The sequence below is a fragment of the Corvus moneduloides genome, chromosome 3 (genome assembly GCF_009650955.1).
Source record: "Corvus moneduloides isolate bCorMon1 chromosome 3, bCorMon1.pri, whole genome shotgun sequence".
In the NCBI taxonomy this organism is placed as follows: domain Eukaryota; kingdom Metazoa; phylum Chordata; class Aves; order Passeriformes; family Corvidae; genus Corvus; species Corvus moneduloides.
In genome coordinates this window covers 78,822,117-79,105,306 of record NC_045478.1, presented here as the reverse complement: position 1 = coordinate 79,105,306, position 283,190 = coordinate 78,822,117, and the positions used below count along the sequence as shown (strand labels likewise).

At 41.2% G+C, this 283,190-nt stretch overlaps 2 protein-coding genes and 1 long non-coding RNA gene across 3 annotated transcripts; 1 reads left to right on the top strand and 2 right to left on the bottom strand.

The window, feature by feature from the left end:
• Positions 1-18,229: 18,229 nt before the first annotated feature.
• Positions 18,230-36,609, bottom strand: LOC116440951. The gene is made up of 3 exons (XR_004238816.1): positions 34,740-36,609; positions 23,264-23,502; positions 18,230-20,713 (listed from the first exon to the last, which is right to left on the bottom strand). It is a non-coding gene; the product is annotated as an uncharacterized LOC116440951 (long non-coding RNA).
• A 7,767-nt stretch (positions 36,610-44,376) lies between these two features.
• Positions 44,377-111,428, top strand: PGBD5 (piggyBac transposable element derived 5). Its single transcript, XM_032102332.1, has 7 exons — positions 44,377-45,162; positions 74,764-75,191; positions 83,330-83,464; positions 94,462-94,642; positions 101,289-101,486; positions 107,383-107,488; positions 108,956-111,428. Exons 1-7 carry the CDS (start codon positions 44,481-44,483, stop codon positions 109,149-109,151), a joined length of 1,926 nt encoding a protein of 641 aa, XP_031958223.1. The 5' UTR covers positions 44,377-44,480; the 3' UTR covers positions 109,152-111,428.
• Positions 111,429-129,228: 17,800 nt separating this feature from the next.
• On the bottom strand, positions 129,229-224,488 carry GALNT2 (polypeptide N-acetylgalactosaminyltransferase 2). Its single transcript, XM_032102333.1, has 16 exons — positions 224,288-224,488; positions 174,050-174,140; positions 167,824-167,977; positions 162,714-162,812; positions 162,083-162,150; positions 161,119-161,184; positions 157,964-158,085; positions 151,359-151,446; positions 147,507-147,594; positions 146,862-146,965; positions 142,819-142,945; positions 139,283-139,375; positions 138,997-139,080; positions 137,123-137,249; positions 133,369-133,488; positions 129,229-132,154 (listed from the first exon to the last, which is right to left on the bottom strand). Exons 1-16 carry the CDS (start codon positions 224,408-224,410, stop codon positions 131,999-132,001), a joined length of 1,710 nt encoding a protein of 569 aa, XP_031958224.1. The 5' UTR covers positions 224,411-224,488; the 3' UTR covers positions 129,229-131,998.
• Between the last annotated feature and the right edge of the window lie 58,702 nt (positions 224,489-283,190).

The window sequence follows — 283,190 nt, the reverse complement described above, 5'->3', positions numbered from 1 at the left end:
TGGCTTCCCCTGGCAGAACCTGTTCCCTGACTCGGCTGTCCCATGGGTGTTGTTTGCCTCCCCAGCCAGCTGTCAGCCTTCTTCTCCCCAGCTCCACCCCAGGACTGCTCCATGATTACACCATGTCAACTTGTTTAGAACAGCGGGTGTTGGAGCAGACACTTCTCATTAACTTGGCATGACATCTCTCCACACAAAGCTCTCCTGTACCACGACAAGGTGATTTTGAAAGAGAATGGTCTGGTTTTTTCCATTATTTTACACTGTGTCTGATGGACTTTGTCTGTTAGTAATGTTCACAGTGTCTTGACCAGGTTCAGGCAGCTGTTAATTCAAGTACTGTGCAGATCACAGATTCATATGCACTCCTAGAAGATAAAAATTCATGGTCTTTCAAAGTCATTTAAAGCATCTTTCTGATGCAACTATATAAGGAGATGTTATATTTGCCCTCAAGTCACCAAAAATATGCTTGTAGTTAAAGGACTCAAGTTAGACTCATTACCAGGGGAAAGTTCTCTCTGCTCTTTATTCAAAATTTTGTGGAAAAACCTGCACGTCTTGACAGTTTCAAGAGCTCATAGAAATAATGTTTGTGTCATTCCTTTTTTGTATTTGTCATACTATGATTTCCAGTTAATGTGCAGGTAGGTGAGTGTTAGCATGATTACTCACGGGGACCCAACCTTTTTTAATCTGCTCACAAAATTTTACTGGCTCTGTATTGGATTTGGTAAATTAACACTGGTGATGCTCCTTAAGTTTTAAGACTCAGATAAATACTGAAAGCCATATAGAATATTCAATGCTTCTGTGATACCTCACGCTCTCCTTAGTGTGTATAGGTGTGCTCATCAGCTGGTGCTCCTGAGAAGGACACAGGTCATGAGCACACATGCTACACCATCCACATGGCCACGTGTTGGTCCTGCAGGCCAAGCTCTACAGAGCATCTACTGATGCTCTGAGGAAATATCCCTGTGTTCTAGACATACAGTAGGCTAGTTGGAGCTAGTGAGAAATAATGCCAGCTGCCCAGAAGTCATAAGCAAATGTGAGAGATCCTTTCATTAATTCTACCCAAGAAAAAATGTTGAGGGGAAAGAGACCATACCTGAGACATACAGTACCCTGAACTACACATAGGGCTGTGAGTCACTGCCTTTGTCTAATGCTGGACAGATAGAGAGGGGGAAAAACTCAAACCACAAGACTATGATTTTCAATCCTCATTCTGCCCTTAGGCTAGTTTTGTCTGACTCTCACTTAGGCTACCAAATAATTTACACACAGCAATAAATGATTGGACATGAGCTCTTATTTTCTGTTGATTCCACCATTTTCTGCTTGTCCTCTGCCATCTAATCTTAACAAATGGCTCTTGTCAGGACACTTGTGCAGCCAAGTGCCTTTGATAAAAAAAGTTTTCCTCTGGCCTCAGCTGCAATACAGAAAGATATTGTAATTGCAGATGAAATTTTCAATCAACTAGTTTTATGGAGCTTTTGGTTTAGGTAACTTATAACATTTTGAAGGGACTGTATATTTAAAAGCCATGCTTGAGGCTTCTTATGAATCAGATCCCTACAAAATGGACCACATTCAGCATCTGAAAAGCAAGGCAGGCACAATCACGAGTCATTTATTTAAAAAGTAGGACGTATCTGTGCTTTACCAGTGGTGTAATTATATGCACTAGGTTAAGAAAGTTCTTTTTATTAAAAAGAATTTTTAGCATGAACCCTCTCAAGATACGAGCAAAGAAATTAGCAACAGAAATTACCTGATTGGTCGTTAAGTCCATCCCTTCACAGCAGGGTAATTGCTGTGCAATAAAGAACACAAATTGCTCCAATAAGCTTAAATTTGTCATGGGGAAGACTAAAGGCAAGATATGACTTCTTTATACAGATTAAAAGGACTTGTCTTGATGAAATCATCATCATTTGTTGTAAAAAAGAAAAATCTTTGTGCCAGAAAGGCAATTCCCAGCCTGACCCAGTTCTTCAAATGCAAAAATTGTGTTTTCATCTTTTCCAATGTCTTTGAGTATACAGTTCCTGTGAGATATGGAAAAGATATGCAATGGAGATTGATTAGAAATGGGAGTGATAAATATCTTTTGCTGTGAGGAACTCCTATTCCTCCCTTACTGATCAAAGTTCCTGGCATTCTTCGCTTTCTGAGAAAATACGTGTGGTCCTATTCTGCAAACCTTGCATGAGGGACACTGGATATATGGAGTTTTCTGCTGGGGTTCCCCAGACCCACGCTAAATGTAAAGATGGAAGGCAGGGTTCTGGGGTGCCCATAATATTACCCGTGGCCTTTCTCTGAACTGACAGAGCCAACTACCCCTGGGTCACCCCACTGTGGGGGGGACTGCCACTGTGAGGGAGGCATTTATGTCAGCTGTGCTCACATGTGCTGCTTGCTGGTTATTTTCATTAAAAGTCTCACAATGCAGCACTTGTTTCCTTGAGTTCCTCTTTCATTTCTCTTTGTCATAGCCAAATGGCAGAGTGGACAACAACTGTTTTTCAGTAGATGGATGAATCCTTGGGGCCACGTACAGGGGATGAGGCATATGTATTTAATTGACAGTTAGAGAAATTAGGAGAACTTCTCAGGCTGAGATCAGAGTTTCACACCTCCCAGATACAGAGTGCAACCCAGAGATTGGCTGACAGGTGTTTTTGAGAGTGTTCTCTGGGTTGCTGTCTTTAAAAGGTTGTGGCATTGAGGAAAGCCCCAGAGTGTACAAAGTGCTATTTTGCATTTTGGAATACTTGCATCTCAGGTAAGGAGAGCAAGAGAGCAAAAACAGAGGAAGAAAAATAATGAAGGAGCCAGAGTAGTCTGATCTTACTAAATAAATGTATACAGATGCTGCTAAGATGTCCAAGAGTGCTGTCTGAAACATTTGAAGTAATGGAATCACAGGAAATGAACCTGGAAGAATTACAGGATATCTGGAAATGCCAAAGAAAGTGGATTGAACTCAAGGGAAGGAATAGCTCCTGCTTCAGTTATGGGAGATACTCATGAGGAAAACAATGAGGCTGTAATGCTTTAAGTCTTTCTGAAGCTCACCTCTAAATTGTTGCCTTCAAAATTCTTGGCAGTGCTGAGTCATCTGGTGCTCTGCGATGACAATTTCCCTCACTGTTCACAGCTTGATTCTGCTTGACCAGGTACCTCTAGATCTACCTCCGTTCCCTGATTGGTTTTGAAGTCTCATAAGCTGCATTTCACATGGCTATAGTAAGTGATTCCCAACTGGGTATGTTGCCATCCACAGCAACGACATTGTTTGATAAAGAGAAAAAAGAGCCCAGGAGAATTTTCAAGGTTGAGGTACATTTTGAGTAGATATAAATAGACTAAAGCTATCATCACACCTGCCGCTCTTCTCTAAAGTCCTGCAGATCACAAGCTCTAAGTGTCACACTCAGCAAGGACAGGAGAATACAGAAGAAAGAAACGAGTGCTGCTGGCAGTATAAAAAATACAGGGTTTAAATTTATTTCTGCCTCATAGACCCTAAACCATGACTATTTCGTGCAAGTTGTGAGTTCAGCTGTGAAAGCACCGTGGGTCACCTTGCTGCAAATAAAACTCACTACTATTTTCTCCCATTGTCTCATAAAGTATGGCAGGTGAAATTTCAGTTCTGCTTTGCTGTTCCAGCTCTCTCCCATTCTGCAACATTCATCTCCTTAAATGTTTTCTCTAGTTCCCTCTTTAAATTAAAAATGTTTCTAATTCAAATTTTGGGGGGTTTTAAGATGATAGCCGTTTCTACAGAAAGTCTGATTGACAGCTCAGCTGGCCTCACATTTTGTCTTTGATGGTGCCTAAAAAAAAATAAGAATATTTATTAAATCCCTGCAAGATACTCCACTGAAATCTCTCCCTGGATAATACTCAAAGGGACTCAGATGCCTCAAAGCAAATTAGCAACCTGAGATGTCAAAAAAATCTCATCTTATCCCAAAAATTGATTGCACTATCCTCATTAAGGAAACAAAAGACCAAGACTTATGCTTACAGTTAGATCCAGCCTCAGCCAGATCCAGTGACTGTCATAGCCTTGTGCTTGTAAGGACCCTGCCATATGCCAGACCCTGCATCCCATCAAGCCAGCCCTCTGCAGCAACCACTGCTTGGAGGATTTAACTGAAGGTGATTGAAGATCTCCTCCCCTTTGAAGGAAAGACAGCTTGATATGTACTGTAGCACAAGTTAGTAGTGATGCTGGAGCAACAGATGTGTTCTTGTGGGAGGTGGTGGGTTTGCAGCTCCCAGATCTCTTCTGCAGTGCCCTATGCAAACACTGAGCCCATGTTAGGATCAGCACTGCCCTGCAAAAGTCCTGGTAAGGCTTGGGAAGCAGGGTACAGTGGGGAGTGAGGCACTGGAGGTGAGTAAAGAGAACATGGTTGAGGTGGAAAGGATGAAAACAGTCATGGAATGGGCTCTCACCATGTGGGTAAAGGTAAATGTGCTTATTTTAGGACAACTTACAGCTCTGAATTCAAGTTTGGCAGATGGCCCAGTTTTATTTCAGGCCAGTCTTTACAGCACACATTCACTCCTCACCAGAGAATGAGGAGAATTTTCTTCACAACATCTGAGCTGACAGGGCCAGCTGGAAGCAGATAGAGTGGAAAAGCATAAGCGGACTTTGAACTGGTCTTCAACCAGCTTGGATGATGGCAATAATGTAATTTGTTCCTTCAACTCAGAGGTTTTGCAGAGAGCAGTGTCTCATCAGCATCCCAATTTGTCTTTGTGACCCTGGGACAGAAATCTGTGCTTGCATTTCTTGCATTGACCTCTCAGATTTTTTTGTTGTTGTTGTTTTGTTGTTGTTTTTAAAAGAGGGCACAGGAAGTTCCACATGCTCTAACAACATTTGCTGTTTATTATCCTCCATCTCATTCAGATTATGGCTTGCAGCTTTTGCTCACTGGGGAAGTTTGCATAATAGTTTCAGTTCGCTTGTTAACAGTAATTATTTTTTCCAGTCTCTCTTTTGATGTAAGCTGAATAGCTTGGCCTCTAAGAGATGCAATTAGTGATTCCTGCAGTTTGCTATGGAATGGGGCAATTGCATCATTAAATTCAAGATAAGTCTTAACTTAGTATTTCAGATGCTCACATAACGTGTTATGCAACAAGGGAATAAAAGCTACACAATCCTGCCCTTTAGAACTTTTCCCCAGTTGTTTCTCCCCACAGCTTCAAGGCAGAGAGGAAACACAGATTTCCCATTGCAGGTGAAAGGACATCAGCTGCTCAGATAGCTCAGCTGGCATGTAGCTGGCTTGTGTGACATGGGATGAGGCAGCGCAGCTCCCCTGCTCCCCCGCTCCCCCCATCCTTTTGTCCGTGCAGCTAATGGACTCTGGGTACAACATGTGCAGCAGCAAAGATGAGATGTGATCCTAACTCAAGAGAAAGCAAATAAATAGTCCCAACTTATTTGGATGGAATTGTATCTAGAGAAGTCAGGCCATTCCTTCAAGAGGCTTATAATTTACTGTTTTCTCTTAGCTTGTTTACTGTCTTTTCCGAATACCCATTTACTGTAAAAACAACCCTTGAAATTTTTTTAGCCTTTACTCTCAGTAGATCTTAAAATTCATAGTTTTATTTAAGCCTCACCTCACTCCTGTAAAGAAATCATGATGTTATTAATAGAAATACCTATTACTTACCCAATAGGGAAACCAGAACACAGAAATTGTAATGTTGTTTGTGTATGGCTGTGCGTAAAGTAAATGATAGACTGAAGAACTGACCTCTAGTATCATGCAGCTTTACCAATTCCCTACCTCCCCATTTTATTCCAGTAAAAAAGTAATTCAGTAAAAAATCTAATCACATGGAAAAAATAGAATTTTATTTAATAATATTGAAATCTACTGTTTAAAATATTATTTACTATTTTCATTTTATTTGCACCCCTTCTTTGCAGATAAGTAGGGTTGATTTTAAAGTAACAGTTCCTGAAGTTTATGTAAAATCTCAAAAATATCCTTGACTGTCCTTTCCTCAAAATCATATGGCAAACCTCTGACATGGCAGTGTTGTACCTGCACACAGAAATCCAAACTGCCGTGAAGATTGATAGGACACTGCGACACAGGAGACAGGAGCGCATTTTTAACAAATTGCACTCCTGTCCAGGACTGTTATGCAGAACTGCATAACACTCAAAAGAAGTGGCAGCTACACCAAAACTCATCACTTTTTTTCTGCCTCCCCTGACCTGAAAGCTAACACATAGCTGGATGGGTATCTCCAGTGTTTCTTATCAAACCATCAGTTGTTCAAACCGTGCAAAGCCCACACAGTCATTCTTTGACTGTTCCCTGAAGCGGGGACATACATACAACGTGCTTCCATTCTACAACCAGAAGACAGTTTTAATAGGACTAATGCCTTGTCCCTCTGATAGTCTCAGAAAGCAGAGAGAGAGGTGAATAGAAATGTTCTCTTCTTTTCTTATGTAGCCTTTTTTCACGTATTTTTTTGTATTGTATCTCTTGCCTACATACATATTGTGAGATGCACTAACTGTCTCTTCCCGCCTCCCCTTTCATGTGTTTTCCGACCATTTTTTCTCCCTGTTCTCTCTGCTCTTCCATTCCAATTCTTCATTTTAACATTCATAGGAGAATATCCTAGATATCCCAATGGATCCTGGGACAGATTTAAAATCCATTTTAACCAAGGGAAATATCTCCATTTCTGCTGTGGAAAGAAATAGCATATCAGGAACTGGAGGCTGGCATATCTGGTGTCTTCTTCCACAGCACAGATTACACATTGGAATTTGGCTGCTCTGTCCCATATGCTGATTTTTATCTTTGCAATGATACAGTTCATTCGTAGGCCTTGTGCATGTTTTTTAATTTCTGAATTAGCCAGAGCTCTTTTAATTTTAACATCCAGACTCTCTCGTAAACATGTCTTATTACAGCAGTACCAGTATTGCCTTGAAGATAATATCCATTTCCATTTTTGCTTTTTTGGACAAGCTGCATCTTGCCTAAAACCTAAAACCCAGTATCAATTTTTAAAAATGTCCTTTTACACTCAATTGATTTGTCTGTTGTATCTAATGTATGAGGCATTTAGTTCCTTATTCTTGCTGTGGCCAGTAGACAAGAGGAATTCCTCTAAATCTTGTTACCACAGGGATCAAGCCCAACTTCTTAGAATGATTTATGGAATATGCATGGCTGTACTCAAGTGGTTGATCCTCTGTTTCTCTTCCCCACAGGTGCCTGTCCCACTGATGGATGCACATTCTTGGGATCTGTGATGTGAGAAGGACTGTGTAGTGTATCTCTTCCCAGTTTCATTTTTGCCAAAAAGAAAAAAACAACAGGTGAAAATCTCTGGTTAGGTTGGGAGCAGAGACTGTTCTAGTGACATTATGTGAAGAGCAGCTCCACTTGCATTTCCAGGAAGATCAGCTACCAATAGATGATAATTAGTTCATTAGCATCCCCATTAGTGTCTGACAGCATGTGATTAAGCTGCAGAGAGCACAATGTAGAAGCCAGTCAACAAGCTAGGAGGACACTCAAGCCACTCTGAAGAAGTCTGCCCACAACAGACCATTGGGAGATACCACTCCGAGGTGTCAGCACAAGTCACAATGACTTCTGCAGGCATGAAAGGGATTGGAGATCCCACCAGATGTGAGGGAATGTGAGAGGTTGATTGGCTTGTCCACTTTCTCAATCTCTTCTTTCACCACATTCCTCAAAATCACAAACTTTTAATTTATTCCCAACATGAGGCAGTTCCATGGAGAACGCTGTTCATCTCTGGATGATAAAGGCTGTGGTCTTTCCTTCTCTCCTCTCCTTAAACTAAGGCTTAATGTCTAGCAGCTCTGAGCAGAATAGCAAGGCACAACGCCGATAGATGTTGAGGAAAGCAGGGCCCATAAGCTGACCCCAGAAGAGTATCACAGACATGTAAGTGTGACTGCCCTGTTGTTTTGGTGGTAGCTTTGGTCCTGTGGCTGTTGTAAGCTATCATACTACCCTAGGACCGCTACATCACCCAGAACAGGTTTCTGTGTCCTTATAAAGGCTTTTGTAAAATAAATGGATAGGGAGTTTTTTGAAAGCACAGCTATGGGGATTATTCATCCATTCATTGCTAAGACAGCATTTTCTTACACCTGTATCTTCTATTGTCTTAGCATAATTTTGTTACTACAAGAAATCATTACCCAGTACTATTTCTTTTATTTTTTCCTCTCTTTTATGTGATAAACTGTGTTGTGATGGAAAAACCATGTCTTCTTATCTATGATACAGATTCTGTGCTTTAGCTGTAAGTCCTTAGAGGTGGTATCTTTGACCACCAGAATAGAAAATGGTATGAACTTCATTCTGTTTCACAGAGAGGAAAAGGTGTATGATTGTTTGCCTTATAGTTCCTCTATTTCCTAGGACCTGCACGGCTCCTCTCATTGCATGGGAGGTGGGTAAGGGCATAACTTTTGCATGTGCAGGTGTTTCTGCCTTGAACGGCTGCTCCATACCCAGGACTCAACAGTGAAGGTGTGCAGAGGTTCAGATGACACCAGCAGCTGCCTGGGCCAAGCTCACTTGCACAGGCACTTCCACCAGCCATGCTCTGCCCTGTCTAATCGAGTAATCCCTCACAAAGCCACATAGAAAAAGAGCTGAAGAAATACCAGAACCCCTGTTCTGGTTGTTAAAATTTCCCGCTCTTCTCAAAGGCAGAGGGTATAGCCTTCCAAGTCAACACATACACAGGCCCGAGTCCAAAAGGTAGCATGCCAAAATCCAGAGCTATGGTGTCCCTTTGGGACAATGTAGCTGCTACAAACATCTCCTCCACGATGGCTAAAGGTTGTATTGTGTAAGTTATTTTACACTCACCTAGGGAAATATATTTTTCATTCATTGCCTATTGCAATGACTTTGCAGTTTGTGAGAGACCTAGGCTTTACTGATTTGAATGATTTGTTACAGTATCCACACATCTTTATTTTTAATGAAGTGACCTAGGAAAGTTCTGGTAGCTGTGTTATAGCCATTTTTTCCCCCAGTGTGGCTTAGGCGCTATTTTTCCTGTAGTTACCTCTCTTTTATGAGAAGCATAAATCATCAGTTGTATAGCACTGTACTGGGGATACAGCCTTCAAAAATGTGAGAAAGAAGCCAATTACTGTAGAAATTATTTTGAATAGCCAAAGAAAGCTGCCTTCATATGCCAAGCTTAGCTGTCTTGACAAGTCATTGATATTATGTTGGCAAACCTCTTCTTTTTCCTTTTAATCTGTGTTTTTAATTCAGAAGCTACACTGATTTTACAGAAGACTAATACTGAACTAATCCAACCCGTGTAAAATCAGGGCACAAAGTTACACAGAAAAAACAATGAAAAGGAGAAGAAACATGAAAAAGCATATTGTGGCAGGGACTGAGTTCCTATCACTGCCTGTAAGTAAGTCTGCCTGACACTTCCCAGATAAGACTGCTTTCTGTTGACTGTAATTATATAACTCTTTAGCTGTTTAGGATGAAACATGCCTTGCTGGGTGACTTCCACAAATAGATTTGTTTATTTTTTTTTAAGCCAGCCAAATACTCAATAACAGAAAAGAAACCCCAGGGAAGCTTTCTCTGATGTTCACCATCTGGAACAGTAAATTCCAGAATGGCATCTTACAAACCAGGGCCATCCAGAAAAGCCTTTTTAATGGATTATGATATATGTTGCTATTGACATAAACAAATTAAAGCCCCTGCCTGCTTCTTTAACCTAGGTAGCAATTCTCTGTCCTTGGAAACCTCAGTCTTATTCAGTGACCTATCCGTTTTGAGAGCCCAGTGCTTCTGTGATAGGATGTGACAACTCCATTTTGCAAGGCAGTGCAATACATCAGATCTATTTTTCTGAAACTGAGGACAGCAAAGGTGAACAGCTTTGCTGGTAATGAAGAGGAGAGACTAAACCTCTGTATGTATTTTGATTCTTGCAAGAGGCAGCTGTAGTCAATGTTGGGAGCTGCAAATGCAGTGGCACATCCTTCAGTGAGGAGGCAGCCAGTCTTTGCATGTTAACTTCACAAGATGACTGTTCCTTTGTGCTTTGAGACCAGTGCTCCAAAAGTGCCTTATGACTTCACCTGTCAATGGCTCAGATTCCATCTCTCCTGTGTAAAAGGATGAGTTGTGTAAAAACTGTCTCTCTACCCTGAGCCTCTCCATCCCTTTCCTCAGCCCTCAGCCCTATGTGTGTTTAAGTTCATTGAGGCTCATGCTCGTCCTTCAGTTCAGTCGTGTCCACTCTTGGTTTGTTGTGAAGGATGGATGACTCCTGCTTCTCTAAATGCTGCCCACATCCTTTAGCCTCAGCTCCCTCTGCAGAAAGTAAATAACAATACCTTCCCCTGGGGTCTGTGATCAGTGACCTTCTTTAGCTGGGTAACTTCTGCTCTGTAACTAATGACAGACTTAGACCTCATTTCCAGTGAACAGAGAGCACCTGATGGATCAGTCTGAGGCACACAACCCAGAGAAAAGCCACAACAGTTTTACGGACTGGTCCTCACTTCTCTGAATTGTTTATGGATGCCATGGTTTAACTCCGGCCAGCCACTAAGCCCCATGAGGCCACTCACTCACTCACTCACTCCCCCACCAGTGGGACTGGGGAGAGAACAGGAAGGGTAAAAGCTAAAAAAATTGTGGGTTGAGATGAAGACAGTTTAATATGAAAAGCAAAAGCCATGCATGCAAGCAAAGCAAAGCAAGGAATTAATTCACTGCTTCGCATGGGCAGGCAGGTGTTCAGCCATCTCCTGGATCCTCCTTCTCATTCTTCTCCCACTTTATATACTGAGCATATGGTCTGGAATATCCCTTTGGTCAGTTGAGGTCACCAGTCCCACCTGTGTCTCCTCCCAGCCTCCCATTCACCCCCAGCCTCCTTGACAGCACAGCAACAGAAAAAGCAGAGAAGGCCTTGGCTCTGTGTAAGCCCTGCTCTGCAATAACAAAAACATCTCTGTATCATGAACCCTGTGCTCTGCACAAATCCAAAACACAGCCCTGTACTAGCCGCTGTGAAGAAAATTAACTCTACCACAGTCAGAACCAGCACAATGAATTATATAAGTGGGTAAAGGGCACACTGCCTTTGGAAGGGACAGTCACGTCTCAATTTTATTAAAAATCGAGGAAAATAGTCAACACATACACAAACAAACTCACTAAAGCAATACTTTTTCTAAGTATGACTTCTGAAGCTGAAGAGGTGCTGAGCTTTTCTCTCTTTTTTTTTTTTTGCATTCTGTGGGCATTCTTCTGCAACAATTGGAAGTCAAAAACCCTCAGGTTTGTCCTTGTATGAGGTAGAAAATATTTTCTTTTTGAGTTCTGATATCCTGGTCAAAGGCACATTTTTAATATGACTTGCAGCAGGTCATTGGTTGTATACATGCCATTGCCAGTTCTACCAATCAGCTAAAGAAAGCTGAAAAATTAGTCAGTTGTAGCTGGATTCAGAATGCTGGTCTATAAATACACCCAAGATGAAATTTTTGTTAGCAATAGGATTGGTAAGAGTTGTCAGATGATGAACAATTTTTGTAGTTCTTGCTTTCAAATCTTGATTTCCTACTTGAATTTGGGAAATAAAATATTTTAAATAGATGACTTAAAATCATGAATCTGTTACTTTGATTGTCTGAATTTACCTGTCACATACTTTTGCATTTTGTTAGATGTTTTTTTATTATTATTATTGAGCACTTGCAAACCTCATCAATTTCCAAGCTTCTGGTAGCATTGCTACTAGGAAAAGTTGTGGCCTCCTACCACTTTGGGTGAATAAAATTGAACTGGATGTTGTTTTCATAAGAGGGTAGTTGATGAAATTTCCACACTGCAGAACTTCAGAGAGATTGTTCACTGTGATTCAGTAGCAAAGGGAATGATTAACATTTCCATCTGACATGACATACCCCACCATTCAAAGTCTCATTTAATGAACTTTCCCTGCACCCTTTCAAAACACAGTGTACCAGACAGTTTTAGAAAGTAAAGCCAATGCATTTACACAGACAGTTCCTCTTGTTGGATTAAACACATGCATGCCTAATGCTGTGACTAACACTTCCCACCTTATGTCCTGAAATGCAGCATCCTGTTCAGATCATCTTTTGCTTCCTTTTTCTTTTCCATGTAGTTATATAAACAGCTTTTGGCCTGTCTCTTATGGCAGTTTTGGCTCATTGCATTCAGAGCCTGCCTGTGGCAACAACTACATGTAGCTCAGATTTTCTTCTGTTGCCATCTGCTTTCTACACCTGATACAAAGCCTGGCCTGTTTGCAAAATCATCATTGTGTGTGCTCTATTTTTCCTCCACAAGAAGCTGTTATTGTTCCTCAGAATTGCTAATCTCAGTCATATCCATCAAGGACTTGGAGGTGCTGGTGGATGAGAGGCTGGACATGGCCCAGCAATGTGTTCTTGTAGCCCAGAAAAGCCAGTTGTATCCTGGGGTGCATCCAAAGCAGCGTGGCCAGCAGGGTGAGGGAGGGGATTCTGCCCCTCTGCTCCATTCTTATGAGAACTCACCGGAGTGCTGCATCCTGCTCTGGGATCCTCAGCACAGGACATGGGCCTGGTGGAGCAGGTCCAGAGGAGGGCAACAAAAACAGTCCTAGGGCTGGAGAACCCCTGTTGTGGAGAAGGGCTGAGAGAGTTGGGGCTGTTCATCCTGGTGAAGAGAAGGCTCTGGGGATACCATATAGCAACCTGACAGTCTCTAGAGATGGCCTACAAGAGAGCTGGATAGGGACTTTTTAGCAGGGCCTGTTGTGATAGAGCAAGGGGAAATGGTTTAAAACTAAAAGAGGGTCAGTTTAAATTAGATATAAGGAACACTTTTTACAATGAGGGTGGTAAAGCACTGGAAAAGTTTCCCCAGAGAGCTCGTAGATTCCCCATATCTGGAAACATTCAAGGTCAGATTGTATGTGGTTCTGAACAACATGATCTAGTTGAAGATGTCCCTGCTCATTGCAGGAGGGTTGGACTCGATGACCTTTAAAGGTCCCTTCCAACCCAAACTGTTCTATGATTCTATGTGACTTGTTTATTTAATGTCCTTCAGTTTATTTATAGCTCATTTGAAATCATCAGCAGCTCCTCCCTCATGCAGCAGAGTATTTGACCATGAAAGCTGGTTCACAAAATTGCCTTGAGCAGGATGGCTCACAGAGGTGCTTATGTTAAGTCCACATCCAGATACCTGGGCAACAAAAGATCTAAACAAGACTCTTCCTTGCCTAGATTTTTTTTTTTTGGGTGGTTCTGCACTAGACATGCAATTTATGCACTTAAAAATATCATTGTCTCTTTGGAGGCTGCTTTAATTGCATACTGAAAGTACGTGAGCTGGAGATTTTGTTTACTTGTCTCCATTCTCAGCATAAAGATGCTTTTGATCAACAGTTTCTGTATAACCTTTTTACTTTAATTACAGGAGGGTGCTTCTACTGAGTCAGAATAAAGACAACTCTAACTCGACATCATGTCTCTGATACTGGCTAATACCAGCTATTTAGAAGAAGAAATTGAGAAAAAGGGCAAATATGAAATAATCTTTCTTCTATTTATTGATGCCTCAGCATCAAGAGCTGCAGGGTTATGGACTGGGAGGTTTTTTTCACGTCCATGATTTAACTGGGCTTATGTTAAATATCCCATGTCCTACTTCCACATTAATGAATATTACCTAGCAGCGTTTTTTAACCCATTCTTGCTTTTGTCTCCCTAACACCTATGGCAAAGTGTTACATGGTTTAACTACATGCTGTGCAAAAAAAACACTCACATTTTTATTATTTATATTTGCTACTGGCTATTTTGGTTTTGTGCACTTTAATTCTTTCATTATAAGAAGCAGTGAAGATCTGTTGTCCTTTTCCAAACCATTATCATTTCATAAACCTTGATCAAATTTTCCCTCAGTCATCTCTTTTCCAAGTTAAAATGCTCTGAGCTATTTCCATTAGCTTTGAACAGACTTTCCTTTGTCCACATCTTTTATGGGAAAAGAAATTCTCATAAAAAGCATGGGCACACTGTCCTAATCCAATTAATGATGGTTTCTATTTGTGATTCCCATTCTTTTTTTCCCCCAGCGTCAGTAAGTAGCTAAATTAGAGCCCATTCACTTTCATGTATACTTAGAAGTGTTTTTCCTGTATGTGATACAATGGTCTTAAACTTATGTTTCACCTGCTATTTTATCTCACAGCTATTCAACATTGCAAAATCCCTCAGACACTTCTTGCAGTCAACTTTAGAATTGATTTTGCTAAACCATTTTTAATCATTACAAAAGGTTTTTCACCTGCACTTGTACCTTCCTTGCCTGTCAGTAACTTCTTCCCAAGTCTGAGCACATAATCTTTGGATTTTTAGGGGTAATTTCCCTTCTTTATGAAAAGTGACCATTTGTTTGTATCTTCTTTTCCCTATGTCATTAGCAGATTTTAAATGCAAGAATGACTTCTCTTCCATGCCATGATGATTATATTTGTCTAAGAGCTTTCTGTGAAAGCTTACTGAAAGCACAGAAAGGAGAAGAGGAGCAACAGCAGCCTCTGGAAAATGGGGATTCAGATTACAGAAGCAAAGCATCTGGGTCAGCTGGAGGGAGCTAGAGCTGCTGAAGGTCATAACAAAAGAGCTGCAGAAATGCTAAGGAAACCTAAAATGAGGTCTGTCTGAGAGAAAATCAGTTGCAGAGTCTAAATGATCAGCCCATGTCAGGTCTTGCTCAGAAAGCTAATTCAGATTAAGTCATGCAATGTGAATGCGAAGAATTATATTAAAATCATGTCACAGAAAAAGGATTAGATTACTTGAGGAAGATGCTGTATGCCTCATTCCTATTTGACTGTCATTTCAAATCCAGATCAGGGCTGTGCTCCTTAAGACTTGCTAGCATCTCATGGCCCATCTGATCACAGTATGAACCTCTATTTACAAACAGTCATTCAAGCAGTAGAACACAGAATTTCCTCTGGATGGCTGCTCCATGCATGGGCCAGTTCTCATGACCAAGCCTGCTAGTGTGTATGGATAGCATTTTGTCCTAAAATATCATATTAGAAACTGTTCTTCTTTGGGTGGCAATTAATTCAGAGGAGGAATAGCTCTTAGTTTGTCCCACAATAAATTTTGAGAAGACAGAGCATGAAACTGGTTTTGCTTCAGTCTGTTAGTGATGAAAGGTGCCAGCAGAGAAGCCAAAGACTGACTGGGTAGGGGAGAAAATATCATTCACAGTCCACCAGCAAACCCATTTCCAATGGGCTTACACTGACGACTGAAGACACATTATTTTGCTTGGTCAGATCTTTCACTCAGCCTACCCTATTTTCTCTTTATGCCACTGCTTACCTCTGATCCAGCAGATTTATACATTACATCATTTTGAGAAAGAGGTTGAAAATTTGTTTTGAAAAATATTAGGAGTTGCTTCTTTATTCCCCAGCCTTGTCTTTTTGTATGTGCTGCATGCCCAATCCATCACCAAGTTCTCCTTCTCAGTTATAGAATTGTGGTATTTTATCAAATGTATTTTTATTCTCCCAACTTACATTTCCAGCTGCTCCTTCTGCAGTGTTAATATATATATATTTAAAAACGCAAGGAAGCAAAAATACTACATGATCTATTTGAAGCAAAGCAATGGCTAACTAGGAACTTGAGTTTATTAAAAAATATACATGTTTTGGTTGACTGAGACAGGGCTTTAACCACATATCAGAAAATTCTTTCCGTATGTGTAGTTATGTGACCAACAGAATTACAGGGAAAAAGAGATTGCATTTCTTTGTAGAGTCTTCTTGTGTTTCATCACAGAAATGCACCTGGTTCATCACTGAAGAAATGTTCTTGCTGCATGAAAAGACAGAGTTAGTTATGATGCATTGCTATGCTGTGCTAGTGGTAGCTTTTGTTATGCTGTGCACAGAGCCAAAAACTCTTTCAGTCTGGATGACTTTAATTAAAATTTCAGATAACAAAGACAGAAAAAAATTCCATGTCAGAGAGAGTACAGCACATGTCTGTCTGTCTTCTGCTCAGACTGTTTTAAACTCCCGGAGGGTTATTAGCTTGAAAAGTTAGACACTGGAAAAGTTAGTTGTATTTCCAATGCAAAACCTTTGTCTTGAACATCTTTGTCCCCATCTTTCCAGTTTGGTAAACAGACCTCCATAAACCTTCTTGCCACCTTCTGTGCCTTTATGTATTTATTTGCTGGTCAGTTTTCATTGGGAATTTAATGGCTGAAGTTGAAGACACCCATTCTGGGAATACCCTTTCATTCCCACCCATCACCCATTCATTCACAATTTCCAGGCAAAATCTTTTTGTTTGGGTGAGTGTAGGAGGGTGTGAATTAGTGGAGAAGGCAGAAGGTGAGAGAGTCAAACTAGCTGAGGGAGAAAGGATGCTTGAAATAGTGACTATTTAAAGGGGGGAAAATAAATGTTGAGTTGAAGTGTTTGTTTGAAAACAGGAGCAGAGAAAAGCAAAAAATGCTTGAACTAAGACAGAAAGAGGGAACAGAAAGCCAATGATCAGACAGAAGGAAAGAATAGACCTGCAGAGGAAAAGTAATAGAAGGGATGAAAGCCTAGAAGAATGGTATTTAAAAGCCCTCAGTATTTTCATGGTGAGAAAGCAATTTGGTTTTATGCCCATGCCTTAGTGAATGAAGTTGGCTGTGGTGCCAATTAGCTTCTGAGAGCTTATAACTTGTCCTCATTTCTCACTGCACTTTTCCTCTTGCCTCAGCTGCAGTTTCATTTCAGGAGCACAGCTGTAAGTCTCTTTTCTCTTGCTGGAATTCTGGGAACCATGATCTTCCATGTCACCAGCGTTTAACTGGACACGCATGAAAAGCCGCAGGGGCCGTCCAAGGCAGGACAGGCAGCAGCTGCCTTTAGACAGAGCTTCTTCAGCACCCACACGTTCCTCAGAGCAGTAACCTGACTGTCAGGGTCCAGCTTCACCTTTGCAACTGCTCACACTTCCTCAAAATAGCATTGTCGCTGTCTGGGGCTTCAGAAAACATTCATTTGGGGGAATGTTTGTTGTTGCTGTCTAGCCCTTTAAGAGGTGGAAATGTACAGTTTTTCAGATGACTTGGTGTGCTTTCTGTAGCATTTTAAAATGGTGAGGAAGGCATCATTTTTCCTTGAAAGTTGTGGGCATTTTAAGATTAATTTCAGTCGAACTCCATTTAGACACCTGAGTGTTGTTCCCAGAGACCACTCAGAGAAAGGTCCTCCTAAGGCCATAGGACAACAGAAGGACAAGAGAAACAGCGGGTTTGAAATATCTTTTTTGGCATAAGGAATAAAAATAAAATTTTAACCAAAGAAAGGAGAAACCTGAGAAACCTTTCACATTTCCAGCCGAAGAAAGCATAAGAACCCATTTCCAGAACTCCCTGAAGGAAGTGGTGAGCTGACACTGAACCGTGCCGTAAATCAAATCTCTCCTGATGGGAGAGGGTGTTTTAAAAGTCCTTGCAAGGAGTTCAAGAGACAAACAGAAACTTTCCTGGAGCTTCACTGCTGCCAGATAGTTGTTTATTAAGTCTTATCAGAGAAACAGAGTCACTAGTGTGACCCAGGCATAACACAGAGCAGAGAATGCAGGAGAAAAGTCTAATTATCAAGATTTACACAGCCTTTTAAAGATAATTTAACCAATGGTTACTAAAAACATACATTATTTTCACTTTCCTACCAATTATTCAGTATCACGGGCAGGAACTGCGGAATTCTCTATCCAATCATTCCAAACTACTTTTACTGCAAAATATGGAGTGGTAGAAGAAGAAGAAGAAGGTTTGGAGAACAACAACAATCCTCCATTTTGATGTTTTTTGCTCTCATCTATTTACTACAAAGAGAAGCCCAAAACCTCTAAATTTTTCACCCTGTGACAATCTTACATAGTAGTCTATCACCTAATTCACACCACTGTACTTTCTAGTTTTTGTCTGATCGTAGGCAGTTTTTTCCAAGGTTGGAGGTTAAAATAGTGTTGTTCAGGGGGGTAAGAACCCTTCAAAACAGGCAGAGAAATATTCTCGGCATTTTGGGTTCCTACAGTGAGCTTCACTTTTACTCTGCATTTTCCACAGTGGTGTCTCTCAGCTCTCCCTTTAATATGAAAGCAAGGAACCCTATGACTAATTTCTTTAGCATCAAAAAACTCCCTAATTCCTCATACCCTGTAAAAGTCTGCAGTGGGACAATAGCACAAAAATGTATAATTAAAAAAATAAAAAGGATAAAAGTGTAATAGTTTCCTTGTGCATGAATACTTATGAATACTTCAGTAAGAAACTCTCTGGAGAGCATTTTCATTAACAAGAAGAAAAGTAATAATAATAATGATAGCAAAAAAAGAAGATATACATTTTGCATTTATACAAAGGAATAATTTATCTAGAAATTTGCTTCCTAAAGTGATATTCTTCAAGGGACATGCACTTATCATGTTACATATATATCTAATGGAATCTAGGCAACCATGCTTCAGTTTCATGTATCTGATATTTTTAATAAGCTGTGCAAGAATAAAATCCGTCTGTCAATAGCATGAAGATCTTTCAGGGGCAGGTTTTATTAATGTTTTTTCCTGCCAAGGAGCCCTTAGTCACACGAGGAATCCTAGTTAAATGAACAAGAGAGTAGTGTGAAACTTCTGCACCTCTGTAGATAATTACACATAACTTTGGGAAGAAATCTTATCAATGCTGTCTTTGTTCCTTCTCTAACTGAAGGGGGTGGCTGAGCAAAACATTTATAAGTCACATATACAGATTTGTAAACAGTGCCTGAAATTAAGGTTTTAAAGTCACTTGCTATTTGTTTTGATCCAATTTTGGGATGTGCATGGTAAACATGAATGTTAATTAAGTCCTTGTGTTGACTCCAGCTACTAACATAGTATGCATTCTGCTTATCAATAATGAAATGCTTTTCCTTGCACTAGTGGGAAGCTGCCATGTAGTATCAGATTTGCATGGTATAATCCTGAGTCTACATTTTTCCTCTGGCTTTGAGCCCCTTAGAGTTCCCTTAATGATTCAAATGGTCAATATATGTTTTAGATTCTGTGTCCCTTAATTTAATTTTTTAAAATATTATTGTTGTTATTATTACCAGATATATTTCCTTCTTCAATGAGTTCCCCCATTGACAAAAAGAATGAATGTGTCAGGTTTAAGAGAAAATTTCTAAAGTCCATGCTTACAGAATTATTCACATCTCTCTTCACTCCCTCTCACCCTTTCTTTTCTCAGATAGAGGAAAAGTAAACAATCATAAAGTTGATTGCTAAAAACAACAATTACATCAAAATCCTTTGATTGTTTTTATTGTGCAGTAAATTCTTTCATTTTTATGTTTTTTTCAGTGTAAGTCACATTCTGTTCAAAACTAACTGCGAGTTTCTTTCTAGATTGTAACTGTGAGGTATTACACTGGGGATTTATTTCCATTCTGGAGTTTATATACCTGCCTTTTCCTTCATTGATTTGCCTCTCTCATTTCAGGTATACTTATCTCAGCAGAATCATTGACTTAGCTTAAGCCAACCACAACAAGCGTATGCAAAGCTACACACCCACGCAGCAATTTCTGCCGGGCATAGTACACAAATGACAAATGCTCTTTTGCCTGTTTATGCCAATCACCTATGTTCTTCTCACCAGTTTGAAGGCTATAATCATTTTCCCTTTCATCAGGTAACTTTAACAACCTCTCCACTGCTGCAACAACAATTTAAACACGAATGCTCACCCATCAGTGCTCAGATTCACTTTGCGTGAGCTAGTGCTCAGCTGGAGGAGTGAGTGGGTATGTAAGTCTCAAAGATGATTTTTCTGGTAGCAGTTCTCCTCTGTGAGTCAGATTCTACATGGACTATGAGACACAGATTGAAAACCCCTCCTCTAACTTGGTTCTGTATATCTTCTGTACTTTTCCAGCCTACAGTTGTAGGCAGGCATCATTAGTGTCTACAGAGGATGTCATGACTCCAAATGATGTGAGATAAAGTAGTTAGGAAGAGCATTTGAAAATCAGTTTACTGTCTCTAAAGAGAGTATTCAAATGTTGTGACATCCACTCATCAGCAACTACAAAGGAACTGCAAACGAATATTAGATATTTATCTTGAAAACTAGGTCAAAATTTGCCCCAAATAACAGTTCCTTAACTATGATTTCATGCTTTCTTTTGAAACATCCCTGGCAAGTAATAGGAAACCCGATGAAAACAATGATTTTGCCTTCTCGTGTGCCTAGCCCATACTTATTTTCAAGCCTGGGGACTGCTCACCATCAGAATTTTGTTGCTCAAAGCCATCTTGATCTTGTATTTGAAAAACATTCACAGATGGAGTGAAGAAGACTGTTTCCTGCAGTGAACACTCTTCTCTCTGTGCTACTTTCTCATTTTCTTCATGGTTATTTTTCCTTTTTTGGGGGGGACAAACAGCATTTAGCTGAGTATTACCATAATGTTTTCTAAAAGCACTTTCCATGATTGAAGAGACCACTGCTGGATTTCTCACAAGGCCGCTTGGTAGCACAAGCTAAAAAAAAATAAATGTAAGATACTGAGAGAAATCTGCAAACTGAAATAATTCCCCACGTTAATAAATATTTCAAATCATCCCAGTAATGCTGCAATTTTCTAAGAATACCCAGAACCTTTCATTAATGACCTCTGTAAATGCTTTTTACTGGCTGGAATCGTTCCTCTTAGTCACACTAATAGCAGCATGACAGACAGGCCAATAATGGCATCCTGGGGGCTGCAGCCACTGCAGCTGAGCTGGGGTCTTGCCTTTCGGACTGGAGGGAGCCAAGCCATTCCCCTTGTGATGGCCAGGGGGTGGCTCTCGGCAAAGGATGCCTCTGCCAGGGCTGGTCAGTGAAGGAGTGATGCCACAGGGATGATCCAAAGATGGGGAAAGGTGGGGCAGCCCATCAGCTGCTCTGAATTATGTGGGGGACTGAGCACACCCATGGCCACTTCAGCACCAGGGAAAGAGTGGGTGAAGGTTGTAAAAGCCCCTTTCTCCCTGCCTTAGTTGCTGCACCCAGGGATATTGTCCAACATTTATAGCTAGCATTTGCTTTGGTATTAATGTTTCTGCAGCAACATCTCCTAAGAATACAAGGTACTAGGAGCAAAAGTTAGCCATGTAAGAAGGTAAAAAAGCCATCCAGATTTTGGTAATCATAACTCAGTCATCATTTTGGTCCCGATATGCAGACAAATATTCTGAACACTTCTCATGGAATATTTCTCAGGCATTTTTCTTGTTATCTGTTAAAAATGTAGGTATGCTCCTGCCCCCATAGAGGCCACTGAGGGGTGGAAACTGTCATCATCTAGCTGGGAAGGAAAAAGCTGCTGCTCTGTTTGATGCTCTGGGTCTGATTCATGTGAAGCAGTTGGAGAGGAAAAGGCCGAGAGCTACAAGAGCAGCCTGAAAAGGCCCCTGCCCGTCCCCAAGGCTGGCTGAGAGCCTGTTGGCAGGGCCTCTTACTCTGTAGGAGCCTCTTACTCTGCCACTGGCACAGAACTCACTGCAGGACCCAGCCTTCTCTGTGCCCCTGGGAACACAATTAATTGGTGTCATTTTTGGAAGTGCCTTGCCCAGTTTTCAATAACAAACTTCCAGGGGAGACTTTGCGACCACCACTGACATTGGGACTCACAGCTCCACCCACAAACAGCCATACTGCCAGCCATTCCCAAGCTACTGTTTCCCAAAGGAAGCAGGCTCTGGGTTAGGTTATGTGCTGTATTGCCCGTGCATGGCTGGTACAGGAGGGGTGTGGTTCTTGGGATCAGCTCTTGAACGGAACCTGAGCATAATCATACTAGGTCGGCAGACTGATGGGGAGCAACAGTGATCTCTGAATCCTCGTTTGAAGCAAAAATGCCTAAGCTCCCTCTGTGTGCCAAACATGATACCATTCCTAACATTTTCTAGCACTATCTCTGTCATGCAGGAAATTATTGACAAACAGCTCCAAGCTATGCAATACAAATCCACCTGGTGTGCACCTCATGCTGTAATGCCTTTCATCCATTCACAGCATCAGTGTCTTTTCAGACAGATACCAAACAGTTGATCCAGGGGCGGTTTGTTTCAGAGGTTTCTGGTATGAACATCTTTTCTTGGTTCCTCAAATGAAAAAAACGTAGATCTATAGCTCAGCATGATCAGTTTTCTTACAGTCCTCAAAATTGCTTAGAAGCAAAGAATTTATAAGACCTAGTGAACTGAGTTGTCCTCCTTGTTCTCCTTAAACATGCACAGTTAAGGGAGAAGCTGAAGGAGCAAAGTAATGAAATAGGACAGGTACACTTGACAGACACGTCAAATATGCCTGACATCAAACTGAGATGAAATCAGCTTTGCCTCTGTATTGCATCTTGAAGGGAGGAAGAGATTTCTGATCTTAAAATGACTGAAGGACATCTTACCCTACACTGAATGACTCGGGCGCTTTAACAAGTACAGACAGGGCAGGGGCCAGCTAAAGCAGTTGGTAAGGAGTGTTAAAGGTGTGCAGAGGTGCAGAGCTCACTCTCCTGGCTAGCATGTGATTCAAAACAAAGGGCCACATCTGCAAATGATCAAACTAATTTCACTGTAACCCACGGACAACACTGGTGTGTTTGCTTACAGGACATGGCCAACTCACTTTCCCACACATTTTTGAGTAATGCACTAGAGACTATCACAGACTACAGCTTCCATTACAGCTTTGACCTAACACTTTACAATATGCCATGTATCCCTTCAAAGAGATGAACAAAAAAGTCAACACAGGCAAAGTTCTGGTTAGCGAGTTTCAAATGTTCCACTTTCGGATATATTATCTAGCAAAACACTAGTAAAGTGTAAAGTCCACTGACGTGCAAAATTAAAGGATTCTTCTTCTTGATTTTGACTCTTTATATTAATGAATTGTTTTTCTTAAAATACTGCCACTGATGAAGATTATGTTACCTTGCAGCAACCCTTGTCTGTAGATTTTATAGAACATTGAACTATAGCAGTCCCTCCACTGGAGAACTCTAAATGTTTAATAAATGCACATAAACTAACCTCAGCACTTACCCAAAGAACAGAAGAATCATTCTGTGTTTCTGGATCCTGAACGTGCCAGAGTCAGTGGAAGGAGCAGCTCTGGTTGTGATTCCTGACTGCCTCCCTTTCCTCTGGAGGAGGGGTTCCTTCCTATTTGTCTTCCAGCATGCTGCTGTGATCCCAGAGACATTTTTCATCAAAAGAGGGATCACCTTCATGTCTAGCATTTCACAGAGCTGAGTGCCTGATCAGTCCAGATTTGGATCAACCTAAAATCATTAAAAAACAGCTTTTTTCAATTGGAATGTTTCCACTGAAAACTACTGGCATTTTCTAAAAACTGATATAATTCACCTCCAAGTGGAATTAATGCTTTAGTACTTAAGACAGATATTTGGACTCAAGCAACTATAAAAAAGCAACTCCTTTTCTTACCATTGCTGAGTAATTAATGCATCTAATTTCTAAATTGATTTCTCTTGAATTACATACAGCTGAGGAAGTCAGCGAGACAAAGAAATTCTGTTTGTTTACAATCAAAAAGTCAAATTGGGATGAGATTGAGAAATCAGATTTCAACACCTCTTCCCCCATCAAATTAGTTGATCCAAATTGTGCTTGCTTGAATTAAGTAAGAAAAATAAATTTGCAACATATAATGGAGTTCCTTAGAAAGTTTTTTATCAGTGAAAATATATATGTATTTAGGTAAGGGACTACATGGAAGTAAACTCTCCTAAAGAGTTCTCAGGCCAAATTTACTCATTATTGAAGATGATAAAACTATTTTGCATCAAAGAGTCATGGTGGATGACACCTGTGATGCATAATCATCAGCTTTGAATGAAGCTTTGGACCATGAAGGTAATTTTCAGCAAGCTGGTTTCTTAAGGAATAAGGCTGATTCATTCAAGATAAAACTTTTTGTAGGAAAGTGTCAGTTCTGACATTTACTTTTACCCTTAAAAATTTTCAAATGTGATAAAAAAGTTTCAATGAAACTATTTTTCTAATCACAGCATATTTCTATCATGTTTACAGAATTTCCCCATGTTGAAACACTGTCCATGGTTTGAGTAATATAATTATGAAAATTGGTGAAATATTTCAAAGGTCTTGAAACAAAAAATTGGCACAAATTAAATTTCTTTTTAAAATTTCTTTCTTAAAAAGCCAAAAGAAGTAAATAAGCAACCCCCAAAGCCCACCAAACCCCAGGATTTCACCTCTTGGTCCCTAGATAAATTAAGTTCTTTTATTTGCTTGGTTTTTCCTAAAAAATCTGGGTCAATATATCTACATTTAGCACATAAGTTCATTTCAAAACACTGACTAATATTTGTACTGTTTCTTTTTTTTTTCCAAAAGACCCTGATTAAGTTGTGAAAGAAACGAATGTCTTAAAGTTCAGCACCATGAGGAAATTACAGATGGTGCATCAAGCCCATGAGAGCCTCACTAACAGAAGGGAATGGGCCTGTAGTTATGAAAACACAAAAAAGGTCTAAAAATTCCAGTGTGAATTCCATAGGCTGTTCTCAGCCCTCCAGCAAAAATTAGCACCAGGGAAATTTCTGCAGTTGAAAGCCTCAAGACCAAGCTCAAGTTCTACTATTAAGTGTTAGCATCTGTGCTTATATTGTGTAGTACCTCCAGAAGATCTCTCACTGAATAAATATGATCCATTAATAACAAGTTATTTTTTATGTTGACCTGCAGCCTCATCTGGGTAATTAGGGGACAAGTTTGTGTCGTTCAACATCTTCTGTTCCAAGGTAGCATCAGGTCACTTTCACCCCCTCATGCACACTGGCACATTAAATCCCCCATGAACTAGTTATCATAATTTGCATCTGTCTTCCTGAAGCAAAAAGTGGCCTGGGACATGTTCTTCCATTGTTGTTTATTGGTTTAGCATCTCTTGGTCCTGAGAATACTAACTTTTAAAATACAGACACGTATATGGCAAGCATAGATGACAGTGACATATATGCTCCTGCTACGACCTTCATTTCCCTTAGCTTAAAAACTAATTTTAGTCACAACTGAGCAGCTCCACTAGCATTGCAGGGGTAAGAAAGACATAACCAAGACTGAAACGATCTTCATTTGTAATTGCCCTTCTCACCCTGGCACCTTATGCAAGTATATTTTGTATTATGAGTATATTTGTATATTTGTACTCTCAGCATGTTTAACAAACAACATCTGCATTCAACTGTTTGCTTTGTTAGAAACAGCAAGACAGCAAACAGCACAACACAAGACCATCCCTGCAGGTGAAAAGGACTTGCCTCTTCCCAAAGGACCTTGATCCAGCTGCAGTATCCTGTTACCTGCATTGATTTTTGAGCTGCTGCCTGGGTTTCAATAGGATCAGATACGATCCTTCCACACTGTCCTTGTGCCAAGGCTTGGTCTGGTGTCCTGAGAGTACAGGTATTCCCCACCTCCCTGGACTGTCCTCAGCAAGACGGATGATCAATGCCTGCACAATGACAGTGCAGTGACAAAATGGCCTCTCTACTCCCTCACTTTCCTTTGGATAATTTGTTACTGTCCTTGTCTGTTTAGTGATGCATTTTATAGTGGCAGCCGATTCTTCCAAGCTTAATAATGCAGCCTAGCTGCTTTCTGACATTATCCCAACATAATCACTATAATTCCTTCTGTTTCCAATATAGGTCAAGTTCTGCCTGATTCAATAAAATACCATTTTTAAGTGAGCATCATTCATCTTAGGGTGCATTTGTCTCTTTCATTTTGGTAATTGGTCTCTATCATTTTTTGTTTGCTCTTTCACATTTTCCTTGCTCCTTAATTATCTAATCACACTATGGATCATTAAAAAGCTGAATCCCTGTTAAATAAGGTGACCATATGCAGAAACTTCTTTGCAGTTTAATTTCCATTCTTTCAGGCTACAGAATTCCTGGAGTTGAACAAAGAAGTGAGTTCTGATTTTCAGTTATAAGCATAGAAAAGAACAGGAAATAAAGGCTCTAGTTGTATTCAAATCTGAAATTGAATAGAAGTGGAAATAATTTTAAAAATAAATGGACTAACAGAGATGGTATAGGGGGCATGGGGACTGGAAATTCAATATTTTATTCTGTGGTGTATGATAACTTTTGGAATGTGGAAAACATCACCAATGTTGGAGAGGGAAACAGACAACTGTAGGTGTAAGGGATTGTACTTCTCTTTATTATTAGATGTATCTGAGCCCCATCTCCAGAATGACAGACATGCAAGTCAAAGAGATTTGCAATGAACAAATAAAAAATAAATACTAGCCGCTTTTTGTGACTGTAAGTGGCTTTAGCCTAGATGGGACCTCTCAGCCACAGGCAGAGGCTCCTCAGAAGATGAGGGTCCTAAATGTAAAGACTTAGTTTGGAAGAAGCAGTTTTTCAGAAAGTTCCAAATATTTGCAGAAAGGATGCATGATAAAAATTGGCCTGGTCTTCCATATATTTTGGTGGGTAGTAAAAAGTTGCAAAAAGAGGTTGTATTTTGTATCAAAAAAAGAAACTTGCTTAAAATAATAAAAGCTAAAATTCTGAATTTAAATTAATTTATATGTTAAATACTGTATTCTGCTTCTAGTGAAACACTTAATAAAGTCTAAACATAAAATACAAATATATTTAGTACATGTACTGATAAATATAACATATTATTAATATTTTAATGAGTCAGAATTATGTGAATGACAACAATGCAACCTAAACTAAATTATCAAAACAAGACAAACCCAAGCTATTTAAGTCTGTTCTCTATTGAACATATGAAAAAAATGGCATATTTCTGTGAAATATATGGAGAGGGAAATCACATTTTTAGGGAAAATGGGTATATAGATGGTTTTGCAGCCACGTTTCCAGCAGACATTTAAAAAAAACATTCTACTTACTGTCTGATGACAATTGAAAGTTCAGCTTATACTGTACAAACAGATGAATACTGAAAGTACTCACAAGTAATTATTATATATTATTTATTCTTACTTGTATGCCCAGTGCTCTTACAGCTACACAGACCCAGCAGAAGGAGTGGTGCCTTCCCAAGAGCGCAGCTGGAAGACTTTGATCTGTGACAAGCTTCCTATTCCTTCCAATAAAATAAATATAGAGCTGAGGTCTACCTCCTTATGTTCTGCTGAGAACTGCCAAATAAAATTAATACAACCCATGTCTGATTTGACATTTTTTGCTGGGTTGGCCTAGAAGAAACTTTTGCCACCCTGAAGAGCAATTCAGGATGATGTGATTTCTTACACTGACTAAGTCTTTGACATGACTTCTTGAGGGATCATGTCTTTTGAAGATAATAACTATTTTATGTAAGTGTGCTGTGATTTGCAAGTGTATCCATGTGGAAAAAAAGGCCAACTCCACACTAGCAGGGACAGCAATTAGGGTTGTGAGTTCCTGAAAGAGCAGCCACTAGCTTTTAGTTGACTTAGAAGATGACTGAAATCAGAATATGAGATGAGGTTGCTGTGCAAGAGGTGATTTTAAAAGTAGTCAAGGAATGATTCAAATAACAAGTGAAGTGGAAACAGAGCTGTCTTAAGGAAAAGAAAGCATTGAACTTTAGATTTTCCCTATCATTTTATTTTCTGCACTCCAATTCATGGAGGCCCAGGAGACTTCATAATTTCTCCAGAGTCTCTGCCTGTATAGGGGAGCTTCTGCAAGCATAACAGCCTCTTGATCTGGACACAGAGAGAGTCTGACCTCAGGCGCTGGGGGAATCGGAGGCAGACTTTTTCTGCTGTTTCACTGCCATTTGTAATAGTGTGCATGTGACTAGTGCTCCAAGGTATCAAAAAGTTTGTCTACAACACCTGTTAAATATGGAAGCTAGCTGGGTTACCAGATCAGACTCATCCAACAGCAGGAAAACTCAGGTTTGCTGGATGCTTTAGCCTGTACCAAACATCTGCCTCGGGTGGACTGTGCTGCCTAGGACTGTCAGGGCTGAGCACACAGCAGCCCAGTCCAGCTGTCCTGCATGGAGCTCTGCTGAGGCCCGAGCATGTCCTGCTGCAGCAGAGCAGACTAGTGCTTCTCAATGCTTAGGGACAAGATCCACTGAGTTGTCTTTGTTGTTCTCACCAGAGGAAAGGGGGAAAATTGCCAGCAAGACACAATAGGTTTCCCTCTTCTAAAATTTTCTGTCTCTGGTGCCCAGAGGACACCACCAGGGGACTGTGAGGGCCATTCATTATCTCTCTGCAAGATGTCCAATGAAGTATTGGGACAAATCAGACACTCTCCAAACCCTGGAGAAACCTGCTGTAATTCTGCATTTTTCTGGAAAACACTGTGGTGTTTGCTTTTGTTTGGAAGAAGCTGCTTCTTTCCACTGTGACCTGTTTATATAAGAGGACAGGATAAACCAGTTTCCAAAGATGCTCTTATTTTCTTCGATGCTGGCTCCCTTCCTCCATTTAAGTCTGCTTTGAATACGCCTTTTAAGTCCACTAATGAGTACATTTATCACATTTCCCAAATATTTCTTTTGTAATTCACTGACTTGAAACTGTTCTGGAAACTGCCACATTATACTAAACAATTCTTTTAAGGCGAAGATATCTGGGGTGGGGAGGGAAAAAAGACATTTATTTTCATAGAACTGTTCCTTTTTCTTCAGGCTTTCAAGATTTATTTTTTTTCCTTAGAGCTCAAAGTAACCAAGAGTAACTAACCGAAACTAAATCAATAATTTAATTAAAAATAATAAATGAGGAAAATAAGATTTATCACTAAAAAGGGAGAAACCACCTAGCTTTCATTCTGTCTAGTAACATTTTTAGTAATATAATCAGGCTAAAACAGGTGAATTTAGACATTCTTGGGGTGAACAGGAAAATATAAATATCTCTTTGACCAACGGTCATCTCCTTCTAAGGGACTGAAAAGATTAAACTGTTCAGATTGCATAAAGCAAATGTGTGCATCATAATCCCATAAGGGCAAGAACGGGTAATAATGCTTGGAGCACATGAATTTTCACATGAAATATTCTAAGACAGAGCTGCTGGAAGCCTCTTAAGGCAACAATGGCTATAAATTCGTATATTACATGTAAATAACCTTGCTGTCAACAAACACAGGGAAATTTTTAATCACAATAATTATTTTAATCTTTTCCCAACTTAAAAAATAACAGAAAGGAAACTGGGGACTTGTCTTCTAGTTTTGTATTTGTTGTTAGTGGTACTGTGTGCTCAATACAGGCAGCAGTGCAGTAATCAGAATGAGCCTGTTTATCCTGCCAGCTGCTGACATTCGCCCCGTGCTTCCCCCATCTTCTTAGGCTGCACCTGGGCCCCTCTGATAACTGGTCCCTGGTGTAGTTGCATGCTGAATAGCTACATCATTTCTTCTCTCACCTTTCCATCTCCTCCTGTCTTGACTGAAATGCCACCATTTTCACAATGGTGGCATTTAGATTATTTTCTGTCCTCATCAAGAATTACAATAAATGCTGTTATTCCTCACTGATAATGTCTGCTTGATCCAAATGTGAAAAGAGAGGCTGTATGGTCCACATCTTGGTCATCTCTTACCTCTCACTGCAACTTGGTTCTCTGTAGCTTCCTCTCATACAGCTACCTGTTCTTTCTGAAGAGGAGCTGGGGAAGAAAAAGTCTGCATTGCATATTTTCCTATGAATGTATGCACCCTCGTGGCCTTTTCCATATTTTTGTCTCTGTTTTTGCATGAGATTAAAGCACCTCAGTTCTGAAGTTCTCCACCTCATTATGCTCTAATCAGCAACTATTATCCATGAAAGAGAAACTGATTATTTTTCTGACTAATTCCAGAAAACATCAGTTCGCTATTCAGCATCCATGAAATAGGAAAGCAGAAGGCTAAAAACTAGTAAGAAAGGAGTAGGAAATAGAAAACATCAGTAAGTCTTTGCCAAAGTCTGCAATGCACACACACCTAGAAAACTGCAAGGAGTTTTGATAAATCAGTGTTTAAAAGGATACAGTGAAACTAGAACAAATACAAAATTACATAAAATAATATTTTTAAAATATATAAATTTATGATTGCCACAGAGAAGATGAATGAGGAATAATTATTGACTGTTTTTCACAGTACTGAGAGACATCAAATGTCTCTCAGTACATCTCACAGGACTGAGGGACATCAAATGAAATGATCAGGTGACAGGTTAAAAAAAAGGAAATACTTTACAAGCTGTTTTTAACTTGTGGAATTCATTGCCACAGCATGCTGCAAAGGGTGTTGAGAAAGCTGAAAGTACAAGTTTGCTCAAAAAGGAATTAGAAAAGTGATTCGAAATAAAGCCTACTAAGACCATCAGACAGAAAGATATAGTTACATTTGTTTGTGAAAATTCCTAAACATTATCATTCTTATTTTCTTTCCTTCCCTCTTCCTGGGACTCCTTTTCTTCTCCTCTTCCCCTCCTACAGGCCACTATTCCTACTGCAATCCTCCCCATCCTTCACCTCTTTATAGGAATTCCTGGGTACTGATTTGTCCTGAAAACACATCATGATAAGACTTATACTTTTAGTGTATATGTCATGACCTGAACTGAAACATCAACTGGTTTTCTGAAGGTTTCATCATTTTTTAACATTTGCACACTGGTAAGAATGCCTCCAGGGATGAAGAAATGTGACTGTATCTTCCAGCTTCATAATATCATGCCTACATCTCGCTTTCTTGTAGCAGCAGAGATCAATATGAAAACAAAAATAGGAGAAAGAAATAAGAGATGGATGGGTGCCCTCTGCATTCAGCATTGATCAAGAGAATGAGTTTTGCTTCTGAGTTAATGCAGAACAGGTATGACAATGATGGAGATTTCTGAAATCCTGATCAGAAGAGCTTTCATGGAAAGAAGGCTCCATGCTCATGCCAGAGAGGGATGCTTCTGATGGAGGGTGCAAAAATATGGCCCAACATCTATCTGGTGACAGGACAATCATGTGGTAACTCAGCATGGCACCTGGCACTCTCTGTCAAGCAGCCTGACACACCCATCACCCAGTGACAGCACTGATCTCTTAATTAACGCCATGGGCGTACATCTAGCCACTCCGAGCCAGCTGCCACTGCTGGAACAAACCATCCAGCCAGCAGCTGGCTCTCTGCTGTGTCTGAAGCGTCTTTCTGCAAGAATGTGGCAGAGCCTTTGTGAAAGGAAAAGGGGAACAGATAAAGTGGATCTTGTCAGTGTCTCACGGGATCCAGGCTGCGAGCCTGGTGAGCCTGCATTTTTGTGCTGCTTCCCATTCTGTGCGCAAGGCAGAGGAGAGCACTGACAAATGGAGGCTTCTCCAACATGCTCAGTACATATTTTATGGCCAGATAAGGCTAATAGGACTGAATCACTCTTACCACCCCAGATTATCTGGCCTAACCTATTGATTGATCTCAGTACCTGTTGCAAACATGTATCCTCATGAACAAGCAACCATTCATTGATGTGGCAAATTATAAACATGTTTATGTGATGAAGAAGTAGGCAGATTTTCCTTAATATATGAATACATTGGTGCCAGACTCTTTTCAGTGGTGCCCTGCGACAGGGTGAGGAGCAATGGCCATAAACTAAAACTCAAGAAGTTTCACCTCAACATGAGAAAGAACTTCTTCACATTGAGGGTGGCAGAGCCCTGGCACAGGCTGCCCAGAGAGCTCGTGGAGTCTCTCTCTCTGGAGACATTCAAAACCCACCTGGAAGTGTTCCTGTGTCACCTGCTCGAGGTGACCCTGCCTTGACAGAGGGGTGGGACCGGATGATCTCCAGAGGTGCCTTCTAACCCTAACTATTCTGTGATTCTGTGATTTTCCACAGTTACAGAAATTAATATACATGCCCTTATTCCTAAAGAAGTACATATATACAGTCAGCTATTTTGTCCATAGTCTTTACTTATTATTTTTTCTCAGTGGAACCAATGTCTCTTTACTTAAACAACCGGACAAAAGGTGCCCAGTACTGAACACATCTGTTTAACAAGCTTTGTAAGATAAATCTTGCAGAATATATATTTGGAAGTACATTTCCAAGACAGCTAAATGCTCAAGTTTTTCTTTTAGCTTTCAGTGTGCTTTTGTGTATTTCAAGATCAAGGAGATTTATGGGATTTGAGCTTGCTGAACTAGAAGAAAGGGGACAGTGTTACAGCCAACAGCTGATGATTTGACCTCTGCTCATCTTTGTAGAGTCTCTGCTTGGAAAAAGAGGAGCTGAAATCAAACAAAGATGGCTAAAAAGTATAAATCCAGCTACTTTCATCATACAGTATATTTGGGGCTACAAAATTACTGAACATTCAAAAATAACCCTAGTAAGTGTCCTTGGAAAATAATTGTATCAAATTATTAATCAACATTTAATAAATTGGTTTGACTTGTACTGCAGCTGCCTGCAGCAAATACCTACTTTACTAAGAAGTTCAAGACTCCAGAGTAATGTAATTTACATACCAGTCTTTAAGTACTGCTAAGACTAATTGTCTTTGGGAGAGGGGTATAATACTGTCAGTGTGTTCCCGAGGTATCACCTTGTTAGTAGGTGCTGAAGTGGTTGAAGATATCCAGGATGCCAAAGTGGAGGGGAAGTTTTCCCGGAGAAGACAATTGTCAGACACCTAGTAGCAGTAACTGAGGATGGGACAAAATTATGAACCCGATTTTGCCTTCTTTCTAGAAGGCAATGACCTGGGTTACATAGGAAAATGGAGCCCCAGGAATGACAGGTACAGAGTTACCCAGGGACATTCCTTGGCGTTTCAATGGCTATTCAAACCATGCCTGTAAGCACAGTACAGCTTGAGAAGGAAGGCTGAGTTTACAGAGCAACGTGATTTCCCCTCTTTAATGGGTAAGGAATCACAGTCAGAAGAGAATGTTCCCACTGCAATTGTAGCAACCCACTAATAAGGATGACCAGAGGGGAAATCACGCCATGCAATATTTTTTTTTAAGAGTAATTACTATAAATCCAAAAACCTACAAGATATTTTCGTGTCATCTAAGTCAGTCAGTTCATGATTCCTCATTGCTCCACAAACACACACCAGGGAGTGATATTGATTGGTAATATTTTTCTATATTTTGAGCATGGCAGGGGGAAGAGGATTTAAAAAAAACTCCAACAAAACAAAACAGTAAGAGCAAGCCACCACGAGGAAAGACTCCTAAAATCAAATATCCTACCAGGGAAACCTTACAAGGAAGATTAAGTCCTTGAGCCTGTGCTTAGTTGAATTAGTGGCAAAAACCCATACTGGTCTGGATGAGACAGGTGGGCCAAATGGGAGACAAAATAATTCAGGGCTGTGTGTAAAGGAAATGCAGGGAACCAGTGTGTCCTCAGCCTACAGTCAGCAAAGGAAGCTCTCATCCATGACAGCAGATTTCCCAGACAATAGCTGTGCAAAATGGAGAAGATGAAGGAAAATGAAGCTGTGGTATAAATCAGGAGAATAACACCATATTTCCTCAGGTTGTTTGTGCAATCTCCTCTAGGGACTTATCTTATACATAAAACACTTTGAAAAGGCAGGTGGCCCAGGTGAGGAAAAGTTAAGCAGACATTGCAGTGCACAAATGAACAGTTTGACAGCGAGCAGACGGAATATTTTGTGTAATACCTATCTTAAGCTTCAATAACTCAACTGGCATTCAGAAGTGTTTCTCTTCTTTCTCTTTCTTTTATACTAGACTCCATGTTACAGAGTAACTTTGAAGGAGTAATAATTAAGTACCAGACAAATATCAATGTCCCTCCAAAATTTAGTAAAATTCCCTCCAAAATTTAGTAAAGCCTTTACCCACTGTGGTTTTTCATCTACCTCATGAAATTAAGCAGACTAGGACATGACACATGAAGCACTGACAGATTTATAGCCATAGCTGAATTTCCATGAAGATTCTGCTGCTTTAAGCATACACAGCTTTGCCAAAAAAAAACAATCTCAGGAAAAAAGTGGTCTCCTAGCAGGACTTTTTTTGCATATATATAAAAAAGAAAATGAAAAAAGTTGTGTTTTCTTTGTCCCTTTTTGGAGAAAGCAATGGGGAAGGCTGATACCCTGATGACATAAAAGCTGCCTATTTCAATCCAGGCCAATGTGCTCTGCCTGATTTTTGTAGATTTCTGATAGCTGGACAATGCCCTGATGGAAAAACCATGGTAAATCTCCAGACAAACTACAACTTGAGTGTTTGACGGTGACAAAGTACAGTAATAAGTACAAAGACAGAATTGATCTCTACAAGTAGTCTCTGATTATTCAAGAAGAGCAACTCCCAAGCAAAGCCACTAGGAGATGTTCCAAGATCTGAGAAGTGGACTGCTCTGCCATGAAGCCTCAGTGAGCAGGAAGTAGCTCCCCACCATGGGATGACTGAGATATAACAAGAAAGAGTGGCTTTCTAGCTCACATGTTGGCTTTAACCTCTAGGTTGGTACTGTCAGGAAGAAGACAATGCAGTACCTGAGGCATTGCTGGCAGCTCTCTGCAATGGCGATCCATTCAGTGATCCACCATGTAGCAGTGACACGGCACACATGGAAGAGTGGCCTTCCAGCTTGAGGTTGCTGCATCTGGTCACCAGCACTGCTTTAATGCCTCTCAGACTACATAGTTTCCCTGCAAAAAAAAAAGGGGTCAGAGTAGGATTCCATCCCATAACAATGTTCTCACATTTTCTTAAGTCAGCTGGAACAGGCATTTTAAACAAAATGTTAGGCTTCTTTTGAAATCTAATCAACCCAACACACAACAAGGTCGCCGAACGATGAAGAAACAAGGGAGTTTGCCAGGGCATGCCCATCTGAATGAAAGTGACAGTCATTCACCAAACTAAGCTACACAAATGCCGAAGGGAGAACATAAATCTGACACAAAAGCCAATTTGCATTATTTCTTTTGGTTTTGTAAAATTATTTTCAGCATTACTTGGAGGGAACTTCTAAAAATGCATTTCAATTAATAATTTTCTCCATCTTGCAGTACCAAAAAATCTGATTTTTATCTTGACAACACTCTTTGGAAATGTTCCTCTTTTGAATCGCAACTGCAAATCTGGAGAAAAACTGGCATGCAAATAAGCCATTTCTGACAGAAGATCACAAACATTTTTTTTCCAGATGTCTTTTAAATATCCTATTTCTAACAACATTACAAGCTATTTAGAGACCTCAGCTTCTGGAATTGGTAGCTTTCAGTGGTGCATCTCAGAATAGAAATTCCGAGTGTGCTGAGCCAGCAGCCAGTTCCATGCCCTGAAAGGACCACTTGATGGGCCAAATCCTGAGAGCTGGGAAGTGTTTGTACATTTCATTCACTGCTGCAGCTGTTCAATTACCCTCAAGATCAAAACCCACTTATTTTGTGATGGCTGAACATTCACCCTTTGCTTGGAAAAAGAAAATATCTCCCATGGTGGGGGCAGATGTCAAACAGAAGGTATTTTTGAGATTAACAATTATTTTTGTTAATGAAAATAGACTGTCACTCTTCTTCGCTGCTCCCTCACACATTTTCAGTATTGCCCCCTTTTATGATCAAAGTTTGACTTCTGAAAGCCTCCTTTTGCTACAGCTAATTGGGACCTGATCTACTTCCTGTTTGCACTAATTGAACAGAGTGGGTAAACTCTCCTAATTTAATGGTGACTAACAGACATCTGCCACAGTCTATGACTAATATTACTCTGCTTTTGTGGGAAGATGTGATTCCATTTCAGATCTTTAAGCGATTCAAATCACCCTATACAGAAGATATTTTGCCTTTTCAGCCTTTTTTTTCCTCTCTGGAAAGAAACTGGATCCCATAAAAATGTGATGAAGGGGGCTGCTCTTAACCAAAACATAAATTAATCTGTTTGGTGTCTGATGAAATGCAACAGAACATAAGTCTAATCTCACTTTGCCAACCTGTACTGCTTTGCAAGGACTACCCGTTTCAATAGGTTTAAAATTGTCTGTCAAGTTAGAAGAAGGTTTAGCACAGGTTATCAATGGGTTGGAGCCTATTTAGATAACGCTAATCAATGCATCTTGGCAACTGCAAATCCTGGTGGCTTTAAAGGGCATATTACAAAAACATGCTAGAAACCAGAATGCATTTCCCTGTAGAAAATGAAAGTGATGGTAGATGACAAAGATTAGCAACTTGAGGAACTGGTTTTGGGCATTATGGCTCATCTACCTACTCATGGATTATGTTTTCTGTCTCCAAGAAGAGGCCTTCATAATGTTAGTGTATACTTGGGGCCTCTTTTCAATAACATCATATCCTAATTTTATTATATTATTATTCTAAACATCAATGGTTTAATAATAATAGTATACATATGGTAATTTAAAATAAATAATTAATTATTAAGTATTTATTATAGAAGATGAATGTTTGCACTATTTAATGATTTTATCACTTTACTTCTGAGTTGGAAAGGTAAATTAACAAGCTGATACGCGGAAAGAATGAGCACATTCTGCAGCTGGAGAACCCTCCAGTTTGAGCTGCAATGGGAAGACGACAGTGTTGGGGTCCCTCCCCTGCCGTGTAGCCCTGGGAGAGGGGCCCTGAGGGCACAGACACGGGGCTTCCCTGCCCCTGCTCAGCCTCGTTCCCATTGGTTGGTTTGTGTTCCCTGCGCGGGCAGAAGGACCCTTGGGCCCGTGACTGGAACAGTTCCTGGGCAGAGCTCCGGCCATGCGGCTGGAGAAATAAACATCTCTGAAACATCTAGCAAGAATCTGTCTGTCCATATATATTTCCTTTCCACGGGACTCCTGGTTTGATATATGCGTGTTGCAGGATCCCCACTGCAACAAATGGTGGAGAATGCGGGCAGAACGATCCCCGATCCCTAAGCGACTGATTTGTGTGAGTAAACCCTGGAAACTTTGGATTCCTCTTCTTGGTTTTGCTTTGCTATTCCATATCTAAACTATGGAGGAACAGTGGGAAGACTCTTGGCTCTCCGAGCCGCATATGGACATTTATCTTAAACTTAAAACGATTCTTGAACAACGATTTGTAAATTTTAGCTTGATTCAAGCTCGGAAAGAACTGAAACACTTCCTGGCATGGTTGTTTAAGAACTTTTTCTATGTTTCTTGGGATTTAATTCTTACCAAGGGCTTTTGGAAAACCGTTTGGACACAGTTAATATTTGAGTCAAAATATATGCCGATGGAAGAATATTTTCGTGAATATTATTTAGTTACCGAGACTGTTGAGCAATGTCAGCTGTGTCCTGGCGAAGGGAAGCCTGGCTCAGGGACCGTGCGGCCCAGGCCACGTGCACCGAGCGCTCTGCGAGCAGCAGCGAGGCAGTTCCCACGCGCGGGCGGAGCCAAGCGAGCCGCAGTGTCGGTGGCGGAGCGAGGCGCGGCGGGACCCGGCGGTGCCCGCCCGGTCCTGTGCAGCGTGTGGTGGAGCGAGCCCCGTGAACGCCCGACTGAGAGGGGCGGCGCGCGGGCGGCGGCGGGCGGCAGCGGCGGTGGAACGGAGCCGCGCCGAACCGAAACACGCGCTGGAGCAGGGCGCGGGGGGGTCGTCGCTCGGGGGCCCGGCCGAGACGTGGGTGCAGCGCCCGGCATTGGCAGCGAAGCTGCGACCAGAGGAGGCGACGCACGGAGAACTGAGCGGCGCGGCCCGGCCCGGCCCGCGCAGCCCCGAACGCGACCCCGGGAAGAGCGCGCAGGCACCAGCAGCCCCGACAATTCCAACACGGGAGCGACCGAAGGAGAGAGCAAAGACGCAGCGAGACAAAAAACAGCAGCCACTCGGAAAAAGATCATAGTAACTAAGACCTTAGGGATAGTAAAATGGTATAATGTTAAGCAAAATTATGGTTTTATAACAAGGTGTGACAACCAGCAAGACATATTCGTGCATAGAACTGCTATTAAAAAGAATAACCCTGAAAAATGCATCCCAAGCTTGGGAGATGGAGAGGTGGTGGAATTTAATATTGTACTAGGGAGAAAAGGGTTACAAGCATCGCAGGTCACTGGGCCTGATGGTGTTCCTGTAAAAGGCAGTATATATGCAAAAAATCGTAGTCATGTTAGACAATATCTCCATTGTAAGCCCCCCCTACAGTTTCCCTTTCCTAATCCCACCTTTCCCTTTTACCCTATGTCCTATTACCCCCAGTGTATTCCCAATCCGTTTTTTCATCCATGGTTTCCCTCACAAAACCATGCTTTTGCCAATTGTTTCCCCAAAAATCCCTTTCCAATGCCGAGTGGGGGATGAAAAGGGGGAGGGAAGAAGTTAAACCCTCTCCTGCCTCAGTTTCCCCACAAAGCATGCTCAGAGAATTCTGTCTCCCTTCTGTCAGCCCTAAGATGTTCCAGAGAATCTGTTTGGACATTTAAAGACTCAGGAGGGTGGCTTGTTTTGTTTTGAAACTGTTCTTGTTATGTTTATCCAGTTGTTTTCATTCTCCTTTTATTAAAATAAAACGGGTGAGGTGTTGGGGTCCCTCCCCCGCCGTGTAGCCCTGGGAGAGGGGCCCTGAGGGCACAGACACGGGGCTTCCCTGCCCCTGCTCAGCCTCGTTCCCATGGGTTGGTTTGTGTTCCCTGCGCGGGCAGAAGGACCCTTGGTCCCGTGACTGGAACAGTTCCTCGGCAGAGCCCCGGCCATGCGGCTGGAGAAATAAACATCTCTGAAACAGCTAGCAAGAATCTGTCTGTCCATATATATTTCCTTTCCACGGGACTCCTGGTTTGATATATGCGTGTTGCAGGATCCCCACTGCAACACGACAGTGTAATCTGTGGAGCAAATAGAATATGGCTGTACCCATGCACTCAGGCAGGCAGACACCTGACTTGGCAGCTGAGGCATCCTTCAAGAAAGATCTCAAGAAAGCGAACTTGGGAATCTGCAGACCAGTGGTGGTAAAGCAAGGATGGCCATGGCAAAGCCAATGCTATGCAAGACAGCAAACTGGGAACCAGCCTGGCTGGGATCCCATTCTCTAGTCACCTCCTTCATGTGTTGCCACAACACAGCTTTCCCTGAAAATCCTATTATGTTTTTACCGAGCTAATGAACAAATATAGGATAAGATCTGAAATTGTAATTTGCAGCAAACAGGTTTCCAGATGGTAGAAATACAGGTAGGTTTGCATGTGTGATTTGCATGATAAGGAGTGTTCTCACAGACCTGACTGTGAGTTGTAGGTCACAAGGAGCAAAGTTCCTATCTCTAACTGGGCATCAAGCCCTGCAAACTTAATAATCCCGTAGCGTGTTTTAATAGAATTAACTAGCTAAACAAAGAGCTTCCAGATGGTACCACACTACCAGTCCCAGGGACTTTCTAGGTTCAACTCCCATATTGATCAAAAGTGAAACTTGATCTACACTGCAGGGCACACAGGCTGTTGTAGAGCATTGCCTTAAGGACTGCAGCCTTTAACAGGGCTCCCCTGAGGCTCTGCCTTACTGGCTCAGGTCTTACTGTGAAGTGCGTGCGTGGGGTCAGCCCTTCTAAAAGTCCATTTCAAAACTGCATGCTTTTCAATGGAAAAGTAAGTGCAGCCCTACAGCACTCTGATTTTTGAGTGACAGCACAGCTCTGTGCTTCTAGCCTACTGCACTTAGCTTCTGCTTCACACCCATACCAGAGAGGAAGGAAGGGCTTTTGCAGACCATTGCAGGACACCCTATGGACCCTCCATAAATTATTGATTAAATAGCTGATTTTCCATGCATGCATGAGAAACACACCTTATCTTTCCCTTTGGAGCTTAGGTGAGACTTGTTCATAATACAGCTTTTGCTAAAAATGTACTGGGCATGCATGAAACATGATTTCCAAGGGCTCTTAATCTGAAAATCAAGTGTTCATCACTGAAGCACTGAAATTTCTCTCCTAGATTTTAAATTGCAGTCCACTTTTGCTTCAGTATTAGAAGAATCAAAAATCACCTCTCCCTCTCATGCTATAAGAAAAAAACCATACTTGTTCCATATCTCTCATTTGAAAAGAGCAGCTTGCTTTTTCCCTTGATTTTTGGGTCAAGATCATACTTGGGAAATGTTAAACATCAAACCAAGAAATACAGGGTTCAAACAATACAAAGCAGTTGGAAAACAGAAAGCAAAAAGGAAATACCTAGACAAGCATTTTTATTGTACCCAACTTGCCACATGCTGTAAATACTTCACGAATTTAAAAGAAAGACAACAACCCACATATATTATCAATGTTACTTCCAACAGGAGAGTTGCAGGGAGGATGAGAAAGAGCTCCACAACAACCTGCATAGAGCACTATATTATGCAGGGCAGAACAGTGGCAAAGCAATCCCTACTGAGCTGCCTTTCCCTGTGCCGTGCAGCAAGACATGTAACAGAAGCCTCTGTGGAAGGGTGTGCAGAGCACTGTAACAGGACAGGTTGTGGTCATATAGATTTCGACCCTGCAAAGTAGGGACATCAAATGGTGATGTGCTTGAGAACCAGCCTGAGCCATGAGCTCTCCCAGGGATGGGACAGTCCCTCCCTACCCTCTTCCCAAGGGCTTGGGAGGAAACAGTCCACTGGCTCCAATTCATTATTGTTTTCAGTCTTGATGAAGATTTTTCCCCAAGTTCATCTGTTCCTCTGAGGCCATGCAATAATGGAAGAGGGAACTGAAGCCTATTGGCCTAACACTGGATAAACAACTCAACTGACTCTACAGACTCCTTTTAGTGAGGCACTGAGATGGAAGACAGTTTGAAATTCAGATTCCAGGGTGCACTTTCAGAACAAGTGATTAGAAAAGAATAATTTTGTAATCTAATTAGGTATTATTCCATCTCAGTGTATTTGTGCTATGGAAGGCACACACCAGGGCTTAGTTCTACAAACTCCATGAAATCAATAGGAAGTGAAGAAGCTGAGACAGAAATGTCAATATTCTGTTGGATCTAGGCCAAGGCTTGACAGTGTAAATATGGTGAAAGATGGCACAAGATCCTTCCACAAAGAGATAACTATGAAAAATAAGTTACTGGGAAGTGAGAAACAAGAGATTTCCCACTATCATAGTCTTAACCATGAAGCTTTTCATGGTCAGAAGGAGTGTACCAAAGGCATCTTTTCTGTTGCAATAAAACCAGAAAACTTAAGGGAAAAAAACACCAAACATTTTCTCTGTAGACAAATTAAAAGTGAATCCACAGGTTACCATGGCTACAAAAGTCCATTTACTCTAGTAGTGTTTTCTAGCAGCTAAACACAAGTTTAAGTGATTAAGGAGAAAACACAGCTATGTTTATAACATTCCATTAGGTTTACATAATTAGATCTTTCAACTGCAAACCACCGCTGGTGACGGTTTTCTTGACTGTTCATAAAAGCCCAGTGGACTGATGTAACCATTTTTAGAACCATCCATCGTATTTCTGCACCTCTGCAATCATTTGGGATCAAATGACTACTAGCATGTCATACATGGCAATTTTCACAATCCAGAACACTCCTTTTGGGTTACAGTAATCCAATTGGCAGCTTCTGTGGATGGTTGGAGGGGTACACAAGAAAAGCTAATTCTTCGACCATAAGGCAAGCCAAAACCTTAGGCATGCAGCCCTGTGTGGGAGCCTCTACAGTCCTGCCTCCTAAAAGTAATCTTCCCATACACGCATGAGAGACTAAAGCCGTTTCTCTGCTTGTGGGACAGGCAGAAGAGGGACTTGTCATTTTATACACTAAGCTGAAAGAGGAGAAATTTCCATCAAAATAAACTGCATGTGTGTGTACGGCAGCAGACTCCGTCATTAAAATGTCATGTTGGATTGGTAGGTGAAAGGATCAGTCCCATCTCTCTCCATCAATGCAGTGATCTCCTCCCAGAGCTCTCATGTCCATCACTCTCTTAAAAAAATGAAAACTGAAGTTTTGGCCATTAGGAGGGAGGGTCCTGGCAGTGTGCATCAGCCAGCTATGATGGGAGCCTGTTTTTGGCACAAAGCATGCAAGAGTTGGGAGACATTGTCTTTGCTGCAACCCACGGACAGAGAGGGCTCTGTGGGTTTCTTCAGTCTCTGGACTGTTCCCATGAGTTCTTTTACTGGGAGCCCATTCTGATAAACTTCTCTTTCTGTCCTGGGCTTCAGAGCAGTCCTTGTAGCTGTTGTGTTTCACAGAAAAGAAGCAGCAAATTGAAGACATTTGAGTGTCCATGGACACTTTCATAGAAGCTGGGTGCTGAGGTGAATTCTACATCACCTGGATGGACACCTCCATCCTTCCAAAAAATCAAAAGTGTATTTCAATGTCCCTATACAAAGAACCTGTCAACATATTTGAAGTGGCTTTTTTTCAGTCTTAACCATTGTGTGAGAAGATCAACAAAGGGCATCCCTATTTTTTTGTTTCATGAGAACAGCATATAAAACAGACAACATTTGTGAAGAAGAGTCTGTGGTTTTCTACATGCCACCCCAGCAAACTGGATTCATGATGTTCAAGCTGGTCACTCACTACCAGCAAGAAAAGTCATGCCTTCCCATCACGGTACTCTGAAGACACAGGGTGGCAAAGATAGATTAAAATGATACCTTGGCCTACAGAGCTCTGATTTCTGGTGACCAGTGAGATGAAAGGAAGCCAGTGCAATGCTCAACTGACAGGCTACATCGGCAGAGATTGCAACTAAAAAAAAAAAAAATCCATTTGTATATCAACTTAGTAATTTTTTAATATCATCAATAAGACACTTGACATTTTTGAAAGTAGAAATGCAACTTAAATCTCAGCCTTCAAAATACACTGGGCTTTCCTGTTTACTTAAAGATGCACAGAAGATGGATTCTTTTCTCTGGATTTGCCTGTATACATTATATAGAACTTTAAAGTTTTAATGAAGCCATTGCAATTTAAAAAAAACTGAATAGGATGTAAGATTAATCTTTTAAATACCTACACAATCCAGCTTTTATAATTTTCCATGTTGTGCTATAGTCCTTGAGAATCATCAGAAGGCCATTAATCTTCCTTTTTTAAAGACAGAAACATTCAGTGTTATAAAATTTGTTAAATCTGTAGCACTAACAGATCTTCAGACCAACCTAAACTGAAAGTTTGCATCAAAAAATGCAAACAATATGCCCCCCCCCCCCCCCCCCCCAGTTCCATACGATCAGTCCACAGAACCCGATTACTGTTCATTTTGAAAGCACTGCTGTGAAAGGGTAGGCTCGATAGCTGCTATTGCTGTTGACAAGGGAGTGAAGGACTGTCGTCCTAATGAGTGTTTGTACAGTAACCAGCACAGCGGTATGCCAAATCACAAATAATAAACCCTGATCAGAGATTTCAAACATTCCTGTAACATCAGACAGACCATTCTGACTGCTGCACAACCAGGGACATCAGCTGCTGTATGAAATCCTTAGATTACTCCAGGGATACTTCTGAGTCATGTTTAACTAACCCGGTCACGGCACGGGTGTTTTCACTTGCCTCGTTTTTCTTGTGCCACGATATTGCTTTTAAATCAGCGGCAATTTTGGAAGAATGGTTACTTCACATAAGAAACCAAACCATGCACTGGAGGCGCTGAGCCCCACACCCTGAAGAGAGCTGGACAGGCAGGAGCGCGTGTATGTCCCACGGCCAGTGCAAAGCCTGCACGGAGCCCAAGCCGGGTGGTAGGGCCTGCCAAGTGCCAGGTGTCCCACAGCCCTGTGCTCCAGCACCTTCCCCACTTTCCTTCAAGGGCTGCCCCGGCGCTGGAGCTCTGTGTCCTACTAGGGGGCAGCGACACGAGGGCCCCCCCTGCTCACGCTGTCCTCCATGACGAGCTGTGTGGCCCCGGCCACGCTGTCGGGGCTCGGACCCACCGGGTTAACACCTCGGCGCCTTTCTCCTCCCAGTCCGCGGGAGCCCTTCACCCTCTCCCCGCACGGCGGGCGGTACTGAGGGACCCGCAGGCACCGAGGCCAGCGCTCCTGCCTCCGCCTGTGCCGCTCCAGCACCGCGGCAGGGAACAGCTCCGGCAGGGATCGGGGGCCGGGAGCTGGAGCGCTGCTGGGGGCAAGGACCCCCCTCCCGGCGTCGGAAGGCAGCGGCAGCCCCACGGCAGCCGGCGCTGTGATTTTAAATGGGCGGAGCGGCGGCGAGCGGCGGGGCGGGCGGTGGGCGGCCCGCGCTGGCTCGCGGCGCCCATATAACCCCACCTCCCGAGCGCGGAGTGCCGCGGCAATTGGCTGGATGTGGTACTTGGAGATGTTGAGCTGGCTCCTTCCCCCCATGTCCCTGCACACACACAGGGGCGGGTGGTGCGGGCGGGAGCGGGAGGCAGGGCTCAGCCCCGGTGGCGGCGGCGGCGGGGCTTCCCCTCCTCGCTGCCTGCCCGCTGCCGTGCCCGAGCCGCTCCTGCTGCTGGGCTGCTGCCTGCGGCCGCAGGACCCGGCCGAGCCGGGCGGAGGGGAGCGCGGGCGGCTGCTGGCGGCGGCGGAGATGATGGCGGAGGGCGGCGGCGGGCCGGCGCGCAGGAAGGCACTATCGCTGCTGGAGGCGGCCCGATCCCGCTACGAGAGCCTGCAGATCTCCGACGACGTCTTCGGGGAGTCGGGCCAGGACAGCAGTGGGAACCCCTTCTACAGCACCTCGGCCGACTCCCGCTCCGCCGCCTCTTCCCAGGACGAGGAGGACGACGAGGAAGACGAGGGGCGCCCGGGGGTGCCGAGCCCGCGGGGCAGGGCGGCCCGGCGCCGCGCTCCCCGGGCGGCGGCCACCCCGGCGGAGCGGCGGCGGCAGCGGCAGGTCTGCGGCGGCAGCGCCGTCCCAGGCGGCCCCGGCCCTATGGAGGAGGAGGAGGAGGAAGCGGAGAAGGGGGGCTGGACCCGGTCGCTGCGAGACGTCCCACCCCCTCATTTCAAGGATGGCAGCGGTACGAGGAGAGCGGGCTGCCGGGGCCGGGGGCGGCGGGTTCGGGCGGCCGTGGGTATGCCGGCGGGGGTGCCCGGAGCGCGGCCCCCACGCTCGGGTCGCGGCGCAGCCACGAGAGGGAAACCCCTACACGGGCTCAGTTGCCGCTTGGGCTGCTGCCCGGCGCCGGGCCTCACGGGCGGGGGCACGGCAGGTGCCTCTTGGCAGGCCCCTTCCCGGGAGCGGCCCGGCTGTCTGGCCGCAGGTGCCCAGGGCCGGGCGCGCCGGTGCCGGAGAGCCCGGCCGCGGCGGTGAGCGGGAGGGCGAGGAGAGGCCGCGTGTGCTTAGTCACAGGCATCCCCTCCCCAGCGGGGAGCAAGGTTCCCCATGGAATGAGGACAGGCGCTGCCCCGAACAGAGTGGGTGCCTAGGCCCCCGCCGTGGCTCCGCTCCGGTGTGCGGCTGGCTCCTCGTCCCCACTCATAGGTGGGGAAAGCCGCTGGTCAGGGCACTGCGGGTCACCTGCCCTGCGCTGTGCAGTAGGGCTCTGGGATTGGGACTGGGATTCCCCCTGGCTGCAAGGTTTCCTGTGCAGCCGTCCCTAAACTTAACCCTCCTTGTGTGGCTTTTGGCCAGAGCGCATACTAAGAGAGTGGTGAAATGACACAGCGCGACCTACAGCAGCAGTGCGCTGCACGGAGATCTCCACGGAATGGCTTGTGTAGCAAGTTGCACCATTGGTTTGCCGAGGGAGCCATTATAACATATATCTGCAGGCCTCGACAGCCAAGTTGACTGTGTAGCAGATCAGCAAGGCATTGCAAAAAAAGATTAATGGTTATGAAAAGCTGGGATGTGAAATTCAACATGTGCATCTCAGACTAGGATGGGATGATTGCTGTCAATTGAGTGGGCAGTTTGCCTGTCCTAAGGTTGCTTCTCTTTGCTTTTTTTCGGTAGTGTTTAATTCCTTCATTTGGCTGCTAAAAGTAAATGGCCAAGAATGCTGCTGCACTCGGTGTAGTGTGCTGAAATTTGTGCAGTGGGGCAGGCAGAAACCTATCTGAGGAAGCAGCTTGGGATGGTTGGGGAGGAAGGTGGAGCTAGCACTGAAGCCCAGAGAAAGTTCAGTTCTGCTTCTGACAAATGTCCAGATAGAAGCTGTGTTTGCTTCTAGAAATATCTGAACCTTGTAAAATGTTTAAAAATCGCTATTATGTGCCTCTATAAAGAACTCCTGAGTTTTATTGAAGGTTCTTATTCATAAACATATCTAAGATGACATTCTGGACTATAAGCTTCATGATGTGATGGTATTTCAGCATTGATTCTCGTCTAATTTCTCTGCCTTTGATAGCTTATTTCATCATATCATTACTTTATAGTAATACCCTTTTTAATACAGAACTGGGACTAGTGCTTTAATACTGGTTTGGAAAGGAATTGAGTTGATGAACTGTTAATTCAGGAATTCATATTTCCTTTGATATAAAGGAGTCTGATTAATGGTTGACAGGGACAATGCAGATGTCTCTTGAGGAAGGTGTATGGATATTGCTGTGAATATTTCCTTCCACTAATAGATGCAGAAGAGGATACTTCTGCCCTTTCATTCTGTTGATTGTGATGATGATGATAGATGCTGCATGCTCTTCATAGAATGGTAATTTGGTTTGGCTAAGTTCAGGTAATGTAGTGATTTGATATGTGGGAAACATTTACCATCTGTGATATTTTTATTTTTGACTACTCAAATTCCAAGCTATGGAAACTACTGCATTGTATATAACTAAGCTCTTATAAATCTAGTTTGTAGATTGACTGACTTTAGGCAGGTATCATCATCGGAGTCATGCTAAACATACTTGTGCTGGCACCATTGTTGCTTCATGGGACAGCATTCTGACCCAAAAGTTTGTATCTATACCTGCTGAGGAAGAGGTCTTCACTGACCTCCCTTGCAGTGACAGCTTGTCTTTCACTCCCTTATGGAGTACAGCAAGAAATACAGGGTTAGACAGAGCACTAAGAAAACTGTATTCTTGGTTCAAATGTATTGGATGTAAGATCCTTTCTCTCTAGGTTCTGAGATTAAAAGGAGTAGGTTTACATGACACTGAGATAAAAATTACCTTTGGTTAGCACCAAAACTTCAGAGTGTGGCATTTTGGTCAAAATCTCAAGGTTTGGTTAGGGGCAGGTACTTGACATCATCTGATGTCAGAAGACAAATGTCTCATGAGACTTCAGCCTCATTGATGCTGGAGATAAATTCTTGAATCAGACTAGGATCAAACCTACTGTCAAGCTCTTTGGTTTGGGAGACTGCCCCTTCATGAAAGGGATCGTGTGGAAGAGGAAAAGGTTTGAGTTAGTTAATGAGAATGAGCTAGAGCTCCCAAGAGGAAGAATAAAGAGCCACTTATAAAGCTTGTGGTCTTTTTAACTACAAGTAGAAAATACTATTGCTTCCCTTTTTTCTTTTGAATAAATTACTTATTACTACTTTTCCCTTCCCAGCCTCAATATTGAACTTACGTCTTTAAAAAGTATTGTACCCATCCCTAGAATTAATCTTGAGCACAGACAGGCTGATACTTCATCCCAGAAATACACTCAAGACCCAGATGTGCTGGGGGCTGCTGGCAGTGTGTTAGATGGTTGAGTATGTCCTCAGTCTGCAGTCAGTCACCGCATGTATGCATGGTGATGCCTGCCTTGCTTGTGTGGCAGGTTCTGACAAACTGGGAAAGGTCTGGCTTGACTTATGTGTGAGGAGATAAGTGCATTGCTATGCAACATGGTGCTGTTTGTGTCCCAGATTTTTGTTTTCTGCCCCTTCTTCAGGGATCTCCAGTTCCTGTTGTTCCTGTTCCATATAATAAAAATAGTGGGTGCTTAGATTCCCTGGGGGAAAAAAAAAAGCCAACGTTAATAGCTTTAGCTGACTTCCTTTGTTGAAATCCAAAATAGCTGTTAACTTTAACATAGAGGTTAGAACAGATGGCTTGCTGGCACTTTGTGTTACTTCCTGTTAAACTATTTTGCAAATCACTCTTTTAGTTGGTGAGAAAATTCCCAACCATATGATTTGATACCCTCATTTTTAAACTGGTAACTTGTGGCACTGTGTAGTTCTAATTAAATCAGGTTGAGGAAACAAGTGTCTGCCACAAATATTAAAGCAGTAATGTAAGTTCTGAGGTACTGGGATGTGAGTAATGGATAGGAGGTCTTGGGGAAGTTGCTGAAATGCCTTTCCTTCACAAAGAGCACCTGGCTACAGCAGGTCCATGGGTAGGTCAACATCTGTGTTTAAAAGGATGATGTCATCCATGGTCAAATGCTGGTCAAAAGCTTTTTGACCTAGTTGTAGAGTGTGGAAAGAATAAGAGAACAAATTGCTGCTAGGATAGGGAAAGAATAATTGAAAAGGAGAGAGAGAGCAAGCAACTACTATTACAAGCCAGTATGTGCCAGTAACTCAACATAAGCCCTTCATTTTTGGTTGCTCCTGCCTCAGACTTGATTGATGTGCTCTTCCTTTCTTTAGGAGTGGGGTGGCTCTGAATGGTGCTTTCCCTTGTTAGCTCAGTAATGTAGCCAGCAACTGTTCTGTGATATATTGAGGCACTATTGCTTCTGCTCTTGGTTCTTTTGGGGTCTTTGGAGGTGCGAATATCCTGGTATTGCTGCAGCTTGATGTTCCTGATTTGGGGTAGCTGGCATTTTCTTCCTAGGATCCAATGCGTCCTATATCAGTGTAGTTCAGCAACCAGAAAATTTGACCTCAGATGTAAGAGCACTTCTTACTGTTAGGATGCTATGTTATGGTTGTGTTTTAGGGTGGCAGCAATAGCAGGGAAATGTAAGCAAAAGTTAATGTTGAAGTCTTCAAAGATATGGGCAGTTAGTGCTACTGTTTCCTTCATTTTCTATGCCCTCCAAACCCTATTCTTAAGCCTAGACCTAAGGACAAAATATTAAGAATGTTCCTTGCTGAAAGAGCATAGCAGGTTCTCTTTGAGTTGCATTTAGACAGTGAAAATATCTTTTATGGATTTCCAGAGTGTTTCTCTGAAACACTTAATGTGCCGTAAGTTGCCATCTTTGAAGAACATGCTGCTGTATAACAGCATGCTCTCAGGAAGAAGCTGCTAGGACCATGTTTAGCAATCTTGTTGCCTTGAAGAAGTTTAAGCAAATATTTAAAGTAATTTTTAGTATTTTCTGTTCCCAAGAGTGTGGACAGGCAGATGGGAAGGCAGCATTCCAGCAGCAGGGAGTCTGGAAGAAGAGCTCTTGGGTCAGGCTGGGCCATAAAAGAGGGCCATATACATGCTACCACCTAACAGTGCAGGAGCTCTTGGGTCAAGTTCAATAATAGAATCTGAAGACTTTAGGCTTACTAGATTGATGTCAATATTTAAAGATGCTAGAGTAACAAAAGTATGAAAGCTACTTAGTCACTTATGTCAGATTCTGCTTCAGAAATATCTGGCCCAAATTTTCTGGCTGTAAGTGGATAAAGTGATGTTGATATGATTTGTTCTTATTTATGTCATCAGAGAACTTAGCTGCTTTTGACTTTCATAACCATGGACAATATTGGGAAAAATGTGTATTTATATAATCTGTTCTTGCATTCTAGGTAGAAATTACTTATAATGACAGTATCACAACACTTTCAGGAAGATATGATCAATACATCTCAAAGACGTACATTACTACTTTGCAAAGCCTTTATAGGATGACTTAAAGTCTTGAAGTTTTGCTAAATAAGTGAATTGTGCAAAGGCTTAGTATCTCATACATATTACAAAATCTAGATGTGCTTTTCAGGAGGTTTTAATGGCTTTAGAGCCCATTTTCCTGCTTCCATCGTCACTGAAGAGAACAAAGTGCATATGACAGCGTTATTGATTAAAAAATTTAGTGCACCTTAGCTATCTGTGTTCCCTTGCCTCTTTTGCCCATACCTCTGCCTTAAACATGCATTTGAGGAACAACCTAGTATTTATATAGACTTTACAGGGGAAAAAAAACCACTGGTTTTTTTCTGCTTTTATAAAAAGAATCTGTTTTGGTCAGTACTCGAGACAAGTCTATAAGCACTGCAGATTAAGGTCTTCTCCATAGACTCTATCTAGCCTTTTACAGAGAAAAAGCATATTTGCTCCTAGATCTGTTACTGCATAAAATGAATCTTTTCTCCTTGCAGCTATTGATGGGGTCATTTAAAGTAGATCAGTTCCTACAGCTACTCATGTCCTTTAGTCAACATCTCAAAAACAGTACAGCAAACAGTTTCCATGTCTGCATACCTTTTAAGTCAGCCTGGAGAGGAAATCAGCCTCTCTGTTCAGTCTAATGAGGATGCTAATGGTGGAGTTGACTTGCAAACTCTGTATTGACTGCTAGGTCACAGGAGGTTGTCCTGGATGCCATAGACTTAAAAGAAACTGGAAATGCCTCTTAGATGTTCATGTTCATATAAGGGTTTTGCTTCCCTCCTGTGCTCAAGCTTCAGAATTTTTGGAGTAGATGGATTTAGCAGTTTGGAAATACGAGATATTTCCCAAAGGGAAGGTAATCATGGATATAGTTACACATCCTGCCTAGAGGTCAGTGGGGTATAATCACTGAAATATCTCATTCTTTCGAGTACTGCCAAAAATTGGGCATGTTACTAGAAAACAGAACAGATGGACTCAAAAGGAATGCATGGCTAGAACAAATGCATGAGGATACTATCATTTGACGTCTTACTTTCTTGTAGCAAGCCATCGTTTCTAGGAGCTTATCCAAGCTCCCCCTTCATATTCTTTAAAGAACAGGATGTTAACCAGTCACCGGCCCTGGGTGAAAATGAATGAACTCATACCTGAGTAGGTCATTTAAAAATTAAGCCAGTTCCTTGATTGACAGACTGCAGGAAAACAGGCTTGGAAAGCTCCACAGCTGATTTTGTCTCTAAGTTACTCCTGGACTATCTTCTTATTTTCTATGAAAACAACTGGTATTCATGTAACATGGTAGAAAACATGCTTTTGATTCTGCTTTCTTGGATATCATGAGGGATTCACATGACCTGTATGGACAAACCACACATAGGGTTAAGGACAAAGAACAAAACCAAGCAACTTCTATTCAGCAAGCAATAAAAAGCTGTAACTATGCAGCTGCAAACTGGGCAAGTTGAAGTGTAGTTGATGAGGCACATTGTAAGGATGCCAAAATCATGTTGGAGAGGGATACGCAGGAGACACAGAAGAAGAATACTGTGTATGTATCTGTATGGATGGGGGCAATTAGCTGTGTGTTGGACAGGAAGATTATTGGACTGACATAAAAGATACAGCAAGCCCATCAGTGGGCACAAATGAAGGTGTTATTTCTAGTGAAGAAAAAGCAGAAAAAGACCTAAAGCAGCTGCTGTTATAGCTGTGATTCATTTCTGATTACATATGGCAGGGAGGTGGGTGTGTATGAAAGATTAAATTCAAGCAAAAATGAGAATATCTTTTTTAGTTACAAAATTCACTGTTGTGGAAAGTCTGACTATCCAGTGCATGTAGTCATCTCTGCTTTTTTTGGAAAGGTAGATGCTGGTTAACTTCTGAGTGGGGAGCACCTGTAGTTGTGCAGTGCTAGGGGTCAGCGTGTAGCTGTGGGCGTGGCTGTTCCCATTGATGTCATGGTGCTGCCTGCTGCCAGATGCACCCTGTTGACAGAGGGCTTGGACAATGGTAATCTTGTCAGTTCGTGCCCAGGGACACTGCTTGGAAGAGGCTACATGTATTGAAACTCATACATGTGTGCACTTACACTTTCAGAATCATAGAATCATTAAGGTTGGAAAAGACATTTAAGATCATCAAGTCCAAATGTCAACCCAGCACCACCACAATGTTCATGACTAAGCCACGTTCTCAAGTGCCATATTCATAGGTGTTTTGAACACTTACAAGGATGGTGGCTCCACTGCTTCCCTGGGCCATCTATTCCAATGCTTTCTAACACTTTCAGTGAAAAAAAAAATTCTTATATCCAATCCAAACCTCCCCTGGCACTACTTGAGGCTGTTTCTTCTTGTCCTGTCACTTGTTACTTGAGAGAAGAAGCCAACCCTGTCAGGTAGTTGTAGAGAGCAGTACTGTCCGCCTTGAGCCTCCTTTTCTCCAGGCTAGACAACCCCAGCTCTCTCAGCTGCTCCTCATAAGACTTGTGCTCCAGGCACTTCACCGACTCCACTGTTCTTTTCTGGACTCTCTCCAGAACCTCGATGTCTTTCTTGTTGTCAGGAGCATAAAATTGAACACAGGATTTGAGGGGCGGCCTTGCCAGTGCCAAGTACAATCACTGCCCTGGTCCTGCTTGCCACACTATTGCTGATACAGGCTGGGATGCCACTGGACTTCTTGTCCACCCCTGCTCACACTGGCTTATGTTCAGCTGCTCTTGATCAGCACCCCTTTTCTTCTGGAGAAAGGATGCAGGATAGATTTCCAGCCACTCTGCCCCCAGCCTGTAGGACTGCATGGGGTTGTTGTGACCCAAGGGCAGGACCCAGCACTTTGCTTTCATGAACCTCACACAGTTGGCCTCAGCCCATGGATCCAGCCTGTCCAGATCCCTCTGCAGAGCCTTCCTACCCTCCAGCAGAACAACACTCCCACCCTGCTTGGTGTCATCTGTGAGTTTGCTCAGGGTGCACTCAATCCCCTCATCCAGGTTATCAGTGAAGATACTGAACAGGCCTGGCTCCAGTACTGAGTCCCAGGGAACACCATTCCCTGGCCCTGTCATTCAGCCAGGTTTCTCCCCAGCAAAGAGTACAGGCATCCACACCATTGGAAGACAATTTCTCCAGGAGAATGCAGTGGGAAACAGTTGTAAAGGATTTACTAAATCTAGGTAGATTACATCCAGAGCCTTTCTCTCATTCACTAAGCACAGCACCTCGTGATACGAGGAGATCAGGTTGGTCAAGCAGGACCTGCTTTTCATAAATCCATGTGGCTTATGGCATTTGGAATATGGGGTCTAGTTTTCCTTATTCTGCCCCAGTACAGGGTAAATAGATCAAGTGGACTACAACACAAGAGGTGGCCAGCCCTCCCCAGAGGGCAGGGTGGCGGTTCACAAACCTTTTGCTGCAGCAGCGAGCTGAAAATGAACCACCTTGGGTTTGGGGTAAGGGATTCCCAGGATGATCTTGAAAAATGTAAGATGCTCTTACATCTATCTCGCTTGATATGTTGCATTATGGATATAAATACATATGTGGATATAAATTCTTTTTTAGCTTTTCAAAGGGCTTCTAGCTTTCTGGACTGTATTCTTGAAAAGGGTCACTAGATGAGAAGACCTTCTTAAACTGAACACTTTCTCATTTTTTGGCCATTATAGTTCTTCCTTACTCATAAACTGGTCCTTTTATGTAGTTAGTGGTTGTTTTGAGATGAAGAAAAAGACAATGTTTGAAGGTTTATACATGGAGATCTGCATTAGTTCCCTGTTGTCACTGACTCTGAGATGAAAAGAAATTACGCTGCAAGACTTGGAGTGCGGTTGAGTGATCTGTAGCTATTTTCATGGTGCTAACATTGTTGCAAGTAGTTTCAGTTCTTTCTTTTAAGGGTATGGCTTTAAGTGTATCACAAACCTGTCCCATTGGGAAAAGAGTGATGGGGTTTTAGAGTAAATGACATCTTAGTCTTTCCACTTGATGAGGTTGTAGTTGATGAATAAAGAATGACCTCTCAAAAAAGGCCTTTCTTCATCTGCTTCTGTACTACAGGGTAATGACTCACACTTAAAATGACATCAGAGATGGTCTAAGAGATTGTCCAATCTCTACAGCAGCCCCCTGCCATTGGGCCCCTGGGGGTCTGTCAAAGCAGGGCTTGGCAGCCAGGGCTGTCCTGCCACCCCAGCCAGGAGAGTTGCAGCCGAGGACCCTGAGGCAGCCCTGGGCACTGGGGGGACAGGCTGAGGCTGGGTCAGGATGTGGGTGTGTGGGTGGGCCCGTGGCAGGACAGGGCTGTGCCAAGCTGGAGCCTGGCCCTGCTGGGGTGGGGGCTGATGGCTCTGGGTGGCTGATGTGGAGCCCTGGGCCAGGAGGGTCAGGCATGGTGGTGATCATGGGGCACTGGCAGCAGCTCCTTGAAACAAGCTCCTTGGCAAAAGCCATGACTTTCTGTAATGGCTCTTCCACAAAAAAGTGTTCAGAAGGAATTTGTCAGTGCTCAGCTGAACCATTGTTTCAGCCCACTTCCCAATAGCTGTGGTTCTCTGCACCCTATCCCTACAGCCCAGGCTGTTGGTAGACAGCCCTCCTGTCAGCCATGGAGAGCCTGGCTGCTGCCACAGAGTGACTGGGAGGTAGTGCTGTCTTGTCATTACCTTTGTTTCATGGGTGCCCTGCAAGTTCTTTTGGTTCAGATTACCTTCAGTGTATATGTCTTGTGTATGAAACAAACCCTGTGGGGGTTTTGGTGCACAGAGCAGTTGTGTGAAGTTAGGAGTTAGCTGGTCCTTGTGGAGGCCCACCATGGTCACTGTGTTCCATGACAGACTTACTGCCTTGTTTTCTGCAGTGAATTGGAGGCAAGCGATGGAGGTTGGAACCATCTCCACAGTACTGGCTCTGAGTTTCACTTTGTGCTTTGTGTTACACTACATCTGTTGCAACAAATCTTACAGACATTAAAATATGTAGCAGGGTGAAGCAGACAGATGCAGAAATATCTGATTGGATAAATATCATCTAATCCCCAAGGTATTCTCACTAAAATTGTCGTTAGTGAAAATGCCTGTTTGTCTCCATTTGAATTGGATAGGTCTGGCCCAGCATCTCCAAAAATGTGTAGCATAAAGATCTGTCAAAAGCTTAAATGTTCTGATGGGACATTTTTACTTTTATTTTTATTTAATTTCATTTAATTTTATTTTTTATTTTAATTTAATACGAACTTGAAAGCGCATTCCTGAATGGAGCTGGACTTCTTGAATTTGTTTATTAAACCTTTAGATAATGTGAAGTTGGGAGTGATTCCATGTACACTGAAGAGCAAGCTGAGAATTTCCAAGGTTCTTGATAGCCTGAAATAGTCTGGTGCAGGGAACACAATGGCATGGTGCAAGAGGGAAAAGCTTAGTGTGAAGGCAGCACTGACTAACAGCAGAAGTGGAAAATGGAAGAACTGTCTGGGTGGAAAAGGAACTGGTGGTTGAAGCTGAACAGCAGACAAGTGCGACTCAGTGTCATACTGTTGTGAAAAGGCAAACATCCAAACAGAGTGTACAAGACTTGAAATGAGACTGTTTTGCCACTTAGGAGAGAGAGTCTGGGTTGCCAGCCCAGGTGAGAAGCACGTAATTAAATATGAAGATAAAGGACAGAACCGGAAAATCTACTAACTTGGCTGCCTTTTAGTATTCCGGTTTTAAGCCAAAGGGCCATATGGGTAAGTAAAAGAGCTATTGTAGGAAAAGGAATTATCTGCCTTACCTGCTCTGAAAACTAAATATGAGGAATAATGGGTATAAATTGATGGATAATTTAATCAGACATGATAGAAACTCTCAGACAGTGCAGTGGTGCAGAAGACAAATGTGTCACTGAAAACCTAAGAACAAGTGTCATTAACCTGTTACATCTGTTGTAACAGACTGACACCCAGTATGTGTGCTGAATGGGGATAGAGGCCTTGGACTGAAGGACTTCCTGAGGTTCCTTCCAGCACTCTTTTCCTTTGTTTTAGATTGGTTAAGATAAAGTAGCAAGCTGCTTAGTGGCAAGTTAAATGTTGGAGTGTTATGCAAAGGACTTGCTACTTTCATCTCCCATGTCAACTTTTGGAGCAGGGAGAAGGCAGTGCAGCTTGTGGGAAAGAGCTGTGTGCTCTTAGAAGGCTGCCTGATCTGTTAGGGTGAAACTCCCTCCTTCCCTTTGTCCCGGAAAGTGGCCCAGGCACACTTGATGGTTACTTAGGGTGTTGTTTCCACACTCACTTCTATGGTAATGAGTTGTGTCCATGAATCTTGTATCTCTACTCAAATGACTTACTCTGAGACTCCTTTATGTTCAAAGCACTAATCTGCTTATGTTAGGGACATCTGATATGACACTACCCAAATACTTGTGAGATTAGTGGTGCTACACTCTGGAGGCAGTGCATCATCCAGTGGTGCTTGGGTTTGTACTTGCCTTTGTTCATGACACTTTTTGAGGTATAAAGAGCTTCCTTGCAACTGAATCCCAACACAATGCTCTGTAGGTGTTAAGGATGGATACATGGAGGAAGATGAGCGCAGGTCTGGAAGAGGCCCAGCTAAGTCATAGTGCAGACACTTGCAATAACTGATAATCATGTAACAAGTGTCCTGGCAAGAAAGAACAACAGAATGCCTACTCCATGATTTTTCAGTTTGTGGACTGGGAATCAGAAGGTTGTTTTTTCACTTTTTTTGTGAGCATTGCAATATTGTTTCATCTTCAAAGACTACTTTTTGGCACTTAGGTTTTCTTTTTTCCTGATATTTACCTCAAGTATATTTAAAGAGATTTGCTGTTTAGTTTTCTTGTGTTTTTTTCTCTTGCTCTTTTTTCCCTCTTTTTTCTTTTTCTGTCTTTTTTTTCCTCCTAGGCTAAAAATAAGAAAGTGTCATATTTCTTCACAATCTTTCCTTGCAAGAATACACCCCTACTTCTAGTAGTAGTTCTCTGCCTTTTCCAGTGTAGGATCAACTCTTTGTTGACAAATTGCACAGGTGTCCAAGTAAGGTCTTACAGTTCCTTGTTCAACGGTACTAATGCATCACTATCTCCACTAAAGATAACCTGCTTTATGCTACCCAAAAAATGACTGTTCTAGAAGTCAGTTGTGTATCACTTTTCTGCAGAATAAGAGATTGTGTCTGATAATTAGAGACAAAACTTTCAATATGGGTTTTTGAGATTTATTTTGGCCAATAAATTCAGATACTATCTAGTGGGATGATCAGCCCAGTATTTTCTGATAGTGTTTTGAGCATAAAATTGGTTCTAGTTCCATGTCCTGGTAAAAAACAAAATAATGTCTTTCCCAAAGTCACCTCCCTTCATCCAGACAATTTCTTTCTCAGTCAAGGATCTGGGTAAGGAGGACACATTAATACTCTTACTTATCTGTGCTGCTGCCAATTAACAAGTATCTAGCTTGAAACAGAACAGATAAATTCAACTTTCCTGTAAGTAACATCTTAGAAGCTTACCCACTGAAAATAATTTTAAGGTGACCTGTCTATGATACAAATGTCTGCATTTGTCTTGATGTCTTTAATTAGTCTTTCCTTCAAAATCTATTCAGTGTTTAATGAGTATTGGGATCAGAGCAACAAGCTAAAGTTGCCAAGGCTCTTACTTCTTTTTGGCAGTCTTTGTTTTCCCAGCTTAACATCTTACCTTGAACTTGGATTCACTTAGGTTCTTCTTATGGGGCTCCTATTTGAGTATTTGAAGATTAGAAACAAAAATATATACTAAATGGCAAGATTCAAAATTTTTTGTCTTTGTCACAGGTATTGCAGTTTCTGGTGTCCTGTCCTCAGACTCTTGAAACTTACTCTGCTATAAACCTCATTAATTGCCTTGAGAATGAAGCCAAAATCCTTGCCCTAACAGCTGAAACACGCCTAGGTTGTCATGAATCTCTGTGTCATGAAAATTGCTCTGGCTTCACTTCCTCCTTCTTCCCCTTCATCCCCCTTTTATTTTACTGAAGAGCATTTTCAATCTTTCTATACAAGACATGGCTGTTTTGGGTTAAGTGTGAGTACACACACTTCTGTGGGTGTGAGTACAGCCAGCAGTATCAGGACCGATAATCCCACTAGACTCAGGTAAATTCAAAATACATTGAAGGATGTTAAGTTCAAATAGTAGTGCAGGCACCTAACTGCTTTCTGGGACAGATGGTGGGTGTAAAGTATTCAGCTATGGATATTTTTGAATCGGTACCGTCAAAGTACCAATTGAATATAAAATGGTTCTAGAAGTATGAAATGGACTTGACACTGTTAATGCTGTTGTTGAGATTGTACCAGTTTGCAACTCTCTTTTCACTTTTTTTTTTTTTTTTTGGCTGCTGGCTATCTCTCCCTGAATCAATAAAAGAAGCTAAGTGAGCAAGTGAGCATCAGTTTTTTTCTAAAAGCAGCCATTTGTATCATATGATGAAGCAGAAATGCTTGATAGCATTTTATGGACATATATTGCAGTAGAGTGAGCGAGGTGTTAAAATAAAACCCGTGCCTTTTCTTCAGGTCTTTTGCTGAAAGGTTGACTCAGAAGGGAGGGGTCTGAGTATTGACCTGGAGCAGCTTGACATAGAGCAGCGCACTGCCAATTGTTCGAAGGTCAGCTTTCTTCCTAAGATACAAGGGCAGTGGAATTCTTTTTTTTTTTTTAAGCTGAAATGGGCAGCTAAAGGGAGACTCCTTCAGCACAATACTTTAATCAGAAAAGGAACAAGAAATAAGTATAACAAAAGCTGCTCAAAACTTTACTTTCAAGCTTTCAGTTTCTACTGAATCCTTTTAATCTGTACTATAACCTCTTTCTAACCTGCCCTTCTGTGCTACAGCATTTAGTTTCTCTAATTGTATTTTGCTTCCTAGAATCTTCTCCTGTCATAAAAATGACGTTACTCTTATATCTTAATATTCCAATACTTCACATTTTAACATCTTGTTCTTAGTCATTATGAAACTTCCTTTTTTTTTCATTCTCTGGGCTCTGCTGGATGCCATGGCTCCATTGTTCCTATTAAAATTGTAGGTAGTCAGGGGCGAGAGTTCATCAAATTTTGCTTCTTAGTAAGTCAGGCTTTGTGTGATTTTGCTGTGCCCCATGTGCCCAAGTCCATTCTTGTGGGAGGAGAAGGTAAAGGTCTTCCAGATACCGAATTCTCACCTAACTTACAGGAAGATAGCTGATAGGATGACAGCCTTTTGAATTGCCCTTGCTGAAAGATGGCTTGCTGTACAATCCTTATTGTACAGCACATTTGCAGTGAGAAGAGCCTGTAGGCTCCAACAGCATCTCCTGTGATGAAAAAGCAGGTTGGTGTTGAGAAGTGAGGTCATATGAAACAAGTCTCTGCCTGTTCTTGCCTCACACAGTGTATCATAAAGGTAACAGCTGGTACTTCGAACATACCAAAATTATGGCCAGGTGCTCCTGACCACATTGCTCACCCAGCCTGGTGTAGCTGATGTTCCAGATCTGCCTTTGTGGGAGATACAAAATGTGAACTGTCACACCCACCACAACATCAAACGTAGCATTAAAAAGCTGGGAGGAATGCTGTATGCAGCTCAACAAAATTTGAGTTCAGATCTAATAGTGATGTTTATTTATGGGTTTGGTTATCCCATGATTGTTCAATCTTTTTGGATGAAGGTTGCACTTCAGGAGTGTCAACTGCCCCCGCATGGAGTTTTGAATTAGCGTTTTATTTTGTCTGAGTTTTGAATGCATCTGTGCTCCTGCTGCCTAACAGAAGAGACCAGTGCAGTTCTACAGGCTAATGCACTGAGTAACAGGCCCAATTCTTTATAGCAAGGATTTAAGGAATAGTCTCCCTTCTCCCTCACCTGTATTGGCAGGAGTGGGAATTGCGTCTCCTGTCTGGTTCTTCCCTCACTTTGCGAAGTGTACCCTGTAGTCCCTCGTCTGCCAGACATTGTTTCTAGAGGCAGGAGGATGTGACCAAAATCAAGCAATAATTTCTATAAAGAAAGCAAAATATTATGGTTTTTATAAACAGTTTTGGTGTAGCTATTGCTTTTCTTTTCGTCTTTGAGACTAGCTGAACTCAATGTTCTGCGTGCTCGTGGAGCTTAAATGCTTCCTAAAGAAAGGAGACACAAAGATTTCTTTTAAGTTTTGCTTTCTCTGACTACTGCTGTAGAGAGTCATTGTTAGTTGCCTTGTTTGTAATTTAGAAGAGGGAGGAGAAAGGAAGCAAGCTTTTAAACTGAAGTAAAAAAAAAAAGATTTTTTTCTAAGCAGAGTTTTAAGCACCTCATTTGCTGTGTCTTCAAGGACTGTGTACTATACTTGCCAATACTTACTGTTTTGCAGTTATTTCTGTGTTTTATTATGGACTGTGTCACTTGATATTGTAATACTTATACCACTAAGTCATTTGTTTGGAGCATTCCTAGGCTAGAAGAAATATGTTTAATCTCACTTCAAAAACATGCACATCAGTGTAGTGTTGCAGTGATACCTAAGAATAATTTAGTCACTGTAACTTAAGGTTAAGTATCTGCCTCAAATGCTTTCTGCTGGGCTGGAGCTGAAAAGACCCTAGAAGAGGTTACTGTTGTCAAACTGTAGCCTCGAAAATTTCTTAAAAGAGATCCCTTTTGAAGTTTATTGAAAGTACAACCTGTTTGCTTCATATCCTGACAACAACAGAAAGTTTGGTATCAGCTCTGAGTGGTAGGAACAACATGAAATCCCCTGATCAAAAGGAAAAATCCATGCTTCCTGAAGAACATGGTTTCAAATTTGCTTGCTAAGGTTTGTGAAGAGTGACCAAAATCTGTAGCGGTCATAAGGCCTAGGAGGGAGGACAAAGGGGCTGCAGGATAGACTGCAGAGAATTTTCACAGTCAAAAGACATTCCCCTTTTTTCCTACCACTGCACATATTGCAACCTCAGTCTTGCTTTTAGGATTAGTAATTTGCGTGGCTGACTGCAAAATGAGTGTCTGCTCTGGAAACCTATTTCTGCTAGAGAAAAACACAAGGCTCTTACACGTCCTTTTGATTTGTGAGTGACACAAATTGAAATTCAAAGGGAAGTGTCAAGGGATGTAAATATAGGGCATTATTCTTTGAATCCAGAAATGCATGTAAGCATGTACGTAGGTGGTACTACTTTAATGATACATGACATATGACTTGAATGAGATGTATTTCTTTAGTGGCATGAAAAGTGTTATACCAATGCCGAAGGACCTCTCACTGATACCACCACTCCCCTGTTCTTACAAGAAGACAGTTTTCTAGGAGGACAAAGGGAAATGACTCCTTTTTATATTGGTATAAAACCTATGAGTAGATCTGCTGAAGCTTGTAGGATTTGAGCACACATTCAGCTCTCTGCTAAAGAGAACGTGAACTGTATCTGCTAGGCTGCTTTAGTCCTGAATGCAGTTACTGGAGAACTCGAGGGCAGTGTTCCCCAATCATTTTTGATCATTCACCCCTATCAGTCGAAGCTTTTTCAACAGAAAATCTCAATCCATGTATATTTATTTATAGATTATATATTTGCACTTCTGTACTAATATACTATGTACATTATAAAGCATACACAAAACCATAATTAAAACCAGGATGAGATAAAGACAAAACTAACACTATTTAATTTTTTTACTTTGTTAACAGTACAGAAAAATGTTTTCTTCCAGCACCCCAGTAGATTGTCTTGTGCAGCACCCCATGTTGGAAAGCGCTGTGCTAAGTTCATGTATGACCAAGCAGATGGTGCCTGGATCTCGGCAAGGAGGACTGTGGTCATTTGTGTCCAGCCAAACTGCTTCAGTCCAAGCCCAGAAAGAGAATTTTTGTAAAGTGGTTTGAATCTCCCTGCCAGGGATGCTACCAGACCCAGATGTAGCTGTGATGAAAAGCCATATGTTCACCTGCTTTCTCTGTATTCTCTCTCCTCCCCAAATAAATAACACTCTGATTTGCCTAGTAGGCTCGGGGTTTTGATCACACCAGAGTAATAATCTGAAGGCTTCCCCGCGCCCCTCCCAGCAAAACATCAATGGGGGTTATAGCATTTCAGACCTAGTAGAATTTGGACCTTAAGGGCGGCATGTAATAAATTCTTGATATGGAAGGTAGACTGCTACCTATTCAGGGCCATTCACAGTGAGCAGGAAAGGAGCTCCATCAACGATGATGGAAGAAGCTGATGGAGTTTCACAGTAGGTCTTTTACTTTTCTTAATTTTATTTTATGAGGCAGCCAACATAAAGAATGAATGGAAATAAATGTTGTTTAAATGAGAGCTCTGTGAACATAGCAACAAATGGCTGAGGAACTGGAAGGGCCATGTAAAGGAGCAAATCCATCTATAATGTAAAACCAGCTTTAGCAGTTAGGTCCAGAAAGCATAGGAAGTGGGAGGCTCCCTGTGGAGATGTATGTTCTTCTATATTTGCCTTACTTTTTCTGCTCACAGAGCTAAGAGAGCAGTGCAAGACAGCAGTGAAAACTGGAGGCTCTCAGATACCCCTTTCCGTGGGGGATTCCATACTCAAAGAGTGCTTAAAAACCAAATCAGAAAATGAAAGAAGTTTTGGAAACAGATAAGCATACTTGATACTGGAGCTGCAATGCTGTTACCCTGACTGGAGCAGCACCATGTGCTGATTTCTCCCAGAAAGCAAGTTGACACTAGGATTTCTGATGGATGAACTCTGGCTGAGGCATCATCTCAGTAAGGGCATGAAGGAAGATCTCAGCTTTCTATAAAACACGATGGTAAAGAGGCAGAGATGCTTGGATGTCAGTAACAATGAAAGGAAAAAGAATTTTGCCTTGTGAGAACAGTGACTTGCTTAAATAACTCTCAGTTGTTATGTAAGTGGAGACTGTAAGACATCTAGAGAATTGAATTTTCCTTGTAGAAAACGTTGTGATACTGGATAAACACCAGTGTACCTCACACAGATGTTGGGCACTTCCTTGCCAATGGGGAGTGTCCAAGGCAAGAAAGCAACTTGTAAGAGCAGCTCTATGTGAATTGTTACACATCTGCTGTGTAATTCAGTTGATTTTGATGGCCTGGCTGACTGGGCTGTACGGAAGATTCCATTTCTGCCTTTTGCACACTTACAGAAATGTGTATGTCTCCTTACTGGTGTTTTGATTTTAAGCCCATAGATTTGAATCCATCCTTTAAGATTTTGAATGCCTCTTCCATTATGTTGAAAATGATTGAGGAAGGTGTAGGTGTGGCATGCTCATACCTGTAGATTGTACGAAAAGAGCAGGGAATACAAGTTCCAACACTTTCATGTAACATTACACTGTCTTCAAAATGAAAGAGAAGAGCAGCAGACCTCCCTCCCCACTGGTTATGGCATTTGATCTGTATTTACCTGCTAATTAGGTATTCCTTGACAAAAGGAGAAAGTGTGACTGTAGATGCCAATACTGTGTTAATTCACATGAGTCAGTGCTTGGGAGCAAGGGAGAGAAGTGGAACAGGACCCAGAGGGGGTTGGAACATCTAATTTTGCTTTTTGAACAGCCACAGGCTGGCCAAGCATAGGTGCAGATCTTTATTCTGTGACTTACAGCTGAATACCATACAGATGGACACACTGCTAACCAGTGCTGGCCCAGCTGCTTGTGCTATCTGACAGCTATTCCTTGTCTCAGAACATGTGACCTTGGAAACAGCAGTTGTAGAAGTGAAAAATTCATACTAACGTATGCCTCATCTCATCACTTCAGTGAATTGCCAGTGGAATGGGAAACTGAGGTATGACACTGTCTCAAATACGCAGGAGGAAGGGTGGGGAAAGTAGCAGAAAAGTGGACCCTAGGGAAGGTTGAGGTCAGATAAGAGTGAGCAGTTGGGGATGGCTGAGAATTTGCAGAATGGAGCAAAGGAGAGCAGGCCATAGGTCCTAGTGACAGCCTGAGACATGATACACCAGAAAAACTGATGATATGGTTAGCTGGAGATAGTAGAGCGTATCAGTCACAGAGTCAAATATTCAGGGAGGCTGACTTTCAGTTCCTGAACTCAGGAAATAATTGCTATAGCTTGATGGGCAGACAGTTTGGAAGGGAAGTACCACTTCTCTCTGAGCAGCAGTCAAAAGCCACAAGCCCTTCTTTAAATGAAAACTTTTCTAGTTACTTGTCACCAAGTAAATACACTCCATCATATTAAATTGTAAGCCAGACTGATATGAAAACAGCAGCTTACATATTTTCACTTTAAGAAAATTAGTCTGAAAGTATATAAGAGCATGCAGGACAGGACATGGGGCTAGGGTTTACACAGCAAAAAAACCCATAATGGAAACTTCGATATTACTAGGTTAATAAAACTTTACCTTAAGCATGCAAATTGACTTTGCCTAGGGGCTCTGATCGGTCATTGGCTTTTGTTCCAGGCAGATTTTTTCAAATTGTGAAGGATTTTGCTCTGGTATAGTCATCTAAAGATCTGTTCTGAACCCTGCTGTGAAGACTGCATGCTTCTATAAGAAGAAGGCTATAGCTAGCAAATGTGAAGCTCCAGTCACTGAGGTCTCCAGCTATAAATGTCCTAATCTGTGGTTACAGAGTGGGAAGCTGTTACTTCTGTTATGATAATGCCCAGAAGCTTCTGTAGAAATCCGTAATGTGAAGTGCTTGACACTTTGCAAACAGAAGGACACGCTTTGCAGTAGTTATTCCCGTGTTCCTAATTTAAATTTACCCTGCAGGTGCATCCTGTATCATTATACCTGCAGATTCAAAAAACTGGTGTTTGAGTGTGGGATTTTTTATACCAGAGAGATTTATTTGCTTTGTCTTCCACTCCACTACTTAGTATGACCCCAGATTTCATCACCAACAACCTTTTTTTTTTTTTTTTTTAATGTGAGCACACCATGAACTTCTTTGACAATCTCTGCTGTTTGAAATCTCTGTTGCTGCTAGGTCCATCATGAGAAATACAAGCTACTTTCTCCTTTTATAATCTAAAGTATGTTCTTAGAGTGATTCATTCTTATGAGATCTTTCAGCTTTTACTGGTTCGTATGTTGGCAGTCCCCAAGAAGCCTGGACAAGTTGACCTCTAAGTGTAGCTGTGATCTGGTGTTCTGGGTGGCTACTAGGAAGCAATGCCTGTCTAGTGACCTCCAGTCTTTTCTCTGCCTGATCTCAAAATACAGCACACTAAGCCTGTGTTTGAAGAGGTGGACACTGGCTCCAGAGTGACAAAGCATCTCGCCTGAAAGGCTGTGGGGGAAAAGTACACAATGCTTTTCTCTGCAAACCTAGTTCCGTGGGTTGGTTCCTGCTCCGCACAGCACGGCGTGGGCTGTGGTGGGAGCTGGCTGCCCGGAGCCAAGCAGTTCCGCAGGCTGCGCGCAGGAGCTGAGCAGAGGTTGCGGGAGTGGTGCTGTGTTGCTGAGGGACTGCTGCTGAGGGTGAGTGGTGCTGTGCCACTGAGGATCCCACTCGGACTTTATGCACTGTTTAGCTCCGAGTTGTGCTTCTGGCTTGCTCTCTGCAGATGCAACTCCCTGAAAACTTTCCCCTGGGGTACAGTGGCTTGTAAATACATTTGTGTCACCCTGAAGTTAACACAGGCAGTACAAGTAATAAATCCCATATTTTTCACAAGTGACTGTCTTTTTTTTTCCACTCTTGATTGTTGAAGAAGTGTACTGACTTCTTAAAACTGGTAAGTTGTGGGTTTATAAGAGTTATTAGGAAGCCTAAGCACTTGCAATGCTGTGGAGTGTGTCATGTATCCTGCATGTGGTAAGAGGATTAGGGATGTTGATGTACATGGTGTATAGAAGTCATTTATTGAACTTTCCAGCTGCTTGCCTGTTTTGAGTTGAGATGTTCAGACAGCCTGCAGCACTGGTCACTTCTTAGGGCAGGCAGAACAAGGATGGAAAAAACCAGTCTAACAACAGGGGCAGGACTAAAAGAGCAAAAAGAAACAAAAAGCACACAAAGTGATACTGTGCATGTGTAAAGGAGTCCTGACCCTAGTAAGGATTGAAAATATATGACCTCCACTTTGCATCTTAGGTGTCCTAAGAAAACATTAAGACTTTCATCTGCCTCTAAGCCTAATGCACCAGCAGAGAACATGTGGCTTGTCCCAAGATTTTTAAGGGTATTGGGGAGGAACATGGAGAATATAAAGTGAGGGAATTACAAGTTTAAAAGCAGGTGTGTAAGTGCAGATGCAATATGGAGTGATGAGAGCTCCTTTGCCTCCTAGTCTGCGGTGATGACAGTAGAGAAAACTTTTCTTACTGGGCAGTTGATGAAACTCACCTACAAATGCAAGTGCACACTTTTCTACAGAGAGCAGTAAAATCCAAGGGAGGCTGGTACAACCTAAAACAGGTTTGAAAAAGCCTGAGTATTGTCCCCCTGCAGCTCCTGTCACCAGCCTCTTTGGCAGATTGCAGTTTTTGAGCTCTTCTAGCAGAGCTGCAGCATCACCCTGCTCATCACCCTCTTCCAAGTGGGTGCTGCAGTAGGTGCTTACTTCTGTTTGTGAGAAGTAGCACCGAATACTTTGGGGACTATGTGCTTACCCTAACAACTACTTTCTGTCTTCTCCAGGAAGAGCATGTTGCTGCTGGGAAGCAATTGCAGAGACCAGTACTGTAGCTACCTTAGCTCATGTGGGATGGAGATGAATCATTACGAAGTTCTGTACTGAAATTAATGTTAGCATGTGATAAGGTTATCTCTAATGCTTTAGTGAACTGTCTGGATTTCTGGTTGCTATATTCTTTTTTTTATTCTTTTTTTTCCTTTTTTTTTTTTTTAATAACTAATATTTGAACAAACCTGAAAGCCATTTCTTTGTGAGACTTGCTCAAAAACTGGAGGTTCATTTTTAAATGGCTTGTGTGTGTTGTGTGTAAATGGCAGGAGTTGATGTGAAGGCTTTCAGCATCTCATTAGTTGGGTCATTTGCTTATTGACTTCTATTTACAAAAGATAAAGTAAATATTCTGATGGTTTGCTTGGAAAACATAACAGGCTGTTTTTTCCTCCTTCAAACACAAAAGCCCTACCTTTCAAGGCAGGATTCTCACATCCAATATTGCTGATGCTTATACAGATGGATTTTTATTTCAAATTTCTGGAAAGGAGCAAGTTTCATGTGGGTAGTGGTATTTGTGAACAGTGTGCACTAGAGCAGACCAGGAGCCTGGGACAGAAAGATGGGGTGGTGGGATTGCACCTGCAAGAGTTGCCTGTGCAGAGGAGGGGTCCCTCCATGGAACCATCCCAAAGCAGTCTTTTGGGATAGAGTTATGTAGGTCACCCTGCTGGTAATGGAAGTTATGCTGACATAAAACTATCCATGCTGCTTTGTACAGTTATTTCATAAATGTGCACAGCTGTGCCTACAGACAGATGTGTAGCTACTATGTGATCTACTAAAAGCTGTATTACAGATAGTGTATGAAGTCAGCATATCGATGGTTGTCTCTAATCTGCTAGATATGCCCAGTGTCATCTGGGCTGCCAGGAGCAGTGCAGTAAAATGCTAATAGAAAACTACAGTGGCAAAAGAGTGCAATGGACTATTGCCATGGAAGCTGCTGCAGCAGGAATTCCCCTGAGGAGGAGTATATGCAGTCCCACAGCTAAATAATGTGCAAAGAATTATGTAAACTGACACAATATGGTACTGCTTCAGCATTGACTCTTCTGCTTTAAGGTCTTTGGCTTTTGGAAATTATTTTAACCATAAGACCTTGTACCAGTGTTTTGGGAGGTTCTGTTGGGTGTTGGGAAAATGGTGATTGGCAGGTTGCAAGATCTCACCACAGAAATTAAGTGTATAATTAAAGGTGTCAACATCAGCTGCAGTGGGCTTTTTATTCTTTGTACTTGTCACAGCTTGAAAACTTTGTAGCTTTAAAACATGGTGGCAAACACAAAGAAATACTCTCTTAATTAAACAATTTTTTGCCATGGCTTAAATCTACAGCAAGGCACACTTCCATGGAAGACTGCCACAACATGTCTGGCATGTTCTCATTTTCAGACCAGTGCTGTTGGTGGTACAACATACATTTAGTCAATGGGAAAGGTGTAAGACCTGCACGATTGGTCTCTTGAAAATGCCCCGAAATTTAATTGTTCTTCTACAGTGTCTTATCACACAAGGTAATTTACTGAGTGACAGTCAAAATTATTTACCCTTGGTATCCCAGTCTCGATGCCCCACTGAAGTTCTTCACCTTTTCCAGGCTGAACTGCCAGCACACAGTATGGAGGAGGAATGGACAGGGTGCCTTGGTTATCACCCCGGTCTTTGCAAGGTCAGTCACCATCACATCAGGGGAGGAGACTGTCTTGTGTTTGGTGAAACAGGTGCATTACTTGTCCCTGACCTATGCCAGCTTGCCCTGCTACACTTAATGCTCAAGGGTTTTGCTATAATACTTAAAAAAACTGAATGAGAGTCTGGATCCAGTACACAGCATGGAAACAAGCTAAATTGCAGGAATTTCCTTAGTTTGCTAAATACTTCATTAATTTTACTGGTTAATTTAAATTTTACTATTTTATTTACTAAATAAGTTCTTTATTTAATTTATCATTAACTCAGTGCTGCTTGCTGTGGAGGCCAGGGACTCTTAGGACCAGAGTCAGCATGGAGCAGCTCTGTGCTGGTTTTCAGTCCACTTTCATTTGTCCTTGGATTGCTTCTAGACACAGTTCTTAGTGCTCTCTATGGATAGAAGTCAGACTGCAGTCTGTGGATCGCTTTATTGCTGACGCTCTGAAGAAAACAATCCTTTTTAATGCCGGGGAGGGAAGAGAAAGTGGCCTTTCACTGAAGCTGTTTGGAACAATTTTTTGACTACGGTTATTATGTGCAGGCGTGGAGGCATTGTCAAAGGCTTATTTATAAGGTTGGAAGAGTGCAGTCAAATCTTTGCTAAATAGCTTGGAATAAACTTACTGAAACTAAATGTAGAGCAGAAGTACGGCCACTTAGCGCCTGTGCAAGGGTATAAAGTAAGTTTCTGTGAAGGTGACCTTGCAAAAACTTACCCAGAAGCCTGGACTGCTGAGAGCGAGCCCTTATAGTCTAAGAAGAGACCATCTTTGGAAGGACTGTGTCCAGTTTCTTCTTTCTAAACCAAGAGTGTCTGCTTGGGAGTTGTTGGCTTTTTTTAACTGCCTCCTCCTAGGCTGGCTCTCAGCTCCAAGCAATGCCACAGTATGGATCATGTTTTCATCATTTATGTTGAATTCTTCTGCAAGGCAGTCATTAAAGGAAACTAAGATTTGTTTACCAAAATAACAGATGCAGACATCTACTTGCCCAAAATACTGGTCAGAACCACAGCTGGTATAAATTAGGATGATGCCTTTGGCTTAGCAAAGGACACCTGTCACTGAAGCGTTGGTAGCTTTTTCTAATGAAGATGAATAAAAACATGCAGCATAATATCCTAAAGACCTGGATATTTGCTGCCCAATTCCTACAGGAGAGCGGTCTCTGAAATAAACTTCAGAAAAGAAGTGGTACGTGAACTTAGTTCAAGCTGTCTTGACAGGCTTGTCGTAAGGCCGTCAAACTTGCTATGGTTTGAGGATGGTCTGATGTACATTTCCAGGCCATTAAGAATAGAGCTGAAATGAAAACGGATATTCTGGCAAGCCAGATAAGCTCCAATGCTTCCAGAGGTTACATGAGGAAACTTAGTGTAAACAGAAATTCTGAAAAATCTCACTTGGGAAATATTAAAACATCATTTTTTGTTTCCTTGCCTTTTAAAAAATCTCTTTGTATTGCTCTCTACACATTGAAAAAGGTGAGAAATTGTTTTAACTGTCTTTCATATTTTATGAATTGACACCTTCCATGAAGACATCATGATTTTTTTGATGGATGTATATTTTCTGACAAAAGGCTTTTGTCAGCATTTTTTGATGTTCTCTAAATAAGACCCAAAAATCATGTTGTGCACTTTTGCAAAGGTAACTTGTCAGGAATATAAGAGTCTCTAACTGCTTAGACTTAGGAAAAGGGAATTAATTGGCTTTTCAAACCCTGGTTTTTGAAGGCTGTACCATATGTTGGAGGAGAAAGTACTTCCCAGCGGCCAAAAAAGGTAGTTTCTGGATTGATTTTTTGTAGGTAGGTATCTGTATATAATACAGTTCATGTGCTATTCTCATGGGTGGCTATAAATTGTTAGATTTCTCCTCAAGACAATAAAATTACTTCTAAATTCTTGAACTGATACTTCTACCACTCCTGTTTCTGATTTGGGAGTACTGTTTGCCAAACTGTTAATGAAGTTGCATTAATTCCAAAGTCAGCCATGATTGGCTCTGCACAAGGTTTGTTTACAAACCACACAATTTGGGTTATCATACATATGGTGACACCTGGGCCTGTCAGCGTAATGGGATATTTTATCATGGACCTCGATTGCACTTTGAATGAGAACAGAGTCTTTTGCACCACAGAGCAAAAGAACTTTCTTTGACTGCATTTTCTTCTTACATATCTGATTTATCCTGCCCAAAATGACTGACCTTCTTAAGATTTGGATGCTATATTGTAAGCACTGATAGGTTACAGTATGTTTTGAAACTTTCAATCTTTTGCCAATTTATTCTTAGTTTGTGTTTCAAACTTCATTCTGAGTCTGTGAACTCTGAGCTACTAAATTACAGGTTGGTGATCAGAACAGAAAAAATGGGAAAGGATGCATGAACCTGTTAAAAATGCTCTCAAATTACTTAATTCTGCAAACCAGTTAAGTAAGGAAAAAGCATTTAATTTACTTGGAGTTCTTTTTTTTTTCCTAATGTGTTGCTCAGTGAGGAGTACTAGAAAGGGAATGAAGCAGGGGGAAGAATGTGACCGGTGGGGATCCATCCAAGAGAGAAAACCAGAGATTGTAGGAGGACATGCAGAGGCTGCCTGAGGTTCCACCTGAACTTTTTCTTAAATCTTTCTGGGTGTTCTGCAGTGGATATATTTGCTGAGAAGTTGAGTGTGCAGCCTGCTCTCTTGCTAGCCATCAGAGCCAGCGAGACAGCTGCAGTTTGCCCTGAGCCGAGTTGAGCCAAAATGGGCTCTGCAATGCACACTCTCCTGAGGGCGAGGTGCCAGCCTCTTGCCTCTGCTTCACAATCGGATCCCCAGTACGGACACACAAATGGCTGTTCCTGCTTAGTTTTTTTTCATTTATTTTGAGTCTATTCTTACAAATGGAAATGTCTCTCTGTGGGAGACATTCCCTCTGAGTGCAAAATAGAAAATGGAACCAACTAGTCAAAACAGCAGTAATGACTTGCAAGGCGGTTGCTGTGGAGAGCACGTGCAAGTTTTTTCTGGCAGACAGGGTGAAAAGGAAGAAGAGCTTGTGTGTGTATGTTGTACCATAATGGAAGTTGTTTGTTATTTTCCACATCCTACAAGGTCACTCAGAGCAAGCCCAAAGTTCTGCTGCTGGCATCTGTGCTGCCCAGTCAGAACTTCACTCAGTAGAGCTCTGTCCCTGTCCTGACTGTGCATGGAATACTGGATCTGGCTGCATGTTTGGACACTCCAAGAGTGCTTTCGCGCTCTGTCTCTGCAATTTGTATTGGAAGCCCTGATTGGCTTTTAAAGCAAAAAAACCCTGTGAAAGTAAATATATTCTCCATGCAAACACTCTATAGCAGAGGAGAGAGAACAATCTGAATTTTACATACCAGTCCTAATTGTATAATCATTCTGAGAATGGACAACTGGGCAAAGCCATTCTCTCATCTGAGTGAGTGAAGCTTTGAAAGGTAAACAGTGTATGTATGAAGCACTGAACACTTTTCGTATCAGTATTTTCTGGGTAAGTGCCATTTAAGTCAATGTAAAAATCCTTAAAAAGTACATATTAGCTATTTAAGTTCCTTATGCAGACAGTTGGCTCTCTCTATGGGATATATTTGTGTACTTAGAAAGTAATATTTAAATATTTTAGGCTGGTCATTAACTATGCAAAACTCAATTCATGTTAAGAATTCAGTTCTTTTCCTACTGAAATTCGATGTTGCTCTTGTTATACTGTGTATCAGTAAATTATGAATCAGTTGTGCTCACTTTGTTAATAAAGGCTGTTTTTTAAGACAATGAGATTATGCAGGAGCTTTCATAATTTTATTTAATCAACAATTATGTTGGTGTTTGAGTCAGAAAGTGATTCAGCTTGCTTTTTTAGAGCTGTGTGGGTTCTGTATGACCAATGAGATACAAAGCTTGCATATTTATTTCAGGAAGGAGAGGATGTAGCAGGTTCTCTGTGGCTGGAGGAGGACTATTGGGTAAGAAAGAATTGCCAATTCCAGTATACCTGTCAGGTTTCCATAATCACTTACCAAGGTAAACTTATGCAAATACTGAAAATTTCATTACACCAAAATTATATTTTTGTGCTTCTGACTGCTCTCACCTCCATAACGATGGAGTCCAGTGTGTACCTGTTGTCCATATCCACAAGTCTCAAGACAAACCTATTTCACTTTGTATGACATAATGCTTTATGAATTCTTGTTTGCTGTAGACAAGATTTAAAATATTACCCCTACTCCCAGCTTCTGCTTCTGAAGACAAGAATTTAAAAACTGTCTCTGTGTGCTACCTGGAAGGTTGCCTGAGCACTGGAGTTGAGTTCAATAGCTACTCAAGATTTCATATATAACTAGGAATACACTCTGTCCATGTGTTGTTATCAGAAAACCATACCTGCTGTAGAGTAGAGCATCTTTTGTGAGCTGTAACAGTCAAGCCAGTGCTAGCAAAAATAAACTTCCTGATCAAAAGAAGTAAACTTTTTGTTAAATGGCTTTATTATTGCACTAGCAGTTAAGGTTAAGTAAATATATCTATTCTAGCCCCATAGTTTCCACTTGATAATGGAAACCTTTTATCATTTAAACTGAAATTTTCTCTTCTGTCCTTACCAAAACATGGTTTGTGTGGGGCTCTTTCCTCTGGCCTTACAATAGAGGAATGTGCTTTCAATTTTAAGTTTCTCAATCTCACAAATTAAAACTGGAAAGTAATCTTTAAATAGATGTTTTTTTCCCAGTGCACTTATAAAAAAATCCAGTTTTGTTTGGGTTTTTGGCATTCTTTGCAATCTGAAGGTTTACTGTTTCAAAGTCTTGATGCTATTTTTGCTGTCCTTTCAGTAGCTTGAGTTCACCCAAACTTTAAGGCTTAAGAGCAAGTCCAACCACAGTATTTGCATAATTCCTTGTAGTTCTGTTTCATGGAAAATTTCTGCAAGCTGTAGTTATTGCTGTAACTAGGAATGCGAACTGAGATACAGGGGCCTGGAGAATGCGACATGACCAACATGGTTGTGGATCTTTGCAGAGCCTGGTTGTGGAATGGTCAGTCTCATGCTCTGATCTAGCTGGGAGAGCTGAAGCTGAGATCCAAGCAGCCTTGTTGTGCGAGAAAGACTCGCTCTTGTTAGGCAGAACTCCAAATGAGAAGCTGTATGCTGTTTCCTTTTGATTAGGAAGAGTGTTTCAGACAGTCCCAAGGCTGAAGGCTGCTGGACTAAGGTGCAGTATTTCTTGGATCCAACTCTTGGTTTGAGATTATACTTGTGACAGTCTTTATCACAGGGGTGTAGAGCTGCTTTTAAGCGCTCCCCTGTGTGCTGGGTTTGGAGAGGCTGCTCCTCAGGGTTTTGGTTTTCACTGCTTCTGTAGAATAGAGAGTGTCCCCTGCCCTTACCTGGTGACTAAAACACTACCACAAGGTGCAAGCATGAAAACTACTAGTTTTAGAATGGAGCTTGGTTAGTTTGTGGGCGGGATTAGAGGAGAGGGGGCTCTAAAGACTGGTGTCTGCATCCCTGTTATTGCGGGTTTGACGTTCCTAATTTGGCTTAATGTCATCTGGTGTCTGACTGGCTAACCTTGTAACACTGAGCCCTTAGAGCCTCCTTTCTAGGGTTTTTTTGCCCTCCTCTTATGGAATAGTTGAAACTGGCAGAGAAGGTGCAAGATGAGTGAAATGCTAGAGTAATGACAGCATGGGACTGCAAGGCTTATTACATTATGGGAGGAAGAGGACCACTGCATGCATTGTAGTGCTAAAAATATTCCCTGTGACGTGAGACAGTGACACTAGCCACATGGTAACTGTGACTTGTTCTGGTAATGTGCTTCCTTGGGGATGTCAGAGTGCAGGATAAAACTCCAGTGTGGTGGCAGAGACACAAAACTCAAAAACACATAGACATGACCTGTATGTGATTCTGTGTGGAGCAGAGGCAGATTTGAAAGTCATAGAATTTATGACAATGAACTAGGCAGGAATTAGAGGTACAAGAGAAATGGTAGGATCAGGTTCTAGAGCCTAGGAATCATGTCATCTGGAATGAGGGCAGCACTGGCTTTGGAGGACTCACACTGTCCTTCTGGGCTGTTTGGAGGGAGGTACTGCTTTGACACACATAGGGACAAATAAAAGACAATCCAGAAAAAGGCCAAAACAGCTGCTGAGGATAAAAGTTGCAGATAATGTGTAAGTGGAGAAATAAAATACATGCTTGTCTCACAGGCCTGCATGCTGCAAACTAATGAGTGTGCAGAGCAGAGGAAGAAACTTTTCAGAGTGTATAGTATCATATAGGAGGAAGAATATGGGGGAGGGAGGGGAAGTTTCCTGATGAAGTCTGTCAGACAGTGGGTACGTGCCATCATTTGCATTAGAAAAATTAATCATGCTTTTAATTTCTGGTGTTGGACATGCCTTGTGGTGATCAGGAGTGTGCCTATCTTCCCTTCTCACTTTTATCCTAGGTCCAACACGAAAAATGCCCCTGACTGCCAGTGCCATGGACTTTTTTCAGCTCTTTGTCCCTGACAATGTACTAAAGAATATGGTGGTCCAAACCAACATGTATGCCAAGAAATACCAGGAGAGGTTTGGTAGTGATGATGCCTGGATTGACGTCACCTTGACAGAAATGAAGGCCTTTTTAGGCTATATGATATCAACCAGTATCCACCACTGTGAGTCTGTTCTCAGCATCTGGAGCAGTGGCTTCTACAGCAACAAGAGCATTGCACTTATCATGACACAATCACGGTTTGAGAAGATTCTGAAGTACTTCCACATTGTGGCCTTCCGCTCGAGCCAGACAACGCATAGCCTCTACAAAATTCAGCCTTTTCTGGACTCTCTGCAGAATGGCTTTGACTCTGCTTTCAGACCTTCACAAGCCCAGGTAAGAATTAATCTGTCGGCAGGGAACATCTGACCTGTGTGCTCTGGTTGTCTCACTGTGACAAAAAGTGCACAGCACAGCTGCCTGGGGAAAGAGCTGGGGCTTCACAGTGTGAAGCTCTGCTGTGGTGCCTCCATGAAACAAGAGAGAAAGCAGCACTGTCCTGTGTGAGTGCTCATCAGTGTCTGTCAGTGCAGGCACCAAGCCTGTTTCAGTGGAAATGGTGCTCTCCGAGCTGGAGCTGTTTGCTTTAGTGGCCTAAAAACACCTGGAGTCTTCTCAGTGAGGCTGGCACCAGTAGGTTTTGCTGTCCTGAGGATGGGAGGTTGCAGGTTGTGCAAGGGCAGAAAAGGCAGAGCTGGTGCTGCTGGGCTGGAGGGAAGACCAGTAGCTGCTCCCACTGCAGACTGAGTTGAATGGAGGAGTTGAGTTTGCTGAGTGACTGTCCCTGACCTTAGCGATGGGTGCTTGTTTTATGGTCCAGTAACACAGCTGCTTCCTCACAACTGGAAAGGGGTACAGGTGAAAATCTTTTAATATTCATCATACTCTATTTAAACTTTGTTCAAAATAAATGATCTGCTTTTGAAGCTGTTGCTACTGGTCGTGTTCAGAACTCTGGAAAGAAAAAAGAGTAAGCATGAAATATGTTACTACTTGACATAACTTTTCAATCAATTCTCTGTTTCCAGAATATAAATATTTCACTTAGGCATTTGGAAAGGGTGTTGTGCCCATAGTCCTCTTTTTCTTCCTGTTTCCCTTCTGAAGCATCACATTTTTGCCTTCTGCACAAAATTAATGAAGACATAGATGCATCACATCCATTGAAGTGTGCCTAAAATAAATGGCGAGTGATTACAGTTTCTTCTATTTTATAGACAATAAAAATCATACCTATGTAACTCATGAGAACACAGCTGCCTAAAAGGCTGTTAAGGTGGAGAAGGGAGGAGTGTTCTCACTAAGCCATGCAAAGTGTGTTTCCATTAAGACAAAACAGGCAGTGAGAAACAAAATTGTTGGGACTGAGCTCTTACTAAGGTATGAAATCTAGTCCTTATGGCTGCTGAGTTCAATGGGCAGAAGATAAAGGCTTCAGAAATGTGATCACTCTGTCTAATGTGAATGCTTATAATGGTGTGCTGTGGCACACACTCTGAGTGCAAGTCCATTAAAGGATAAAATTTGATTTGCATGTATATCCCTTCTCCCATTCTCCATCCTGAGCAAGGCTTGAGAACTGAATTGACAAAATCACAGCACCCTGTTTGCAGTGGCAAAACATCTAAATCTTCACAAGCAAAACACATTCTTATTCTGAGCTTGGTAAGGGGATGCTACTTAAAAAAAATAGGGGGGAAGAAGTAGACACAGCCCAATTCTCTTCCCTCCTCCTCCACTTCTCTGCTCCTTTGTCAGTGTTTACGTCAGTGATTTCTATGCGGCATGTTTCAGTGATTTTGCATGGAACAAAAAGCACTAAAATACAGCTTCAAAAATAACTCTGTGAGAAAGAATAAGGTTTTGAATCTGTTGTTAAAAATACCTTAGTGTACCTCTGGTAGCCTACTGTTCAGGCCTCCTCCTGAAAGGAGCCTTGTGCATAACATCCTCCTGAGTGCCATCAGTCAGGGCTGAACACTACCTGTCTCAAGAGATGAGGACCCCATCTGCTCAAAACAGGAGGAAAGAACTCTCCCTGCAAATTGTCTTGAGTGCAGACTGCAGTAAACATCAAACCCAGAATGCCCAGTGAAAAATACCAGAAATAATTGAAAATAATAACTCAGTTGCACAGAAACAAATTAAAAGATGAGGGGAAAGAGCCATTTAGATGGGCTTTTGGAAGTTCTGCCTGTGAAAGCCGGTTGGAAAGGGGGGGCCAGGTTTCTGTAGTCAGGGATACCTGAAATCCCAAGTTCAAACTGGATTTGTTGCTTGAGGTACATCTGTATCTTAAACATGAGACTTGTGGTACCTGGGTGGCTTGTGGCTGACCCATGAGCTTTATGCTCCCTTCTTGTAAGTGGCATCAAATAGCTGAATCACAGCTCCTGTTGGATGCAGCAGGGCTGTTTGGGCTTATGGGTAGGCTCGTTACTGACTTTCTTCCTCTGGCAGTGTGGACTCACAGAACACGGATTAGGAAGATGCCATATTTAATTCACCCCTATGGACCAAGCAGGGACAATCTGCATCCAGCAGGCGGTACATCTGCCATTACAGTTATTTCTTTTATAGATCTGATCTTTTCTTTTTGGAGAGCTAGAAAAGATTCTTCAAGTGGAACTTCTGTCAGAAAATACTTAGGGGTTTTTTTTCTCATCTGTGACCCCTCCCCCTGCCCAAATTTGCCTGTAAAAATAACACCACAGTTGCTATGAAAGGAAACAGGGAGAAAGAACTATGCCAATATACCAAACCAGAGAAAACAATCTAGTGAATTATAACTATTTTGCTAAATATACTGAGCAAACAAAAGGAAATAATTACTCTCCAGCTTATGAAGGATTTGAAAGCCCAGAACATTTTGTGTATCAGCAGTGCTAGCTGTAGTTTCTGAAGTTAAAAAAATGGTGTTCTGACCTAGATCGGTAAAAAAAAAAAAGACAGGAATATTCTCTGCATCTTATCCCTCCTCAGCATCATCTGTATAAATAAGCACTGCCTCTACCTGAGCAACAAGAGGTGGAGGTTTGGGTCTGTTCTTGGAAGCAGTGTTGTTTCTTCGCTACTTAGCTTTGTAGCTGTGCTACTGTCTGCAAGCCTGAAGGCAGGGAGGATGGCCTGCCTGCGCTCGGGAGGTATAGAGCGACAAATTCAAGGGTACTCACCTGCCAAGGATATGCACTGAATTCCAGAAACCTGAGGAGTTCAGTGAAAATAACATCACTGCTCAAATACCCTTCTGTGCCTGCTGAGCATTTATATGCTTGTCAGCAGGATGTGACTAGACAGCATTGCTGTGACTGGCTGCCCCTGACTGGTGTGGGAGAGGTCAGGAGCATAACTCTAGGTACTCTCTGCTTCCCTCTGCCTCTAAAGTACCTTCTCTTTGGTGTCTTGGAACCAAACAATTTTGCATCTGCCCAGTGGAATGTCAGCTGGGAACAGTTGTCTTCTTATCTCCAGCAGGAGTGAACCCCCTGACAAAAAGACAGATGTAAGTCCAATCTCTTGCTCCAAGGGCACAGTGTTAAACTTTGGCCAATTACTAGGCAACTTGTTTGTGTTTCACTCTTGGTGGTATCGTAGGGTACAGCTAGGCAGTTTCAACATAGCTCTTACAAACCAGCTCACAGCTTTAGATGGCAGCCTCTTTGAAAACACAGAGGGACAAAAACAGGCTGGTCAACTTGCTTTTGTGTCCTCATGATTAAATATTCATTTGATATAGGGTATTTCCAAATTATAAGATCTTAGTCGTGTTTTACCTCTGTATTTCAGACTTCCTGTTCTCAAAATTATTCTTTAGGAGTTAAGGGTGCTGGTCCCAAACCAGAACCATTCTGTCTTAGGGCTTCTTTGAGTGTGACACAAATACATAAATATTGAGAGAACACTGGCCAAGTATAAGACATCGAGCAAGAGGAAGACAGACAGAGGAGCAATAAGAGTATTGAGCAGCAAGGTAAATTTCTGATGTCCTGTAACTCTTGGCCAGTTGATCCTTTGGTGAAGCCAGATTTTAGGGAGAATTTGGCAACAGAAAATGATGGAACTTCATTGGTATTTTTAAATTACCTAATGGCAATGGAGTGCTCTAAGTACTGGCTTTTTGTTTTTAAGAGGATTGATTGGGCAGAGGAGCGTGGAATCATGGCTCCATTGGAGGTCGGAGTTAACCTTTGAATGATGGCAAAGAGGATCTGTAAAATGTGGATAGGCCAATCAGGACTTTGAAAATGAGAAGAGAAAGAATCTGTCTGATATAGTGGAGAAAAACTATCAGAGAGAAGTAAAGTGATGTGGTCAGTGTGATAGACTTGGAAAATGGCTTTCCAGCAGTAGTCTGTAGGACAAGATTGCCTTGTGCTGAGTAGAAGTAAAACTGTTGCAGGATGATTGTGGGTTTTGGATGTAAACTTGTCTGGGTGGGTGGGTTGTTACTCTAAAATGAGTGCCATTTTAGAGCTCTTACTCAGAAAGCACAGAAAATGCAGGCATTGCCTAGCTGAGAAGATTTTGCAAGTAGGAGGTAAAGACTGACATTCAGATTCACTAGCCAGTGATATCTGCAGCAGGAGGACAGGGACGTCTGCAATGACCAAAAAAGGAGATACTAAGGGTTTCTTAAGAGAAGGGAGATGCTCTCAAATGCAGCGTAATGTAATCAGAACTGACAGCTAGATATGCAAGCAGAGATGTCAGACACCAGCAAGAGAATTTAGATTAGACAGGAGGAGCTTTGGAGCAAAGAGGCAGAAGCATGAGCTGGAGGAATGACTGTGTGCATAAAGGTGCAGTTACCCGGGGACTCTGCAACTGGGTGGTACCCGCCAAAAGCCAGAGACAAGGCAAGCTGAGGGAGCTTCTCCAGGAGACAGGCTGAAGAGACAGCCTGTGTTGTGGATGGCCATGGATCTAAGGGGGAGATGTCTCATGGATAAGTTGATTCATTATCTAAGTGTATGGAGTCCAGAAATTCCATGTACAAAAGACATAGTGATTCGGGGATTTGTCTACAAGCCTGTTTGGGCTCTGGTGAAAGCAGGATGGGTGGAATTCTGGCATGGAAAAAGCATTGGAAATGATCTAAAATGGAGAAGAAAGAAAGGCGCTCCTGGCAGTGGCTATCTGTTTTGTTCTGTGAGTGAAAGATATTGTGTGATGGAGCAGTTGATAGAGTCCCATCTTGGAGTCCTGCCTCTGCAACATTTGGAGTGCAAATACATGTTGAGGGGAAAGCAAATGTGTGTGAAAAAGAGTGAAAGTTTGGCAGGTCGATGTCGCAGGGATAAGGATTACTATAAGGAAAAAGGAAAGGAAAAGAAAAGGAAAAGGAAATTAAAGAAAAGGAAATGAAAGGAAAGGAGAAGAGAAGAGAAGAGAAGAGAAGAGAAGAGAAGAGAGAAGAGAAGAGAAGAGAAGAGAAGAGAAGAGAAGAGAAGAGAAGAGAAGAGAAGAGAAGAGAAGAGAAGAGAAGAGAAGAGAAGAGGAGAGGAGAGAAGAGGAGAGGAGAGGAGAGGAAAAGAGAAAGCAGTGTGATGGCAGTGGGGGAGCAAAGCAACTAGATGAGGAGCTTCTTAGACCCCGAGAGAAAAGAATGGGGATGGTTTCTATGAAGAGATCCACAAGCTATCTTGCATCAAAGGAAGTCAGAATAGGAAGAGGGCAGCACTTGGGACTGAGAAAAAGATTGTGAAGAGGCGGCCAGGAATATGTGTAGGAGTCAATTAAGCCTGAAAGTAGATTTTTATCAAGGAAGATGAGAAGCAGGAAAGAATATGCCATGGAGGCAGTAAGCTCAGTCCTGTAAAAGCGTATATTGCAGCAACAGCAAGAATGGGGAATAGGGAGGGAGGAAATACCACTTTGCATGAGGATTTGGCAAATAGATGGATTTGAGATACAGGAACAGCAAGGAGACTGAGAATGCAGGAGGGTGAACAAACTAATAGGGTGGGCCAGTAGCACCAGGGCTAACTTTTGTCCTAAAAACACCATGTCAGTGCCAGGAGCAACAAATTGCTTGCTTTGAAAACAAGGTGGGGATCAGCTGTTCCACCAGCAGGCACGGCCCGTACAGTGCCCCGTTTGCAAAGTTCTTTACAGCTGTTGAAGCAGTGGTTGCATTTGGAGGGGTGACAACATTTGTCCCCCACTCTCTGAAGGAAGCAGGAAGAACAAGCTCCAGGGTTTTCAGTTCATTTTCCTTGCCTGTCCACATTTTTTCTTTGCAGCAGCAGCAAACAGCCCTAGTCTGTTCACATTTTTATTCCCTCTTCACAGAAGTTGAGTAGGAACTTACAGAGAAATTATTTACATTCAGTACAGGGGAACAAAGGAGGGGAAGCTCTGGTTACTAGGGGAAGGCAGGGCTGAGCATGGGCAGGGAGAAAAGGAAGATGGAGAGAGGTTTTAAATATTCAGATTTGCTTTCTAAATGTAAGGCTGACAGGCCTTACTGTGTCATAGGAGGCAGAAAGAGTGTGAAGTAGAGCTTCAGTAGAGCTGCTGTGAGGAGAGTTGATGCTGTGGTGCAGAGGGAAAGGAGCTAATGACAGGGTAAAAGATGTCCTAAGGTGATGCTTATACAGTCTTTTCTTTCTGCTGCTCTCCATCCTACAGCAGGGGAGATTATAACTGTGGAACCACACCACTCAGTGGGATCTGGCAGGTAAGAGAGCCTTTCCAGAAGCTGAGAAATTCTTAACTGTGTATCCAACCCTATCCCAAAGGATGTGCTCCTTCCCTCTGCACATGAGAGGCAGAAAGGCAAAAGTGAATGAGGGCACGTTTAATATTTGCAAAATACTGTCAGAATCCTCTGAGGCGGAAGTGGGAAATGCCCCAGATGGTCTTTAGATAGGAAGGGCTGTGTTCTGTGTGGACCTTGAGAGAGGAAGATTTGGCTTCAGGGCAGCTGCAGCTGGAAGAACAAATATCTTTGTGTGCAGCTCTCCTTGCTCACATCTGTGTTTTGGTATATAATTTGAACATTTCACAAGAGTGCTTTCAGATGGTCCTGTGAATGTTTCATGAGTTGTTAAGAAGTGGAGTGTGTATAAATGACAGTGTGCAGCCATCACTGTGTGGGGAGGGCATGGGTGCCTATTTTGGGCTGACAGAGTGATGTTCAGCAAACATCTTGTATTCATGAGGCCGGCAGCTGTTCATCTCTGCTGCTTAACTGCTCACCCACCACATCTCTCCTACGAGCATCGCTCCCAGGTTTAGTGCAGCTTTGTTCTCATTTCTGCCACTGACTGCATGGATGTGCACAAAAGTAGCACACGTGCAGGCGTGGAAATGCTTCATCTGAGGATGGGAGCCTCTTCATACCTGTATCTGAGCCCGCTTCCTGGAGGGATGGTCACTGGAAAAGAACAGACTCCTTTAGATTATAACCCATCTGACTATTTTGCACATCTTTACAAGGGTATGAATTATGGCCTGCTGGGACTGCTTTCCCCTCGTGTACAAGGAGGGGAGCCTGCAGTGACTTGCTCTGATTTAGATGTACATGTCTGAATTTGGTCAGCATTTATCAGCTGTGACCTTTCAACAGTTAGCAAGTCTTTGTACTTTCACAAGTGGCTTGCTAGGCAACTTACACATCATGCAGTCAGGTATGTGTATGTTATGCACAGCTGCCTGTGAGCTGTGGCATCTGCTAGTACTTTTCTGTAGGTGAGTTCCACAGTGTGATACCTAACAGTTTTGCTGGTGAATTAATGGAGAGAAGTGTAACGAAACAGTTACAAGAACCACTTACAGCATCTGGATGCAGAATGCAGAAACTGCTTCACTTTCACAGGTCTTCGTTACTTGCTCCAGTCTGCCTTACCTTTTTCTATTCCTGCCTCTGGTGCTTTATACTTGTCTCCTTTTGTCAAATTTTTCAGCTCCTGAGGCAAGAGAGACTTCCCTGAAGCTGCTGCTGCTGCCAGGAAAAATATTTTCTGTCTCTTCACCACCTCTTTAAATGGCAGCATTTTTCTCCCTTAACTTCTCTTTCTCTTTATTATGTGTTTTCCTTTGCTGTAACCAAGGAACATACTTTACAACATATTGTAGGGGATGTTTGGGTGGAAGACATTCTGCCAAACAAGATGAAGCTTATGATGAAGCTTGGAGAAGGATGCTGCCAACAATCCACTCTCCCTGCCCCATGCCCTGCATCATTTTGGAGGGATGCTGAACTGTAGCTGATACTAAGAAATGAGAGCTGTGCCTTGCAATGTTTCCAAACCACATGTAGAGCAGCTATCCATAAGGGAGTGTGCTTGGCCAGGCTTTGGTTTTTGTTGGGTGGTAGCATCAAACAGAAGTGAGTTTGCTTCTTTGTTTGGAGTGATGCACACAAGCACAGTGCAAGGGTTGTATTTCCTTGAAAGAAGTTAAAGCACCTTTTTTTTAGCAATCTTGTATTCTTCTATTTCTTTCCCTGCCTCTTTCCTTGCCACTTGCAGGTACTACATGAGCCCCTGATTGATGAGGATCCAGTTTTCATTGCTACCTGCACAGAGAGGGAGCTGCGCAAGAGGAAAAAGAGGAAATTCAGTCTTTGGGTTCGGCAGTGCTCGTCCACTGGTTTCATCTGCCAGGTGGGTTTTACCTCTTCAAATGTCATGATTCAGTTCCAGCAGGCCCTTAAATGTATTGCAGGACCAAGGGTAACAGTCACTTCTCTTCGTTACCCTGCTGGGGGCTACAATCTGCGTGCAGGAGGCCTCTGACTCCTGCAGATACGAGACCCAACGGACAGTGATGACAAGTTCCTGATACTTTGTTTGCTGTATGATTTAACTGAGAGTTTCTGTCTCTGATAATGTCCATCTGGCTGCCAGCCCTCAGCTAATTACATTGAAATGCAGTTAAAAGGTCTGTCTGTTTGTATATCCTAAGTTTATCTGAATGTCTGAGTACTGTGACTTATGTCATTTTTTATGAATCAGCTTTTCTCTCTCCCTAAGTATGACACTGCAACTGTGATAGCCAACGGTGTCCAATAGACTAAATCAATATGGTATCAAGATGTCAATTTTTCTGTGAGAAATATATTTGTGGGGGTTCCTATTACCTATCTTTTCACACATCTACCTCTCTATCAAAGAAATAAAATCTGGTGTGACTTCAAGGTGAGATGTAAGCTGGAGTGAGAGACATGTTGAAGGGTTTGTTTTTATTATCATAAGGCATTGGGAACTTCTTTTCAAATTCTCAGCTTCCTCAATTGCTGATGTATTTTGAGAGCCCTTGAAAAATCTGGTCATTTATTTTGTTACTTAGAGATGAGGGGGCAGATGTTTTCTAATATTTCTTTTTCCCAAGAGCTCCTGTGAGAAGGTTGTCCCCCGCATGTTCCAGAGTGGTGGTTCAGAGGTAGGATGTGCACACTGCTTGCTCAAACTGAATGCATGTCAGAACAGGGCCTGTGGATTTGCTGCAGTTGAACATTTGTTCAGAGCAGAATTTAGTTGGTGAATCATTATGACTGTTTGACTAGCTGTGCAGGAAAAGAGGCTCACTGGGAACAGAGGTTTGTGTTTTCAGCAATGCTCTTCACTCTGAGAAGAAACTTAGGATCCTGCATCTTCCATCTAAATTTTAAAGCAGCTGTTTTCTCTGATACAAAATAGATTCACCTTGTGAAGCATCCTTGGAAGTTTCTGCTCTCAAGGCTCTTAGAAAGTCATTTGCTATATAGAGGCAGTGTCTTTGATCTCCAAGGAGAACTTCACCAGTCCCACACGCAGTTTATTACTGAAGCGTATTGGGTACAGCGAGCACAAAGTCTGCTCATCTCTCTTGCCATGCTCCCCCCAGCCAACTGCCACAAAACTAATAAGTCTTCAGACAAACCAGAGGTTTCAGATTCTGAGCTATAATTATGTTGCACCTCCCGTCCTGTCCACTGAGAGACTAAATTAATGGAATGTCAAATTAAACAGAATAGATGCTCAGCACCACCCTAATCCTCCCACTCCCTTAATGAATTAGATACTCATGCTTCGCTTGCATCCGGATGACGTCCAGGATTATCTTGCCAGCTGCCTTCTATATTCATTCCATGACTTGGCTGTCGTTATCAACGTGCTGAAATGACTGGGTTGAAAGGGACTTTAGGGAACTGTGAAAAAGAATATGCCTTCATGCTAAAATGGAAAAACCTAATCTGGGGAGGATGGGCATCTTCAATTATGATATGCTTGAAATGCTATGTTCATTTATGTGTCATGCTTACAAGTGGTCTTGCAGAATCCAAAGCACTTTTTCAGTGGTTATTTGGTTTATTTAGGGTTTTAAAACAGAGGTTTTGTTTCTTTCCCTATGTTTAACAAATGGAGAGAATTGATCTAAACCAGAAGAAAATCCAGTGTTTTCCCTTCATGTACACATTTTCCTTTCCATCTCTTGTGAAGCTGCCATCGTGAAGAAAAGACTTGTTGTCTGATAGTTAAGGACTGACCTGTCTATCACCTGCCAACCGTTGGAAAAACCTTGCAGCACTTACTTCAAAACATGTAGACATTCTGTAATACTGTCCAGGTGAATTCCCTCCCTCACTGCTTCCATGTGATGGCATTGAGGTCCTTTTATTCAAGATAAAATAGGACAATCAACACTTCATAAATCAGCATAATTCAGTTTCAAAAATCTGAATAATATGTATTTATAAAAAGGTGAGCCAGCCCAGACGGAAGAGAGGACGGAGCTATGTATGACTGGTTTTCAGGAGTGGAAGGAACCTCAAGAAGATTGTGATGCTCCTGGCCAAAAACAAGGTCCTCCAATCCTGAATCATAAGCCTGATGTTAAAAAAAATCTCCATTTGAGGAAACACCTTAGTTTTCCCAGTGTGCTGCTTTTCCTACAATGAAAGGGATTGGTTGGTTTGTTTTCCTAATGTAGAATGGATATGCCACATGATGAGTTACTTTGTGAACTCGGCTCACAGGTCAGCTGTTAATGTTAGGAGTTTCAGCTGTTTGTCTGCTCAAATTCCTGTTCCTGCTTGTTCTGTGAACAAAACTCTGAATCACATTTTTGGGTATGAGTAAACACTTCTGTTTGATGGCTCATCATTTACTTTTTTTAAGGAAATGGTGTTTGGTTAAAAATCTAGCCCAATAAGCCATTCATGGAACAGAAGTGGCATAAAACCCAAGTGCTGCTTGTGGACATAAGGTGCATAGGCTTATATATTCATAATAGAAACAATGTATGAATATTAGACTACTTTTCTGTCTTCTGTACTCCAGATAACTTGACTGCACCCTGACAGTTAAGTCTTTGTTTTAAGATGGATGCACGATTTCAGATTATATCTCTGCTTCAGAAAATCTCAAGCAGAGCATCTCGTTGCAGTGAATAGCTTTGTTGCTGAGCATCTCTTCACGGTCAGCTGGCCAAGTGGGAACATGCAGGAAGGACACATCATTCAAACAATGTAAATACACGTCTGCCGCAGTTGGGAACACGAACAAAACCTCTCAGAGAGTTCAGAAGGGCTTCAGGAGATCTGACTTTGGCAAAGTGGATGGCAAAACTGCCCTGATACTGTTGCCTTTTTCATCTGCCCTTGACGCTGGACATCAAGGTGGCAGCAGCTGCTGGGGGAGAGGGCTTGGGCCTTCTAATTTCTTTCTTTCTAATTCAGGGAGGACAACAAACACAGCTTGCAGGACTTCAGGTGTCCCTCTCTGTTCCATCTTCTCTTTGCTTTTCTTGTTTCTTTCCAATCTATTTCCCTATATACTGCTTAGCACTTCTATTTCCCTACTTAACACCGAGACACTTTTAAAACCAATATTTTAATGTCTTGATTGCAGTTTAAATTATTGAAGTAGATTAGAAATCTTTCTTAGACTATTTGCTTAGTGTATATTTAAATATTAAGTCATACTATGTAAATCAAAACTCCAGCTGTGTCAGTTTTTTTGTCAGTTCTTATTTCTTTTTCTCTGAAAATCTGGAATAGTTGATTATAAAAATTGTTCATGAATATGATTGGTAGGGCTCTTTCTTATTTTAGATATAGCAATATAGCTCATCAAAAAATGATGAAGAGAATTTCCAAATACCTTATCAGGGCTATTTATTTTGTCCTGGTGGGACATATCATGTGCTCTCTGCATTTCTTGTGTGGCTCAAAAGGAATGAGCATGGTTATGAGTAACTAAGTGATGCCTAGTCCTTGCATAGCTCCTCCTGCACAAGAAGGTGTTCTGATCATTTGCAGGTGAAGAAAGCACAGGGTACTGGTGAACCCCAGCACACGGAGAGCTGACAGAATAAGGTATTCCCATAGTGCCTCATCCTGAAGCGCAGACCCATAGTCCAAATGTAACCCTAAGACAGTCCCTGACCCACAGAGCCATCAATCAACAAGATGGAAGGCAGTAGCAGATGGTAAAGAGCACTACAAAGAGACAATCAGACAATATTAATCACTCTGATAGGCAGTAATAGAATTAGCTCATCAACGTAATTATTTGCTTAAAAAAGCTGGTATCATGGTGAGGAAGAAATTATTTCATGCATGCATATATACTTTCCTAGTCATTGAGATGAATTTTATTTTCTGAGGCTATACTGGACACTTTTCACTTCCCACACCTCCTCCCTGCCCCCCAAAATATATGGGCTCTGCACTTGCTTTTATTCCCTGGCAGAAAATTCTTGCAATAATGCATTTCATTTTCATTAATATCCCTGTGCAATGTTACTCAGATTTATGAAGTCCTTTAGGTCCTTGTGCTGGGACTGACTTTGAGTTTCCACCTTCCACTGCTTCCCATGAAGTGATGAGTCAGAACAGAGTAAGGAAAACTACTGTGTCTCAGCAGCTTGAGTCTTGGTCCTGAAGAAACAGCAGTTTGCATGATAGCCGCGTTTAAAGAGTGAAACCTGGAGCGGGGTGACCCCTGCCTGAGAGGGTAAGAAAGGGCTCTCTCCCCAAAGAGCAGCAGTCTCACTGAGGGGAGATATCTGAGGTTGCTCCACAGATCGTTGGCAGAGCTCTCAGTGGCAGGAAAAAAACCCCGAACAATGTAAACACCATGCTTCTACAGTAAATGCTGTAGTTAATTTTAGACAGGGTAGCTACAGCTAGCTTAAATACTTCATAACCCTATTGACTTTACAGAGTAAGAACTTCCAGAATTTAGAGAAACTGAGGTTGTGCCCCAAAGAATTTATAATTTTACAACACACCACATAAGTGCATTCAGTCAATGGGAAAGGGAGGGGTAAAAAAACCTGGAGTCAGTTTTGTTTTCAAGGTCAGAGTTGCAGAAGAATTAGCCATCTGTGCACTTGTTTAATAAGCTGCTCAGAAATGTTGGTGTTTCGGCCTGTTTAAGTTCTGTTTAGAGATTAGTCTGAGCCCTTGCATTTCTTTAAACCATGTCCTGATAATTCCTCTATTGCTGGAACAGTTGCATCTGGAACACACAGATGTAGCAGGTGCTTTGAGGAGGTTCTCAAGGTCAGGCTTTGTCTGGGAGGGGATCCCAGGAAATCTGATCACCTTCATTTGTCAATCACTGGTGGCTGGAAAATCCTATCTACTTTCTTCCTCTGGCTTCCATCTGGCTCCAGCTTTTTAATGCATGTGGTTCTGTAGTGTCAGCATGTGAGAATCCCAGATCTCAGTTGAAAGTCAGTTATCCTCTTGCTCACCAGTGTTAAATGGAAAGGTATTCTTGCAGATGTGTGTTGGGCCAGACCTATTCATTTTTATGGAGTTTACAATCTTTCCATGTTTCTAAATGAATAGGAAAACCAGACCTAAATGTGATCTAATGCAAAGATCTCTGTCAGAGTTTGCATACAGTCTTAGTGTCTATTTTCAGGTGTGAATGAAAGTTATTTTTTAGTTCCCATCTGAGCTGCTTGGAGTTTATGACAATAAAACTACCTGTGTAGTTGTGTCCTTTCTGCAGCTGTTCTCACTCAGTGAAACTCTGCCTGGGGAAGCAGACTAAAAGCACCAGAGCCTCCTCTCTTATGCACTTCATAGGTTTGCCATAGGAGTGCCCCTCATAGATCCCATCCCTTTGTGCTGGGTGTGGAGAGCAGAACAAAAATCTTTGCCCTAGAAAGTTTGGGATCTAAGTGCAAGAAGGAGGCTTAAGCTTCCCACAGCAAATCTCTTTAGTTCAGACACATTTTGGCTGCCCAGAGAACTGTGGAAGCAGGCTGAGTGCAGCAGTGTTTCTTGGCTAATGCACATGGCAGAAATCTGGGACTAACACACTACTAGGTACCAGTATACACCCTACTCCTGGTGAGCCTGCACAGGCCAGGCTGTCATCAGCCTTGTGGTTCCTCCTTAGAAATGAACTGGGTCCTCAATGTCAGTGTTTTGTCATCTCTTGGGTTTATCTTAAGATTTTATGCCCTTTTTATGTAAGTATTTTCCTCCTTGAGCTGCTATGTGTTATCCTCTCAACAGTTACAGCATTTCTGATAGTTTATACTGTTCTTGCCTTGCGTCACTTATATACCTTCTCACTTACACCTCCTCACTTACACACCTTCTCACAGCTCAACAATAATTTTCATAGAAAATCTGAGCCAATGTTGTGCAATTATGTGGCACCAGAGTGAAGCCTCAGTCATGGACCTGAGCTGGGCTACACAGAGGGAGCCTGGAAAAGCAGCATTAAGAAGCAGCAGGACCGATGCATTGATTAGCAATTGCCTTGTGGGGATTGCATCCTTTCTCAGAAAGGTTTTGAAGAGCAAAAGGAAAGAGGTCTGCTGAGATGGTGGTGATTTCCAACCAGTCAGAAGGGCAGCATGGAAAAGTGCAAATGTGGGCTTGTTTGACACTGGTTGTTGGATGCTTGGCTTCACAGGGCAAATGCGGGGAGAAGTCACTATACTGACATGGTATAGGAAGAGATCAACAGGGAAGCCTAAACCATGAAGGCCTGTCTCTGTTTTCCAGCCCCATTTCCATTTGATGCTGCAAAGAAGAGGGAACAGGCAGAAGGCTGACGTGGTCAAAGCAAAGGATTAGACAAGTGATCCAAGGGGTGGAGCACTGTCTGGATGTCAAAATACATTTCAGCAAGGCCAAAGAAAAGAAGGATGATTGCAGTAATTGGGAGGAAAGCCAGGCAGTTCTTAGGTATTTGAAAGAATAGGAAATGATTTATGTGGAGCTGTTAGAGATAATGAGTCTGCCTGACCTAGATGTGGCTGCCTGGGAGAAGGTACAGAGCAAAATCTGCATTCGTTGGTCCATGAGTTGTTGGTCCGCCATGCAGGTAAGATGTTGTAGTACCCACAGTGACAAAGAAACAACAAGAAATCATGGAAAGAAAAGCAAAGAGCTTTAAGCCATATGACTTGCATTGTCAACTCTGCCAGCATCTTTTTGCCAGTCTCACAAAGATCTTTTTAGAAACTTTGAAGAACATGTGCAGGTAAAACAGACTTTTGTCAGTCCTCAGCACAGAGATGTTAGCTGCATCTGTGTGTGTTCATGCAGATTGAAATCATTCAAAAGAAAATGCAGAGGGAGAAAAGAAGGAGACCAAGTAAAGAACTTTGTAAGGAACACCAGGAACTACCTGGGAGCAGGTTGGGAAAACTGCGTGTTCTTGCATACCCTTTAGAAAGCAGACTTTAGAGTAGCAGGAAGAAAATGAAGAGAGGCTCAAACAAATGAAAAGATCTGGTCTTGGTAAGAGCACCACCACTGGTGCCAACATCTGCTGGAAAAGAGTTGCCTGGGAAGAGATCATTAAAGAAGGAGGGAGTATGATGCGCAGCAGGTTTAGGGTGAAACTGGAGAGGAGAATCTCCCAACAGTGTTGGTAATGGCAACAGTTAGAGGTAGGGTTTAAGATGAGAGGGGATTGAGGCAGGATCTAGAAAGTAGTGCTAGGAATGTGCAGTTGTGGGTTGGCTGTAGAAAAAAATAAAGTTATTTTTTCAATAGCTATTGAGGATCGAAAAATTATGACTACTTTGTTCTCTTGCTTTTATAACTGTGTCATCTAAAAACATGGCTTCTGTTTTGTGGTTGTTTAGGATCTGCCCTTTGTGAAACATTTTTGCACAATATATCTTTCAAAATCTTCCTTCTGTTTATTACTACCTCTGCCCTTTTTTTTCTTCCAAATGTCATCTATTTCATTTGAGAATTGTACCCTGGAGTGCTTCAATTATGTATGAAGGTGGAATATTTGGGATGTGCTATTCACAAGTGCTTTCAATATGCCATCTGAGCTTTGAATATGAGCAGAATCACCAGTATTTCTGTTTCTAGGGCACATTCTCTTAAATGTGCAGTCAAGATGTAGCTTTTGTTCCTAAGCATTCCATTTTTTACTCAGTTTCTGTGAGACCTTATGAACTTTCCACAAGAAGGTAATGAAAACATACTGGATTCAAAGTATCTGGTGCAGTAGGGCAGCCACAGATAGAGAGATGGCAGAATTGAGTGTGTCACTGTTCTGAGAAACAACAGATATTCAACAAATAATTGAGGAATGAATACAGAAAGCACTGCATGTTAAATGTCTTCAGCCCATAGTCGCCTCCCAAGACAGCTGCTGTCACATCTACACAGGTTATCCCAATTAGTGCTGTAGATCAAATGTACCAGTAGCCATTAGAAAAGATACAGTGAAAGAGATCTCTGCAAATATTCAAGAAGCACTGGTTTGGCTGTCATGCACAGAAGCAGAGGATGTTTGCTGCCAGCATCTCCCATCTGTTATCCAGCAACAGTGGTTGAGCCTGTACTTCTGATGATATTTTGCTGGTGGTGCATATGGAAAGGGCACAAAACTCTAATGTCCCAGGACAAAACAGAAGGTCTAGTGAATGGTTTAACAAACATTTTGGGGGAGCAGTTTCTGACTGTGCCTGTGAAGGTCTAACAGCCAATCTGGCAATGTGTGCTGTTTCTGCAGATTCCTGACTCTTAAATACCACTTCTAATGCATTACAGAAAGGGAGGGAATGCTGTGGGCTTCAGTAGGGAGGATCTTAATGGGTTGAGGTAGAATGAAATAAGCTGGATGGGGAAAATAAAGGTCATATGGGATCCTAGGTATTTGCAAAAATATTTGAAGCTATGCGTTTGCCAGTTACCTGTACACAGCCACTTTATGCCTTCACAGCAGCCTTAATGCCTTCCAACATTGTGCTGCTGTCACCCGTCATCCCAATAGAGCTGGGCACGATAAAGCTTTGAATGATGCTTCTCCAAAACAAGAAACACTGTGCCAAGAACAAAGGCTGTTGTTGGATAGGCAAGGAAGTGCCCAAGGAGAGAAAAAAAAGGGGTTATATTTAACATTGGAGGAGGAAAGGTTCAGCAGTGGGTATGAACATTTGAGTAAAGGGCGCTGGGAAAGTGAACAGAGCAAGGGGGGTTGAGATTCAAAGCCAAGTGCACAGGGAATTCTGCTAACCAAACCTTTGAAGTGTGTAGCATCCTCATATGAAAGTAGTGCTACCTCAGTGGACAGGTGCCTGGTGGGCATGCTATTAAAAGTAGCTGCTTCCAGACACAAAGCAGCCCACAGTGAGGGACCAGCAGTGCCAGAGGACTGTCCCTTGGAGGGGCAGCACTCTACAAGGAACACGGAGTGAGCATGGAGCAGGAGAGATTCTAAGATTTACTGGATTCGGGGAGGTAAGGTGTAAGACACTTTTATAGACTTAGAGAGATTCCTGCTTTGTTTTCAGCTCATCTGCTGATCCAAGGTCAAAACTAATCTGTCTGCATCTTCTGTCTCCACTGCCCTGTCTGTAGATTTTGAGGATTTGATCTGTGGTCTCTGTGCTGACATACTAGTAACCTAATCTTAATTTTGTTGCCAATAATCGTGAAATACCTTTGCTGTAAATTTGGAACAATCTGTTCTTTGAATGCATTCCACTGGCTCTCTGAAGCTCTGATTAATAACCTAAATGACTTATCATAATTAGCTAGCCCTCAGCCTTAGAATTGGAGAAGTTTGACAGCTTTCAAAAACAAGTGGAGCAGAATCAGGGAGTCTGCAAACATTGCTGCTTTTGTCCTCATCTGGAAGCTGTTTCTATCAATAAAAGGGGTTTTAATTTTTTTTTTGTGATAAATGATGTATTTAAGACTTCCATTTAATATACACTCTACTTTTTGTAATTAGTGTGCATTTTTCCTTGCACCAACTTTGTTTTCAGCATGTCAGTTCCTTCAAAATTATGTCTAATTTCCCAGAAATTTCGTGTGTAACACACACTGTTGAGGTCTCTTCATGATGAATGAATTGCTAGGGATTATTACACAGAATACCAGTGCTGGGGCATGCACCATCTAAAATAGGGAGAAGCTGTTTAATTGAATTTTGTCCTTCTCCAAGATCACTGAGTTACAAATTACTGGGAGCACTACTGCAAACATGAGCATTTTTGTTCTCTGAGGATTGCTATGAATTTTCATTTGTAACAGTGTCCGTTGGTAAGAGAAATAAGCGATACAGAAAAGTAATACCGTATGTTTTGCATGGTTGAACTCCCAAACAAATTTAACGAAGTTGTTGTGGATACATCACTCCAAAAAACCAAGGTAAAATTACATCTTCATGCCCCTGAATACTGAACAAGTTTCAGCTTTTTCTTTGACAGGAAATATTTTCTGTAATTCATAAAAGTTTTGAGTATTTCAGAGCCAAAGTCACAAAGGCAGGCCAGGGCAAGTTTTTCTGAAAATTTGCATTTGTTTGTGTATTAAATCTTTGCAAGTTCCATGGTGTTACAGTAGTGTTTGAGTAACTGAGTACAGTGTTTGCTTCTTCCCATTTCTCTTTCCAGCAGGTTATTTCTGCTAGCTCTTAGAACAAGATGAGGGTTGGATGCTTAGTTGGCTTATTAAGTGTTGAACTTGGGTGAAAGTTGTGCTTGTAAAATACTGTCAGTGAAATAAAATAGAAGGCTTGTGTACAAACTAAGGGTTACACGTTTTCTTCCTCTACATGGTTCAAGCTGTTTTGGTGGGTTGTATCCAAATCAGCATCTACATAAAGGATGTAAGTGTTAGCACTGTGCCTGGAGAGTTTGATGAGGGTGTTCTGGCTGGTTGGGAGTGCATTTTGCTCATTTATGGAGGTGCACACACACTTGTGTCACAGCCCGATGGTTACTGCCAACCTGAATCTGAATATTAATGCAGAGAAGGCTAATGGGCCATTTCCTTCTGGTCATCTTACACTGGCCTTTCTTGAAACTGAAGTTCCCATGCTCTCCTTTTGCTGGCAGCAGTGAAGCCTATGCAGATTCAGTACAACATGTAATCCCAGTTATGGCTGGAGTCTTTTCCTGCCAAACAAACAATGTTCAAACTGCACAACAATGACAGGAGCCTCAGAAGTGAGGTGAAGGATGCTGTATTTACTGGTAGCTGTGCCAGCTAACCTGAGTTGGTTTAAAAGCAACAGCCCCTTGAAAGGACCTTTAATTAGCATTTTATAACAAGTATCTGCTGCTTTCTCAGCTTGTCTCAAGTTGAGCTGTGCAGGTATGTCGGGAACTGCATCTGCTCGCTCTGGGTTCTTTATAACCTTCTGACTTTTCTTACCATTTCTCATTTAAGATTTATGTCCATCTCAAAGAAGGGAGTGGTGCTGATGGGCTGGATGCTTTGAAGAACAAACCACAGCTTCACAGTATGGTGGCCAAAAGCCTTTGTCAGAACGCCTCTGGGAAGAACTACATCATCTTCACAGGCCCAAGCATTACCAGCCTGAATCTCTTTGAAGAATTTGAGAAGCAAGGTGTGTATCTGGTGACTCACTGGGTTTTAATGGTGACAGACCTAGGGGCCTCCTGCCACTGAATTAAAAAAACTTCCAAAAGTCTTCACTGATACTTCAATTCCTTGTATAGATCAATTGTTTATCTCTAAGAAAACTTCTCATTCATGAGAAGGTACTATGCAGAAGATGTTCTAAGTTGCTGTTTCTATCTTCCTTTTTAAAGATTCAAAATGAGGGTGCAAAAACAATTTAAATACGGTTATTTAAAGAGCTTCCTTTTGTTCTTTGACTTAGAAGTGTGAGGTCAAATCTTCTATGTGACCTGGGGGACATTTCAAGGAATTTCCTGTCTGCCTGTGATTTTTCTGTTCCTCTTGTGAAAGATGAAGGATGGGATGAATCCTCAGAGATGCGCCTTAGAAGTCTTTTTTTGGTTTAATATCTGTTAAAGATGTGTTTTCTCTAGAGGACATTTTATGCCTTTGCAAAAGCTCTAGGGAAGTTTGCTTTGTTGTGTTTTCGGGGGTTTTTTGCTTTTATCAACATACCACTCTCCATTAGCAAAAACCCACTTCCAGCAGAATGTCCATTGATACAGCTCTCCCAAGCAAGTCTCTTGCTAGTGCAAAGAGCAATCCCAGGTCATCCTTTCTGTCAAATGCCCCCTCACCTTGAGCGTGGTAGAGCCACATGTTGCTTTGCTTTCAGCCATGCTGAGGACTCGTAACTCCCCCTCAATTACAGGATCCTGCACTCTTGCCAGTCAGTTCTAAATAATTTCATGTAACTCTGGTCTCGTTCTTCAGTCAGCACAGCCCTTCAGAGTGATGTGGTGCATAGAATAGATCCTTCCCAGCAGTGAGCATGGAGGCTGCCATTACGCGTCACAGCTACAAGGCCATTTGCTGACACACCACTGCTGTCCTAGTCGGGGTCTTTTTTGTCATTGCAGAAAATTAACCCACGTAAACCATTATATTAATGAAACACTGCCCAAAGCAGGAGGAAAGTGTGGGAATTGAGACAATATGTTGATTCTCATTTAAAATGAGAATGTCAGTGAGCTGCACCACTGCTGTAGTTTAGCACTACAGATGGTGCTGGCACTGAGAGCTGCATCTGTTGAGCTCCATGCAGGACTTGTCTCCTACATTAATTTAGGCAAGCTGGAAGCTCACTGACTACAGTGGAATAGCTGCATATTCTCATAAAAGAGCCATGGTTTCCCAAATGCTGTGAACAGCCAAATGGGTAAGGAGTCAGGTGTATTTATAGTGCACTGGAGTTTTTCCTCTGAGCAGAGACTGATCTTTGCTAGATGGCTTTTCACAGCCGATTATAAGCATTAAATTTGTAAGACTACCAAACCAATGATGCAAAATGTGAGTTTAAAAGAATGTAGAGGATAACACATGTGCTCTTAGTACCTGAGGTGAAATGTTAAGGTTTAAATGTAAAGACTGACAACTTGACTGAGTTCATCCTTTACGCTTAGCTAGAGAAGGATAAAGATGATCTGGCATGATCCATTTGGTTAGTAACCCTGGTTGAAAAAGATACATGGCTACTAAACCAGTTGAGTGTTTATACTTGCAGATAATTCAAATTGTTCACAGGGTTGAATTATTCATAGGCTTTACCCTGCACAGATCATTCAAATTAATGGTTTCTAGCAGGTAAGAAATTCAGTAATGTCTTTTTAAAACATGTAATTTTGACTTACTGTCTGATCAAATATGCTAATGCAATACTGAGATTTCAGTTTGGTTCATGATTTGTTATGTAGCTTCTTGAGATTTTATAATCTCTGACGGTTGCCTCCAAAATTAAATTTCATATCTGGTACATACTATCACCTTGCTAGGGGTGAAGCTATGAGGTAGGTGGGGGGTGGACACTAAGAGAGCAGGTTTATTGACTTTGCAAAACAGCATGGCGCTCCTACATAAAGAAGATCATGGGGAGAAAAGTGTTTCTGTTTAATAAGGCAATGGGATTGTCTGCATTTGCCATGAGCTACTAGGGGCTAGCTCAGGTTTTGCAGGGAGAGGTTGAGCTGAAAGGACTGTGAGACATGGAGAGGTGAGATGTCAAGCTGTGGTGAAGTCAGTAAGAGCCTTGGAGGAGATAGTGTTTATTGACTGCTGCAAAGCAGATAGTGTACTGCCAGCACCTGCTGGGATCCTACTGCATTAGCAGTACATTTGGAGAGAGGCAAGCAAAGAAACCTGGACTTGACAGAGAGATCTCTTCTGATGTACCACAGAGTCTCCTTCAGCAATGAAGTCAATGTTGGGATTTTTTGATGTGTGGCTTAGCCCGCTAAACCTGAACAGACCTATACCATGGCCACAAAGTGTCATGAGAGCCTGTTCAAAAACATCTATGCTCAGGTGCTCATAGCAGTTTAAGACCCATTCTTAAACTGATAAATTTACCTTTTTATGTTCAAGAAAATTTAATTTGTGGGCTAGAGCAGGACCAGCAGTAGAAAGATCCCATTGAGAGCTGAAAACAAAAAGAAATTGGTATTGATCTTAACTGCTTTATTTTGTTTGGGGGTTTCATGACTATCAACAGAGAAATACGGAAAGATTTAAATAAGTTCATGCTTGGAAGCCATAAACTTACTGGGAACAAAAAAGTTTAAAGGGAACTAAAGGGAATTCTGGAAAATCTGGAAAGTCACCCACTAAAACTCTATCAGTTCCTTTCAAAATTCTTGATGAAGAGGACCTGGGGTCTTGGTAGCAAGTGTACTGAACCTGAGTCAGCAGCATGCCAAGCTGGTTAACACTGTCCTGGGCTGTGTCAACAGGAGTGTAGCCTGTAGATCAAGGGAGGTGATTACAGCCTCCTCCAATTTTAGACAACAGGCCCTCAGTACAAGAATACTCTGTATACAAATATAGTCTGCCATGGGGAGGGAACTGTTCTTGTTCAGGTTGAGAAGAGGCTATGGGGGCATGCAACAGCAGCCTTACTCTACCCTGTCATGAGAATGGAGCTGGCTCTTTACAGTGGTGCATTGTGGAAGGACAAAAACCAACAGATGTAGGCTGAAACAAAAGATGTTCAGACTAGATGCAGGATTTTTCCTGAGGGCAGTGAAGGAGGATGCCCAGACAGGTGGTGCAGTCTCTGTCCTTGGAAGTTTTCAAGCCCAGATGGCCTAAAGCCCTGAGCAGCACTGTCTGGCCTCAGAGCTGACCCTGCTCTGACAGGGGATGGGACTAGAGACCGCCTGAGTTGTTTTTCAGCCTGAACTAGGCTTTAATCAATAGAATCCTGTGATCCTATAAAAAATTTTGTGGAATCTTAACTATCATTCACTTTTCCTCACCCTAGCCCACACATGCATTATTGTTAAAAACACAATGCTCTTTATTGGGAGCCTGTGGTGTAGCACCTTCACTGTACCACAGCAGACAATGATGTGCCTTGTAATACAAAGGGATGTCGGTGAACATAATTCTAAGGCTTATATGAGGATACCAAGAACTGAGAAAACTTCAGAAAATAAGATAGAACACTTTGATCTTTTTCAAAATCAAAACCCTGAATAGATCTCTTTTTTATTTTTCAGAGGACATATAAAGAGTTTCTTTCTCTGGCCTCTGAATAGAACTGGAAACCTGCACTGAAATGCCCCAGATTCTCTGTTCTGTGAGCAGACAGCTATCACTGCTATTTGCTGTGACATTCATTCATAGTGCACATCCCTTTTTCCCTCTCTAAGCATTAGTATTGTCCTTTATAGAGGACAAAACCTCCTAAAGCCCTGTGTTCCATGCTTGCCTTAAACATGATCCCTGAAAGTCCCTTCTGCATGTTGTGAACCAGCAGGAGCAGCTGGCTCTGCTCTGCAGAGGGGCTGGTGTTGGCAAAGCTGCAAGAGCTGCCAGCCTGGTTGACCATGGCATTCCCACAAGGTTTGCAGGATCCTGCAATTCCAGCACAATGACCAAAGCAAGCTCACTTCTCCCCACAACAGCCGCCTCGCCCCCTCCCCCGCCCCGTTTCCTGGCTCTGACTTGACCCAGTGTTTCATGCAGAATACGTGATTGCAGAATGTGTATTTTTGCCTGAATTAGCTCGAGCCTGATGGCCTTTGCAAACTGTGCTAGCGAAGATGTGGTGAAACAGGCTTCAGCACAAGCTATCTGGAGGCTGGAGACTCTGGGAATGAGTTTTGGGTGACTACACTACATTTCCTCTTCTTTCCTAAACTACCTTAGGTGTATTCGTTTATATTGCACCTACAGTTTAAGAAGACCAGTGAACAAGCTGTTTCCACTGACTCCTGTGTGTGTAGCAAACACCTGTTGTGATTCTGATTTAATTACACACAAAAACTTCATTGAGCCAGATGGGTGTAATTTTTATTGCTTCTATTGCTATAGTAACTGGGTGGTTTTAAAAACCTCTACAGTAGATTAAGGGTGTCATCCATGATGAGAGATGCTAGTAAATCTGCAGAAGTGCTGCACTTTTCTAGGCTGTACAGCAGGAAGGCAACATGTTGTGTTCCTTAGAGAGAAAATGGTTCCCATTATTCTGCATGAGGAGTGGAACATCTGCTGGAAGCTTTCTGCAGGCTTATTGCTACAATAAAAGGAAAGGCTACAACTAATTATTATGGGATCTCAGAGATGGCTGTTGCTGTTTTGAAGCTCTAGCACAACAATGTAGTTATTAGCTTGGTTTTATTCCATTGCAGCCTCCTGGAAAATGTATCACATTTCAATGAATAATAAACTCTGGGTGGCTAAGAAAAATCTTCACAGGTTTGCTTGTTATCAAAGCAGGAAGATCTTAATATTCGCTAGAAGAAAGCTTTATGAAAGTTTGCTATGTTAATGGCAAAGTTTTCAGCTACATGACCTACACAGTTTGGGTACCTCTTAGCAACAGAAGAAATTTTTAAAAAGAAAAAATAAAAAATCAGCTTTCCACTGGAGGTGCAGTTCCCTCTATAGTGATTGTAAGCCTGTTACCATCAGGCTTTTCTCATTGTCTTTTGTGGAAGGAACTTATGGATTTCCAGGGACTGATTAATTCATTAGAAATAACCAGTGGAGTACAGGTTTCCCCCTTGAGAATGAAGTTTTCCCATTACTGTGTTGGTTGACCCTTCTTCTCCCATCAGTGGCTGAAATTTCTGATGGAAGAGCCGTAGCTCCTTGTAGATCTGCCCACAGCAACTGGACCAATGCATGAGTATATGAAATTAATTTATTAGTATTCCTGTAGTGTCTGTGAGCTGTTGAGGGGATGCTCAGCATGCCAGTCACTATATGAACCAAGGACAAAGGCTGCACCTGCACTCAAGAGCTTAGGTGCTTCCAGAAAGACAGAGACAGAAGAGCCACTTAAACGGAAATCCAAGAACAGAGGTAACATGTTTAGGGGAGGCCAGACCCTGCATTCTGACTTTGCATTTTCACTGTAAGGATATCATGCAAAATTCAGCACGATGAAAAATTTGATCAAGCAGAGTTAGCTGACAGATGAGCTTTAAACCCCCACAAGATGTGCACAGATGTCAGCTGCTTCCATGCCCACTGGTTTTTTCCACTCAGATGGGTTAACACAAAACTAAGGGAGACCATGGAATTTTCCATCCAAGATTTCTTTGAGTCACAGAAAAATTGGATTGAGAAGATCTGCTTCTCTTGGACTAACAGAAACAGGCTGCTGCTATTTCACAGCCTCATGAAAAATTCAAGCATTGTTATTAGTGTTGTTTCCAAACCTTGTTTGTGCCCACCTGGCTGTATTGAGATGCGTTTTGTGGTGTTAGATTTTATTCATTGCCTCTTTCACATATGAAAAGGCCAAGAGGCTCTGAGCAGCAGACTGTCTCCTGCAGAGCCTCTGGTGTCTGTGCAGGACAAGATCAGTGCTCGCTCAGGTAGGGCACTGTGTGGTTTTTCTCCTTGCCCTAAAATCAGTTTTCAGTGAACTTGTATTTCTATCTTCTCCATCCTTCTGGCATACGCATTTTTTAAATCAACCAGTGGTTTCAGTGGTTTTTAGTTGCTTAAGCAGCATTTCCTTAGCAGATGATGCATGTGCAAGGAATATTGAGCTAAAAATGAAGAATGTGGCAGCACAGTGAAACAGTAGATTAAACTAATGTGTCTAAAAGCATCATAGGAGTCATGTAGGAGAATTTATTTTGGTTAACATCAGAGATGCTATAGCTTTCCCTACCTCCCTATTCCCTCCACAATTTATTCTTTTAGTTAAACATCAAAGACTCTCTTGGATCATAAATTCTGATTTGTCCCATTATGCATATCACCACTGGGAGGTTTTTGAGACCAATTTTAAACATGTTGTAATGTTAAACACAGATCGTAGGTGTTATAGCTTGGAAAATACCCAGGATTATTTTTCCTGTTTTTTCATCATGATGGTGCAGGAGGCGTCAGTATATTTCAACAAGAGAGCAGACTTTCTGCACTTGTCTGTTTCCAGAGACATTCATGTAGGACACAAATCTTTGGTATTACAAAATAAAACCAGTTGGCTGCCATATCTGTTGGACTAGAAGGTTGTAGGGCAAGTTCTTTCAGAGGTCATTCAGGCTTGCTCTGCTGGTTTTGCTGTCTGGGTCCATGCAATGGCTTGCTGATAGGGGATGTTTGTTCACTTGCAGAGATTTACTGCTGTGGGTTGCTGAGCACCAGGAAGAGTGACTGCACAGGCCTACCTCCATCCATGCTGAACAATTCTGAAACTCCACAGTCCAGAGGACAGTACAGAATAAGAATGAAGGGAAACATGTCATTGATCTGCTGGTACAATAAAGGGCACTTTCGTTTTCTGACCAACGCCTATTCTCCAGTTCAACAAGGTAAGCAATATTCCTAGTTCTCATCTCCAAAGTGCACATGCTTTATGTCACAAGCCAAAATGAGTCACTGAGATTGATATTAAGCCTGAACAAAGAGCTTGATTGTAACTGATCATACATACTAGATAAACAGTAGCTGTAGTGATTACTTCCCTTTTGTGTCTTCGTACAGCTATTCTTTTTTCCCATACAAAGGTTAAAAGCCTACTGCTAATGCAGCCTCCTTGCCTGAGCTGGTAGAGGCACTATCCTTTCAGGTATAAAGATTATATCTTTGCTGATGGTCAGAGAAGGGAAGATAATTATTGTAGAAGACAATATTAGCCCCATTTGCAAAGCATCTTGTAGGATTGCGGCTACAGAAAAATTAATAATAATGTACTTTGAACTCCAAGCAGATCCTACAATTAATTTTTCTTACCTAGTAAAAACTTAGTCACAAACAAGTATCTTTTTGCCAGAAGTAAATATGATTAAGGTTTCCTGTTGTATGTTAAATTGATTTTTACCAGTCGATGAGAAGAAAGCAAAACAGATAATCTGGATAGTTCAAATAATTACAGAGAGCTTCTTGTTACTGAAATATTTTCTTTTTTGAAGGTATCCAGGTGGTTTGAAGAACCTTTGGAAACTTCTATAAAATGCAATATGACTAACTAACTTCTTGAAATTAGTTTTTTTGTGAGAATGTTTTTTTTCAGTTTCTTACAATTTTTATTATTCAGATTTATGTATAACTGCCAGAGAAAAATGAAAATAAAAGAAACATTTAAATATAATGCCATCAATTCAAAGGCAACTTCTACACTCATTTTCTGAATCCCAAGCTACTCTCACATGTGTGTGCGGATTACAGAAGCAAATTTAAGGCTTAGAATTACTGTATGGTAAACTGAGAAAGCTGACTTAGTGTGTTCAGTGCCTTGCCAGAAGGCTCATTGCCTTAGCAAAGCATGGCTGATCCTGAGGAATTGTGCTGGGCATCCCAGCAGAGTGAGGACTTGGTGATTCAGATGGATTGATGTCTGAGCACAAATGCTGAAAATACATATGTGAAGGAAGTATGACACTTTGGAGACCCTGCTGAAGCCAGTCTCTGGAGCAGTGTAGTTCCCCATGAGGGGCTTTCACCATCAGGACTTGTGCTATTTTCCTTGTGGTTGTTGGTGGATTTAGATTATTTGGCAGCACTAACTGGACAAGAGTTATCACTACAAACTACTACTTGTTTCCTTTAGACTAGCATAGAGAATATGGTTATAATTCATAAATATTAGAAAACTACTCTGTTTGTAAACATCAGTGTTAACTGCCCTGTTAAAAAGAGGAGCAAAAGCAGACTGTGCTGGCAGCCTCCTTTAAAAGCAGCACATGGAGTTGTGAGCTGTTGTGCTTGTGATTGACCTTGGGTCTGTTTTGGCATAGATGGGATTGTAGATGGTGTGTGTGAGGTAGTTTAACGTCCACTGATTATGACTTCTGTGTGTGATGGACAAGACTTTCCCAGCTCGTTGCTCACCAAATGCTGGCTGGGACAGTTGACATAGTTCACTGTGAATCACAGCAGAAAACAGAGACTGGCTTCCTAAAGAGTGATGCTGGGCAAAGAGTCTCTAGCAGGGACCTGGGAACAGATGGAAGCTTGGTGAGAAGGCAAGAGACCAGATTGCTTGCCTCTGATTTGGCACTTGTAAAGTCAGTGCAGCAAAGATAGTTCAAACCAACTTGAGAGAAGCTGGACCACCAGTCTCCTCTAAGGCATGTAAATATAGAGGAGGAAGAGGAGAAACCTCAAGAAATGTTCCTTGAGGCAGGCCTGGAGCACAGATCTGCTGAGCACATGTTAGATGGGAGAGGAGGTAGGGACAAAGGGAGTTAAAACCCACGCGGGATAGTTGAACAGAGACTGCTGCCAGTGGGATTGTCTGGTGATGCACAGTGTGTGTTTGCACTTGGCTGAGTGTAAATGTGTACGGGCTGGAGGAGGCCACAAAGAGAAAACAGTAAAAACGTAAGGTAAGAGATGGTCAGAAGAACACTTAGGATGAGAAAAGAGGTGGACATAGCTAATCATTAGCTATTTATTGCAATTTAAAGGAAAGTCAAGAAGGGAAATCTTGCCTGTACTTGGAGTGCAAATCCCAGGCCAGAGGCACCAGGAGGGCAATACACTTGTCAGAGCAGATCTGTGAATACTGTTCTTAGATGTAGCAGGTTATTCATTATGGATGTTTTAAACCAGCATGTCATAATGCATCATCTCAGATATTCAAGGATGGGTCTCATTTCTTTAGTCTTGTAAAAGTGTCCTGCTTACTTATCTATCAAGTATGTAGTTTCTGCCTGGAACAAAATCCAGTTGGATTTTTAATTGCCCTTAAGCTTTAATTTTTCCTTGTGCTTGTATTACAGAGGAACTGAGAATTCAAAAGAGATTGGGACACCCATAGAATAAAAAGTTACCTTATTCTAAAGCAGGTCATCTATGTGCTGGCCCAAATCTCCCCATCTGTGGGACAAGGCTGCATTTTGTTTTTTTCACTCTAGATCTGATGCCCACTTCCCCAGCATCTCCATTATTGTGTTCCAGAAATAACCGCAGTCTTTACTACCTTTCATATGTAGCAGGATGGAGCAGGCAGCAACCTCACTTGCTGCACAGTAGGAAGACCAGAATAACATCTTCAGCAAAAAGCTATTGAACCCAAGATCTTTTTAAGAAGTAGCTTCTTTCTGAGAAGAACTTTCACAGGTGCTCTTCACTAGCTCTACGTAGAAGCTAAACAGTCAATAACTAAGAGTAGAAAACAAACCTTGGGCCACATATGCAAGGAATAAAGAGCTGCAAATGGCATGTTAGCATCTCATAAGTGACTTGTGAGAAGGTGGAAGGCGTTGTGGAACCATCATAATTGTATGGAGCAGTTGTAAGAGTCCCTGTGTGGTTCTTACTCCAGGAGAAGCTGCAGTGATGGGTGACGGGTGACAGTCTAGTTTCCTGAAAAAGCTTGTGAGATTGGCCCAAAATTGGAAAGTCTGGGGAAAGAAGCATAATGTTAAAAAGCATGTTTCAGGATGGGTAAGCTTAGGGTTTCAACTTACCATTTCCATGTGTCCTTTTTGAGACTACAGCGAGGAGGTTGTGTCCAAGTATGGTGAGATTGGGGATGGGGCCAGAGGACCCCGATGGTAAGACCTCAATCATCAGACCTTGCACAATGCTGAATATTGGCAATTCTGACAAAGAACTGTAAGAAATCAAAGTCCTGATAAAAAGCCATATAGCACTTGGATCATGCAATGCCCCTTCTTTTATATTGTTATGAAATCTCAGGGTTTGCCAAGATGGATGCAAGTGCTTGTATTAGTGAGACTCCCATTTTTAAAAAAGCATGATTCTTGATAGGTTTAGAATAAGTGTTTTGAGGAAACAAACATGTAAACCTTTGTCTTTTGGCTTGTTTCATTTGAGGTAGTATTTCCCAAGCTTTGCTCGATGAGCATACAGCTTAAAAATTTAAATTAAAAAGGAAAAAGGTTTAAAAGAACCCCAAACCCAAAAGCTGATGCCTTTCTGTGGTGACAGGATGGAGGCTAACAGTCAGCACGCTTTCCAACATGGAAGCAAAGGCAAGCTGTGGCTGCAGTGCAGGTGGTGTGTTCCCTGGAGTGCTGCCAGGGATGGGAACACAGCAGTGCTGGGGGAGGACCAGGAGGGGAAGTGGCTCATCGGATGTACCGATGAGTCAGCTGGCTCGGGACCACATGCCACAGAGACCTGCAGCTAGGAATGACCCAGCTCTGGCAGTTGTCTTTCCGGGGAAGGTGGGTTATGGCTACGAAACAAGCTTGGAAAGGCTAAAAATAATATGTCTATAAAGCTATTTATATTCTCAAAACAGGGGAATGTTATGGGGAATATAATAGAAAGTGATAGGGAGTATATGGTTCTGCCACCTCAATGCATTCTTTTAAAGATTATGAATACAAAGCAAATTGCAAAGGACATACAAATCCTCCAAAGGAAGAGAAGGGGAAGAAAGAGAAGAGAGGAGGAGGAGAAAGGGGATTTTTTTTTTTGTATAACGCTTGTACCAGGAACATAGCCCTTCCCTGGCCTGCCCTGATGAGATGGCAAGTGATTTTGCAGCACTAATGCAGCAGGCTGGTGGTGTATCAGTCCTTTTTACCTCATGCTGGCCAGATATTTGTAGGACTCATTAAAAGAATCAAAATCACACTATAATAATTACATGAATGTAATGAAGAATTCATTTGTTCAATTGGTTTCCCCCCCCCCCCTCCTTGGGCTACATTTACACCAAGCTTGAGGAGGCAGAGATGAAAGGAGAGTGTATTGGACAATTCAGAGGTGATATAATTTTGGACTCTGGAAAAATCAGACTTTAAACACCCCAAATAAATTTCTGCATGGCTCAGCTGTAACATGACATTTAGTATGTGTTGCATACTTGCTTCAAAATAGAGCCTGCCAGCTAGGACAGCACAGGGGGCTTGACAGAGATAATGGATGGAATGAGACTTCCAGCTGGAGGAATGAAATGGTGAAGTCTGTAATCAAAACGTGAGTAGCATTTTAGGGCTGATTGTAAAAGAGTTGGCAGAAGGAAGGCGAAGAAAGTTCTCTTGAAAGCTTGAGAAATGAGAAAGCCCAGAATTGTACTGAGAAAGGATGCAAACAAGCCTGTGCTTCTCTAGACGTGGAGGAAATAGTGCTGTACCAGAGAGAAGGGCACTACACTAGTCAGGGTGCCACAGCCGTGGAGTAAGTGATGGTCCATACCCTGGAGAGCCGGCGATTGAAACCTGTGGGAGTAAAAGGTCAAAAGTTAGGGAACAGACTCCTATGCTATAAGTTTGTTTTACTCACCCTTCCTTCCTACATGGAGCTTTCCCCAGGAAGGGGGAAGAAGGATAGGAGCAATAAATGAGAAAAGAGCTAGGGGAGTTTCTTAGGAGATCATTTGACTTACAAATACTGCTGTAGTGTTGGATAAAGCCAGGTCAAAGATAGACCACATGAGGGAATGGGGCCTGGTTTTGGAGTTACCTGCTCTAGCACCACATCTTTGTCTGTGCAAAGAGTGGTTGGTAGGTGGCTGCAGCATGATGCCTGTTGCCTTACCACAGATTTCTGCAGTAGGCAGGGTGGCCATCCCCCATGATGAGCTGAGTTACCAAGCCAGATGACCAAGCAGGACAGGAAGCAGCACTTGCAGGCAGAGAAATGTATACTAAGCTCCAGTGAGCAACCTAAGAGTACTTCTGAGCTCTGGCTCCCCACAGCAGGAACCAGGCTGCTTTTCATTTCAAAGAGACCGCAGTCACCAACCAGCATCATTTCTGTCTTCACTGAGTTCAGACATTTGGCTCCTCCTTACTGTATTTTCTTCTCAGTGTCAGTCAGCCTCCAGTGAAGAGAAGGTAATATTGCTCTTGGCCTCCATGGGTGGAGATAAGCAAAGGATTTAATGTCAAGGGACTAATTTGGAACCTCCAGAATTCAAAGCATATAACAGCAAGTCACTGCTCTAGAGGTGACCACAACTTCTTGTGATCCAAAGAGGAGAGACTAATACTGTCTGTAGGCGGCTACTGTGGGACTACAGCAATGTGTGCTTTTTTTTGAATGTATGGCAAAGATGTCTTTTCATTTTCAACTGAAAAATTATCCCTCTTCTTCCCCTTCCACTTGTTCAATGTACTACCTGTGGGAAAAGAAATCAAATTAGCATCTCTGTTACAGAGAAGTTTCCAGCTTTAGGGGAAACGTTGTCAATAATGTTTATTTCATAAGCCATATATAGAAAACATATTTTTCAATTGCTAGACTTATGATGTCAATTTAAAACTGTTGTGTTTCTAATTGATGCAGGAGTTATAATTAAGAGAAAAAGCGGAGAAATTCCATGCCCACTGGCAGTTGAAGCCTTTGCTGCTCACCTTAGCTATATCTGCAAATATGATGATAAATACAGCAAGTAAGTGAGAAGATGTGCATGTGTGTGTGTACTTCTTTCACACCTTCTCTGTTGCTGCAATGTTTGAGTTCTTCATGTTGAGCTCCATCTGAGGGCCCAATGCTGCTTTCACTGAGTCTCTGTCAAAACTTCTGTTTAAGTCAAAGATCAGATGCTGGCTCTGCACAAAGCAGGAACTGCATTGCTGGTATTGGTTTGGCTCTATCTACCCATCCAGCAGTCAAAAAAAAAGAAATGTTGAGACACAGGTCCTTTGCATCTCATAAATTACTTTTAAGAAGTGATGGGAGGATGAGCCAGCAGACTGATAGAGAATTCAACAAGGGTCTACCATCCCCACAAGTCTCTCAGGCTGGCTCAGCTCTTCACCTGTAGCAGTAGATGGTGTTTAGTTGATAATCCATCCTGGTGATATTTGCATCACCTGGAGCCAGAAGAAAGAAGACTTTCAGTTGTGCATGTAAAGCTGATCTACATGATCTGAGAGAGCAGAATGCAGAACTTCTAGCTCCTGAATTCCAGTTGGTGTCCTCAGTGTTAGCTCTTAATGTAGCAGGGAGGAACAGAAGTGAGTAAGAATAGCAGCGGTGAAGCTTGGCTATGGGAATAGCAATGAGGTGCAGAAGATTTCAAGAACTAAAAATTGAGAAGAGAGAAAAAGCAGCACAGGTTTTTCAAGCCGATTCTGGGCAAGGCTGCAAGAATTCAGTAGAACATACGAAAGAGGAGGAGGTGGTCGCTGGAGAACGATATTGGGATCTGATCAGAGGAAATCAATGCAGAAAAGAGCTGAGGTAGTAGTTTTAAATGGTTGCTAAAAAAATGAAAGTAGGAAAGTAGGAAAATGGGAAATCTTATGACTGAAGAGAGAATATTCTGGCAGTCCTAGAATTAGTCAGAACCTAAATACAAAGATGTCAGTCCTTTCTAGTTCTGCCTTGTGCTCCACCTACCAGCAGTGTATGCTATGGCTCTACCCCCACATCCTCCCACCTACTGTTGACAGCAGCAGCAATCATCTTTGCTCACAATAAACATGAGGAGAAGCATCAGCAAGCTTCCCAAAACTGTAATGTAATGTGACTGAGGCTTTTTTTTAGTGGCAAATTGAAGGGATTCAGACCTACATCTCCCATCACAAGGATATTTGTCATGGGTGAGCTCGAGGAATCTTTATCAGTACTCTTATTTACATGGAGTGATACGGAGGTGAGAGTGTTGCTGAAGTTTGCATCTGAGAGACAGGAGGTCTGTTCTTTTACACACTACCAGAAATGTGCAAATCAGCTGTAAATGACTGTCAAACACATTGTACAAAATTTCTTAAAATAATACTTGAACCAGGCATCCAGTCCTATGTCTGCTTCTCCTTTGGGACTGCAGGGTCTTTGTGTGGGGTGATTTCTTGCATTCCAGCTGCAATTGTTTGGCTGAACAATGTTTTTCTCTCCTTTCTTGGCTTTTTAGGTATTTCATTTCTCACAAACCAAACAAGACCTGGCAACAAGTGTTCTGGTTTGCCATAAGCATCGCTATAAATAATGCCTACATCCTCTACAAAATGTCAGAGGCCTACCACGTGACAAGGTACAGCCGCGCACAGTTTGGTGAAAGACTTGTAAAGGAGCTCCTGGGCTTGGAGGACACCTCACCCTCCCATTGATGCTTTGCTCTTGGTGGCATAGGCAGGGGCTGGAGGGAAAGCAGAAGATACTACACCTGGAGCGACAAAGCAAGGAACGTGTGACACCACCAGTGCTGTCATCCAAAAATGCCAAGTGATGCCACTAGAGAGGTGCAAACTTTGTTCCTAGTATCAGCTGGATGTAAACATATAGTGCAGAAAGTGCCACTGGAAAAGCTGACCCAAAATTGCATACGTGAATGCCCTGTGGGAATCTGTACACCCAAAACAGACATAAATTAGCCGTCATCTTAGTGCTATTTGTTGAACAGGGTCATCTTGTAAAGTTCCTCTTGGGCCAAGAGCTTGTCAGAAGCTGGCACGGCTCAGCAGTCCTAGATGGGTATTACAGGAAACTCTCCACCTTCCTTGGAGCTACTCAATTCTGGGACGAGCACCATGAGGCTGCACCGTGGGCTGTGGCTGAGCACGGCTGCCATCCCACGAGGCGTCGCTGCTGTCCTCCGGTGGGACAGGCGGAGCAGCCCAGCACAGAACACTGCAGCAGGCATCTTGACAAACACGACCTTCACAGGCAGGCAGCCAGCAACTGAGGACCAGTCATGATTTTTTCTTTCTGTGGTTTTTTTTCCCCTTTGCTTTTATTAATGTAACATAAAACAATTTGATCCCAGTTAGAACACAGAAAAATTAGGAGAAACCAAATACATTAGTGAATTTAAAATGACAAATATATTACATTGATTTTCTTTTTTAACCAGGATGAAACATTTTATACACAAACAGTGATTAATACTGTAAGTATTAACAGTGAGTAAACCAGTAAGTAATACTGCCTCATATCTTAACTGCCACGGTCAGTGTACAGGTGAGAAATCAGAATATATCAACTATATTTTTTCTTGATTTCAACTGTATCTTAAATGTTGCTTAAAAAGCTAATGTAATGGACTGTTAAGGTTTTAAGAACAATAATTACTTGCTTTTTCTTTGGTAACTATCAAGACCTTTTTGGTCCACTTTAGAATGTTTGGCACACAGTTGGCAGAAAAAAAAAGTCACTAATAGCCACGTGTTTCCCATTATCACTGTGGGGTGTTCTGTAGGAATTCTTTTTGGTAGAGTTCAGGGCTTGTCACAGTAGTTGCAATTAAGCAGATTACATGTTTAGCAAAATAATGTAGCATTGTGTCTTACAAAAGGAAAGAAGTCCAATTGTAACCAACCTTAAACCTTGCTAAAACAGAGCAAGCCCAAAGAGTTCTTCTGTTCTGAGTGACACTGTAGAGGACAAGCATCATCGTGAGCTGGTGGCCAAGGCCATGTTTTGGGGCTCATGGAATCTGAAAGCCGCTAGAGTTTCAGAAAACAATGCCAAGAGAGAGGTATGACTGAAACAAGAGAATCAATACTGAGGTGAAATAATACCCTGCCCTCTACACTTTATTGATTTCAGTCCACAACTCAATCATCCAAAAACTCTGTATTCTGAAGGTTAGCAGTGATGGACACAAACAGAATTGCATTAACTTACAGGGCAGAAAACCATGTTGATTAGAGGACCCTAAGCCTGAAATTTTTACTTTACTCCCAAAGAATGACTCGAATTGATTCAAGAGGAATGGAGTGAATGATTGACTTACCACTGTAAATCTAACCAGGTTACGTGTATCTATCTGACAAGAGGCAATAGAGGGTAACCAACATGAATTTGGAAACTCCTCAGATTTCATCATTCTGTGACATGCAAATGCATACCATGTAAATAACAACAGAGGAAGAATCCAGCAGGGGTAAATGAATGAGTAGCCCATGGAGTATCCTTGCAGTGACACCTTTCTGTTTCCACCAAAGTCTTACTGTTTGGAGTAGACCTTGAGGCAGATCTCACCTGGTTGCAAGGAGAGAAGGGGATGGCTAACTCCATGGTGGTTCTGCTTGTGCTACAGCCTGGAGCCTGTCCCACACATCCTGCTCTGCCTGCCAGCTGCACAGTGAACAGCAGCAGGATTCCTAAGCATCCTTTTCACTTCTCAGTCCACAAGGTCTCCACCCAGGAAACATGGGAGAAAGGACAAAACTTTGTGTACTGAGGCCTCCTAACCACAAAAGAAGGGGGTGGGTTTGTATTAATGTAGCCCTTGGCAATGCCAATCTGCACAGGAACCCAAGGATGAGTTCAAAATTTCTTGGCCCTGCAGAGAACTGATACCATCCCTCTTGATTGAGTGTGTTTGATTGCTGGTTCTTGTCAGTCTTGTAAGTACTCAAAGGGAGAGAGCAGCTAGCCTGCAGCATGAAAAATAAATGTTCAGCAATAGAAACATACAGTTTTCTTTTTTCAGGAAATTTCACAGAGTGTTCTCATTGCTTCAGACAATGCCAGCCTATATTGGATCAGGAAGAGTAGCTACTAGCTTATTATATCCCATAAATTTATATGGTAGTTAAAACTGGAGCAGTAAATGTTGCAGTGGGGATCCTGCAACAAGTAAGGAAAAGACTGGCTGGAGCTTTGCTGATGGGATGGCTTAAATGAGCAGTAGCTGCTTCCTTGCACTCCCATGCCATGCTGGAATATGTGCAGGGATACCCATGGCCCCAGCAGACATGGGATGGTTTCCCAGACCACCTTGGAGCCACTTGGCATTTCTGAGGAGTAGGCAGACCACTCTCCAGCTGTGTTGTAGGCCCCTGGGATAATCTGGAGCCCTTGGCCAATTGTTACACAACTACGTATGCTTAAAGGCCTGGATCTAGGCCAGCCCATACAGAAAATGCCTTTTCTTTTTTAGGTGACAGTAGGCCTGAGGCCTCAGAATATTTAATTTTTCACTAATGTATGCTGTTAATTATGTGGATTACTTGAGCTCAAATCATGAGGTCCTAGCTTTTTGCCTCAGGGACTTGGTCCTGAGTAGTTTTCCCTAGAATTGGTGTTGACGGGGGATTACACAGTGGCTGACTATTACAGGGAAGATGCTTTAGTCTCCTTTGTAAAGGAGAAAAATGAAGACAAAATTATAGCTTTGCAATGAATTTCATTTTCTTAGCCTTAACCATCCCTCATCATTTTGAACTGGTATTCTAATCATGCACGAACATTCCATAAGTAAGCAAAAATATTTATATATATTTATATGTACAAAATGCCTGAATTTTGGCTCTCGAAGCCAACAAGCAAAAGCCACCAAAGTGTAGTCTAAATCTACAGCTGACTCTTCCCCCTCATCTTTTCCTTTTATTGACTGGAAGTGGATAGGGTTGGGGAAAGTTAAGATTTCTCCTTGTTGAAAAAGCATCTTGCACTTTTTCTGTTACTACAACCAGGGCAAAGTAATTAAGGAAGATAGAGAATAATTTTTTGAAGGCTAAAATTTGTCAACTGCAGCTCAGCCTGTGTAGGATTATTTCCTTTACTGAAAACTGGCTTACTTAGATTTGGTTCCCCACCTGCTTGTAACATTAAAGCTTTTCCCTAATTAAAGGGGGAAAAACATTAGTCTCAAAGTAGTGCAAGGATGCTCGTTATAGTGTGTGTGTGTCTAATTGTGCAATAGCTTGTGAAATGATAGTTTGGGTTGTTTGTAGCCTTAAGACAATCTGGGTAAGAGATCTGAGAACTCAGCAGTAGGTAAAATGCAGTCAAAATGCCAACCAGGTCACAGAGGAATGGCTCTAAACTTTTTCAGGAAAAAAGTTTGACACTGAAATAGTGAAGGGAACACAGCACAGCTCCTTTCTCTCCTGCTGAATTGAATTTTCAGAGACATGTACTTCTGAAAACTGGTAATTACTTGTTCATGGTATGCAAACTTTGTTTCAAAGAACCAAGACCATCAGTAAGACATACCAACCACCTTCTATGCACAGTACTTTCAGGAAATGTCTGTCATGCCACGATCCATTCTTGGAAAACATTTCCTTTCCCAGTGAGTAATACAGCACTCGCTAGAGCTTAGAAGCCACTGGGAAGTGGTTTCCACTGTTGTCTCAGTTGAAAAATACTTCAAGGGCTTGCAGGAATTCTGCCACTCTACTTCAGCCCATCTGTACACTTAACCATAGGGCACAATTTAAAGAAATCTCATCTCCATTTTCCGTTTCTGTTCTCTATCCCCAACCCTTCTATGTTACAAGTAGTCTAGGAAACATAATATATAGAAGTACAACTTTGTTTTCTTCAGGTAATTCCTAAAGAAAATTGAATTTAGCAACTCAAAACAGCATTCCCATTTTTTACCTCCAGCTGTATTTCTGTGACATTTTTTCTGAAGATGTTATTTTTTTCCTAATATTTATTTAGAAGTCTGTCTTTAGCTGGGAAGTAGTGAAAGCAGCCTCCAGTATCTCATTCTTCCACGCCTTAGTCCCCTCGTGTGAGAGCTGATTCCACTGACGAGGTGGGGATTATGCTGCTCTGATAATTCTGTGCATCTCTGGTACTTTCCAAGCAAGGATTGCAAAGTGCTGTAACAACCTCAGCACTCATGAGACATCATTAGCTTATGAAAGCTTCTCCTTTCCTACCAGACACCAAGGCACAGCGCAGATAATAAGGGTGACGAAACTGTGGAGTTTGCACTCCTGCTGATTAAGGCCATGTTTGGTGTTTTCAGTGATTTGGTTCTTGTTCAAAAGCACTTTTCCACACTAGAAATGAAAGAATATAATTTCCCCCTAAGTAAGGGCTGTGGGACTTAGCATAGGTTCCTTCATACAGGCTGGCACGAGTCAAAACCAAGTTGCACTAAAGGTAAGAGAAAATTTGATAAAACATAGGAGCCCAACTAGCCTAGAGGAACTTAGATAAATGGAAAATCTGAAGGTGTGCAGTAGTCCAGTAAACAGTGTGAAATTCAGACAAATAATTACTGAGTTGAGAAAAATCACTGAGGCTTAGATGGAATATGAAGTCTTCCATCCACCTCTGTTGTGGAGTTTGCCATGGCACTTTCTTCCTGCTCGGATTGATGTAAGATTGGTTGTTTGTAAAATGAGCTCATCTCTGGCTGAGAAAAACATTCAAGTGTCAAAGGCCTGTTCACAGTTTCATAAAGGCAAGGAACTCTAAGCTCAAAACAGGTATATATTTGGCCTGCTGTTAACTAGGATACTTGCACCAACACATCACATCATCTGCTCAAAAGGAAGCCTGTCATCAGTGCTACTTGATATATATTCATTCTTGTCACAATTCTTCCTAAACTTACCTTACTCCAGATGCATCATGAACTTGAAGCACGCCTGTATCATCACTTCACTGTTGGGAAACAGTTGAGAACAGTTGTGCTTTGTAAAAAGAATCTTTTCCTCTTCTTTTGAGTGACAGCTTTGTCCCTCTGGAAATCTAGCCCTGGAGAAGCTTCCTGCCCCACACTTTTCCTTTGCTTCCCTCATTCCTTGCATTTAGAACACATCCAAAGCATCCTGCAGGTTCTTGGTCAGTCTGGAAGAGCTGACAACACAGGGTTGGCCCTTCAGTTTACTTTTGTAGCATTGCTTTGCTGGTCCTTTCTTCTATTTTGCAAATCTCAGATGAAACAGAGTATTGTTTCTGAAGCCTGTTCTGATTGCAATCACTGTGAAGGTGCTGTCTGCTTTGCCCAATTAGTGCTGCCCTAGCAGATTCAGATGGACCCCAAAGAGGTTTCAGCAGCACCACACCCACTGCTCCAATGGGAGTGGCTGTAAGATTCCTCAACTCTGGATTGCTGTCATACAGGGACCTTTGACAGGGTCTGGGGATTTGTTTTGTGTTTTGCTTTGTTTTTTGAAGCCCTTTAACTCTGATGGGTTTGGTGAACAGCTGTTAGGTATCACGAAAAGGCCTTAAGTGGTAAATCCCTTTTGTATCACTCTTTTGAAGTAATAATTGCTTGTATTGGGTGTCAAGGTGGTCCATGTGATGTGTAGTGCAAAAACCTTACCCACGAAAGCATCATTTGCTGTACCTGAACAACCTTGGATGCCTGGAGGCCCTGGGTGAGGAACCCAGTGGGAGAGGACTGTCATGCCGTGCTGTAGGACCATGATGTGCAGGACCTGACTGTAAAAAGAAGCTGGGGAGATACGAGACTGCAATTTGCAATCCAAGCTCCTTGGACAAGCAGACTTCATAGTCAAGCTGGTCTCAGAAGTTTTTCTAGGGAAGGGAAGATGCCAGGCCTATGCAGTTTGCTCCCAGCCCTGGCAACTGTGTTTCTAAAATAAACACTCTGGCAAATGCTTTCACGCTTCAAGTATTTACAGCGTGCTCTAGACTTCAGAGCATTTTGACCTATTTCCACTAGTTCCCCCCGAAAAGCCTAGAAATTGAAAAGCAAAGCACAGTACACTAGGTTCAGCTGTCCAGAACCCCAACCCACTTGTGTCAAAGTAACTTTGTGGTCTTGTTCTCAAATAATCTGTGTCAAGGCATTTGCAAAACGTGACTGCTGAACAACTTGCATGTCTCTAGAAATATAATTGCTCATTTGGTGGAAAACAGTTTGCAGGTCTTTCCGACTTACTTTTTTCTTCTGGATATAAGCTAAATCTTTGCCTGGCATTTCAGTACTGAAATAAAAAAATAGCTTGATCCCATGGTCTGGAGGTGATATTAGAGATAACAAAACTCAGGTTTATGCCAGAGATTACTCTGATCCTGTAAAGGTGAAGCTAATCAGCATGGCCTGACACAAGGAAGAGTTCAAGGGCAACAGTGGGTTTGAGAAGGCAGAGGAAAGTTCAGAGGTTGGACACATGGAGGGAGAGGAGCCAGGTGATCCCTTCTAACTCTCATCATTCCAGCATGTATACCCCTCTCTCCTGCTGCCTTTGGATTAAAAGAAGAGGCTGATGTTTAACATATCCAGTCTGCTCAGCTGATTTAGTAACATAAACCCTGCTTTAGCTACATCCCTGGCCTCACTCCATGCCTTTCCTTAGACTATACATGTTCAGTAGTCATCAGCCTTGAGTCACAGCACTGCTGCATGTCAGCACAGCATGGAAGCTACCGACTGTGGAAGCACCACGGTAGGAACAATGGAGATTCCAGAGAAGGAGTCTCCCCCTTGACATTTTGTTTTCATTTATTTTCAATGTGTGCATCAAATGCAGTGACAGTTCCAAAAGTGAAGATGGGCCCTAGCTAGCTGAGTGCTTTCAAGACCACTGGGCTGTGCTCACACCATCAGCAACTGCGGTTCTGTTGCAAAGTTCCATATTCTTTATAATTTTAAAGATTTCTGTCAAAAGCATAAATTCCAGAGGTAAAGTATACACTGCAAATTACTTTTTTTTTTCCTTTTTATTTTCTTTTTAAAAATCTTCTCAGAGCAATTTTATAACAGCCAAGTCTTTCAGGAAATGCAGGTGTGTGACCTCTTCACAGTAAGAGACACACAACTGTGTTTCTGCATGGGACAGGGAACTACTTTTGTGACACCAGTTTTGTTCTACACAAAGGCACGCTTGCAATAAATTTTTACAAGTTTTGTACACCATAAGCTAAACTCCGAGTTCCAAAAATGTGAAGTGTGGCAACAATAACAAAATGGATTTATAGTATCACTCTGATATCTTGTCATGTGATTTTATTTCTTCAACAAAGTTTGTTTACAACCAACAACTTTGAAATACAGTCAGATATATTACCGGTTGCTTTTCCTGTCTTGTTCTTTTTTGAAATAGGTGGGAAAGATGTTTGGTCATGCTCTGGGTATGTAAGTGGAAGGATGTAGAGAATATACTGCAAGATATGTTATAGGTTCACACTCTAAGAATCCATTAGAATCATAAACCTACCATCTTTATCCAGCCATTGGGGACAAGGGCATTTTCTTTAGAAAGAATTGACTTTAAAAAGCCTTTCAGTGTAGTCTGCACACAGGCATAGGAAAGGGGACCACTGTCTGCCCCGTGTCGTCCTGACCCCGACAAGCAATTCTTCCCAACCACCTCAGGGCAGAGTAGGGTGGACACAAGGACAGGGAGAGCTGTCCCACCTCTCAAATATCTCTGCTGAACAGAACCAGCCCTTTGTCCTCACTGCTCTGGCTCTTCCTGGTGAGCATTGCCTGTACCACCAGTGGCACCCACCAAACCCGTGACCTGCACACCAAATTAGTGGTATTTGCAGGCAAAACCAGACACATGTGATCTGCAGATGGCCACTGTTTCACAGCTCCAAGTCAGCAAGTTGCTAGGACCTGGTTTAAACCTTATTCCACGAGGGGAGCAGAAGCCTTGCAGGAGAACACATGAGTGGAGTTACAGTCGGTCTTTGCCAACAGCCACAATAAAGATGTCCCCCACGCCTTGGGCTGTGTCCCTCATTTCCCCGCGGCTGCAAAGGCTCCGCTGGGACCGGGCTGCCTGGCATCTCCCAGGTGTGTGAGTGTGGCTCAACACTGACCTCTGGCCAGGATCTGTCGGGCTGCTGTGGCTGATTTGCTCAGGGTGTTTCTTCATAGCATCTTGTGTTTTCCACATGAAGAAATTTAGTTTGCACCTAAGCTGTGCAAAAAAAAAAAGCCAGAATTCCGGGGAAAACAAAACATTAATACAAGCCACCAGCAACAAGCCCCTTGACCTATTTGATCTCTTTATGGACCCTTCCCTAGGAGAGGACTATTTTTCTGAAGTTGCTTAGTATCACAAAAGGGGAGGGCAAGAGATTCTGGCTGTTCAACACAGCCAAGATCTCAGAAATCTTTTCAGCATGTAAGTAGCTGCATTGACAGCCCTTAACACTGGTCTGAAAGACAGTCTGGACCCTTCACACAAGAAACAGACTCCTTTTCTCCTTTGCTGTGTATTTTTTGCACCACAACAGTCACTGCTGAGCAGCAGGGGAGGAACTCACAGTTTCTGCTCTGAGATGTCACATCCAGGCTCGAGAAGCAATCAAACCACAGTGCGTGCCTGCAGCTCAGAGTGGAGGCTGGCTCATCCCAGATGGGTGCAGAGGCTGGAAACAAGTAGGTGCATCCTCAGGGTGATGGACCAGCACGAACACGCCCTGGCGGGTGGCAGGGCTCCCCAAGACGGGATCAGCCACGCACAGGTGGCTCCCTGCATCGCTCCATAGGCACACACAGGAGGGACCTAAGGAGAGGATTACAAGCCCCTGCAGTGAGACCAGCTACACACCAGATGAGATGTTCAGCTGTGCCATAAACCAAGTGATAATTTCTCCTTGTTCCCTGTCACGGTTGGAGAGTCACCCCCAGCAGCACAGCACTTTGTTCCCTGGATGTGCTGTGACCAGGGCTGACACTGTGTCTAATCAGGCCACACCATCAGAGGTACAATAAGCAATGCAAATCATCTTTAACACACTAATTGAATAAAAGAAGGAATTTAATTTATGAAATTATGAAATCCAGGATCTGATTGACACAGACACACGCATTACCTTGGCGCTGTCATTTACAACACTGCCATCCGTTCAGATCAGTCCAGGGCCTGCAGTAACTCAATTTCCCATGAAATTATTCTCAAGAGAATTTGCAATTAATAATTCCAACAACTTGATGTTTCTTAATTAGGCCAAACTTAACATTCCCTTTTTCAGTGTTTTCTAATATTCTATTCCACTTGTCCCGCTGTCCCCAGAGAGGAACAGAGAGAATAAAAACGCCACCTCACAGACACTGCAGAGAAGGACGCCCCCAGCTGTCACCAAGTCAAAGCACAGACTCTCCTAAAGCACCCTCACCTGAGATTTGACAAAGCACTTTACAGGCAGTAATGAACAGCATCTCATCAGACCCCTGCAAGGCAAAGCCATCTCTCCTCTCTTCAGACACAGCCTCCGTGCTGCAGTTTCCTTAGACTACAGCATAGTCACAGTTTTGTCTTTGGGAATGAATTTAAGAAATCAGTACACAAAAGGTGATGAGAATTGAGAAGCCAGAAACCTCTCTTGCTTCTCTGATATTCCCACTTCCCCAGGTGAGGGCTTGGACAGGATTCTACAGGAACACCTGCGCCAGAGATGCTGGCATGGGATTCATGAATTTTACCTGGGCTTTTTTTGCAGGTTATGTTTCCTGTCACAGGTTTTGCCTGGGAATCTGCAGTCTGTCCTTCATCAAAGAAGCAAGAGCAGCAGCAAAGGAGGTTCTCAGTTTCATGGGGAAATGGCAGTCCACAAACTTGGAGGAGAATCACCTCCCCTGAGCAGACAGTCTCACCTCCTGCAGTGCAGCCATTGCCCTGCACTGGCCTGGAGACAGCTGGTACCAACTGCAGTGTGAGCACACCGAGGTACAACAAGCCAAAATATGCTCCTTTTTCTACTTCCGTGACTCAAGGCTGGATTGCAGCCTTAAAAGAAAGGTTAGATACTCCTCCTGCCAGATTCAGACTCCCCAAGGGCAACAAGGCAGGATTTAAGATCACAACATTGTCTCAAACCCTTTGGGGAAACACCAAAGCAAACCTCTTCCATCTCTCCTGGACACACACAGAATTTACAAATAGTCAGGTACAATGATGCCAAATAATAATCCCCAACAAATGGAAAGTTCTGAGGGAAAGTGGGGAGGGAGAGGCATTTATTTGCTGCGAATAAGATTAGCACCTGCAGGCAGTCACACCAGAATAAATTGCAAATCACTCTCAGGAACTGTAAAAGTTCATTGCCTACTAGACTATCTGTATCCCAAAGCCTTTTAAGATTGAAACTGTTGGAGATAAAGACAAACACGTGAATTAATGGGCATAGTTATATCTTGGACATACAGACTGGAAAAGCTGCTCTGCAAACATAAGCAATTGTATCTTCACCCAGCCACAGAGGAAAGTCTCCATCCAACACTTGCAAAGAAAAATCTAATTCTGTACCTGCTGGTGTTCCTCCAGTGTATGTGTGCTGTTCTTCTCCTTGACATCCCAATTAATCTTTTTTTAGTCATCTTCATTACTGTGCCAAACAAACCACCACCACCTAAAACCCACAGCTACTTCTGATACTGGATGGAAGAGAGACATCCCAACAAGTAGCTCAGCATAACATCAGCACAGCGTTTCAGTGTTCAGATAACCACCTTTTCTTTCCACTCCTATCCCATGATTAATATTGAGCAGGTAGAGCATTGCTCTGTTCCGTAAAGCAATTTCCAAAGTGCCACTGCAGAGTTCCACAGTTTGTCTTTCCAGACACCAGGTAATCTCAAGTACCTACTAAATTGGTAATGGTTGATCACCCACAGTTTGCAGGCAGGCTGAGCAAGCAGTGCTATTCAATACTGCAAGTCATGTTTAATAAACTTACTAGAGCAGAAGAAATACTTGCACTTTTAATGAAGAAAACCAGTTACTGCAGCCAGGGGCTTGGTGTGTGTGAGTGACCCTGGAGTATCTGAAAGGTGTTCAGTAGGACTGAGACCAGCTGTTAAACATCTGTAGCCCTTTCAGGGGTCTCGGCCAGTGCAACAAACTGGCCATAGACGGTTTGAACAAATCATCCATATACAGCAGCATTCTCTTGCCTGGGATGGCAGCAGCCAATTTCAAGGCATGGTGCACTATAGTGATTTTAGAAGCTGCCTTTTTGAAGCAAAAAAAGCCCCTGGCCTGGGGCAAGTACACACAAACACACACCAAGCACAGACATTCAAGTGGACTCAGTGGGGGCCAGCAATAGCTTTCTATTGCTCATGTGACAAAACAAATTCAGGAACTTTTTCCCACAGGCCAGCATGTATGATCTGTCTCTCATGATTTTTCCAGTAGCATCACCACCAAATTTCAGTGGAAACATGTATAGGGTGGTGGTTCAGCAGGCCAGTGGTAAATCACGTATCATGAACATCTTGCAGGCACTGGGATGGACCCTTCCCTCATTGCTTCCCCAAAGAGCAGCCTGCAGGAGTGATGACCAGGCTCCCTCTTAGCAAGAGAGAGCAGGTGCCAAACAAAACTGGGCTGCAAGGGAGCTGCCCAGCCACAGCCCAAACCCCAGGGAGCTGGAAATGCTGTCCTGGAGCTCTGTGGGTCGGACCCAGCCTCATGCCTCTGCATCAGGTTTAGCAACCAGATGTGCCAGACCAGCCAGACCTTACTCTTCTCCCCATGTGCTCATCCTACCTGTCGTCTCATTGGTTTTATGGCCACTGGTCCCAACCAGCTCTGATTCTGTACTGCAAATAACCAAATGGCTTTTGTGCAACCTGAAAGGGACAAAAGTGCGACAGAAAGAGAGTAAGAAAGGATTTCCTCTGACTGTTTATTTTCAAACAACGAGGAGTGATTTCTAACATAATGAGGTTCATTGTTGCACGGAAGCAGTGCCCTTTCCCAGCTGACAGAGCCTCTCTAGCAATGACAGCCTTGCAGCAGCCTGCAGGATTATTTTGCCTGAGGCAGCTTAACCCAGTTTTTCTTGTCGATAATGAAAATCAGCGGTGGATAAGATTTGATGTGGCTGCTGTTCTTTGGGGCTCTATGCAAAGGCTGAAGCACCCAGGAAGATAGGAGCACCTCTACCTTCTTAGGGCAGATTTCTGTAGAAATGGGTGGTTGCAAAGCTCCCTTCCCTCATTGAAAGCAAACCGTAACACCTTATCTGAAGTGAATTTATACTTCTGGTTCAAAAGTTGCCCTGCTCTTCTGTCAGCACCTCAGGCCGGTGTGATAGAGGCAGTCAGCAGAGAGCAAACTGCTCCCCAGGAAGGTGACCTAAATCTCGCTTTGCCCAATGCTGCTACAGGGCACTGAAGGGGTTTGTGTGCTGCCTTCCCTCCCCTCGCCAGCAGCTAGGTGCTCCAGGGCATCCATCCTCTCAAGGTGGAGCAGTGCAACTGCTCCACAGTCCCCAGGGCTGAGGAGAAGCATCCCCTAGAGAGGGACGGCCTTCAGAGGCTCTGGTAACACAGTGTCACATATGCCAGCTCTGCTGAAGAGCCCAACTCTGCCCTTCCCAGCTCCCCCCGCAGTGCTGTGCAAGTGCTCCCTTTGGCAGATGTCCAGCAGGAACATCTCTGGCCAAACAGTGCACAAGTGTCCTGAAGAAGTGAAGGAGAATGGCAAGAACAGCCGAGCTGCTCAAAGCAGTGGGGAGAAGATGGAGCAGGAGTGTTTTAGGAAAGGGGGGTAATGGGTCACTATTGTGGGATATTTAGGCACCTTCACACAGGCCTTGAGTTTCACAGGAGGCTCCTTGGATGGACCCAAGCCTCCCAAGCCAAGCTGTGGCCAAAGAACTTCACTGTAACATTGCAGCAGTGGTTGGGAAAAGGCGCAAGAGTTGCATTTGGCATGGCTGCCAAAAGTTAATTAAAACAACCAAAACAAACTGGGGAGAGGGCTGTGCATATGACAGGGTTCATCAGTCAAATCAGGTAGAGCTTGTGCTTATTACTTGCGTCAGACCAAACTCCCCACAGTGATTCCTTTACCTTTCCACCTCCTCGGGGCTAATTTAAGAGCTGTTCTTCGCAGCCCATAATAATAGCGAGAAAGAAAATCAAATTCTGTTCTGCCAAAAGGAGGAAACTGGAACAAGGGAATGGGCAGGAAACTTGTCTTGCTGCCATCTCTGGCTTTCCTAAGGAAATTCGTGCTCCAGGGCACCCAGTCAAAGAAAGCAGAGCTGCCAACAGGATGCATGACTCTGATCCTACCCACGAGAGCAGCCAAGTCCATCTGCTGGGAAAGGGAAGGACATTTCCCACAAATAAAACAGCAGTGGGGTGGGATGCATAGGTGAACACAGAAATAACCATCCTGCACAGAGAAGCATTTTCTCTGGGAATACCTTGGGCTCAGACTGCCTCTTTTTTACGTACAACACTCCACCCGCCACCAAACCTTTCCTGTGAGGGGCAGGTAACCTCCCCTGCCCCAGCAGAGAGCACCAGCACAGGAACAGAGCTCCTCACACAACAGGAGCAGTAACACTGTTTGTGACTGCTCCTGCTCCGGCCTGTGCGGGCACAGCGAGCGAGGCTGACGTGATGCCTCCTCCAACACAAGTGTTCAGAATTGAAGCAAGCGGGCTAAAAGGTCACCTTCCACTCACGTGGATTTGGGCCTACCCTTTGTGTACCCCATGAAATGACTTTTTATTTGGCCAAGTCTATAGAAATGATTTTTTAAAAATCTTTCTGGAAAGTCACCCGATAGCTGTTGCAGCAAGGGCACCAGTCACTCCTGCCAGGCTCAGCTCTGCTCCACACAGGCTGGGCACATCTTCAGCTTCATTTCCAGAGAGTGTTTAATCCATACGAAGTGGATCACAGAAGTATCGTGGTACTGGCATTAGGAAACCAGCAGGGCTGGTTCCAACCAATCCCACAGTGCAGGGGTTCCCAGGGGCAAAAGCCACCTGCCCTTTTTGTCATAATTTCTCTAGCAATGGAGCCCAGGGTGCCCCACCTTAAACCTGGACCCCCTTTGTGCCAGGTGCGGATACCCAGAAACTCATACAAGCCTTTCTCCAGGCACTGCTAACAAAGGTCAAAATTCAGATGCAGAACAAAGATCTTTGCATCCAGGCTAATTGCAAATCCCATGGCATGCTCTCAGAACTCTATATAACTTGTTTTCTTCAGAAGCTCTCAGAGACTGTCCTTAGGGACTTAGGCAATGAAAAGAGCAGAACGTCAAAGATGCCATCTTCTACCAAAGAGACTTTTGAGAATGCAGATTCTATGGGTTTATGTCTGTGGCAGTTTTGGATAGGAATAAAATTCTTTAAATCATGGGGAATTTGGTCCCCAAAGGCACTAAACTGCTATTCACAATAAAATACAAAAATATTTTCCTAATCCTTTCCAGACTCATTTTTTGCCCATACTTCCTCAATGCGAAAGTCTGAAATTTAAAAACTATCTGCAGCCATTTTCTGTTATAATATAAAAATCAACCAGAAACATCTTAACATTTTATGTGAGAGGTTGAGGACACCATTTTGTAAGTAGCAAGAAAAGTAGTTTGAAATGAGAGCTGGAGATGGGATTCTCCACCCAGCACATTAAATACCAGCTGCTTGGTCATTCCTTCTGGGTGTGCTCACCTGGCACTGCCCCTTGGCATGTTCCTGGTGCTGCACTTGCTGTTCTTACCTGCTGTGCTCCAAAGGTGCTCAGTGCATCCATGTGTTGGTCCAGCTTCAGGACACTTCAGCTGGAAAATGGAGCAAGCATGGACCAAAGGATTTGATAACCCAGCAAGCAGTTGCCTAAGGAAAGAACAAAGGAATGGAATTAAAACCGAATAGTATTACCTCCACCTGCCCTTCAAGCTCCCATTAATCTCTGTCTTAGAGACTTCCTGGTGCATGTTTATAAATTTGCATGTTTTACAGCCCTGTTTTCCACTGAAAGGGCTGTCACATCCATGGAGTAATTTTCAACAATATGAAGTGCTTTTGTCTTAAAACTGGTACCTGGCATCTTTTTTTTTTTTTTGCCTTCTCATTCAGTACTTACAAAGAATAGCCATGAGTTAACTCCCTATCCATATACTCCTTACTGCTCATGATCCAACCTCTTCTTGTACAGCCACCCTGCCTTTCCAGCTCAAAACTGGACAATTCTTGCTCCTTGCTGATAAAGGACTTCAGATTTAACAGGGAAAGAAGTGGCCCCTGGCATACACTCTGTGCCACTTGCCTTGTAATTGAGCTGTGTCTATCCCCCTTATTCCATTTTCCCCTATTAAGATTTCCCAGTGTGCTGTGCAAATACTTTGATCCGTTCCAGCACCTAATCCTGTTGTGTAAAATGAGAAGCACAGAGATTCCCAGGTGGACAACCAATTTTTGGGATGTTCCCTGAGCAAACTGACAACCCCTCAAGAGCATCAGTTCTCACCAGCTGCCTGCAAGCACTGTTTGTGGACACCTAGCAGTGTTCTCTTTACTGATTTCATCCAGAAAGATAAACAGCTAAAGGCCCAACATTGATTTACCTTGCCACACTGGATTTGCTGGAAGCCAAGGAAGATGTAACACCCCTCAGGATCACTCAGAGCACTGCCTGGCTGTCTTTCTTACAAAGCCCCAAGAACAACGTGAGTAAGAAGCATCAGTGGGAATCTTACACAAGTAAGAACCATAGGGAACCCCATCCTGTTTTTACTGGAGTTGAGAGAAGGACCTTCACCCCTCATCATCCCTCCATCTGCCTTGAGGACAGCTCAGGGAACAGCTGTAGCAATGTGTGACCTGAAAAACCTGCTTCTGACCTAGTTTAAGGGTTCAGTCTGTACAGGCAAAACTAAAGAAATGGCAGAATCACATTCCAGAAGCTCTGATTCTATGAAAAAATATTTTAAGGAATCAAACATAATTAGCAGACAAATGGCTCACAGTTGAAGCTAGACATTCAGCCTGGAAACAGTTATTCATTAAAACAAACTTATATTGGAAGAGCTGACAAAAGGAGAATTAGATCAGCTGAAGAATAAGATTTCCTAATTCTCAAGTTCATCTGTTTCTCAAGATGTTTAAACTTCCAAATTTTATTTTTAAAAACTAACAATCCTTAAAACTTCTGAAAATTGTAGCCGGTCTTTTACATCTGAGCTCTTGCCAGAGGTCACATCCAAAGAGAAGCTGAGCACTTGGCACAGATACCACTGTTGAAGATGTTACAGCTGATTCTGTAGAGCACAGGATAGCCCCATCTTATTTTCCCTTAAACTATGAATTACTAACTTTGAAATACATTCTAAGCTGCAGCTCTGCATCTGCTTCTCCACGCCCTCTCCCTTTGTGACTCTGCTCTCTTCTGCTTCACTTCTTTTTCATCTTTTCTACCAAGATACCAAGAAGAGTGTGTGTGTGTGTCATTTTCTTTTGAAGCTCCTCCCAAGACAGAAGCCCTGACCGTCACCACCAGTGACCTAAAGATGCCACCCTCTTTCAAATAACTCATTCCACAGGGAAAGGAAGAGCAATGGCTTGATACAATTCTGAAACCAGCTGGCAGAGAGCCTAACACCAGTATGATGTGCTCCATGCCACACAAAGCACAAACTGCACGCAGGGTGGAGCATCTTCCTTCCCCAGATTGTTGACACCAAAGTGTTATGTCCCTTTCTAGCAGGAAACTCCCTGTCAAACACTGGCTTAGTGTTGAAACCAAGACCTTGATGCAAAACTTACAATCTTTTTGTCTCTCTCACCCCCTGTTTCTCCTCTCTTGACACTACAGGTACTGCTGGCTTTAGATATCAGCAGTTTTGGTATAAGTTAGTAGTAGTACTATTATTACTATAGGCACCTCAGCTGCAACACAAACCAGAGCATCCCTCACCTCAGCCTCTCTTACAAAAATGTAAGGCTTGATTTTATGGTCTAGTTAAGCCAAGCTCAAAGGACTTTCAGCTACCAAAAGTAACCACACTTTCTATATTTGGGTTGTTGGTTCTTTTTGTTTGTTTTTGCCAGCCTTCCCTATCTTGTCTTACGGAATGGGCAGAAACAGTATCCCAGGGAGGAGAGGCAGGATCAGCATTCCTTTCTCCCTCCGCAGCAACCAGTAGGCTGGCTCAGCTGAGCACGGAGCTGCCACCAGGAACCCAACCCTTGCTCACTTCAAAAACAACCTTCTGGATGGGAAGAAAGGTGGCACAAAAGTTGAGAAAAGTGTTTTGCAGAAGTGGTGCTCATCACACTACCAGACCACAACAGACCGTCAATAGTAATTTTCTAACCCTGTTTTTACCAGACTACCAAAGGTGACCGTTAATTAATACAGGTTTGGCAGAAAGATGCTTGCTACTTCCAGATCCTTTCTAATTAAAAAAACACCTCAGAAAATCCTTGGATTAAAAACATCTGCTGGGTAGAAATAGGAACTTGAAATCAAACAGATCCCTCTTTCTGCATACAGAGCAGCAACATGCTGCTGTGCTGCAAGAAATCAAGTCAAGTCAAATCAAAAGGGTATTTTGCACCCATTCAGACCTCTTGGAGGGCTGTAGAGAGAACATCTGTGGACTGACTTTATTCTCGATTTTTAAGCTTGATTACTAGCACATCTTAAAATAGCTGCTGGATGCTAAGCTGTAAATAAAATGTGAAGGCTAACAAAAGATGCAACCCTGACATTTGTGCTCATTCTGTAATCATGGCTTATTATCCCAGAGGTTTTTTCAGTGACTTCATTCACTTGAAACGATTCTGTAGAGGAACAAGCCTCTTGCTAGAGCATCCTGTAAGAAGTTATTGCTATGAAATTATTCACTGTACTTCAGGCTTGAAGGAGGACACGGGTGATGCCTGCATGCCACTCAGGGCCACATAAATTCATAAAGCATCTACATTTAAAATAAACCTAAGTAAGGCAAAGGAGATGTTGGTATTTGTATACAAAAATTAAACATCTTAAAATAACTATGGTTATGGCAGTAACACCCCAGAAAGGAACTGGGCAATGTTCTATAGGATCCACTTTAAACAAGACAACAGCCCTTACCTCAGGCAGGTTACAGCCTTTTAATCTCTCCCAATATTCAGCTTCCTTTTTTCCAAACAGAGACAGGCATCTTCTTGAAAATTCAGGATTTAAAATGCTTTTGTTAATCCACAAAGAGTAAAGCTTAAACATTCCCTTATAAAAGCAGTATAGACATCTGCTTTTATGCACAGTGACAAGCAAGCAGAGTAAACCCATGCATGAAAAACTGCTAAAAAGCATAACCTGAATTTCCAGAAAATGAATGGGAAACTTTTTTTCAGATCTATGTACTCAGGTAACATGGCAACAAGGGAGTTCTGGTCAGCAGTAATGCAAAAGTTGCTGGATGGTTCATTCAGTCCTGCTACTTACACTAGGAAGTGAACTGAGAACAATACACACAGGAAACACGGAAGACTCTAGGCAGAGACATAACAGACTCCTACATTTAACACTGGATTAGATTAAAAGCTTCTATTGCTTTTATTTTTCCTGTTGTAATTATCTTTCAGTATCACCTGCCAGCTCCCAGGTGTTAAAGGGCATTTAAGATAGAGAATCCTCATTTGAATACTCAGATATAATCTGCAGATGCAAAACTGTTCCTTTTGTTTACTGCAGCTTGACAAGGCCATTTTATTTTTGCCAGCCATTAATATTAAAGACCTATTTCCTTGATTTAATTCAGATTTTGAAAGTCACTGACTTCTGCTACAGAGAGAAAGTTTGTACCCAAGACTTCTCCTTTCCCACAGGTTGCTAGGCAAAACTCTTCCTGTCAGTACAATTAAAAGAGTGGAAGTGTTTCACTCTTTCTGATAGATGCTTCTGTAGGTTCTGCTGGCTGATTGTGCCCTTGGGGCTGACTGCAAAGCTGAGTTTCTTAGACCAGGAACAAAGAACCTAGCCCTGTATGCCCTGGAGTGGGAAAGAATGATGTGCCCCAAAAGCTGATCTGTGGCATCTCTGAGGCTGGACAGATCACAGATGAGATTTTTGGAGCACTGTCCCATCTCCATCTCACTTAGCTTGCAGCCCAGCTCTGCCAAGGGGATGCCAGGCCATGCCTTGTTGGCAGCCCCATTTCCTCTTACAGCAGCAGGAAAACTGAAAATTCTCCTTTTGCAGCTCCCCATCACTTCCCATGCAGGATTTGCTCCCTCCCCAGCTGTCTTGGTGAAGTCTCATCTGCAAACTCTCTAAACTAGACCAGTGGAGTGTTTGCCCCCTAAAAAACCTTTATTTAAAAAAGTATATTTTTGTTTAAATATGAAGTATTTACAATCTATCACCTCGTGCAGCACAGGCACCTGAATGCCCCCCCTGCACAAGAGAGAGCAGGGGGACAGCACGAGCCCATGAGCACAGGCACCCCGAGGGGCTGAGAGCTGCAGCTGTTCCCGGCCCTGGCACAGGGATTGCTGGGAGCAAGGAGAGGCACAGCAGGAATCTCCAGAAGCCCAGGCCTAGAGGGGCAGGAGGGTGACAATATGTTTTAAGGTGACTATACAGTCAGCATTAACCTTCTCTCCTCAGTGTAACACAGCTTCTAAAATTTCTTCAAAATTATAATATTAAATACAAACAAAATCTCTTTTCTTAAATACAAATATACACCCACATATACACACTTTTAGAACAGGAACTTTATGAAGCAACTAAGTGAAATTAAGTGTTTGAAAACTACTTCAATCTACAAGCTCCAGGCAGACTTTTACTGGCTTTACTCGGTTCTATTAACCAGCACACACTTATCTATAAAGCGTTCTTCTTTATTTAAGTTAAACAAATTTTCAAGGATGGTTTCCATCTATAAAATGAACAAGTACAAGCTCTGTACAGCAGACTTTTTAAACCAACTGAAAAAAACAGTTTCCAAACTATGTTTTGAAAATCTGCAAAATAAACAGTATCACCATTCTTGTTTTGAAGATGGTAAGAAAAGTTCTCAGGAGACTCCATCACAATTTGCTTCAAGGGCTCTTAATTTGTCTTTCAAATGGGTGAATTTCTTCAGCATTAAAAACCCCTAAAATCACAGTAAGTAACTTTGGCACACTGTCATGTAAACATAACAAAAGGATACCACTTCTTGTCTATTCTCTCCAAGAAAAGCTCCTATATTAAAACCCCTATGCACAGCATCCATGGGGAATTACTGAAAAATTATTCCTACTTTATGAATGTTGTTGTCATTAAAGACTTAAGAGATGAAATATGGATTTTTAAAATATTGTTACTACCAATTTTGATTCAGAGATAAGAGGCAGGTCAGTACTGAGAGTTGCAGCTGCTGATTTCAGTTAGTACTGCCCTTAATTTGATCAAAGCTGCAAGTGGAAATACGTCCATGGTTGAAGCTGAGTGGTTGGGTTTTTTAATTTCCTTTTAAATTCTGTTTTTCAAAGCCTCAAACAACTGGCTTGCTGCTGAGCTCATATTTCAGCATTTGTTTTCCAAAACATGAAGGCATCTATTGCTATGTTTATGAAACACGTTCTTCAAGTTCTCAGCTAGGTTAAAAGGCTACAGGGAGAGACTAAAAGCTGAAAATAGTTTATCCACTGTCTGGCCTTTAAAACAGGCAAGTTTTGGAGAAAGTGGATTGTGGATAAGCAGAGAAAGAGTATTAATTATTCATTTAAAAAAGTCAGATGATGATGGATGGGTAAAATTGGATTTAATGGCCCCATCCAAAAGGTAAGCAGGTACCTGCAGGTCATAACACAGACACACAAGGTATCTATGGGCACACAGACTGGCACAGTAAAGCCATGTTGCCCACGAGAGTACCATCTCTACACCTGATGCATAGGTACAGCCAAGGGAAAATGAAAAATCAGGAACTACTCTACTTCCAGGACAAAGGAAGAGGGGGACTGTACCAGCATACTACAGTACAGCAGATGTTTTTCATCTCCTTATGATCAACCCTTTTATTTTTCCAAGATCCATCATCTTTCCAAAACCACTTCCTGGCATGCCATGTCTGCACTGATTTTTGTCAATGCTGTCTCGCTTATTAATAGTTATTTACTTTCCTTCTTGCTTTAAAAGCTCATTGAAGCATTTGCTTTTAATAAAAAAGTATATAGTCTATGCAAACATAAGAAAGGACAGGTCAAAGCTGGGGTTACCTTTGACAGTATTGTTTTATAAAATTGACATCAGCTGGACTGAAGCTGCAGAATGCACAAGTTCTATGGTTAAAAACACATAGGCTATGCAGGTATCCAGGCTGATTCCCAGAGTCAAGCCTGAATCCATTCAAAAGCTACATTTAAAGAAACAAAATGGAGGAAAATTTCCCAGTAGTAGGCCTATAAATTACCAAGTGCAATTCAGAGATATTACACAGCTCATCCTTGCAAATTAAAATTCAGATCTTGTGCTGTCATCAGTGGTGGTACAATTCTAACTTATTTCCACAACTCAAAAGGGGAGTTTAAGACAAATTTTTCTCATTAGGGCCCCAGAATAAAACTGTGCTGAACCAACATGGCTGCACAAAAGCTCTGTGCAGTCTACATAATTTTGTAACTAAGGAAGAAATCTTTTAAAGACAAAGTACTACAGAAATGATCAACACAAATATCAAGTACAGGTTTAACGTTATCCAGAGCACAGGTGATGAATTCCCAAGTTGGAGCAATCATCTGGGCAGATGCATTGACTTCCTCTGCTATTTTCTTTCTCCTCCTGAGTTTCATGATCTCCAGCGATGGTGAAGTGTTAAGAAGTAGATCCAGTTTGCAAAGCAAAAGCATCCAGTGTTAGCACGGACATCATACCCAGCAGCACAAAATCCGCACCCTCAGTTTCTCTCTCCTAGCACTCCAAGCCAATTTCTGGTTATACATATGTCAATCACTTTGTTGATAATTATAGGATGATGAAAACGGATACAAATCATTGGGAGCTGACAATATATATACTTTCATATATTTATATTTAGAGTCCGTCATAGAAAAGTTCATATTCAAATTACCAAGTACACACAGGAGAAAAAAAAAAACTTCAAAATGACACTTCTGGTTCTGGAAATGACAAACCATGACTTCTATTCCAATGGAGTTTTCAAATGACCTTCTCCTAGTAATTTTTCCCACCCTCCCTCCCACACTCTGTTCCCCCACAGATGTTTCTTCAGATCCTTTTGTTTATAATACGTCAGTTGTTCCTAGAGTTAATTATCTGCTGTGCAAGTAGTAGCTGAAGACAAAAAGGAACAGTTGAAGTCTGCAGCACAATTCCTTCATCATGTGAAGTAATGCTCAGTGACATCTTTGCAGTGCTCCGAGTCCCCTGAATCCCTGGTGTCTGCTTCAGCACTCTACTTTCAGATAAAGGTGGAATACTGAGGTATATAAGTTCCGTGGAAAGTTTTAAGAAATACATCAGTAATTCAATCAAAACTTTGCCCAATGTTTTTCAGTTGAAACAGCATTTTGCTTGTAAGTCCTTCTACTGTTGCAGATTAAGTGTGAATTTCCACTGCTGTGACAAAGAAGGATTGCAGATCTCAACGGTGAGACCACCATTTTTGGCATTTCGGCTGTCTAGACAGAGGTTGCTGCCAACGTGCCTCAGTTTAGAATTGCTTTCAATTTGTTCCCATTTCTGGAAGAGAAAATACAGTTATTGACCTGGAAAAGCAGGAAAAGGAAGAATTCTACATCCTGTCCTTTGAAGTCTTCATAAGCCTCCCTGGCTTGTGCCTGGAAAGCTGTAAAAACTGCAATAATAGGAGCAGTTTAGATGATTCTTGAGTAAGAGCATGTAAGTTCTGGGAAGCCTTGCCAAAACAGCTGTTCTTTCAGCTAACACTCAGCAAGACACAGAATACACCAACACATTTCCCTCTAGTTCAGAGCTTCTCAAATACAATGTCCCACAGTTATCTGTGTGACACTTTTGGTCTGAAGAAAAAAAAATGAGAACCAAAATCCATCCACGTACCACTACAATACTGAGCACAGAGAAGTAAGAAGCACATTCGCTGTAGACAACTTTACAGAAATCCAGACATTTGTCAGACACCTTTCAATTCTACAGAAGACAACCAATCTGTGCTGTCAAAAGTTCTTTGTCCAAGATGATGTCAATGACAGAATAAATCCCAAATACAGGATTTTTTTTTCTTAAAGGGGGTGGTTTCTCTTGTATGTCTACCATATTATGCCTGTAAACCTTATCAAGAAAATCTTGCTTCCTTAGTTTCCTTTTCTGAAGAGTGGCAAGAATATTCCTTCCCTCATCAACAAACAGTGTTTCAGTTACCTCTCTGCAAAAACAGAGATACAGAAGCAAGGAAGCTGGCAGATGATCAGAACTGATGACTGAGCTGAAAGAGATGAGCTGTTGTATGACTACATCAAAAAGATGGTATGACTCTGCAAATGTGATTTTCCTCAGGCATGGGAAATAGATGAAGTTACAATGATGCATTGATAAAAATGAATTTAAGGAGTCTAGTGACTGCTATGAAGAGGCTACAACAGAAAAGAAGGAAAGCCAAACCACATTCTTCTGAGACACAGAATATATAATACTCAAACTTCACTAAGACCTTTCAAAAAGACATTGTGGAATATATAAACTCTTTCAGAAGACACAAATGGCAGTTAAACACTGTTATATATCAGTGGGTGAAACCTTTACATAAGGGCCCTGTTGGGATAAAGCTTATTCTGCCTTTATGACATCATAAATTCCAGCTTTACACACACAAGCAGTAAAAGTAGAGCCTATAGAAGGTCTGATCACCAGTGCATGGTTTATTCACCATCCTTGTTTTCCCCACTGTTTGCAGAGTGCAATCACGACATACTAACCTGTCTGCTGTCGTTTTCCCTACAGCCCTGAAGTTTTATTAGTGAACCAGGTGCTCTGTCCACAACAGTAAGGCACAAATCCATGTGTTTCACTGACTTGTCCTTTGTTAAGGCCCATTCCTACAAAAACGAAGAAACAAAAAGTGTACAAAGTTGTGTATGTTAACACATGCTATCTCTGCATATACAGCACAAGTTAAAATCCTACAAATAGCTATGTGCAAGCATTAGAACAGTTCATTGCTTCCCACAAGGCAGGAAAGAAAAAGTCCATTTAAATACAGTAATTCCAATTGCTTCAGTGTCCCCAGATCAGCTCTGGGCTGAGCTGGCTCTTTGCTCCCTCTGCTGGCTTCACACAGCTGCTGCGGGCAGCCACACAGGGTCTCGCGGAAATTATTTCTCCAACTGCTTATTTAGTTAGATGTTTATTTTTATATATGTGTGCGTATTACACCTTTCCCCTGTCTTCTATGTGGAAGGATTTCTACATATATATATATATATAAAAATATAAAATTATATACATAAAAACCCTAAAAGCTTGGTCTGCAGCATCACCGGCCACCCTGGCCACACACTGAACAAAGCATATGGACCACAGTGAGGAAACAGCAGTTCCTAATACAATAGAGACCACTAGAAAGCAATACACAAGAGGGGTAGAGAGAATGTTCCCTCCCATCCAAGGCATGATGTACAACAGCACCTCCTTTAAATGTATTTAACTATGCAACTCCTAAAGAGAGAGCAAAGAAAAGCTGTTCTGTATGCACTGCTGCCCAGCTTGTTTGATCTCAGCATCTTTTCACACAGAGCCTGATCTTGCACTGATGTTCAGACCCTCTCCATATGCCTTTCTCCTTTTAAGTTTGGTCTCCAGGGTCCAAATTGGTCTCCATATGTCTAACTATCCTTTGAGGAAAGAAGCCACTGGATTAAAGCCAGGCTAATTATCCAAATCACACTTATAAACTACTTAAAATGGCATGATTAGCTTCTCTCAAGCAACTAAAGAGGATTTAGAGTTGTATAATACAAAACCCTAGACATACAGGGCCAAGCCGGTATGTTAAAAAACATTTAAATGTTATTTTTCATGTAACCGTGTTTCAGAAATAAAATAAATGTAGAATTACTTTGAAACTCAGGGGATTTAACAATTATTAAATCTCTTTGGGAAGAGATGCTCAGGACACTGTCAGAACTTGCAACCCAAGAGAGTTCAAGAAATCACAATCGTACAGGTCCCAAGTCACTGGATGGGTACCATATTCTGCAAGTACCAGAATGATGACAACTGTGGAAAACAAAGCAAAGCCAGGACAAATCTGTGCATCCCTTTATTTGTCTTCCAAACGCTTAAGCTGATAACTTCTCCTTTTACTCTCTATATGTTGAACTCAAATGACAGCAAAATTACTTCTCAGTTCTGTCCAGTTTGTAAGATGCCAACAAGAACCATTAATATATAATAAATTAATAGCCACTTTTTTAGCCACAACTAAAGGAACGGACCAAGTTATTTCCAGAGCTTATCAGGAATTACAAATGGCCCTGAACCCTTTCCTTGTAAGATTTATACTGAAAAATGACAGTTGAAAATACTACCAGGGATGTAGTAAAACTTGTCTGAGAACCCTGCAGTCAGAGCTAGAACCTTGAAATTATTGCCTTTATACATCTCCACCTTTCCATCAAAAGGCTGCATGAGCCCCAGCCACAACAGAAATCATGCAAGAAATCATTTAAAAGCCAAAGATACAGCTGCTTCATAAAAGCTCCAAGCTCTGTTGCTAGAAACATCCACATGAGGGCCCTTCATGTTACGAGACACAGATGCTTTCCTCCACTGGTCAGTAACTATGACTATAATGGAGATAAGACAGAACAAGTTCCATTATACCAGAGGAAAAGAAAAATTGCAAGCAGTGTATATGCTCAGGGCACAGCCTGGAAACTGGACAGCTTTATGCAAAAATTGGAATATCTCAAAAAATCTGTGTCAAATCAGAAATAAAAAGTTAGTAGAATACAACTAACCTGAAATCTTCCCCTTGCACCTAAGTGCATTTGGTTTTACCTTTAGCTACTCTACATACTATCAAATGTACCACAATCTATTCAGCCCTTTGGAGGTGCACAGCTGCCACTGAGTTCTACCAGCCTGGGGAGGGGAGAGCAGGGGAAAAGGGGGGCAGAAATCCCATTTTTGCTTGGGTTTTGCATTTTAAGTTGTGTTGAACATAAGCCAGAGTACACTCTTCAAGTACAGGAGAAGATTGCCACAGCCTATAATATCCGAGTGCTCTTAACTCCCCAAAAAACCTCTTGATAAGAATAAGGTGCAAAACACAAAGTACAGATTAAAAGACTGTGGTTTGTTCCCTATCCCTCTACTCCCATGCTGTTATTTCTTTTCAACCCAATATGAGTTCTGCCTGGACATAAAACCTGGTTTTGACCCATCCTGCTTCTTAAGCTGTCTGAATGTCCTCTCAAAGGTATTTGTTCAGAGCAAGTGCATACTGGCTTGTCAAGGTCAGTGCCACAGAAGAAACAACACAGAAAGAAGAGGGTCAGATTCAGGGGAGGGGAGTTGGAAAGAGAAAAATAACTTTGTGTATCTATAAAGAATACACAACATCAGCAGAAAATTCTAAGATTTCTGCTCCATGGCACTTATGACACGTCTACCCCTTCTCCCAAAAAATCCCCTGTGGTTTCTGAAAAGATGAGGGTACTTTCATAAAGGTAATTGAAAGATCCTCCACAGACAAATTCTCTTTAATGATAGGGAAAGGAGGCATTTCTCACACGTTGATTTGAAAGAATTGTCATCATACATCTTCTGGGAAATTACTTTATTTTAGGCTTCATCTTATTTTAGGGTTTTCCCATTCTAATTTAAATTAGAGCAAACTTCTGACAGTCATTCAATAGTAGTTTTTAATTGGTCAGCCTTCTATTTTAACAGCTGTACTTGACACATTAATATTACATTTGATTTAAAGTCAGGTTTAATCTGACAAGGATTTAGTGACAAAGCAGCACACAAAGCAGTGAGAACCTTTGTATTTCATGAATGATAACTAAGTCACAACTGCATAAATAGATTCTTTGAAATAATTAATGCTCTCATTTACAGATCTGACACATTTGCAATTAGTTTAGGAGTAGGATTAGAAAGGATTTGTTAAAACACTCCCCTTTCTGTGAGTGAACATCTAGGCACCTCTGTTTTCTAGAAGAGCCAAATGGAGATTTATGACAGATTTTTTTATACTCCACTACTGCAAACTGTAAAGGACTAATAGGGAAGCACAGCAAAGCATTTATTTTGCTGACCCTAGGCCATATGCTTAAAGCAACCCAAATATTTTCTTAAGTAAAAATCACCCCCAAAAATCAAACACACTATTTCATTGAAAAAAGCTTTCTATGCAACTACAAAACCCCTGGGAAGGAAGTTATGGCCTCTAGTGCAAAAGCAAATGTTAATAGTGACAAAGGAAGGGGATAATGTGATGCTCACTGAATGAATCTCTGGGCTCAGATTCCTCATCCTGAAAATGCAAAATTATATTTGAGGGAGAAGCTATTTAGCCAATCTGTTACAACAACTGATCTGCTGCTTTGGATTCATCTTTCCCTCACCAGTACACAGTAAACTGCTTGAGTTAAAAAGTTTAGCTTCACTTTCTTTCTTTTGTTTAAGACTTCCTGTAGAAAATGAAATTAATGGCATACAGACCTGGTTTCCCCCGGCATTATGACATTCATAAACTCCAACAACACCATCTGCAAAATGGCCCAAAGTGTCAAGGCAATTGGTACCCTGCTGCAAAGCCCCAAAGGCTATATCTTGATGATCAGGTACCCTGAAACAAAACCAGAAATATCTGCTTAATTCAGTTCGGGGTTTGTTTGGGAAGTTTTTTTCAGGTCTTTTTTTAAACTCCTTGTTTGTAAAAATACTCAGAGTATTTTTAAGATGAGAGGTTAAGGATGAGTGATGACTATTATCTGGAAATCGCAATCATCATTTGAGGGGAGGCAACTACCTAATCATGAATTGTTCCAGCATGAGTAAACTTGCAAGCTTACCACAGAGTACTAGAAGACTTATACCAGAGAAGGAGGATGAGCATAAAAACTCAGCACAAAAATCAAATTTAAGATGACTTATCATCATTTAAAGTGACTCAAAGCTGAATGTTATCAGTTAGGTCATCAAGTCCTTTTGTCTTTTCAGGCAACATAGCTTGTGGCAGAAATAGGACACTACATTTTTCTCAGACTGTTTTTACTGAAATGTTAAAATGGGGGTTAGGAATTATAAAAAAAAAAAAAGAACCAAAGTTTTTCTGATATATTATTTTCTCACGGTTGCACACTCCTAGCATGGAAACACCTAGGCAAGTCCATTCAGCAAAGTACAGTTGAGGGTAGAGCCTATGAGTTCATGTCTAACAGTGAAACAAGGGCATATCAGAGCTTTTAAAAACTTCAGACCATATTATGAGAATAATAATCCAACCCAGCAGAATGACCACATGAGGGATGGCAGAATAAGACAAAATTACATGTAAGTAATGCTTATGGTAGCACATTTTCCAGGAGATACATTTTTTCTGATGAATTAGACAAAACCAAATATCTTCTGGCACTTCTAAGAGAAAATAAAGGAAAACTTACTTCCTCAGTATCATCCTGGTTTATGAGACTTGTTAGTATGTGTGTCTGTACATGTTGCACTGGGGCTGTAATAGCTGGTGGTGCTTTTGCATCTCAAGTCTGTATGTCACTAGCAGTTACCTTTCACCACTGACATGAAGTGCCCCCAGGAAAAAAACCTCAAGTATTCTTACAAGCTACACACAGTATCTTACACCACTGCACTACCAATATTAGGTTGGCAGACTAGTCAGACTAGTTTATGGGCTCAGATCTGACCAACATACTTCTTAATGGGTTATTTAACCAAAATCTTTCTACCCTTTCAAAAAGTATTTCTCTTCAAGGATTTTTCATTAGTTAGGATGCATTCATGTTACAGAAACTGTTAGAAGTGTTATCCCTCATTTCCCTCTTCTCAGCCCTTCCCAAAAGTCAGTGATTATTCAGTGACAAGAGAAAAGGAGAGAAGGAGGAGCACAAGACTCAGCTTTTCAGAGTCTTAGGCATCTACCCTTGTCTGCCAAACATACAAGGCCCTCTTGGCTGCTGACTGTCATCATTTGTACTGCAATGAGATTCAGTCTCCTCACTTAACTACACGTGCTTATGCAAAGGCAAAAGCTTTAAAAGGATGACAACAGGATACAGAACATGTGCTTTTGAGCAAATAGCTTGTGTAGGAGACTAGCTTCAGGCTCAGGTAAGCTGAGTCCTTTGGAGACTGTTCTCTAAAATACTACAGCTGTAGAAAAAGAAGCTAACTAGGTAAAAATGACTCTTTAAGAACAGAATTAATAAAAAAAGCCAATAAACCTGCATGAGGCATTGCATTCACAGATAAAGTAAAACACACCCTTTACATCCAAGGATGGAGAAAGAGAAACCAGTAATTTCTGGGGAGGGCAAAAAAGAAAACTCCATATGAACTCTGTTTCAGCCGAAACTCACCGTAACTCAGGATAAACATTTTCAAGATACCACTTAAAGGGTTTGCAGCTAAGTCTCTTTCTGAGTTCCATTCGGCTTTGAATACTAGAGAAAAAGAAAAAAGGAGTTTGCAAAAATCAGCCTGTTGTCTTCATATATTTTATGGAATACACAGAAAACTCAAGAACAGTACAACTGTAGAAATATATCCCAAAGAGACAACACTGGATTTAGCACTGCTTTCACCTCAGAAGGTGCTGTCTCATGAAGAATAAACAAATAGGGCAAAGAAGCACTTGTGACTTACTTGCCATAAGGTACATTCCTGGCTGAAGGCACTGCTGCATAATAGAAATTTTTATACTCATCCATCCAGACTTCTGCTGCCCTGCGTGTATTTCTAGGGACAATGATATGAAACACATGGGTTATATTTTCTCTAGGTGCAATTAAACCATGCAATTTTTCCTCAGGTTGATTTTAATTCTTCCCAGTACTACATGGTCAGCTGCCTCAAGCCAGGCAGAAGAGACCCTAATAAAAGACCCAAGTAATAGAAAACCATTAGAGAGTAACATAACTGAAATCAATGCATTTATAACGAAGTTTTTGTCTTTTCCCCAGTCATCACTGCTTCTGGTTTTCATCCAGAATTTAACACACATATTTCAGTTCTTCCTGCAAATTGCATGGAATTTATTAGGTTGATGTTTGGTTGATCTTTTTATAAGAGTAACTTGACAGAAGACAAATTCAGTGAGTGTTCACCTGGATAAAGCAAGCTAATTTGGAACATAAAAATCTCAACAACTGGCAATATTTAATAATGTCTTTTACATTTTTGAAAACAGATGTGCTAACACGGCAAGACATTTTCAGGCTTCATCCTATTCCTACCAGTACAGCATTCGAAGTTCCAAAAAGACACAAACTGTCTCAACATTTAAGGCTATGAACCAAACAAGTCTTCTGTAGCTGAGGTAAGAGGAAACACAGCAATCAGAAAATATTTTAAATGTTTTAAAATTTGAGATTGATTATTGTAATAAATGTGAAAAAACCACTAACCCAGATGTTTCACTTCTAATCAAACACATCTCTAAAATTCCTGCATTTATGTAAGTGGTGTCTTTAAATTTTCTTTTGGACTGCAAGAGGGTCCAATGGCTTTTTCCCTCCCCTGGCTTCCACATAAAATTCATTTACTTCTATTGTTTATAGCTTCATGCTTAGAAAATTAAGTCTTATTTCAGTTGCAACTACCATGCTCTGAAGCTTATTTTACATTGGCAGAAAGTTCGTCTAAAGCAACTGGAGTGAACTCAGTCAGCCAATAACTTCTTTAATACGATTTTCCAATTCCAAAGACAAAACATAGTCAGGATGAAGTGAGGAGGCTTGCAGGCTGCTGAGAAAAAAGGATGTGGGGAATAAAAATGTTACAAGACAAACCCGAATAATTTTTTTGTTTGAGGACTGATTTTTTTTCTTGCAGAGATTCCTCTAGTTTTTTGTAGGCAAAATCGCACTCAGTCCAGGTCAGAAGCTATGTGAACGTACCCTCACCTGCAGTCTCTCAGGCCTGTGTGCGTGTCAGTCACTCAGCCCCTCTTGTCTGCTCAGCAACCAGCTTGGCTGCCCACAGGCCAAACAGATTTTGGTGGTGGGAGAGGAACTACTTAGTTTGCCACGGTTTAATGACTTCCAAGGTGCTTTCAAGGCCAGAATGCCTGCCTGTATCCCACTGCCCCATACTCGGGGATTAAGAACAGCTCAGGCTGAGTGTGACACAACTATGGGCACGGTGTAGATGCTGAGAACTGCCTGAACTAGCAAGGCCCTGAAGAACTCAGGGTGCTGAGGAACACAGCATGGGGTGCACCTAATGCTGAGCCAGTTAATGAAAGAGCACGGAGAGATCAGAGGCAGCTTTGCTTGGAGCAGACTGGGGCCTGCAAGGCTCACTGGCTCATCTGGAGTGCTGTGTGAAGGCAGCACCTACTGGTCACACAAATCCTGCTGGACACAAGCTGTACCTGCCCACATCACATGGCCAGGACATTCAGTGTCTCATCCAAAATTTCCAACCTGTGTAGGCTGCCAAAAGGCCACGCATACTGATGAGTCAGCTAAAAATAGAGCAGTCCAGAACAAACTGCTTACAGCCAAGAGATAGACAATGGCATAAGCCAACATGTCCCAACTGTGCCACTAGCACAGATCCCATGCACCAAATTTCTTGGCGCCATGGTCCCACACACATCTGTATTATAATATCTGTATTACACAGATATCTGATTACCTAAGGTTTCATATTCTCTCATTGCTGAAATTGATTTTAAGGCATCCCATTATATCAGTCTGACATCCAAGAAAGCTATTTACAGCACAAGAAAAATCAGCATCTTGGCAACACTCCAAAGATGGGAAAACTGCACAGTATATTCATACATTTATTCACTTTTATTAACCATGCTCCTTGTTATGACACTGTCATTTCAAAACCTCATTAAACTAAACCAGTTGCATCCTAAGATTACATAATGCAGTTGGAAAGGCAAATCTTTCTACTCTCCTGATGCACCCTATAAATGTTGCAACAGAGATATTATGTATTGAGGATATTTCATTGCTAGCTTTTGTGTTCACATAAATACTATTATTCATTTTTCACTGCAGCATAAAAACCACAAAGAATGGGTAAAAAGAAGAAAAATACTACTGTGTCTACTATAACTACTGAGAGAAACAGGACAGTGACTTTATTTTAGCAGACTATTAAATTCATTAAAGTCACCTTGGTGGCACAACCAGCATGGAAGGGAAGAACTACACCCTAAGGAGATTCCTCAGTCTAAAGTGAATCACAAGTCCAAAAATATCAGCAGCTTAGAAGATTCTTATGAATTTAAGTACATCTGCACTCTCTGTGTTGCTTCATGTTGAACAGAGTTTGGGCTCCACATCCCTTCAAGGGTAAATAAACAGTTTTATTTCCAGCTCTTAACCCACAGAACCATAGCCGAGACTTGTACTTCTTCAGCCCCCTGAGCATCAAGTCCAATTCTCTAAACCAAAATCACAGTGATTCTTCAACTGCAGCTGATACAGCCTTGATCAAAACGCCCTTGGTACACTCACGCAATACTTTTATCCATATGAAGTAAAAACCGCTATGAACATGAATCAGCACTGCTGTTTCCACTTTATAGAAGAGAAACTGAGGAGACAGCTCAGTATTTCAGCTACTGCTATGCATGGGTATCACCAGCAAAATTAACAGGCATACTAATCTAAGCCTTTAAAACTGCAGTTTCTTAGGTCTGTAGAAAATGCATTTTTAAACATAGCACAGGAAAAGCAAATATGAGAGAGAACTAAGTTGCCAAGAGACTGGCACAAATACTGAAATCAGTCTCCATAATCATTTGCCTCTCACATGCTGATCACATGCTAACAAAAAGCAAGCAAAGCATATTCATAACTTAGTGTATTCTGGCTCTTAGTGAACAATGAAACTGTCTATAAAATGAAGTTCTATGACACAGTTCTGAAAATAAAGACTTCTTTAAAATCAAATAAACACAATATTGATGAAATACCAAGCTAAGCATTTCCTTATTTTCCAGATTCTCAGTCTGTGTCCACCAGAAGTTTCCCTCTTTCAGATCAGGTTCTTCTCTCAACCTACATAGCTGACTCAGTCATTAGTTTCTTTTTAATTAATAGTTTACCATGACAAATAATACTGCAAATATTCCTAAAGATGAGATCCCTTAAATGAAGTTACTGCCACCTGCTGATCATCTGAGGAAATCCAAACCATGGCTATTTAGCAGTTACCTTGCAAAGACAGTACCACTCCCACCGGGAAACGTGTAAGGATGCTGCTTGCGGAATACATGACCCACTCTGCTGCAAGGGATGATTTCTAGACTCCCACCACATTGCCAAACTCTGAATGAGATCTCTGAAATAAAAATAGGAATGAAAGACCAATATCATAAAATACTGTTATTTTGTATTCTATTCAGAGAGAAGGCTTTTAGTGATTGTTGCTGAGAAGATCAGCAAGACAGTTTTTGATAAATTCTAGGATAAACAAAGGCATATATCTCAGCATTTATGATTCTGCAAGCTCAGCAGAAATAAACATACTATCTTGTAAGCAAAATGTGTATCTTCTCGTATCTGAAGTTACCAGCATTGCCCAAATCCATAAACCCTGCTGCCATTTGCCAGTGAGTTAGGTGTATGTGCTTTATCTGAAGAGTAAACAATAGTACATACATTTAATAAATAATGATCTAGTTTATAATAAAATTTTTCAGCTGAAGATGGAATAACAGTGAAATCAAGGCAAACTAAAATAATCAACAGATTCAAGCTGCTAACTTACTATAGCAGATAAAAAAACCACTCCCAAACATTGGAAGGAGTTATATCAAGTCAATGTTGACTTGAGGATAGACCAAATAAAAACTTAACTTTTGTAAATTGAAGGTTATGGACAGTACACTTTTAAGCTAATCTAATGATCTGAGCCAGCTAGTGATGACAAGAAGGTCTAGAAATATTGATGCTTTTCTCAGTTTTGACCTCTGATAGCAGAAGTCACCTAGTGCTGAGAGAGAACTTTTCCACATTAATTCCACGTAAGTGCAGTAAGAAGGGTGCTTCCAGCAGCACTGTTTCAATTTTGATGATTCCCCCTTTAGTCCAGCAGCTCATACCAGACAGCCTTCAAGCCTCCTCAAAACCATTCAGCATCTTTTCACAGGTTTACAAAAAAAAAAAAAAAAGGCATCTCTAAATTAAAGTCAGTGTCTCTGTTTTATGACAAACTACGTGACATGCCTTCTTCCCTCAGAAGCTCTCCTCCACATGCACAAAAGAAGTCATAATAGCAGAATTACTTTAAAACTAAATTTGAAAAAACCAAAACAAACATAAAACCCAACAACTACAGGTTAGAGAACACATCATCTTAATTGCATGTCCAGGGAAATGTAAAAAATTTTTAAAAGTAAATAAAAAGATGTGATTTCATCTGTTGGCAGTGCAAGTTAACTGCCTTTCTTCTTGATGGCCATATCCATGAATCCTGTACAGTCAACATAGTCCAAGCTATAGATAGATCATACTTCCAAAACATGAAAGACAATATTGTCTTTGACAGTAACTTATCCAGTTGCATTTACATGGGACAACAGGCAAAAATAATTTTTAATTTTTGTACACCTTCCAGCACCTTAGATCATGAAGAATCTCAAAAGAAGTGAACATTATGTAAAATGGCTCAGTGGGAAAGAGAGCAAAGGACTAGAATATAGGCAGAAGCAAACTAATTCTTATTTGTACCAACATGGCTTCTAAAGCCTGCACAGAAGAAGAAAAAAGAATTTACAGCAACTAAAACTCAAAACAACCCCACAAATTGCCTTAAAACAACCATTTTGTTATACTCAAACAGTAGGAAAAGAAATTTTACTACTGGAGCAAGGTCAATGGACATAGTTTTTAAATGAAAATGCATTAGTAGCATGTCAAAAATTCTTTATGAGATCAAGTTACTCCTCTGTGACAGATTCGTTCTTTTTATTAGAGTGTGTCATCAATATAGAAGACAAGGAATGTCTTACTCGTTCCCTGATTTTAGAAAAATTAGTAAGAAAAGCCTAGATTTTCAAATTAGACCCAAACCTTCTCATGGTCCACCCAGTTTTCTGGTGTACTCCGATTCTCCTAAGCTTATCAAAAAGCATCATAAACATACTGAGAACTGGAGTTGCTGAGTTGGAGACAAGACTGAACTAACCTTGATCTGCTTTTTGTACAGCAGACACGTGTTACCAGTTACATTTAGCAACAGTCTGAGAGTGTACCTATCTTCATGGTAATCTGGGCAGTTTAGAGAAAATACTGCAGGCTCATCTTGAAATTTTCCAAATTGATACTGACATGTGAACAAAACCTCATATAACAGCTGCTCTGTACATGCTTGAAGGAAAAATGCTAGCTTTTATAAATGAATATGATGTGCAGAATTATTTTGCTAGTCCATTTAGCAGGTTATTTGCATGTAACTCCAAGCGACTGATCTAGAGCTATGCTTGAGAGTAAAGAGGCCTGACAAGTGTGCACATTGAATTTTAAACTGCACATCACAGATTTCCAGTTATCTGGTGCATGCGTCATTTATTGCCAATTAAATCATATGCCATGTGATTTTTACTCATCTTCAATTAGTCTGACAGCTAGGAAGAAATCATTAGCTGCCTTCTGCCTGCTTTTCAGGCACCCCTAAGTCTCCATCTTCTTTCCATGGAGGGGAAGGAACTGAATGCAGCAGGAGCAACATAAACATCTCTTGGCATCCTCGAGAGAGGAGCTATTGCTCGTGCCCTTTCCTGCTATCAAGGCCTCAACTATCGAAGCACAAAAGTAGTTGCTAAGTGTTCAGAAAAAACTCAGTTGCTAAAGTACATGCTCGTAACTAATCAAATATTTCAGTGCTTGAGGGGTAAAAGTGGTTTTCAGAGTGAATAGGAGTATTGCTGCATCAAATTTATCCAATGGCTTTCCATGACATTTAAAAAAGGAAAAAATTATTATGTTTACATTAATACAATTTAGCACTATACAGACAAAAGAGCGAGACAACAGAAACATGGAATGTAATTGCTCAAAATATCTGAAGGGTTTCTTCAAGTACTGCATAGGATGGTCAGAGACAGGACTATAGGGATGCCACTTCCAACTTTTCAGTGCATTACAGTAGCATTAAACATTTGGTTACCATGTCTCTATACAGCAGACACTTCCTTGTAGGCCAAGCATATGCTTAATGCATATGCAGATTTCAGTAACTCAAAATACTCGTGGCTTTTTACAAGTTCAAGGTATTTCAGGATTTTGCAGCTAGCACGTGCAGTAGAGAAGCTTCTATCCTGAGAAGTGTTCCTAAAACACACTACTTGGAATGTCTGAGATGCATCTCTACCCCAAAAAACTAAACTAATGACAAACTGGAATTCTTGAGGAGCTGTAGAATTCTGTTCCTTTCAAATCTTTTTTGTTTTAACACAAGTAACACATACTGGTCTTACATGGAGAAAATCTTTGTATAATACTGTAATGCAAATAACTACAAAAACCTACTAAGGCCAGATTTAACCACCTGGTCAAAGAAGAAATGCCCAAAGCACAAGTTCTCTCAGTCCCTCCTCCCTCTTGCCTAAATTTCACTCACTTCAACATCTGAAAATGAGGACTTACAGAAAAAATGACTTCTTGACCCTCAGTATCTCATAGGGCTAAAGAAGGGGTATAAAAACTACAAAATTCACTAAGTTTAGAGGCCAAGCAACATACTACTGGCAAAGTTTAGGAACAGGTAATTCTTCAGTCAGATAAGTTAACTGATTTAAGGTTAACATTAAACTCCTTCTCTTGTATCCTACTTTTCATTATTAAATTAAGCAACATCTTAAAAACATGCCTTCAGCTGTCAGCATTTAAACATTACTATATTTAATTAATAACTTAGGATGATGCTTGACTTTCAAAAAAGATAGCATTTTTGAAACTAATTGCCTATCTACAGCCTGTAATGTTTTTACCAACTAACTTCCATTACAAAAAAAATTCACTGCTCAATGAGCTAATACTTTTATTCCCTCATATTTAGCATATCATTTTTAATTTGTTATAATTCTTTCATTGAAATAAACATTTTGGATTTTAGCAATAACATGTATGAAATTTTAACTCTGATTTTAACCCTCTTTGCACAAAATCAGGAAAACCATGATTCCTTGACAGTAAAGGAAGTGATGAAACCTGCTTTCTTTCAAGGCTGATCAGAAGGTAAATAATACACATACCTAGGTTTTCTCCACCCCAAACATCCATCATCATGTCATACTTCCCTAGTTCTTCAAAATAGGATTTGTCCATCACAAATAATCCACCAGCTATCATGGGTGTCCTAAACAAACAAGAAAAATTAAATTAAACAGAACCATGAACTTGGGGTAACTATTATTTGCACATCAAGATTAATACCTCCTTGAAAAACCTGGCAATGCTTTTGAAGGCAACTTATTTTGCATCTGTCACTTCAAATGCTGTTTCCACACACTTCTATGGCATACACAATGCCACGACCACCTTCTGAGGCAGCTTTCAAATCTCCATTTGGCTCATAAGCCCCTCATTTAAAGGGTGGCAATTTGTGCCAGCAACAAGACATTAAAACTGATGCTGTATTTTTAGCTATCAAAACAAGCTAACTTTAAACAAAGTGACATTTATTTTTTCTTAAGAGTAAATAATTTACTGGTGTGTTTTAAACTATTTTTAAATACCATTTATTTCTGAGAGTCTCAGAATGTTCCATATATATTAATGAAATTTCAATATTGATGTAAGCTATAGTAAAGATATTCTTTCAGACTCAGAGAAGATGATTTCTAACTTTGCTTAGCTGCAAACTACAATCTACTTGAGAAGTGGTGGTACAGACATACTTTATGGGAGCAACTGGATTTCCTTGTCGTGCTCTTCTTTGCTCTGGTGTCATGTAATCCCACTTGAATACAAGGTTCCAGTCAAAGCCTTCAAGAAGAAAAGTAGGCTGTTAAAATTACTGTGGTCATCATTCAATTTGTAGTAACATAATGTTCACTAAAAACACTGGGAACCGTAATTTAAATTAAAACTTAAACTTGTGCAAAATTCTGGGTAGAAAACAAACAAGTAGGAGTCCAGTTGAAAGGTAAAGAAGAAAGAGTAAATATCAAACACCAAATAACTTTGGATCTTGTCTTCATTTATTTCACAAAGCAGGAAACCCAAGTGGTACCCCTACATCAAATAGAAAATACCATATGATGATCTTCCAGCCATTACAAATGCTCCCAACAATCTTTACTGAGTAACTACATTTCTACTCTTTAGAAGTGATTGCATATTTCCATTTACACAGGCTTTATGCAGTATTCTTGGAGGTACTCTGACAGCAAGAGCTCTCTATCATGAAGGTCACAACAAGTTATGTAGGTTCCACTTATCTTCTTAACATCCATTTAACTTCTTACTTTCCCATTGTGTTTTTAAGTGCATCATTTTTAAAACCTGAGGATAGTGCTAGAGCACCAAAACCTTACTTTCCTTATGCATATACATGTAAGTGTGAACACACAAACAACTGATCTGGGCCTGCCATGAGTTAAGCACAGAAGCACAAAGATGACTAGAACAGACAAGATCAATAGGTTGCCTATAGCACCTTTCTACATATCAGCCATTAAATTACCTCTTTTAGGCAATGGTACAGAGCTGGTATAGGACAAACTTCATATAGGAAACACTTTCATAACAGTTTTTGTGCTGGGTTATGACCATAATCATGAACATTATTAAAAAACTGTACAAGGCCCATAGTCCTCTCCCAGGACACCTCACAACTCAGCCTTGTACACTCTGCCTGCTGCCAAACACATTTAGATCCTATGAGGTCATGTAATGAATGATTTCCAGACTTCTGGTGCACAGATGTCAATAGTTTTCATTCTCCAGTATAAAGATAAAGCAATTACTTTGTAGGGAAGTGGGAAAAAAAGCTAAAGTAAACAGACAACATTACAGCCCTACAAACTGCCTGTCTGCATCTGTAAAGGTGCATAGCAATGACTGATGTAGGAAGTTAGAAACTCCACAGTTTTCATTTTAACTCACGAGATACTTAGCACACACAATACAGAAATTACCCTGAACAGTCTTTACAGCACATATGCCAGCTTTCTCTCCATGTTTGAGTATTTCATGAAATGTTGCATTGTAAAAATGAAAGACTGCCTAACTACTCCAAAACTCCAAGTAGCAAAACTGTAAAATGGCTACAACCTACAGTACTGCTCCAGCATGAAGAGTAAAATGAGTTCCAATATTTCCATGCCGTTAAAAAGCCGCATTTCATCCTAGATAGCCAGCAAAATTACTTGCATCTGGGAGAAGTTGAACAACCCACTGCTCTCCAGCAGCAGCAATAGAGACAGTTACTGTGTCCTCCAGTGGACACAAGGGGTCTCTTTTGGAACACAGCACTCTCACAAACTGAACAAGTGTATAAAGTCTCTACACATTCAAAACTGGTTTTCTGTCTCCATTTTCACAGACTCTGGGAAAAATCTGCACTCAATGAGATAGTATCAGTAACTCTGTAAAAGGAGTATTTTTAAACACAGTGCATATCCAGTATGAAATTCTATCCAGTGTAAACTGCATCACAGGCATATTCTAAATTATTAGATCTCAGTTAACTACAGCTTGTTCCAGTAATTACAGAGTTTCTCGGGGTGGCATAAACACTTTCAGAAACTCCCCTCCCCCACCAAAAAAAACCCACAAAAAAACAACCCCCCAAAAACCCCTGTAATACGAAGTGCATGGATTTAGTTTTGGCCAGACTTGGGAATTATTTCAGATGTGTCCACTTAGAAAAAAGTGTGTACCACTTGGTAGGTTGCTTGTCTTGGGTGATTAAGTCCTTTCAAGACAGACCAGGCACAAATACTGTCCCAGCTGTTTCAACTCTCCATGCTTCAGCCACACAGACACCGTACCTAAAGTTGAAAGCATAGTTCGGTTTCCATGTTTAGACTTGGCCCCAGTGGAAATGTCCTGTGGTGCCAAATGCTGTAGAGCCTCTAACATGGCAATCTGTCTTTTGGGAACTGACAAGAAATATATTATTCATATTCCAACTGACCCTCAAATAGCTTGGCACACTGCTATGTGCAGAATTTCTATTAATGTTAAAAAGAGACAGTTTCTCACTCCTCAATCAGAAGTACATAGGCTTCACAAACCTTAAAAAAAAAATGAAAAATCCAATCTCTATTGTGCACAAAGGGAAAAAAATGAGTACTAAGCAGTAATAGATAAATGAATGAATTGGGAAACGTAGTTTCAAAGATAAAGCATGAAGAGCAGTAGCAAGTGAAACAATCTCTCAATCTTCTCCCACTTGGAAAGAATTTAGCATGAACCCAGCAGCAACCAATCTAAGGTTTCAAGGAAAGAATTCCTTCTCCTCTTGCAGACGACAATAAAAGCCACATAATGGTATAGAGGATTTTTGTAGTCGAGATTTAATGAATAGATCAAGTAAAGGCCTTAAGGTTTAATAATGCTGGCACACACAATAGCACAGAACTATACATTAACATACTGTGAATATATGCACCGTAGGCATCATTTCAAAATATTAGTTAAAAGGATATAGAACCTCTCGCCTCCAGATCACTGATGAACTTGTAGCATATGCAACATTATGCAAATACTGCTTTTATTTTAGTTTACTGGAACAATCTAGGTGACCAGTTAAAGACTAGAACCTAAAAGAATAGACTTGAAACTGTTTTTTCCTTCCTCACTCAAGAAAGTCCACTCAGAAAAAGATGGGACACTGTGAGAACAGCACTATCATTTTTATACTGTGGCTCATCTTACACCTTTATGCAGACAGGTCAGTTTCCAGGGTTGTGGGAACAATTACTTACAAACAATAATAAAAAAAGGGGATAAGTGGGTAGAGAATAGCTATTTTAAATACTAGATTCTTGTTAGCAGTGAAAGAAGTTTTAAAAATCTGTAATAAGTAAGGAGTTTAGCATGCAGTTGCCCTCTCTCTTTGAAAAAGGAGATGAGAAGAATTTTTTTTATTTATTCTTATTTAGGGCTTCAAAAGTAATTTTGATATTTGCTGTCAATGCTTTACACTACCTAGACATATTGAAACTAGTATTTCTCAATTTAACAGTGGATTTTTTTAATGGCAGAAGTATAAACACTACAAATTTTCGTGGTCACGTGTGACTGTTTTCACAATTACAGATCATGGCTGACAAACATTTATTTTTAAAACACATTCCAAAGTCTTCTGCTTATTCAGAAGAGTTAAATTTTTTAAGCAAACCAGCATCTTGAAAAAAACCTCATAGACACTGCATTGTTGATGGGCTTCTAAACTAGTGAGCAATTAAAGCCTGTGTTATCTAAAAAGAGAACCATAAACTCTGGCTATTAGCTTTTTCTGACACATTTACACAACCCTACAAACCTTGGAGCAAGTCCTGCATATTGGTAAAAGGCAGCATAAACTTATAAGAATTAGTATAATAAAGATGAATTTTAAAGCAGAGAATGATAAGGCCAATTAAAATCCAAGCCAAGAAGCAAGTGACCTACAGAACTTGAAACTAGATCTATGAAAGGGAAGAACAGTATGTTAATTGCCCATTCCACAAATGCAGTGATTATGAGCTTTGATTCTTGATGGGTTTTTTTAAAGTCTGTATTCCAGTACAGGTACATACCGCCTTTTAAATCAGCTGACGCCCCCACGTACTGGAAGTTGTCCATATTAATTACATCAATAATAGGAGACACAACTCTGGTCTTGTCCTAAAATAAATGTTAGAAAGTGATATTGAAATAATGAAGTCAATATATAAAGATTCAGGCAGGATGTGATGTTGAACAGTCCAGCAGGATTTCATTAGCATGTCTCCCCAGCTCTCCCCCTACTTCCACTTATGGCTCTGAGGAGCTCAGCACTGCTTCAGAGAGCAGAAACCATAGGATATGACTGGAAACCCTCTTTCTATTCTAGGCTACTTCTATGCAGTAATGCCCCTCTTCCGACTTGCTCTTCAAGAAGGCAGCAAACTTGTGGTTCTAAAGGCAGTCAAGCAAACAGCCCTTCCATTCTTGCTTTTAAAACCAATGCAAAGAAAAGCATCCAGGCAATACATATTTTCCACAGCAAGTCTCCAGCCATGCAGTGTACTAGTGTCCTACTATTTCAACCTTTAAGGGACACTTAGGCCTTTCGGCAGTCAGAAAAGTCTTAGGTTAATGCCAATCCATTTCACACTAGAAGAATCATACTTCAATAACAGATACTCAGATAGGAAAGAGAACCTAAAAAGCACCTCAGACTCATGAATGCTATTAATCTCCAGCAGCCAAGATTCCAGCAGTACAGATAACCACACTCCTCTGTCCAACCACGGTCCTGTATACTATTCTGAGCAATGTTAATTATTTTAGCTGATGTTTTTGCCAAAACAGTTTAAGAACAAAAATCTTTCCAACAACTCCACATGCATCACCCAGTAGAATCACAAGACCTCAGTATTCTAAAAAAAACCTCATCTAATGTTAGAAATGCAGCATCATGGTTAAGCGAGTTTGTCTCCATGACGTATTGCTTGAATTCAAAATAAAAGTTTTGAGCTGCACAATTTAACACCATTCAGGGAACAAATAACTTCAGAACAGCATATCACCAAAGCTGTGAATATTAAAATGTTTTGAACAAACAGGAGATATTTTGGTAACTCCTGTTACAGAAAAACTCTTCTTATGGTTACAAAAATACAACCTAAACATCTCCATTTTAAGAATTTATTTTACAAGTAGGTCTTGACACACCACCACATGTATTCTAAACAATGGTTCAAGCAATGTATCCGCCTTGCTAATCAGTATTATACAGAACAGATTGGAACCAAATTAGTAAGAGAATAGCTTGAGCTCATAAGAAGAGACTTAAAAGCAACTCTTAGTCAAATGCTTTGCTTGGCCCATTTTCTTTTATTGAACCTTAACTATTCAATCTGTGCTGATTTTTAGTAAGCCCTAATTACATACAGGACATTTACTAGGTCATTCTGGCTGAGTGAACAAAAGGTCACAGACTTCTGTATCATCCAAGAGAATTCAAGCTGAAGACACCTTTCTTTTTACATTCCCTTTACTTCCACTGCAGCTATGCCACCCAGGCCAAGAATCTGCTTTTATGAGAGATGTAATTTAACATCTAATGTGGCCTGCTACTAAGAATTCATTAGTTTAGTCTAAAGCAAACTAGAAACAAACAAAAAAAGACCAACCTGTCATATTCCCCCATTGATCACATCTTTAGCTCCTGTTTCTGCTAGTGGTGGCCTCAAGCCCCTGTTTGCAATGCCAAGCAAGGCACAGTTTTGCTAACTGCAAGGCAGTTACAATTTACTGCACCTTCACTGCAAAGTCCTCTCTGAGTGTGTGTGTGTGTGTGTGTGTGTCCACACCTTCCTACATCATTGAAATGCTTTAGATGTACCCATGCCCTTATATTAGGCATTCTATATATAGTGCTAGAATTAGGAAACTCCCTTAAATAAAGGCTGATGAGACAGAAGATATCCAGCCTGTCCAGTTATTCACAGTACACCTATGAGCATAAAATAGAAAAATGAAAACACCCTTCCTTTCTTTCTTGTTTATTCCTTAGGTGAAACTGAGATGGCTTATTCATCTATGCCCCTCTCTAAAAACATCTTCTGAGAAAGATTTGGTTTTTTCAAATGGTTCTACTTGACCAGGTTGAACCTGGTGGTAAAAGCTGCCCAAGTTATCAGGTGTCACATCAGGCACAGCTTCATTTAGGCTTCAGCTTACCTCCACCAAGCCACATAAGCAGGTAACACGTTGTCCCTACACATTTGGGATTTCCTCAGGCTTTTACTGTTGGCCTGATTATTTCTATCAATATCAGTGTGGCACCACACTAACACCACTTTCTACATTTAACTCCCAGTTGTTTCTCTGACAGCCAAATACCCAGGCCATGTGCATTCAGTCTGATGTATAACCCTCACACTGCTGACTTGGAAATATGCTGTTCCTTCTGTGACTTGAAATTACAGGATTTGCTCAGCAGCAAAGCAAAAAAAAAAGATATGTACATTCTTAAGGTGATGATTTGTGGAGCATTAGAAAGTTGTTAATGCAGAGACTGCTGAAAAAGAGCTTGTGGGTCTCCAAATTACAGAGTTCACTCATTTAAAAGACTAAAAAGCAGCTGCTCCCTTTAATCACACCATAGATAAATAATACCTTGCTTTAGGATAATTTAACATAGAAAAATCTTTTGCCTTCTAATGGCAGGCACAACTGGAAAACCATGTACTTCTTGGTGAAGATAATGAAAAGAAATAGTCTGTGAATACTGCAAGTCTCTAGCACCTGGAAATGTGTAGCAAACTATTTCATCTTGACAATTTATAAGGAAGTTATGAATGCTCTAGAGAGTTAGACTTAATATATTGTTCTCATAAACCATGAGAAATTATCCTCAAAATTCTGCATGTATTGCTTCCTCCTTCTAAAAATCTCAAGACACTTCAAAGATTAAGCTTTATAACACTCTTAAGAGGAAATATAAATATTTTCCATTTAGCATTGTGTCAGTTAAAAGTTGACTCACTTAAAGTCACAAAAATCTGAGACAGACATGAAAAAGCCAACCACATCTCACTTCTTAACCTTGGTTATTTCTTCCTTTTAAGATCATCTTTGTTTAAAAATATCTTCCTAAATGTGATAGAGGATTTACTGCTAGGCTATGAAAACAGATTAGTTCAGTTCTGCATCAGAATCTTTCAATTTATTTTTCTCATACAATTGCTGAATTGTAAGAATAGAACGTCAAAGTGTTTAGAAATTTGAAATGGAAAAAGCCAAATAGACAAGTGCCCATGAAATCACTAGTAGTTATAGATGTTTTCAGGATTGTGTATACTTACTACTATTTTTGAGGAATCAAAGGGTTAACCTCCACTGTCTCCTCATTTAATCACACACACACACAAAAAATCTAGAGGGCATAAAAGGTAGCCTTAGCAATCAAGCAGAAAACCACTCTCCAGGAAGGAGCAAAGATACCAGCTCCAGGTTACACCAGTATCTGTAGGCATTCTGAACTTTAAAGCAAGTCACCCTGTGTGTATGTTGCTTCTGCTTTAAGCCTTTGCTCAAATTGCTGTAGAAAAATCCCTAGCAGAGTCAGACCCCTCTAGAAACACTAGGCAAGCATGGCTCGTGAAAAAAGGAAGATATTCTAACCAGGAAACCATCTTATAGAAGAAAACTGTGGGATGGATCATGCTTCAATTGAGGAGGAAAGCTTGGTATCTCAGATGTCAGAGGCACAGCTTTCTAAAGTGGTTATAGCACATCAGATAGAGTACTGCAGAACTGACTCTATTCAGACTGCTCCTCAGAAGCTGTAAATTCCTATATTGTAACACACACAACTAATCTCCCAAAACTCCAACAGAAATAAATGCCAAGTGGGCAATTCTGGAACAGAAAGAAAAAAAGAAAAACAAAAGACACTTTCCACCAGATATATAATACAGGCAGCTGCATATCAGAAAACATGGTATTAATTAACAGTAGCCCTGACCTGAAAAAAGTTACCTGTGAGGCCAGAGCAGAAAAGAGTTCACATCTATTCAGCTTCTTGTCACTGAGACTATCAAAAAATGCTGCCAATTAACATCAACTAACATACTGTCTGCCCTGTGAGCAGAACAAATCCATTTAAAATAACAAAGAACTATCACATGCTATGCGTAAACACTAACCATGCCTTAATTATTTGAATAACCAGAAAGCTGCTTTTTCAATCCCCATACCTGTTGGCTGGAAAGCTTTGCAGATGAAAGTCAACTGGAACTCTATATTCATTATTTAACACTACAGCAATCTTTTAAGAATGGAAAAATACATTCATACAGCTGAAAACTATTCAGTGGCACATAATTAGTGTGTATTATGGTGACAATTGGAAGGAGTGAGTTTTGAAGGATCTAATAATTCACATGCTACTAAAAATAACTGCTACAAAAAGCAAAATACGCGCCAGCTTCTCCAACCAAATACACCCCATGCAATGCTGGATCTTCACAAATTGCCAGCAATTTAATAAGAGGCTTTACATTCTGTTATGATGGAAAGGTAACACTTTTTCAAATTCCATATCAGTTTCAGCAAGATAAATGAGTATGAGCCCTGCAAAAAGTCATACACAAGAGAAACGGGAAAATGACTAAGTAACTGTCTTACCAAATGCAGGGTTTTGCTGACCAAAACCACCACCTCTCTTCTGATTTCTTGAATAAATAGATGCTTCAAACGCAAAAGGTCTGAAAACGGTTCCCATATCCTAGAATTCGTTACTGCTTTAGCAGCAAGCATTCTCTATCCACTTCTTTCTGAGATATATTTAATGCCTTCAAGTTTATTTCCCTAGTTAATAATTACAGAAAAATTCCCCCAACCCTTCTGAGGCTGCAACACTTTAGGTGGGTACAAAAATAGGAGGAAGTGCTATGTTACTCACGCTCACAGGCTTTGTAGGCTCTAGGTACTTTAATAGTATCCAGGTTTAGTTATTTCTACTCTAAAACAGGATTTCAGCTGATGTGTCTTGGGCAACTTGCAGTACTTCTGAAATACCCAGTAAATATAACAGGCTGTGGCCAATTGTATGAGGTTCAACAAGGCAAAGTGCCAGGTTCTGCACTTGGGTCACAATTTCATGCGATGCTACAGGTTCGGGGATGCTGACTGCCAGCAGCTAAACATGACCCAGTGTGCACCCAGGTCAGTGGCATCCTGGCCTGGATCAGCAATAGTACGGCCAGCAGGACCAGAGCAATGATCATCCCTTTGTATTTGGCACTGCCGAGGCCACATCTCAAATCCTGTGTCCAGTTCTGGGCCCTTCAGTCCAAAAAAGACATTAAGGTGCTGGGGTGTGTCCAGAGAAGGGTAACAGAGATGGTGAAGGGTCTGGAACACAAGCCTTTTGAGGAGGAGCTGAGGGTGTTTAGCCAGGAGAAAGGAGGCTCAGAGGAGAGCATACAACTGTACAACTACCTCACAGGAGGTTGTAACAAGGTGGGGAATCAGCCTCTTCCTACAAGAAACAAGCATAGGAAAGAGGAAATAGCCTCAAGTTACAGGGAGGTTTGGAATACGCATTAGGAAAAATTTCTTCACTGAAAGAGTGGTCAAACATTGGAACAGACTGCCCAGAGAAGTGGGGGAGTGACCATCCCTGGAGGTATTTAAGGGGTGTGTAGATGTGGCACTTCAGGGACATGGTTTAATAATGGGCTTGGCAGGTGCTCACGTAACAGTTGGACTCAACGATCTTAAATGTCATTTCCAACCTATATGATTTTATGATTCTAAAAGCATCATGGAACCAAGTAGAATAAAAAAAATCAGTCATCAATTGATAGCTTCTTCATTGGCATACTGAGTATATGGGGTTTTCTTCCTTCTCTCTCCCCCTTTCTGTTTTTGGGGGGAAATGCAAAGGAAAGCGCAAGGTGGATAAGTGAAGAACTGGGCATAACCAGAGTAGCTTAGCAAAATCATTTTGATCAGGAGCATTTTGGAACCAAACCTTTCCTGGAAGACTAGCTTTCCAGAAAGGGAATGCAATTAAGGAAGAATAAAAACCCTGTTGTCTTGAGTATTCCTCAGTGCTTTTTTGGAATCACACTTCATTCAATTTCCACTTCAACTGAGTTCTTCCAGAGCAAGTTAACAAGTATAACCAAACCCTGGAGAAAACAGTATACTTTCACTCTCAATTGCTTTTCCAGGAGACAGACTAAGCATCCTCTTCATAGATGCTGAGCCTCTAGTTCCTGCTAGTTTCCATGAGAATTTTGGTTTCACAAGTCATCCTCGCTCCTACTATCACACTGAATCTTAATGAAGCATAAAGATTCAGGTAAACTGAATCACACCAAGATGATATTGGTAGAGGAGAATCATACCTTGCACTAAAGATTTTCAGTTTACTAAGGTGGTCCCCAAAGAACGAAGGAAGCATATATTTGAATTGCTTGCAAAGATAATAATAAATATTCAGATTTTATGTGCCTGTGTTCACAGATTAAAACATAGTTTTGTTCATTTAATCACAGAACACTCCAATCATCTCCATCATCTTAAATCAGGGGAAAAAGCTTCCTTAGAAAAATGAATAAAATTAATCTAGTATAAACCAGATGGCTTTAAAATTTAAAAGCTGCTTCTTCAGGAAATTACGTTAGAACTCTTTACTAACCTCAGCTACTCTTTCCAAAAGCGGTTCCAGCCAGTGTTCATTGCACTCACAGTGACTATCCAGGAAGGTCAACACTTTCGCTTGTGCTGCATCTGCCCCTCTGACACGGGAGCGCATCAGGCCTGAGAAGTAAAGATAAGAAGTTTTAAGCACTTCCTGAGAAAAACAATCAACAGTAGTGAGAAACTATTGCATTCCCAGTTAGTAATTAGTTAAATGACTCTAACTCAGACAGGGCAAATACACAAGCTCCATTATCAAAATCAGATGCTAATTATGAATTCAGTGAAATGACTTCACACCAAACAGCCTGCAAGCGCTCAACCTACTGTGTGGTACAGGTTTCCTCTGATTTAAGCAGAAGAAAAGTACCTTTTCAAAACAAATGATACACAAGTACAGATGCGTCTGCATCACTCTAAGTAGTATTTATACTGATAAATCTTACTTAAGATTGGACCTGAAAACAAATACATCTCCTACAGTTCTACTAAGCAACCGAGGAAAGCACCATCATTAACTTATCTTCCCCAGTTTTTCCCCCCCGGCCATTTTAGTTCTTACCAGAGTCTGTCCATTCTTCTATGAACTCCTTCCAGAAATAGCCATGCTTCATTAATTCCCATCTGAGAGCCTTACCCCAACCCATTTGAACTGTTTTTTCCTCTGTGATTACAGCAATTCTCTTGTTTTGTAGCTTGTTTTTGGTTTGTTTGTTTTTAATAGATATCTTTAAGAGGAAAGTTCTGGTAAAACCAAAAGGTTCTTCTCATCTCTATGTCTCAATTACATAGATACCCTCACTGATTTACCCTTTTCTTCCTCCTGTTTTAATATTTGTTCATAGGATGACCTCACCATTCCTTAAAGTCCTTGCTCTACAGACACGTAGCAAGCTTCCTCCCATTACTTTGCAAATTTCCTCCCTACTTTTTTCTACTACTATTCAAAAATTCATTGATTTCTTTTTGTCACATGAGACCAAAACCAGGTCTTTTTTTTTTTCTTGTTTCTTTCTCCATTGTTTCCCACTAAATCTATTCTGGTTTGTTTGGGCATTTTTCCCCCCTAACTGAAACACTAAGAGAATCAAGCCTGTTACTTACCTCTCCCTTTACAAAATAAATATGCAAAATATGACTATGCCAACAGAATACAAGATGCTTAAGAAGAAGAGCTTGTTTGCTCTGACCAACATTCAGCAACAGCCCAATCAAGATCCTTTTCCTATCTCTTATTTCAAGTGTGGGCACTTCACAGTTCTAGATATGCACTGTGCTATGGCTCTCCAACATTTTACCTTTGATCTGTGGCATACTGACATCTAACTGTACCTCAGTGACTTTGCACTATTGCCCTAATTCCAGCCTTTCAATCTGTTCTGTTTTTCCCACATCAAACCATTCCTCAAGCACTATGGCTCTACTTTTTTTAACTTTTCAATTCCTCCTCCCAGAGCTTATTATTTCTAAATAACATTGTTGTAGAACCTACTGTCTTACCCTACTTCTATAGAAAACACACAATAGTGTTTCTGATTTCAGATTTAGTGGCAAAAAAATGGAGGTGAGCACTTTGGTCATTGAGTCCTCCACAATCATACTCAGGCTTACTATGAATAGAGCTGAAAAAGTTCCACTGAACATTTATTCTGTAGACTACCACACCCTCAAACACATCTGTTCCCATAACAACTGAGACTACAGATGAGACTAAAAGCTACTAATATTTATTTCTGAAAGAAAGGCAGTTAACATCATCCCCTCCACTGACACCATCCCTTTACTTCAACTTTTGTTTTAAAACACACTGCTTTCCTCTATTGTTCATATTACTGAGTTACTCTTAGCATCCTACACATTGGTTAATTTCACTGATTCTCTTAAATTTTAATCTATATGTGTAATATTTAATCTTAATCTCACAAACATACAAAGTAAACTAATAGTCTGTTTTCAATCTGCAAACAGTTGGTTTTTTCTGACATAGTAGATTTGTCAAATTATATTTAATTTTAAGATAAACTGATGCACATTCTTAAGTATGCATTTGTATATGCATTACAAATTAATATTTATAATTACTAAAAAAAACAAACATCAAAAGGTGTTACTTCATTCCATTTATTCCCTTACTACTATCTCCATCTTCAAGTGATGCACTGAAAAATGACATTAATTTACTTAGAATCTGGCAACCATGGCAAGTCATAAAAGACCTGCTTTCCTAATAAGCCTTTGTTCACAAGTATATTCCAAACAGAATATTTAAACACTAAGAACCCATCAGTTATTGCAATAACTTTAATTATGGGACAACATAGGTTTTGTACATGGTATTTCCAGGTCCTGACAATCCAATGATTCCAGCTCCTCCCCAGGCTAGGCTGGCAGTCTAGAAGAAGCAGTGCTTATGAAAATTAGCAAGCACATATCTGCTAATTCAGTCAGCTATTTCAACTGTCAAATCTCATTTATTATTTCAAACAGCTGTAGAACACCTGTTGCCTGTATCTAATACTCTAAATTCCACTGTCAGGAAACTGCTGACTGAAGGGCTCAGTGATGTGAGACCATAATTTACAAAGCAACAGAGAAGAAAACAAAAATATAAGACAAATTTGTTACAGGGCACACTGGCTTCAGCAAAACCAGCATACTTGATCCCAGCCCTCCTGGCTGCTCAAACCCTCTTAAGTCAAAACAAATTGTTTGTCAGGCTGTCCATCAACTAAATCCTTAAAATGATATCTAATAAGGGAACCAGCAAAAAAAGAGGGCTATTTTTAAGCTGCATTATTTCAAACACAGATCCATTTTACAGTGGGACCTTGTGTACAGTGGAAGTAGCTTAACTAAGGATTCAGTGTGGTAAGAGAAAGGAAAGTTGAAGATTAAACGCAATTCCTGAAGGAAGCTTTCACTGTAAAAGCCAACAACAGGCAATTGTGCACACAACAACATGGAAACAATCACAATTACTGTTTTTACCTGCACAAATACTTTTTTTATTCCTTTTACTAGTATGTTTATAAAGTGAAAATCTCTTCCAATAAGGAATGTTAGGCAGAATGTTCCTTTAAAAGACTTGATGAAAACTAACAGATAAGGCAGCACAGTGGAATTTACATCTTACTTCCCTAAAATTAAGCCTACCTTCTCGTCGATCATTTCGAAGAACCCGTACTTTTTCAATTTTTCCCAAGAGAGCGCCATCATCAGCTTTAGAAAATAAAACAATTATAAATTTAAAAATTAAAAAAAAAAAAAAAAGTGATGAGAAGCAGTTTGACATCCAACACTGTATACCAGAAGAGAGGCTGTTTTCAAAGAAAAGCAAAAGCTTTGTAGGTGAAAATGTTTGTGGTCAGAATTAGTTACTAATCTCACAAGAAATAAAGAAAAATTACCAGGCTAAGAAATTACTACCTTCATTACGTTATTTAAAGCTAGCTTAATTTTACAGTCTTGAAATAACTTTATTTAACTATCTTCTCTTTGCTTACTTTAGACAATTTCTACATTGCCTAGAGAAAAAAAACTTTCATAGGATTAAATAAACTGTTTTCTTTGCCTGTAAGAAAGCTCACTTTCTAACCAACATTAAGACAAACCTGTCCTAAGCTTACTAAAAAAGTATTATTGCAAATATAAACATTTGTTTCTTCTTAGAAATATTACTCTGAGGTCCATGTCCATTGTTTAAACTTGTATCATTATACCCTAATACCTACAAGACATCGACTTCTTTTGGATTCAGTAAGAATTTTTCCAAGAGACTGATGGAGACAGGCATTCATTTAAAACAGCACTACAAAAATATTTGTTGCAAGCACCATGGGTTTTATTTTTACTTAAGATAACACACTATAAAAAGGCTCTTTTAAAAGATACACTCTAGTCCTTCAGCTAACAGGAAATAATAAGATATACCTGAAATATTTATAGAAACTTCACTTTTCCACAATGACAGATACGGAAGAGTTAAAAATCTGGTTTTGGCTGAGTGTCTTCAAACTCCTATTTGTGTGTCCTAGTCTCAACTGAGTCACCTATCAGCATCTACAGGAAATCTTACCAGAATAAGCACAGTAAGGTAGGACCCTGTAAAAGTACTTACGATCATTACTGTAGTCATCCACCAGTATGATTTCCTTAATAAGATGTGATGGACTTTTTTTAAGGACACTGAAACAGACCAAAACAAAAGCATTCAAGCAGTATTAATTTTCCATAATGATGTCATAAAAGCAGTTACTTCGTTAAGCTGCAGTAGAACCTAGCCCAGGATGTTACTTTCAACAACAGCTGTTGGCATGTTCTTACAGAAAGCATGAAGAGGCACATGTATAATTTTGTGTGCTCCTTCCTCCCTGCCTCCCCCACACCCACTATTCCAGCTTCCAGAAATCAGTGCATTAGAAATATCTAACATGGAACTTTTGCAGATATCTTTAAGTCAAATATCACCTGGGAATCCATCTACCTTGACTTTTTCTTGAAATGGCTATCTTCCAGACATCATGTGGCAATTGGTCCCACACTTCATGCATTCTAGTTAAGGTGAGCAATTTTGTTTAACATCACTATTTCAGAATGTAAGAACTGAAGATCTCAATGAAATTAAGACTCATCTTTTCCTCTGCAAATAGCTCAGAAGAACATAATGGGTTGTTACTTCCCTTTCTTATCATAAGCTGTTATCTGACAGAAATGGCCTTTAGAGAAAAATTAGGCTCTCTTATGCATACCTGACAACAGTTCGAAGCAAAGCAGATCTTGCCTCGTTATGAAAGGTGATCACCACACTAGTGGCTGGCAAATCTATCCGCCATTGTTTCCGTTGACACCTGAAAGAAATAATACCTTGTCATCAATTTCAATGCAATTTTTACATCTCAGGCCTTCATTGCAAAGTATTTATCTATTAAACTCATAGACTAGGAAGAATGAAATACCTTGTTTTCAAGTGAGAATGTAATCAACGTGCCTTTTGACACTTTTGGTAGCTCTCTTAGCACACAAAAGCCTAAAAAGTCAGTGGCAGACACGGGCAGGTTCAAAAAAGTTACCAGACCATCATCATTGCACTATGTCAAATGTCTTTTGTGCAGTTGAATATGAAACCAGAGCCCTTTTACACTAAAAGCATTCAATACATATAAGGAAATAAGCATATTTTCAACAAAAACGCACATGTTCACAGGCTACCAGGTGTTTCTTCTTTAGAAGAGCACGTGTCCACTTCTCCCTTTACTTTTAAAGCTCCTGTAACATCCTGGACTTGTACATAGAGAACACTAGTTTTCTATTCTAATGAGAACCTGTTAGGCTCATAACATTCAGAATTCGAAAAACAGAGCTAGCTGTGACAATGCTGAGCCAACTAAACACAGAACCATATCTTTCTAAACGATAAAGATAATGAAATATTCCATCTATGTCAACTCATTTCTCATCACCTCTAGAAATCTGAGATTAATATAATAAGCAAAAAGAAGGCAATCCCAAAATGCTTCCTTCAGGACTACATACAGTTAAGCTATTTAATCCAATAAAATAAACCCAAAAAAGATACTGCTCTCATTGTATTAGAAACTAACAGTACTAGAAAACAATGTATATTGAGTTTATGCCAAAAGCATTACAGTGTGATAAGTCATGATAGTGATTGTCATTTGTGCAGGGACACACACCAGTGATGTATTTCTTCCATATCTTTTAATTAAGGGTAGAGTTTTAACAGACCTAGTTGTCTTCAGAGGGAATAAACCCAGCTAGCATACACCTGTAGCAAATTCAGCAATTGATTTCAGCACTTATTTCAGCAATTCAATTTCTGTACTCTGTGCAGTGTTAACCCGACTAGTTTTTAAGAGAAGTTTGCCACCCACGCTTCTAAAACTAGGCCTCTGCCTGTATAAAAGCCCACTCTAATCTTTAACCTGATTAAACATCTGCAACATGCACCATAAACCATGCAACCTTTAACCTCCTGGAATCAGAGAGCAAGCAGCAATGTGCTTCTTGCCCTTGCCCACCCTACAAAATCCCAAAAACCTGTGGTGTTTTTGATACAACACACCCATAGTGCCACACACATTAGTGCCTGCATGAAACAAAACATTATCATGCTGCAGTGACCTCACTAGGCTCTGAACAAAAACAGAGTCTATGCCAAGCCTACAACTGCTGTGTCAGATTAGCAGGGCCATCTCTGGCTTTGCGGTGGGCATACAAGATGGCTTTGTCACTAGCGCCCAGCGTGGAATGCATAAATCTCAAATGCCGATGCATTCCTGAAAAACAAAGAGCAGCTTCTCCAGCATGAGCTTCTGGCAACTCATCTAGACAGCTAAAAGACATGCAATTATTATACTCCAAAGCCTGCAGTGCCAAAGAAGATATTCTTTATTCTGCTAACTTTCAAATTACTCACAGTGGACAGGGCTACTGTGCACGCATTTATCCCATGAAGCACTTGCATTAGAATAATTAAAAAGTCACTTTAAACTTATATTGATCTATTTGCAAAAGAGAGCACTTGAGCCAGAGTATATATTGGGGGAATTACTCAAGGCAATGAAGCCTCTCAGTTTTAAGAAAACTGAAGAGCACTACTGTATATTTCTGAGGGAGAAATAAGACTTCTAGATTTCCAAATAAAACTGGAGGAATGTTTCACCAAGTATTACTGTTTTCAGCTCTTCATAAATCCCCGCTTTGACTGACTCAGTATCATCACTCTTCCTCCTATTCTGCTGTGTCAACAGGGCCACAGTTTAAATTCAAAACAAAGAAACAGTGTCATTATTTTTGGCATGGAGATTAAACTTTGTCTCCTCAAGATGCAGCACTTCAATTTTTACATGCAGAATAAGAAAATACATTTAGTGAAGATAGAACCTGAACTGCAAACTTCAATCGAGACCTTCAATGTTTAGCATAGGTCATTAAAATCAGTACATCCTTTCCCCCAGAGATTTGGACTAGTTCATTTAATTAACAATTTTTCCCAAAACCTCTATGATTTGTTTGAAACCACTTTTTGACAGAAATACACATTTTAACTAGTGCAAGAAGAACATTCACTTCAACAGGTACCAAAGACACAAGAAAGTTTGTTTCCTCTCTACTTAAGAATAAAACTTGAGTGTGAGGTCAGAAACTCCTAATAGGTGCCAAATGAGAAAGAAAACACAGCTTAGTGCAGCTATAGTACTTAACAGTAATTCTTAAAAACCATTACAACACATCAATTAGGAGATGTGATCAGAAATCACTGGTCCAAAGCATAAATGGGGAACACTGATCCACAAAAAACATGGCGTATTTCATCCTTCATCCCACTTGAGAAACTGTTTTACACTGACAGGAAGACAGCTCTTTGAGTTTCCTATTACAACTGTGACACTCACTTGTCACGTTCTGGATCTCCAAAATCTACCATGAAATGAAAGGAAACCCAGAGGTTTCTCAGACTTGTTGAAAGCAGTAGTTGGAAGCATCAGCTGGAGTGAGAATCCATGTTCCTGCTCAGAGTTCTCTCTGCTTATGTTTCTCCCTTCTTCCTTTTGCTTAAAACAAAGGCAAGCAGCTAAAACAGGTGAACCAAAAGTGTTTTCTGGTACTGCTGGCAGTACCAGTCCAGTTTTTTCCACAAAAAGCAAGTGGAAGTCTTTGGTCTTCATGTTAGTAAAAGTTTGCATGATGTAAAAAAAGACTAAACGATAGAGTATTAAGAGACGTGTAATTACACACATCTACATATCTAATGCAGAATCCTGATAAACTGCTTCTAAACAGTCTAGACAATTTCAGCAATTAAAAAATATTGCTATGTAATTTCTTTAAAGACAAACAGACTCTTAGGCACATCAATACAATTAATAACAAGTTACTTAAGAAGAAACAAAGTATTTCCTCATCCAGTTTTCTTTCCTTAAGATTGCAACAGCTCCACAAGAGATATTAAATCTCAACCCAGTTGTCTCCAATTTGATTAGCAACTAACACGCTTCCAAGTGTCACATGCTCAGATATTCTTCTTCCTATGGCTATTGCTTTTGTTCTTTTCATTGCACAGCTCCCAAACAAATAATTTCATGCAGCTTTTTCAGCTTCTGCAGTGAAAGTTCTTCCCAAAACAGAAGGAAAATTAAATGTAACATGGCAGAGAACTCATTAAAGACAGCTTGTAAGAATGATTGCTTCAGTTTGTTTTTCTGTTTGGTTGGTTTTTTTCTTTAAAAGATGACTATTCACAGACTGATGGGCACTTAAATCTGTTCCATGGCAAAGTCTAAGAATAATCCCAGCTCAGATATAGTCCTTCCCCAGAAACATCTCTCTCTCTGGGTTCTTTTCCATCTCCATTTAGTGAAAACACTTAAGCAAGTCAGCATATAATCACAAGACTAACAGTTAAAAGAAACATGGCCATGGTAATATAATTTATCTCCAGACATGTCTCATTTAAGTTATTCTCAAAGAACAGCCTTTGTCTGTTAGACACATCTACCCTCCTCTCCCCCCCCCCCCCCCCCCCCCCCCCCGGTTATTAGGTATCTAAAAAATTCCAAATTCAGCATATCTGAATCACAGAAAGTTCTAAAAGTTGGTAGCTGAGTTTGATCTCATGGAAAAGAATATCTGATCTGAAAAGTTAGATTTCTTGTGGGGAAAAAAAAGTATATGCTATGAAGAAAATTCAAAAGTAATTTTAAACTTCTCAGTACAACACCACAGGCATTATGCTTTTCACTGCTTTCTTGTTAACAAGCAAAACACCAGATTCTTCCTCCTTTGACATTCAATTAACAACAAATTACTTGCTTTACTCCATCTACAAATACTTTGCGTAAAGAAACGTAAACCCATGCTATTATACAAGGGATTTCAAAAATGACAGTGAGTTTTTATACAAATTTTCTTCACTATGCCGTTTCTGATTAAAGAGCTTTATGGGAGAAAAACAGGAGCCTTCCTTTTCTCTCTCCTCTTCCAGTTTCTTTTCCAGCTTCTTCTACTTACAAAACTGTGAATGTACATTCATCCTAACTGAAGAATTAGTTAGGCAAATTAACTACACATGGTTGGCTAATTTTATGTTTCAAGACTGGCTTCCCTAGTTTTTAAAACCAAATCAAACTTGGTTTTGTATTTTTAAGTTACAAAGCCCTAATGAGCATTTTCTTTTTAAGCAAGACTTGTGCAAGTTATTAAATCCTTTTGAAAATGAAGGTCTTCTCTAACCAGTAGCAAATAATATCCTTCCTTACTGTGAAGTGTACTGTTTCCTGAAACTACACAAGCAGCTTGAAGTATAATTCCATCCTATGTTTACCAGGGTGTGCATAAATTGATTCCTTTAGATTTAGAGTTGACAATCATCACATACAAACAATCACAAAGTGACTGAGATCCAAAGTGGCCCTGGAGATCTCTGAGCCCAAATTCCCTCAAAGCAGGGCCCACTACAGCCGGCTGTGCATTGGGCTTTGAATATCCTTAAGTATGGAAACTTCACATCCTCTCTGGGCAACCTGCTCCACTGTTTGATCATCCTCACTGTGAGAGAGACTCACAAATGTAGGAAACAAGAAATGCCATCAGATAAACAGGAACAAAAAGAGACTGAAATGCAGCACCAGTTTGGATATATAACACACACTGATGGAAGTAATGGGAACAGAAAACTTGAATAAGGTTTATTGTTCTTTAAACCACTGTTCAAGGATCAGTGAGTTTACTGTTACTGTCCTTTCTAAAGCTGGAGAATTCCTGCTTCAGAAAAAGCAGCTCAAAAGCAATAAATACAGAAGCCTAATCCAAGCCAACATGGCTCAGTTTGGCACTTACTGATCATGCCTAGTGTCAGGAATGCTTCGGTCCATTCGCAGTTTGTCACTTTCCACCTGATTGAACTTATTCCGTGCATATGGATCCTGACCGGATCGCACCACGGTAGCGCCAACGTAGGCGTCTTGATCAAAGTCTTGCCACCGAACTTTTCCTACAGTTGAAAAACAGAAAAATATCTGGTTTAATATTCATGATTTAAGGAACAGCATTCAGTAATCCAATCACAATTGATGAAATATTTAATTAAGTAATTAAACTTCAACAGTATTGTTAACAGTGTAACATCAAAACTCACTTCTGCATATTAAATTTGTCTAGAACATACTGCAAATTAGTATCAAACTGAACAATAGATCTCAGTTTATGCAAGTAATCACCAGACAATGTTTCATCTTGTCCACTTTATGTGTTGGGGTTTTTTAACTCCACCTACCAAAATTGCCATTTTTAAAAAAAACCAAACATCCACAGGTCAACAGGCAGTAAAATATCACATCATCTGGCTAAAAAGTTTTCTAAAGATCCAGTCCAGACTTCAAAGACATTATAATTTAATTTATCTCATTATGTAAATAATAACACAGCCAGTTATAATCAAACCATTTGAGAAACAGGCCTTTTAGAAATACAAGAAAATATTAATCTCATAGAACAGCAAATTCATGTAGGCAGAGCACTAGGTCACTCTCCAATATTACCCAACTGCAACCTCCTTGATGACCAGACCTGATTCAGATTAATCCCTCTTTAACACAGACTCTGTTACTATGCGACTGCTTGTGGCACTCACACAGAAAGGCAGATTAACATCCAGCCCCTAGGAACAAAACTTCAGGACTCCCACCATTTTCAGGTGTAAAACAACAGTATGATATTTACCAAGTATCTTAAAACTACCAGTTCTTACCCCTAGTTGAACACTGACTCTTTTTACTATTGACAGACAAACCTATGCCATCTATTAGCAATTTTATACCACATTTAACTCAAAATCAGAGGTCAAGTCCTAATGCAACACAGTCTTCATTTAAACACAGGTGTGGTATGAGAATTTCTTCCAAGCAAGTTGTGGTGAAGCAACATGCCACTGGCATTAATAAAAGATACAAAGCAAAAACTGTCTTTTGGTGTCACTGTTTATTACAGACAAGAGGATTTATTAGTCACTGTTTTCATAATTAACACATGAAGTTTTTGAGGTACTTTCAGTTAAGTGCAGTAAGCAGAAGGTTGCAGAGATGTCACTCCAAGTGCAGGAGGAGTATTATAGTTCAGGCATATCCTAAATTAAGCTGATATGCATACAGGGAATACTACTCTACCAGCTGTTAACAAGAGTTACAGGTTGCTCAGATTTTCCAAGGTTTGCCTTTGCTCTGTCTCTCAACCAGAACAGCATGGAAACTAAGGCAGGCCTCATTCATTTACAGCTTTTTAGCCATAAGCTACGCACCAACTACAGCACATTACCTCCTGCTAGACTCTGATAATGAAAGAACACCTCCTATCATTAAACAAAATAACTGTTCTTTGTTAAAGCAGACAAATACCAACAACTTGATTACGCACCCTCTAATCTCAACGTCATCCAAGGAGCTCATCTACAAAAGCAACTTGGACTCCAAGGTGTGATTTAGTTATCAGATAGTAGGGGAAAAAGTAGCAAAGTTGAGAGGGAGGTGGTTTGAGGTCTTTTTGTATGTTTTTAAGAAACTTCCAAGCGAATAAAGAAAGATGGCCCCATGCTTTTGGATTACTGGTTTGAGAGTTAGCTAGTCAATACTAAGCAACTATTTTTTATATCTGAATTATCATCCTAAAGAAGTTAAAACGCATACATGCACTCAACACAGAAGCCAGAACTAGAGAGTTAAACAAAAACAGACTGCAGAACATTTAATAGGCACTTCTTGAAGCAGCCCAGAAGGGAAACTATAAGAAAATAACTAGAGGGAGAAATATAGATTTTAAAATTCACATCACTGACAGAACTCTGAAAAGGAAACTTGCCAGCTGTTGTTGGTAGCCCACAGACTGACAAAAGCTTTTCTTAGCCTTTCAAGTTCTTTCTTCAAAATATTTCCAGGAACTTAATTCACAGCAATTTTACACCTCAGCCAGCTAACATGCTACAAATACCCCAATACAGTTATTTAGAAAAATTACACCAAACCTCACTTGTGACAAAACTACACAAAATGCAAGACCAGTTTGATTCAAGAAACTGGAAGAAACAAATCACAAAATCATCTCCCCCATACAGTTCTCTCCCTCAGCATTTCCCAAAGCTTCTGCAACCTCCTTGGTAACTAAACTATATCATCACCCTTGCTTCTAATTTATAATACAGGTTCAATCTGAAACACTTGATTAATATTTTCTGAAATACTGGACATGTAATGTCACCATTTTTCTGGCCTAAAAATAAAGATTTTAGTGATTTTAGAGTAAACATTTTACAAAATATAATGTACACTTAAACACATTTATATAGATTTTCAACTTTCAAACACTCTTGACTTTGAATGGATTTTAAAGCTATGCTCATTTCAGGAGTGCCAGCCACAACCACTCCCCCAGTTGCCTTCCTTCCACTGGAAAGAGCAGCTAAAACACAAGAGATCATGAGGACATCTTGTCAGTGGTATGAGTGATGCTGTCACAAACATTGCTCTTAAACATGTGTTCCTTATGAATACAATATGTGTCATGGGCTGTCCACACATTTACATGACAAAGGTTCAAGTTAACTACTAGAAAGTGAAAGGCTGATCCAAAGCCAACTAAACCATCCAGCCTTACTTTTGCTGAAAGGCTTGCCTGTCGGCAATTGAATCTTGGACCCTGACCGGGAGGGAATCTGAATCGTTTGTTCAAAGGAGTGAGTTGGTTTTATACACTTTTCTAAGGCACAGTATTTCCTTACATGGCGTGACCTATCCTGTGTTGCCACTTTCTCAATGGTCTTCTATGGGATGATCACTCACTGCTCACTCATCTGTCAGCTCCCGGCTGGCTCCTCTCCGTAGGGTCTGCCGTGTGACACCTCCTCCCCCCAGGGCTCCGCAGACACAAGCCTCTCTGTGCTGCCATGTGTCTGCAGGCAGGTTTTACAGCTCACAACCTAATTCTATCTTATTTCTCCCCATACTTGCCTTTCTGAACCTTCAACTAAATTTTAAAGTCGTTTAACAAACCTTTTCCAATAATAGATACAATTTTTGTTATATGCTTCCCTAGGGTACACAAAAAGAAGCATGAATTTCTCCCGGGGAGTTAGATGGCTTTATAGTTTCCTACATTTCAATGACTTCGTCAGGTGCAATGAATATCAGAAAATGCAGCCACATTATTTCAAACTTAAGTTAGGTAAAATGGTAACTTCAAATTCAAGAAAATGTATTTACGTATAGTGAAACCTAAGATGACAATAAAATAGTCTTTTAAACAACACTAAGTGAACTGCAGAATTTGCTACCAGAGTAAAATTGAGGCATAAAAGTAAAAAACCAAACCCCACTCACTGAACTAAGACCCTGGAACCAGATTATGCTGCAGTACTAAATTTGGTTTTGACATGATGTGTTTATTTTACAAACTGTTCTAAGCCTAAGAAGTTGAGCACAAACAAGGAAAATATGGAATCCAGTGAAGCTGCTTCTTTTTGTCCCAGTTTCCATCCAAGTTGAGCTTGACATAAATCCTTTACAATGTATCATTTACCATTTTCCAAGACTTTAAAACCAGCAAATGCAAAACTAGTCTGGAAAGAATAAATCAAGTTTAAGAAGAAAGGAGACCACTTCATAGCGCTAAGTTTAGTGAAAAGCAGTGACAGCCCAAAGAAGAAGAGAATTTGGCTTCAGGAACCATGAAGGAGGTAATGCCTGGGTGTGACTGCAGCAAAAGACTCTGTCAGCTGTGTGCAGTAGGAATCAGATCTATTAGAAGTCAGTCAGATAACAGTAACAGCAGCTTGAAGCGAGATAGACAAGAAAAAAGCAGAGCAGATAAATCTGTATGCAATCAAGCAGCAGGCAACAAAGACTTGGAATAGATGGATACGAAATCCTCTAGATAGCTTGCATTCCCTCTTACTGACTCAATACAGCCTAAAAGCAACATGATTAAAAATAAAAAGTGATAAATACAATTTTTTTTACTTACATGCATTAAGGGGTTCCAAATCTTCATTAACTAACAAAAAAAGTGCTTGAGTAACTGCTGGAACTACTGTCAATACAGGCAACTGGTTATACAGTTTTGGTTTAGTTATCCATGCAGACCATCCAGGCTTGGTCTTTCAAGAGCTAATATCACTATTTTCACAGAACAGAAAATAGACTTTTGCAGCATATCAAAAAGTCACCAAAAGACAAAGGATGGATACACTCTGACTGAACAGTTCAATCTTCATATAAAAAAATTTTTAATATAAAGATAATAAAGAATTCCTTAATTCCAGGAAGTTCTGAAAGATGCTGCTGCATTATGCTGAAACCTAAATTATAGGTCTACTAAACTGAGCGGAAAAGTAAGAAAGTTCCAAACCAAAGTCCTCCTAAAATTTGATGACTTTACTTTAAAACAATGCAAAGAATCTGCAGAAATGTGAATACCGAGCTTCACTGCCATAAGGATTCAGAAGTTTGCCTATATTTACTGAAAATAAAGAAAATAGTGATTTAAGAGTGTCTAGTTCTGTCTGTGAAGCCTTTGATGCTTGATTCCAGACTCTGATACTATTTTGCAGTAACAATTCCCCTGTCTGTTACATCAGGCCATAAGAGACTACTAACCGACATATGAAATGAAAAAAGCCGTGTCCTGCTCTACTTTACACTCAATCTTACTTCTAGTTTCAACCCTTCCATCTTCTGACAGCTCTCCCTTTCAACCTGTGACACTTCCCACTTCTGTTAATACTCAAACACGCTACTTAGGGCCACCGGGCAAGGTTTGGCCCAGAATACAAAAACATTCAAAAAAAGGGGAAATAAGAACAGCTGGAAGTTGCAAAATTGGCTCATCTAACCCCAGTAACAAAATTTGTAGACAGTTCTGTCAAGCAGAACAAATACTTGAAAAGATCGGCCAGAGACCAAGTTAAATAAGCCAGGCTCTTCAGCTTTTTGGGATTTATTTCTCAATACATACACAAAATAAAGACTTTGCCAAAAAGGTATACATACATAACCAGCCCTATTTCCCTTCCCCAGACAGTAGCTGGGATAAGGTAGGCCAAAGGATACAGAAAAAAAGCTGTCAATAGCAAAGAGCTTATATGTACCTGGAGAGCTTATGACTGAAAAAGAAAAATCATACCTCACATGTTCCTGGGGGTGGAATTTCCCATATGCTTAAAAGAAAGCTTGCCTTGGTTAGTTGTTTCTGCAAGAACTCACACTATTTCAAATGTTTGGCCAAGATATATTTGTAAGAAAAACGAAGATTAATAGAAGAGAAGCAAAACCTGTGATGCTATCTGATCAGTAGCTGTCCTTCTCACAGGTTAAACATCTTCAATTGTGTAAAATATTCAAATTCAATTTTCATTTTTCTCTACACTTTAGTATGTGAATTGCAGCTATATATGAAATCTCATTGATGTGAAACAGTTAAGCAGCAAAAGAAGTCTATGAAAGCATTCACCTGAAATGAAGATTCCGTAACACTTAATTTTCCTAGCTCATCCTCAAGGCATGAGGACTTCACTCAAACAAAATAAAAATCACGTTGCTCTGTCATTTTCCAGCATGTGACAAATACTGAGCAAGTATGAGGAAAAAATAAAGCACACCAGCAGCACAGTTATGAAAATCTGCCAAATCAAAAGCTAGAAAAAAATCTAAAAAGTATGAACCTTGGCTGAATCTTCAGTCAAAATAACAATCCCAAGGTGACTTGTCTGTTGCCTGCCAGCATCATCCACAGAGAGAAATGGACTACTTTTGCACCAGAGGCTTTTACAGTATCTCAAACCTATTGAAGGACAATACAGGCATACTAGCAAAGAACCACATTCCCTATTGTTTTAAACTCAAAGGAGCAGTGAAACAGGTAAGATTTAAGGATGCTGAAGCTGTAAGAACAGAGAAGTACATGTTGCTGAAATAATCCTAGCACTTTCAAACTACAAAGAATTTTTAGAATCAGAACAACTGCAGTGTTTTATGGCTTTCAATGATAAATGTTTCATGGCTAACAAATGTTACTGCAATACCTGGAGGGAGTGTCTCCACACTTTGTGCCTTGTCGTCCCCATCGTTGCCACGCACTTCTTTCCTTTTGGGGTCAATATCATTTGGGTCCTCCTGAAAAAAGTACATAATGTTTAAAATAATCTTAATTTAGTTTTGTGTCTTCAAAGCAAACAGTAATAACTACGTTTTCCAGATTTTAAACTTAGAGTGGTCCAAGAAAACAAGGATTTTAAGAGAAACAATGATTATTTTTTCCATCACTTGAAAAACAGAACAAAGATTGAGACAGACTTTTGCAGTTAATTGCATAAATTCTTCTTTGGAAAAAAAAAAAAAGGAAATCTATTAGGAAAGATGGAATTCTTTTTTTTAATCAGTAATATTCCAAGGAGCTACAAAGACAAAAAGGTTAAGCAAGACCTGAAGAAAGCCTTGCTCTAGCAAGAACAGCCTAAATAGAAAGTTATTTGAAAAGAGAAATCAGGTTATCTAGCAGTTATTTCCAGAATGGCAGCCTTACTATTGGAAAAATACTTCCAAAGTATTTTCATGAGTTAATTTCATCAGAGTTTATTCTAGGCTTCACAGGCAATTCTGCTGGATTTGTGATTCCAGAGATATTGATGTTATAACCATTTAGATGGGGGGTGGGGAGGGGGCAAAGAGTTTCATCAATGCCCTCCCCCAGTTTCCAGCATTTATTCTGAACCTGTAAATCTCATTTTCATTTCAACCGAGAAAGAAAAAAAAAAACCACAACCACCACTTTTTTGCATTCTTATTACCACAAAAACACAAAATATGATGTCAGAATTACCCCATTATGCATTTGGAAGAAGTGGAGAAAAGGCTCACTTTAAAACAAGAAAGAACCAGCAACTGCATGGACTGTATGCCAATTTGCACACTACACTTAGCCAAAGGATTTAAGTGCCATCAGCTTCTGTTGTTCTTGCACACTTGCCAAAAGAAATTCCGTTCCCTTTTCTAAATCTGCACCGAAGGAGTCCTGTTTACAAAACCAGTTATATTGGCACTATCCTGCTAAAGACAAGACCTTTACTACAACATGCAAGGAGATACTGGTTAGTATAGCTGTAGTGTTGTAAGTGCACCTAAAAACATTACCAGGCCCTGGAGCCAAGCAGTGCAGAACAGTTCTTATCTCTTATAGGAATCTGCCAGTCTCCAGAGCAGGGTGCTGGTTTATGAAGTGCATACTGGAAAATGTCTCTGCCGTCCCAGCTTCTAAGCCACAGCTGGGAGTTCTTTGATGGAATAGTAAGTAGTTGGAACAGGCCAAACTTATGCTGGGGAACATTTTGACCACAAATTATACCATTTCAGCTTGTCCCCAGACATCTCAGAACTTTCCAATGTAAATTCTGCTTAAGCATCTAAGTGCTAAGTGGGCACTAATATTTAGAAATATGTTGAAAAAAGGCAACAGATTTCTAAAATACTGAAAATTAAAACTAAATACAGATGCTTTTTTCCCCCCTGAGAAATACAGGGTTTTATAAATCAGTTTAAAAATGAATGCTACCAATGCATGCTTTTCATAGCATCATGCATCAAGGATCCTGGAGAGAAGGAATTTGACCAGGGTCTTATACTACATATGACCATATTGGTACATGCTTTTGGCTACTGGGCCTTGTGGAGGTCGATTGATACCTTTGCTTAAAGAAAGATTTAGGACAACAACAATAAAAATAACAAAAAAACCCCACACCAACACAAAAACACTCTCTCCCAAAGCCACACAATACATTTCAAGAAAATGTTTGACTCACACTGATGAGAGAAGTTATGTGTCACTGTGCAATGAGTCCCACCAGCACAAGTGAAACAGATGCTTTCTGCATTTTGAGAAAGTTGTATTTCACTAGTTTGTGAAATTTGGCTTTGTGCACCATTTTAAAAACACTACAGAAACACTTAAGTCGAAGTATCAACTGTAGCTGCAAAATTCAATGAAGCTCTTCACTATTCCAGATGACTGTAATGAGTCTAAAAAATACGTAAGTTAAAAAATAAATGCAAAACATCTGCTAAACAATCAAAACAATAATGCAAGGGTTTCTCCTGTAATTAAACAAAACAAAAACTATCGAGTGCTTCCTCATTGTCCCCCTCCCTTTAAGTCTTTAGGGTAAAACTTTGCCTTCCCATTAATCCTTCTAGCTAAGGACACACGCCATTGAGCATAATTATTTATCAAGTTCTTTCACTTTGGATTTTATTGCTGTTGTGTTTCGTACTTTTATAAAATAAACATAAACTACCAAAGGCAAAGTTAGATGCAGAAATCTTACGGTCAAATGCCATTTTGAATTCTTACAAATTTGACACTTTCAGGAAACTACTTGGTACAGCCTTCAGACATTCTGAGGTGAGCCAAGCTGCCGGGATGGAAGTTGCCACACTGCATATTGTTGGATGTTCAACTTGCCTCCTAGGACTCCTTATAAAACAGTATTGTGATGGGGCAGAATGGAGCATTAAGGGATATTAACCTTGAACTTTGCGCCCTGGATTAGGACTTTGTGGCAGTTTTCTTCTCTAAAATCAGCGAGTCAGCTAAAACTGATATTCCATTGTAAGCACTAACTTTCACTCAATTAAGAATTTGGAAAGTACAAGTGGGAAACCCCTACCTTTCAGGCGCAAACAATGTTATACCCTTTAGCAAGAACTTGAGAGCACAAAAAGAGATAAAAGCAGTTTGTAAAACCATAGGCATGAATACTACCAGTTTCTTTACATCTCTGACTGCACATTGCTTCAGCATGTTAATTTGGTGCTATACAGGAATCAGCCATATGGTCAAATGGCATTATGATGTTGCCATCACCACAGAGAGTGGCGATGGCTACACCATAATGCTCTAAGCTTTTTCATCTTGCTTAGAGTGAAACAAAATCTCAGCTTCTAATGTGACCTTAAAAAGCCACTTGCTTTTGAGGAGTAATCTTCTTGGCAGAAGACAACAATGCTGGCACTGACAAAATTCATTCATACAGAAAGCTAAGCTTAAGGGAAGATTGAAAGCAACTTAAACTGCTTAAGAGGAGGCACAGCTCTTTAATCGTGAGAGCACAAGAGGGAGATTTCATGAATAAAAACTGAAAAGGCTACTGTATTTTTCTATATTAAAATACTGTTAATACTTTACAATAATATTTTCCTGACAGTCTTAAAAAGAGCCAGCAATATCAGGCTACAACTGAGTATGCAAATGCACATGGAAAACCATTTTAAGGTTATTGAAAACAAAAAGGTAGCTGCCAAATACCAGAGACATTAACCACTCATTAGATTTACACAGAACACCACTATAATAAAACCTTTGTGGTCATTGTTCATGCAGTTATTTTCTTAGGCCAGGACATATCAACAAGATATTAAGCGCACGCCAGCTAAAATGCATGTGTTGCAGGGATTTGGCATATATTAATTTCACACATCATGCCACTCCTTCCCACTAATTTCTGAATCAGTACTAGAAGACATGCAAAGAAACAAAATTGCAACCTTTCAAGTCCATTTGTTGGGCAATATTACAACAATACTGCAGTAATATTTTAAACATAACAAATAAATGTACATTAAATGTAATTTTTAAATTCAATTATCTAAATACCTTTGTTATTCCCAAAGCTCTGAAACTAAGCGACGTACATTTACTTAACATTTTGTTAAAACATTCCTTGCAGCAATGACCTTGCACAATTCGTTATGGTAAATTGAGTAAACTAAGGGTGAGGTGGATGTTTTTTTAGGCTGATTAATCACTGAAGTGCAGCAACTTTTTCTTTCAGGATACTATAAGGTCTCCATGCCTCAGAAAGCCCCCATCTACTGACAAACCTTGCTATTACTGCTCACTTTTCTTTTCCTGCTCAACTCACTCACTCCATTAAGACTACCTGAGAGACTGAATTTGAAATATGTTGAAAATGCAACATCAAACCCCACTTCTGAGAACTGAACTCAAAAAAATTGTTTCAGGAAATTATTAGTTACACATTTGCAGCTGCTCTGCTGCAGGGAAACAATGAGGTAGTTCAAATTCAAAGCAGGATTCAAACATTTTTATAGCATTTCTACATATATACAACAAGACATCGTATTCCATGAGAAATTTAAGAGTACTCAATTTGAGTTTAGAAAGCTGTAATTATACACACATGTACATTAGAGGATAATTTCATTACCATTACTTGAATCTTCCAGACCACTTACCCTTCTAGTTTTGGTATATTTGTATGCATTGAATATTATATTCCTTACAAGCATTGCAACACAATTTTTTGTCAGTTATTTCATTTGGCATCAAAACCAATTTTAAACTGTTCCAAGTCCCTAGGTATTGCTTCTATTAAAAAAAAATTAAAACCACACTTAAAACCACTACTGTTTTTCCTATTTTTGTCTCACAATACATTTCTTCCTTTTAATTATAGTTTCAAGTATCACGGATTTGACATTTAACTGCTACGAACTAGATCTCAGTATAGCAGAGATTTCAACACCACAGTGGCTTCCTATCAAGAGAACAACTTAACAACATGAAACATCCTTAGATACATTAAGATATCACACAGACCTTACAAGTAGCAAGTCAACACAGATCTCTGAAAAGCTCTTGAGGTTGGAAATACCTCAAGTGGGAGCTGACTGTGTCCCCAATACCAGCCATTCCTCTCACAGGCAATCTAGATGATGAACATCATACAACATTTGGGCACAGGAGATGGCTGGGAGTTATGTGCTACCTGGGCCGGTGGACATTCAGAGAAAATAATTGAGAAATGTATCCTTGTTGAACAAAATAACATATTAAGACTTAATATCCATTTCAGAACTTGTTTTTAGGCAAGGACTACTGCAGACACATTTTCCTCTACTAGTGATTTTCCAAGAGAAAAGCATATACTGGCAGCATCTTCAAAGAGCCTCATTTAATCCAGCTGGCCTAATACAAGGCTGTGCTGCATCCAGCAGTACAGATCAGTCAAATGAAGTGATCATTTTGGAAGGGGTGCTCTCACTGCAAGACAGCTCCTCTCAGGACTTCATACACTTCTGTTCTGACAATGTACTTGGGACCAGACACTCAGAAGCACTTCCATGTTGCGTGGAGCAGCACTTGGCATTACAACAGTTTAATGCCTGCTGAAGTTTACATCCCTAAACCAAGCATAAAGGCTCCTCACAAAGCTTAGTTACTGAAGAAAAGGACTCAAAGCCAAGGAGAATCAGACAGCTGACTAAGACACTGACAAAGCCAAAGCCCAAGCTTCTTTGCCACTGCTTAGTATCTCCTCCTGTACTTAATATGTGCCTCTTCCCCCCACCCCAATTCAGTTTACAATCTTTTAATTGGCTATCACATTGGCTAAGTAAGCCCTGAAGCACCAGTTCCTTCCAATTCAGGAAGATGTTCAGCAGAGTCCAGCATCCAGCTCGACTTGCTTTCTGACCCAGCACTCACTCACTGCCTCCTTCCTAAGGCATCTCCAGAAACATGACTCCAGTCCCTCTTGCTGCAGTAAATGAATCCAGCTTTCCTGTGTGCCAGGCAAGCACTCTAGCAATTTAATGTAATTACATTATGGGGCACTCACTTCTTCCCTTCTCAGCAAAAACCTTTTGTACAAAACAGAGAAAAAGTATCCTCTGAAAATGCCTGGAATGCCGCTTCTTACAGAAAAGACAAGCAGGAAAAAACCCATAAACAAATGCTAACTTCCTTTGACTGCCAACCTGCTCAGCATACTAAACCAGACATTTCCAAGCACACCAGGAAGTGAAGCATAAATAAATACGAAAAACACTAAAAAACTATATACTTTGCAATGTTTGATTATCACTGTTGGTGCCCAAAATTATTACAGCAAACATGATTTAATTTCATTCTCACTCCTTTACTCAGTGTAAGTAAATTGCTGTCAAAGGTACATTCCTTTTGTATGTTTAAGTACTCAAAACAAAAATAGAAGCTTCCATCAGGGTGAACACACACAGCCCTCATAAGAAGACAATTTTAAATTCTCAAAAAAAGCAGGGAAAAGCATCAGGATTATACCTTGATGGCTCCATGCATAGGAAATGTGTTTAGATATACTCTCAGTGAATACACTAAAAACATTTTGAAAATGGCAATTACTATAAGGTGTACTCTCTAGACAAAATTAAATGCCTTAGTGTCCTACCATCTCTGTAAATGTTACCTTTACTTAGCGCAAAGTACATATTTTGGAGCTTAAAGGCACTACCTGAAGTACTAAAACAACTATAAAATGTGACATTTTCTAAACCTAGAATGGATTAAACAAAAATAATGCTTGATCTGAAGTTTCTGGAAAACAAGTACATATATTCTCTGAGGAAGGTCTTTGCAGTTGAAGACTTATTTGTACAGTAATTGGGATCAACTGGAAGTTCTGGTTCAACTTCATTTCTGGGCACAATAGACCTAAACTGACAAAAGCCAAGCAGCAACAGAAAACCCCAGGTAGGGCAGGTCAGGCTATTCAAGAAGTAAGCGTTTAAGTATAGATCAGCTATTAAATATGAAGATTTGCATGCAAATATATTTAAGATTATCTGTAAATTTTCATTAGTTCCCTAAAAGTAGCAGCATGACTTATCCCCCAAATACCCACACTGGTATAATATACAAGGGATTAATTTATGAGCCCACAAATCCTACACAGTTTTAGGCTGTATTTCAGTATTTTACAAAAAAATTAATTTTTCTGTAAGTACCTGTCATCATAATGTGATCCTAAAGACATTAAAAATAACCCCAAACCCTCAACACTTTTACAGCTTAGAGAGAATTCTGGTACCCTGCTCCAGGTGACCTCTAATAAACCATGTTCCCTTTTGCCTAGAGACTTCATCCACTCTAGTGATAAATGTCAAAACTAAGTGGACAACCTTATCACCTACCAGTAAAGCAGAGAATTAAACATTACTTGCCTCACAAAATTGGCAATCTAGTATACCACCAGAAAGAGGAAACAAAAAACTCACAAACCCCAGAAACTACAACACCCCTTTGAATTCCATCAGCTCTACAGTGAAAAAACACTGTTAGATCTAAAGTGATTGTCAGACTGACAGTCAGTACAATGCAATGACACACACCCCCACACAGAGTGCGGGTAAGAACACATCTTCTTGCTAAAGGCTACTTCTATCTAAGTCTTCCATGTTGAAAGAAGCCCTGCCAACCAAAGATTTCCACAGAGGCCACCACAGACAGAAGCAGAATCAGCACCTGCTGTGAAGTGCCCAAACACCAGAAAGCAAAATGGATCTCTCTCTGGCTTGATTTTCACCTCTCCACAGAAACAGCAGAAGTGAGGGGAAGGTCTCATACACCAGACAGAATGTGAATGGACAAAAACACTGCAGAGGAGCCACGAAAATGTTTCACTGTTTTTTCTAAGGTCACTCAATCCTCATGATTCATGATGCTGCATAAATGTACAAGGATAGATGGCAATGGCAGGGCAAGGGGGAAGTGTAGGAGAAACATACAAGGGTACTGGTACTGATAGAAGGGTATAATCTCAAGTGCACCAGTAGCTTTGAAAGCAAGGAATTAGCGTCTCTAAAGATGGCAGCAGGTCACAAACAGTATCCAGTGTTTCCTGTTAAATTCATCATGCCTCAAAAAAAAATCTCACTGTCTGCACTACCTGCCACAGACTATGAAAATAAAACATCACAAAACATTTGCAGTGATTATTTAAATTCAGGGTAACACCTAAGGCTATTATCACCCAGTTTAAGTTTCCAAAAGGAAAGATTGATGGTGACAAAAGACATTTCTTTCAAAAGTTAGTTCATGTGGGTTTTTTTAATAATGTTGAAAACAGCCTTCTATTCCATCAGTATCTGTCAGTGCAGACACAGTTACGTGATTTATACAAGTAAGTGCACACTCAGCACCAATAGCTTTTAAGTTGCTCTTTTAGTTGTGCCAGATTGGGAAAAAAAAATCCAAGAATATATTAATCATAAATCATCATCAATCAAAACAGGCTGATTGATCTGATTTGTTATAGATAAGCAAGCAAAAAAAAAAAAGCAACCCCAAAACTTCAACAGCAAAAAAGAAGAACTTGGAAACAAAACCTTACCATTTGCAACTTGTTAAAAGCATCTTAGGTATAAGCACCTTATATTCAGGTGCAGAGGTATATTCACCTCTAAGGAACATTTTGTCGTCTTATCTGGTGTGAGTTAAAAGGTGTTTTGAGGCACATACCTAGGCAGTAGCAATAATTTTAGCATGCTTATCCCATACCTTCTAATGCTTGCAAGTAATATTTTTTTTTGTTTGTCCTGGGTTTTTTAATTGATCCATTTCTGGAATGGGAAAAGGTTGAAGAAGTGGCAACTACTTCCAAACAGGGCATGGCTTGATACACAAACAGTATCTGCCCACTGTGCTTCTTTCAAACTCCCCAGCTCTTGTTTGAGAATTACTGTGCCTATTCATTTTCTCACTTGAGTGCTTTCCAAGATGTGAAACCTGAACATTACGTAGCTTAATACGAGTACACAGGCCCCAAGTCAGATCCAAGGGATACAGAGGCCTTATTAGTCATTCAAAAAATTATTGAGATTAGATTCCTGTTTAACAATCCCAGTTGATTCTACTTAAAGCAGATGAAAGAGCCCATGGAACAACTAGTCCAACAAGGGGAAGAAACCAGAAGGACATCATCATCTTAAACTGGTGCAATGCTTTGCAAAGCAAGCATGGAGCTGATGCTGCTTACTCCGACAAGACAGCTGCTGTACAGTCCAGCTGCTGTTGACAGGGGCTGTTCACATCTCACCACGTCTCCATCTTGAACTCGTGGACTGTCCCCACTTCTCCCTTTATACACACTGGTGTGGCAGACCAGGTGATCCAACTCATTTGGCTGACTTGACAGTGAGCTGGGGAGGATATGGATGTATCATTTCGCTGGGTGGGATTTTTTTAAACCACAGGACCAAGCACTAAATTATCTGAGGTACTGGATGCAAGGGAAGCATTCCCAGCTAGGGTAGCAGGGGGAAAAGTGCTGAAAGGGGTGTTCCCATTACAAGTAAAGTATTACAAGTTTAGTTGCAACATTAAACCACCCATCACTCAAAACCACTACAAATTTTTCTTCTTGAAAGAAGGCAATTACTCAACAAATGCTCAGGCATGATTTAATGCCACCTCTTGTTAATTCTACAGTATTAGAAATGTCTGATGAATTAGCCTGTATTTTAAAGTCCTACCCCTAATCCTCTTTGAATTCAAACTCATCACTGCTTGCTCTTAGCTCTCTGAAGAAAAAAAGAAAAGAAAAAAAAAGCTTCTGCACAGGAAGAAAGGGGAAAGCACAGAAAGCAAAATTTTGTTTTCATATTTAGTTATACGAGAAAGTCTCATTTTCTGGAAGTCCAGGAAACTGAAGTTAAATATTTGAAAGAAAAGTGAAGTATTAAATAAATAAGCAGAACTCAATATGAATGCATCCAAAAACTTAAGTATACTGAAGTATTCCAACAACCCAAATCTCCCCCTATATAGATCTGAATGAAGCAGTAAGAAAATTGCTCACCAGCAATACAAGAACCAGATGCAGCAGAAAGGAAGAACAGAAGAAAAAAATTCCCATAACTTGTACATGCATCTTGAAGCACAGAGAGCAGAAACAGAAAGCAATTGGAACTAAACCCTCTTCACTTAATTTTGGTTTACAAATATTTAAACTTGCAAACATAACTGAGATCAAAAGGACATCAGAAATGCAATTACATCTAAAACCAAACTGCTGTAGCTCACATCCACAGTTTGCTAGCAAAGGGGAAAGGTGACTATTATACCACAACAACACAAATTGTTAAACCAAGAAAACTCTCTTGCATTAAGGAAAAAGAAAGAAAAAAAGAGCAAGATACAGCTAACAAGTTGAATGTTTTGCTGTATGAGATCTGTAGGGCTACAATGCAATAAAGCAACACAACATCACACTTATATTTTCTCAGCCATAATGGAAGGTTACCACAGTCATATAAGGAAAGTGAAGATAGACTGAGACAAAGGAATTAAAGTTGCTGTGTCTTGGAACTTTGCTGTAGAATGCAAGAGCATTGCTTTGGTCTCTAAGAATATAATAAGAAAAGAAAAAGTAAGACTGATTTTAAAATCACAACTTTTTGTTTTAAAAGGGAAAAAGGTTAATCTTCAGATTCAGAAAGCAAGGCACTGAAAAACAAGGAAACCATTTCCTTATACCTCTTTCAAAGAGGTCATCTTTGAACACAAAGAGATGGAATAAGTCCCAGAAGTCTGAAAAATTACTTAGTAACTCCTCTAATTAAATAACCTTCAGAGGAAGCTTGTGCTTGACAGATGACTTCTGCCTTCAATAACTCTCTGCATATTTTCTCTCTATCTCAACAGTAGGATTTATGATCAGGTCTCCGCAGCTCTGGGCATGTGACACAGTACACTCAGTATTACTTTTCATCATCTGTGTTTAAAAGTTAAGACTTTTACTGGAAAAAAAAAAAATTGTCCACAGCTAGTGTAAAGTTTTCGTCCAGTTCAAAAATTCTGACAGTAAATTATATCTATTAATGCATTAAACATTAAAGGCTCCATACTACAAAATTCACACAGATGTTTGCCAATAACATCTTTGATTTTTGCCAGACCCAGACAGCATCACTCATCTGCAATACTCTGGACTACTAAATCAAAACTCAATCCCATAATGAAACAAATGCCTATGAGAAACAGGACAAGAAGTCTGGAAGACAGACCCCTGCATCAGAAGGAAGAAACATTAATCACTACTGAGATAATGGACATCTATACTTCAAATTTTTTCTGCCAAACTTTAATACTAAGATTTCTACCTGAAGCAGGCAATGTGGATCTTTGTATCTATGCTCAACACAAAATAAAACTGTATAACATTATTCCTTTGAAAGACACCATTCTGCAGTAAGGCACCAACTGGAAAAGAAAAAGACTGGAGGGTTTTGTCTACTAAGGTTAACCCTCAAACTGATGCTGTTACAGGAAGCCGATGTCAGAGCACTCTATTAGTAAAATTTTGACCACACAGACACAGAGCTTCAAGGCAGAAAATTAGGCATTTTGCCTTGCTGCTCCTCGCACACAGCACTGCCTTTCCCCCAATCTGGGCTGCATTAGCTTGTCTGTACTCCATGAAAGAGTAGTCCTTCAAGCTGGGATCCTGTTAGTTCAGCCCTGAGCAAAGGCAGATTGTAAGGCACAGAGAGGAGCAGTAATTTTAGGCAAATTTTATACCAAGTGTATAAATTGAGCCCTTTAGATACAATTTAGGTCCTGTGTGCAAAACATTCAATATTCTCACTGTGTATCAGATATATCTATCAGACCTGGGAGCACAAAGTTAACAATACACAAACTTATTCATGGGAAAGACCAAGGGGAAAAAAGTTTAGAAAAGACTGAGCAATTTACTGAGGCACCCCAGGAATTCTGCACACTTGCAAGCAGCAAGGAGATTTCACACTACCCAGGCACACTGGAGTTAATCTCATTCTAAAGAGAGATGGAAAACCTCCTCCTGGATGCTAAGGCCTAACAAGAAAAGGTTGGGGGCTCAAGTCTGCTGAAGTTATGGCCTATTCATCTGCAGCCTCTCAGAGGAGAGGTCACCAACTGTGCACCCTTAGCGGAGATCTCACACAACCTCCACAAAGAGCCTTTATCATAGAAACTGACGTAAGAGGGGGGAGCCAGAATTAAAGCCTGATCCAAGCATGACGGCTAAGCCAAGTGCAGTGCAGAAAGCTTTTGTGCTGCTCTCAAACCTCCCAAAATAAAGAAAAGTCTTGAAATTTAACAACTCAAAAGAGTCCAACAGGAAAAATTACTCCAACCCAGACTCCAGTTTAAGGCTGCCTAACTCAAACTACTAGAAATTTCTCAGTCAAAATTTAAACCCTTCTGCAGAACTTTATGAGCTACCATTCTCTAGAAGACATCCAAATACATGGAAGATCAACCTTAAGGTCAAAAAATGTCAAAAGATGAGGTCAAAGCTGTCATCTAGTTTGGAAGTCATGAATAGTATATAACAGACAAGAGCAAAATGTCACTCCTATCATCTAGTGTTTTCACAACACATACTGCCCCACTATTTTTAACACTGAGCTCTCCGCCTCTTCTCACTATATATGACCATATACTGACATTTAAGACATAAGTCATCCCAAGGTAGGCGAGGAAAAAAAAAAAAGGATATGAGGAGAAAGACTCCTTGTATTCATGTGCATGATGTGCATGCATGCATATATATGCACACACAAAAACATATACACACATGCATATACAGAGTTAACCACAGACTGACTTTGTACTAGAAAACTAGGGGGAGGTACAGGGCAGGAGATCAAGTACACTTTTAAAAGTACAAAAAAATCCTAACAAGTAATTTAAACTTCCACTAGATTATTAAAAAAAAATAGAATTAATTGGTCTCCGGCAAGTGAGAGAAGAGTTGAAATCACTATCATAGCACAACAGCAAATAAAAAAACGGAAATATACATTACCACAAAGAAGACACAACCAAAACAAAACCTAAGGAGCAACAAGAATTCACAAAACCTAAGAAAAACAATAGTAATAAACATCTTGAGCCCAAGCCACAGCATCATTCGCAAATTTAGCTGGTAGAATAAAGTCACATGGATTAGAAAAGTCCTTAAAGATAAGAGATATCCTAAAATATTTAGAGAATAAGAAACAAGTTATCAAACTTGAAGGAATTCAAACTACATGAGTCAGAATGTCCTATCTTTTTAATGACTTGCTTTGAATAGTGTGGATAAATGAAGTGGGTGCAGTCAACTGGCTTGACTTTTTAGACCAGTCACACTGTCAAAAAATTAGAGCCACCAGGTTTTAGAACCCCCACACATTGCTCTAATGCCTTACCCCATTTTGCTTGTATTTTGGGAAAAAAGCAGCAAAATACTGAGCCATAGAACACAAGCTGAGTGTCGCAAACTAAGCTTCAGAGAAGTAGCGTGTAGCACATTTCTCAGACTAATAACTCAAAAGCTGTTTCTAGACTAATGAGTAAATACGATCTGCCAAAATTCCTTATATTTTGACTCACATACCCAGATTAACAGTTGAATTGCAGCCTAAATGCACCTTTACCATAATTTAAGATTTCAGTTAAGACTACAATGGGTAACAGAACTACACAAGCAGGAGCATTTATAAACTAAGGCCATGAGAAATTAGGCTTTCTAATCTTTACCCACAAGGAGCTACAAATATTTAAATTCATGATACAGTCTTTCCTTCAGGGAAGTCATAATCTGATCTGCCCTTATCTGCTACATTGTCTATTTTCTTTCAAACAGCTTATCAAAGATGACACATTGAAGTCTATTTTGAATTGAGCAACAGATTCAAAAGCAGAACGTGGAAGACTAATAAGAAAGGAAAAAAGAGAATAGTCCATCAAAAGAGTTTTCTGGGTCAGGAGGAAGGCCTAAAAAAAGGTCTGACACACACACGAAACCAGAAAAAAACCCAAACTTCCTAGAGAAAATGAAGAAATACTTCAGAACTACCAAGTAACAATTCAAAGTGAGTGTTTCTTTGACATTTAATTCTCACCACTGGACAAATATGTTTCAGATAACAGCAGCTTTAAAAGGTTTATTATTAAACATATAGTCACCTTGAAAACTCATTTATTTTTCACTTGCTGGAAAGCACAGATAAAGACAGAGACATAGATTAGGTCACCTGCTCTCATTGTGTGCATTGTTCTGTTGATAGATATTACCCACATGTCGAGATCAAAGCCGAAAATAAAAAGTGCTAAGGAAAATCCTGAAAGATAAAATCACCCAAATTTACACAACCACATAAAGGAACATTTACAAACAATTTAAGAAGAGGGAGATACACGTTAACGTCTCCAGTCACTGCATGCTACTTTCCAAAAGCCAAGTGTCTGGTACCCTTCTGCCAGCCCCAAGCAATATTGCTTGATGTCTCCAATCTTCCTCTTCTTTTTCTTTTCCACTCATGCACTCACACTCCTCTCCTCTAAGAGGATTAATTAGTCCTTAAAACCAGAGTAGAATTCCTTGATGCTCAAACTCATCAGGTGCCACTGAATGGAGCTGTAACACAAACAGGAGTATGTTTTGTTTGTTCTGATACTGCTTTTGAAAGTCACCAGCTCTATTTCCTCAACCTAACATCAAAACCTGTTCCAATCCTGTATTTCACTAGGCTTTCCCTTTCCCTTTCACCAAACTTCTTTAACCGCCGGCGTTATAAAGAGGAGTTGCTTACCATGAGCATTAGCTGGAGAACCTATACATTATAATTCTGGGTGGTCGTATTTGGTTCTAAAACACTATTAAACACTGTTTGCCTATCTTCTGCTGCTGCTTCAAAGCCACACACAGAGAAACTACCGATTTTACAATCTCTCACACTTGTGAACCTTTTAACATCAGCACTTAAGGCAAAACACTCAAAAACTCATTAGCAGCTACATATCCAGTGCTAACCATTTGTTGCAATTGGACATATTTATAAATAATGCTGAGATTATATAGAGGAAGCGTCTAAGCTTTCTTACACACAGAAAAATGCCCCTGATTGAAGCAAATGGCCAAGAGTTTTCCTTCATAGGCAAACAAATACAATAAATTTTTTTGGAACACCTGTTGCACAAAATTATTGTGTTTATTTTTGTATCAGCTGCTTTCACTACTACCAAGGGAATTCTCTTTTCTGGTTGAGTTAGTGAAAACAACTGGCCCACTGCTAAAGATGAAAGAGGTGAATTGTCAGTCATAAGCAGGAACTTAAAATTTTAGAATCCTATTTAAGTAGGTGAAAAACAAAAGCAAATTGAACATTTGTTAAAATCCACAACCTACAATGAGAGCCATAGGTTTTCTTTTAAGGAAAACCATTATAAGTAAATTGCTTTTTAATCAGGCTATTAGTTTAAATTCTCTTCAGATACAGTAATAGAAACATCTTAGTAAATGCACAACTACAAGCAACAACTTGGAGAATGATCTTGGTTCAATCCTTGGTTAAAGTAAGCCTGAAGCGTTGCACACTTTATTTGTGTTTATTGATTATTTTTGGACACAGGAAGATCTTGCATTTATGAAATCAACCTGCTTGAGGCAAAGATAAACTTATAGAGAAACTCATACACTGAAGTTTACACTACACTTGAATGGAAGATACTGATTCTGTCTTAACCATCAGTTCATTCCACTGACTATAAACCACTGCTGCTAGCATCACTGAAGAAAAACAACACAATTCAAATTTTAGATTTTCAAATATTCTTTCACATTGCTTTTCAGAAGTATATTAACTAATAATAAAATTGGATTTATGGAATAATGAGACCTTTGACACCACAGTAAGTAAAAAGCAGAGCAGACTTTTTAAGCCTAGGATACAAAGTTTTATCAATTATTATTCAAGAGTTATCTATTGAATATAGTATGTAGAAATAGCTCACTGGTAACCATAGTTTCAGCTTTGTGGATTGCAAGCAGCATCTTTTATTTCTTAGAGTCCCTTTATACAGGGATAAGCCTATGCCTGCATCTTCTCACTTTCAACTTGAAAATGTTTCAAGTAGTACATTTTTCCTATCCTGTTTAACTTATATTTCTTAGCCCAGTTTTCCTACACATTAATAGATTTTTTTTTTCTATCATCTTGCATTTCACTGAGTGTCTGGATTAAAACAGTTTATTGATTTTTTTTTAATCTGCTTTTCTGTACAGAATGATTTAAAATAAAAGAGAAAGACTGTCCCCACAGTAGTTCTTATTTCACTATATATGCTACTTCTTCCTTGCCCACCTTCCCAACAAAAACTACACAGTACTTCTCAAGCAGTTTACATATTTGATTGCAATTCTTAGGGATAATTTTGGGGAGCACCTACCTCCACAACCAATAGGAGCTCAACCATATCAAGAAAGAGGAATACATGGGGCAGGGGAATCAATAGAAAAGATGATCTGGAGAACATAACCTATCAGTCCTCAGATGTCATATTAAATGGACTCTCTTCTGCAGAAAATATATTGCTTCCCCCTTTTAAGTAGTTAGTCCTTTGTATCTACTTAGATCCATCCAGGTTAAATTACAGGAAACTTTGTAGTGAGGACAAAGATAAAGGAATTTGACAGAAAAAATGCAGAACATGCACCAGAAACAGAATCAAGAGATTTTTCAGAAGAAAGGGGTTCATCTGGAAGTCTCAAGAGATGGGGAAAAGAGAATTTAATATACTGTTTACTCACAAAATCCAAACATGCACAGCTAAGGGGGGGGAAAAAAAAAAAAAAAAAAAAAAGCTGTGTACTCAGGTTTAATAATGGAAAAGAAAAGAATCTTGGGATTACTTCTACCGTAACCTCTTGGAAGGCAGCGGAGATCATATGGAATGGTTGTCCAAAATGAAAAGAAACCTAGAGCTTTGCACCAGCAGGATCAAGAAAAAACAAATCTGCTCTGAAGTTCAAAATGAATCTGAATCATGAATATCTACAAGCTATATAACAGTATGAATAATACATAGTCCAGATGAGAGAAGTAAATATTAGCTCTCTTAACCAAATCATTCCTTTGGAGATGAAATAAAATATTGGCTATTTTTACTTAGCTTAGTCCTCACATTTTCATCCCCTTAAAAGTGGAACTGCATCCCTGATGACAACACATTTTCTTGGCTAAGTTCAGTATGACCTTAAGAGCTCCCAGCTTTTTAAAAACTGTACTGAAATTTTGTACCCTCTTGAAGATAGGGTGGTTTTATTGCCAGTTAAACACTAGCATTAATTGCTGTAGCTAGGGTAAAAAAATACAATGTATGAAGTAGGAAATGAAATACAGTGTATGCAGCACAACTCAGGGAACTCACATGAGAGATCTACTGGAAGAAAAATACTATCTTGCTCCTCCATGCTATTGATAAACTATACATGTCTGCTTTTCAACAAAGGACTAGATTAAAATTAGTTTTCCTTGCTCCCATACCAGACTTCTTGCAGTTTGCATTCTTAATCTGCTTTCTACACTGATTCAGCACACAGAAGGACGTTCTTACACATGCACATTGACAATATGTTTAGTTACAGCTGAAAAACTGTTCAAAAAACCCTAAAGCTTATTTCTAATGAGTTTTGCATGTCTAATTCTAAATACATAGAAAAATAAACCCAGTTTTCTCACGTGCACAGTGCCACCAAAAGATTAGTCCTTTCCAAAAAGCGATCAACTCAGCCAGCAAGAACTAAGGACACACAAGATAAAGGCAAAGGAGCAAAACTGGTGGACACAGATCATGTCTGTCCAGGTGCTCTTCATCAGGGATCTGCAGAAGAGAGAACAAAGGAAAGCTCTGCTTTGACAGAGCTCAGCTCTTCTAGCAGTGACTCAAAACTATCAGAGAATACTTCAAAGGTAAGTTCCTCATCCTTCCATGAAGATACCTATTATTCTCTTACTGAGTGCCAACAGAGCACCACTTTACAGCTTTTGGTTTCATTTTCCACTGAAGACAGGCTCAAGGACTTCCAAGCAACCATTACATTAGAGTTTGGAATCCAAGGCATGCAGCTATGTTAGCTATGACCCAGGCAAAAATTGTGCAGCTCAAGAGCATGGAAGCACTGACACGTGAACCCAGATGTTCAACAAAAGGTGTTCTGCTAGGCCAATTATACTAATCCTCTTCATGTGGCAGAGCTAGCAAAGCTGAGGGCACACCACAGCAAAACTATCTGGATAATGTGCTGGGAGGTCATGGTCCAGCCAAGGTAGCAAGCAGGATTGAGCCATCAAAAGCAGAATCTATCTGGTCATGAGAACAGCCACCTTGACTGCTCAGAGACCTCAGAACTAAAGGATTTTGTGCCCTACAATGTTTTGCTCTTTGTCTTTCCAGCCATTAGAAGATCTACTAAATCTGATCTACTAGGCTGATCAGAAAAAGGGAGTGCAAGACACCTTCAAAAGTACATAAGTAAACTCGATTTTCTGCTAGTAAATTCACCTGCATTTTTGTGATCCCTGCTGACCCCAAAGAAAGGATGTATTTTCTCAACAATGTTAACTTCTACACCAAAATTGCCCTGAATATTATTTATATCATTTAACAAAATAAAAAACCAACCAAAACAAAAACAGAAAAAACCCCACATCTTTCCTGAAACCTTTCACACACACAAGAAAAACAGAAATTGAAAGGATAAGCAAACCCAAACAACAGCATGTATTTAACACCTACAAAAGGTATAAAACTTTGAAACATGCCATTTTTTCTATTCATTTAGGTGCCTAATGCTTAAGGGCAGGCAGTGATATGGAGGGGGAATGGTTTTAAACTGGAAAGGGTAAGTTCAGATGCAATATGAAGAAGAAATTCTTTCCTGTGAGGGAGATGAGGCACTGGCTCAGCTTGCCCAGAAAAGCTGTGGATGCCCCATCCCTGGAATTATTCCTGGCCAGATTGGATGGGCCTTTGAGCAACCTGGTCTAGTAAGAGGTGATCCTGTCCACGGCAGGGGAGTTGGAACTAGATGATCTTTAAGGACCCTTCCAACCCAAAATATTCGATGACTATGATTCTTACAGGTAAACCTTGAAACAGGTCTTTCTTCCTTGCAAGAGAAGTAAGGTGTGAACATTTGTAACAAAACAAGAATCTGTTATCAACAAACTAGATTTCCATCATAGGATCTCTGTGTAAAAGTAAAAACAGATTTCACCTCAGAAGCCTACCTTTCCAGAAGCTAACACAGTCTATGGGAAATCATTCTTAATTGTTTTACAGCACCTTTACATAGCAGCATGGACCAATATGACAAAAAAGCTATTTCCCCTTTTCCACTGCTCTCTCATTATGCTTCAATACAGCCAAATACCAACAGCGGAAACATAAAAAGGTCCCCAGACAACAAAAAAATTACTGGAAAATTAAATTCTTGAATCCTCAGGCTGCCAAATTTGATTGCAGTGCAAGAAAGCCACACTTGGTTTTCTCTTCCTCCTACTCATGATCTTATCAAGTTCTTGCATTAGTCTTCCAATGACTCACATACAAGCAAACAAATTTCAACTTTAAATAGTTTGTAACAAAATTACTACTGATAAGATTTATACAGAAGCAAACAAGAAGAAAAAGTGTTTTATCAAAATCAGATAGGGAAAATGCAAAAAAAACATGCTAATCCTAAAGTTTCTGTGTGAATGCTTATCTGTGGGTGGATAGCAGTCCTGTTCTGAGCAATACTTAAGTATTAAGAATAATAATTAAGATTAGGAGTATACTAGATATGCATCTTGGTCTACCAATTAAGGTATTGTTTGTTAAGACAACTCTGCTTTCAGATGATCAAAGAATAACCTGGCAAATCTGTCAGAATTCTATAATTTAATACATTAAAATATTACCTAGTAACATTCCTTTCCCATCTTGAGAAGGTGACTGAAAAGGATTTTCAACTTCTATTTTTAAACCCTTGGAAGAACACACACTGTAGACATTACTCCAACTATCTAAAAGATAAAGTTAATAGAACATTACAGAACAGTCAAATATTCAGCAGCAGCTACAGCTAGCTTTTCCATGCAGTTAACACATTCTGGCCCATTCACTTTCTCAGCCCTGCTTAAATCAAGGGTTTAAGCTTTTCTTTATGAAAAGTTTCCAACACTGAAGTCTCCACACACACACTTTAGTATTATATTCCGAGTTTTCCCTGATTCTTTTTTAAATGGAGAACAGCTATTCCCGACATAATTTGTTTGTAAGAGAATTTTAAGCCTTCAAAATGAAGGCACAACAGCCATGTGCCGCAACATGATTCATATCTTTCTTAAGCATTAACTGAAGAAAGAGAACTGAATTACGTTGTTAGGCCAATCTGCCAGCACAAATGTAAATGGAAGTTTTCCTTTTAATTCAAAAGGCCGTGTTTTGGGCAGGATTCACTTCAGTGCCTCCACAATGACCCACAGAACTATACCCAGAGTTCATGGCTCACTGCTTGGCCATGAGCCACCCCCTGCACCATGCAGAAGTTGGCACTACCCGCCTGCTCAGAGCTGCCAGCTGAGCCGTGTGCTCTGCCAGGAAGCCATTATTCTGTGGATTCAGAAAAGTCTGGGGGAAAGAGCAACTGATAACCAATTATTCCTTAAAAACAACTTTAAAAGCAGTAAGCGCACTAGACTACATCACTCTTCTCCAGACATATTTTCTACCATTAATTTACTGCAGTCACAAAGAGCATCAGGTTTTGCTTCACTGCTACACTTAGCAGGCTCAAATCAATTATGTGCAGTTTTGATGACATTGAATTGTTAAAAAACCAAAGTGCCTGGACATGCTTGCCCCACTTGTGCTTGCTGTGCTTTCAGTTCCCTTCTTGTGAGGTCATTCATGGCAAATACAACCGGAGCCTCATCTCTGATCAGCCCATCAGCCACATCGGCAATAGATGATTTGTTGGAAAATACATCTCCTAACTGCAATAAATGCAACTGATAAATATGCCTGACCAAGCAACCCTACACTTCCCTGGTGATGGCCTACACTGCATGTAGGTACAATGCCTCACTTTCTGGCACACAGGTATCTAACTAAATGGCATAAAAAGCAGAAGAGACTAAGAGCCAGTTTTTCCATCCATCTCGCACTGTACAGCATGGGTTCTTACCTCAAACAGTAAAGTGTCACAGTAAAAGAAGAAATACTCAATTTTTCTTAATTTGCATGACAAGAGTCTAAGGCACCTAAGGACATAATTAGGCCCTATCTCCTTCAAATACTTAAATACAAAGCTACCTTGTTAATCTTTTGCTTAGATTCATAAACAGCCTTATTTTCATTTCAAATGGAGAAACTAGCCCAGAATGAGCATGTGATAACAAAGGCAAGCCCATTTGTCAAACATCAAAAATTACTATTTTGGAAACAAATAGACAATGCAATTTAATTTTATTTCCCTTAGCAAGTGCTAAAAGCCAATGAATGTGATACTAATTAGTTCATGCTGACAACAAAAGAATTTCCCAGTTACTCTAAGGACGGCTTTTAGGAAGCCAATCTTTTCTTGACCAAAAGTTCACAGAATTAAGAATTGAATTTCTGCAAATGTAGAGAAAGGTACTGGAAAGATAAAATTTGCATTACTAATTCATTTACTACTTTAGCAGCTGTACAGTACTTTTAGAAAACAAAAGTCACTGTTTCATATGATTATTAGTTCTCTGCAATAATTAATGATTTAAGGACGTGGAAAGGGTTAGCCTCATTTTTAGGTGACTTGATTCAAAGCCATAGCATTTCTTGTAAAGACAGTAATTTCAATAAAAGAGAGAACTCAGATACAGTCAAGATAGCAGGCAGGTCCCCAGATAAGAGAAAGAAAAAATTTAAAAGTCGGTTAAGAATCTCTTCAATATTACACAGGTGGAGACAAAAAAGTTAACCAGAAGTCAACTGAGACATTTCTGTCTCATCAGCAATCCTCCCCAAACCTCTGCCTCCCTTCCCTCCCCACCAACAGTTTATCTGTACAAAACTGAGTCTTAATCAAACTTTTTTTGACTGAGATTCAGTGAGAAGTTTCAGTGAAGAAGTTTCAGTGAAGCCCGAAAAGATTAACTATCTGGCTTACTGTATCATAGGAAAAAAACATGTTAAGTTAGAGGAATTTGATAAAAATGCCAAGTAATAAAGCTTTAGAAATGTCCTACAGCTGGGCTCTTGAGGAAGAGAAGTCATTCAGGAAGGAGGCAGCCATAAAGGTAGAGCTATAGCAAATCTTCCACTTTAAAACAATAAGCTGACACCAGTAATTTTGAGAGGGGAAGAGTCAAAGCAACTTTGGTTTATCATTACACAAAAAATCAGTGAATTTTCTTCATCAGTACCAAAAAAGATACCTTGACAGTTAGAGGGAGAAAAAAAAAAAAGAAAAATCTCTCAAGTACCCCATCTACTAGGCCTATTTGGGTATAAGTTTTAAGACAAAACTTTTACATAAAGGCATTTCAAACCCCACTCTGCAAGCAGATTGGAAGTAATTTATCACGTAAAAGCAGATCTTTCACATAAAACTCATTTCAGAGATGCATGTAGTTAAAAGTCTGTCATCATTAATTGGCAAAGGGATTTTCAGCACTTAAGAGCCACCTAATTGATAAAGCAATATCAGGGATTAGTACCATGACATTTCTAATAACTTTGAGTTCTGCAGAGATGCTTTGGGGACAATCTGATCTCTGTGGTGCCTTCAGAATAATTCAAAATCATCATTGACTATGAGGAACAGAAGAAGGAAAAAAAAAAAAAAAAAAAATATCAGACAATACCATAGATTCTTGGAAGGCACAATCTCTGTAAAAACACTCATGGATACTTATAAGCATGCATATTGAAATTAGACACAGATCTCCAGCCCAGAAATGCTAAGCAGTTCCATACACTGTCTTAACTCCAGAAAGATATTTAAAGCATCCAGCACCTAAAAAGGTACCAAAAATGTATCATTATCATGCTTCTACAAAGAAACTCTAGAGTGTCACTGGAATATTGCAATCCTTGTCGTAGGTTTCAGCACAGATCAAAAATAAGCTCCTGAAATACAGCTGCTTTTCTCTTGCAGGCACAAGTGAAGGAAGTTGCAAGTGAAAGGCAATTTCCCTCTCTACATGCATTTCAAGAAGTATCTTTGCAAGAAGCTAACTACAATTCCCAGAGAAACATTTTATACCAGCTAACCTCGGCCCCCTGAGTCTTCAAAAGCAACCATGCTCCTTTCCTGTTTAAACTAAGGAAGGAAGCCTTGCCTTAACTGATCGGTCAGGCTCTGAACAAATGTTTTCATAACCACAAATCCAAACCACTGCAGACTTCACAGCTTCAGAAGATACAAACTTCAAAAGATATCTTTAACCTAACAACTTGCAATAGAAGAACAGCAAGAAATGAGATACAATGCTTTTTCCAAGTGAAATCTTGCTTGACTGAAAATCTTAAAAGTCAACCCAAAAAAAAGGACTGGTTGCAAGAGTGCTCTGTGCCCTCAAAGCTTTCCCTAAATTTTGTTTTAAAATGAGACAACAAAGGATATAACACCAAATTCTTTTAGTCTCAGACTTATCAAAGGACATCAACTATTAATTGCCACACTTTAGTAGAAGGCATAGGTGAAGTAAAGAAAAAAACTATTAAAAATAGTGCACTTTCACATTAAGAACAGAAAACATTTTCTTCACTCAGCTGTAAAGGAAGAAGTAATTTCTCCCCTCACTGAGCTGATAGCCTGTGTGCATCTTTTTCTCTGATAACCTGAACTGTCAAGCTCTGTGTTGAATATCCAGGGCCTGCTTAGCCTGGAACACTACTTACACAGTAGGAATACACTCATGTTTCTCATATTTAATTTCTGAAAGGCTTTTTGTCCATCCAGATAATTTGATGTTCATTAAAAGTCACATCTTCCATTATTCAGCTTGTCCAAATTCACTTTCAAAACCATAATTTTGCAGCTAGTAACCTTAAAAAATCCTGTAACTTCTTTAGAGCATTGTGGAACTGGCATCCATGCTAGATCAAAAACAAGTTTGTTTACACCAAGCTGTGGTCACAAAGACCTGCATATAATTTGTGGGAAATTAAGTATGAATGGGTAACAACATAGGGAACCAACACAAGGAAGACCGAGTATTATGAGAATTTGCATTTTGATATTTAATCTTTTTTGACAGGCATATAATTTGTCTCAATTTTCAAGTACTCAGACAAGCTGAGGACAGACAAAAGATGATACAAAAACTGAATTTTAGCCAAAACAATGATCACATATAAAGAAAAAAAATTTCTGCTGGTTTTTCATATTAATTTGCACTCTTGACCATTTTTCTCCCCCTATTATTATTATCAAAGAAATTCAGATAACGCTAGAAATTTATTTCTGACAGACCTTATTCTTCAAAGAAATTTAGAAGGTACAGAAAAAGCCTTTAGCAACATGCATTTAAACAGGTAAGTATATCTCTATTTTAGAGTAATTTTCAGCTAGGGCAGCTATCCAGATCAGATGGTATCTCCTCTAAACTTCTTTCTAAAATAGCAGCAAACCACTAGTAACAGGAGTATTGCATCAAATGAAGGCAGAGGCTAAATGTCTCTTAACTTCCTTCATGACTGTCAGACATTAATTACATTTACCCTCCCCTAAAGATAATTTTTCAGGAGTTAATAGAAAGCAAATTTACAGTGAAGCATCCCTGTTGCAGTCCCAATATTCTTGCTCAAAATTTTCCCAAACACTATAGAAATACGAACTTAATTATTTAAGGATGTCATTGTTACTATCTGTGAAACCACACAACCTATGAAAATCTGGCAATAAAAAACAAGTGACAGTTTTAGATTCATGACCTTTTTGCAGCACCCCTGAAGAAAACATTTACTTCCCCTGTTCAGATGGAGTTGAAGCTTAGATGCATGCTATACCTGCTACCAGAGGCTAGAGAAACTGGAGTGCCTGGGAAGACTTTTGTAGCCCCAGCAGGCAGAAGGTAACACTAAAATCCATTTCTTCCCAGAACCACAGTCCAGGATCAGAACCACTAAACCTTTGTTTAGTATTACTAAGAGACTTTTCAAAAGCATTAAGAACTGTGAAAGACTCACTGGGGTTGGGAAGGCAGTGATCAGGAAACTGAACACAGACGCTTGCACACTCAGCATGCTCTGCAACACCACCTACCAATCAAGGGAGGAGTGCTCCATATCTATTTACCAGGCTTTTCCCCTGCAGTAAAAGAACAGAGGTGAATGGATGAAGTGGCTAAGGAGATGAGTTAAGATATGGAAGACAAGAAAACAGAATGGAAATGGTTGGAATAATAATGTAAAGAAATTGCAATACACTGCACCAACTGTAACCTTCCTGTTAAAAATCATCAGGTTCAGAGATCTCATCCCAAATACCTCAGCTGCATGTCCCACCCAGACTATCAGGCTCCAACTCTTGTTTTAATTGACAGTCAAGTTTCAAAACTCATAATTCAAGGGAGACTAGTGCGGAGGGGAAAACACATATTTGACTTCACTGACAAATCACATTTTAATCATCAAAACCATTTTGAGAAAGTGGCAGATGTGTACATGACTAGCTCTAGTGATTGTTCGCTGAAGACAAAGAAATACAGTTCTGAAACTGCAGAAACAAGATACAACCTCTCATGCAAAACCAATCTGCCTAGTACATTAGACAAAAAAAAAAAAGTTATTGATATGATTTCAAAAGAAAGCCATTAAGGAACATTAGAAGTATTTATCCTTCCAGCAAGATGCTTTCCGTGTCTAATGGAGGGCCATTAAAAGTTGTATTGAAAATGAGCACTCACAAGGTGCGGGGGTGTGGGAGTTGTAGTAAAGCTTCAGAGGGCACACTGGCAGTGCCTGTTTCCTGGGCAGCACACACAGCAGTGCCAATAGCACAGTCAGGAGGCTGTTTATAATGAAACACTAAAAAACCCCCACATTTAGAACAGGGCCACAGATTTTATATAGTCATCACAGAAGCATGCAGCAGGCTGCATCTCTAAATCAATTTCAAGAACAATCAATACTCCTCTAACACACCAGGCAGGCTAGATAAGTAAAGTTTTATTTTCACAATTGCTTGTGAGTGTGCTTTATAGCAAAATCAAAAAGCCAGAACCAATGTCTACTTCAGTACTAAGAATAATTTTTCTGTGGTCACTCTGCCATGAAATCACTATAATCTCACTATTTTCTGAGTCAACTAAAGAAGGATTATCACAAGCAATGCCAAGAATATTTTGCCTTATCTAAAATTATAACCCTATATATTCACAGTAAGTGAAGAAGTATTTTAAATCTGCAAGGGTATACGTTTTAAAAAATTGTTACAGAAATGCTATGGGATATTGAGTTTGTACTTCTTATAAAGAAGATTCTAGTACGGTAACTCACTGTACTGTGCATAAAATACTAATGATTGAATTTCTATAAAACTTTTTTGGAGTTTAGGAGAACTAGAGGTGCATCTTCAGCAATTTATATCTTAATTCTTGAAAATCCATGCCAAGTTGACAAATAGAACATCACAGAAGTGTATTGACAAGAGTGGTATCCAATTTTACCCTCTAGTCCTCTAGGGGCTCACTTCAGATATGCAGCCAGTTATGCCAGCTGGCACACCAAAAAGCAAGAGCATTACCAGAACTTCATCCTCTTCTGGATTTATGATTAGTGTTTCAGGACATCTTTCAGTTTCCTGCAATTTCCATACATAGTTGCTTCCTACAATAAAGTGCAAAGTTATTATCTTGCTAACTCACAACTAGGGATCTCATTTACAGATGCTCCACATTTGAGCTTTGCATGGTGTTTCGTGAAATGTAACTGAACTTTCTATTACTTGAACTCAATTAGCAAGGACCCAGCAGAAAACACAACTCTTTGCTATCCTGGACTCCAGCAAAAGAAGTGTAGAAGTGGCTGGCAGGTGTAAGAGCCACTGTACAGAAAGATGTGCCCAGTAAGTACCACCATTTCAAGTCAGCTAATTCTACAGCTCCCGAAGTTCAAGGAGGCCAATTACACTGTGATCCAGATTGCTTTCATTTTTGCTTAGACAGCCCCCAAATTATATTTTCGTGTGCTAAAATATAGGCTGGAAGAAGACAACTATAACGGGAACAAGGAATTTGCACTTTCTAAAGCAGGTTTTTGTCAGCAAAAATGTAAAGCACTACAATTAGTCAACATTTAATTATCCCTGGCATGCAAGAAATGAAGATGCAATCAAGAATGATTAGAAAAATTGCAACTTCAAGTTGTGCAGGCTAATACTGGCAGTACCTTATAGAAATCTCAGGGTTGTAATTTCATACAATTTAGCACTACAATTTAGTGCTAGGACTTTCTCAAGACAAACAAACATGAAATAAAATAGGCCATGCTTGTTTCTCCATGTAAATTTGTTAGGGTTATACTCCTGAATGCCCTGATGACTGATGGAAAAACATACAAATGCAGAAAAAAAACATCACAGCCAACACACAAGGGCTACGTTCAGGGAATTTGTTAGTCATTGAGGTATTTTAAAGATATGGAGTTGTAGTGCTCAGGTCATGGTTTAGTGGCAGACTTTGTCAGTGCTGTGTTAAGGGTTCAACTCTATGATCTCAAAGGTCTTTTCCAACCTAAATAATTCTGTGATTCTATGAAATCAAGCATTCAGTAAGCAGATTACAGCTCATTGAAAACATTAACAATGAGGTAATAGATGTGGCTCACACCAGCTGCATTTACAATAGTCATTCAGCATGCCAAAGGGAACAAACATACCGGCAAATATTTTAGAAGTAAGCTGAGGTGAAGTTTTAGAAGTGAATTAACATTTAGGCTTATTTACATTTCCTAAAAAGTGATGATAAAGACCAGGTGTTTGGTCTACCCACTGTAACTTTAAAGGCACGAGATCAAAAATAACATGCTTAAATTCATTCTATGAACTACCCTCTTTTTGCTAAGACCCATCTGCTCCTACAGCTCTGCAGTGCCCACTCCCTGTGCTCTGCCAACTCTTTTCTCCTAAAGCAGAGCAACTATTCCTACTGTGCTGTGTTGATAGACTCTGGTATACATCCTTACATATTTTCTTCTTCTGCCCTTCTTCAACCCTTACTGTTTTGTTTTGGGGGGTTTTTTAGCTTCTTTCCTGCTCCCCTTCTCAATTCTGCTTTCCTACCTCTTTGCTTTATGGCCTGTAGAACAGCTGAGTCTAGAGCAAACTCTAGCAAAATACTCAGCAGTACTGCCCAGTAAATTATCTGCTGCTAAGTATTGATACACAGTAATTGAGATCACCTAAACCTATTAATGTTAATAAAATGCTTAAAAGAGGGCTCCTGCAAAAGCCCAGTCTCACACCTGAGCTAGACTGCTTTAAGTTAGACTGACATTCACAAGATAAACAAAATTGTTTCCTTATCATTACTGCTTTGCTTTCAAATGATGCACTATCTTACCAGACTTTATAGACCAAAATAAAACGCATTGGCTCAAAACTCTTAGAAAACCACCTAAGGCTTAGTGACACATATTGAAAGGCAACCAAACTTTAGCAGTGAGTCAGAGCAAACATGACACTTCTCTAGTATGTTCTAATAATCCAGTTATTACATGAAAAGCCTCACACACATTTATTGGACTGCTACCAAGACTAGTAACTGTTTTATATCAATGGTGCTACACTGTGCACTTCTGTTTCCTCAAAATGTGAGGGTGAACACACCTGTTTAGATTTTACACACACACACACTGCTCCAATTGCTGAATGAAACAGCAGTGATAACCTACAGGTTTTAACACATGTGCTTACACATTTTTACTGCAGATAGTATCAAGTTGCTAGAGGTCTATGGTCATGCTGTTAATGATACAGAAGCCCCTTATTCCCAGACATAGTTCCCGTGTTTAAGACAACCTGGTGCATTTTACTACAATGTAAATGCACATATGAACTGTGCACTGGATTTGTTGACTACTCTCTTGCTTTACTGTCTTTCCACAGTTTTAAGCAATGTCATTAGTTTCTACTCACTTAAAGAGTTGGACAAGCAGAAAATTAAAAAGCAACTGAGTTTTACAGTACTGTTATATGACAAAAGAGAGAAGGTAGAAGAGTCAAGAGTAGAGCTGAGCCTGAAAAGAAGGGGGGGGGGGGGGTGGGGAAAGGTGGTTTTAGTTTTTGTTCTCAGTTCTCACTGTCCTAATCTGTCTTCTGGCAATAAATCAATTTCCCAAAGTTGAGTTTGTTTTGCCACTGATAGCAATTGTTTAGTGATCTTCCTGTCCTTATCGCGGAATGAAAAGTTTGCGGGTTGTTTTCTCACCATCCTGATGAAGATAAGGAGCAATAGAGCAGCTTGGTAGGCACCTTGTGGCCAGTTAACCCACCATGCTGAGCACAGCTGAATGAGCTGCTATAATCATACGGTTGACCTGAAAATGGATATCCACCAAACATTCTTGGTGCTTCCAGAATCTCCTTTCTAGCCTGTGGTGTAAAGTATTTTTTCTACAATACTATCATACAAATGCAGTCTTTAATCACGGCTAGAGAGTCAAATATTCCTGACAGTGTAAACCACATGCACAAAACCATATTGTAATCCACCCTAATGGGATGGAGAACAGGAAAGCATATCCTCCTCACCTCAGAGAGCCAAAGCTGACAATACACAGTCATTCATAAGCAGGAAGAACAAGTCTAATCTCCATTGCAACACAGACACACCGGTGTGTTTCCAAAGTGCTAGCTATTTCTGCTGCAGCAATTCCATGGGCTTGCACTCTACTGTAGTTGTGAACCACAGAATCATAGAATCACCAGGTTGGAGGAGACCTTCAAGACCACCAAGTCCAACCCATGCCTTAACACCACTTCAACTATACCATGGCACAGAGTGCCACATCCAGTCTTTTTTAAACACATCCGGGGATATTGACTCCACCACCTCCCTGGGCAGAGGATTCCAAAACTTTATCACTCTTTCAGTAAAAAACCTCTTCCTAACATCCAACCTAAATTTCCCTTGGCACAGCTTGAGACTGTGTCCTCTTGTTCTGTCAGTTGCTGCCTGGAAAAAGAGACCAACCCCCACCTGACTACAACCACCTTTCAGGTGGTTGTAGAGAGTGATAAGGTCACCTCTGACCTTTTCTCCAGGCTAAACAACCCCTGCTCCCTCAAGCGTTTCTCATAGAGCTTGTGCTCCAAGCCCTGCACCAGCCTTGTTGCTCTCCTTTGGACATGCTCAAGCATCTCAACATCCTTCCTGAACTGAGAGGCCCAGAACTGGACACAGTACTTGAGGCGCAGCCTCACCAGTGCCAAGTACAGGGGAAGAATGACCTCCCTGCTCCTGCTGGCCACACTATTTCTGATACAGGCCAGGATGCCATTGGCCTTCTTGGCCACCACGGCACACTGCTGGCTCATGTTGAGTCGGCTGTCGACCAGCACCCCCAGCTCCCTTTCTGCCTGGGCACTGTCCAGCCACACTATCCCCAACTTGTAGCGTTGCAGGGGGTTATTGTGGCCAAAATGCAGGACTCGGCACTTGGACTTGTTAAACTTAATCTTATTGGACTCTGCCCATCTATCCAACCATTTCAAGTCTCTTTGCAGAGCCCTCCTACCTTCCAACAGATCAACATACACTCCCAGCTTAGTGTCATCTGCAAATTTACTAATGGAGGACTCAAAACCCTCATCCATGTCATCAATAAAAAGATTAAATGAAGCTGGCCCCAGCACTGATCCATGAGGGACACCAACTGAATTGCAGCACCATTCACCACCACTCTCTGGGCCTGGCCATCCAGCCAGTATGGCTGATGAATTCACTCCCACAGTCCTTTAGACAAAAAAAAAAAAAAAACAAACAAAAAACCACAGACAGCACAGCCCAACTTGCAAACAGCAATTACAGCAATTACTTTGACTTACTTCCATCTATAACAGCCTTTATCAATGGCACTCACTAGGACATGTGTAGCTATGAGTTCACAGACTATCGATACTCCAGCATAGATATAAGAATCAAGAACTGTCACATTACAAGAAAAAGTATCTTCACAAAGAGTAGGAGCTAAGAAATAACTGAATGCTTTTTATAGGCTATACTTTTTACTGTAGAATATAGACAAACCAAAGAAGAAAGGGTATTTGCATGCCTGGCTGAGGCTTTCTTTTTCACTACTTGCCTTTTAGACTCAAAGCAAAGGAGCTTCTAATGAAACACAAAATCACAAAGTTTGTCAGGTCATCCATAGGCTTGTTCTTTGGAATCTGACTAGACAGACTAAACCATGAGAAGCCACCTATCACATTGCCTGCCCCAAAAGCAGGGAGGAGACAGAAGCAAGGCAGTCATTGTACTTTTAGAAGTACCACAATACCTTCACTATTAGTTGACAGATTCAGCCTTTGAATTTTAAAATTTACTACTTGGATTTTAAAAAGACCCTTAATACTATTGTGGTAGTAAGGGTATATACAACTATGCAGCCTCTCTCACCCCTTAAAGAAAAGATCTTCATAGCTGCTTGTATAAACACTGTCATGCACAGCTGTCTGAGCAAGACATACTGGGAAAATAAGTACCTAAGAGTCCAACACCAGACTTCCTTTTTAATTGAGTAACAGCCCTCTTCAGACTCTTCTCCTTATACTCCCCCTTCTCCACAAGAAAGGACACAAAGATTTATAGCTAAAAATCTGTTAAAAAGAAATCAATTCAATCAAATCAGCTCTTCTAAGCACATTCTTTAAAAAAAGTAACAATAGTTAAAAATACCGAAACCATTCATTTATTAAACACAAGAGCACCAATACTGTATTCGACACAAGAATTCCATTCCCCTCAACACATTCTTCCTGAGAAATTAAATTCTGAAACAGGAAAAGGAAAACCTGCTTTCTCTCCTTTATAAACAACTTCCATGAAAGTTTGTGCAGAATTAGAAAGCTTTGGATCTTGAAACAATTTCCAGAATGACTGCTTTTGGAGTTGGTGCCAGCTTGACAATTAAGTATCCCATTTCCCAAAACTTCAAGGCAAGTTGTTCAAGGCAAGACCATTCCACCAAAGGTCTGAAGCTACCAGATGCACAATCTACAGAAGTGGCCAATTACTGAACTAGTCAATTACAGTGAATTGGGCATATTTGAAATCTGTCTCTTAACAAAATAATTATGTCAGTTTACTTGCTTTCTGCACAAATTGAGACCCACTTATTCGCCCATTTAGGAGATAAGAGCCCATGAAGTACCTCATAAGACTTGCTTTCTGATCAAAAAACAAGCTATTCAAAAGTATGGCAATACTACTATTATGGCAATGGGAAAGAAAGACTGCTTGAAAAATTTAACCTTTCCACTGGAAAACTACACTAAATTGACAAAAAAACCCTTAAGAGTAATCACATGGTTAGAGTAACAAAAAACACTTAAGACCAGTCACATGGTCAGAGGGAGCAATGGCAGGCAAGAATTCCTGTGTGTTGCTGTTAAAAAAAAAAGCCACTGAATGGATTGCTTTTTTCTTACATCAGAAACATACTTCCATTGCCTTCACCAAAATACAATGATGTGTAGCTTACAATCAAATATGTTAAAATCAGATTTTAAATTCCAGAAATCACTCTGAACTACTTATAACAACGTTTCAACTTCTGAATCTAGCTGTTGACATGCAGCTTCAAAGGCTGAATTTGAAGCGGTTTCTGTATTGTTTTAATTTCTACCCATACATCCATGTTGATCATCTGCACCAATAAAGCCTATTTCTCTGCAGCTCATATCTCTTGTCGTCAATACCCATCAATATGGGCAAATCTCAGATGTGAAAAGCAGAAATGTTAATTTTTATATCCCTCTCAGTAAATACAAACTCATGGCTTTGAAAGTCAGTCCTTCAAGCCAAGCAACTGACAGTATTACCAAGGCAAGAGAAGTTTCAAAGAAAAATACTGAGGGTTATATCTACTTCATGGAATGAATGTACTAGAATGCGCAGAACAAAGATGGTTGATTTTGTATGCAACTAAAATAAAGAAATAGCTACATCACCACTCTTCAAAAACAAATCCCCAAACCTTTGGAGATATGCCATGCCACACAAACACACAGACTCCAAGACTGCTACTGCAGCAGATTTCTTCAGAAAAAGAAAACCCACAATGAAAACAGATCCAGATCTGTACTCAAAATGTCCTTGTGAAGTCATCTTCAAGTTAACCTTCATTCAAAATCTCTGATAAAAATTCATACCCAAGATCAGTTTGAAACATCAAATTGCCTGATGCAGCAAACTGAAGCGCTGCCATTCCCCCTTCTACCATCCAACACACATTCTCACACAGAATAATTGGGGGTTTTTAAGACCATTATATTCCTTGGGTTCTGGTTACCATCAGCATAGCATTTCGTCACACTTTTCCACCAGCAGAAAAATAATCACGTCATGTTCCTTTGTTTCCAAACTTCCCGCTCTCACACCCATTTGAGGATTCACTCTAAACAAGAGGGGGTAAAAAATTATTCTTGTTTTATTACAAAGTTTTTATAATTCCCTCCTCAGAGGGTACTAGTCTGCACTAGGGGTGAAAAACATCAACAAGAAAGAAAGGGAACTACAACAGGAACTACACAGCTACTTAGTAGCACTAATCTAATACCAGGTAAAAGGGAGAAAACAGAAGTCAAAGGGACAACACAGTTACCAGATGCAAAGAAAGCCAATCAGCACAGGAGGAAAACCTACTCAGCAATCTTTATAAACCTAATCAAAGCTCACTTCCTGGAGCTGAGCCGATGATGAAGCTTGGTACAGGAACAAACTAATCACCTGAACACGGAACTGAATGTTTTTCAGTATCATGTTGAAAATGCACATTAATTTTAACTTTTAAATTTGGTAGTTTCTGTACAACTTCTGTAAAACAATTCAAAGAAAGCCTACTAAACCCTACTTGAATTTGAAGCATTTGGATACACACCGAGATTTGTTTATAATGACAACTGTATGCGGAAGATGCCGTTCAGGCTCTGCAGAAGAAAGACTTGGTTATACAGAACACACTCCATCAAGAACTACCAGGAATTACTTGGTCTCCCAGAGGTTATCACTTTCTTTAAATGTCAGGGAAAATAACTGTGTATATTAAGATTCCATTCCTATTAGTTAACACTACACACTGAGGAGAGCAAAATGAGGAAAAAAAAAGAAAGGAGCCACATTTTTAATTAAGTCCACTTATGCATTAATCATGACCATATGGTCATGGTATTATACCATGATATAGAGTTCAGTAACAGTGCATTTCCTCCAACAGACAAAAATTAAATAAAAAAGACCTGTACACATGGATTTTATTCTCCTTCCTCAGTCCTTTACAGAGGAAATTATTACAAGTTCTTATCCCTGTGACATTTCTCTGGTTTGGAACACATGTTCAACCACAACTGTCTAATAACCCAAGATGCAGAAAACAAGGTGTTGGTCTGCAGTCTTATGTAGAGAATTGAAGGCTCCAACAGCACTGTTGCTTCAAACTGCAGCCCGGAGTAAATGGTGATTTTAAAAAAGCAATGAGATATTTTGCTATTTGCAAAAAGAAACAAGCTCCAGCATATCTAGGAAGTCTTAAATTGTAAACAGTGCAATGGCAAAAATATCACAAGCAGATTAAATTAGCCTTTATTCATAAGACATAACTTTCCACTTTATCTCAAGGAGACAGTTTATAAAGTAAAATAGCATGCTTAGATCAAATGGTAAAAATATTTTGGAAAAATGGGGCCTGTTATTTCTTGTTGCAATAGTAGAAATCACCATTCCATTTTTTTTTTTTTACAGTAACATGACAAGACAGGGGTTTTTTTAGGAAACAAAGGTGGACAGAGAGGGATACTGAACATGCAACACATTCAGAATTGGTGCATCTCTAAAAAGGCAGCTGCAAAATAGAGCTTTGGCAGATGAACATTGTTGTGAAATAAACAGCTTCCTTCAATGAACAGTGCAAGCATACCACTGAAGTAGAGTTTGAAAAACCATACTGCAAAAATAGCAAACAAGTTAAAATTTGTAGGTACCCAAACCCAGCAAAAAAACTACATTGTCAATTTAATTTGCCTTTTGTAATTGCAGATCATCTCTCAAAACACCTTCTGATCTCTTTGGAAATAAGATTAAGTGCAACATTAAGATAGACATTGACACTCCTAGAGCCAGTGCCACTTACGAGCAGGAGTGACGGCCCAAGAAGAAAGACAGACTGAAAAACAAGTTCAGTGCCAACTGTTTTGTACCACACAAAGACACAGGGGGCTACAGGCAATCCACGCTCCCGAATCTGATTCACTGCCAGCCAAAAGTTACTGTGAGCTCTCCAACAGCCATCAATGCAAAAAAAGGGACACGTACTCTAGCTTTAAAGCTAACCTAAACTCAGTATTTCAATAGCTGGAGTCACAGTAATTGTTACAGAATAAATTGACCCTCTTCTTAAGAGATTTTCAATACATTAGTTTTGCAAGTTTAAAGCTGTAACCTCACTTTTGAGTTCTCTGACCCAGATGGGTATTTCCAACAGTTTCTGTAACATGATTTGTGGCTACACAAAACCCAGATTTTTACATATTACTGCAACTTGAAAGTTTTCTGGAAATGTATCCATCAAAAGTGGGTACAATCAAAATCACCTGGTGTCCTAGGATCATATACCATGACTACTGGATCTTTGCTTAGATTTGAACACCCATACACAACATATTTAATTTCTCTCTATACATGCCATACTTCAGAGCTGACAAAAAAGACACCATAGTACCATGACAGACGTGGTTTCCATTTCTAGAAGCCTCCTTCCCTGCTAATGCAAATCTGAAGGCAGCTGACAGTCTGAGAAAATCCAATTGTCATCATTAAAATCCAAACATGACTGAAAAAGAAATAAATCAGCCGCATTGTCAAGAAGTGACCAAATGGCCAAGCAGAGGGATAAGAGAGCCCACACAACCAAATAAACATGAAGGCAACAGCTTTCCACTCATGTTTGGTCTTAATAGAAAATAATTGCTTTTGTCTGCAAGCAAACTTGGTAAATAGGTATACTGAACAGCTCAGTCTGAAACTACTTTGCTATTCTTAGCACAGAGACTATTTATTGTTTTGGACTTAATAGAATAATTAAAATTATATATTGTTGCCATTAGTACAAATGAACCAAGGAAAAAACCAAAAACTCTGCAGCATGGTATTCTCCCCAGATTTTCTTCAGTTCAACTGGATTTGACTTTCGTGCAGAGTGCAGATAATACAAGCATGGTTTTATACTAACAGTAAGATTAGCAAAAACACATTTGTTCTCTTAGGGCTTGCGATGATTTTCTGAGATAGAGAAAAGGGAAGCAAAAGGCTACACTTCTTTAAAATACCTTTTTTTTTTATGACCTGCAGCTTATCTTCAACCCATTTCTTCCTTCTCTTACACAGGATGCTTTGTTGGCAATTGATGAGAATTATGTACAACAGCTACTAAGCCTTTAAAACAAAGTAGCAGCCTGTATAATTATCTCTCCCTTTTCTGTTGCAGAACACAAGTAAAATGTCAGTGTGTGCCAGATACTATTCAAATTACTAGATTCCTACAGCCCTTCTTCCTTCACAGAAACACCAGGTTTATGCATCAAAAATAGGAACAGCCAGTTCCTACTGTAAGTTACTTACTGAAGTATTGAGCTTTCTTTTCATATTCTACCAATACGCAATCATTTAATTCTTAAACCTAAGATCATAAGAGTTCTAGTTAGTGGAAAATAATCAAGGGTCCATCTAACTTTATCTTTTTAAGGTCTTGGATAGACAGCACACTTCCCAAGAATACTTCTTATACTATATTCTTTATTGCATGGCAGGAATATGCCATGTCAGTATCAGTAGCTTTCCATTCTTGCACAGAAAAAGAACAAGCACTTTATTTACACAGTACCTAATTTTCAACTATGAGATAAAGAGCAAAGCTGCTAGAGATTCAAATACAAACCCAGGAGCACAGCACAGAAACTGGACAAATAGAACTAATACAACTTCTGCTGTACATATTCAGTCCTCAAAGGAATAACAGGGCAGGGTATGTTAAAGTCATCTCTATTATTTGAATGGGCATAAGAGCTAGAACTGCACTTCCAGAAAAACAGGCAGAATTAAGTTAACAGTTGAAAAAGTACACAGTGCTGCATGTGAGATAGGCTATACCAGCCCGAAGTATTTAGGGGATTAATCTTCAGGTTAACATGGACAAATGAAGACCACACATTTATGCACGCTGGCACTCAAAAAACAGGAGGAATGTAGCCCATACCATGCTATGCTTCTATTCAAAGAGCACAATTGGAATAATTCCCATCTCACCAGTAGTTCTATCCATTCTAATATCATTGCAGTAACTGGAAAACACTGCTGTTCATTGGCAGACCTGGGAAAAGCTTTTTCTCCCTTCCAACTCAGGATATTCTGTGATTCTGTGGAAGAAAAGAATTAAGTGCTTGATCATTGAACTGGGGCAAATAATAGCATTCAGGCATGCAGCAACAACTCTTACTTCCAAAACCAGAAGAGAAGCCAGTACTAGCACTTCCTATGATTCCACTGCCATTTTCTTCACTATTTGTACAATGGCAAAAAGCCATTTAAATACAGGGGGGAAAAATTACTACACAATTATTGTCTTAAACTGATAAGCCTGAAAAAGAAGCCTAAATCATGTCAAAAGAAAGCAAACATGCTGCCATCCCAGCTGCTACAGCCTACTGCCAGTAAGAGCATGAGAACAGTCTAAATGAAAACATCGTGCAGTTGACAGAACAGCAACTGACATACTTCCAAAAAAACTCTCCCACTGGAGACTCTTCTTCCTCCAGCTAACAGAAGAATTCAGTGCTAGTAAGCGGATATCCACAAGACCTAGCTGATCACAAAAAGCTTTTTAATTATTCTGATAAGACACTTACATGAAATCAGGTTTTCCAGACTGATCATTTAATGCTCCCTCTCTAACACCTTCCTCCAAGATAGGGCATGCATTACTTTAGCCTACAGAAGACAAATGCAGACCAATATCTTCAGCTCACTTGAAACTGCAGATATCAAGCTATATTACTGCAAAGTTCATACATCTAAGCAAGAATCTTGTATGAGAAATGTGCTCAGTATTGTACAACAAACAGTAGCAAACAAATTATCAGTACCAACAAAAAGGCCACTGTCTTAGTTTTAAGTAAAAAAAAAAAAAAAAAAAACACACCAAGGACAAAAGTCACACACACATTTTGCCTAAATAAGTTCTACATCAATCTTCACTTGTATAATAAAATAGAATCTCTACCTAAAAACCTGTCTTATGTTTAAAAAAAATACACCATGTGCCATGAGGTTCTGATAAAGCATCATGACACTACAAGAGGAAAGTGACACAGTCATATAGCTAAGGGGACAAACTATATAAATATATAGCTAGCAATAAACTCAAAATAAGATGGTATGTAAGACTCAAACAAAAAAAAAATATTAGTAATCAAAGCCAACTACAGACATTTGTTTTGCATACATGAACAAGGCTTAGAGTCTCAAACACAGATAATGACAGTGTTTCTCCAGAGTATTTTATTAGAAATTGCCATCTTAAGTACAGTGGTGCTCTCCTTAAGCTCTACCAGCCACATCTTTTTTAAAAGACGATAATGGCTTAGAAAACGATCAAGTACCTACAACCCACCAGCATCCAACACCCTGCTTATTACACATTACAAACTGCTCTTCATCACAAACCGGATGTACTAAAACCAACGCTTCTTAAGATAGTTTTTAAAGTTTCCAAAAGACTTCGCCAAATCATTCAAGAATAAGTTCCCTTAAAAAAAAAAAAAAATCTTCAAAGCAAAACTGAAAGAGCAAACAGTTCAGGCATTGCAAACTATTCAAAGGAATTAACATCCAAAGTACTCCTAAGCCCCAAGACTCATTGAACAACTTCCCTAACATACCTTTTTTTTTTTTTCTTTTCAACACACCTTTAGGAACACCAAGGACATTTCTCTAAGTTTAGAAAAAAAAAGTCATAACAGGATACACAATATTCATCAAGTAGAAGAAAATTTTTACATCCATTTTCTTCCATACTTCTACATTGGAAACTTAGCTCAGAAACTCGGATAACAACATCATGCAATGACAGCCACAATCACAATTAATTTGAACAAATACCATGACATTTCCAAACTGTTGCCTGCCTCTGAGCTGTAGCTGCTCTTGGAAATAAACATTAGAATATCACAGTTCTAAACCAAACTGAACATTTGTGAACTGAGGGTTTCAGAAGTGGTCAACATCAACCACACTAGGATTAGACACTAGATGTGGTTCCCTGCATAGCCTGACGGTACCAGCTCCAGATCCATACTCTAGCAAGCTTCGCAAGAAGCACCAGGCCCCATTGTACTTCAATGCTGAAGTCTGAAAAGCTTGAGCTATCCTTTCCATATGATGTATAACGTGGGATATTAAAATTTCTTGAAGTCCATTCAATTACTGAGACTTAATCCATAAAAGCCAATTATCTAATATAGTTTGCTGAGTACAAAAAAAGTTTGGTTTTGAGCAAAAGGCCACACCAAGAGATAACTACATGAGAATTTCTACCATATGACCACAGCTAACATTCACGCTCAGGTATCTAAAGCCTGGTGGGAGCAAGCCCTTTTCTAAGTTCATGGTGTAGAAATAACCTGTTATGACAATTCAATCTTTGGCATAATAGAACCAGGACTCTAAACAGCGCTATAATGCAAACAACATTCAAAAGTGTCCTGAACAAGTGGTGGTATCTTTTCACCAGAGTTTCCAATATGGTTGAAAAATGTTAACAACATCCAAGTTTATCAAAAAAAGGACTACTTATACAGAGACAACCTAGCAAATGTACTCTGAAAGTGTCAAAAATACTTTCTACATGCTTAACTAAAAGAAGAAAAAACCATGACCAAATCTGAAACATTTGCAACCATTACAGAATAATAATGAAAACAAAAAAAAATTTTGGAAAGTCACACACCAAGACAATCCAAGCGTATAAAACCAGGTTTTGCCTAAGTTTCTGGCTCTTAGAATTGCAAGCACATGAGAGAGAACATTAAATGATTGCAGGCTGATCTTAACGCCTTGATTTTCTTGCTATTGTTCCCAGGATGCAAGAAGCATTAGTTATCTCAGTAGGTAACTGAAATGGATTTTTAAGCAAATGGTTTTTGCTTTGTATAAAGACAGATATTTTAGGTCTAGGCTAACATGACCATCAAAATCAATCTCTTGCTTAATTTTACTAGAGAATATTCAGAAAGTATTAGGAATAACTGAGAAATTGTACTTGAACAAGACATACTGCATTCTTACTAAGCCTTTCACAAACGTGATAGTCGTTGAAGTCCTTCAACTTTTTTTTTTTTTTATTTCCCTGATCAGTGTACATTTTTCCTTAACATATTTCTAAGTCTTGTGACAACCCAGGGGTGGTATCAAAAATCTGTCACTCAGTTCAATCTTTCTACTAAGAATCTACCAGGCTAAATGACACTTATGTGCTTATGTCTCTATAGAGAAGAAAAGTTTCCTCAAAACAAGTGCCTTCAGACACACTTTTTGCTGTACAAAGAAGTCAAGCCTTTCCATCTTTTGAACATTATGTATGAAAACTCTGGATGCAAAGAAGTGTTGATGGTTGCTAGCCCACTGCTCACTACTTTACTTAAATATTTCTTTCAGACTCCAAATGCCTTTTAATTTAACTGTTAAGACCTGTAAATTCTTAAGATGTACTTATTAATGAAAGGCACACAGGTTAGCATATGGGGTGGGGACATTGCCTTTGAATGACATCTATCAGTTTCAGAGGTTTTAAGAATGACTCTGCTCTTTTAGGAATCAAACTCCAATTTTCTCATCAGGTCCTTACAGCACTTGCTACATTACTGTTCACGCACAGCACTTTCAGAGTACACCAAAAGAAAGGTATATGCTGTGTTAGTGGGACAAAAAAGAGCATTTTCTTAATTAAAACTTTAAAAAGTACTCACTAACATAGCATATATGGGTTATAACTATTCCACATGGTGGAACAGTCAGACTGATGTTTGTTGAGGCTAAACGACATAGCACATCTTCAATTCAGTGGGTGTTGGCAAAGCAACACACGTTGTGAGAGCACGAGTCAGAGCACTAAAGAACAGCCCTATTTGCTCCACACAGATAATGCCAAGGCTGCAGTTGATGGATGGTCTGGCAGGCTAACCGCAAGGACTTTGGCATTCCACTGCAGCAGGAGCCGTGCCACCGCCCATAACAAGAACTTATTACACTGTCTGGACAACATATGCAGACCTAATTTTGCGACACACTTCAGCAGGGAGATACTGCAATTCCTTTGCCCCCACACTCTTGGTAGGCACACCTACCACAGCAGCGGTTTTGCTGCACGGATTTCCCAATATCCGGTAGGGATGTTTCCAATACATCGGAACAATGTAACATCTAAGTATCCAGGCTGCTCCACCATTAGTCCGCAGCAGTTTGCTACCAAATGACGTACTTTACGAGGAGAAAACTTTCCTTTTCCTTACCAAGGTCTCAAGAGAGTCAAAGTGTGCTTGAGTGAACAGACTTTTCCATTTCACTTAAGAGAAGCAAGAAAAAGAAAAGCCAAGCAACTTAAAAACCTTCATGTCACTGAAGCATATATCCATATATATATACACACACGTATTTATTGACCATCTGTAAACCAACAGGCCAGATAGAGAAAATTTATTTTAGTAACAAATTTCAGCTGTGCTCATATCTCCAGGGTGGCTAAACATTTGGAACTTAATACAAGGAGAAAACATTTTCTCCTCATCAAGTCATAGCTCTTTGAGAATTCATACACAATAGCATTAGCTGGGTGCCAATTCTTTGCATAGTCTTTCCTTGGCCAAAGTTCTTTTGTTCAAGCAGATCTGTTACTCAGTATAGGCAGTCTATTGCACTTTGATAATGCTTGAACTCAGCAGAATCTCTAGTTATTCTCTGCTTCCCTTAATAAAGCACCCAGGTTTTATGACAATTTTACAACTTCAGGAAAGTTATTAACAACTGAACTTGCAACCTTTTCAAAAGGCTCTTTTTTTTTTCCGTAAGAGACCATAGTTAAAAAGAAGAGAAATCCAAATTATTGCCTTTGATGTGCACTACATAGCAATTTCAGGGATATATGGAATGCTCTAAAATTCAAACTTGCTGTTCTTTTACTATCCTGTTCTTTTCCCATTTGAATTTCACAAGCAAAGCTCAAAACTAACATCTGTCTACATAGTCCCTTTACACAAATGTTCTCCTGTCAGTTGATGGAGCTATTTGAACTAGTACATTTTAACTTGTTTAAATGACAATACAGGTACCCTGAGCAATTAACAAAACCAGTGTATAAAAAAGGGATAGTGGGAAAAATAAAACAATTCAGACAGATGAAAAGTCAACTAGGAATAAAAAAAGCCTTGATCAGAATTTGTAATTTGCACAGGCTACACTAGAAGCCAGTCATATTAACAAGTTACCTTGTTCTTGCAGAAGAAAAACAGTTTTTAACATTCAAGGTGATAGCACCAAGAAAAACACACAAACCAATAAACAATTTTTAAAAGCCTATCTTAAAGCTAAATATAAGTTTAAAATATGCTACATTCCAACAGGGGATTCAGTTTATAGAAAGAAAATAGATGCTGATTTTTTTCACTTTCTTAATCATTATTGACTGTCACGTGACACAAATAGTACAGGCCTGCTTAATTCATGGTAAGACTACATGGCAAATGAACACTTAAGAGAATGACAGTTAAACATGTACTCGGGATATGTCAGTGAGATACAGATTCCACAAAAAAAAAATTCATTCTCCAAACAATGGAGGTAAAGGAAAAAACACCACACATTTAAATATCTTCACTTCCACTTATCAGGAAAGGTCCACCATACGAAGATTTCTGTGAAAGAACTTTATGGACCTAAAGGGAATATGAAATGGTTCAATTCTAGTGTTAGCTAGATTCTCTTATGCCCTATCTTCAAAATCCCAAACACACAAACCTAACATTCTGATGTGGACACTTAACTTTTTTTCCCCATCTTCCCTCCTCAATCCATCCCTTATTCCTTTGAAAGCTTAAATGAAAGGGAAAAGTAGAAGAGAAGAGGGCACCCTACTTACTTCAAAACAAACAGCATGGAAGACTGCACCCAGGTTTTAAAACTTATGTAGCTTAAGATACCACCACGTTGAGTTACATGATGGCAATATGTAATTTTAACAACCTGCTTAGAGTTTCCTTCTGTAACACCCACACTGATATTCCACTTCCACAATATCCTGATATATTCGGGCAATGACATTCAGCCCCACATTCCTGAAAAAATTGCAAATGCCTCACTGCTTCCTGCAGATTCATTTTTAGAATTCAAATGATTTGCCAACACATGGCATTGCCAACATATTAGCAATACACATCTTCTCCTAAGTCCTAATAACGATTTCACTGTTGGGCAGGGAGTTAAAAAACTGTCTGTACACCACCTGGCTATATCTTGCTTTGTGCCACTACAGCTGAACTACTGTCAAAAGTAGGTTATTTAAGAAAAGTAAGTGGACCAAATCAACTTAAAACAAGTCATTTGCACTGACTTAATTTGAGCAGTTTACATTTATCACCTGAGCTTCACAGGACAAACTGCGTCCTAATGTTTTCTTTTCAACTAGATTTAACTTAAACAAAAGTACTGTGTATTAAATTATTTATAAATTACATGTAGCTACCAAAAGCCAAGCAAACACATTTTCTAGGATGCCTGGTGGAATTGTTTTTAAACAGCTTCTAAGCACGCAACAAGGGTCACTTTGTTGGGACACCCAGCACCATCTCTTCTATTCTGTAGTAGAGTATCATTGCAAGCAGCTAGTAGACAATACCATGTCTCTCATCTGACATATCACCCTTTTAACCAAACAGTATCAGTTATATACAAGCACTTAGAAACACATCACACTGAAAAACTGAAAAGGACGGGCAAGACAAAAGAGGAAAAAATAATAGGATTTCCAAGGGAAAAATGTGGAATGATCATAAAATATTGAAGACTAAGAAATAAGTTCTCTAAGATATGTTTAAATGGCTTATATTTTTATTCTAGGTTGGTCTAAAGGACAAGTGAGGTAGCACCATTGAGATGAATCTTGTAATATTTTTTTTCTTCGTTTGAAGTCATACTGAGCCTTTTCTAAATTAGAAAAAAAAGTGCTATTACATCACTTTTTTTGTTCCATTTTTGGAAGTATCTAGAACACACAGGAAAAAATGACTGGCATTTATTTGCAATACACCTCAAATCATAAGACTGATGGGACAAAAACAGGTAAGGCACATGCACAATTAGTTAGTGGACTACCTTATTTTTAAACTGTATCTGTCAAAAGGACATCACTACAATTTACAAACTTTGTACACAGAGATCCCAGAAAGCAGCAGACCATAGCAGCAATGGAATAACAGAAGAACAGCACACTGCTACAATACCCACATGAAACAGAAAAATAATGGGGAAAGGTGGGTAACTACCCCATTTTGTATTAAACTACCAAAGTAGTCATTCTTGTTTCTTCAACCCCTTCTATCTATGGCCCAGCTCTACTTCTGCATTTATGAAACAAACAGCTAACAGTAACCCAACAGATATAGCACTGGCATCAGTCATCAGTTTCTAACCTAGCAGGTTGCAGGGGACAACACAGGTCTTCTAGCAAAGAACTAATTTCTCAATGTCCCTACATATCAACAAGCAAAAAAAACTCCCATGCTGAAGCATTTAAAAAAGGAGAGGAAAAGAGAATAGCCCAATACAGCCACAGACCTAAAGAGACTGCACCAAATTTGCAATAGACCACCTTTTCATCAAACCCAAAGTTAAGTTTTATGAAGTAATCCATAAAAATAAGTGACTGAGTTGCCAAGACTGTAATTTTGTCAATTGACATACGTTAGATTAAGAAAATATACATGCATGACATTTACATTCTAGTGAGAGGACAGATTTATTATTGAAGTGCCTAGGCATTTAATTTCTTTCCCATTTATTATAGAATCATATAAAAGAAAGATCTATTAGCAGAAACTGTTACCTGTTATAGAGAGAAACATAATTTTCTATCTCCTAGCACCTTCCAGGAAGTGAAGGATACAGAAAAGGACACATGACAATTTGACTTTTTTAACCACCGGTATCTTCACTTGTCTCAAGGTCAAGGTATCAGAAATTACATTCAGTGTCACAACACATAAGGGACTGAAGTTACATGAAAAATGATGCAGCGAAGTAAACAGTATTTAGAAATTAAAGCAGGCAATACTTTCCTGTGATGAAAGAAACCAGCAGAGTTGGAGTGGTTACTTTTAACCCCCTTGTTTCACATACCTCAAGAGAAACATTCAAGTTGCACATAAACAGATTAATGAATCTAAAGTTAAGACAGGTATCCTTTCCTCCTTACTGAAACCTTAAAGAAAAAAAACCACTTAGGTACACTAGATTTGTAGTTTATGCAGAAAGAGAGCAAGAGTGTTATGTGTGTCATTATGTATAATGTCAGTAAAAGCCTCCTTTAGCAGTAACTGAAGTAGTAGAGGGGTTCCAAAAAAAAAAAAAAAAACCAAAACTTTGTGTATGCTGAAATAAATTATTTTAAAGTTTTATCCATACAGAACAAGAGCTTACAAGGCTTGCTTCTTTTTCCCCTGCTTTACCCAGTGATTGAGACATTTTTAATCAGTCACATACTCAAGATGAAGTATTACCTTTTACCTTCAGCTTTATTTCATCTCAGCTAGCTCCAGTACAGTCACCTATCAAAAGCCTGCTCCAAAATAAAGAAAAAAAGAAAACCAAACAAAACCAGAATATTGAAGGGAAAACCAGCACTATGTACAGGATAATAACCAGTTCCACAGGAAAAGCCTGCCTCCTTGTGGCTCAACTAGCCAAAAATTAGGTTTCTCCAATTCATTCCATTACATCCAGTAAATCTGGTGAGTCAAGAGAGTAACAACCTTCTAGTTCAAGGAGGCTTGGGGTTTCAGGGGTTTTTTTTTTTAGCTGATGAAAAAGAAAAATGCTTCTAATTTTAGGAAGTACTTGTGAAAGTGATCCATCACTTATTACCAAAATACTGCTTTTAGCCTTTTCTTCTAGAAAGGGTGGAAGATGACAGAGGTTCCACTTAAAAACAACTGAGATTCTTTACATGGCAACAAATGCAAAAGCTTGTCAGCACTCTGGCACCTAAATCCAGAAGGCTACAGACCTTGTTTTAGCTGTGGCTTAACCTCGCCGGCCTCTCTGGATGCCTTAGCTTTCAACAGTAAATCCCCATTCTGCCTGCAGGTCTCCTTTTGGAGATGCCTCTGAGGACTTCATTCTTGGATGCAGCAAAGCATTTGGCACTTTCAATAAGATTCAGACCTTCCTCTGTCCAGCCTGAAGGGCTCAATTACATGGGGCTACTTTCTTAATGCCTAGAATGGCAAGTTCTTTAGAAATCAGCTGGAGTTTTTGGCTGGTTTTGGTGTGTCATTTAGTTTTGTTGGGGTTTTTTTATTTCTTTTTGATTTCAATCCAGTCACTCTATTGTGCAAGAGCTTAGTGGCTCAAGAACTTAAAACCTATGTGACAAATATACAAATTCACACCAGTCTTAGGAGGGGATCACATCAGGATGACTTTGGCTTTCTTACCATCTTGTAAGAGCTGCTCCATTTTTATGCAAGTCTGAGACAGACAGCATGAACTGCTTTTGCTCTGGGTTAGGAAATTTATCCATGAAAAGAAGGGAACTTCCAGTCTCTACTCCAAAGGCTTTTTAATATAAAACACATTCACTGAACACAAAAGTAGACCACATTTTTTTTCAGTCTCACAACTGTTGGGCTTGCAGCTTGCTCTCTTCTCTGTCACAGCCTCTGTATGGCAACCATTTCTCTAACCTTTAGACATGTGAATCAGACTCACTCTTTCCAATCTACAACCCAGTGACCCAGCTGGAAAAGGATTCAACTGAACATGGCTCTCCCATGTTTACAATAATTTTGATTGGAGATTCACTGGAGGGGAGAAGGGGAAAAAAACCCCTAAAACATTTCTGTCCCCTTCAAACACACCTGGAATGAAAGGTTTTGATTCTACCCTTTTCTTCTTTTCAAGAAGAAAGAAAAAAAAAAAAAAGTTTTCACACACTGAATTCTAAATCTGGAATACATCGCTTCTTTCTACTACAGTTTTTATGCCTAGGTCCAGAACAAGAAGCATTGCACCTTTCTGGTTTTTTTGGTTGGTTGGTTGGTTGGTTGCTGTTATTTATACATTTACCACTGAGACATCTTGTGCTTTGTGTGCTTTACACTCTTTCATGCCTGCTCAGACCCTACCAGTCCAATATACTGCACACAGAGCTGTGGACTGCACCACCGTTGAGAGGGGCCAAAAACTTTATCAAGGCTGTACCACACCCTGCAACATCCAAACAGCTTCACAGGTCTTACTAGAAATGTTGTAAATGAAGAACCAAAATAAGCAGGAGCTTAGATTAACTCTGACAGTACTCTAATAAGAAAAGCAAATAAAAAATTAAAAAACCAAACATTCTTTTCTCTTACTCAGGTGCAATCCTGGCAAAGGGCAAACACCTTCAATTCTACTGAAGAGAAAGGGAATTGGTGCTGTTCAACACACCACAAGACTGGGTGTCATATCAAACAAGTCCAGTATGTCTGAGTAACACATTAGGTCTGTGTATGGGGAAAAAAAAAAGATAATCCTTATGGAAAAACACATTCTGTTTGTACAACCAGATCTGTAATTAACATGCAAATTACTCACACAAATGAAGAACTATCCCCTCCTGGCTTTTGTAATTTTATAGACTGAACGTGGCAGAGACTACAATTTATTAAAAGTTATGTTCTTCTAATAAGCAACTCTGTTTCCATTATATTGAAATAGTGGGCAAGTAGTAAGGACTACATGAAGTCATACACATCAAGAAATTTACTACAGCAGGGTTTCTGTTCGTAAGTTTAGGACAATTTGTGGTTTTTTGCTTTACACTGGTGTCTGACACTAAGTTAATAAGCCTTTTATTCAGATTCAAAAGCTATTACATTACACACATCTTCCTCTACTTATATTTGCTAACCTATGCTGAAGCCTGGGATTAAATTTTACGCTTCAGTGACAGAAAATAGAATCTTAAATCACCAATCCACATATAATAGTTAATTTCCCCACTTGTTTCTTGTGGCCACAGTACCTACTTTCTTCCTTACCACAGCTTTACTTTAAACTTTCGTATTTTTAAACACAGCACTAAGCTTCAACTGAGCTCTATGAAATGTCTCATTTTCTTTAAATTATCTTTACTAAACTTTCCCAATTACCCAGACAAGTAAGGCTTACTAAATTTTGTGCAGAATGATACCAAATTATGCTACCAAAGCAACTAACAGGATCATTGATTTCTTAAAACCATAATAAAAACTGCTACTAATATCAATAATAAACAGCAACAGGTTCTAGCAGATTAAATACCAGACTCTTACTCAGAAATACTGGTTTCTTTCCTATTTTATTCTCACCAAGTCTTCTAGGTGACCTTGGGCAAATCACTACCCCCACACTGCAGTTTCCCCAGCAGTAAAAATTAATTGAACAGAATTGCAAATCTGTGTGGAAACTCCAAATGTAACACACCATAAGAGTTAAAAATATATTTCCTTATCTGCAGATACATTTGCCTTGATAGCTTTTCTTTATTCCATTACACAGCAGCAGTGTACAATTGCCTTTACTTTCTGAATACATTCTAGTGGTTCTTCGAGAAAGGCTTTAGGCTACTGCCTTACTTTTTATCACATGCTTGATCTATTTCTGCTACTGTATCTACTTTGAAGGACCAAGAGCTGGTATTTGGCAATACATACTTACACTTACTTTAACATATTACATTAAAAGTTCCTGTTGAACTCATTCCTAAGCTACAGAGAGAATAAAAAACAGGATAGAGGGCCAATTATCAGCAAGCAGTGACGCATTCTCTAGACCCTTGCTCATACAAGTAGCCATCCAAGTATTTGCTTCCACGACCCGACATAGACTCTAGTCATCAGCATTTTTTTACTGAGAATACATACATTGATGAACCAAACTGCATCACAGAAACACAAAAATATTCCTCTTTCTATACATCAGCTAGACCCACAAAACACTACTTTTCATTTAACAGGAAGCAGCAATTAACAGCAAACAACACCGTTCAACTGTAGAGCACTACATTCAATTGCCCTCTTGCCATTTCTGGGGTTCTTTGTAAAAAACTATGTCATTATGATGCTTTACACCTTTCCTATTTCAAAACAGAAAGCTTAAACAACAGTTTCTAAAAGCTCTTGATTTCGCTAATCTTTACGGGGGGAGGGGGGGGAGGGGAGTTGGAAGACCACAAAAGAAAAAAACCACTTCGTTTTTCTAAGCATAGATAGTGGGTAAAGTTGCCACTTCCCACATCATGCCACGAAACCCTGTTCTGATTGACACAAACGTGAACTGTGATGTGCTTAACTTCCAGCTGTGTTCCTGATCGATTAATTACTACAACACCTTGAAAAATCTACTTAGTAACTCGATGGCCAGAATAATGAAAAATTACTCCTGTATTGCCCACAGGGAACTCCTTAAACATTAGTAACACTTGTAACAAGAGCTGTTATAAGAAGGAAGAGACAGACCTTCCACGCGACAGACACAAAACATGACAAATCCGGCTATTTCCTGGAACATTGCAAAACCGGTCGGAAAACGGTATCCTTCAGGCACAGCGCTAAGGAGAAAGGAAAGTGCTATGCATCCAAAGACAAAATGCGTTAGCAGCTCGGATCCTCGCGTGTTCTCTAGGTGGGAACACAAGCCTGAAGGACTCCGGTGCCGGCGGGGAAGGCAGGAAGGGGCAGACGCTCTGTGTCGGCAGCGGAGCGGAGCCAGGCGGGGCCCCCCCGCCCCGGAGCGCTGCCCCGGCCCTCCCCACCCTCCCTTCCCGCACCAACTTCCCCCGGCCCGGGACGTGGCCGGCCGCAGTTGGATAAGGAGTGACGCGACGGGGCTGAAATCGGTCTGAAGTCCACAAAGAAGCCATCTGCCTCCGGGAAGCGGGCTGGACAGGGGCGGGCGGGAAGGGGGAAGGAGCAACCGGGGGCAGTTTCACGCCGCCCGAAAGCGAGCGGTGGTGAAGAGAATCCCCCCCGGCCGCCGTCCCTTCTCCCACCCGGAGGACCGCGCAGCGCTGCCCCCAGCCCGGCCCGCGCCGCCCCGCCGCCGGAGCACGGAGCGGGAGCACCTTCCCCGGGCTGAGCTCTCACCTTCCTCCTGCCGCCTCCGCCGCCGCCGGCCAGCGCGGCGCTGCCGCCCGAGTACATGTAGTAGGCGATGCCCAGCACCCAGAGGAACGCGAAGCAGAGCAGCAGCCGAGACCTGCGCCGCATCCTCCCTCCCGCGCCGCCGCCAGGCCACCAGGAAACGGCCGCCAGCAGCCGCCGCCTCCGCTCCTGCTGCCGCCGCCGCCGCGCAGGGTCAGGGGGCAGAGGGCGAGCGCCCGCCCCCCGACCAATCCCGCGCCGCCCGGCCCCGCGGGGGGCGGGCCGGCTCCGCCGCCGTCGCCATGGTTGCAGCACGCCGGGCCGCCGCCTCCGCCGGGCCCGCGGGCCGGGGGCTGCGCGCCCCCCGCGGCGGCCGCAGGGCGGGCACCGGCACGGCCCGGACCGAGCCGCCCGCCCCTCCTGCCGCCGGGCACCCCCGGGCCCCCCCCGCCGGCCGCGGGTCTCGGCGGGCGCTGCCTGAGCCGGCCCGTGGGGCAGCAGGGGGGTGGCCGCTCCCCGCCCTGAGACGGCGGGGCACCGCGGGACTGCGCGGCTGTGCGGGTCTCTCCTCCTCGGAGTTGTCCCGCTCCCTCCCCGCTCATATTGGCCGATCACACAGAGACTGCCGGTACCACGGACCGAGGGCTGGCCCCGGTCCGCACCTCGCACCCCCTCCTGCCTCAGCCCGAAGTGTCCGTGCCCGCGCTCCTGCAGCGGTGCGCGGGCTCCCTGTGCAGCTGGGCCATGGGCAGTGCCGCAGCGGCACCTCGGAGATGAGGGGTACTCGGGCTCACAGCGTTTGGTAGTGGCTGCGCCCTCGTTCAGTGCAACCTCCAAGGACCGTAGTACAGCGCTGGTGTGTGGGTCTCACTTCTTTGGAGTTGTCTCGCTCCCCCACCCATACTGGATGATTACATAGAGGCTCCCAGGCCCCCAGAAACTCCAGACTGGCCACGAGACAAGTCGTGTCTCTGTCTCTTTGCAGAACGGAAAACGTGCTTTATGAAGGTGGTGTCCCTGAAGCCACTGGAGCCAGGTAGTGAATCAGATCTTCATTGTACCTCAAAGGTCAGAAGGCAAAGTCATGTCAGGGCATGTCCACTGCCTTCTGGATGACATTATTTAGGACGTTTTTCCATGGCCCTATGGGACGCATCAAAGACCTAACACCCCACCATCCCACTGAAGTCACACACCTGCTCCGCTTGCACTACTGAAGTCACCACTACAGCAGTGCCCAGTCTGGAAGCATGGGCACCACTAATGCAGGCCTAGAGGGATCTCTGTAGGATTCTGCCTGGATCTTCCCAGAAGGTTGACCCACATAAGCCTCTGCTCTTAGAGGCTGGTCTGGTGATATGTGGTCATTGCCTGGTAAAATCATCTTTCTACTTACCCAGTTCCACCCTTGAACACCCCAGGACAGACAGTACAGTGCTGCTAGTTCACTGACTCGCATGTGCACAGCTCATGCTGCTGTTTTTCCACACCAATGAGTTTCCTGTTGTTCAGCATTTGCTACTATCTCATCCCACTGTGAGACATCAAGAAATGAGAACACAAAACTAACAAGAGACACATTCTCTAACAGTTAGAAAGCACCTCTATTTCAGAGGCATAATATCACTCAAAGGAGAACATTCCTGGGTTTGAAATGTTTTTCTTTCTGTCATCTCACTGTATTTTATCAATAGACTGTTTTACTCCCACGTGTTCTGACTGTACCCCACATTTCTCCTTGTCTCCATACCAATGTCAGGCCTCTGCCAGTCCAGCCACCCCAGTGGCTACAGAGCCTCTGCAGCAGACTGCTTACCAAGCTGGGCCGGGATGTGGCCCGGGGGTCTGGCATAAATTCTGTTGCATAAGCAGGAAAAGATCCATCAGCGAAAGGAAATGGCATCAAAAACTCACCTGCTCACCAGCACAGTCATTCCACTGACAGTCTTGTCAAGAAGGTGAATTGTGTCAGCGTTGGCACTGCCTGGGCACAAGTTGTCTGGCATGCAAAGATTTCAGGGAAGAACTGCATACCTTCCCACCTGCCAGAGCACTGGTGGAGAGATAGCATGGCTAAAAAGACAAAAGAAGGAATCCCAAATAAATATCCATTCAGGGAGTGTAAAACAAAGAGATCTATCTTCTTCAGAGCAAATGAATCTTTCAGTAAACTGAGCATTATGAATTTGGTTTTGGAGGGAGTTGGAGACAGACACTCAATTCAGGCAAAATACAAGTTTTAGAATCAAATAGCTAGCATCTATTTGAAGTGACATACACTGGAGAGTATGGGCATCCAGGAGACACACAGATGTTCTAGATGAGGATTTTTGATTTATCCAGGGTGTGTTTGTTGCAAGTGAGAGCAGTTCCTGCAAAATCACTGACTGTGCTTGCATCTAAAAAGACACACGCACACACGTACACACGTACCACAGCTCACTCCAAAGCTAAATTTCCATTAGCAAGGTTTTCTATATAAATCAGAGCGCTCAACTACCCAAGCTTGTGAACATCCTGATAAAGTCCTGCCTCTTGAGCTCTACAATAAGATGGAGAAGCAGCTTCCCTGCTGCTGGAGGATTTCTTCACTGGGCAGATCTGCTGAGGGAAAGGGTGCTTTGCATGACATATGTCCCCACAGAAAACGTCATACACTTTCATGTGCTAAGTGAAGCCATAATCCCATTTAACTTTACAAAATATGCAGACCACCACTTAGTCTTTAAACACCTGCAAAGCCTAAAGGAACTTACCTTGTCGTTTTCATAGCCTTAAAGATCTTGGGATGGTCTTCAAAGGTCTCCCTGCAGCCCCAGGTATTTTCACTGATTTTAGCAATGTGCTTAGATAGATTTTTCCCTTTCCAGCAAAATTAGCCAGCCATGCATGTACAGAAAATTCTTTTGTAGCTGCACACTTCACAAGCTTATCGAAATAATCCACTGCACATGCTCAACCACAGTTCTCAAAGGTTTATAACTCATTCAAATCAAAACTAATTTCTTCTCAAACAAGCAAATACATGCCTACTTCAAGGAAGGTTATTTCCATGTCAGAGTTCATTTTTAAGCCTTCTGCTGATAAAGTTACAGAAATGCTCAAAAAAGGTTGTAAGAGTCTATTTAGATCAAGAAATGCTTTTTTCCCCCTACTCTCCTGATATTCTGAACTGGCTGAACCAGTTTTGTTCAAGTCTTTGCAAAATATTCACATTTGGACTAAGTCCCAATCCAGCAGATTTCATTCTGAATCATTTATATTTCAGAGACCACAGAAAACACAGAGGTTTAGAATGGAAAATGTTACGTTGATTTAACTCTAGGAAAAGCTGCCTGTTCTATTACAATGCATTTGCATACAAATATCTCTTTACCTCAAAAGCCCTAACATGTTTAGTCAGGAAAGAAAAACTGGGGGGAAAAAATGCACTTCAATTAGAGGAAGGAATTCAAGAAAAATGTAAGATATTTTAAAATTATTTTTTCCAGTGCATTTCAAAAGAAAATATTAGCATATTTTAAAAGCAGCACCGCTAGAATGATTCACAGAATATAAATGCTTCTGTATCAAGCACAGCCCTTTAAACAAGAGAGATCAAGCATGTGAGAGTACAAATAGGAGTGAAATTTGCAGAAGGAATCACCAAAACTTTGCCTTTGATCTGCAATGCAGACACCTAGATTTGAGGGAAAAATTTCTGATCTAGTGAGCTAGGGTGTAAACCAGAGGGAACTTCACTGAACTCATATGAGAGAGGGTACAAAACCAGTCATAACCATGACCAGAGTAATTTAGACAACACAGAAGTCGCTCATCCTCTTCTGCAGTTACCTGATCTAGTCAAAGCTGAACAAATCCTTTGGCAGTGTGAATGGAAAGCAGTCCTCCCCTTCAGGAATAAACGAGTCAATCTCTTACTCATGCAAGCAATCTTGTCCTTGCAAAGACAGAAAGAGGGATTTGCAGACCAGGTCTAAAACGCAGAAAATAGGTCTTTGAAACTTTAAAAGGCAAAAATATAACTGATCAAGATCTCTCGACCTCTTTGATACATGGAAGCTAAAACGTAGCTGATCCAGTTCATATCACCTTCTTTCAAGCCTATGCAGTTATGTCACAAAGTAAGTAATTTCTCCTCTCTCATGAGAAAGGTTACTTCTTAGCCTAATGTAGGGTGTTTTATAACACAGAAATCACATGTTAACATGAAATTTAAAATACATCTACAGAGGATATAGGTCTACTAATGTTTTGAAAACTTGACTCAGCCCAAGCCCAATTTGTGTTTGCAGTGCTAGAATTGTGTTTGTAGTGAAAGATCCTGATCCTGAAAACATTTATGCAAACGTTTAACTTCATTCAGCATGTATTCCCATTGGAGTCAGTTGGACTACTCAGACGTTTAAAATTATATGCTTATGGCTGAGTACTTGCAGGATTAAAGGTTAAGTGCAGCTAGCAGGTCTGAAAATCTATGTGGGTGTTTTGCAATTCCTCACTGCACAGTGGTAACAATGAGAAACAGACTACCTCCTCAGCTAAAGACTTGGGAGTCAGCATGTCCTTTCCCATCTGTTTAGATGCCAAGAACTATGTTTGTTTAATTTTTCAGCAGAGTTTCTGATGCTACCCAGAGTAGGCAGACGTGCTGGCAATAGCATTCAAAAGCGGCTCACTCCCAGAAAATCTTGTTACCCTCCAAGAATGTTTTTTGAACTGTTAAAACCCCAAGCAGCAAATATTGTACATGCACATTTTACCTTGAAAACAATGTGTCACCATGCCTGACCACAGGGTTTGTCACACAAGGTCCAAACATGTTCAGGCATTGCACGGCTAAAGCGCTCTCATCCTAGACTTTGAGTTTGAGAAGGTAATATCTTCTCTTTTAAAGCATAAAATGATGGCTACTTCCTCTGATTACAGTGCTCTTATGCTGTTCCACATTAGAGATTGATCAACACATTACATCATGCAATACAGATACTGTAAACACTGCACTTTCTCACATGAGTTTGAAGTATCAGCTTAAGCCCTCATGCTTCCAAGGCAAATTATCCAAATCTGGAAGCCTTTCCTCTCTATTAAAGAAAGTTTAAGGTTCAACATTCCTTGGAGTCTTTTAGTTCTACAAAGAGAGGAAACAGATTCTTTTCCTGAGGGTGGTGAAGACAAAGAAAGAACAACTCAGCCTTTGCTAAGCCTCCTGCTAAAGATGGCAGAAGCCATACAAACTGTGGTCCCATTGCCAGCTATTCTTCCTGAGTCATTTTGCATGTTGAACTGAACTTCAGCAGCACAAAACAAACCTCTTGCAGCATTCTGTAGGCTGCTGATCAGATATCAAAATGTGATATGGCTCAGAAGTCTCTCTCATAGGAGAGTGATGATAGATGAAAGAGAGAATCAGCCGTGGAGAGAGACTTGCTGAAACAACAACCTCACCTTTGATTGAAGTAATTTGACACCCCTTCATTGCAATTATCTGAATTCCAAAGGTCATGGCTGCCAGAAGTGGTAAAGACTGATGATCTATGGTCTGAGACAAGGCAGGAAATTCCATCCTTTCCTCTCAAGCAACGCTATGTAGCAGTGGTGTGCAGCTGTAGTGCTGTAAGTCATTTGAGGCTAGGGGTAAATACTGTGTGCTAATGCATAATACAAAAGTCTATTTTTGAGCAACAAAGGCAAATGTGAACCCATCAGACAATGGTGCTGTAATCTCAACTGGTACTTTGTCCATTCAAATTTATAATCCAGAGCAGTAAGGCTACAGCCTAGAAATTTGAGACTATCTATATATGACACAAGTTTGCTACAGCAAAGCATAGAAAATGCAGCTAAATCACCCTACAATCAGGTTTGTAGAGATCAAGAAAAAGGTTTTCCTGAGACAAAGTGTTCTACCAGAAGCAGGTTTTTCTTAAGTCTTTACATAAAGTTTTCTTAGCTAGTTCCACCATCATCAGCTCACCACAGGGAATGTCACAGAAAAAAGGGAAAAAGAAAGAAAAAAACAAAGAAGACTGAAGGAGGCATGGTAAGAGGGGAGTTGAGAGTACAAGGCAGGAACATAGGCTTTTTTTCTTCCAAAGTTGCTGCACCATCTGCAGTGTCTGAATTGAAAAGATTGATAAGTGGTACAGATCACCAGTTACCCAGGATGTCAGACCCAGATGTCTGTCAGGAGAACCTGATGCTTAGTGAGTGCTCAGTCTAGGTATTATAAATGTTCCTCTTCAGTGATTGTGTGTTATTCAGAAGGGCAGAGGAGAAAACCTTTCCTTGCTATACATTATTTTAGTTTCAGCTGGATAGTGGAAAGCATATCCTTACTTCTTCTCCACTTCCCCTATAGCAGGAGTTAAAGAATGTGCTTTCAGTCTGAGACACAGCAAGCAGGTCTCCAGCTCTCTGGAGAAACATTCTAATCACTGACAATGGTAAGTCACATCAGAAATACCATTGTGAACAGGCTGAATACAGCTCACATGTCTTTGATTAATTTTTTAAAATATAATTTTCCATCTTCATACTCTTGCCTCCCACTCAGGTGTGTGTAGTGGAGCTCATGCCTCAAAAGTTGTATGCTGCCCATAGCAACCTATTCCCACTGGACACAGTGCAATCTGACAGTCAGCAGTGCTGTACATCCCCAAAGACTCCTCTACACCAGGTGAAGGACACCACTCCCCCCACACCTACCTTAGCACCACGTCTGTTTTTTGCATTATTACAGTGGCTAAAGTAAGAAACCCCAGTGATGTATTTTTATCAATGCTATATATGGTACTCCTGGATATTGCTCAAGAATATTTTGCACTGTGCAATTGATAGTAGCATTTTCACAGGGCACATATCATCAATAAATACATTAGTTTGTCCTGTTCCTGTTGCATATTTGCCAATTTGCAAAATTTTGTGTTTGGATCCCACCATCATTATAACAAATTACACAGGTCATCTCTATCACACTCAAGAGCAAATTTCATATAAGAGGGAAAAGAGATGTTTCTTTCAGTTCACATACTCTCTAGAAGTCATATATTGATTTCTCCCAAGTTTAATCTTTCACTACTTTGGAAAAGACAGTGAATAGGCTCACTTACCACAAGAGATGGAAATTGACCCCATTTGTAACCTTCACGATCAGTTTGGCTTCAAACCTTTATCATCATCTGTTAAAATCATGAAAGACACTGTTTCTGAAAACAGGACCAAAAACCAACAAACTGTACAAATTGGTTTTACACTCTTTTTCTTCCAACAGAAGTAGCCAGATCCACCCCCTACATAATACAACTGAACCACAATGAACTTGGCCTATCACACAAAATAATTTGAAAGAGAAGCAGGGATTTCCCTGCAGAGACCATGTATTTTCCATCCCCTTTGTTCTTTCAAGAGTTTCAAGTAGAGGAGAAACTGTTTTCTTCCAAGGAGTCAAACATCAAATAAAGGAACTTTCTGTCCTTGTCCTGTAAGCTGAAGGTCTGTGACTTTGTGAACTGAGGTTAATGTCCCTTTCCTTTTCACATTCTACCAGGATATTGCTCACTGTTTTCTCTAGCTTTCAAAACTATATCTGAACTAAGAGACATTCACCTTGGGGAGAGGTGGTCAAATAATGATTTTACTTTTACTTGTAAATTAGATTTTTCCAGCACATAGGGGTGAAAATGAGACTTTCCCTATAGAAATAACATTTTTTGCCTCAGGAATTCACTGTAAGTTCAAGACAGCAATACTTTGTTCAGCTGTAATCTCACACTCACTGGTGTGAATTGGGAGTGACTCTGTAGAAGACCAAGTCATTACAGCAGGTTAAACTGATGTAAGTTGAGAAAAAGAATCCGGTTTCCCATAGAGCTCCTTCTCTTACTGAAAAGTGGTAATATACAGTGGAGAAAAGAAAAGCACTTTCAGAGTACTGCACTTCAGCATATATGTCTCGCCAAACACTCCTAAAATGAATCACCACTGAAGACATAGTGCATGAAAATGTTCATGGGGCCACTGTCCCAAAGGCTTGTGCGCAGGGGTGGAGGGATGGCAGGGCAGAGAAGGGTAAAGAAGGCATAGAAAGAGGAAGAGGGAGAGGGAAAAAGAGAGAGAGAGGGAAAGGGAGACAGAGAAGGAGAGGAAAAAGAGGCAAGAATTGAAAAAGAGAAGACATGCCCTCTACTTGGTGATGTATGGGGATATACTGCTTGTGTCAGGAAGCCCAGCAACAGGGACCTGAAGCTTTTGCACTCTTGCCTCTCACACATCACTTGTTAAGGAGAGAAACCTCACACATTTTAGGAAATGCTTCCTGCTGTGATTCTGGGAATAGAAAACCCTGTGATGCTGAACAAGAAAAACACTGTTTCTGGTATCATATCTTTTCAAGCAGCACTTCTGCTGTATACTTATTTTTCCTTTTGTACTGCCTGAGTCACCCCCTCTAGATGGATGTCCCAGGACAATCTTACAGGAACAAATATCCTTGACTGCACTGCTCAATAGAAAACCTTTACCAGCTATTTTCTGTGTGTCCTTGTTACAGAGGAGCTTACTAACTACTTGCCTAGGGACACGGATGTACCTGCAGAGGTACAGTGTGACAGTGGCAAGACAAATGTGCATACACTGTACTGACCTTGGGAGAGCCCCAGCAGAAATCCTAGCAGCCCACCAGCAGGATCCTGTCTTTAACCCATACAGCCTCTGCCAGGCCTGGCACTGCCTCACCTAAACCATTATTTGTCTGAGCCATCTGCCCTTTCAGGATCATGTTAAGTGTGATGGAGCAGCTGAGGCCCAGAGCTCTTGCTAAGGACAAGGAAGGCAAGGATCCCATCAGGAAAAGGGCCATGGCACTACATGTTAGCCAGACACACACCTACACACTGCAGAGAAATCCAGCATTTAAGAAATATCTCCCTGTCTTCCTCCGGACTCTGTCCAGGCAGTGGTACAGAACAAAAGCAATAACCTGAGTGCTTAAGTGCTATGGTTTTCCCTGCTTTCTGATGAGACCCTGCTAGAGGCTGAATGCAATGGGAAACCTCACCTGCTGCAGGACCACTGTTAGCTTGTATCTTTCTCTTTTCTGCTCCTACTTCAGTTTTTCAGTTTCACAGATTTTGTCTTTCTTCCTGGCAGGCAGACTTCTTTTAAATTCCATAAAGGGCAGTGCGTTTTCTTGCTTTAATTAATCACATATTATCTATCCTGTGAGTAAATAATAATTAACCTGGCAGCTGGAGGTACTCTGGGTTAGACCATGATGCTCTGTGTTGGCTTTCCACAATGCTTCCTTGCTGTCAATGCTGCTTTCTTGGCTAGGCTATCTCCAGGCATACCATGTGCTTGAGTAACAGTAACAAACAGGAAAAATGAAGCAGTTCATAAGATTATTATTTTAGTTAGATTTTCTGTTCTAAAGGCCAAAAAAACATCAGCAGGCCCAATACACTCGGGAGAGCTGGGTTATTTTTTTTCCTCTCTAGTCACTAAAACATTGAGCTGTTATACAGCTATATCAAAGAATTTGATAGGACACCAAACAAGTTCAGGATCCCTGGTGCTTCAGCTGCTACATTTGATCAGCCGTGAGCTCATATCTTCACTCATGGAGGGAGAGAGGAAAGATGGGGAGTTTGTGTTTGAAAAACCTGAACAGATTTGGACCTCAAGTGCTTGTCAAGGTCCCTCTGCATATGTCATTCTATTAGTTCTTAACAAATTGTATTGTGTCGCTGCACAGGAAAAAAGACTTGAAAGAAAGGGCCTCCAAGAGCCAGGAGATGTCCTGACAGTATTCCCACACCCCACCCCCACAGAGAAGGAAGCAGGGTCCTGGTGGAAACTTGAGGCAGTAGCTAATACATGCTGACAGCAGTCATTATGCTTCTGACATTCCAAGAAATGCAGAACCAAAGGGCTTGCACCTGCAAATACAACAGAAGCCTGAACTTACCAGGTGGAGAAGTTTCACTTTCCAAGAAGAATAAAGCCTTTAGAGAGGAACATCTTCAATGTAAGAGCTGTGCTTTTATTCTGCATGCCCCATGGCAAGTGACATTACTTAGGGCTGAGAAAAGTTTGAATAAATAAATCAGCTGGGCCAAGGAGTTTTTTCAGTGTGTAATCAGTTACTCCCTTCCCATGTAAGTCTTTCTGCCAAGGTTTTCCTCTGCTTCCTTGAGAAAAGCCCAGAAGCATTCAGACTGGTCTTGCCACAAGCAGGGTCTTCATGTGTCTGCTGGGAGAGCTGGCAGCCTCAGGCAGCTGGGAACAGCACACACAGAGCGGATCCAAGTCCACAGCACAGCTTTTGATCAACATTTGCACTTGTAATAGGTACCTGTGTGGAGGGACCACAGCCCAGTGACTACATGCTCTTAGCCCTATTGAGTGAGATACAAACCAGTAAGGAAACATTAGTAAAGCCAGCACTGATCCTGTTCCTGCTCCGTGGAAAAGAAAGGGAACATCACCACAGAGGCTGTTGGCCCATCATCATTCAGAACCATGAAATTCACTAGAACCAACCAAACAAAGCGAACAGATACAACTGGAATTTACTGTACTTTCAGTTCATTGTTACATTTTGATCTCCATGTGTGAAAACAACCCTACAGAGCAAAAAAAACCAAACACTTCAAGTGAAGGCAGGATGAATACCTTCTGGAAGCAAAAAGATATATTTTGTCACTTGATTACACAGATGGGAAAATCGTACAAGCAGTGGCAAGGTTGACAGCAATTTGGGAGAACTGGCAGCATCCCAAAGGCTAAGGAAAGTATCCTCTTCATCCAATGCTTCTTGACATTTTCTCAGAGACCAAGTTCACAAATTGTGCATTTCTGAGTTCAGACAAAACCTTCCAAGCTTGTCAAGAGTATAGATGCTGCAATTGCCAACCCAGAGGTATAAAACTTCTATAGGTGCTGCCATTTCTTCTTTTCTTTCTTTTCTTTTCCTAGAGATGGCTCTTGTAACATCTTGACTCCTGAGCAAGATTAATTCTGTCACTGTGCCAATTCTTAGCACTAGGCAATGGAGGGCAAAGATAAGGCTTCAGACGTGTCCCACTTATATGTCAAAATACTGCAACATTGACAAGTATTTTAGTGCCGTACATTCCCTGAATACTAAACTTCTTCCTGGTACTATCTTGTACCATACAATATGGCTCTTTTTATGCTTTAGTTTACCAGCATCTTTTTTTATTTGCAGTTAGGCTAGTAGAGGAAAAAAGCCCCTCACAAAAATTAGGATTGCATTTTCCCAATCCATACTCAAGTGTGTAGTATATGCAAAGTAGTCACACAAACTGGGATTAGAAATCCTAGAGCTAAGATATATTCCCACCCTTTTCATCCTGAGGTGTTCTTCATCAGAGTTTAGCTCACTATTTATCTTTGCAAAGCTTAAAAATACTGTTTTATTACCTAGCTCAGTATCTTCTTGCCATCCTCAGAGATGATGGAGTGGAGAGTGCATTTATAAAATTTGCTGATGACACCAAGGTAGGAGTGGATAGAAGTAATTCAGAAGGTGGGATCAGAATACAAAATTATCTCAATATGTAGGAGAAATAGTCTCAAACTATCAAGACAGAATTTAGTAACAATGCATATGAAGCACTACATGGAGAAATGAAAGATCAAATGCACAAATACAAAATGAGAAATCATAAAAGAGTTGGAAGGGCTGGGAAAAAAAGCATGTGAGAGCCAGAGTATGACTCAAGACCAAATACAAGCAAAGCAGTTAAATCTCCTGAAAGACAAATCTCATACGAGACGCATTATTACAGGGGTGTCAAATGCGACAGGGAATTATTCAGCTCTTCAGTGCACTGGTGAAGAGCCAGCTAGTGCATTGGATCTAGCTCTGGGTGACTTTTTAAAAAAAGCAATAAAAACATAAGACGTTTAGAGAATGTGGCCTATCAGAAACAGCTTGTATAATTAGAATGGTCACCCTAGGAGCTTCACAGGGAGATTTGGTAATAGTTTTCCAGTATATGAAAGACTGTCCAAGAAATGACAACAATAACTTACTTCTTCTGCTCAGTTTTCAGGCAAGAGTCCACTGAATCTGGCAGAATGGCAGTTAAGTGTTGAAGGAAAATCCAAAGCTGGCTAATAATTCTTAGGAACACTTGGGACTCTGCTCATAGACAATTTTAGGAAAAGATCTGACAGTGCTACAGGTATATTTGATCCCATTTGAAGCAGGGAACTTCTCTCAGTCATTCCATACAGCTTATCAACATTCTCAATCCTATTTTACCAACAGATACATCCAGTTCCTTTTTGTTTGCAACAACACAGAGTTGAAGCTGAGCTGCAGGTGCTTTTCAGACACTTCAACACTTTGGCAGTCACAAATTCAGGATCAGACACCTTTCCTTTCTCATGCTTTTCTTGGACAAGCAGGGATCATTGTCATCATACAACTCTGCTCCCTGCTTTCACATGTGGATTTTCCAGTAGTGGGAGTCCCGAGGAACTTACATTTCCTTTTCTCTCCCTGGTGAACTGTGTATGTTCACAGCTACATTGCATGAGTACATTCCAGTGTTCACACATACCCCCTTTCCAGTTACTCCTGGATCTTGTTCTGATGTTGGACTATACCCATAACATTTTCTAGATCACCCCGAATCTTTGTCCCCACTGTAGTCGAAGGCAGAGAAGGTTTATTCAGGCTTCAGCTGTCCATGAAAACCCTTAGAACTCAATCTCTACCCCAGGATCAACCCCTAAAGGCAAAGCTTGAGCTGTGGGATGCTGGAACCCCTCCAACCTGAACCATGGGCTGCTGTGCAGGTGCTACGTGAGCTGCTGCAAGTCCTGCATCCCTGCCCACCAGGGCCCAGAAAATGAGTAATCCACAGCACTGTTCCAGTTCACCCCCTGCAGGTTAAAGCACAGGGAGTGCCTGTGCAGCAAAAAGATGAAGGTACTGCCATCACCTCAACTGCTCCCTGTCTTGGTGCTGAGGAGCAGTGTGGGCAATGTTTGTCTTGGTCTCTGCTCTCTTGCGTGCTGCAGACAGTGGTGTGGTATCAGCAAGTGTGAGACAACCTCAAATTACAAGATGCAGTTTATCTGCAGGAGAATGGAGCACCACACGAGCTGATTTACCTTGTTTCACTGTGGGTTTTATTTTTCACAGCCCAAAACCCCCTGCAATGCAATCAGCTGAAAGGCAGCCTCAGGCAATTGCACCTTTTTACACTTTCCAGGAAGAGAATTACTTGCATAAAAGCTTCTACATTTTGCTTTACTACCTCTCCACACAGATTTGGTTGTCTATGGGAGCAGGGGGAGGATGTTTTCCAACCATAATGAAAACACTGCATGGTGATGTAAGGAAGATTTCCAGTCTGACAACGTGCCTTTATTTTCAGAATACTATATTTTTTCAAAAAAGATTTTAAGTTAGAATTAAGGAAGGCTCCTGGTGGAACTCTAACTTGCTCTTGTTGGGCTTCTGATACATCGCTGCGCACCAAAAAAGTTCACAGCATGGATGCACTTAGGTGACTCCAAGCCACCACAGAAAATCTCAAGAAAACTTCTGATGAGGTAGATTCACACTTGCGCCCAAACACGGAGGCTTGTGTGCACACGATTCAGCCACCACCAAACCTACCCAGTGCTCCTGCCTCTCAGCATTCATGCCCTGCAGAAACTGAAAAATTAAAATTTTTTGCCACACCTTCTGGCATCAGCCTTCCCACAGTAACATTGATTTTTCTTTTTTCTCTTGCACATTTTCAGTCATACAATTCTCCATCTACCTCACCCTCTTGCCAGGTTCTTATCCCTTCACTCTCACAGACAAGCCCTTTTCTCTGCAGAGCAACCTCTGAGTTCACTGGCTTAATCACACTGAGCAGCAGATGTTGTGTGTAAGGACAGTAAAGTCTGGTTCTGCTTGCTTTTTACTTCCTTTCACAGCCTGTGTTTTCCTATAGCTAACTTCAACATGTTATTTTTAACATTTTTTTACATCTTTCAGCATCTTCCCTTTTCTCCTTACTTTCACAGCTCTTAATGTTTCTATTTCCTTTCTTCCTTTTCCACAATTCCTTCTCCCAACTTCCCCTAAGAAAAATGAACACATGGTAAAATACTCCGGTTTTCTCATTGCTTCTCCTTTCCTTCTCTTCAAGTCCTTTTTCTAATTCTATCCCATCTTCGACTTGCTTTCCTTACAAGGACACATTTCCTCAATTATTTATGGATTTATTTACTTATATATTTATTGCTTTTGGCTATTGTCCTTACAGAAGCCCTCATATTTTTCACATTTCCCATCAGCTCCCAGTTTTGACTCATGTTCCCTGGACGTGGGGTAAGTTTCTGTTCTCTATCCTTCCAGCTATGAGTACACTATGAGCCAGCATACAATCACAGCTGAAGGAACACCTAGCTTTACAATAGCTCAGTATGAAAAACAGTAGGACTATAGCTATGCAGAGTTTAGTATGGACTGCAAAGTCTGTCCAGGATCTTAATAAATACATGGAGCCTTAGCTGTGGCTCTGCTCACTGCTGTGAAAAAAATACAAGGCCCAAGAGAGGTGTAAGCCCATTCTGGCATAGCAAAGTAGCTGTAAGGGATGCAGCAGGGAGCTTGCAACCTCCATCAGCAGGGCATGACAGCCTTTAGCCACCCATCCCGTGCTGCAGAATGCTCTGAGTAATGCAGAAACACTGCTGGGGTTTGAAGTGGGATATTCCCAGGGCTTTTCCAGGAAATGTGGTCCTGTCTAGAAATGGCAGTGGAGAGAACTGTGCCCCCTTTCCTTATGTATCCTTTCCTCACAGCTCATGATAGCACATCTCTGTCCAGAGTTTGCCAAATGCCCAGGAATACAGCCTTTCTGCTGCTCCCTGCAGAGCTCACAATGAAATTTCCTTCACAAGGAAATGGCCTTATCCCAGACAAGTGCGACTTTTTGTAGCCCCTTGGTGAGCAACATTTAGGAGTCCAAGCAGGGAGGAAGCTAATGGAGTTTAACTTTTTGGCTGTGCAGCACCTCACATCACCAAGTGCCCTGATTGTGTGCTATTCATGTCCAGGAGAATTTTTCTTTTGTATTCAAAAGAATAAGAGAAGCCTTGTGGTGTTTGCTTCCACTAAGATACAGTACTTTTTCTGCATGCAAGAAGTTGTATAAAAGAAATAAGAGAACCACAATAAAAGGAAAAACAGACTGGTGTGGTTTAGGAATGAGTTTCTCTAATTCCCAGTACAGCTGATTTAAGTCCCAGTTTCTCAGCAAGGCCAGTTTCCCAACAGTGTTTGAATGTAGAGTTAGCAAATGAAATGAGCTTGGTACCTAATGCACCTGTGTGGAAGCCTTTGATGGTAAGCCCTAAGGATAAGGGAGTGAGAGCCAGACTCGCCAGTGTACAACATGCCAGTTTAACTTGGCTGAGAGTCAGGCTCTGCGTGCTTTTCTTACACAGTGTACAAACCCAAGCTTGTTGGCAATGCTTGATAAATAAATAGCGATAACAAAATCTACAGCATAACCACGAGGATACCCGGAAATTACTTGTGTGCAGAACTCCCCTGGACATGGCACCTTGCCTTCAGCCCAGGGAAATATACTTCCATTGCAAGCTCAGAGTACATGAACTGTTATTTTCACCAGTTATTCCAGTGTGATAAAAACAATAATCTGTGGCTGTGGTAGGTCAAATAGTATATAAATTACCAGTCAGACTATATTTAGGCCCATAAACCAAAAGGATGGTGTTCTGGGAACAATGAAGTGTTAACTGCACCTGATTTTTTTTCTTAATGTACAGTCCAACCTTTGCATCTTGATAACCTGCCAGATTTGTCTGTGTTACATCACTTATTTTTTGTGAGAGAGGTCTGAGGGAAATAAAAAGGCTGGATGAATGCAGAAGGCACAAAAGTGTTGATGTTGTGTTGATGGAACAACAGCTGTCTCAGAGACTGTCCTTTCTTCTCATGCTGTTCAAAAGCAAACAACTGCAGTAAAAAAGGGATTTTTACTTGCTGGATACTGACATGCAAAATTTTTCTGTGGGTCTGTACTATTCTTTTGAGAATGAGTGCAGGGTACAAAAGAGTAAACAGCAGCAATAAAATGCTCTGCAGTGGCCAACAGGTAAATAATTCAGCGCTATGGACAAACAGATGAACACCAGCTGTTTCAAGCTGGTATTAAATGCATCTCAAACTGCAGTTCAGTGTTTTGGATTGGAAGCTGCTTACCGTCAATTGGCGTCTCAGCTACTCCCATTCAGGCACTTCAGGCAAACATTCAAGAGCCACTGCCCGGCCTAGTGCTACCAGAAACATTGCTGACTGGGGCAAGGAACCAGCCATCCCTCCAGACCAGCTTTGGGTCCCCAGCTGTGACGAGAGCAGCGCCTATCATGAGACATCCCCACAAATCCTCCCAGGCAGATGAGCCCTGCCCTGAACCAGCAGAACCTCTGAGCCCCTGGTATACACCTTGAAGGATGATATTGATGACTTGCAAATGTAATGGACTCAAGCTTGCCCCTGCCATAGATAAGGGCTGTTTCCCACAGAATTCAGTCGCAAGCAGGTTGAAATCATGGCATCCCTGCTGTGATGATAAGAAAATATTGTTATTGATACTATAGCTAGACAAGAATCATGCTGTCATACAAACACCAAGGGAAAAGGTCTCTAAACCAAAACATTTAAATCATATTTAAGGCATATCATCAAATGCAAGAAGAAGACCCATAAGGAGGAAATTGAGAAATGAAGAGAATGATTAGAAATGATAAGATGATTGTGTTCTGGGCACAAGTAGCACAGTTATGTTCTTTAGAAGATACAATTAGGAAATACTGAAACCATGTGATTATCATCTAATAAATATTTCCTCAAAACTGTTGTACAGTACTTCACAAACAACATGAGATTTGCAGAAGATGAAAAGGTATTTTTATGAATGAGTTACTGAAGTTTATTCTGGGTATAGCAGAGAGCAAGAAGAAAGTGCAAAAGCCATCTCCTGAGATGGAAAATCACTTGTTATCCATTCTTGTCTTCTATCACTCCATAGAGAGGAATATTTATCCCCTGCTGATCTTCTTTAGATGATTTCTCACCTGTTCATCCTGCTCACATAAAAGCCACAGGCTACAATATATTGATGGGTCTGGACCAGATGACTTGTATCTCAAAAATTGAGCTTCCACATCAGCAGATAAAAACAGCCTCTCAGCCAACATCTGGCAGAGGGAACAAATCTGAGATCTTCTGTATGAAAATTTTTTTCTTTCCAAAAACCCAGGCACCAGCAGAGAAGGTGTCTCATATAACCCACTCCTCAGAGGTGAGTCCTTCTATTTCTGGGATTTGCCATGACTGGAAAACAGGGCATACCTGATACATGTCATGGACACATCCTTCCAGTCCAGGAGGACTCTGTGGGAGAAACACAGCACTGAAAGAAAGTTGGATCTAGGGTTTGTGATACTAGGATTTTCAGGGTGGTATGCATTTTGAGGAGGTAGAAAATGAAAAACAACTCCAGGTTTAGATAAAATGGACTGGAACAAAATAGAGGTTTTGTGAAATGAATAACATCCCCTCCACAATTAATTTCCATGAAATATTTTGTTTTATTTGAAATGGAATAGTTTGTTTCCATCTTGAATTATGTTGCATAACTAATAATAATAATAATAATAATAATATTTCCAGGATTTTCCTAAGCAAAACAAAATCATGAATACTGCTCCTCAAAGAGCTGCGCCTCTTCATACATGCAACTACTCTTACCTCTGTGCATCACATAGAGGCTGACAATTACTGGGGGCTACAGAGACGGGTGCCAAATGCTTCCCTGTGCTGTCTTGTATGAGCAGTTACTGACTTTTCAGGGGGTGGCATTCAAATAACACTCTCAAACAAACATTTAATTCAAAAGTACTTAAAATATGACTCAGGTCCCCTGCTGTGATGTTCTAGATGTAGTTTCCAACAGCAAAACTGTCATTGTTTTTACCAGCCTTCTAACAGTCTGCAGTGAAGATTCTTCTGTCTGAATTGGTTGGGTTTGGATCTCGTTATTTGCAGCACAGCAGTAACAAATGCTGTATTCTCAGTGTCATCGCATTGCAAGAAAAAAATAAGATTTTCAGTTTTACAATGTATTTACCAATATACATCTACATTTTAGGCAAATTTGCGCAGTACTTTCAGAACTGAATTTCAGGTCTTGGTATGCTTCCAGATCACTATGTGTCTCCTGGCGTTCATCAAAGTACTGCACTGTACTGATAGTCTGCCATGTCGTAGTGGTAAAATACTCTAATACAGAGGTTCAAGTACTGTTTACAAATTGAAACCTGCAAGAAGAAGCAAAAAAATAAACTTTCCTTGTTAAACAAGGTCTGATTTTGGTTAAAATTTACTGCAGCTGGAAACAATGTGAGCAGAAGAATGTGGGTTTGTTCATGGTGTTGCCTTCAGCTGGAGGAATGTGCTCTGGACGTGTGAAATGATGGAGCTGAGCATGGGCCAACACCAGCCCCCGCAGACTTCTGGCTCTCACTCTCCTACTGAAGCCACCAAATGCCTCTGCTGACATGGACACAGAGGTTTTCACAGGAAAATCTTTACAGGATTTTAGAGAAGTAGGTTACTGCCATGCCTCATGTCTGCCTCCAGTCATCAGTTGCTCCAGGTGTCCTTAAATTGGTTATCTCTCCAGCCACCTTAGGCATGGAAGATAGTTATTTTCAGGGCTTGTTGATATGGGGACATCCAGAAGAATTAAATTGATTTATCTTTGGAAGGGGATTAGATGATGACACATAATCAGCAGTGGACTAAACACTCTCATTCAGAAACAGAGAGCTCCCAATTCAGTTTATCTTAATTCACTCTGAAAGGGAGTTAGGGCTGTGACTGAAGGATGGGGAAGGCAGGCTTGGGCACAGCTGCTGCCATGCTCCTGCAGCTCTCCCTCAGCCATTCGACAGGGGCTGCCAGCCCACACAAATTGTTGGAAAAGGATGGGTGGGATAAAGCGAGCCTCCACTCCTTCCTCACCCCCATAGCTTACAGCCCACGTCTCAGGGCAGTAGGTCCTACGTAGGATGACTTGGGGTCTCAGCAGTCCCCACACCACTGCATACCGTGCCCTGGCCTGGCTGATGAGTTCCCAGACTCATCTTTGGAAATTCCCCTTTCTCCATCCTTTTTAGATATTTCAAGAACAGGGTTCTGGCAGGGTGTCTTGGGGTGACTCTATGATGTGTATCCCCTATCGCTGCTCTATGCCCAGAAATTATTTTGTGCCTTTCTGTGCCTTTAAACTGAGCCTGAGAGGGGGGAGAGAAAAAAACAGAGTGCACTTCTTCAAAGCAGTTGTTTCAAGGACACAGAGATAGAGATGGCTCTCTGCATTCACATGGCTCCCAAACTGCCACCAATAGCAGACCTGCCTGGAAAGAAACAATATGCTATTTTTTCTCGAACCTGGTGGGGGAGGGCTGGTTGTAACCTGCCTTCTATCAGAGGATATTTTCCTCCAAATTTGTCCAAACCGTCACACAGGGTCACATAAGAGCCCAACTGACTGATTAATCTGATGCTGAGAATGAAATATAAAGGTTTGGCATAAAGGCTTTTGAAAGTTTGCCACCAAAAAAATGGCACCAGAACAGGGAAACAAACTCTGCAACCTGTTTAGGTGCCAGCTAACACTGCTGGAGGGTGGACTCCTTCTGCTCACCTTTAATTGTAGGCATTTCCCAGATGATGAGCATTTGTTATTAAAACTCAGGCTGTTGTGTGTTATTTACTCCATACTAGGTATAGAAAAACAAGACAAGTGTGAAGGAGTCAGTCCTCTTCATCAAGTCCTGCTACAGCACACACATGACTTTCTCCCAAGTGGAGGCAGCCAAGGACGCAGGAATGGAAGATGTCTCTTGGGACCCAGCCTGGTAACCATAAGAGTGATACATGAGCATGCATCAACACCCTTTGCTAAAGCAGTTTCTCTTTGCCATTTGAAATACCAAAATCTGCCATAAGTAACCTCTCTAGCCCAGCTGATGCCGATGAAGTCTCATGCAGAAAGCAGCTCACAGTCTGGTACATGCTCTTCCACAAACTGCAGATGGCTTTCACTTAAGGTCACAGTTTGGGCTTGTTTTATCCCAACCAAAAATCAGCTGCTTCACTTTCAGACACCTGCTCACGCTCCCAGAATAAGAGCAGCTCCCTCCCCTGACTTGCGTTTTCCAGATGCTCATAGTGGTGCATTACGCTGAATAATGGCAACTTTAAAAAAAAGTGGAATCTCTTGAGACTTCAATTGACCTTAAATATAGGTTCTGTTTCTAAAATCCCTTCCTCAGCAAGAGTGGATGTCAGGGAGGATGGCTAACGGAATATGGAGCATTGCTGCCTCACACTTTGCTTGGCAATTACCAGAAATTGTTGCTGTTTGATAGCAACTTCTGTGTGATTGTACACCTCTAGCAGTGATGGTCTTGAGTCCATAACTTCTACTAGCATGCCATTAGTTAACTGGTAATGTTACTGTCTGTCACGGCAGCTCACCCAAACCAATCAACAGTTCAGTGCAGATCATTATAAGCTTTTACAGTCTGGGAACTCATAGTTGGTTACTAGGCAAGTTTTTATTTGTACAGATACCAGTTAGACTCATGCAGGGAAATATGACCCGTAACCATTTGCAGATTATTTCTGTGACATGAATTCTCACATCTGCTAACAGTAAAATTCCTCTCAGAAAGATGGAGCATAAACAGGTGACTTGGGACCATCTGATAGCATTGCTTGGGGTGGCCTTACTGCTTTTGTGATATGTAGCTGTCTCTCATCTAAGTGAATGCAACCTTTGTGTAGCTGAACATCACCTACTGCACACAAACACTCACACACACCACACAGACACACACACACCACTCACACTCTTCTGTGGCTGAATTTGAGAGCCCCGATACACAACCTATTAGTTTGATTCAGTCAATCTGAAAAGAATATGACTGAAGCGAAGTAAGACAAATAATCATATATCAGCCTATTCAACAATGCTGTCCACTCTTTCTAAATATATATAGAATGCTTAGACAGAAAAACACACATGTATATGGGTAGAGACAGACAGGAAGATATCATTTGTGCCCATGTGTATATACACTTATTTACACATATATAGAATATTTCAAAACTGAAAAGGAGATTTAGTCACACAGCTCCTTGATGCTAACTCAAGCTGTATGTCTGTCTGCATACCCACACGTGCACACACTGCTGGTACTGTAAAAGCCATCTGCGCTTGCACTGTATAGAAATTTTAGTTGTATTTCCCAAAGATAAAAAATTATGTAAGAATTCATTCTCCTTCCACCTGCTTGCTGTCCTTGAGATCTCAAACCTTTCTGGCAGCTTCAGGCTTACCTGGAAGTAGCTACTTTCTTACAGACTCAACAAAAACATGCATTGAGACACAGGAGAAAGCCTCAATCCGTATAGTGACTGAGGCTTTAACTTACAGAATCTGCAAGAGACAGCAAATTTAAAAGTCTAGCAATCTGAGGAAAATTAAGTGGGAACTTTTATTCAAGCACCAGACCCAAAACAATGGGAAGTCTGATTTCATTGGTTCCAGTGCTCATGGCACTGCTTTGTTTCTGTTGAGCTGAAGGAGGGTGTTCCTCTATCCATTTCTACATTGGATCTTTGGCAAATACACTCATTCTGTACAATTCTGCTTTGACCCCTGTTTGTTTAGGTGCTGAATGAGTCACTTGCAGATCTATTGTTTCTGATTTTGGGTAAGTGACATATACTAATGTGAGAAGCAATTAGACCAGGACTTAACTGATGCGGGGGGGAAGGGCCCAAGTATAATGATGATCTCTGGGTCTAGCAGCTGGAGAGAAATTAAACATAACAAGAATTTCCAGTGTCTGTTTTTCTTGTTCTAGATCCTCAACTTTACTTGCTTCCCAAAAACATAGAGCAGGGCAAAAATTATGCACACCTTAGCAAAATTTGCCCACCCAGAATGGAAAGGCAGATTTGGAGCCCACACAAAATAGTGGGAGAGTCTCAGCTGAATTGGAGATTTGTGTGTCCTGGAGGTTGTTCCAGGTGATGATGGGGAGAAGATGGTTTCATGTTTCCCCAACCTTCTCAGACTTGGGACCAAAATCCAGGCCAAGCTGGGGCAGCACGGTGTGATTTGGCTCCTGCACAGCACTTTCCATATCCCATACTCCTGGAGATACAGGGGCAGGAGTCCAGGGACTTGAATACAACAAGGGGCTCTGATTGTGGATCCCTAAATTTGTTTAGAGTTAGACCTCCAAAGACCACTCCTGGTGAAAGAAATCATGCACTTCCACTCTGCATAAACATAGCCATACGGAGGGATTTGCACATGATGGCGAGATAGAACTCATTGGGATTCAAGTCATCTCATTCCCATTAATCATGTTAATAATTGAAAACATGCGTTCAGCTTGAAAGCACAGCAAGAGAGTCAGGCAACCCTACATGGAAGTGCATTGTTATCCGATTCTAATGATACTCATTAACACACCTTTGCCAACCTCAAAGAGAAAATCCTCCCACCAAAATCAGGTACAGTATTTGCTGTCAACTTCATGTGCTCCAACCTGACAAAGCCCTTCCACAGCCACTTGTATCACCTTAGAAAGTCTTTTTCAGTTAAGTCTGTCCCTTCTCCCACAGTGTAAACACGGTGCCAGTGGTGAGCTCTTCTATGCTGGTTGTGAACTGCTCACACAGAAAAGCATTCAGGCAGGACTACTGACTGCAGGGCTCATTTGGCCACAGGCTGTGCCTCCCTCTCCAGCAGCTCTATCACAGGGACAGGTGCTACCCACAGCCCTACCACCACGCTTCAGCCTGACACTGGGCTGGGGTGCCGGAAGGAAGACCTTCAGATTTCCAATACCGAAAATAGCCCAAACAAGCTTAAATATTCACAGGCATTGATATTGCCCTCTCATTGCTCCCATTAAAGTGAAGACAATGTTCCCATTATAAACTTGCTTTGGCAGAGCTTGCATGATGGAATCACTAAAATGAATTCCAGGTGAAAATCTGCAATGCAAATTCTAACCAGAGCAGTGAATTTCAGAGGAAACCTCACTGCCTGTAGGCAGACAATATTCTTAACATCTCAGCTTTTCCCAGATCCTGAAACTAAAAGGGGGACCTTTTGCTTTGAGCAATACAAAGGTGGGCTCTTCTTGGGCCTGGACACACTATCAAGTTACCATTGCAGCTCCAGAAACCACACTAAGTCCATTGTGTGTTTGAGCCCTGAGGGAAGGATGAAGAAAACAGAGTAAGTTTGGATACAGGTGGAAGAAAGGATGGATGTTTTTTCTTTTCAGATGCACTTATTCTCCCAATGTGGATACAAATCACTTCTGCTGCTATTAGTAACAGCAAAAAAATAAGCCTATTTGGAAATGAGTTTTGCAATCCTGTAACAGGAAGGCAGGAGAGAGGGGAAAAAAAGGAAAGAACAAAATTTTAAAAGCAAGCCTTTTTTAAATATTAATAATATGGTTTACACAGAATTCAAAATCCTGACAAACACTCTGGTTTAGATTGCACACTTAGTTCTCATCCTCCCTTTTCTCCTCCTACACCCTTTCTCCACTGATCCGTAAACTCAGCACAAGCAAATTCCTCCTATCTTGACAGAAGTCCTCGGATGCTACCTACATTTGCGCTGTTCCTTACTCAAAGGAACACAATGCCTTGCATGGAAGCTCTGGACAAGGAAACAGAGGGTGATGAGGGTCACAAATGTGACATCCAACTAGTGCCACTGCTGGAAACAGGAGCCAGGGCAAGTTGGATCCCATGGCTGACCTTCTAGGGCTGTTCATATGCAGAGGTGGGTCTGAGGCTCCAGCAGAGCAGAAAGGATCTCCTGACCCCTTTTTCCTACCTCCTGCCAAATGACTCCTCCCAGCAGGTACTGGCAAAAGCAGTGCCTGTTTCTGAGGTTTCTTCTACAGCAGCAGAAACATGGAGAATAAGTCTAGGTCTTACTGTTATTTCATCTGACTTAGGGAATGGGATCTTGCAGGCCCTATTGCACTGTCGTCTCATTTTTACCACTCCTAGAGCTGAAGTTAAGCAATGGGAGAAGGCTATTTCTGGGCTGCTCTTTGGGGTTGAAGGAGTTAATCAATGTTGAGACTTTTAAATTCTATGTCTTCCAAGGGGTGCCCCCCAGCTTTTGAAAGTGGGAGCTGAGTGCGTTAAAGACGGTCTTCCATAGCATGTGAGAGCCAGCAGATAAACTCCAGGAGTATGAGTGCCTACAGAGTTCATCCTGCAGCTCTTAGCAGGCTGGAAGAGATTTCGCCCAGGGCTTCCCTGCGGGAGACTGGGGAGAGGGGCTCCCTGCATCCTCCAGCCCGCTCACTGCGGTAACCTAACCCTGCACTGATCAGACCACTCTGGTATTTTTCATTAGCAAATTTTGGAAAATTCTTTGGAAAATATAGGCCAAGGCCTCAAGCAGTGTAAATCAGTGTAAACCCCCTCCGAAATGTATCACCAGGGATCTATCACGTGAAGTGCTTGGGATTACTATTGTATAAACGAAGTGTAAAGCCTTGAGCCAGGCCCAAGAAGCTGGAATCCCAGACAACTCCATCCTCCTTTCCCCAGCATTCCTACATCCCAGTATGCTCAGATGTTTCTCCATGTGCTTTGCTCAAGCTGCCTGGGCTGCTCAGCTCCCACCACAGCTTTAGTGGCATGCCTGGCACAGAGGCTTTGCTCTGCTTTTGCAGGGAGGTTGTGCATTGACAGGGAGACAGAAGACATTCCAGCTGTCAAAATGAACTGACAAACCACACCCTGTGTGTGTATCCATCTCACTCCCTCACTGCAATATTTACTTGCCAGCAGCTCCTGCTTGCAATGGATCTCCCTCCCCACAGTGCATACACTAGCTGGATTTTAGAGGTCATGGGGTGGGAAGGGACCATCTTGGGGCTGCTGAGCCCAAGCTCCAGCATTGGAGGCAATGTGAGGTGAGACCTGGGGCAGAAGAATGGTTTACTCCACCCTACAATACTTCTCAGTTTTCCATTATAAGTTCAATTCTTGTAGTAAAAGACCAAAAGCTGTTCCTGCAGGAAGTTACTGCCACAGAAGGCCCTGGGAGGAGGTCTGACACACCTTCCCAAGTGGTCTGAGGGAGCAAACTGTGCCTCTCTCTGCAGAGGAGGGGAAACCAAGTCACTGCTGCTGACCTGGGAGAGAAATCCCTTTTAGCCCCAAAACTGGCAACAGGTTTATCTGAGCATGTGAGCAACACGTACAAGCCAGGCACTTCTGCTATCAGCCTGGAGAAAAGCCACACTAATTATTTCATGAGGAGGGGTGAGGTGTGGTATTTTGCCAGAAGCAGCAGAATTAGACCCAAATTGTTATTTCCTCTCTGCTTTCCAAAACTCCTCTCCCTGATTAAAACCAAACTTATAGTATCCTTTTCTTCCACACTCTGAACTTTCTGGCTGCGTCTTTTCTTTTCCATGTCTGGCAAAGGACAGAACTGCAAAGGCCAGAATGTTGCGTAAAAGTTTGGGGTTTTTTCCTGAGAAACTCTCTCACTACTATGGTTTATCCCAAAGCTACAAGCAGTTGAACAGAGTAAAACAGTTGAGAGAGGGGTGATGACCGGGACAGAGACACCGATCTGGGACATTTTTTCCTCTAACCCTGGCAGTGCTGCAATGCTGTCCACCTCCTGAAGACTCTCTCTCAGCCCTGAGCCAGCCAAGCACGTGAGTTCCCTCATGAAAGTCACAGGACTACACACACCAAAAGCAAAGCACGTGTGTAGCTGCATTGCTGAGGCACAAGCCGAAGACCCCTCTTCAGCAGAATTCTTGAGTATAAATTAATGGGACAACTCATATGCTTAAAATAAAGGCATACGTTAAAACACCTTGCTGGATCAAGGACTTAACCACTCTTTCTTACAGCAGAGTAAGTTTTTAAAAGGCTTTGAATAGGTTTATCTTTTTTTTCCCCCTGGCATTACATGGAGCATCAAGACTAACTTAAACCAGTGTGTATAAAAGACAACTCTAATGGGAATGCCACAAGCCTAAGGGGTTAAGGGGGATGAATGGCTAATAATTGCATTTACTAACCCCATGGCTTTCTCCATTCTTTTTCTCTTGACAGGGGGAGCTTAAAATCTTTTTTAATCTAATTTCTCCTACATCCTTGCATGGGTCACACAGAAAAACAAACTAGATTCAAATCATGGCACAATCACATGTACAAGCATTGGTCCCTAGTTTTGATCTTCTCTTCCCAAAAATGAGCCTGATCCCATTTCCCCTGAAGATCATAGCAAGAGCCCCTATTGCCATCAATGGAAGCAGGAAGACTAGTACATATTAGTTCAATTATTCCAGCCCTCAGGATCCTTTTTTGCCTAGCTGGCTTTCTACCTGTCTAATCTCACAATCCTGTCCAAACTGTCTGCTCCTAGACCCAAAGCTGGTGGCACTTCACAGGTTACAGAAGGAAGCTGCTTCCAGGTGACCACTGCCAGAGATGAAGAGAAACTAGAGGTTACAAAGACACAAAACTCTCTCTTTGGATGCCTTCCAGTTGAAGGCATTTTCAAGAAATTCCATATTAATCTGACATCAGATTGGCACGTGTATCACTGCAAGGCAACCTGCATGTTCAGAGGCTTGAAGAATTTTGCACTGGCTACAGATCCTAAGGACCTGAAGACACTACCTGCACCCCCAGCAGACCCCATCCCACCTTGCTGTCCCCATCTCACAGCTTTTCCATGGCTGCTACAATATTTCTCAGGGATCAGGGCAGGGCCATCAGGCTCAGTCAGTGACAGCTCTTTGTGTCAGCTGGAGCAAACCACAGTCCGGTGTGAGTCTGAATGGGGTGGAGAAAACCTCAACAGAGCCAAGCCTGGCTACTCACTGCAGTTCTATTTGTGAAAGTACAGGTGGTAGATAAAATTGTTTTCTAGTGTCTGTCTCTGTTTTATTCCAATAAGTTGCTCTACAGCATGTCTTAAGATAAGACCGGTCCTGCTTTCCCCTAATACAGGGTGACACACACAGTGCAAGTCACATTTCCTGTATGAGTGCTGGAAAGCCTTTTTGGATTAAATGATTTCTCTTTGCAGATACCCTCGGGGTTTGCTGCGTTTCCTTTTGTCCTTTCTTCATTTGCTTGATTTCTTTTCTTTATGTTTCGTCTGACATTTTGTTCAGGGTTGCAGTGAGAAGCAACAATTTAGGATGATGAATAATGGATTAAAGGCTGGACTGTTTTGGAATCACTATTCAGTACCTTCTGCAGGGGCAAAGGAATTCCAGAATGAGTTTTTCAATTATCTGTGTTGGAGAAGAGGGAAAAGGAAGAGAGGGGAGAGAAAGCAAGCCAGGGAGGATAAGGCAGAAGGGAAGGAAGGAAATGGAGGAATGACAGAACAAACGAAATACAATTTCTTCTGTTTGGAGCACTGAGAAATCACTCCGGTCTCTGAAGAGTTTTCTGTACCACACTTTCCAAGGTAAATTCTGAAGCCTATGAGCAATTTTAGTTGTGCTTGCAAAAGCAGTCCCTTGAATCTTTTGGGAGCTACTCACAGGAGCATGAGCCACCCAGCAGTTGGGAGGGTTGCAGAAGGCTGTCCTCTTCTACGGTAGCTGAGTTCCCTGAGCACAGAACTATGAAATAACCCATGGGGGGCTCTGCTGGAAATTTACTTAAAGCCACAAACAAATATTTTCTCAAGTACTCTGAGCAATATCTGTTTGAATACTCCCTCCCTTGGCTGGAAGATTAGGGGAAGAACAATTGCAATTTTGCTTACTTAACTTCAACTTTTAAAAACAATTAATAACAAGGCATGAGGGAGCTTCTGTCATGGAATAGAAATTGCCATCTATTTGCAATGAAATTTATTGAGCTCAGACAAAGATGAGCTTTGAGATCTTGGAGTGGGAAATGTGCTTTATAGGAATATGAGGGTGACATTGCCACAGCTGCTTTTTGGAGCAAAATCATACTCTCCCTGTTAGATAGCTAAATATCAATTTGGTTTGTTAATAGACTCTCAACGATGTACTCATTTCATGCTCCACTCCCCCCATTTCTGTGACCCTGGCAATACAAGTGTCAGGAAGACACAGTTGTGACTAACTCCCCACTGCCTGCCCCTACAGCTTCCCTCTAATCTCAGCTGAATGGTTTCACTACACGACATGTTAATGCACCAAAAGAGCTGGAAAGGCTGAGTGCTTCTCTAGGTGTACACAATGTAAAATCATTAGGCTGCTTAAGAAGCTTCCCAAAAGCTTTCTGTCAGCAGTTAGATGGCAATTACAGCAATAACTGGAACAGGCCGGGTCTCCTCCTTGCTGACCCAAAGCCTGCCAACAAGGGGATACCATTTCAATGGAAAAAAAGTTATAACTTGTCAAAAGAAGGATATGAACATGAATAGCACATGGAAACCATTTAACAGCTATCACAGTAAGCACTCACCAAGCGTCCTGCAAGTTTGAGTACTGCTTAGACCAAGCTGAGACCTACAGACCCGCTGATGACACTTGTGTTGCCCTTTCTCTGCAAACCATGTGGCTGAATAAAACTGTGAGGGAACCAAGACTTCAGTCACTTGTGCTGATGGGGCGAGGGCATCAATGACTGAGGCAGGTGGGATGGCAAAGGGTGGTGTGGGGCATCCCATCTGCCTGCCCTCCCCACTGCCTGGGACTGTGTTGCTGGCAGAGGATGCTGTGATGCTGGAGCAGGAGGTGAGTCTCCCTGGCCTGCCCCTGTGGTCCATGCAGGGCAGAGAGGTCCTCCAAAGAACTTCTTCAAGGTTTTGAGGGAGGACCAAGCTTCAAGTTACTTGTTTCAGTCTCTATCCCTGAATCCACCTGCATTCCAGCCACTGCCAGCCACTGTCTCACCCACCCTGACGGTGCAACTAATGGAGCTGCTCTGGTCATGAACATGCTAATCCTAGCCAGATGTTTCTCAGAGTGATTAAAAGCCAAACACAGCTTGTGATTTCATACTGAGCCACACACTTGCTGGGCTATTACTGTCACGTCACTCTCATTTCACAGAGTAACCATAATCCTTCCCTGAACCATCACATGTATAAACCAGCATAATGGATAACCTCCTTTCCTGGCTTTTCTATCTTTCCTTGTCCTCTCTAGGCCTGGTCCTTGTGCACCACCTTTCTTTCTTTCCTACATCACATCCCAACACTCCTGGTGGCTCCCATTGGCTCTACGTTTTCCTGTACCACTGCCCCATTCCTCCTCAATCCTTTGCTGCTTTTCCAGAAGCATACTGGGATGCTTCTTCCCACTCCAATTTGGTGCCATCTGTCTAGTCTCCTCCTGCCTCTTGAGCAGCTTTCTCACTAAAAAGGAGTTCAGCTCCTTAGGGTAATGGCACGAAAATTTCAAGGTCCACCAGCAAAGCCTGTCTTCCTCCAAATGTCTCACTGTTGCGGGTCTTTTCCACTCATATTTTCTGCATTGCTTTTACTTGCACCTTAGTGTGTCACCCGGAGAAGTCCTGAGGCATCCACATCTGGAATACCAAGCTCAGCTTGTATATGGACCAAATACAGACCACCAGGTCTGTATTTACCTGGTCCACGGCCTGCCCCTGGTCCTTTTTCTCTTGGGAGTGACCAAGGATGAGTTGTCCCAGCAGCCATCAGGGCAGCTACAGCAGACAGTGCATTTCTGTCTGCCTGCTCTGAAGGCATTTCTCAGAAAAAGGGTGGTGGAGATCAGACAGGAGTACTGCCCTGGTCATGGCCACCTCCTGGGAGCTCCCCAGGAAGGACAAGAACGTCGTGGGCAGCATGCACAACTGTATGGTTGAAGGGACCCTGTGAGCCATCAAGCCTCATTACATGCTAAACCTAGAGCCCTCCTGACAGATGTTTGTATAATCTGCTCCTACAGATTGTCAGGGTTGGGGTTGCTCACTGTCCCCAAGCAGCAGCCAATGACCTGTGCTGTCCCATGCACTGACGAGGGGTCGGGATTTACAGCACTAGACCATATGATGCATGGGCAGGAAATCCAGTCAGATAGAAGAGAAATGGGTCTGGCATCCAGCCCACCCTGACACCAGAATGACATCATGACCCACCAAGATGGAAAGTTTGGGCTCACTGTTCTGTATTTTTCTAGGCAAGAGCCTGTTAAGTGTTTTTACACTCTTTGCTGATGCAAAGAACCATGTGAGTTACGGGAATTGGTTAAAAATATTCAGCTCTGGTTTGTTCCATGAGGGAAAAATTCATCATTTTACATTTTTATGTCTTTTCTTTCATGCTTACTCCCTCCAAAGGGAGAATGAAAATAAATATATAAATAAAAAACTGGCAGTGGAGGGGCGTTCAAATAAAGAAGAATTTTTTTTTAATCAAAACCCCAAAATAAAAACAAATAAGCAAAAAAATGCTAAAGAATCTCTTTGGGGGTTTTTTTGCCAAAGTACACTTACTTGTCTCTGTGTGACATACACAATAACTACATATGCTGCTTTGTGCTGGTAACAGGCACTCATCAGCCAGGTCATTTGGGTAGACACACCAAGCCTCCCAAGAGGCACCTTTTCAGCAGGTGAAAGACATGACAGTGCAGAGGCTATGAGCAGGGTCTAGAACTTTTCAGCAGGTGAAAGACATGACAGTGCAGAGACTATGTGCAGCGTCTAGAAAGAGGGGTAGAAAGTCCACAAGGAGGACTGAATAATGTGTGTAGTTACTCCTTCTGCCAGCATGCATCTGTCTTGTAAATATGGAAATTAACTCTTCGATACCCCAATTTTTATTCCCACATAGAGTAAAAAGTAAAGGAAAATCAATTGGCAATCCATAGAGCTGCTAAAAGGGCAGCTGTGAAGGAGGACAGGGTTTGAACAACTCAGCACCTAAAATAATGAGCATCTTAGAAAAATATAACCAGCAAGAATGCAGACAGAACAGCTGTCCAGGCTGCAGCTGAGTCCTGTCTGAGGGAAGACAATGAGCATTAAGCTCACTTTTCAGTCCTCTCCATCACTGTTCCCTGTGTTGACAAAGTGTCCTGGAAGGGAAAGCAGTGCCAGGGAAAATTCTGACCCTATTGTCTAGCTCAGTATCTGCTGGCTGTCACCTGGCCAAGGCACCTCGAACACCTGGGCATCTCAAACCTCTGACTTCACCAGGAGCTCAATGCCACCCAGAGAGACTCCCAAAGCCACATGGGGATCGGGTTTTTTCTGGTGCTGCCAGAGAGATCCTCCAGTTCCTAAGACATGGGCAGGTGGAGCACTTCCTGGGGACCCTGGACCACTCCAGATCACCAGCTGCAGCCATGGCACATTATCCAAGGGCACCTCAATTGTTTCTAAACATCCATATGGGCCTGACTGGATCATGTCCAGTGGTTTCCAAGTCCCCTGCAGCAGCATGGGCAGCTTAAGCTGGGTGGCTATGTAAATCCATGCAGAGCTGGAGATGGAGAAGTTTTGTTTTCACTATGAGTTAGATTTTCTTAATTCATATGTAAAGTGCCCTACACACTTTTGCTGATACACAGACAATCATTTTAAAGCCAATTAATCTCCTCATCCCACATCAGGTACCACCTTCTAGTCACCACACAAAATTTCATCCTCTGTGTATAAAAAATGTATGGCAACAGACTTGCCTGCCACATGCCTGCAGAGATAATTAAATGTTGATGCCAGAAAATATGAAGCTGGAGGTTGGCAAAATTTCTCTATGCCTTTTTATCCCTGGCTTTTGAGTTCATGGAAAAGGAAAATGGGAGTTTGGCAATGACAAGAGATTTAAGGGAGTCTGTGAGAACTGTTTTTTCTGTGAGCAGAAAGGGAAGATTTCATTAATCTTTTTATCTGCCAAAGCACTGCACTAACTTATGCATAGCCACGAATTTTGCTCAGTGTGTGATATTATACTACATGACTGCTGGTGGGTTTTTTCGTAAAATATGTTTTAGCTTATTGAGTTGCTGTACCAAATCATTCACTTCTCTGCTTTCTCCCTCCCTTTTTTAATAAACATCACCTGCCATGTATTATGTAAAGGCTCTCCCCATCTCATACACCACAAAGCAGAGGTGTAAATCCAAACATGAAGAAACAGAGAAACGAACTAAAGTGGATATAAACAGGCTTGTGTCACAAGCCATGAGCAGAAAATGTAGGATGAGTTTAAAAAAGCACAATGGTTAGAAAATGGCCTGTTTCAGGTGTGCACTTTGGGGCAGAGGTGGGTGATGTACAGAGGAAGAATATCACAGCAGAACCAATCCTTTCATTGGACACCAGCCCCATGGCTTCTGGCCAGCATCTTTGTTCACCATCTGCTCTGTCCAGCCTCTTTGGAGAAGACAGTGAACCAGTATTGTTGGACACAGCACAGGAACCAGGGGCAACTGTCTATACACACACAGGGATGTGTTGGCATGATTTTGATATTTATTTGTTTTGCCATTTCCTCTCCCTCCTTGTCCTGATGTTCTTGATCTCTTGGTTGATTTCATCAGCTCTCTTGCCAATTCTATTATTGGCATCTCAATTGTTTTCCTCATGTTTCCTTTTCCATATGTTTTTGGTGACCTCAGCAACATTCCTGGACTCCCCATGCTTCCTTTTTCAACTGCTGCCACTGCTCTTGGTTTCTACAAGAGCTCCCTGCAGCTGTCTTCTTCCTACACTGGGAAGCTGAGGAGGTGTGAGCCGCTTCTAATCCCTTCTTTTTCTCTTTCGTGAACAGTCACAGCTCTCAGTCAGGGACGCTTCTTTCTCTGCACATCTGCTTTTTCTACCTGCCTGTGAATAGCCTTTTCTGCTTTACACATAGGAATTGAGGACATGGAAATAATGTATGTTTGCTCTTCAGATATCATTAGGGACATGAGTCGGCAAGGGATTTACAGGCAAGTCTTTAATGACCTGTTCTAAATCAGACAGCAATACTCCACCTTCCTCCTTATCCCTTATCTTGGCTGGTGCAGTGCTCTCAGTGCAGGCAACTGCTGCATTTTTTCCCTATCCCTTCAGCTGGGAGGTCTTCTCTGTCCTTTCTTCATGTTTTGGGGCTCCAAGGCTCTCCCCTTAGTTCCACAGTCTTTTCTTTCTGAATCATGTATTTTACGTAATAAGATGCAATTGCCCAGCAAGAATCTTACCCTGTTCCTCATCCTCTTACGTGTCTGTTGGTGTAACATCCATTTCCCTGGCTAGCACAATCATGATCTTTCTGTAGGGATAGTGCTGCAGAGACCCACATCCCGTGCCTATAACTCTGGTGCATCACTATTGCTGTGATGACTATCGCTCCTTTTTCTCATTCTGCTGTCTGCGTGGGTTTTTATCCTGAAAAGGTAAATCATTCAGGGTAAGGACTTCCTTTTCATTTTGTCCTTGCACAGCATGTAGCGCAGTGGGGCTCCAGTCCACAGTGAGCGTCTCAAAGCACTATTGCTAATCAAAGTGATAAAAAGATAAATAAACTAAAAGTGGCAGTAGGTGTAAGTAGACTGGTTTAGTTTGTCTTTTCTGCTCTCTCACAGGAGGTCAAAACTGAATGACAGTTCTGTCGCCAGTGAGAAGATTTACAAGCCATAGTAACCGGCAGCGGGGACATCAAAATACTGGATACTGGTGCACACAGCCACCAGGTCTGGAATCTCTACACTTACCTACATAATAAATTTACACAGATTAAAAAACCCAGCAGGTACCTCTCTGATAATTATATTCAACAGGTTGCAGACAGCTGGGTTCATATCAACTCAAATGTCTTCCTGCGGTTGTAGTCAGTGAGAAAGGCTACCCTTACTTTGGCCACAGACTGTAATTTGCCATAATAAATCTCTTCTCCTGTCAGCACCCTTCCTGCATATTTGCTAGACGTGATGAAAAAACACAGTGTTTTACAAAAAAGAGCAAGGTCGTGTTGATTTGACTGAGTTTGAAGTGGATCTCTTCTCCTTTTTCCTCAAATACTTTTTGTTTTCCTGGATTTTACCTCTACCACTTTTCTTAACCAACCCTCTTTTCCCATTGAATTATACGTTTGTAAGATTTTGATTGAGATACCAGATGATGCAGAAAAACAGTTGCAGCCTAAACATCTTCCAGAAGCAGAATATGTGTTGCTTGACTCCAGCAGAGCCAAACATCTCTGTGCTCAGTCCTCTCTCTTTTTCCTGCTCCTGCCCAGTGGCTCGAGGGGAAGATACCATTCCTTCTGGCTCATCCAGCAGCCTTCAACATGAATGCCAGAGGTGTTTGGTGCTAGGAGCAAGAGGGTGACTGGAATCAGATGCCAGGAGAAGCTGCCCCATGATACCGTCCAGGACGCAGCACACAGTGATGTATGGTAGAAAAAAATGGAAGGGGGAAAGGCAGGAGGAAGAGGGAAGGTGTCTTCTGACGTCAGTAAATATTTGAAGTAAATATAAGATTGATTTTGCAATCTATCTACATATGAATCCATTGCCGGATGTGGCTTGTTTGGTTTTCATCTGCCAAATCCAACAAATGCTATCAGGGTGGAATTTGGCCATACTTCCAGAATTCCAGTAAGAAAACGATGGTCTAACTGTGGGTACAGAAAAAAATAACAGCACAGAAATCTTCAGAGTTTATAGGAAGAAACATGAGTAACATTAGAAGGTGACAAGCAAAAGGGGGGAAAACCCAACCAAGAAGAAAGTGTATAAATATTTATAGAAAGGAAATGTCATCATTAAAGAAAGGAAATGTCAGCAGCATAGTGGTGGAATGAAAACTGCAGAAAAATAATGGGTCAATAAATAGTGCTCTTGGGGGGGGGAAAAAAAGACGACTAAATGTTTTCCTCGCCTCTGAATTAGTTAAAAAATATATTAACAACAAGCCTGTGGAGGACATGTGTGGATACTGAGTCCAAACCAGAGAGTACTGAGATTAATGAAAGAATGAAAAAGAGGCTCTCATGCAGGATACAGACACAAAGTGCCCAGCAAGTATGAGTTAATCCACAGTTAATATTGGAGATTAGGGATCAAACAGTTGGACCATAAACTGTACATTCTGAGAGAATTATTTATTAATCATGAGTCAGGAGAGTTTTTTGAAAGGCAAATCATGTCAGACAGATGTGGGTTTTCTCCACAAAATATCTTTCCTTTGGAAAGATGAGGTAAAATATTGAAGCATATTTTCAATAAACTTCAGATCACATGGATGTGACAGCCAGGGGTGACCTTGGAAAGCCTGACATGAAGGAGAGTCCTGGCTCATGCAGAGGTCAGAGTTTAATATTATCAGTCCTGGTTTTCTCATGGGTAATGAAGAATGAATGAAGAAGCACCAGAAGTTTCAGATGGGTGAATTAAAAAGTAAAAATGTGATAAAATTTTTGGTGGGCTATAGAATTAAATTTCAGAGCAAGTTCCAGATCATTTCTAAGAAAAAAAAAATTTGTAAGTAAGTGGATGCTGGGGTGAAACAGAATTGATAAATTGAAGTCCTCTCTCTGTCAAAAAACAACTACTTTTGGAACCATGTTATTACAGATTTTGACATAAGAATAATGTGCAAAACATATTTGGAAGTGATACTAAAACAGAGTTGTTAAGAGACATTCAATACTGTATGTCTTAATTAGTATAGTAACATGAGCAACAATAAAAGGCTCTGAGTTACAAATTAACAGCCATCACACCAGTCTTGCTTTTGCTGCCACAAATTGGAAGCATTTCTAATGAAATAATAAAAACCCCCTGCTGATATAAAACATACACATATGTGTGTATGGAGCTTGGTTTTGTGTGATTATATAATTAGGGAACATAGTATCCCCTCAAGGATATACAAAAGAAAACTGTAACCTTAATTATGGCATTTTTAATTCCTTTTTGCAAACTGAATAATTATCTTCTAGTTAGTTTTGTTTTAAGGGAAAGTAATGACAGGAGCTAATGAGTTGCAGACAAGCAAACACATACAAAATGGGGCTTTAAGAAAAGCAAGAAGGGACAAGACAAACTGCAACCCCCTCAGTGATGTTGTATGTTTTAGCAAGAATTTCTAATTGAGGTCATTTCACTCACCAGAATTAGAATAGCAGCCAAGGGGAAGGCAGAATAAGTATCTAAATAATTTAAGGAGGATTATTTTACAGAGAGAGCAATCAGGAGGCGACACAGATATACAGGAGAAATGGAGAGGTCAGACAATGCCAATGTGAGCAAAATCCTGCCATCCACAAAGATTTTAACTGATGCATGTTTGAGGTTAGCCAAGAACCCAGAATACTGTGGGGAGCAAAGAATGTGTCAGCCATCACATTTTTCTTGCAGGCTGGCTGTGCAGGGCTGTTTGCATTATATCGATCTCTGGGAGTGCTTTTGCCCTTCAGCACACGTTTTCCACATTTACAGGCCATAAAGACCAGAGAGAGTCATAAGCCATGTAAATGTTGTTATATAAATTATATTGTTTATAAAAGCAGAAAAGGTAATTCAAATTCACACTCTCCAATCAGTTTTGTGATCGAGAAATGCCCTCTCTGTCATCAAGCACCCCTCCTCAGAAAGAGAACATGACAGAAACATTTCAAATGGCAGAAAACTGTAGTTGTGGAGACTTCACCTTCCACACCTAGTCCAAACACTCTGACCAGAAGGGCTAGTTACAAAAAAGTAAAGTTATATTTCTTCTTACCTTTGTGAAGTCACTGTCAAACAATTATTGTGTAATCTTGTAAGGCTTACCTGAAAAAATAAAAACCAAATCAATTTGGATTAAGTCATCTCATGGCTGGTGAAAGAAGGTTTGTGGTTTATACAGTCATGAAGCGATGTGAGAAGCTAATATCCATCAAAATACAGGAATGGGATTTGTGAAATTTCATAATGAAACTTAGTACTTGTTTATTTTTGGCTTTCATTTAGACCCCTCCAACCACCCCCAACATGTTATGCATCATGTTATCCCCATTTCACGGCACTCAAATGTAGGCTAGGAAAGAGTTCACACGGACTGCCTGCCAACCCAGCAAGAGAGTTTGGAACCATGAACTAGTGGGGAGTATCCTTCCCGTGGTTTCCCTGCTGTGGTGTCTGGACAATGCTGCCTCCTGTTAGCTCCTTATGCACACACACAGAGCACACACAGGTGCAAACACTGAAAAGAAGGGTCCCCTCTCTCAAAGAATGGCTCATTGAGCCTGAACGACTTCACATTTAGACTTCAGCCTTCTTGGCTTCCACCCAGTGCCTGCTTCCAAAGAGCTGGGAGCCCAAATCAATATTGTCTATAACTTCTCAGCTTGGCAATTGCACACACAACAAACAGGCACTTTGTGTGCTTCTGCAGAAAGAAACAATCCTGCACCACTGAAGAACATTTCTTCTGCCTTTCATTCTTTGACTTAATTGAATCCTGGCTTTGTCCCTTATTGCTGTTATAGAAAAAACTGAGACAGAAGTGTTGTCTAGCAGTCCAAGCAGGAAAAACAAGCTAAGTACAAAATTGCAATCATAATCCTAACAAAACTTGCTTGGTCAAATCTGAATCCACCTCCCTTCAAAGTCAAAGCGTATTTGTAGATGGTGAGGAGTTAGGGTGGGCAATGAAGATTTCTGCTTACTATCAGTTTGCAAGCCGGCTGCATTTAATACTGTTATCTGAAATAAATTATTAAAATCATCAATGATAATGTTCTCGCTGAGCCTAAAAATAAGGGAGTATGAAGTAGTGAAGGAGGCAACTCATTTATACATAGCAATCCAGGGAGTTCATAATGTAAGAGCTAGATCATGTCTGTAGGGAGAAAGAGCACAGTGATACATAAAAGCTGGACAGCAGGACACTGAAAAGGATGAGGATGATCAGCCTGGGCACACAGCTGAGCATTCCATGCAACAGTATGGTTATGCAGGTGACACCAGAAAATACCAAGGAGGTGGAGGAATCATTTGTATCAATCCGGTGAAACTCTCACAGCAATACTGTGCCTGTTTCAGAGACTCCTGCTAATGTGTTTTTGTACAGAAGGGGTTGATGGGCCAGTTTGGTCTCCTGAGGCGTCCATGGGCTAATTCTAGAAGGTCTGTAAAAGAGCACAGAAAGAGTAGGCATATGGAAATTTTTAGAAATCCATTTACTGATTAAAGTGAAAATGGCTTTTCTGATATGACCTCCTGTATAAAAGAGCTTCTGTGGCGACAAAGAGTCTGCAAGAAACCTTAGGAAGCAGTTACATGGCTAGGAGCTCCTGGTGTTAAAAAGAGTGGATCTCAGCTCAGAATGGAACTTTGTAGCTGCAGCTCCAAACTGTTGGATCTTGTTAAGCCTGTAGGGTAAGGAGCCCTCCAGGATCAGATTTCTGTTCTTGGTGTAGCTATGTAGGCGGTGGTCAAGTCTCTTCCGGGGTTGCTGTTATTCAAGGCAGCACCCGTCTTTCTGGAAGTGCAGCCTACTCATCTTCTCCCTTACAAAAACCACTTCACTTTTGGCTGTACTAAAGCACACAGTATTTGCAGGCTCCCATTTTAAACACTAATTTGGCTCAATGGTGTGTCTTCATTATCCTCTCTCCCCAGCCTCCAATAATATTTGTAGGTTTGCTTTTAAGTCATTCATGCAGCCAAGGGTTAGACAGCACAGGTCAAGAAAGCCAACAGTTTCCTCCTGAAGATAGGCCTCTACTCAACAGCAGGCTTTAAACCTAGTATGTTACCATATTTTTAATATGACTTGTTATTTGCAAAAATTGTCAATAAAAAATTTATTACAATATCAAGTACCTCAGAGAAACATGAATCAATTATTTCCAACACCTCTGCCACCAAACAAATACGCTATAATTACCAATATCTGCATCTTCTTTTTCTCCAGGCAAGCTTTTCTAGCATTCCCATAATTTACCAACTTTAATGGCTCGCACATCTCCTCATCCAGCTCTTTAAAGTTCTTGCTGCACCCAGACCTACTGGTTAAAAACAGCTAGCTTATTAGCTCTGCATATTGCCAAGTTACTGTTGGAAGGAAACAGATTTCATCTTCACCTTCTGTGAATTCTTCATGCAGACTTTTCAAAAAACCACTTGGAACAACAAGATATATTGAAACTATTTGACATTTCTACATTAAAAACATGTTTTTATAGACTAGAATCATTGTTAGGATTTTTTTGTATTACGAGACATACTAAAACCTTTTTTTTACTGCCATTCACCCTCTTGCCTTAGGTTTTTTCTTGGTGTCCTGTCACTTCATTAAGACTTTTTCTGGTTTTCCACCCTTCTAATTTATATTCTTTACTATCTCCTTTCCCTCTGTGTCTGTGTGCATTTGTATTCAGCTACATTTGCCTGTTTCAAGCCAGTCTAGCTCTTTTTACCAATGCAACATTTTTTCTCTTGGGCAGCTGTGTAGCTTTGGGGCATGCAGTAAACAACTGTATAAAATTCCCAATTACACTTCCCATTTTAAGACCATGAGAACAGCTGGAAAGAGTGCAAACAAAGGCCTTCCAAAGTGACCCTCCAGCAGAGGCCAGTTTGCCTGAAGTACAAACAGCCGAGCATCACAAACACGGGTAGTACCTCCCTCTCTACCTCCCCTCCAACCCCTTCGGGCCCTACATGCCTCCCCAGGCAGTCTGGGCTGGTATTGAGAGCCTTTACTGGGTCTTTCTTCCCCTCCTTTGCCTGGTTGCTTCTGGAATATACGTAGACTTTCAGCAGCCACACAAGCTGCATGACAGGAAACATCCGAGTGTGTGAGAGGACAGATAAAGAAGGGCCCCTTTTTGTTCACTCTGTCTTTTCATTTGATGCCTCCCTCATTATTGCACTCAGTCATTGTCATTCAACTTTTCTGCCTCATTTTCACTTGCATTCTGCCACCTTCACTTCTCAATCAACTCTTTTCCAGGCTGACAAAGTCTGGTCTATTTAATCACTCCGTGAATGAAAGTATTTTCTCTGTATCTGTGATCATTCTTCTTGTCCTGCTCTGAACTTTTCTACTTCTTCTCTGAACTTTTCTACCTCTTCTTTACTCATTTTGAGCTGCAGGGAAACAAAACTACTGTGATGTCTTGCATTTCAAGTTCTTTCTATAGGATGATATGGCTTTTAAAGGTCTTTAACATCAGGAAACTGAGTTTTTAAACTACTACGTTTTTCTATGTTACTGACTTGGTTTTTAGTTTCTATGAATGTAATAGATACGCTCAAGCCACCATCACTGCACTCCAGAACCAGACAAGTTTCAGCTCTGTGCCCAATGAACCCTTCTTTCTGAGTTAATGACTAATTCAGAGCTATATGAGGCTGAATGCAGTCCCCGGGCAGGGAATTGCCAGCTATGGGATTGGCAATTCTAAGGAAATTTTGTGCCTGCCTAATAAAAGCTAAAACTAGAAAAGGTTCAGGTGGAAACTGCAAGAATAGTCCAAGATGGGACAACCAGGCTTTATAGTAAAAGACTAACAAATCCTAGTGCTTTTAGTTTATTCAAGAGAAGAAAAAAGGTGACTTGATCCTGACTTACAAATCACTATGAAAGGGATTTCTGGTGGCAGATGGATCTGTAATCTGGTGATGTAAAGGCATAATAAGATTCCATGACTGAAAGCTGAAAGACTAGAAACAAGAAAAAAATGTTAACAACCAGGGTAATTATCCAAACAGCTTAAAGGGATGTACTGGATTCTGTAATACATGATGTTTTCAAACCATAATTAGCTGTCTTTTAAAAAGATGTGCTGTTGCTCAAGCAAAAATTATGGTCTCCATGCAGAAATAATCAGAACAGAGTTTTTAGCCTGTATTAAGCTACAGGTCAACCTAGATGATCTTAATTACCCCCTTGGCCTTAAGATCTATGAATCTAGAAAAGTGGAGATAATGGCATGTGTTTAACTATCTTGTTTTGAATGAGAAAAACTGGAAGAACTGTGCACAGTAAATAATTTATTCTACACATTTAGTCCAATTTTTTTGCTCATAACATATCTGGGGACAGACCATTAACTCTTAAATCTGTTTCTCAAATGTGACAGACAGCTACCTTGCTCAATATTTGACTTGGAGCTTGTAAGCTCTGCTGCCTAATTGGTTAGCTAACAGAAAATGGGCCAGTTTACCTTTGTGATTGATTAGCAAGAAGACAAAGCAGACAGGAATATTTAAACATTTCAAATTCAGTCTTGGTGACCATGTATAGGAACATGATTTTGAAATCCTTTTCTTTTAATCTAGATTGACCATGTCTCCTCAGGTGACTGAGGAGTAGGCAGAAAAAAATGTGTAAGCACCACTTAAAGCAGATTCATTTATTTGAAATGTTGAAGTCTAATCAAGCCATGGTCACAATGTTGGGTTGCTCATCAGTCATACAGGTCTTGGCCTAAGGGCCTAGATTTTGTTTTGAAAATTAACAGATTTCCTAGCCCCTTGCTTATACAGTAGGTATGCAGTGAGCTAGGGGCTAATGTAATCGAAACAGCAAACACTGCAGATATCAGGTATTAAAAAACAAGACTCAGTGCAGGTTGATATTCAGGGATGGAAATATAGCATACTGGGAAGGAAAACAAGAGCAGGGGAAACTCACTTGTGTTTCAGTTAAATACTACAAAACCAACACTGGAGTGTTAAGATGGGGTAACCACAAAGAGGAACCTCTGTTAAAGAAAAACATCTCTTTCAAAGCAGATCCTCTTTTGCTAACGAAACCCATTTAAATTATTTTAGGACTCTGGAAAGACATCCCTGGTGGTGTTGAGGTGCATCTGAGTGTGGTCTACTGTAGAAAGAGGAGGGCTTCTCCAAGACCAGGGAACATCAATTCCTGCCTTGTGATGCTGGACCCTGAAGGGAAGGTGCAGCAAAAGCAAAGAAGTGGCTGGTTTTTAGGAACATGTAACAAACAATGCACTTACTGATCAAGGCTTTTACTACCATGCTCTGGTAACCTGTGCTTGTTACCCATCTGCCTCCCCATCCTGAATACACACTGTCCACCTCCACGCTGCCCACACCTCTGTCTGCAGGGATCATCCTGCAGCCAGGACCCCACCTCATCAGCTCCCAGGCAGTGAGGCCGGGCCGTGGCAGTAGGGGGGATGCTCCATCCTCACCAAACTCCAAGGGGCCTGCTAGCAACCTGGACCATCAAAATATGAATCAAAAACCTGGTGCCCCTCCAAGTGCCAAGTGCTTTCTGTCTCAGGCACGTGCACCCTGCTGCCAGGAGGTGCAACTGTGACATGCACAGACCCAGCCGAGGTGGTCGTGGCCATGAAAGCACAGGGAGGTACCCAGGCTGCCAGCAAACTTTGACACCCCACAGTGACATCTGTGCTTCTGCAGCATCAGATTTTGCAGCCCACCCCAGACTACCAGCAGTCTGGGTAGTACAACACGTACTGTGTCTTTCAGCAGCAGTGTGGAGATATTCCATGCAGGAGCCAAATGCCTGCAGATGATTACAGCAGCGCAGTCGAGGGCAATTAACAGCTGTTTAACCTGCAGTGAGCTTGTGAAATGAGCACAGTTTATATCACACAGAGGCTTCAGGGAGCAGTGGGGAAAGCTGTGACAGGCAGGAGGGAGTAACTGCCCGTGTCAGGGGCCATTTAATTTTTCACCTGTTAGATGGCTTTCCTATTACATCTGCAGCCTGATGTGGAAATTACGCTTGTTCTATGCCTCTGGTTCAATGCCAAATTGGAGGAAATTTATGGCTGCCCTAATTCCATGCACTTTCTGATGGGAGATGTAACATCAGTTACCAAACTGCTCGCTTCTGCCAGCTCCTGGGGGGGGTGGTACCCCCTGATGCTTGGTAAAAATGTGATGGTTTGGACCAGACTAATCTCTGCTCCGTTGGTATCAAGAGCTATAAGAGCATCTGTGCTCCTGGAGACATGCTGTGGTACACAAGCAAGAAATAATGCAGTAATTTCCCTTTTTGCAATCCATGAAAACAAACTTTTGAGTCATAAAACCTTGGAAATAACTGAGAAATACACATTCAGGGCAATGTTCAGCCAGCTGAGCACACCTCCTGCGGTCCTGCCTTGCAGTCAGGCAGGCTGCCTACTCTCTCCAGTCACAGCGGCACACAGGCCACACATCTCATCTACTTCCTGGTGTTTGGGAGATGTAACTTTCAGGTGTCTGACCCATCGCTGTGGGAGCCTGTGTCTGCCCTTGCAGAAGGAGGCTGCTTTTACACCTGCTGAAAGCCACTGATGCCAGCAAAAACCTTCCTGTTGTCTCCAGGGACAGCAGGAGGGCAGACACAGACCCCAACAAAAGGTCTGGTTGTCCTTCCCTAGCAAGAAGAGCACTTACTGGCACGTTTGCAGCCTGTTTACAGCCCATGCAATCTTGCAGCACTGGCAGTCAGGTCACACTTTAACTTATTGCAGTCTGAGCAGCCAGGACAAAAACAACTGCCTCCAGTGTGCCTCCAGCCAGCAAAACTGCTCCTCTGCTTCCTTCTGGGTTTGGTGTTTGAGTTAAGTGGCAGCTGGGTTGACCCCAGCTCTGGATGCTGAGCCACAAAGAAACTATTTCTTTGCCAAAAATAATGTCCAGGGCTTGTTCTGCCTTCACCAGTGGTGGAACAGTGCTAAATTTCTCAAAATTGGTTCAATCCTAGTCATGACCTGGACAATCATATGTAATGCTGCCTCTAAGGAAACAGCCTCATTTTTTCCCAGTTGTGATCTAACCCCACAGCAGGCTGTGGATGTGGAAGGATTTTTGTGATGGGGAAAGAGAACTGGGTGCCTCCATCTCAGGAACTGGACAGGGGTGGCTATGGCAGGCAGAAATTCAGATTCATGTCTAGTCCAAATCCACAGCAGCAACTCCTTCCTTCCTGTCCTCCCTTCACATTCCTGAGGTTAACACGGATGCTCTAACAGGCCAGAAGTGGGCCCTGGAAAAACGCCACCTCTCCCTCTCTCTCTCTCTCTGTCTCTCTCTTCCTCCCTCCTTCCCTTCCCTGGTGCTGACTCAGACCTTCAAAGCCAGCACTGAGCCCTTGCTATACCACAAGGCTAGGGAGAGCTGGCAGTGTGAAAATTAATGAAAGTTCATGGCTTCATTTGAGGGATTTTGAAGGGTTGTTGCACATCAATGGGCTGACAGAGATGCTCAGGTATAGCTCACTTGGGATCTGTTTATCTACAAAAACAAGCATGCTATTTCTACCAGCTGCTGTGTGAAGGCCGAGGAAATGGGAGATACAAATGCAATACCTGTTCTTTGATTAGTGTGGTTTGTGCATCAAGGTTTTATTAGCTTTTACTGCCCTACTGACTGCTGCCTGCAACTGCCTGACACTCACCTCCTCTCTAACAGCCCCTCTGCTCACTCTGCTTTCCTTCCTGCTGGCTTTTTGTGAACCTCTTTATTGCCAACTCCAGTGAGATGATAAAAATTGGCATCTGTTGCTGGACATTTCAGATTTATTAGATCTGTTAAAAATAATCTTTAACTCCATAATATGCACGGGGCTGGGTAACGATGCGGAAGCAGAAGGGGCAGCCCCAGGGTCCCTGTGCATGCACCATTTACACTGGGTCAGTGCTGGGGGGGAATTACCATGGGCTGAGCAGAAGGAGGAGCTGGGAGGTGATTTACAGGCTGTCTGTATGTACACATCTATCCACCTACCTGTCCAGGTGTACTTGCCATGTCCACGGGTACATGTTCCAGATATGGATATTCACCCCGGAGACTTTTATGTCTTACTCCATGCCCATGCCTCCTTTTAAGTGCTATTATTCCTGTATTACCCTTATCTTGGTCACTGTCCCAAAGCCTTTGAAAGGCCAAGATCAGGACTAGGTCATCTCTGTGGTATCTTCTTTTCCCTTTCTACTAACTCCAAGCAGCTCTTAGTCCACTGTTTGTGAGCGCTGGGTACTCCATGAGGTTTCTTGCCTTCTCCTGCTAGTCTTAGATTGAGCCTTTTCTCCTATGTGCCTGCATTTAGACTTCTGTCTTCTACTGAGCTGTGGGGAGCTCATGGCTCTCCTCCACAGGGGTCTGCCTCACCTCAATGGATGTGCAGGACCTCACCTCCAAAATGAGTTACATGCTGAAATAAATACCTCCAACTTCTGCCTGTTGGAGATCTTGGTTCTTTCTTTCCACAGGCCCCTACAAAAAGGTGAGCATAGAGCAGGTTCCTAATGTGGGAAATAAACATTTTTTCTTCTTCCTTTCCCCTTCAGCAATCAAAACGTGGAAGAACTGGGATGTTTCACTCCAGCATGCCCAGAACGTGCTACTGAACAGAAAAGCTGCATAAAACTCTTCACACCAGGAAAAACATGTGTTCCAAAATGTCCTGAGAATGTGGAAATGAGAGATAATCATGGAAAGTGCTTTAAACTTCACACAGAGTGGTCAATGTTGGCAATTTGCATAATAACCCTGGGAAATAAGCTATTATGCTTCATGACAGCAGCAATAATTATATGCCAGAGCTGGTCATTACGAGCGTTAACCGCTGATTAATTAGTCTGTTTATATTAAAAAACAAGGTTGACTTCAGTAACTAATAAATTGCCTGTGTACAGCTGTTACCAAAAGATCACTTGTTAGAAAATTGATTAAGTCATTTTTAAATTGTTTTAATTAAATTTCGGTAATTAGACTTCCCCAACTTATTTCCCTCTTTTTATGGAATGGGGAAGAAATAAACAGGCAGTGAGTATGTAGAGGTGATTTGAGGCAACAAAAGGATGATTGGAAATTTATAGGAAAACAAATATCTGTTCAAGTCCTCTTGTCCTCCTAAAGGCTTGTAGGAGTCTAGAGAAAGTTAGATTTTCATTTTATTTTATTTACTTTGCCTCGTGGAGACTTGGTGCCTACTTCACTCCACTTGGTGAATTCATAATATGGACAGAAATGCTCAAATCAGTAAATCTGTCTGTGCTTGCTCCATTTATTATGCAAGATATTAGCCAGCCAAGCGATGCTACAGGGGGCAGTTTACAGCTTAATCATAAAATCTCACAGCTTCATAGTGCCAGGTCCTCTCTGGAAAGTTGCTGTTTGTCTTTTTCTCCCTGTCCCCTAAGGGGGCCTTACCCTGTGCCCACCCTGAGCTTAGCAGGAGGCAGGGGCAGGGGACAACCATGCCCATGAAAGGGGACCAGCACCCATGGTGACAGCAACAGGGCTGCCTTCCCTGAACCAGGCTCTTAATACTGCCATTGCGACAGATCCAACAAAGCTGTTGAACTTCCAGGAACAAAAGTTCTTTTGTTCCTGGAAATTCAGTTATAGGAGGGTTGCTGTAAAGGGCCTCCTTAATATGTTGCCACTCTCTGCATTACCAGTCATTACTGTACAGCCTGCTCTTAAAGAGGGCTCTTGAGCTTCCATCACACAGGCCTTCTGCATTGTCTCCCCTATCCATAAGGTCACTTTGCTAATGACTTCATTGATCCATACCTTTGCGTGGTTCAATATGCCATTTTCTGCCACGCTATTTCAGTGGTGTGGAGCTTAGCTTGGACAGAGCCATCCAGGCATGACACTAAATTCTGCTGAAATACAGCGGTTTGACAGCTTCCTGGCTAAGATTTAGCCTCTAACATATTCGCAGGCTTCAGGTCCAGAAAAGCAGTAAAGTAATAAAGCCAGAAAATCAGAAAAGCAAGAATAATCACATTTTGTTATCATTCAAAGCATTAACTACCTGTACAACACCTAAAATACAGACATATATATATACACACACATACCTCCTTTACCCAGTATGAAAACAGAACCACCTAATCCATAAATTCACATCAAAAGTTTCCTCCCCTACAGAACATTCAATTACATTCAATTTATATCCATAATCCACCTGTGTGGCTCTGCTAATAATAGTTCTTAGAGCCATTTTTCCTTCCTCTTAAGAAAATGCGATTGCTTTTTAATTGAGAAACAGTCTCGTTGGGGAATGGCAAACCCAGAGTTATATCCCCTGGAGATTTCAAAGCATGCAATATAATCACTAGCAGTATGAGCAGTGTAAATGTGGATCTGCTTAATCCCTTTTAATCCCTGGGTTTTTCAGCACACTGGCATAACAACACTTGCACCTCCCAGCTGAGGCGCCCTTGAGTAGACAGCTATGAATACACCAGAAAAAAGTATGGATGGGTTCAGAGGGAGAAAGGATGGACTCCAGGAGAAGAGATGAAGGATGCCTGTACACATGGCCAGGTGCTTGCTCGCCTGCAAGGGGAAAATCTCCACTTGCCCTTTTCAGCTACTCATTGGAAGTCACTAACAAGTGACTCCTGCTCTTTATTTCCCCCCCAGTGATTAGTCCTGGTGAGAAGGCCCTCATTTTTATGACCCCAATTCTGAGAAGAAAATTTTTTTCTGTTGGACACAGACCTTGCCTCCTGGCCTGGACTGCAACTACCAGTGAGCTGGAGTGGGATGGACTGGGGATGAATTTGATGCAATGTCTCATCAGTAACCTTGCTGCGGCTGTTTTCACCTCGTATTAGTTGGCACCTGCCTCTGGGGCTTTCAGCACAACTTCCCCATCGTGTCCAGCACTTCCTCTCCTAGCAGCAGTCTGACCACCAAGCCCCTGATAGTGAAGGAAGAACACTTGCTGGTAATGTTCCCTTCCAGCAGAAGAGATAGGAAGGGTGGGAGGAGGGCTGCCAGGTGCCACTGAGATTAGTGACAGCATCAACAGACTCACAGAGCTGCTGCCATGGCCAGCCAAGCCCCTCATAGGACACCCAGAGCCAGTGTCCCTGCTTACCCACATATACTTTTGCTCTCCCTCAGGCTCCTACTTGTCCTTCTGTACAGATGGCTAATCCATGTCTCATTTCTCCTTCATTATTAGGCTACCTTGCAAATGCTTGTTCTTAATGATCCCGTTTTCCAGATCTTTTTCTAACACCCCTGCCTCCAGGCAGCCCTGTAGACCTCACACAGAAGCTGTCTAGACAGATTCAGAAAAACTTGGAAAGCACTTGGATGGTACCACAGGAGGTTAGGCAGGAAAGTTAATCAGGAAATTGCTGTCCATTTCCTCCACAGCACAGTTTGAATTGCGGATTGTAAATAAGGCATGAGATGCACTCTGAATAATGAGGACAAATGATGAAAAGTATGAAATGGCTGATCATGAGATCACAATTTATTTTAGATGGTGAATGTAGGAGAGGTTCCCAGGCAAAAATCAGTATGCAAGTATGTAGGTATAAGATGAAAGATGGTATCATAATACGTATGAAAATGGGAATCAAATGGATATTGCCCAGACAATCCTAAGTCTAACCATTCTTATATTCCAAGAGCTTAATTTTGCTGTTTTAAAATCCTCTTACATTCAGAGGATCAAGGTCTTATTTTGTTAATCGCTTGTATGGAAATGGTCCTAATGTGGAAAGGAAATTCAGTGACCAATAAAATAGACAAAATAGTATTCTATGTTTTTGTCATTTCATTGACATTTCACTTGTCTGTATATTGATGTGTGGGGTTTCAGATATTTCTTTACTTAAGAGGAAAAGAGCTTTGCTGAGCAAGAAAAAACATCCCAAGAAAAACCTAGTCACATAAAAAATGTTCTTTACTTTTGGTATATTCAGCATTTTTCCTGAGTAAAGTTCACCGAACACTCACATGAATAAAGTAATTTTTTTGTTTAATTGGGTTGAGCCTGGAGAGAGAAAACCAAATAAATCTTTAAGTGAGGACAGGGAAGGATAGGGGGAAATTCTTCAAGGTAAAGTGAGAAATGGTAACACTCTCATAGAAATTTCCTACGGCAGAGTATTATTTTTGATGCCGGGTTATTTTTCTGGACTCACAGACTTAAAGGCAGAACGTTGCCTATCTCATTCATAACACAGGTCATAGGATTTCATCCGGCTGGTCCTGCTTTAGGACCATACCTGAAAGAGCCGAAATTATCACAAGCAGACTCTGCTCCAGCAGAGTGGTGGCATGAGGAGGATCCTGGGGTAGGCTACAAGATTTCTGTACTATCCTACCAGCTTGAATCCTTTCTATTTCATCAGCAGAGGTTTCTTACTTGATTTGCTCTTCAGCAGTGAATTCAGCACAGCCAGAATCCTTTTTGGGTTTGGAGGCTCTGGGAACTAACAGAAGACTTAGAGTGCCCCATTTAGAGTACCCCATGACTTCAGTGCTGGGATGAAGCTGGAAAAAATTCAATCCCTCACTGCTTCATTAAAATTAGACACTCCATCCCAGCTGAAGGCAGCCTAACTACCAGTGTCATACATGTCTTCAGGTATAGCTTGGGATGAAACAGCAATGGTTCAGGCTGCAGTAAGCACTACAGATTTCCAGGCACAATTTTACACAGCCTCCTGGGCTTTGAGCTGCCATGCTTTTTTATTGCTAGTGTTTTACAAATTAGCTGCATCAAGACTAGATCCATTCTGATTGTGATGGCTGCAATCGCAGCCCTGTAGCTTGAGCAGCTTGATCCCTTTTGCTCTTTTAGATCAGCAATGAGAAGGATAAGTGATCTGCTCTGAGCAGTCTTTCTCCCTGATGTCCCACAGCTCAACCTCATCCAGATGCATGAAGGAGAGTTGGAGAATGGCAGCCTGGTGTGTAGATGGTAAGCACACCCACGCTCCCATATTTCTGTGTGCCAATTCATTCCAGGGCTATTGACTTCTGCAGGGATTTAACTTCAGGGTCAACATGAGAATTAGATGAAAGCAACATTCACTTTGGTGAGCTCCTTTGTAGGGCTGGGAAAGGAGACAAGACTCTTTAACAATAGCAATTATCCTGAAGGTGTTGGCAAACCCTGTCAGTCAGCAGGCAGCTTTTGGCTATAAACGAAGCAGGGGAGTGAGTGTGATGGTGATACTTGAGTGCTCTGCACCTTTTAGTTACTACCTGTGAATGAGCTGGTATGCCTTGCAGACTGGTGTCCTCATTACGAGATCGGAAACTGCCAGTGTGCATGTCAAGTTGGTAATCCCAGGAGAGAAATCAGAAGCTCAGCTGGAACGAAAACCACTCACCTTCGCAAGGATGCATCCTCCAGAGCAGGATGGAAACACATCAACAGCATGCTGTGATTTGACACAGCAAGCACAGCTACTGCCCAGGCTGTGCACAAACTGTGGTTGGAGAGGGAGTCAGGATGAGGATTTGTTAATCCAGCATATCTCAAAAGCACTATAAAAATAGGAGATATCTTATTTACAAATGAGATCTTATTTTTAGCACTGGGGAGAAAGGAAGTGCGGAGGGCTGTGACACTGTTGTTCACACTTGTTCATTTACTCAGCCTTCCCCCGGAGAGACCAGCAGCTAGCACAGGCTAGTAGAGGAGGCTTGCAATAGGAGAGCCAGTTTACACAATTTGCTTAGGAAAGAAGACCTTTTCTGGCAGTCAGAGCAGCACAAAACATGTTGTTCTTCACTACAGGGTGAGCTATCTCAGGCAAATGCTACCTATTGAACGAGGAGATGAAGAGGACCAGATGGAAAGATGAATTTCCTTTTCTAGGATCCAAGAGAGTGGGCTGATGCTGTTGCAAGCGGAGATGAAGGCTGAGTTGGAGAGTGAAGATCTGGCTGCAGATCTAAAATTTGTTGGGTGGAGGGGGAGAGATGTGCTGGCCCAAATGTTCACAGAGAAACTGTAGGATGAAGAAAACTAAAGGTACTTTTAAATGTGGTTCTGACCTTCAGCACAGTAACACCTGCCTTCCATCTGTGTCCTTAAGTCAAGATGTTCATGCCTTAAAAAACACAGATGAGAACACCCCACTCTACATTACACTGAGAGGATGGTATTCACTTAGTGACCATGGCAGTCCAGCTGTCAGAACATCTCCCTGGCAGCACTCAGGCCCATCCTCCCTCACTGGGCCCATCCCTCAGGTGCGGACAGTTACAGCCTACAGCTTTGCCAGCCTTCTGTTTGCCTGTGATGCCCCATTCCCCTGTGTCCCTGTCTCCTCCTGTATGCCAGATCTTCCAGCCTTGTCCAGAACCTTGGTTGCTCCCCCCCCCCCAACACTCACTGCTCCTTGCCTCTGCACCATCCTGGCATGAGTGCACCCTTGACATCTTTCTTCCACAACTTGCGTCCCCACAGGGTCATTCCAATCCACGTCTGGGAAAGTTTTAACTCCACACTCTTGATGACTGGCAGTGTGTCCATGCTGCCCATTGTCCAGCACTGACACAGGCTGGTGATCCCCTCCCCCTCTCCCAAGATAGCTGCACTTCAGAGGCAGCTGCACGGCTTTTTATAGATGGGACTTAATGCCACTTGATGGACCACAGCGCTATTTTTGTGCCAAGTTAGCACAGCCTTAGTATTCTGCGCGTGCGAGTGCTTCACCCAAGACTAGTTGCTGAAATATAAATACCACTCAACCAAAGTTATTTAGAACTTCAGTTGGATCGACCTGATCCGAGCCAATTATTTTCCCCGACAGAATTAATTAGACTGCATATAAAGTGAGTGAGATGTGAAAGACAGGTCTGCAGAATTACTTATTCCATTAACAGTTGGTTTGGAAAAAAAGAGGCTCTGTCCTTGACTTGGCTGTGCCATGGCCTCATCAAGAAGAAGGGAATCAGGGTTTTCACATGGGAAGCTGCTCTGCTGGCAAACACAGTTCACTTGGTGTTAGTTTGCATCAACAAGCTCCCTGCTCTCTTATATTCATGAAGATAAGGGCTGGCTGTGTAAACGCTGTTGCAGAATCCAAACTCCCTCCCTGCTCAAAACAACTGTTGCTCAGACCTCTGTGGAACTAATTTATTGCCAAAGAGAGTGAAATGTAAATAGTTGCAGCAGGTAAGCGAGCAGGCGTTTCTTCACTGACTATTACTTGGAGAAGAGCCAATCGGTGCCTGTACACAGAGCTGGAAGGAGCAGCTTTTCAAGCATGAGAGAAAAGTAGGACTGGCTTCAAAAGTGATGATTATTTTATGGGAATGGCTCCAGCAAGGTGGGGAGGGACTGAGAAACTCATTTTTTCTAGATCGAAACTCACACTCCAGTTTCCTTGGGACTCATTTCTCCTCCAGAGTTCAAAAAACAATGAGAGCAGCTCTGCAGCTCCAGTTCTATGTGAGTAATGGGTTCTGGAGAGACAATCCCAGTGACTTAGTATAGACAAAGCCTATTTTTTTTAAACACAGACCAAGAGGAAAAAGATGCAACTGAGACGTAGGGCTGGGGCAGAGTTTTCTGTCCTCTGCACGGGGAGAGGAGTTCACATCATCCCACTGAGCCTCCCTGTGCCCGTCTCACGGCTGCTCCAGTAACAGAGGTCTGGTTGCACCAGGGCCTGTAGGGATTGGGGAACCACCCCCAGCCCCAAGAACCAACATTTTACATCTCACAGCCAATGAGCTCTGGCCCTCTGCATTCACCATCCTCTCTGACGAAATCCACCAGGGCTCTTCCTGTGTAAATCACCGTCCCTGGTGTTACAATGGAAAGAGGGATTATCTCTGGTGGCAGATGAGTCCCTCGCATCCTCTTCTTTTCCAAGACCAGCTTCTTTTCAAACTCAGAGCCTAGGTGTCCAGCCTTGTGGGGAGGGAGGCTGGGACACCAGGGAAGACACCACCTTGTTCCTGCAAACAGCTTCACCTCAGATGTAGTTTCATACCATTGTGATTCTTCCTCCACCGGCTCTTTGGATCTAACTCCTCAGGGGTGAGTTAATATGCAAAAAAGACAACCTACAGAACATCTAATAGTTGTAAAGCATATTGCACATAACCTACAACACCATCACCCAGACTGCAGGGCAGACCCCTCCACAGCACAGGACTGCCACTGCCACCTCTGCCAGCTCAGACAGAGCTTGGGACTCTGCTGTGGTGCAGCAGAAATTAAAGGTATTAGTTCCTATTTTGTGAGGTTATTTTAAGCACCATTATCCTGTTTCCTGAAACACAGTAATGCTTTGCAGTTAACTGTGCTTTGGGGAGAAGGAATGGACTATATAGTCTCCCAATATCTCTCCCCAGTTCCATCGCCTGTCTTGAGAAGGAGATCAGAGCAATCTTGAGAGGTGTTTGACTCCATTCCCTACACCCTCTTACCTACTCTGGAAGGCTTTCAGTGAAGGCAATTCTGCAATATCCTCCTTCTCCCCATGCGCAGGGTTTACAGCTCTCCTACAGGCTGTAGGATATTACAGGAGATTACACCTAATCTTAGGGTATGTTTCTATATATTACACCAATTATTTCTCATCCTGCCTGTAGGAGACAAACAGGAAAGTAAAAAACATCTCTCTGTTTATTGAAAGCTTTGTTATTCCCCTCAGTTATCTACTTTCTAGACAAAACCAAACCCACTTATCTTGTGCCTTCTGAAACTTTTCCTTTTTTTGCTGCTTTGCCCAGATTGTCTCTGACACGATATCCAAATCTGGCCACATTGCACCAGGTGGGATCTCAGCAGCACTGGGTGAAGTGGTATAAGTAGCTCTCACACTGTCTGCCTGCTAACACCTCCTACCCAAAGATTCACCTTTCTCAAAACACCAACATATTATTGGCTTGCTCAGTTTGCAGTAAGCCAGAACCCCAGCTCCGGTTCTTCTGTACTGCTCTCTCAGCATTTATTGTGCAATCTGTTTTTATGCATTTGATTTCAATGTGTAATACTTCCAACTCTTCTCAAAATAATTCCATTTCACTGGGCCCAGATCATTCTTCCAGCTCACTGAGATCGCTCTTTTTCTTATTATGTCCTCCAGTCTTGTTATAGCTCCTTCCCAGCTGGGTGTCTGCTGCACATGAAATCTCTTCCATCATCCACCATGATAATGAACACAGTGAACAGAAATAGTCCCAAGGAAAAAATTCCCCTGTAGAATCCAACTTGAAATGTCTTCTCATTTTGACAAGAGACGATTGCAAACCAGTCAGTATATTTTTCCAAGCACTTCAATGAGACTTCATGGCAATTTCTTTTCTAATGATGATTCACCCAAAAAAAGCATCGAAAACCTCAAACACCTCTTCATCATGCTTTATTTATTCTCTGTATCAATTAACTAATGGAGCCACAACTCCTGCTTGTCACACATTTATAAGACTTTTTGTTGTTCTCTTGCCTTGTCTTTACTATTTGCAAGACTCCTTTATTTTTTATTTTATTATATAGGGTTTACTGTAGATGCTATTGCTTGTCTGCACTGCTTTGCCTGTAATATAGCCATCAGCTTTCTGCATTTCTTCACTTAGAATTTCTTCCTGAGACTCTGCCTTAACTGCTCTCTGAATTTGCTGAAATCTGCTTTTCCTTTTTAAGACCAGATTTCCATTCTGTCACACTTAGACCCTGAAATAGCCAGTGATTTGTTCTTCATCCTCAGTTTTAGTGGAAGATGAAACAAGACACAGAGAATGCCCAATTCTAATTTCATATATTGCCTCTCTCCAGGGAAGAGATGGATGGGCAAGATAATCTCTCTTTTCTGTGCTTGATCTGTAGGTAAAGGACTTTTACTTACTTAGCTGTAAATCTAGTAGGCTTCATGAGCACATCAGACAAAGGTGGAGGGGGGGGAATCCTGTTAATCAGGGCAGGGGGGTCTTAATTGACATATGAGAGAGTTATGTTTTAATTTGTTCTTTGAGAGATGGACATGACTAGCAGCAATCTAGGATTATTGGATAACTTGGGCAGCTGTCAGAACAGACAGAACATAATTTACTACCTCCAAATCAGCTATCAAGGGAAAGGAAGTTGGAATTAATCTAGCAGGACCAGAAATCATCCAGAGACGTCAACAATAAATGTGAGACATTTATCCTAACATAGCATTAAAATTAGAAATGAAAACCACGAAAGAAGTCAGGAAATTCACTGACGAAGACCCCTTGGTGAACTTTTCATAGGAGCACCCTTATAGGAGGAGGCACAGAGTTTCTGGTGCTTGTTAACATATCACTGTCACTGTGATGGATGAGAGAAGCTCTTGGTTTGGGAATTCAGGGGAATAAAGGAAGTGCTGACTTTTTCATTTTCTCAATAAATAAGGGCTAGATACTGCAAAAGGAGGTTTAGAAATATTTCAAAACCTAATTTTACTATTTTATCAGCTTATAGAGGAAGAATCACATATGTGACTTTCTCAGGAACACTGGCAATGAGCCACATCACAAAAATACTTCCTTGCACATACATCAAGAAGAGGCCAAGTGCATTTATGTACATATATTAATTCTTCCTAGACACTACAGCCACTGCTTGAGTGAGGATCACAAGCCTTACCCTGAAAGCTATTGAGTAACTTCAATAAAATTCAGAAAGAAATGTAGATGGTCAGTGACTTAACTACATTATCTGAAAATTTTGACAACCACTTATGCATCCGGATACCTTTATAAACCTAAACCTCTTTCTCCCTATCTCTAGCACCAAGATTTTTCAGATGAGGGTCTCAAACATCTGAGCAGAGAACGGTTGTTTCACTTTGGAGTGAAGATAGGTGGAAATGTTTTCTCCTTCCATATTTGGAAATTGGTGCTCCAGTGGTGACAGAGAACCTTTAGCAAACCTCTCAGCTGAGCTACAAAAAGGTTGGTCTGGGTTTTTCAAATCAGCTGTACTTATTTGGAGTAAGGAATAACCTGGCTTTCTGAAGTAATTGCTTTTCTGTTCTCTTTCCCTATCTCTTTTTCAGAGGCCAGGTTTGCAAGCAGCTTGACCTGCTTCTCATTTTCATGCCAAATTGCTCCTTCACTTCATCCTCTCCTCCAGGCAGAAAGAGGAGTATGTGGAAGAGACTGTCAGGCTGATGTTTCCTGACAGCCCTAAAAAGCATTACTGCTTTCTAAGGAAAATAAAGGCCAGCCAGACTGCCTTGCAATCAAAAGCCCTGCCTCAGGAGGCTGCCCGCCCAATGGATGGGGCAGAGCACAGCTGGATCCAGCAGCCATTTCCTGGGAATGCACAGGCTTAACCAGAGCAGCACTGGAGGGATGGAGCTGCAAAAGCTTTGGCCAGCCCCAAACCTTTCAGTCTGGCTGCGGTACAGTGGCACCAAGCCATTCCTTCATCCCAGCTCCGCAGGCCTGCCCGGACACAGACAGCAAGTAGATGGAAGGATGTGCTGCCCAGGGCTGGTCGGAGCCTGTCCTTGGCTCTACTTGCAGCTGAGTAGCAGCTCAGTCATCAAGTCCTGCTAAACCGACTGCCAGCCGCGCTCAGCCACCATTAATTTATAGTAGAGACAAGGCCATCTACACCGTGAACGCACACTGTGAGCTGCAGCTCTATATTTACATGACATTCCCCGTGGGGCATTCTGAGGGCACGGACCCCTAGAGAAGTTGTCAACCCGTAAGATCAGAAGTGAAGTTACAGTCATGCGTGTGCTTTCAGGCTGTGGTGAGCATGAGGAACTTACCTCGCCTTCCTTTTGCCACAGAGTAAGGGCATGAATGTCAATTATCACTCTAAAGTGGCTGACAGGCTTTAGGTTAACAGTCCAGCTTGTTCCTGCTAGGATGCTGATTTGCCCTTATCCTCTGGGTCCTTGGGTTGGATGCTTGCTCGTCTTGTAGAGTAATTTGCATTTTGGTATATGGTTCCAAGAAAGAATAATAGCATTTTACATGCGTAAATGAATATAAAGCGCACCAGGGAAGGGAGAACTAGACCCTTATCTTTGAAAGAATATCAGAAAATGGGAAAATTTGGACTTGAGCCAAAGGATATTTCCTCATTTTGAATCTAAAATGCTAAGAGAAATGCATTAAAAAGCATAATTATGGAAGAAAAAAGCTTTAGCTAAGGTTGTGTTGCTAAATATTCAAAATCACCCTCTGCACAAAATCTTACCCCTTCAAAAATCCTCTGAAATTAAGATAATGTATTCATTACAGTATTCAAAAGATTTCCATTTCAATTTATTGTCAAGGTTGAGAGGTTCTAAATAGGACTCCTGGGGAAAAGGGCAACTTCTCTATTAAAAAGATAGGACTTTACTGCCTGTAAGTCATTTTCAAACACTGGCTAGTTCAGCCACAGAGTAACACGGTGGCACTGTGTTATTTAGGATAGCTGTGATTGCCCTTGCAATTCCCATTTCATAGTGGGAAGCTGAGGAACAGCTGTTGAACACTTTCTTCAAAGCAACAATCAATGGCAAGACAAATCTTGGAGAGGATTCCTAGACTCCAAGTATGAGCATGACATTAATACTTCACACAGGTTATCAGGAGCTTTCCTAAATGCCTTCCATGCAGTCAGAATAATCCTAATTCTGCCTTCTGGCAGTAAAAAGGTGAGTAACTCTCTCAGGGGGAGGAAGAACAGTTTCTTCATGATTCATATGGACCACTTGGATCCAAGTGGTTTTGGGGTTTCTTGGGTTTGCCTCTTTGGGGTATTTTTTTGAGGGGGGGGGGAGGGGGAGATTTTCGTTAAGGAAAAGAAATAGTCACCCACACAAAAGCTGTAAATTCCCAGGAAGCCATTCGACTGGCTGCAGTATCCATTGTTTCCCTTCCACTCATGGAGAAGACTCACCCTAGCTCCTGAGCAGAGGCTTCTGTGCAACAAGCTGACTCCTCATAGGTCTATGAGCCTAGAAGTGCAAACTGGAGGGAGACTGTGGCTCCAAATTCAGTTCTGTGATGAGAAAATTTTGTGAACGGCAGCTCTGGAAGCTGCTGGCTCAGTCTCCCATGCATTGGACAATGTGGAGGATGCAATCAAAGTTGGAGTCTGTCCAAGAATTATGCGATAGTTGAGTTCTGAGAACAAAATCAACCTACAGACAAGGAAAATTTGGTTTCCTTCTAAAAAAGACCTGCCATCTTAGGTCAAGAAAAAACTGTGGGACATGTATGAGTGTGGCTTCACCACATAACCTTCTAGTCAAGGTGAGGCATCTGTCTCAGTTCAATTGTTATTACATCAAGCTGAGGAGGCAAAATATCCAAGAGGTTCTGATTTAATCTTTAAGAATAAAGGACACTTGTGCAAGTGAATGTCTCTAGGGAACAGACTCCATAGTAATGGTCTTTCTCCAGGAGCAGGGAGGAGTTTTGAACGGAGAGGCCCAGAAAAAATCTTGTTGATGGATCAGAACCCCAAAGAGTGGAGGATCTTGATCTGAGCCAGGGGATGTCTTATATAATCTTACTGATGGAAAGAGAGAAATTCTTTTCTTTCTTTTCTTTCTTTTCTTTCTTTTCTTTTCTTTCTTTTCTTTCTTTTCTTTCCTTTCTTTTCTTTCTTTTCTTTCTTTCTTTTCTTTCTTTCCTTCCTTCCTTCCTTCCTTCCTTCCTTCCTTCCTTCCTTCCTTCCATCCTTCCTTCCTTCCTTCCTTTCCTTCCTTTCCTTCCTTTCCTTCCTTTCCTTCCTTTCCTTCCTTCCTTTCCTTTCCTTCCTTCCTTCCTTTCCTTTCTTTCCTTCCTTTCCTTCCTTTCCTTCCTTTCCTTTCCTTCCTTTCCTTCCTTTCCTTCCTTCCTTCCTGCCTTCCTGCCTTCCTGCCTTCCTTCCTGCCTTCCTGCCTTCCTGCCTTCCTGCCTTCCTCCCTCCCTCCCTCCCTCCCTCCCTCCCTCTCTAGTTTGCTAGAGGTAAAAGGTTGGGAGAAAACTCATGGCCTAAATCAGCAGAGAGTCCCTAGCCTCTGAGATTAGTCTACTATGAAAATAACTAAACACCCAGGACTGGAATGCACTAAATTGTGTTTCCACAGACATTATTGTTTAGCCAGATATAATC

Coding starts and splice junctions, on each gene's coding strand:
- PGBD5 (XM_032102332.1), top strand. CDS start 44,481: ATGTGGTACTTGGAGATGTTGAGCTGGCTCCTTCCCCCCATGTCCCTG. Junction 45,163..74,763: donor TCATTTCAAGGATGGCAGCG/GTACGAGGAGAG, acceptor CTTTTATCCTAG/GTCCAACACGAAAAATGCCC. Junction 94,643..101,288: donor TGAAGAATTTGAGAAGCAAG/GTGTGTATCTGG, acceptor GTTCACTTGCAG/AGATTTACTGCTGTGGGTTG.
- GALNT2 (XM_032102333.1), bottom strand. CDS start 224,410: ATGCGGCGCAGGTCTCGGCTGCTGCTCTGCTTCGCGTTCCTCTGGGTG. Junction 151,447..157,963: donor TTTTGGAAAGAGTAGCTGAG/GTTAGTAAAGAG, acceptor CATTTATTTTAG/GACAAGACCAGAGTTGTGTC. Junction 139,081..139,282: donor AGGAATGTACCTTATGGCAA/GTAAGTCACAAG, acceptor CTTTTTCTCTAG/TATTCAAAGCCGAATGGAAC.